We start from the raw sequence: 208183 nt of genomic DNA, 5'->3' as shown, positions 1-208183 counted from the left end.
CGAAGGCAGCCGATAGGTCTAGAAGGATGAGAGCAGAGGAGAGAGAGTTAGCTTTAGCAGTGCGGAGCGCCTCCGTGATACAGAGAAGAGCAGTCTCAGTTGAGTGACTAGTCTTGAAACCTGACTGATTTGGATCAAGAAGGTCATTCAGAGAGAGATAGCAGGAGAGCTGGCCAAGGACGGCACGTTCAAGAGTTTTGGAGAGAAAAGAAAGAAGGGATACTGGTCTGTAGTTGTTGACATCGGAGGGATCGAGTGTAGGTTTTTTCAGAAGGGGTGCAACTCTCGCTCTCTTGAAGACGGAAGGGACGTAGCCAGCGGTCAGGGATGAGTTGATGAGCGAGGTGAGGTAAGGGAGAAGGTCTCCGGAAATGGTCTGGAGAAGAGAGGAGGGGATAGGGTCAAGCGGGCAGGTTGTTGGGCGGCCGGCCGTCACAAGACGCGAGATTTCATCTGGAGAGAGAGGGGAGAAAGAGGTCAAAGCACAGGGCAGGGCAGTGTGAGCAGAACCAGCGGTGTCGTTTGACTTAGCAAAAGAGGATCGGATGTCGTCGACCTTCTTTTCAAAATGGTTGACGAAGTCGTCTGCAGAGAGGGAGGAGGGGGGGGGGGGGGGAGGAGGATTCAGGAGGGAGGAGAAGGTGGCAAAGAGCTTCCTAGGGTTAGAGGCAGATGCTTGGAATTTAGAGTGGTAGAAAGTGGCTTTAGCAGCAGAGACAGAAGAGGAAAATGTAGAGAGGAGGGAGTGAAAGGATGCCAGGTCCGCAGGGAGGCGAGTTTTCCTCCATTTCCGCTCGGCTGCCCGGAGCCCTGTTCTGTGAGCTCGCAATGAGTCGTCGAGCCACGGAGCGGGAGGGGAGGACCGAGCCGGCCTGGAGGATAGGGGACATAGAGAGTCAAAGGATGCAGAAAGGGAGGAGAGGAGGGTTGAGGAGGCAGAATCAGGAGATAGGTTGGAGAAGGTTTGGGCAGAGGGAAGAGATGATAGGATGGAAGAGGAGAGAGTAGCGGGGGAGAGAGAGCGAAGGTTGGGACGGCGCGATACCATCCGAGTAGGGGCAGTGTGGGAAGTGTTGGATGAGAGCGAGAGGGAAAAGGATACAAGGTAGTGGTCGGAGACTTGGAGGGGAGTTGCAATGAGGTTAGTGGAAGAACAGCATCTAGTAAAGATGAGGTCAAGCGTATTGCCTGCCTTGTGAGTAGGGGGGGAAGGTGAGAGGGTGAGGTCAAAAGAGGAGAGGAGTGGAAAGAAGGAGGCAGAGAGGAATGAGTCAAAGGTAGACATGGGGAGGTTAAAGTCACCCAGAACTGAGAGGTGAGCCGTCCTCAGGAAAGGAGCTTATCAAGGCATCAAGCTCATTGATGAACTCTCCAAGGGAACCTGGAGGGCGATAAATGATAAGGATGTTAAGCTTGAAAGGGCTGGTAACTGTGACAGCATGGAATTCAAAGGAGGCGATGGACAGATGGGTAAGGGGAGAAAGAGAGAATGACCACTTGGGAGAGATGAGGATCCCGGTGCCACCACCCCGCTGACCAGAAGCTCTCGAGGTGTCATTGTACGCTGATGATTCATGTTTTCTTTTAAAACCACAACTAGAATCTCTCCACGGCCTCTTAGAGGATCTAGATACATTTGCTATCCTCTCTGGATTAAAACCAAATTATGATAAATGTACCATATTACGTATTGGATCACTAAAAAATACACATTTTACATTGCCATGTAGTTTACCAATTAAATGGTCTGACGGTGATGTGGACATACTCAGTATACAAATCCCAAAAGAAAGAAATGATCTCACTCCAATAAATTTTTATAGAAAGTTAGCAAAAATAGATAAGATCTTGCTACCATGGAAAGGAAAATACCTGTCTATTTGTGGGAAAATCACCCTGATTAACTCTTTAATCATATCACAGTTTACCTATTTGCTTATGGTTTTGCCTACACCTAGTGACCTGCTTTTTAAATTATATGAACAAAAAATATTCAATTTTATTTGGAACGGCAAGCCAGATAAAATTAAAAGGGCCTATTTATATAACGAATATGAATTCGGAGGGCAGAAATTATTAAATACTAAAGCATTAGACCTCTCACTAAAGGCATCAGTCATACAAAAGTTATACTTAAATCCAAACTGGTTCTCTAGTAGATTGGTACGAATGTCTCATCCTATGTTCAAGAAGGGCCTTTTTCCCTTTATTCAGATTACACCTGCTCACTTTCGGTTGCTTGAAAAGGAAATAATCTCCAAAATATCTTTATTTTTTAAACAAGCCTTAGAAAGTTGGTTGCAATTTCAGTTTAATCCACCTGAAAGGACGGAACAAATAGTACAACAAATCTTGTGGTTAAATTCAAATATAGTAATTGATAAAAAAAACTGTATTTATCGAAGAAATGTTTAAAAAAGGTATAATTTTTGTGAATGATATCATAAATAGGACTGGTGGAGTAATGTCACACATGCAGCTAACACAGACATATGGAAATGTCTGCTCTACCCAAAATTACAACCAATTAATTGCAGCATTACCACAAAAATGGAAGAGGCAGGTGGAAGGGGATAAAAGTAAGGAACTTGTATGTCGGCCTTATATTAAAGAACATAAATGGTTAAAGAAAAGTGTGATAAATAAAAACATATACCAATTTCATTTAAGGACCAAAAAACTTACAGCTGTGCCATATAAATTGCAAAATAGTTGGGAAGAGATTTTCGATGTACCCATTCCATGGCACATGGTTTATGAATTGATACGCAAAACAACGCCGGATTCAAAACTTCGAATTTTTCAATTTAAATTATTGTACAAAATTCTTGCAACTAATAGAATGTTATATATATGGGGGATACAATCTTCCCAGCTCTGTAGATTCTGCTGTGAGGAGGCAGAGTCATTAGACCATTTATTTTGGTATTGTCCGCATGTAGCTCGTTTTTGGTCACAGGTCCAGGAATGGTTGAAGAATTGCAACATTTGCGTAGAACTAACGCTACAGATAGCAATACTGGGGGATTTGAAAAGCCATAGTCAATCAATCAATAATATAATAATTATTTTAGCAAAAATGTTTATTTTTAATTTACAATCCGTGGAAGCTATGAGAATAGGAAGATTCAAATCTTTTGTGAAGCATCACAGCACAGTTGAAAAATATATGGCAAATAAAAATCCGAAATGGATGATGTTGGAAGATAAATGGGAAAGGTTGAGTGGAGCTGAAGGATGGGACTAATAACAAGATAAACAATGTAGGGCATACGGGATCTGTGAAATGTGTATAGGTGCGGAGCTATTGTGAAATAGCACAGTTACAAGTGGAAATCAAACTGGATGGACAACAGAAATAGAGGAAGGACTAAGAACAAACAAGAGAGAACTATTATAAAGTAGACTGTGTCTGTAAAATGTGTATAAGATGTATAAATTGAAGGTAAAAACAGAAATGTTTATCAGTTTACTCCAATTGGGGGATCGGTGATAGGGTTTGCGGGGAATAATACGTTCGAACCCCATGTACTGCTACTGAACAGTGGGATCCACCAGTAGGTTTAACTCACCTAAACGAAGAGCAGAGAGAGGTTGTTAGGCAAATGCTTAGAGAAGAGTGTCACTCCTTCTCCAGATCAGACAATGACATTGGCTGCATTGAACGATTGAAAATGACTATTTCTCTAAAGGACTCTGAACCAGTCAAGCGCACATACATGTCAGTGCCCAGGCCACTGTATCAGGAGATGAAGGGTCACCTTTATGACCTCATAGCCCAGGGCTGGGTTAGGAAGTCAAACTCTTCATATTCTTCACCTGTCGTGTGCGTTCGTAAGAAGGATGGGGCCCTCCGGTTGTGTATAGATTACAGAGACCTGAACAGAAAGACACATCCTGACCGCCAGCCCATCCCTCGGGTCCAAGACATCATGGACAGTTTAGGTGGTAATTCCTGGTTCTCCCTCTTAGATCAGGGAAAAGCTTATCACCAGGGGTTCATCTCTGAAGAAAGCAGACCACTGACAGCATTTGTGACCCCGTGGGGACTCTATGAGTGGATACGGATGCCATTCGGCCTCATGAACGCTCCTGCAGCTTTTCAGCGGTGTATGGAGGAGTGTTTGGAAGGGCTCCGGGATGACATCTGCATTCCTTATCTGGACGACACGCTTGTTTTCAGTAAAACTTTCGACAGCCATGTGAATGATGTGCGAAAAGTTTTGCAGCGTCTCAGAGAGTATGGCATTAAACTCAAACCAAGTAAGTGTGATCTCTTTAAACCCCAGGTCCGTTATTTGGGCAGAGTAGTGTCTGCAGAGGGCAGCCGAGTTGACCCAGCCGATTTTGAAGCAGTAAGAGCATTGAAAGAAATCAGACCAGGGACTGTGGGCCAGCTCAGACAAATGCTTGGTTTACTCACTTACTACAGACAGTACATCAAATACTTTTCTAGGAGGGCCAGCTGCCTGTATGACCTCCTGAAAGCAGATTCAGAGAAATTACCTGACCACCCACGGAAAACAAAAACAAAGAATCTAAGTCATGTGGTGCCCTCAAACAAGCCAATCCTGTTGACTGACCAGCATCAACAGGCACTTGAACAGCTGATTGAGTGTTTGCTTCACCCACCAGTCTTAGGTTTCCCTGATTTCACTCAGGCATTTGTTGAACATTTACATTTAAGTCATTTAGCAGACGCTCTTATCCAGAGCGACTTACAAATTGGAAAGTTCATACATATTCATCCTGGTCCCCCCGTGGGAATTGAACCCACAACCCTGGCGTTGCAAGCTCCATGCTTTACCAACTGAGCCACACGGGACCACAGCCTGGCGAGCGAGCGAGTTCTGATTAAAAACCTGTACACACTGATGCGTCACACCAAGGCTTGGGAGCAGTTCTCTATCAAAAGCAAGATGGGAAGCTTAGGGTCATTGCTTATGGCTCTCGAACCTTAACAGCAGCTGAGAAGAACTATCACTACCACTCGGGCAAGCTAGAATTTCTAGCTCTAAAATGGGCAATCACTGATAAGTTCCATGATTATTTGTACTATGCTCCGTCCTTCACTGTATACAGCGATAACAACCCGCTCAGCTACATTCTGTCTACTGCAAAACTGAACGCAACCACTTCCAGGTGGGTTTCAGAATTGGCTGATTTCCACTTTACAATAAAGTACAGGCCAGGCAGAGAGAACGGTGATGCAGATGCGTTGTCAAGGATGCCACTGGATGTAGAGTCACTGATGAGAGAATGTTCTGAGGACCTTCCACCAGACACCATTGCCGCCACGATACAAGCAGTTGAGGTACAGAAAGAGGCTGTTGTACCTTTGTCACTTTCAGCTGCAGCTATGTCAGTATCAGCTGAAGGTGAGACAACCACTGCAACAACCAGCTCGATCCCAAAAGATGGGATAAGAGAAGCACAAGAATCTGATCCGGTCATCCGTCCTGTGCTCAATTTCAAACTGTCGGGTTTCAAACCGCCAGTTAAAGAGCAAAAGGAATTCAGTCCAAAGACAAAATGCCTATTCAGAGAATGGGACAAATTGACAATAGACAGTGATGGCATTCTGTACAGAATCACTACAGCCCGCAAGCAGTTAGTTCTACCAGAGCAGTACAAAGGTAAAGTGATGGAAGAGTTGCACAATAACATGGGACACCAAGGTACTGACCGCACTGTATCACTAGTACGTGACCGCTTCTTCTGGCCATATATGCAATCTGACATCGAGCACTATGTGACTAAAACTTGTAGCTGTGTCAAGCAGAAAAAGCCAGCCCATGAAACAAGAGCTCCTCTGACAAACATTGTGACAACACAGCCATTTGAACTGGTATGTATAGACTTCCTTCATCTCGACAGATGCAAAGGGGGATATGAGTACATCCTCGTGATTGTTGATCATTTTACACGTTTCACTCAAGCCTACGCCATCACATCAAAGTCATCTTCAATGACTTTGCCCTGAAGTTTGGGTTCCCGTCCCGCATCCACCATGACCAAGGGGGAGAATTTGAAAATCAGTTGTTCCATCAGTTAAAGAAACTCAGTGGCATGGCGGGGTCCAGAACAACACCCTACCACCCGATGGGGAACGGTCAAGTGTAACGCATGAACAGAACATTGTTGCAAATGTTAAAGACACTAACTGAGACACAAAAGTCAAATTGGAAGGAGTCTCTGAACAAACTGGTTTATGCCTATAACTGCACCCGTTGCGAAGTGACTGGCTATTCACCATTTTATCTTCTGTTTGGGAGATCACCCAGGCTTCCAGTTGATATGCTCTTTGGATTGTGCACAGAGGCAGGTTCCAGTAACCATCAAGACTATGTGGAGAACTGGAAACAAGGGATGGAAGAAGCATACGCCATTGCAAATGAAAATGCTCAGAAAGCTGCTGAAAGAAGTAAGAAGTACTATGACACTAAAGTTAGGAGTTCAGTGCTACAGCCTGGCGAGCGAGTTCTGATTAAAAACCTGACACCAAGAGGAGGACCAGGCAAACTCCGTAACTATTGGGATACTCCGTAACTAAGATACAATTCACACAGTAGTGAGACAAATGGGTTCAGACCTGCTGATTTATGAATTCAGACCAGAAAAGGGTAGGGGACGCTCCAGGGTCCTGCACAGAAACCTGCTCATGTCCTGTGACCACTTACCTTTTGAGACACAACCAGAAATGACCAAAGATGACAAAAGTCAGAAAAAAAGGAGACATCAGCCTGCATCACATCCTCTAGATTCTGATGAAGACAGCGGGGATGAATATGACCTTCATCGTGAGCTGCTACAGGTTCCCACATCTCCTACAGTACCTGAGGAGAGGAATGCTGAACCAGCGAGAGAGTGGGAACACAGGCCCCCACCAGTGAAACAGACAGTTGCGGTGCCAGTCCCTGATACGCTACCAGCACAGCCTCTTGTTGAAAAGCGGCTGGAGGAGACAACAACAGTTCAAGACCTGCCTGCTGAGGAGATGAACTTGCTTGCTGAAAAGTTGCCTGATGATCGTCCACCAAGTGCCTTTCCTTCATTAACTGATGCTGCTGAACCTGAGGAACCAGCATACCAGCTGCCACAAAGAGAGAGACACCCTCCAAGACGTATCACCTATGATCAGCTTGGTATCCCTTCCTGCTACAGCATCCAGCCACAGCCACAGTTGTTCCCTGTCTACTCTGCACCAGGACTGGTTCCATGGCTGCCATCACTACAGCAATGTTACTTTCAGCCACCTTACATGTATGTGCTTCAGCAAACATGAGGCTACAGAGTTGACATGTTTGACCATGGACTACTGACTGATTTCACAGACTGTCACGAGACAATTTGCAGACTATGCATTTAGATCATTAAAATTGATGGACTGTTGATCAATAGTATGAGAAAGGACTGTTTATGTTATACAGCTGGTCAACAGATATGGACTGTGAATAACTTGTTAGTTATATTTGAACTGTGACCCTTGACCTCTGCTCAAGTACTACCTTACAGAATAGGATTTTCTAGGTCCAGTGCATATAGACTGTTGAAGAAGACAATGTTGGTAATGTTGGGACAACATTTATTTTGTTGGGGAGGATCTTAAAACATCTAAGGTTAAGACGATCATGCATTCAGTATTAGTTGATAGATTGATAACATTTATATAATTGTGTTAAAATCCGTCAAGCATACAAAGGGTACGAATTGTGAGAGGAATGTGTAAAACGATATGTTGATTACTTCATGTTGTCGTGGGTAAAAGTGTTAATCTGTGATCTACTAAATGCTCTTAATCTATGAGCCTGAGATCGATTGCTCTGGTCTCCACTCAAGTTCACGGAGAATTCGCGGTCTTTTTCTCATTGCGCTAAAAGTTCTCAATGAGTAAACATTAACCTATCACTCTCGTGATTCTTTCCCCCCTTGTTCAGGTACGTTATTGATGATTAAAAAGAGTAATTTAAATGCAATAACTTGCTAACATGTCAAGAGTGTTTAAGGTGTGTCTTAGTAACATATTGAGGAAGTTAGTTAAGTTTGCAGAGAGTAATATGCGCCGTGCTCGGTTGCAGCTAGCTTCGTACTGCTAGGTACTGCTACGTAGCTGCCATTTTATGTCGATTGTGAATGAACATGTGCTTTGTTAATAAGAGATTTTGCGGCGTTATTTGTGTAATGGTTTTTCAAACACTTTATTGCCTGTTGATAAATTGAGTTATGGTTTACTGAGTTAAAGCTTTGTGCTTGACAGTTATATTGAAAATAGTATTTGTTTCAGTGATGTACAGTGTATACTGTTGTGACTTGAATAAGCCTTGTACCCTACAAAACTCTATTTCCTGTAGATCTGTTATTCTGTAAAATGTGTTACTTTTGTAAAATTTGCACTAAAAGTTCTCAATGAGTAAACATTAACCTATCACTCTCGTGATTCTTTCCCCCCTTGTTCAGGGGTGTAACATTAACACACTATGGCGTGTGTTACCCAAAAAATGGGAATTAAAAAGAGAGAGAAAAAGAGAAAGTACACGAGAGAAATATACATTTGGGTGAATTTGTCAGCTATGCTTATTTCAACCCTAGCCTTGCCCCAAACTGCCGCTTTTATGGGTCAGAATATAATGATGTAATTACGTGTGGGAGGTCTCAGATGGGAAGCTCCGCGTGGACCGTTTAGGCCGCTCAATGACGCACTTCTCCGGCGCAACTCTCTGGTTGTCCTCACGATGTCAGTGTCCTTTTGGCTTAGTTGTCTGTTTCCTCGCCCTTGCTCTGGAAGGGGTCTTCTGAGGACAGACAGCTCTGTAGCTCAGAGCTCACAGCATAGGAATGAAACCGTGTAGATACCACGAGTCGATGGAGAGTGGAGGCTAGGTGGTCCTGCTTCAATTCACCCGCTTAGACACAGCTACTCATCCGTAGCTTGGGTAGAAAAAAGATTCTTTGTCTTGAAACTTGTGTTGGGTTTTGGGTTCGTTTACTTTTTAGACCTTGGCTGCAGCTTGGGTCACTTAGTCTGATATGTTAATTCTTCACTCACAGGTTTTATACCTTTGGGTCAGAAGTGGGCGTAACCGCCTTTAGGGCAATTCTCTGGGTGTACCAAGTTAAGAGGCAAGGTCTAGATTTTACTCAAATCCAATTTTAGACAATTAACTTCACATTTCATCTTTACCAAAACATTCTCTTTGATTTGGACATTTTCCACACAACGTACAATGTTAAACATCAAACATATACTAGGAAAACTCTTAACGTTCCAATGTTTTCGTAAAAACGTCATCTATTAACCTTTAATAACAAAACAAAAATGACATACATTTTCATATTCCATCTATCGTCATGACCACCATTGTGGCTGACGGAAACCATTGTTCCAAAGTCCCTTTATTTCATGTTTGATGTTCTGAGGCTGGTTCTCCATAGTGAGAGGACAAAGGAATTTTGTCTGTGGCCTAAGATTTACCATGGGCGTGAGGGGTCATAAAACCCCCACATCTTCCTATCCCTTGAGATCCCTTCTCCTCTGGTGGGCATGAAATCTCTCTGCAGTATTGTGGTCATTGGTAACCTGAGCCGAGCAGGACAGTCATGAGAGCAGCTAATTAGCATTTCATTTTGGGGGGGATAAATACTGGCAAATATATTGATCAAAGTCACATTGTCTGAGAGAGATTTAGACAGTTATCAAAACGTCACACCAGGGTAACCCTACACGAAACACAGCCTATATTTGAAGTGTTTGTAATATCCACTATGTGAAAAATGAATGGTGTAAAAATTATTGGAACCATTTCCATGCTTGACCGCTAGGTATTATGACTCATACTATTGTATTCTACAGCCAATTTAGACTTTGTGACTGTGGTAAATAGTGGAAACTGTTAGCAGGATCACAACTTCAACTACTACTCACCGGCTCTCGCTGTTCATTGCATAAGTGCCAAACTTGCATGCCAATTTGGCAAAGGGCCAAATTCACAGAACTGTTTTGTAACGTCTAAAAGGTTGCTTACACAAACTTTGAAATCTGCCAATTGAGGAGGATTTTATGGATCCTGTATTTCTCCATAGTCTCGTGTTCCAACCTGGACTCACGTGTTGACGAAACATAGTAAACGTAAATCCGGATCACTCCAAGTAGTCTGATATGTTACGTTTTGCATGGTATGTATTAATTTGTGGATTTCCATCATCCATTTCGCATGATATGTTGCAAATTACAAGTCGTACAATATGTTACGAATTTGCAAAATGTTTGATATGTTACAAATTCCAATTTGTTGTGACTAACGTTAGCTAGGCTAGGGGTTAAGGTTAGAGTTAGGTTACAGGGTTAAGGTTAGGGTTAGGGGAAGGGTCAGCTAACAAGCTAAGTAGTTGCAACATAGCTAAAAGTAGTAAGTAGTTGCAAGTTGCAAGTTGCTAATTTGCTAAAATGCTTAAGTTGTCTGTGATGAGATGGGAACATGCAACCTTTGGGTTGCTAGATGTTTGTGTTTTTGCCTTATGTAACCTTCTGTCTTATGTAACCATACCAAACGTAATATATCATACTAATTTCAGTGTCCAGTATTTACATTTACTATGTTACGCTATGTTAGTCTAGGAGAGCAGGCTGCATGTTCACAACTTGGTCAAACACATTATTTTTCAACTATCATTTTTAGCATCCAATTTGTAAGCACATTTGAATCGGTTACAATAAGGAAGTAATATCCAAGACAAGACCACTGCCATATCTGTAACATTGTAAGTAATCATGATGAATCTGAAGAAGAGTTTCTCTGTGAGCAAGCAAATCTTTAAATAACTGAATGAAGTGTTGACAGGCTTTGGGACAGAGTAGAAAGAAGAAGTTGGATGTTATTTTTTACGGCCTTCAGTCGATTTTACATGACTTAATCAGGCCAGGAAATGAAACATAACTGAAAAGCTTTCACAAAAAACATCACTTAACATTTTCATGGGGCTGTACTACACAGATTCAACATTAAACACCAAACTCACTCAGCTGAGAAAAGTGTTGTCTTCATCTATCCAGTTGAGCCAACTAATTTTTTTGGTTTAAGTCCACCAGACCAGAAAATATAAAGCATTTCCCTTTGTCCTCAAGCAGAGGGCTGGATCAAGGTTGGGGTATGACAGCCTACCCAGGCCAAACCCTAATGACGCAGGGCCAATTGTGCGTCGCCCTATGGGAATCCCAATCACGGACGGTTGTGATACAGCCTGGAATCAAACCAGGGTCTGTAGTGATGCCTCTAGCACTGAGATGCAGTGCCTTAGACCGCTGCGCCACTCGGGAGCCCAAAATTCAGGAAGCAAACTGAAATTAAAAAGCTAAAAAGGAGAAGCTATTTATGTCAAACGTTTTTCAATTTTGGGATTTTCCATTTTCAAATCACATCGTGAATTGAGAGTCTTCAATTTGAATTGACCCCAACCCTGGTCTGTGTCACATATTGTAGGCTATATGATACATAGGCCTACATACCACCAGTAAGGAGTAACGATGAACAGTATTTTGTTTTAAAGTGTTTTATTACATAAAGGTTAATACAAATCTTAAAAAACAGTATTAGTTAAAATAGTACATTTCCACATTGATAGTAGATACGACGTACACTGAGTGTACAAAACATTAGGAACACCTGCTCTTTCCATGACAGACTGACCAGGTGAATCGAGGCCAGTGATGTCACCTGTTAAAAGTGGTGCAACTCAATATTAGGAAGGTGTTCCTAATGTTTTGTACACTGTATATACACAATGTCCAAGATGTACTTGTTGACTTTCTAAAAATACACACAAATCTTCCACAGCAGAGTATTTTATCGCAAGACCAACAGTTTACCAACATGACTTCTATCAGAATACGAAGATAGCATGGAAAATACGGGTCTAGACGCACAAAAGTCGCTTTGTGGTCTGATTGTGTTCCGATGTGTCTGACCACTTTAGGAGGTGGTCAGGGATGCATTGCGGATTTCTCCTCAGTCTAGACGCAATAAGGCTACCGAAAGCACATACAGTGGGCGATGTCATCAGCACTACTCCCACAAGTCTCCATAAAACTTGCGTTTTGGGAAAGAGGCACCTGTTCATTATAACGTTGGAGGAAATAAATTCCTAGCATGAGGAACGTGTTTGCTGGACTCAAATGCTTGCCAGCTAGCTAATATTTTGAATAACTTTTTTTTGTTAGGCTAGTGTTATGCTAACCTGTTTTCAATCCCTTTAGCGTTGCTTGCTAGCTACAGATGTTAGCTGGCTAGTCAGCTACAGTAGTTAGCTATTGCCATCAGTGGTTAATCTTGACATATTTTGCCTATTCCACCATTTGTAGAATGCATACTGGCATTTGAATATAGCGTGGGAAAAGGGAATCCGGACACACAGTTGACACGGTAGACAATTAAAATGTAGGTGTAGACGTATGACTCGTTCAGAATTCCATGATCAGAAAGCTAAAGCTGCATAAACTGTCAAGTCTAGACACGGCCATATAGACATCAGAAATGGCTTTGGAGTTTACCAGTAGACTGCAATGCATTATCTTTTCGTGACCTTATGTACAGGGGTTTATTACACTATTGTTTATAATTCGATCCTGAGGCTGGTCATTTTGGTTCTTCAAATAAGAATAGTTCATTACAAAGAGTTCATTAAACGTGTACATGACACTGCAACAACATTTCCCCATGGGGACAATAAAGTCAGTAAAGTACAGGGTGTAATGTTAATTTCCCCAGTAAAATAAAAAGGTAAATGTCAATGTCTTGGATTGGATTGATTACCTATTGTATACAGAGTGTATACATACAGATTAGGCCTAGACTTAGACTAAAAAGCATGCTCAATGGAGATTCACCATTGAAAGTGATTTTTAGCATAGGACTAGGCTTAGTCTGGGAAACTGGTCAAAAATGTTTAGGTGATCTAGGTGTATCTTATTTATGAATGGTCTACAACTAATTATTTGAATCATATAAGAAAAATATTTTGCGATGATTTTACACATTATGCTACAAATGTTCAGTTAATACAAAATAAAAAAAATATGAACTATTCTTCAATCCAAACACAATACCAATACCGCAAGCACAACTCTGACCGGCTACTATATAAAACCCACAAAACCAAAACCCTTACTAATGAAGTTTCACAAATAGAGTATAATAGAATATAAAGGGATGGTTTCCCAGACACAAATTAAGCCTACTCCTGGACTAAAAAGAATGGTAAATAATATTTGGTCCAGGACTAGGCTTAATCTGGGTCTGGGAAACCGGCCCGAAAAGTAATAGCAGAACAGTCAGTCTATAGATTATTGTTGTAGGTCTTCTCATCTTCAGTAACACGGTCCAGAGCATAGAGACCTGCCATCTCCTTCTTCATCATAGGAAGGTCATCTGCTGGCTGACAGACTGTCTGGAGGCGCTGGGGAAGCAAAGAAGTCTCAATATAAGTATAATCAATTTGCTGCAAAAGTATTCTTCAAAATCTTAGAATAGCTCAGAAACTGTATGCTAGAGTTTAAAGGCCCAAATTAAAGGTTGCAGCATTTCTGACCAGATTCATTTGATTTTATTTAGCCTTTTTCATTTAAAAACATTTGTTTGTACCTCAATTTAACTTACTTGATGCAATCATTCACACTTTTAAATGTCCTAGGGAAAACGTTCCATCATATAATGTCACTGACCTTCCAGAACGTCCCTTTGGCCTGGTACAGTTTGTAGACCATGGTGATGGGGATGAGAGAGAGGGAGGACATAGCCAGGATCCAGCCTAGCCCATAGGCCCACCACGGGTACACATAGGTGTTGTTGAACTTCAGAGGGCTGTACTTCAGCAGCGAGAATACAAAGGTTACCTTGAAGAGATTTTTTTTTACAGCAATGTTGTTTCATTATTTCTTGACACTGTATTTAAATGGACAGCACAAAATTTTGTAAGCATAACTGCTTACAGTTATCAATAAATGAAAGTGAAAGAATTATAATAATGCACTGGTCTTAAACTCACGGTGCCAATAGTTGGAGTAATGTAGAGCCAACAGTACTTCAGCAGGGAGGAGGGCCTGTAGCCAATCATATCCTCAATGTTGTCAAAGAAGCGTTCAGCACCTTGGACAGAGACAGGCATGTGACAGTGACAAAATACTCATGAACAGTCCCTTTAAGGACTTTCAATTACTTTGTATCTTTACAGTGAGAAATATAATCTAGTGAGGAAGCTAGCTTTTCATATGTACACTACCATTCAAAAGTTTCGGGTCAATTTCCTTGTTCCTTGTTTTTGAAAGAAAAGCACACTTTTTGTCTATTAAAATATCGTCAAATTGATCAGAAATACAGTGTAGACATTAATGTTGTAAATGACTATTGTAGCTGGAAACGGCAGACTTTTTATGGAATATCTACATATGCGTACAGAGGCCCATTAGCAGCAACCGTCACTCCTGTGTTCCAATAGCACGTTGTGTTAGCTAATCCAAGTTTATCATTTTAAAAGGCTAATTGATCATTCAAAAACCCTTTTGAAATTATGTTAGCACAGCTGAAAAATGTTGTTCTGATTATAGAAGCAATAAAACTGGCCTTCGTTAGACTAGTTGAGTATCTGGAGCATCAGCATTTGTGGTTTGATTACAGGCTCAAAATGGCCAGAAACAAAGAACTTTCTTCTGAAACTCATCAGTCTATTCTTGTTCTGAGAAATAAAGGCTATTCCATGCTAGAAATTGCCAAGAAACTGAAGATCTCGTACAACGCTGTGTACTACTCCCTTCACAGAACAGCGCAAACTGTCTCTAACCAGAATAGAAATAAGAGTGGGAGGCCCCGGTGCAAAACTGAGCAAGAGGACAAGTGCATTAGAGTGTCTAGTTTGAGAAACAGACACCTCACAGTCCTCAAAACACCAGTCTCAATGTCAACAGTGAAGACGTGACTCCGCGATGCTGGCCTTCTAGGCAGAGTTGCAAAGAAAAAGCCATATGTCAGACTGGCCAATAAAAATAAAAGATTAAGATGGGCAAAAGAACACAAACACTGGACAGAGGAAGATTGGAAAAAAGTGTTATGGACAGACGAATCTAAGTTTGAGGTGTTCGGAACACAAAGAAGATCATTCGTGAGATGCAGAAAAAATGTAAAGATGCTATAGGAGTGCTTGACGCCATCTGTCAAGCATGGTGTAGGCAATGTGATGGTCTGGGGGTGCTTTGGTGGTGGTGGTAAAGTGGGAGATTTGTACAGAGTAAAAGGGATCTTGAAAAAGGAAGGCTATCACTCCATTTTGCAACGCCATGCCATACCCTGTGGACGGCACTTAAATTGGAGCCAATTTCCTCCTACAACAGAACAACGACCCAAAGCACAGCTCCAAACTATGCACAAACTATTTAGGGAAGAAGCAGTCAGCTGGTATTCTGTCTATAATGGAGTGGCCAGCACAGTCACCGGATCTCAACCCTATTGAGCTGTTGTGGGAGCAGCTTGAACATATGGTACGTAAGAAGTGCCCATCAAGCCAATCCAACTTGTGGGAGGTGCTTCAGGAAGCATGGGGTGAAATCTCTTCAGATTACCTCAACAAATTGACAACTAGAATGCCAAAGATCTGAAGGCTATAATTGCTGCAAATTGAGGATTCTTTGATGAAGCAAAGTTTGAAGGACACAATTATTATTTCAATTAAAAATAATTATTTATAACCTTGTCAACACCTTCACTATATTTCCTATTAATTTTGCAACTCATTTCATGCATGTTTTCATGGAAAACAAGGACATTTCTAAGTGACGCCAAACTTTTGAACAGTAGTGTATGTTTGCCCATGATTACATAGTGTAACGTCTATTCTTACCATATATCCATCCAATACTGAGTGACTGGCATATGGAGAGGAGCAGCAGAGTGGCACCACTGCACACATAATGATCAAACAGCTGGATGATGTAGAGGCCACCCTGTGAGAAAATAAAACTTGAATATAAAGTAAAATCAATGTTTACAGATTTAGTTATTGTAATAACCAACCATAAATGACTTGGATCAAAGTAGCTGAGTAAACTACACTGCATCCATACAGTGCATTCGGAAAGTATTCAGACTCCTTGACTTTTTCCACATTTTGTTACGTTACAGCTTTATTCTAAAATTGATTTAAAAAATGTTACTTGTTGAAGCACCTTTGGCAGCAATTACAGCCTTGAGACTTCTCGGTATGACGCTATAAGCTTAGCACACTAGTACTTCTGGAGTTTCTCCCATTCTTCTCTGCAGATCCTCTCAAGCTCTGTCAGGTTGGATGGGGAGCGTTACAGCTATTTTCAGGTCCCTCCAGAGATGTTCAATCAGGTTCAAATACGGGCTCTGGCTGGACCACTCAAGGACATTCAGAGACTTGTCCCAAAGCCACTCCTGCGTGGTCTTGGCAATGTGCTTAGGGTCGTTGTCCTGTTGAAAGGTGAACTCTTGCCCCAGTCTGAGGTCCTGAGCACTCTGGAGTAGGTTTTGATCAAGGATATCTCTGTACTTTGCTCCGTTCATCTTTCCCTTGATCCTGACTAGTCTTCCAGTCCCTGCCGCTGAAAAACATCATGCTGAGAGTGCCACCACCAAGCTTCACCGTAGGGATGCTATCAGGTTTCCTCCACGCTTGGCATTCAGGCTAAAGAGTTCAATCTTGGTTTCATCAGACCAGAGAATCTTGTTTCTCATGGTCTGAGAGTCTTTGGGTGCCTTTTGGCAAACTCCAAGCAGGCTGTCATATACCTTTTACTGACAGGTGTGTGCCTTTCCAAATCATGTCCAATCAATTGAATTTACCACAGTTGGCCTCCAATCAAGTTGTAGAAACATCTCAAGGATGATCAATGAAAACAGGATGCACCTGAGCTCAATTTTGAGTCTCATAGCAAAGGGTCTGAATACTTATCTGTTTTTTATTTGTAATACATTTGCAAAAATGTATAAAAACACGATTTTGCTTTGACATTATGGGCTGTTGTGTGTAGATTGACGAGGACAACATTTTCCAGAAATCAAGGGGTCTGAATACTTTCCAAATGCACTGTATGTCCCCCCATCTTCCAAAACCAAAGTTGCGCCCCTGGACACAGCTCCGCCACACCTTCATTTCTTTGATCACCCCGAATGAGTAGCACGACTACGCAGAGAGAAAAGTGCATACAGGGAATTATGTTCCAATTACGCGTGCATGCTTAAAACCTCTAACGAGTCACAAACCCGGATCCGGGATCCCCCCCATCAAAAAAGCTGACTAGCATAGCCTAGCCTAAAGCCACAGGGATATCATATAATAAAATGTTCATGAAATCACAAGTCCAAGACACCAAATGAAAGATACACATCTTGTGAATCCAGCCATCATTTCTGATTTTTAAAGTGTTTTACAGGGAAGACACAATATGTATTTCTATTAGCTAACCACCATAGCAAAAGACACAACTTTTTTTCCCACCATTTTTTTCCTGCATAGGTAGCTATCACAAATTCGACCAAATAAAGATATAAATAGTCACTAACCAAGAAACAACTTATCATATAACTTAACATATGTATTGTATAGCATATGTTTTGTTCGAAGAATGTGCATATTTCAGGTATAAATCCTAGTTTTACATTGCAGCCACCATCACAACTCTCACCAAAGCAACTAGAATAACTACAGAGAGCAACGTGAATTACTTAAATACTCATCATAAAACATTTATGAAAAATACACAGCGTACAGCAAATGAACGACAAAGATCTTGTGAATCCAGCCAATATTTCAGATTCTTTAAGTGTTTTACAGCGAAAACACAATTTAGCATTATATTAGCTTACTACAATAGCCAACCACACAGCAGCATTGATTCATGCACGTAGCGATAGCGAATAAACCAGCAAAAGATATTACATTTTTCACTAACCTTCTCAACTTCATCAGATGACAGTTCTATAACATCATATTACACAATACATATATTGTTTGTTCGAAAATGTGCATATTTAGCGGCACAAATCGTGATTATACAATGAGAATAGTAGCCAAGCTGCCAACAAAATGTCGGGAGAAATCTTGGGAGAGGCACCTAATCTAATCAATAACTAATCATAAACTTGACTAGAAAATACAGGTTGGACAGCAAATGAAAGATACATTAGTTCTTAATGCAACCGCTGTGTTAGATTTTTAAAATTAACGTTACTACGACATACAGCGTGCGTTAAAGCGAGACCGCACCGAAATTAATGGCGGAATAGTAGTTTTACATTTTTCAACAGAACAACGAATTAACATCATAAATAGTTCTTACTTTTTGATGAGCTTCCATCGGAATCTTGTGCAAGTGGTCCTTTGTCCAGAATCATCGTTGCTCGGTTGTAGATTGACGTCTTCAACTTAGGAATTAGCAGCAAACATTAGCTATGTGGCCCAGACGTGCCCAACTCTTCATAACGCAGCACAAAGAAATATCCGAAAATCGCAATATACTGATATAAACTGATATAACTCGGTTTAAAATAACTACATTATGATGTCTTTAACACCTATATCGAATAAAATCAGAGCCGGATATATCTAAGGCCTATAACGAGAGCTTTTCAGAATGCCATCCTGAGGTCTGTCTTGCGCCATGACAAACGTTGAAAAGAGTGCACCCCACGTTCCCAGACCCTTTATATGGCCTCAGATCTGCCTAGCAACTCCATTCCAATTCTCACTGCTTACTGACATCTAGGGGAAATTGTATGCAGTGCATGTCGACTCATAGATTACATGCAAATTAATAAACTGACACTGGAACAGAGTGCCCGATTTCAGATTTCTCACTTCCTGACAGGAAGTTAGCTGCAACTTGAGTTCTGTTTTACTCACAGATATAATTCAAACGGTTTTAGAAACTAGAGAGTGTTTTCTATCCAATAGTAATAATAATATGCATATTGTACGAGCAAGAATTGAGTACGAGGCAGTTTAATTTGGGAACGAATTTTTACAAAGTGAAAACAGCGCCCCCATATTGACGAAGTTTTAACTCAGGTACACAGTAAGGTGGGGGTTCTGACCTACGTTCTTTACCATCCCACTGGCCACACACTGGTTGAGTCAACGTTATTTCCACGTAATTTCATTGAATAGACATTGAAATGACGTCTGTGCCCAGTGGGGTCGTTTTGGACCTGTAGATATGTATATATGGATAGAGTGGAGTTTACTCAGCTAGGATCAGAGCTGATACATGCGACCACTAATTAACAACTATACTGAGTGTTGGTCACATTTTTCATGAGCTGAAATAAAATATGAATAAAATACCAGAAACGTTCCATTCGCACAAAAAGTACATTTTTTATTTAACTATTCCTCTCAAATGTTGTGCACAAATTTGTTTACATCCCTGTTAGTGAGAATTTCTCCTTTTCCAAGATAATCCATTAAACAGGTACACCTTGTACTGGGGGACAATAAAAGGCAACTAAAATGTGCAGTTTTTTCACACAACACAATGCCACAGATGTCTCAAGCTGAGGGAGTGTGCAATTGGCATGCAAGAATGTTGCCAGAGAATTTAATCTTCATTTGTCTACCATAAGCCGCCTCCAACTTAGTTTTAGAGAATTTGGCAGTACATCCAACCGGCCACACAACCACGTGTAACTACGCCAGCCCAGGACCTATACATCTGGCTTCTTCACATGTGGGATCATCTGAGGAGGGGGGATGCTGATGAGTACTTATGTCTGTAATAAAGCCCTTTTGTTGGGAAAAACTCATTCTGATTGGCTGGCCTGGTTCCCCAGTGAGTGGACCTGGCTCCCAAGTTGGTGGGCCTATGCCCTCACAGGCCCACCCATGGCTGTTCCCCTGCACAGTCATGTGAAATCCATAGATAAGGGCCTAAGGAATTAATTTAAATTGACAGATTTTCTTCTATGAACTAACTTAGTAAAATCGTTGAAATTTTTGCATGTTGTGTTTATATTTTTGTTCAGTATATTTTATGGTTTAGTTTTTGAAAAAGTGCTGCTTAGATCCAACCTTTCATTGCCATTCTTTTGAAGTTACTTCACTTACCTCACTATAACACTTCACAATTCATGTTCCTGATATTAAGTGTTCAGTTTTAGAGAACCACCTCTACCTGTGGTCATACAGCAACAACAGTTTGAGAGCTGGTGTGCAGCGAAGACCTCTCACCTCTGTGATCATGATAAGTCCAACCAGGTAGCAGCAGCAGCAGATGAGCAGCAGCAGAAGCTCCCTCCGGTAGCCCTTTCTGATGAGGTTGGGGTAGAAGTCCGTTACCGAGGTCATAAGGCTCTCAAGGGCGACAAACTGGGGAAAATGAGAGAGAAGGCAAGGTACATAGGATGGAAAGGTAAATGGAGGGACACAACAGGGACAGGACACCCAGGTGTGTTGAGCTCTAACCTGGCTATCCACTCCCAACAGGATGATCATGGTGAAGAAGCAGACAGCCCAGAACTGAGGGCAGGGGAGCAAGGACACTGCCTGAGGGTACACTATGAAGACCAGGCCAGGACCTTCAGCAGCACAACAATGAAAAAGTTACAGAATATATGTACCCAAATGCAATCTGATTGAATTAATTTAACGAGACATTCAGTTATGCATGTCAAAAAGGTAGATTTCATGAGCTGAGACAGTGCTTCTACCAGACAAGGTATAGATGCAGACAAAATGAAGTTCAGATGAAAGGTGAAGTAGGCGCAGGTCTCACTAACTAAAGAAGATGGGCCAGCTCTCTCTGATGATTAAAGTGCAGACTGAGGACAAGATAGAATATCAGATACTGTTTGTCTTGAACATCATTTTTCTATCTCAGCATTCCGCTCTCTCAGCCATCCACAATGCCTAGCAATTATGTTGTCAGACAGTACTTGGGGTGATCAGTAGGATAATAGGGAGTCATACCATTGTAGATTGATGTCCTTTAGCGACTCACCTGACTCAGCAACCACAGAGATGTCCACACCCTGTTCCCCAGCCATATAACCCAGTATGGAGAAAATGGCGAAACCAGACACGAAGCTGGTCCCACTGTTCAACAAGCACAGGTAGAAGGAATCTCTGCAAGGCACAAAACAAGTTTAACGTATAAATACACCTTCCTCTTTCACATACACTGTTGGCAAGGGTCTAATAAGATTTAAATACATGTTATTAACATTCAGGGCGATTGAGGTAATGTGTCATGAAACCTCCTGGCATAGGTGAATAAGCAAACTGTTATTATATGCTCTGAAGAGATCTTGACCTGCAGTGTTTGCCAGATGAAACCCTGAAGGCAGCTTGCTGTTGAAACGTTATTAAGTGATAAAAATAAATGCGTCAGAGCCATGACAGTGTGTGGTTTTTCTTTTCTATGCGTTCTACTTCTCCAGCCTGCACCTCACCTAACCAGATGTGCTTTTTCCTGTCTCCAGACTGACTGACTGAAGAGATCTTGTGACCATAGATCCTCCTGGTACTGCTAAATAAGCAAACTATGTGAGATCTTCAATGTACCAAATTATTACCTCCAATTTTTAATCAAACCCACACACTAGTTGAACCCTCACTTGTAGCAGTTGTTGTTGTATTTGTTGTAGCTTCCAAGAGAGGTCAGGTAGCCCAGGCATATGGCGTAAGAATAGAATATCTGGGTTCCTGCATCCATCCAAACCTTATTGACGAACAAACAGACAAAGAAGAGTTAAACTGAAGTCATAAACTGAATATGGTTAAGTAGCACAAGGGAAATGTATATCAGTAAGATGCGAGACTAAACAAGGACTTAGAGGGCCGGTTTCCTGGACACCAATTAAGCATACTCCTGGACTAAGGATGTTCAATGGAAATACTACATTTGAAGTGTTTTTTTTTGTTGTTGTCCAGGACTAATCTTAATCTGTGTCTGGGAAATTTGCCCAAACTACAGATAATACCTGTGGATCAGCTAGGCGTGTAACATTGGGATACAAGTAGTAGAATATGCCATCTTTAGCTCCTGGAAGGGTCACTCCTCGGACAAATAGCACCGCTAGCATTACATAGGGGAAGGTGGCCGTGAAGTAGGCTGCCTATAAATTAGTAGTACAGGATTAGTAGAATACAGAAAACACAATATAGCCAAGCATACTGGTATCACCATACCAACTATGGGCCCATCATTGCACCAAGTAACTTTAAAGCTACATCAAATAGCTGTCCCTCTGTTTATTTTATGTTTGTTTTGTTACCTCTGAATTCAAGATTGATTGAGATTGGAATGATGCACAATTATGAAACTACTGTCTGACTAATATATGAAATCAAAATCACCTTCCCTGTAGACCTAACTCCTTTCCAGATACAGAAGTAGCAGATGGCCCAGGACAGCAGAAGACACAGAGCCAGCTCCCATCTAATGCCTCCCAATGACTCAATTCCATCTGACATTCTCAGCACTCGCCGGCTGTAAGGAGAAATAGTTGACACAGCAATACATTTGATCACCAAAATAAAATATATTGTATGTAAATGTATTGTAGTCTATTGTATGCTTATAAGAATTATTTCACAATTACAATAGTTCCTTTTAAGAAATAAGACAATAGTATCTGATTAATTTCTAATTTGAGGAGTCAAGAATCTAATCACGAACGATGGAGTGGGGTTAAAAACACAGCATTTATTATAGACTTACTGCCAAAACTCCACAACGGAAGATGACACATTCAGGAGTGGAATAGTCCAATTGGTGCTGGCATTCTTGGTGCCAAATGTCACACAAGCATCTGAAATACATTCAAGTCTAGTTGAAACAGGTTATTAAGTTGACAGCTTTAAGTGGATATGCAACCTAATAGACAGATTCTCTTAATGTAATTGACTCAAAAGCAATATGAACCCTTAAAATGTTAAACGCTATTTCTTTCATTCTGAGATTTTTTTAAAAGAGGTCCGAGGACAAGGTAAACACTTTGATGTGCATGTGTGTGTGTGTGTGTGTGTGTGGGGGGGGGGGGGGGGGGGGGTTAGAAGATACCAGACAGCTCCTCTCCCCCATTATTCTCACTGTCTTCAGTATTTGTGCAAACTGTCAGAAGATGTTCACGTGAACACACTGATTGCTCATGATCTCCCCTCACTGAACTACCATGCCTGCAAGCAGTTCGAATTTTTTGTTGTTGATAAGAGTCGTTGAATTTCAGTGATGGATGTTACTTGTTAGCAGCACTCTGTGCTTCATTATTGTGGCGGCAGGTAGCCTAGTGGTTAGAGCGTTGGGCCAGTTGCTAGATCGAATCCCCGAGCTGACAAGGTTAAAATCTGTCTTTCTGCCCCTGAACAAGGCAGTTAACCCACTGTTCCTAGGCCATCATTGTAAATAATAATTTGTTCTTAACTGACTTGCCTAGTTAAGTAAAGGTTCAATTTTAAAAAAATAACTAGGCTACAGAGGTAGTTGCTCCTATAAAGATTATCGCAACCCAGCAGCCTCGAATACACCGTTTGATAAAACTGCCACCAAGTCAGGGGATTTGACCATTTGGGGACCTGTTACATTTCTGTTTTTAATTTCAAGAAATTATTAAATAGATATAGGCCATATAAAGTTGTGTTAAAAATCCGCCAGTGGGGACCCCTCAGGCAGCTGGGGGTTTGTTTCAGTTGAAACATATGAAACATAGCAGTCCTCCTCTGCACCAAATTTCAGTCATATATCGTAAATACCTGTGTTCCAGGCATTGTTGCAGTTAGCCCATGGCAGGTCAGCAGTGAAGGAGGAGAACAGGTAGAGGAAAGCCCACACCAGAATCACTATGTAGGTCATACATCCATATATAGTGATCACCTGGGCGGCATAGCCCATTCCTGATGAAGACAAGCAAAACATAGCAACATGCTCATAAAAAACTAACACGATTTTTCAATTTACCTTCACTGCAGTTGATTCCCAATGACAGTAGCCCCAAAGGCCTGTCCGGCACATAATTGAGTCTTGTCACCTTACTGTCCAAATGCATTGTGTGCAGCCGGCAAAACGTTCATATCCTTCGTGGACCGGTTAAAACATCAGGCGGCATAGGCTTCGATTTCTGTAACTTTATTTTGTACTTCCTAACAGGTTATAGTTATACGCGTGCCGCGATCAATCAGTTAGCACATCGGATATTTCCGAGTTTCCTAGTTCCGACTTGCACTTGAACGCGGCCTACAGCCAGGGCATTTTCGTCAGTTCGTGCACACATTTTTTCTCTCCAGGCAAGCCAAAGCATCGGAACTGGTTATCTGGCTTTATACAACGGGTGGGTCTAATCCTAAAACCGCATTCCAGCCGGTGTCTATTTAATGGAAGCCTTTCAAATGTAATCCAGTTAGAATCAGGAATTCCCCAGGGTAGCTGTTTAGGCCCCTTGCTTTTTTTTCAATTTTTACTAACAACATGCTACTGACTTTGAGTAAAGCCAGAGTATCTATGTATGCGGAATGACTCAACACTATACACGTCAGCTACTACAGGGACTGAAATGACTGGAACTTTCAACAAAGAGCTGCAGTTAGTTTCAGAGTGGGTGGCAAGAAATAAATTAGCACAAAATATTTCTAAAACTAAAAGCATTGTATTTGGAACAACACTCACTAAACCCAAACCTCAACTAAATCTTGTAATAAATCATGTGGAAATTGAGCAAGTTGAGATGACTAAACTGCTTGGAGTAACCATAGATTGTAAACTGTCATGGTCAAAACATATTGATGCAGTAGTAGCTAAGATGGGGAGAAGTTTGTCTATAATAAAGCGATGCTCTAAGGCAGGTCCTACAGGCCCTAGTTTTGTCGCACCTTAACTACTGTTCAGTCGTGTGGTCAGGTGCCACAAAAAAGGACTTAGGAAAATTGCAATTGGCTCAGAACAGGGCAGCATGGCTGGCCCTTGGATGTACACAGAGCGCTAATATTAATAGTATGCATGTCAAGCTCTCCTGGCTGAAAGTGGAGGAGAGATTGACTTCATCACTACTTTTATTTATGAGAGGTATTGACATGTTGAATGCACTGAGGTGTCTGTCTAAACTACTGGCACACAGTTCGGACACCCATGCATACCCCACAAGACATGCCACAAGAGGTCTCTTCACAGTCCCCAAGTCCAGAACAGACTACGGGAGGCACACATTACTACATAGAGCCATGACGACATGGAACTCTATTTCGCACCAAGTAACTGACGCAAGCAGCAAAATTTGATTTAAAAAACAGATAAAAAAACACCTTATGGAACAGCGCACACACACACACACACACACACACACACACACACACACACACACACACACACACACACACACACACACACACACACACACACACACACACACACACACACACACACACACACACACAAACACACACACACAATAACATACATACACATAGATTCAGTACTGTAGATATGTGGTAGTGGTGGAGTAGGGGCCTGAGGGCACACAGTGTGTTGCGAAATCTGTGAATGTATTAAAATGGTATAAACTGCCTTAATTTTGTTGGTCCCCAGGAAGAGTAGCTGCTGCATTGGTAGCAGCTAATGCGGATCCATAATAAATACAAATACAAATATATGTTACTACCAGCTAAATCTATGATGTTAAAATGCATTTTTACTCTGTTCCATTTGACTACACAATCCACTGTCTCATCAGCCCACCATAAAAAGCATCTAGACATTATTGCACATTCCTTTTAGACTAACATTTCGTTTTCAAAAGCAGAAATGTGTATAAGCCTTGCTGTCTGCCAACATTTGCAGCATTGTTTCAATATTCAAATTCGATCTCCAGATGTCCCAGGCCATAGTAATGAACAGGCTTGGGGTGTAACGGATTACATGTAATCAGTTACATGTAAGGGATTACCAAAAAGAAACAGTAACTGTAATCCATTACGTTACCAGCAAAAATATTGTAATCAGATTACAGATACTTTTGAAAAACTAGTCGATTACTTGGAGGATTACTTTTAAATCCAGAAAGGATGTTTGCGCAAAAACATATGACACTTCTCTGTTTTCTCAATGACATTCAAATCAGCAGTGAAAAAAGGCACACGTTTGTTTGTTCCACCTGAGTGAGTCTGACCACTATGATGACACACCAAATGTGTTTGATGGATCACGGGAAAAGAGCAGGAATAGGCTTTTGTAGGCTACAGTCCAAGCTATGTCTTCCAATGGTGCGACTGCTGTCGGCATCCAAAGATTATCCAACTTGAGTAAACGCTTGGAAGTAAGGATGACAGCAGTGGTGAAGTCTACAGCAATACGGATATCACTTATTATTGATATCTACATAGCGCATTGATGTGAATCACACTGCTGCTCTCTCATTTAGCTATTTGAGCCTTACTGATTGTGGTTGTTGTGGATGGCTGTTCACAAATCTAAATGTGTATTTGAACCCAGAAACTGTTTAACTTCTCTAGGGTAGGGGGCAGCATTTGGAATTTTGGATGAAAAGCATGCCCAAATTAAACTGCGCGCTACTCATCCCCAGAAGATAAGATATTCATATTATTAGTAGATTTGGATAGAAAACACTCTGATGTTTGAATCATGTCTGTGAGTATAACAGAACGTATTTAGCAGGCGAAACCCCGAGGACAAACCATTCAGATTTTTTTTTTAGGTCACTCTCTTTTCAATGAGGTTTCATTGGGAAACCAGATTTCTAAGGGACCTGCTTGCAGTACCTACCGCTTCCACTGGATGTCAACAGTCTTTAGAAATTGGTTGAGGTTATTCCTTTGTGTAATGAAGAAGTACGGCCATCTTGAAGGAGGGTCACTTGAAGTGTCCTGTTTGTTAGTGGCGCGAGACCAGAAAGCTAGCTACAGTTGGTTTTAATCCTGTATTGAACACAGATCATCCCGTCTTCAATTTTATCGACTATTTACGTAAGAAAATACCTAAAGTTGTATTACAAAAGTAGTTTGAAATTTTTTGGCAAAGTTTACAGGTAACTTTTGAGATATTTTGTAGTCATGTTTGAGCAAGTTGGAACCAGTGTTTTTCTGGATCAAACGCGCCAAATAAATTGACATTTTGGATATATATCGACGGAATTAATTGAACAAAAGGACCATTTGTGATGTTTATGGGACATATTAGAGTGCCAACAACAGAAGCTCGTCAAAGGTAAGGCATGAATTATATTTTTATTTCTGCGTTTTGTGTCGCGCCTGCAGGGTTGAAATATGCTTCTCTGTCTTTGTTTACTATTGTGCTATCCTCAGATAATAGCATCGTTTGCTTTCGCCGAAAAGCCTATTTGAATTCTGACATGTTGGCTGGATTCACAACCAGTGTAGCTTTAATTTGGTATCTTTCATATGTGATTTAATGAAAGTTTGATTTTTATAGTAATTTTCATAGTAATTCATTTGAATTTGGTGCTCTCAGGCTTTTTGCCAAGTGAGACAGTAGCGTCCCGCCTAAACTCAGATTTTTGGATATAAATATGAACTTTACCGAACAAAACATACATGTATTTTTTAACATGAAGTCCTATGAGTGTCATCTGATGAAGATCATCAAAGGTTAGTGATTAATTTTATCTCTATTTCTGCTTTTTGTTACTCCTCTCTTTGGCTGGAAAAATGGCTGTCTTTTTCTGTGACTTGGCTCTAACCTAACATAATCGTTTGGTGTGCTTTTGTCGTAAAACCTTTTTGAAATCGGACACTTTGGCTGGATTTACAACAAGTGTAGCTTTAAAATGTTGTAAAATACTTGCATGGTTGAGGAATTGAAATTATGGGATTTCTGTTGTTTTGAATTTGGCGCCCTACAGTTTCACTGGCTGTTGACGAGGTGGAACGCTACCGTCCCACATACCCTAGAGAAGTTAATTCAAGAAGTTAAAACTGTCCTATCAATCATTGTTTTTGAAACCAGTGGATAGCCAGTGAAAAATGCGCTCTTGCAACAGCTGCATAGTGTGGATCCCAGCCTATGGAATAAAAGTGGGGCTAATTCATGAAGATAAAAAAATAAAATCCATTGGCCTAATGGATACATGCTCAAACTCGCACACATTTCATAGACTCAAAGGGTCAATCTATAGTTGCTACGTCCATTTTTTGACTTGTAAATTATATATATTAATGTAAAGATATAATTTAATCATATTATTGTATGAGGTAGAAAGTGATGGGTTAGAAGAAGCCTACATCACCAACCAATAAAGTAAAATTGAACATCCATATATGGCCAGCTATTTAAACTTTAACATTGATTTATCCTGCAATAGATGTCGTTCAATTGGTAACATACATGTGTCTTCTTCTAATGCCTCTTTAGGGGAAAGTAATCTAAAAGCAACTGAATGTAATCTGATTACGTTACTGAGTTGGGGGTAATCCAAAAGTTACGTTACTGATTACAATTTTGGACAGGTAACTAGTAACTGTAACGAATTACATTTAGAAAGTAACCTACCCAACCTTGGTGTCGGGATGAGACAGACAGTCAGGCAGCTTTTCTCAGCCAGTCGAAATTATGAATCAGCTGGCATAATTTTTATGGATACATACAAAGAAATGTCAATTGAAAAAAGGTAAAATTAAATTAAGTCCAGCGAGTTTGTAGTCTTTCCAGCTTCAGTTTGAAGTGATTGTGCTAGTTGTGTTGTTGGATAGCTCCTCTGAACAACAGTGTCCTGACGAGTGAGCACATTTTCTATGCCAGGCAAAATCCCGCCTCATTAGCTCATAGATGTATCCAAGTAAATGTCACCAGAAAACAGCTTAAACAAATCCAAATGCGGCTACTTTGCTGTTATTCTGGCTGCACTTGTGACTAAATTAGCCGTAGTTGACTAGCTAGCAAGCAAGGGATAAGAACGTTGCCAGGCAGTATGGCAATGGAACATTTATAACAAACAACTGGGTCGTGTCTATAGATACAGAACAAAAAGACTGAACGACTGGGTTGCGTCTCTAGCAACTGAATCGAGAGAACCAACAACAAATTCATCAAAATTATGTTTCTAATGAAAATATGTAAATCATTATTTGAATATATTGGTAACCCGTTGTATAAAAGTGATAATGCGCTTGAAGCCAGTGTTTGGAGGATATATTGGCACGGTTTGCCAGCCCTCGACATTGTCTCAAGCCCAACAACACCCGTGCCAATATATCCTCCAAACACCGGCTACCCGGGCATTATCATTTAATTATTCAATGGTGGGTCTAATCCTGAATGCTGATTGGTTAAAACCGCATTCCAGCCCACAAGATACCACTGGCTAAATCTATGATGTCAATATGCCTATTTACTCTGTTCCATCTGACTGCGCAATCCACTGTCTCATCAGCCCAGCCAGGCAATTTCTAAAATGTTTTCCTATTTAGTTGCCTTACAACCTGTAATTACAATTTATTTTTGGGGGGTTTGTATTTGATTTACACAACATGCCTACCACTTTGAAAATGAAAAATATTTATTATTGTGAAATAAACAAGAAATAAGACAAAAAAAACAGAAAACTTGTCACGACTTCCACCGAAGGTGGCTCCTCTCCCTGTTCGGGCCACTCTCAGCGGTCGTCGTCACCGGTCTACTAGCTGCCACCGATTCCTTTTTATTTTCTGTTGGTTTGGTCTTGATTGTTTTCACCTGTATCTTATTTGTTGTTAATTAGGGGCTATTTAAACTCCCAGGTCCCGCCTGCTGTTGTGCGGGCTTATCCTTTATGTCAGTGGTGTATTATTGTTTTTGCTTTTATGTGTTGGCTGTCTGTTATTTTCCCTGCTTGAGGGACTATTCGTTTTATTGGTCATTTTGCCTGGTTGTTGGCTGGACCCAGCTGAAATAAACGTATTCATTGAAAGCACTGCTCTCTGCGCATGACTCCACACCCACCACTCCTAGCGATCCGTGACAAAACTTGAGCGTGCATAACTATTCACCCCCCCAAAGTCAATACTTTGTAGAGACCCATCTCTTGGGGTATGTCTCTATAAGCTTGGCACATCTAGCCACTGGGATTTTTGCCCATTCTTCAAGGCAAAACTGCTCCAGCTCCTTCAAGTTGGATTGGTTCCGCTGGTGTACAGCAATCTTTAAGTCATACCACAGATTCTCAATTGGATTGAGGTCTGGGCTTTGACTAGGCTATTCCAAGACATCTAAATGTTTCCCCTTAAACCACTCGAGTGTTGCTTTAGCAGTATGCTTAGGGTCATTGTCCTGCTGAAAGGTGAACCTCCGTCCCAGTCTCAAATCTCTGGAAGACTGAAACAGCTTTCCCTCAAGAATTTCTCTGTATTTAGCGCCATCCAGCATTCCTTCAATTCTGAACAGTTTCCCAGTCCCTGCCAATGAAAAACATGTTTTTCAAACATGAAAAAGCTACATTTTTGCCTCATCTGACCAGAGTACCTTCTATACACTATCTCCCCAAACCCATCACTCCATCCCACTACTTTGGCCCTAAACCATCCTACACCAAGCCATCGGCTTGGGAGGCCGGAACCCCGTCTCTCAACTTCCTGTAGATCTTCTGCACTAAAATCTCTCATTCCCAAATATTTCTCTGCTGCTGTAACTACCACATCTATCTTCTGTGATTTCCGCTTCATCAGTTTAGTGCAGTTGATCACCATGGCTATAAACGCATGAAATCTAACCTAAGTCAAACTCATCCTCTCTGGCTCTCTTTCTTAAGGCCTACTCACTGAGGGCCTTCCAGTCGACACACTCAGCCTTGGGCTATCCTTGCCTTTCTTCACTGCCTCAGCATAGGAAACTTTTTGCATCCACTCTGGAAATCTCAACCTGTCTCTCTCTCACAGGGTTCGTTGGATACCCAGCTGCATGGGCACCACCACAGTTGACACACAGTACTTTCTCTATCCCAACTGTACACTATCTCTGACTATGCCCTCCTGAACATTTCTCACGTCTTGGGATCTCCCTTCTACACACTGCTGCAACATGTCCGAATCCTTTGCACCTACAGCACCGACGCGGGTTCGGAAACATAAGCCCTCACATAATAGCAAATATACCCAAACCTGACTTTATCAGGTAGAAACTCTGTATCAAAGCTCAACAAGACAGACAGGATGTTCTCAGTCTCGCCAGTGGGTCTATGTCTAACCAAATGTAGAGCATCACAAGCAATAGGAATATTCCTTTTCATTTGATCCGCATGATTCGAAGCACCCGCTTCCTCTGGGAGGCAGATACACAAAAAATCTAAACAATTCCACTTCTCAAAACAAATGTCACCATACCCAGTTTGTCCTTTACCCAGCTTAGCACAATGTATGGGTCGGCCAAAAAGCAGGAATTCACTCTTTCCAAAAATATCACTCCTACCAGTCCAAAATCATCTCTGGTAGGACTCTCAGGGTAAACATTGGAAGACCAGACCTGTCACCGCAGGTAGGCCCACTACATCCTGGACTGGCTCGACTTCAGAGTGCTCACCACTACCGACTAACTCAATTTTGAGACTATCAAGGTACTCAAGAGTATGAAGACATAAGTAAGATTACTTGGTTTGCAATCAGGAGACATAGGTATGTACAACTCAAATTAAGGTGTATACTCAGGAGATGAATCTCTGATCTTAACAGCGCCATTCTTATGCTTTCATGCCATCGCAATTCTGACCCTCAGCCCAGGAGAGCAAAAAAAAACGGTTTCTCGTTTTTCAAGCAAAGGTCTTATAAGGGAATATGCGAGCTCATTCGTTCAGAACTTGCTAACTGGTTGAACGCAGCATGTAGGTGTCTATGCCTCAATTAGCAAGACGGACATTTCTAAGTTTCCTAGTTCCGACAAGCACCTGAAAGCGCCATTGGTTTCCAAACGATATGGACATATTCAATCTCTCACTATCCCAGCCTGCTGTCCCCACTTGCTTCAAGATGTCCACCATTGTTCCTGTAACCAAGAAAGCAAAGATAACTGAACTTTGAGGCTAGTTAAGGATCACATCACCTCCACCTTACCTGACACCTTAGACCCACTTCAATTTGCATACCGCCCCAATAGAACCTCAGACAATGTAATTGCCATCGCACTGCACACAGCCCTATCCCATCTGGACAAGAAGAATACCTGTGTAAGAATGCTGTTCATTGACTATAGTTTAGCCTACAACAGCATAGTACCCTCCAAGATCATCATTAAGCTCGGGCCCTGGGTCTGAACCCCGTCCTGTGCAACTGGGTCCTGGACTTCCTGACGGGCTGCCCCCAGGTGGTGAAGGTAAGAAACAACACCTTTACTTCGCTGATCCTCAACACAGGGGTGCGTGGCCAAGCATGCCTCCAACTCAATCATCAAGTTTGCAGACGACACAACAGTTGTAAGCCTGATTACCAACAATGACGAGACAGCCTACAGGGAGGAGGTGAGGGCCCTGGCGGAGTGGTGTCAGGAGAATAACCTCTCTCTCAACTTCAACAAAATGAAGGGGCTGATCGTGGACTTCAGGAAACAGCAGAGAGAGCACACCCCTATCCACATCGACGGGACCGCAGTGGAGGTGAAAAGCTTCAAGTTCCTTGGCGTATACATCACCAACGATCTGAAATGGTCCACCCACACAGATAGTGTGGTGAAGGAGGAAAGCATCTCTTCAAGCATCTCTTGAAGCATCTCTTCAACCTCAGGAGGCTGAAGAAATGTGGCTTGGCCCCTAAGACACTCACAAACTTTTACAGATGCACAATTGAGAGAATCCTGTCAGGCTGTATCACCGCCTGGTAAGGCAACTGCACTGCCCGCAACCACAGGGCTCTCCAGAGGGTGGTGCAGTCTGCCCAATGCCTGCCCTCCAGGACACATACAGCACCCAATGTCACAAGAAGGCCAAAAAGATCATCAGGGACATCAACCACCCAAGCCACTGCCTGTTCACCCTGCTACTATCCAGAAGGCAAGGTCAGTACAGGTGCAAAAAAACTGGGACCGAGAGACTGAAAAACAGCTTCTATCTCAAGGCCATCAGACTGTTAAATAGCCATCACTAGCCGGCTACCACCCATTACTCAACCCTGCACCTTAGAGGCTGCTGCCCTTTATACATAGACATGGAATCACTGGTCACTTTAATAGTGTTTAATTACTGCTTTACTCATTTCATATGTATATACTGTATTCTATTCTACTGTATTTTAGTCAATGCCACTCCGACATTGCTCGTCCTAATATTTATATATTGCTTAACTCCATTCTTTTACTTTAGATTTGTGTGTATTATTGTGAATTATTAGATATTACTGCACTGGTGGAGCTAGGAACACAATCATTTCACTACACCCGCAATAACATCTACTAAATATGTGTATGTGACCAATAAAATTAGATTTGATGTAATACAGCGCTGTGTTAATTTAGGGGTGAGAAAACGGACTGATGCAACCTGATTGGCTGAACGCAATACACAACATCTTGGATTAGCATTTAGTCACTGGTGGTGGAAAATGGTTTTTCATAATGAAAGTAAGCATATTTTCCCAGTTTTTTTTCTCAAATTTTCGCACAATTAAATATATTTAAGGAGGAAAATGCAGCCTATGCAGCCTGAATGGAGAATGTTTTAGGTATAAATTGGTCCATGAGGGATACAAAACTATTGCCGGCTGCATACAATGCATTTGGACGGTAAAATGACACGACTCAATATCGCCATCTGCCGACCTTTGGGCTTCCATGATAGATTTAGTCAGATTAAGGTTACCACAGGGCCACATTCATTCTGAAAATACTGTATGTCTAAAATCCAAATCAATTTATGTTTCAAGTAGCCCTTCCGAAGACTATCTGATTTTTAAACACATTTTTTATTTGTGTGTGTGTGTGCTTGCTTCAGCTGTGCGATCATGACATCAATTAATGTGGGACTCGGACTCAGTTGGTAAAAGCATGGCTCTAGTAGCAACACCAGGGTCATGAAGGGTTCATTTCCTGCTGCTAAGATGTATGCTATCTCTGTGCAGTTAGACACTTTAGCTAAAAGGATCAGCTAAATGGCATATATTATTATTAATTTTAAAAAGTGAACATTTAATTCAGACACGGTCTTCAGAAAGGGACGCTGTTGTAATATTAGTTGGATATACACTACCGGTAAAAGGTTTTAGAACATTCAAGGGTTTTTCTTTATTTTTACTATTTTCTACATTGTAGAATAATAGTGAATACATCAAAACTATGAAATAGCACAAATGGAATCATGTAGTAACCAAAAAAGTGTTAAACAATTGAAAATATATTTTATATTTGAGATTCTTCAAATAGCTACCCTTTGCCTTGATGACAGCTTTGTACACTCTTGGCATTCTTTCAACCAGCTTCCTGAGGTAGTCACCAGGAATGCATTTCAATTAACAGGCGTGCCTTCTTAAAAGTGAATTTGTGGAATTTCTTTCCTTCTTAATGCGTTTGAGCCAATCAGTTGTGTTGTGACTACGTAGGGGGGTATACAGAAGATAGCCCTATTTGGTAAAAGACCTAGTCCATATTATGGCAAAAACAACTCAAATAACCAAAGAGAAACGACAGTCTATCATTACTTTTACTTTAAGACATGAATGTCAGTCAATACGGAAAATTTCAAAAACTTTTGAACGTTTCTTCAAGTACAGTCGTAAAAACCATCAAGCGCTATGATGAAACTGGCTCTCATGAGGACCGTCACAGGAATGGAAGACCCAGAGGTACCTCTGCTGCAGAGGATAAGTTCATTAGAGTTACCAGCCTCAGAAATTGCAGCCCAAATAAATGCTTCACGGAGACAAGTAACAGACACATCTCAACATCAACTGTTCAGAGGAGACTGTGTGAATCAGTTCTTCATGGTCAAATTGCTGCAAAGAAACCACTACTTAGGGACACCAATAAGAAGAATAGACTTGCTTGGGCCAAGAAACACGAGCAATGAATATTAGACCGGTGGAAATGTGTCCTTTGGTCTGGAGTCCAAATTGGAGATTTTTGGTTCCAACCGCTGTGTCTTTGTGAGACGCGGTGTGCGTGAACGGATGATCTCTGCATGTGTATTTCCCTCCATAAAGCATGGGGGAGGAGGTGTTATGGTGTGGGGATGCTTTGCTGGTGACACTGTCTGTGATTAACTTTGAATTCAAGGCACACTTAACCAGCGTGGCTACCACAGTATTCTGCAGCGATACCCTATCCCATCTGGTTTGGGCTCAGTGTGTCACGATCGACCATGGGAGAGAGAGAGGACCAAGGCGCAGCATGTAAAAAATACATCTTCTCTTTATTTAGGAGAAAACGAACGAAGCAAAACAACAAATAGACGACCGTGAAGCTATAACTGAACAAAATGCAAACATGCAACCTAGACACAGACCTAGACAATGATCCCACCAAAACATGATGCCTATGGCCGCCTAAAATATGGCTCCCAATCAGAGACAAATGAAAGACATCTGTCTCTAATTGAGAACCACTCAGGCAATCATAGACATACCTAGAACATTCACTCAACCATAGACATACCTAGAAACACTCACTCAACACAAACCCATACACTAAACCCAACACCCCCTTTTCCATATAACCACCCAAAACGAGACAAAACACAAACATTCCCCGTGTCACACCCTGACCTAACTAAAATAATAAAGAAAACAAAGAATACTAAGGCCAGGGCGTGACACAGTGGGACTATCATTTGTTTTTCAACAGGACAATGACCCAATACACCTCCAGGCTGTGTAAGGGCTATTTTACCAAGAAGGAGAGTGATAGAGTGCTGCATCAGATCACCCAAATCACCACACAATCCCCCTACCTCAACCAAATTGAGATGGTTTGGGATGAGTCGGACCGCAGAGTGAAGGAAAAGCAGTCACCAAGTGGTCAGCATATGTGGTAACTCCTTCAAGACTGTTGGAAAAGCATTCCAGGTGAAGCTGGTTGAGAGAATGCCAAGAGTGTGCAAAGCTGTCATCAAGGCAAAGGGTGGCTAGTTGAGGAATCTCACATTTATAATATTTTAATTTGCTTAACACTTTTTTGGTTACTTCATGATTCCATATGTGTTATTTCACAGTTTTGATGTCTTCACTATTATTCTACAATGTAGAAAATAGTCAAAATAAAGAAAAACCCTTGAATGAGTAGGTGTTCAAAAACTTTTGAACGGTAATAAATGGGGGCCCTATGTAACTGCACAAAAATCTTCATGAATGAAGATCACAAAGCAATTATTTGTTTCGTGTCTCAGCACGAATAAGGAACCACACCTACTCATTCTACTCTAAGTCTCACTCTACTATTCATTGCAAAGTGGTTTATCTTGTTTACTTCATTATGGTTTATACTTTACATTATGATGTACCATAATCTTTCTAACTTTACTGTGCTGTAGCAAGACCATGCAAGACATCTACATTATGAAATGCGGAAAGCACATAATAAAGGCTCATCCTACGAGAGAATTTGTCACAATGAAAACAATGTAGCCTACTTGGGCTGCAGCAAAGGCATTTGAAAACATCACTTTTAAGTGCACAGAACTGTACAGCAATACTCACCCTCAAACAGCGGGCAGATTTTCCTCCAGCAGGTGATGCCCCCCTGGCTGGTGTACTGTCCCAGAGCCGTCTCCAGGATGAACAGAGGGATGCCACAGGTCACCAAGTACAGGATGTACGGGATGAAGAACGCACCTACAGTACAGGAAGGGGTCACACATATTAGGACTCCATATACAATGATTGATGTTAATCTATGTTCAAACTTTAACCTTCAGTTGACAATATCTTGTGAAAGCTGCTTTGGTTCTGGGTGCTGAGATTAAGTTGACACTGACAGTATGCATAAGTCTTTGTATCTTGCATCATTATACATCTGATCAAACCAATTTTTTTTCATGCCACTTTAAATTTACATTTGTCTCATGGATCACACCCTCACAATATACTCAGTTTTAGAAATCAAATTCCTGTTGCCTGCGACAGATGACTTCTCAGCCGTGTTCAACCATCATCAATACTGAACGGGTCACATTACTGATATCTAAATCTAGTGTCAACTATCTCCCTACATCTGAGAGACACACTACTGTGCAAACCAAACACACTCCTGAAAGTGCAGTGTGGAAAATCCCCCCCAAAAATCATCTTTAAATTGTTACCATGCAAGGTGAATTAATGTATACTTACTTATCTCAAAGGAATGGGAATGCGAAACCAGCACAATGACCATGGGGTCAGATGGTATGAGTTTTCAGGGGGTTCAACTACAGTATTTGGATGCAGCTTTGTTTCTTTGTATCATTTAAAGGAGCTTTATGCTAAACAACAAACCAATCCTTCTCTTTTCTCTTTTTGCCTGATCTCACATCTGACCAGGCAGCAAATCAACCATGCATGTGTAAACAAGACAGAGAGACTTGGATAAAATAATAGGATAATTTCATCATATGCTCTCACAACCAAACTTTTTATGAAAAGAGAACAAATTTGGAAACTTCAATGTAATGTTATTAGGAGTGTAAAGTGTGTTATACAACATTATATGTTCTATTATCTATTGTAGAATCACATACAAGTTAAGCATGTAGTATACACTGAGTGTACAAAACATTAGGAACACCTTCCTAATATTGAGTTGCACCTCCCTTTTGCCCTCAGAACAGCATCAATTCATCGGGGTATCGACTACACAATGTGTCGAAAGCATTCCACAGAGATGCTGGCCCATGTTGACTCCAATGATTCCCACAGTTGTGTTAAGTTGGCCGGATGTCCTTTGGGTGGTGGACCATTCTTGATACACACGGGAAACTGTTGAGTGTAAAAAACCCAGCATCGTTGCAGTTCCTGACACACTCAACCCGGTGCCACCTACTACCATACCCCGTTCAAAGGCACTTAAATCGTTTGTCTTGCTCATTCACCCTCTGAATGGCACACATACACAATCCATGTCTCAATTGTCTCAAGGCTTAAAATCCTTCTTTAACCTCTCTCCTCTCCCTCATCTACACTGATTGATGGAATCATAGCTTTCACCTGAATTCACCTTGTCAGTCTGTCATGCAAAGAGCAGGTGTTCCTGTTTTGTACACTCAGTGTATATTGTAAACTGTAATAATATACACAAAATATATGCAAGATGCAAATAAGTGAACAATATTAAATAAGATCAAAAATGTTTTTGGTTAATTTCATGTTCTCTGATGTAACACTGAATGGTGTTTAGGTACAAAACGGCAAGAAATTTTGCAGGAATTAAAAAAAACAACTATTGCTTAATCGTGGGAATCTAAAATGAAGACAGAGCTGGTGACCTTAATAACAGTATTCTAGCGAGCCAGAACCAACTCGCGAGCTAGCCAACTGGCTCAATGTAAGAATAGCTGTTATGAGACATTAGATCAACAGCCACATACCTCACAGACTGTACCTATTTCATATTATTACTTATTATTTGTATTACTGACCCATAACTATGAGAAGTATTTTGGAAGTTCTAAAGAACATTTCGGAAGTTCTAAAGAACATTTTTAAAGGGACCTATCCCCCTAAACACTAAACACTTCTACATTAATACGGATGCTACCATGATTACGGATGATCCTGAATTAATCATGAATAATGATGAGTGAGAAAGTTACATATGCACAAATATCATACACAAGACATGCTAACCTCTCACCATTACAATAACAAGGGAGGTTAGCACCTTTCTGAGGGAGAGGGAGCATGATATTTGTGCGTCTGTAACTTTCTCATTCATCATTATTCACGATCCATTCAGTATTATCCGTAATCATGGTAGCATCCACATTAATATAGAAGTGTTTTGAAACATGTTCTATTCTTATTTACAATAAAAATGACTCCAAAATGATACAAATACATTATTTACCATGAATTTCTATTGGGCACAAAATAATCTGAAACAAAACCAAAACAAACAGAAAATGCATCCAATAAGTTTGTAGAGTCACAAGCTTGACATAATCATTGCGTGCTAGGAAAATACTAAACTTTTGACTACTTTAATTCACATATAATTAACATTTGGTCCCCTAAAATGGTGGGACTATGAACAAAAAGTGCTATAATTTCTAACCGGTTTACCCAATATGAATGGAAATACTCTCAAATTAAAGCTGACAGTTTGCACTTTAACCTCATTGTCATTGTATCATTTCAAATCCAAAGTTCTGGAGTACAGAGCCAAACTATTGTCCCAATACTTTTGGAGCTCTCTGTATTTAACCAAAAGACAAAAATAGGACTATGTTGACTCACCCCCACCGTTCTTGTAACAAAGATAGGGAAATCTCCATATATTTCCAAGTCCAACAATAGCGCCAGCCACAGTTAGAATAAACTCAAATTTGTTCTCCCACTGGCCTCGTTCATTGACCCTCTGTTGGGCATCCTGCATCGGTCTGGGTAGAGTCTCATGCCTGCCTGCCAAGAGAGGACCTGCCATCCTGCAGTGAGTGAGAGAGAGAGGGTCCGAAGGCGAGTACTGCTAGTCGAGTCTGTTGAATTCCTGCCTGGAGGTCAGTGGTTGGTGCAATTGTCTGCTGCTGCTGGAGCTTTTATGGATAACAGCACTGTCAAGATTCCAGCTGCTTCTGCCTGAAGGGGGATGCAAAGACATGAGGGCTGACAAGTCATTCATTAGCTAGCACGAGATCCAGATATTTGAATGAGAGCTGCACTTTTAGTGTCCAAAAGAATGCCTGCAGGACTGTGATCCTCTCAGCTGGGTTGGGAGAGACTGATGTTTCAGCAGAGCTACACAGAATAACACATTGTACAATTCCAATATAGGATAACTGACTTTCAATTCTTGTTGAAACAGGTTAATTTCCTAATTTATACGGTTTACAACTCTCAGTGACATTAAAGGAATTACAGATAATACTGATATTTTGTATTACAGTTAGTGTCTTTGATATAGATATTGATACGTCTTTGATATTCCTTCTCTGTATAGAAGGAATCATTTTAACAGATTCTGGTCTGGTGTACATTCAGAAGAGGGTGCTTATATCTTAGCCTTGGACAACCAGACTATAATAACAAGGCATTGGGCTTATCCTACTACTGTACAAAGTCCTGTGCTCTGCAGACATCACAAAGTCCCGTGTAGACATCACAAAGACATTGTGTTTTATATTTATGCACATGCAGACATAATTAGTTATTTGTATAAGGTCCCTCTATCTTCAAAAGGGACCCCCCCCCCATTTCATATGTATTTCATTTCAGGCAATTGTGCAATGTGTATGCCCTATAAAGCTTTTAATCATCACATTTGCATTCAGAATCAGTCAGTGGGGGCCCCCTGGGGAGCTGGGGCCCATTACATTAGAAACTAGCGAAACATAGAGCGAAGTCCACTTCTCTATGTCAGTCCTAGTGATGGGAAAACATGTAACTGAAAATTGAAAACACATAATTCCTGAAGTCCTGACCTTGGTTGGGCCTCAAGTCCATTATCATGCCAATGCCTTCTAGGGTTTGAGTTCATCAAGGGCCTACATCTTGAGGTTCCAGATACCAGCACCATGGGGGGGCCAGCCTGAAATACCATTGGTATTTATGTATGTAGGGGTGGGCTGTGAAACTACAGCTGACCTCAGCTCTGTGAGTAGCAGGCTGGATATTGAGACCACCTTAGGTGCAGACAGAGAAGACAGACAGGGGTTAGGGCACCAGGCTTAAATGAGCCTTAACCAGGAGCCTTTGTATTCCTTGTATTACATAGAGTACAGTGTTCTCAGAAATACATTGATACTCTTTTACAGTATGCAGATGAAAAAAACATTCGAAGGATGGGTTGAGATGGGTAGAAAATAGTATTTGAAATAAGTATTTGAATATACTGTCAAATACAATTTGGCAGACTATTCATTTTTAAAAACAAATAACCATATAAATACTCAAATAAAAGTAGTTGTTTTGGGCTATGTATTTGAAAATACTCAAATACACAGAAAAAGTATTTTAAATACTAGATACTCAAGTACACATGTATTTGAACCAAAGTCTGGTTGAACCAGGGTCTTTATTGTGTGTCTCATGTGCTGTGCCTGTTTTGTGTGCTGTCTGTCTCATGTGTCGTGTTTGTCTCATGTTCTTTGGGTATGTACAGTATTACTGATGTGTTGAAGGGTTAAGACCACAGACTTTCACCCTGGGAGCAATAAGTCCTAGCTGCACCTTTAACCTCGGCACAGGGAGCCTCAGCTAGGGCCCCATTAGTAACTAATGAGCCTGAAGAGAGTGAATGAGCACCCAGTCAATAAAAGTACTTGTCCTCCTTTTCAATTTAGTGTACATGAGTTCTTTCAAACAGGTGAACAAGTGAACTGTGGCAAAAGGATCTTGACAGGCTAGACTACGGAAAGTTTAGAATTTGTTGAATTATTCAGTGGTTGAGTAAGCTTCATTGTGATGATGATGATAATGGTGGTGATAATGCTTATGATTATTATTATGATAATGATACATGAAATCTGAATGAAAAGATGGAGATGACATGATCATGAGCAGCAGGTGAATCCATAAGTATGTTTTTTTTTAGGGTCATCTCCTCAAAACAAGGTACAATAATGATCAGAGCCCAGTTCTGAAAACCTTATGCTAACATGAACACGGCTTACATTTTTTTGTTTTCTTGAAAAGAGAGCCTTCTACATACTTTATATACAGCTTCAGCAGAAATGCCTAAGAATTCACAAATTCCAGCTAGATTATTTGTGCTTGTTTGTAAATAGAAGTACTTATTCATCAACTGTTTCCTGCCTCATGTCGGTCTTCCTAAATATCTGAATGAATCATGTAATGTGACCAGTGTGATTGAAGAGAGCTGCTTGCCTTGTTTAATTAGACCTTGAACAGCAGCAGGGTTATACCAGGGTTATACCATATACTATAGACTAAATGGTAACACTTTACTTTGATAGACCCAAATAGATGGTTTCCAACTATCCCCTTACCCTAACCCTAACCCTTATCCTAAATGCAACCCTAACCTTAACTCTTACCCTAATCTTACTCTAACCCAAACTGTAACCCAGCTAGTTGTTGTATCAAAAAGGTAGCAGTTAATCGTTTGTTGATAGCTTAAGAATCTGTAGACCATCTATAGGGGAGTATCCAAATAAAGAGAAACAGATTTCATAAATGAAGTGCTGTAGGTTTATTATTACAAAACCTTGAAGTGTTGAGGTAAATCAAGGGCACTGCAATGGGAAAGTGTTGGTTGGTTGGTGGATGGAGTCAATGAATGGTAGTAATGAATGGTAGTAGTAATTGCATCAATGTGTTGAAATACTGGCATGTATGTACAGCATGTAAAGCCTGGATGGAGTAAACATGTTTTCCTCCACCTTGAATTTCAATTTACAGAATGATTGAGTCTTTACACTTGAGGAAGGTGGGCTATGCTATGCATTTTCATACTATATGACATGGTGAACACTCACACACACACACATGCACATATATATACTCACACACACAAACATGAAAAAGAAGTTTTATAAAGTAAAAACTAGACCATAATTGATCATCTGATACATTTCAATTTGGCATCAATTTCAAATGTAAATTCGATTGAAAATAAAATAATACAAAAAAACATATATAGTTGTCAAAAGTGACCCATATAGCATTATAAATTAAGTAACACAAATCATTTTGGCCACGTCAATTTTAGGGTTGTCATCACAAGATGACTGGTTGGACCGTGGACCCCTACTGTGCAGCCAGCGGCTTATGTTGCATCAAAGTAACTGGGGTTACGTCCTTAACAGCACTCTATTTACTATTTAGTGCACTACTTTTGACCAGGGCACAGATGGCTCTGGTCAAAAGTAGTGCATGCTATAGTGAATAGGTGCCATTTGGGATGCAATCTGGGTATTAAATCCTGGCGACAGCAAGATGAGACGGCATTATGAAACTTAGACATCAGAAAAAATACATAAAGACTATTTTCCCACAGTGCCATGACTCTCATTTCATCAATGTCTTCTTATGATGGTTCTTGGAAATGCTTAGATAATGTTTACTGGACCCACAGGGTACTTGAAGCCTGCCAGACTAAAGTGATTGAAGCAACTGTGTTGCTAAGCCCCTGCTTCCTAACGCTTGGGGGGACAAGGTTGTATTGTATAATCAAATCAAATAAAGCTATACAGCACATTTAAAACATGGAATGTAACACAATGTGCCTCACAGGGAAAAATGTTTTTAAACTATTTAAATAAAAACTGAAATATTTACTACACAACAAACATGAGAGGATAAAAAACTAAAGAATAACAATACAACCTGAACAACTAAAAAGCACCCTAAGGAAAAGCAAAGATAAAAAGGTGTGTTTTAAGAGCCGTGGTAGTACATTGGCTGGATGGTATGCACATAGTTAGTTGTTTTTCACTTAATGATTGGCTGGATTAAAGTCATGTATAAATCCTTGCTTCAAATCAATGTCTGTGCTTGTGAATGACATGGTATTAAGGTCCTGTACTGTAAGAGGTGTGCACACACATGACCTTGTGGACTACAGCGGTAGCCTGAAACAATGACTAACACTTCCTCGATGTCCAAATCACTAAAGACTTAAAATGGTCCAAACACGCGGACAGTCGCGAAGAAGGTGCGACAGCGCCTCTTCCCCCTCAGGAGGTTAAAAAAGTTTGGTATTAGCCCTCAAATCCTCAAAAGGTTCTACAGCTGTACCATTGAGAGCATTTTGACTGGCTGCATCACTGCCTTATGGAAATAGCGCAGACTTCGATCGCATGGCGCTACAGAGGGTGGTGCGGACAGCCCAGTACATCAATGGGGCCGAGCTCCCTGCCATCCAGGACATCTATATCCAAAAGGCCCAGACAATCGTTAAAGACTCCAACCAACCACCCAAGCCATAGGCTATTCTCTCTGCTTCCGCACGGCAAGCGGTACTGGTGGATCAAGTCTGGCACCAACTGGCTATTGAACAGCTTCTATCCCCAAGCAATAAGACAGACAAATGACTAACAAAATAGCTACATGGACTATCTGAGTTAACCTTGCATCCTTATTTACCTTTTGATTTTTGTACTGTATGCACACTCACAGGGCCCTACACGCACACACGCACTGTCACGTTCTGACCTTAGTTCCTTTTTTTATGGCTTTATTTTAGTTGGTCAGGGCGTGAGTTGGGGTGGGCATTCTATGTTTTGTTCTGTTGTTATATTTCTATGTGTTTGGCCTAGTATGGTTCTCAATCAGAGGCAGGTGTCAGTCGTTGTCTCTGATTGGGAGCCATATTTAGGTAGCCTGTTTTCTATTGTGTTTTGTGGGTGATTGTTTCCTGTGTTCGTGTTTGCACCATACGGTACTGTTTCGGTTTTCATTTATTCTCTTGTTCTTTTGTATTTTGTATTCATTCTCGATTAAATAATATTATGGATACGTACCACGCTGCACATTGGTGCGATATTTCATACTCCTCGTCTGAAGAGGAGGAAAGCCATTACACGCACACCCACTCACATACAAGCTGCTGCTACTCTGTTTATCTTATATCCTGATGCCTAGTCACCTTACCCCTATACATATCTACCTCCATCACTCCAGTATCCGTGCACTTTGTAAATATGGTTTTAGAACTGACCCTGTATATAGTATGCTTACTTACTTATTGTGTTATTCACATTTCTCGTTTATATTTTATTTTATTTTAGTATTACATTATTATTGATTATAGCATTGTTGTATTTTGAGTTTGCAAGAAAGGCATTTCACTGTTCTTGTGCATGTGACATTAAAACTTGAAACTTTAACAGATGTGAAAAATGATCAGTATGGCAACCTGAGGGGAAAAGCGTATGTATTTTCTTTTGTATTATATTGGAAAATCTCAGGATATTGCATTCATAGATACAACTATTGTTATGCCTCTGGTGTGATAACACACTGAAACAAAGACCTTGAGCCAGTACAAAAAAGATTCCCTTGCCTAACATTTGTTCATCCAGAATTGCTCAAATTTGCATGTACCCAGAATATCGTCTGATATGGAATCATGTGTGAACATGTAAGTTGTGACACACTGTCAGGATGAGTGCAGCCATAAATAATGGAGAAAGCTGTTATTACTGCACTATAAAATTGTTAAAAGTTTAAAGGCCGATTTTCAATGATGATATCATCAACAATATTTAGAATGAAAATAACTGATTCAAAGGCTAGTGTTATAAAACTGTTTTATAAAATAATTTTGTAATGTATCATTATAACAGGGTTATATTGGTGATTCCCCTTGCCACTTTATTGTTAAGCCAATTGGTTTTTGGTTTTAGTTTTGTCTTGCCTTCACCTACTCTACATGGCATCTTATTGGCTGGTTTGCGTAGCTTGCTTACGAGGGAGGATGTTTCAGTTAGAATCGTCCCAGTGAACAAGCACCAAACCAGCGGTAAGTTGTTGGTTGCAAAGCACTGTACGTCAAAAGTGATTTTTATACTCCCAAGTGATGATTTAAATGTATCATTTATATCAATTTGTTTGTAAATGTTATTCGAACATCACACATAAGATGCAGCGTTTTTTGGTGAATATTTGTTGTGCATTTTGTTGTAGAGAATTCCAGCTAATACTAGCAACTTATTGTGTCTGGTGGGGGGGTTCGTATATTTTGTACAAAGTTGGATGAGCCGTGCATTGCATGACGTGCAATTTTGTGCTGTTCCTATCAGAATAAAACTCATTGACTGGTGCCAAAAGTTGGAGTTCGTGTCGATGATTGATTGTACACAACGCAAGCAGAGTACTGTTACATCATAACAGAGTTACAAAAGAGTATTACAAAATACCTTAATCAGATCAGTTTCACGATAATTGCAATTGACAGTTTAACGACATAATTTCGCACCTTTCCACATCATATCATGTCTGTCATTTAATATACTAACTAAATAATTGGGGCGTTATTCGGACAATTATCTTTATCTGTCAAATCCAAGGTGCTAATGTTTGGATAATTTATTTGTGTCCTGCAGGGAATTGAACTTCACTTAATGTGCTTCTGGAGTTCCATAAGATGTGGATTTCCATACATAGAGTTCCATAAGACCTTGTCTTTGAGGGATGATATGCTGCTTTTATGCCTTTGGTGAATTCCTGCAAAATTACCACCAGAAGGACTGTCCTGTTAAATACTGACTTGACACATCTGAGGAGAATACTGCCAATGTTTCCTTCAGATGCCCAGAAACAGTCTACTACCTTGGATGCTCAATTCCTGCTGCTTATCCATTTTCTCTCATCAATTTCAGCTTGGTTTCTCAAATCCTACTATCTTGGTTCCTGCTTAACTTTCTAAGTTGCTAATCAATGCTTGCTGTATGCACATTTAAAACAATTTAGAATAACCTTTAAAACATACCCCATAATTATATCGTCACCATCTACATAGTAGTCATTTCACATCTTAAAAGTATTTGAAAAGAAAAGTATTTGAAAACTCACAGTGCAAATAACATTTATAAAAGTCCTATCCCAAAAATATGGCTGCCATCCACCACTAAGGTGGGTCCTATATACAGTATAGGTAGAATAGCTGAGGTAAGACATAAATTACCTCAATACAATATCTGAGATCTGGAGAAAAAAAATACAAAATGAATACAATTTTTTTTATTTGCATATATTCCTCAAATATACAATACTTACGTATGGACTGTTTAATTGGGCACTGAAAATATATCAAAAGTACTATGTATCATGTTTTCAAATTAGCAAGATGTCATGTGTGCATCTCTAGCTCAACTATGCCACTTCCCTTGTACTCATGATTTGCAGTTGGATTAAGAATGGAATCTGGGTTCAGAGGGCACTGTTCAGGAGTTTGCTGCTTCTGGTTGAGGGCCTTGTTGGTTTCTGGGCGGCATAGCTGTTTTAGGCTCTGTGAAAGCAGGTCGTCGATAAAAACAGAAATCCAATAACATGCATTTCACAGTTCTGATCAAAGAAGAGTAATAAATCCAAACAATCTAAATTACATTTCTGTGATTTTGCAAAATGTTCGTTTTTGGTAAGCCCAAAGTCATTACTGAAGTATAAATCCCTATTTCTATGGTTCTACGTTATTAGGTTGTAATCTTTGTAAATAGTTTACCAAGCAATGTATGCCGTGGGCACAGGAAGATGGCATTTCCTCACCGCTTTCGTATTCTCATGAATATTGTATCTAAGCATTGTATCAACTACCACCATTGACAGTAGTCTTACCTGCCAGACTGTCAATTTGGACCGATAGACCTTCCAGATCATCCACAGAGGCACCAGAGCCACACAGGCGAGCCCCAGGAACCACCCCAATGCATATGCCCAGTCAGGGTACAAATAGGTTTTGTTGAACTTTAGGGGCTTGTATTGTACCAAGGAAAATATGAATGTACCCTGAAGAGAAACAAATAATAACATAGGCATGTCATTCTATCGTGAATTGTTAAGGATTTGTATTGTTTTTTAGGCATGTTGCATGAGATAATATCATTCATATTAAAACCATAATATTACAGTATTTTTTTAAGAAATGTATATATTCCTTAAAGAAGGATTTTTGACAAAGCAGTGAGCCAACCACTCACCAAACAGACTGTAGGGGTGACGTAAAGCCAACAGTACTTAATCACTGGCCAGGGACGATACCCAATCATATCTTCTATGTTGTCATAGAGACGATCCACTCCTGTAAATAAAAAGTATAACACAGAGTTTGGGTCGACTCTGTTTACACTTCAACAAATTCAAGAAATTCATTTATATGATTTTCAGTGAGTATCAGTCTGAATTGTTAAATTATTGCTCTGAGTGAAGCTTTTAAAGGTTTAATCTGAAACACAAGTATTTTATGACCAATCAAGTGTTCAGCTAGGATGATAGTGTTGAAGTCGGGAGTTTACATACACTTAGGTTATAGTCATTAAAACTCGTTTTCAACAACTCCACAAATTTCTTGTTAACAAACTATAGTTTTGGCAAGTCGGTTAGGACATCTACTTTGTGCATGACACAAGTACATTTTCCAACAATTGTTTACAGACAGATTATTTCACTGTATCACAATTCCAGTGGGTCAGAAGTTTACATACACTAAGTTGACTGTGCCTTTAAACAGCTTGGAAAATTCCAGAAAATTATGTCATGGCTTTAGAAGGTTCTGATAGGCTAATTGACATCATTTGAGTGAATTGGAGGTGTACCTGTGGATGTATTTCAAGACCTACCTTCAAACTCAGTGCCTCTTTGCTTGACATCATTGGAAAATCAAAAGAAATCAGCCAAGACCTCAGAAAGAAAATTGTAGACCTCCACAAGTCTGGTTCATCCTTGAGAGCAATTTCCAAACACCTGAAGGTACCAGGTTCATCTGTACAAACAATAGTACGCAAGTATAAACACCATGGGACACTGCAGCCATCATACTGCTCCGGAAGGAGACACGTTCTGTCTCCTAGAGATGAACGTACTTTGGTGCCAAAAGTGCAAATCAATCCCAGAACAACAGCAAAGGGCCTTGTGAAGATAGTGGAGGAAACGGGTACAAAAGTATATATATCCACAGTAAAACGAGTCCTATATCAACATAACCTGAAAGGCCGCTCAGCAAGGAAGAAGCCACTGCTCCAAAACCGCCATAAAAAAGCCAGACTACGGTTTGCAACTGCACATGGGGACAAAAATTTTACTTTTTGGAGAAATGTCCTCTGGTCTGATGAAACAAAAATAGGACTGCTTGGCCTTGACCTCGTTATGTTTGGAGGGAAAAGGGGGATGCTTGCAAGCTGAAGAACACCATCCTAACCGTGAAGCACAGGGGTGGCAGCATCATGTTGTGGGGATGCTTTGCTGCAGGAGGGGCTGGTGCACTTCACAAAATAGATAGCATCATGAGGTTGGAAAATTGTGTGGATATATTGAAGCAACATCTCAAAACATCAGTCAGGAAGTTAAAGCTTGGTCGCAAATGGGTCTTCCAAATGGACAATGACCCCAAGCATACTTCCAAAGTTGTGGCAAATTGGCTTAAGGACAACAAAGTCAAGGCATTGGAGTGGCCATCACAAAGCCCTGACCTCAATCCTATAGAAAATGTGTGTGCAGAACTGAAAAAGCGTGTGCGAGCAAGGAGGCCTACAAACCTGACACAGTTATACCAACTCTGTCTGGAGGAATGGGCCAAAATTCACCCAACTTATTGTGGGAAGCTTGTGGAAGGCTACCTGAAACGTTGGACCCAAGTTAAACAATTTAAAGGCAATGCTACCAAATACTAATTGAGTTTATGTAAACTTCTGACCCACTGGGAATGTGATGAAAGAAATAAAAGCTGAAATATATCATTCTCTCTACTATTATTCCGACATTTCACATTCTTAAAATAAAGTGGTGATCTTAACTGACTTAAGGCAGGGAATTTTTATTAGGATTAAATGTCAGGAATTGTGAAAAACTGAGTTTACATGTATTTGGCTAAGGTGTGTGTAAACTTCCGACTTCAACTGTAGGTAAGGACATATCGGGTAGATATATAATGTTCAGTCAAACTTATGGATGGCTTCTCCATAATGAAGTATCATATCAATTATATTCCCATTATAAATTAAAGGTAAAACAATTATCTAGTCAGCACCCAAGGTGTTATAACACCTTTTGACAGAATTGCAGCAGATCTGACATGACTTTTGACATCATTTCTGGATACGTTCCTACCTGCTGCATCGGGTGTGTCAGGAAAGGCCGGGGGCCATATGTATTAAGATTCTCAGACTAGGAGTGCTGATTTAGGATCCGTTTAGCCTTTTAGATCAAAATGAATATGATTACACGAACAGGGGGGACCTGATCCTAGTGCAGCACTCATACGCTGAGACACTTGATACATACATACATACGGCCAAGATATCCCCTTTCAGTCCATAGTATTCCTATACGTTTTCCAGTAAGAGGTCAGGAGACTCATCCTCAAGTGTTCCTGTCTCCTTCCCTCTCATTAGAATACTTATAGGATCTACAGTATTTACCCTAACATGCACCTCATTCCCACAGAAACACTTTGTAGCGCCAGCATACCTGCATTTATTACCATGCCATTTGGTTAGAACCTTCATAACAATTTTTGAATCTTTACTATAGTTCTCATTTACCAGCTATCCATGTGAACAAGGTCTCATAACATGTTGCTTCACTTGATATTAATGTTAATTGTATTACATTAGGTGCACACTGGGGGTGGTTTATTTTTCTGACTGCACAGTTGCCTGCCGTCTTTGTAAATTCCCCCCAGAGACATACACGGTCTGGCTGTGAACACACTGAAACACAATACTTCCCATGCCAGTAGACTGCCTTCAATGTTTCAAATGGAGTGAAAGATGAATGTCTGGAGTCAGTTTGAGGGAAATGTTAGTAAATAAATGTTATTTAAATAACACCATTACCTCTCTGACAGAAACTTGGAATGGGTATACTAAAACAATGAACAAGATCATTTCATGACCCACACTCCCACAGCCCAAGGGAGAGGGGCTATCCATGTTTCACAACCAATGACAGTTTTTTTCCATAAAGCAATACACATTTTCAAAGTTAGTCAAACGGACACAATTTGCAATAGCATGCCATAACTTGCATTGTTATGTTTATCTTAAAAGTAGTATCTTATAAAAGCGTTCAAGATGATATAATTGAACATCACTCTGCACATGAGTGAAATGGACCCTAATGAAACCTTATGTTAAACCCATGTGGATTTAAAGGTTTTCTTGTGCGTTTGCGCTCATTTAGTCTGTCAATGGTTAAGGCTTTTCTGTTTCGCAATCAAAGCCAAAGTAGCTGTGACAGCAGACATCCTTTTTCAAGAGACCAGGATGCCATCAAGCTTATATCCTCAATGGGGAAAGTCTAAGGAAGTATTATACACAGCTGACAGAGCACAAAGATGAAACCTAAGCAGAGACACTGTCTAGAATTTTACTGACTAAGGACTAAGAGGATGAAATCAAGAGGACATATAGAAGACATATATCCAGTCATTGTTTGAATAGTGTTATTGAATAGGCTTGAGAAACAAGTGTACAATTATTTCACAAAAGACTGAATTAAGCACTTGGGACTTTAAACACTGAAAACCCACAAAGAACATCAGAGGAACTGCACTTTAGAAGTCCCTATATGAGAAGTAAGAATCAACTTTATTGAATATCTGTTTTGGCTTCTGTGCCTCTTGCTTTAAAAGTACTTAGGCCACTTACTGAGTGATCGTTTAGAAAGAATAGTATATCAACTGAGCAAAATGTAAGATCATTTGGCATTTGAAGATTTCAAGTGATATACAGTATTATTCAAAGACAATGTAGACTTCACTTACACAAGTGCTATCATGGGACAAAATCATATTGCTTGGACATTTGAGCAACGTTCCTAGATGCTCAACCTTCTGGTCTGTCTACATGTGACAAAAAATGCTAAATGAAAAAATGAGGGAACTTGGAGGCCCACGTTTAGATAGACGTATCCACAACATCCTTAATCCCAAAAAATGAAAACCTGTCTTAGAAAGTCAAAATATTTCAACATAAATTAATTCCTCTCTAAGGATAAATCATAACCCAAAACAGGAACTGAATGGACGCGTAGGGCTCCTGAAGAGACACATTATTTCATTGTTATCACCAGAGAATCTTGAGGACTTACCATAAATCCAACCGATTGCTATTGACTGGCAGACAGAGAGCAGAAGGAGATTGTTGCCACTGCACACGTAATGGTCAAAAAGTTGTAGAAAATATAACCCTCCCTGCAACAGAGAACAGACATGATCGTACAGTGTGAAACTATGACTAATCGTCTAATCGGACGATACACTGGTATTGTCTGATCACAAAATGTTAATCAAAGGTACATGATATAGGGTATGTTATTCTCTAGAAAATAGTAACCAATAGTATGTATAGTACCAGGAAGATGTTAGCCTTTCTCACAGAGTGTGAGAATAAAATATTCATATGCCCCCAGGAAAGCAGCTTAACACGTTTCAACTTCTGGTAAAGGGGTGGGGAGGCCCTATCAGCGGTCTCACTAGACTGGTATACTAAGACAGTGTTGAGACATTGGCTAGGTCAGGACATAACTTTGTTCCAGTGCTTGACAACTATAGACTAGAAAAACACAGCCAGAATGAAGGGAGAAAAAGAGTGAAGACTTGTGCAGTGAGACGCTCACCTCTGTGACCAGAAGGAGTCCCAGGAAGAAGCAGACAGAGCAGAGACAAAGCAGCAGCAGCTCTCGACGGTACCCCCTTCGAAACACGGTGGGGAACATGTCTGTCACAGAGGTCATCAGGCACTCCAGACTGACAAACTGTGACCAGGGGCAGAGAGGGGCCAAGTCATCCTCTACTCCTACTCACAAAGTTGCATGAACAACATTAAGCTCCGTCACTTGACTAAAAAATCCTAACAATAAAAATAATTTCCTATCTGTAATAAATAACAATGAAATCAGACACAAAATAATAAAAAGTTATCCTACTAATGTAGCCTCATATGGATAATATTTCAAGAATGATTAATCTAACTTCGATGCGGTTGAACCTTTGTTGTCTCACCTGTGTGTCAGCACCCAGCAAGATGACCATGACGAAGAAACATATGGACCACAACTGAGGTAAAGGCATCATGGCCACGGCACGAGGATAGGCTATGAACGCCAGGCCAGGACCTGTAGCAATGTGGACACATGCACTTTCTCATTCTCATACAAAATAAATAACCATAAACTCTGGAAGTACTGTTAAGTATAGAAGTTAGTGGTAAACTATGGAAGTTAGTGGTGGCCCCGGATCTGTTTGTGTTGTCTTGCCAACTCCTATGGTTATTGTCACGAGGAATTGGCAAGACAGCACAACGTGATCTGGCACCAGGCAAGGAAGTTAGTAGTACTCTTACCAGATGCTGCAACTTCAGATATGGGCAGCCCCTGTTCATATGACATGAAGCCCAACACAGAGAAGATAGCAAACCCAGCAACAAAGCTTGATCCTCCATTCACCAAACACAGCACAAACGTGTCCCTATAAATGAGGTAAAAGGTAAGAAAAGGTAAGGTAAGATCAGCTCGGGTCAAATCTCATGGATTGCACCTAAGGTCTGAGTAAATTTACTCTGTACAGGACTTCAAAAAACTACATTTGAGATAAGCTAAACCTTCAGACAATGACAATAAAGAGGAGCAGGCTTTTAAGTCACCTCGCTGTCTCACTTGTTTGTGAACCAGGATAAAGAACTTCCTGTGAGGAGCCAGACCCCCCCTCAGCCTGAGCCATGGACACTCTGATGTATGAAAAGGCCCTTTAAGGGGTCAGTCAGAATCAATGCTAACAGTGTGTGGCTCCCAGACTCTCAGGCCAAGGACAGCATGGCCTATAGAGACTGTGAGACACTTGAGTGCCATGGCCAGCTACAGCACTACAGTTCCTGAAGTGATCCAAATTATAGTATAGAATATACTGTATATATCCAATACCCAAAAGTGTAAAATAATTTGATAATGGCTCAAAAACAATACTTGGACATTTCCAAATCCACTACATCCTAGGCTAGTTAACCTCCCAAAGGACACAAAAAAAGTTCAATAAAAATTATAATACAATAGACAGCCAGCTGGCAGGGAAGAAAATATATGTATTTACTTATAGCAGTCATTGTTATAATGATTGTAGCTGCCCAGTGCAGTCAGACTCCCTTGACAGATGCCAAAGGAGAAAAGCACCTGTGCTCCAGCATCCATCCATACCTGCAATGGCACACACAGTATACATCACTTTGAAGCCTTTTTAAAGGTAGAACATGAGCTGAAAAACATTGAGTAATAAAAACAGACAATGCATTGCATTTCCTGCCCACATGGTATCTTCCATGATTTTCCTGATCTACTGTTTAACCTGCTGCTCTCCAAACATACCTGTGGTGCTACAACAACCACATTGTCATCACCTATTTGTTACGGACTTATGATATTTGGCACACATGTTAAGGGGCATGACAGCTCATTATTTACCTGTGGGTCGACCAGTCTTGCAGGGTCCGGGTAGAGGTAGAACTTGATCCCATCAATAGCACCAGGTAACGTGAGTCCCCGAGCCAATAGAACAATCAACATCAGATAGGGAAAGGTAGCTGTGAAATACACCACCTATCAAGAGGAGAGATATTACCTGACAATAAATAACCAAACACATTCACCATGACAGACATTTTAGTCCTTTCAGAAGATGTTTGTATCAAGGGAAAATAACAGTGTGCGTATATAACAAGGGGCTTAACGTCAGCCTCAGAAAGAGCAAAATGTATGTTAATAAAACTAAAGTGAGAATATTACACAGTGTACAAAACATTAGCAACACATGCTCTTTCCATGACATAGACTGACCAGGTGAATCCAGGTGAAATTTATGATCCCTTATTGATGTCACTTGTTAAATCAGTCAGTCTAGATGAAGGGCAGGAGACAGGTTAAATAAGTATTTTTAAGCATTGAGACATGGTTTGTGTATGTGTGCCATTCAGAGGGTGAATTGGCAACCAAAAAAATGTAAGTGCCTTCGAACGGGGTATAGTAGTAGGTGCCAGGTGCACCGGCTTGAGTGTGTCAAGAACTGCAACGCTGCAGGGTTTTTCATGCTCAACAGTTTTCCGTGTGTATCAAGAATGGTCCACCACCCAAAGGACACCCAGCCAACTTGACACAACTGTGGGAAGCATTGGAGTCATGGGCCAGCATCCCTTTGGAACGCTTTCGACACCTTGTAGAGTCCATGCCTGACGAATTGAGGCTGTTCTGAGTGCAAAAGGGGGTGCAACTTTATATTAGGAAGATGTCCCTAATGTTTTGTACACTCAGTGTATAAACAATAAATTATTCTAAATGTGACACATTTCTAGTTGGAACACTTTGTAAAAAACAAAACATATTGTTCCCTTTGGGAAAATATATCAATGTCCATGGTGAATTGGCACATAAAGCAAAAATTAATGTCAGAAAGCAACAGTGCTGGAATGTTTGCAGGTATAGGGGTAGCTTGAGAAAGCGTTTGCACAACTCCAGATAAGTAGGTTGAATCATTTAAAACCACTCTTACTTAAACTTAAAGGGGCAATTTGCAACTGCTTCATCCATTTTTGGACTTCTGAATTACTTACAGTTGAAGTCGGACGTTTACATACACCTTAGCCAAATACATTTAAACTCAGTTTCACAATTCCTGACATTTAATCAGAGTAAAAATTCCTTGTCTTAGGTCAGTTAGGATCTCCACTTTATTTTAAGAATGTGAAATGTCAGAATAATAGTAGAGAGAATGATTTATTTAAGCTTTTATTGATTTCATTTTTTTCTACCCGGTGGGTAGCCTTCCACAAGCTTCCTACAATAAGTTGGGTGAATTTTGGCCCACTCCTCCTGACAGAGCTGGTGTAACTGAGTCAGGCTTGCTCGCACACGCTTTTTCAGTTCTGCCCACACATTTTCCTTGGGATTGAGGTCAGAGCTTTGTGGCCACTCCAATACCTTGACTTTGTTGTCCTTAAGTCATTTGCCACAACTTTGGAAGTATGCTTGGGGTCATTGTCCATTTGGAAGACCCATTTGCGACCAAGCTTTAACTTCCTGACTGATGTCTTGAGATGTTGCTTCAATATATCCACATAATTTTCCTACCTCATGATGCCATCTATTTTGTGAAGTGCACCAGCCCCTCCTGCAGCAAAGCACCCCCACAACATGATGCTGCCACCCCCGTGCTTCACGGTTGGGATGGTGTTCTTCAGCTTGCAAGCCTCCCCCTTTTCCCTCCAAACATAACGATGATCATCAAGGCCAAACAGTTCGATTTTTGTTTCATTAGACCAGAGGACATTTCTCCAAAAATCCCAATCTTTGTCCCCATGTGCAGTTGCAAACCGAAGTCTGGCTTTTTTATTGCGGTTTTGGAGCAGTGGCTGCTTCCTTGCTGAGCGGCTTTTCAGGTTATGTTGATATAGGACTTTTACTGTGGATATAGATAATTTTGAACCCGTTTCCTCCAACATCGTCACAAAGTTCTTTGCTGTTGTTCTGGGATTGATTTGCACTTTTCGAACCAAAGTACGTTCATCTCTAGGAGACAGACCGCGTCTCCTTCCTGAGCGGTATAATGGCTGCGTGGTCCCATGGTGTTTATACTTGCGTACTATTGTTTGTACAGATGAACCTGGTACCTTCAGGTGTTTGGAAATTGCTCTCAAGGATGAACCAGACTTGTGGAGGTCTACAATTTTCTTTCTGAGGTCTTGGCTGATTTCTTTTGATTTTCCTATGATGTCAAGCAAAGAGGCACTGAGTTTGAAGGTAGGCCTTGAAATACATCCACAGGTACACTTAGATTGCACACAGGTGGACTTTATTTAACTAATTATGTGAAGGTAATTGGCTGCACCAGATCTTATTTAGGGGCTTCATAGCAAAGGGGGTGAATACATATGCACGCACCACTTGGACGTTAAAAAATATATATATATGTTTGAAACAAGTTATTTTTTTCATTTCACTTCACCAATTTGAACTCTTTTGTGTATGTCCATTACATGAAATCCAAATTAAAATCCATTTAAATTAAAGGTTGTAATGCAACAAAACAGGAAAAACGCCAAGGGGGATTAATACTTTTGCCATGCACTGTTGGCCTACTGTACCTTCCCAGTAGACTTCACTCCTTTCCAGACACAGAAGTAGCAGAGTATCCAGGCCAGCAGCAGACACAGAGCCAGCTCCCACCGCAGTCTACCAATCTGTTCTATCCCTGGGGAGATGCTCAACACCCTGCGCCTGGAAACAGCAGGCACATTTCATTCTTAATCTCACTGGGTTCACATATGCTTAATAACAATACTACGTATCAAAAATGTAACCCTGACTAATGTATAATTTGCTCCCTTCAAAAGGTTGTCATTGTGTTGGTATAGGCCCGGCCTAGACCAATTTCTGTCTTGTTATGGATTAATAAAGTGTTCTAAGGATTAATTAAATCATTTGGATATGGAGCTAACTATCTCTCCAAAGTGGTCTGAACCAAACACTAATCCCTGAGAACAGACGTCACAAACAGGGTTGGGTTGGACACACTGCCTTCCCTTAACACTATTTTACAGACAGACATCTTGAGATGTTTTAGATATCATATTGAAAAGACAGAATAGTGAAGAAACTGCAGTTGTGCAATTCCTAAAAATGAACTAACTGTATGATAACTTCTGTACTTTTCAAGACTCATCTTCAATCAGCAGCTGCAGAAACTCCCAAAGTCAATACAGCTGTAAGGATTGAGTCCTATTGATTTGCCCTGATAAATTATTATTTTGAACATATTGACAGTATTTTAAACTGCTATGAGACTTTTGTGCTTTTAGGTTTAATTAGTTTCGAAGGATGTGTATTGACAGGATAGTTGGCAACGAGAGAGAAATAGTAACCATATAAATCTATCGGGCATACACAGACCTTTGTTGAGATATTTAATTAAAGATTACATGGTTAAATGGAAAACACATAATAATAACTTGTGAATTACTTGATCATGAGAAAAAGTGATTATGAGAACATTGGCACATGACTACACTTAATTATTATAAGAATCACAGTAGAGTGTAGAGTAGCTATAAGAATCCATGTGGAGAGAGTAGTGTAGAAATAGAATCACTTAGAATATGACAGTAAGTACTGTACATGACACTTACTCCCAGAACTCTGTCGCAGGTGCAGTTGCATTCACAGGGACTGTCCAGTTAGCTGACTGATTCCTCTTGTCAAATTCTACACAAGATTCTATGGGAGAAATACTTTTCATTAAAAATAAGACGAGTTTAATAGTTCAAGTAATATGTGTATACAGAATGTTTATTGTTCTTGCAAAGGTTGGAGATTATCATTTTGTTTTGTTAATAGACACCCTATTGTTTTAACCCAGTCAAACAAAACATAATATAGGCTGGAAATGAAAACCTAAGTTTAGATATTGAGGCAAAACAATGTCTAATGCAGAGACAGCATGAGCAGCTCAGTGGGAGCTCAAACTTAGCTTAAAAATACATCAGAAAATATTGCGCCCTTAGATAACTTGGGGAAACATTTAAGATTACAGTGGTAGTCTATATTAACACCCACGTCCTGTAATGCCATCTAGCGGACTCAGTAGTCCTCAGATGAGGAGACTGGGATGAAGTAACCAAGGTATTTATTGACAGGGGGGAAATGGAGTGCAGGTCAGGGGAAGCTCAGGCGGGTTTCTGGAAACCAGGTGCGGAGGCTGAGGCTGGAGCGAGAGGGGTTGAGACAGGGTAAGCAGGTCTGGAGGGAAATCTAAGGGAGTAGTAGAGTGGGGAATCCAGGACAGAGTAGACGTGGGACTGGAGACAGGGACCAGAGTCAGAGCGGACAGAACTATAGCAGAGAGGAACAGGCATAACAGGATCTGAATAGTAACAAACGGCTAGAAACGTAGACTGACTGAGCAGAAGATTACAATCTGGCAGCGTGGAAGTGGCAGCGCTGAGTTTTTGTAGAGGTCTTGATTATGGAACAGGTTGCAGCTGGTGGGGATCTGCTCTAACTCCAGCACACCTGTCTCCGCCCACCCAATCACACACACAGAGAGAGAGGGAGAAAGTACTGGCGGCGGCAGGTCAAGGAGACTCAGGATGAGCGGTAGAGGGCATTGCGGGAGCAGATGTGACAGTACCACCCCCTCCAACCAGGCTTATCTGGGTGTGAGGTGTAGAAATCCCGTAAGAGGAAGGGGTCCAGAATGTGAAGGCGGGGCACCCAGCACCGCCCCTCAGGCCCGTATCCCTCCCAGTCCACCAGGTATTGCCAGCCACGACGGCGCACGTCCAGAAGCCGCCGGACGGTATAGGCAGGATGGTCAGCGATGAGCAGAGGGAGTGGAGGAGCTGCTGCAGGAAGAGACAGGGAACTGGAGCAGACAGGTTTAATCAGGGATACATGGAAGGTAGGATGGATCTGAGTGGGAGTTTCAGGCACACTGCAGAGAGGTGTCAATTTCAAAGGGACCAATGAATCGGGGGGAAAGTCTCTTCGATGCCACATTCAATGGCAGGTTCTTTGATGAGAGCCATACCTTTTGACCCGGGATGTAGACTGAAGCTGAGGCCCTGCGAAGGTTGGCTTGGGACTGGGTCCTGTCGGAGGCACAAAGAATGGCAGCCAAAGCCTTCCTCCAGTTTGGGTGACGATGGCGCAGATGGTTCTGGACAGAGGGAAGCGCAATTTCAACCTCTTGGGCAGGGAACATGGGGAGTTGGTAACCGAGAGCACCCACACGAAGGGTGACATACTTGATGAGGCTTTGGTGAGGGTGATGTGAGCATATTCAACCCAGGGTAGCTGAGCGCTCCAGGAGGAAGGGTTAGCAGAAGTCACGCAGCGTAGGGCAGTCTCCATCTCTTGGTTGGCCCGTTCGGTCTGGCCATTGGTCTGGGGGGGATATCCAGAAGAAAGACTGACATTGATACCAAGAGCTGAACATAAGAATCTGCATACCTGGGAGGTAAACTGGGGTCCTCTGTCGGAAACGATGTCAGTGGGGATGACATGCAGACAAAACACATGTGATACTAACAGGTCCACAGTCTCCCTGGAGGACGGGAGCTTGGAGAGGGGAATGAAAGGAGCCATTTTGGAAAACCTGTCAATAATGGTGAGGATGACGGAGTTACCGTTTGATGGGGGAAGGCCAGTGACGAAGTCCAGAGCTATGTGTGACCAGCGACGACAGGGTATGGGAAGAGGGTGGAGCAGACCGGAAGTGGGTTTAGTGGAGGTTTTGTTCCGGGCACAAACCAAACAGGCTGAGACAAACTCCCGGACATCTCCATCCATGGTGGGCCACCAAAAGCGCTGACGCAGGAAGGCGAGGCTCCGATTCATACCAGGGTGACAGGTGAGGTGGGTAGAATGGCCCCACTGAAGAACATCAAAGCAAACACAATCTGGAACAAACATAGCATTACTAGGACCGTTACCCGGGCCAGGCTGGTTCTGCTGAGCCTGGCGGATATGGGATTTGATCTCCCAGGTGACGGCGGCAACAATGCAGGTGGATGGCACAATGGCTTCGGGCTCGGTACCCGTGTTGTCGGTGGTGAAATGTCGAGAGAGGGCATCAGGCTTGGTATTCTTCGAACAGGGGAAATAAGTGAGCGTGAAATTGAATCTACCGAAGAACAAGGCCCACTTGGCTTGCCGGGAGTTCAGACGTTTGGCGGTCTGGATGTAGGACAGGTTTTTATGGTCAGTCCACACGATGAAGGGGGTTACAGAGCCCTACAGCCAGCGACGCCATTCCTCCAGAGCCAGCTTAACTGCCAGGAGTTCCCGGTTTCCAATGTCAAAATTCCTCTCTGCAGGTGAGAGCTTATGGGAAAAGAATGCACATGTGTGGACCTTCTGATCAGAGGGGGAACTTGAGACAGAACAGTACCTACCCCGGTGTCAGAGGCGTCCACGTCCACGATGAACTGGAGTTCTGGGTCGGGCTGAGTAAGGAGCGGAGGTGAAGTGACGCTTCCAGGAAAGCTGCCTCTGGCTCAGGAGTCCAGTGGAACGGAGTGGAGGTGAAAGTGGTGAAAGGTGCTGCCAGTCGGCTGTAGTTGCGGATGAAATGTCTGTAAAAATGTGCAAACCCCAGGAAACGCTGTAGCTGCTTCAGGTTGGAGGGCGCGGGCCACTCTGTGACTGCCATGACCTTGGCGGGGTCCATACGTAACTGTCCCTGTGCAATAATATAACCCAGGAAAGACACTGTGGCAGCATGCAACTCACATTTTTCAGCTTTAACAAATAGCTTATTCTCCAACAGCCATTGAAGAACTTGGCGAACGTGTTGCTGGTGAGCCTCAGGATCCTTGGAAAAAATCAGGATGTCATCTGAATAGACAAAAACGAAGCGTCCAATCACAGCCCTAAGCACGTCATTGACTAGGTTCTGGAAAACAGCAGGGGCGTTAGTAAGACTTAAAGGCATGACCAAATACTCAAAGTGACCAAGTGTTGTGTTGAATGCAGTCTTCCACTCGTCCCCCTCTCTTATGCGGACAAGGTGGTAGGCATTCCGGAGGTCGAGTTTGGTAAACACCGTGGCAACCATGGAGGGGGGAAAATGCAGAGCTGATGAGTGGCAAGGGGTACTTGTTCTTAACAGTGATATTATTCAGCCCACGGAAGTCTATGCACGGCCTCAGTGACCCATCCTTCTTCTTCACAAAGAAAACCCCAGCACCCACCGGGGAGGAAGATGGCTTGATAAGTCCTGCAGACAGAGAATCCTGGATGTATCACCCCATAGCCTCTTGCTCGGGACGAGAGAGGTTAAACAACCGGCTACTGGGGAGAGGACCTCCAGGTTGGAGGTCAATGGCACAGTTGTACGGCCGATGAGTGCAGCGACAGGGCGTGGTGCTTGCTGAACACAGGAGCTAAATCGTGATACTCAGGAGGAACTGATGACAGGTCCGGAGGTTCTGGAATGAACTGGGGCACAGACAAGGCAGGGGGAAGGGCAGAAAGTAAACAATTAGAGTGACAAAATGAACTCCAAGTTGTTACCTTTCCGGTGGTCCAATCAATCTGTGGGTTGTGTAGCTTTAACCATGGATGGCCAAGAACCAGGGGAGAGTAAGGACAGTTGATTATGTTTAAACTGATCTTTTCCTGATGATTTCCAGAGAGACGCAGGATGACATGGACGGTTCTCTCACAGACATGGGCGAGGAGCTGTCCATTGAGAGCTTTGGCATCGAGGGGTGAATCGAGTGGGACAGTGTCCAGGCCCAACTGGGTAACGACACCTCGGTCCAGGAAGCTCTCATCTGCGACCGAATCGATGAGAGCAGACAGAGAAAAAGCCTGGCTCTGCCACACAAGGTTGCCTTCAATCAGGGGTCTGGGGGAAGATGGGCAGGCGATTTGGCTCAACAGTACTGCCAACTACTGCCGAGCCCCCTCTTTTGCTGGACACAGTGAACAAGTGGAGACAAAGTGACAAACCTTGCCACAATATAGGCAGCTCCTAGCGCCGATTCGTCGTTGCTTCTCTTCTGGAAAGAGGAGGGCCCGGCCGAGCTGCATGGGTTCAGGATCTGGACTAGCCTGGGAATGAGATGCAGTCGGAGAAGGAGGACAAGGCACAGAGGCAGATGTTATGGGACATGCAACCCTACCTACCCTCTCCCTCCGATGCTCACGGAGACGGTTGTCGATGCGGATAGCGAGAGCGATGAGTTCATCAAGTCCATCAGGCTCATCACTGGACACCAACTCGTCCTTGAGGATCTCAGTGAGCGCGTTCCGGAATGCTCCCTGAAGGGCCTCCTCATTCCAGCCGCACTGACCAGCGAGGGTGCGAAACTCACATGCCACCTCAGCAACACTATGGGGGCCTTGACAGAGGGACAGGAGTCATTTAGTGGCATCCTTACCGCAGACCGGGTGGTCGAAGACTTTCTTCATCCACTCTGTGAATCTGGAGTAGGGGAAGCAGATGGGGGGTCTCTCCCACACCGCCGTGGCCCAGGAAAGCGCTGCTCCACGGAGCCAGCCCATCAGAAATGAAATCTTGGCCCGTTCGCTAGCATAAGAGTAGGGCTGTTGCTCAAATACTAGTGAACATTGCACCAAAAAGGCTCTGCAAGCTCCGAGGTTGCCATCGCAATGCTCGGGAGTCGGAAACAAACGGCTTCTGGAGCGTTTGAGAAGGACTTGGAACTGGTTATAAGCTCTGGGCGAAGGGTTGGCCCGGTAGGTCAGACAGGCTCTGTGAAAACTCATTGATGTGCTCCAGAAGGGTCTTCAGGGCTTGGTCATGTTGCTCAAGCAGAGCACCTTGGCTGAAGAGGGTTTGGTGGAGAGTAGCAGTCTGCTGTGTTCATCTCTTTGGCCAGATCGTACTGTTACGCGGAGTGGAACAGGGGAATCCATGAAACAGACTCAGACGAGGAGACTGGGATGAAGTAACCAAGGTATTTATTGAAAGACGGGGAAGATGGAGTGCAGGTCAGGGGAAGCGCGGGCGGGTTTCTGGAAACCAGGTGCGGAGGCTGAGGCTGAGGCTGGAGCGAGAGGGGTTGAAACAGGATAAGCAGGTCCGGAGGGGAATCCAAGGGAGTAGTAGAGTGGGGAATCCAGGACGGAGTAGCAGGATTTTTATTTTATTTATTTCACCTTTATTTAACCAGGTAGGCAAGTTGAGAACAAGTTCTCATTTACAATTGCGACCTGGCCAAGATAAAGCAAAGCAGTTCGACACATACAACAACACAGAGTTACACATGGAGTAAAACAAACATACAGTCAATAATACAGTAGAAAAATAAGTCTATATACAATGTGAGCGAGTGAGGTGAGATAAGGGAGGTGAAGGCAAAAAAAGGCCATGGTGGCGAAGTAAATACAATATAGCAAGTAAAACACGAATGGTAGATTTGCAGTGGAAGAATGTGCTAAGTAGAAATAGAAATAACGGGGTGCAAAGGAGCAAAATAAATAAATAAATAAATAAATACTGTAGGGGAAGAGGTAGTTGTTTGGGCTAAATTATGTACAGGTGCAGTAATCTGTGAGCTGCTCTGACAGCTGGTGCTTAAAGCTAGTGAGGGAGATAAGTGTTTCCAGTTTCAGAGATTTTTGTAGTTCGCTCCAGCCATTGGCAGCAGATAACTGGAAGGAGAGGCGGCCAAAGGAGGAATTGGCTTTGGGGGTGACCAGAGAGATATACCTGCTGGAGCGCGTGCTACAGGTGGGTGCTGCTATGGTGATCAGCGAGCTGAGATAAGGGGGGACTTTACCTAGCGGGGTCTTGTAGATGTAGAGCCAGTGGATTTGGCGACGAGTATGAAGTGAGGGCCAGCCAACGAGAGCGTACAGGTCTCAGTGGTGGGTAGTATATGGGACTTTGGTGAAAAAAAGGATGGCACTGTGATAGACTGCATCCAATTTATTGAGTATGTATTGGACGCTATTTTGTAAATGACATCGCCGAATGTAGGATGGTCAGTTTTACGAGGGTATGTTTGCAGCATAAGTGAAGGATACTTTGTTACGAAATAGGAAGCCAATTCTAGATTTAACTTTGGATTGGAGATGTTTGATGTGAGTCTGGAAGGAGAGTTTACAGTCTAACCAGACACCTAGTGTAACGCTCATCTTCCTCCTCGTCTGAGGAGGAGCAAGGATCGGACCAATATGCAGCGTGGGTTGAATACATAATAATCTTAATAATAATAACGAAGACGAAAAAACACTTGAACAAACGACAAAATAATAAACGACGTTAACAGACCTGAACTTGAGAACACATAAAACATGAACGCACGAACAGGAACAAACAAACGAACGAACAAAACGAAACAGTACCATGTAGTGAACAAACACAGACACAGCAACAATCACCCACAAACAAACAGTGAGAACAGCCTACCTTAAACCTGTTGAGGATAGAGGGCGCTATTTACACTTTGGGGAAAAGTCGTGCCCAATTTAAACGGCCTGGTACTCTATTCTTGCTCGTACAATATGCATATTATTATTACTATTGGATAGAAAACACTCTCAAGTTTCTAAAACCGTTTGAATTATATCTGTGAGTAAAACAGAACTCATTTTGCAGCAAACTTCCTGTCAGAAAGTGAAAAATCTCAAATCGAGGCTCTGTTCTAGGGCCTGCCTATAAATGTGCTTGATATGTATTAGTATACATGCACTTCATATGCCTTCCACTAGATGTCAACAGGCAGTGAGAGAAGAAATGGAGTGTATAACTTGATCTGAGGTCGAATAAAAGCTCTTGGCATGACGTGACACCAGTTTCCTGTTTTCTGGAGCGCGCGAGAAGGGACCTGGTATTGCCTTCTGAAAAGCTGTCGTTATAGACGACTAATATCTCCGGCTTTGATTTTATTTGATAAATGTGACAATATCATCGTAAAGTATGTTTTTTCAATATAGTTTAATTAGATTATTGAAATTTTTTCGGGACGTTAGGCGTGTTGCTTTGTCTGCGTTTGTTCACGAAGGAGAGCTTCGCGCCACTTTGCTAGCTTTCCGTGCTAATTGACTGGAGAAGAGGACACTCTAAAACCAAACAACGATTGTTCCCGACAAAGGACCCCTTGTACAACATTCTGATGGAAGATCATCAAAAGTAGGACCCATTTTATGATGCTATTTCATATATCTGTCGTACATGTGTACTATTAGTTTGCGCCCAGATTTTGGGCACTCTCTCGCCATAACGTAAGCTGGATGTCGTAATGAAGTTATTTTTAGAAATCTAACACGGCGATTGCATTAAGAACTAGTGTATCTATCATTTCCTATACAACATGTATTTTTTAGTAATGTTTATATAAAGTTATTTGGTCAGAATAGGTGAGTGTCATAAAAATATCTGGACGTCTGGGAAAAAGATGCTACGTTAGCACAATGTATACCCACTGATTTCAGCTCTAAATATGCACATTTTCGAACAAAGCATAAGTGTATGTATAACCTGATGTTATAGGACTGTCATCTGATGAAGCTTATCAAGGTTAGTCAAAAATTATATATCTTTTGCTGGTTTGTTACGATCGCTAACTTTTGCTGCTGGTAAATGGCTTGTGTTTCTGGCTATTGTGGTAAGCTAATATAATGCTATATTGTGTTTTCGCTGTAAAACACTTAAGAAATCGGAAATATTGGCTGGATTCACAAGATGCTTGTCTTTCATTTGCTGTACACCATGTATTTTTCAGAAATGTTTTATGATGAGTATTTAGGTATTTCACGTTGGTGTCTGTAATTACTCTGGCTGCTTCGGTGCTATTTGTGACGGTAGCTGTGATGGTAGCTGCAATGTAAAACTGATTTATAGCTCAAATATGCAAATTTTTCGAACAAAACATAGATTTTTTGTGTAACATGTTATAAGACTGTCATCTGATGAAGTTGTTTCTTGGTTAGTTTGGTTGGTTCTTGGTTAGTTTGGTTGGTTTTGTGCATGCTACCTGCGCTGTGAAAAATGTCTGTGCTTTTTGTATTTGGTGGTGAGCTAACGTAAATATACGTGGTGTTTTCGCTGTAAAACATTTAAAAAATCGGACATGTTGACTGGATTCACAAGATGTTTATATTTCATTTGCTGTATTGGACTTGTTAATGTGTGAAAGTTAAATATTTCTCAAAAATATTTTTTGAATTTCGCGCTCTGCCTTTTCAGTGGAATGTGGGAGGAGTTCCGCTAGCGGAACCCCGGGGCTAGACAGGTTAAAAACATCCTAAAGATTGATTCTATACTTTGTTTGACATGTTTCTACAGACTGTAAAATTACTTTTTGGACTTTTCGTCCGTACTTTCCTCTGGACTTGCACGCGCGTCGTGAGTTTAATTATGCACTGAACGCGTGAACAACAAGGAGGAATTTGGACATAAATGATGGACATTATTGAACAAAACAAACATTTATTGTGGAACTGGGATTCCTGAGAGTGCATTCTGATGAAGATCATCAAAGGTAAGTGAATATTTATAATGCTATTTCTGACTTCTGTTGACTCCAACATGGCAGATATCTCTTTGGGTTGATTTGTCGTCTGAGCGCCGTACTCAGATTATTGCATGGTTTGCTTTTTCCGCAAAGTTTTTTTGAAATCTGACACAGCGGTTGCATTAAGGAGAAGTACATCTAAAATTCCATGTATAACACTTGTATTTTCATAAAAATGTATGATGACTATTTCTGTAAATTGATGTGGCTCACTGCAAAATCATCGGATGTTTTGGAACTACTGAACATAACGCGCCAATGTAAACTCAGATTTTTGGATATAAATATGAACTTTACCGAACAAAACATACATGTATTGTGTAACATGAAGTCCTATGAGTGTCATCTGATGAAGATCATCAAAGGTTAGTGATTCATTTTATCTATATTTCTGCTTTTTGTGACTCCTCTCTTTGGCTGGAAAAATGGCTGTGTTTTTCTGTGACTTGGCTCTGACCTAACATAATCGTTTGGTTTGCCTTCGTCGTACAGCCTTTTTGAAATCGGACACTGTGGCTGGATTTACAACAAGTGTATCTTTAAAATGGTGTACAATACATGTATTTTTGAGGAATTTTAATTATGGGATTTCTGTTGTTTTGAATTTGGCGCCCTGCAGTTTCACTGGCTGTTGACGAGGTGAGATGCTACCGTCCAACATACCCTAGAGAGGTTAACACAGCGTCCAAAGAAGGGCCAGAAGTATACAGAATAGTGTCGTCTGCATAGAGGTGGATCAGAGACTCACCAGCATCAAGAGCGACATCATTGATGTATACAGAGAAGAGAGTCGGCCCAAGAATTGAACCCTGTGGCACCCCCATAGAGACTGCCAGAGGCCCGGACAACAGGCCCTCCGATTTGACACACTGAACTCTATCAGAGAAGAAGTTGGTGAACCAGGCACGGAATTCATTTGAGTAACTAAGGCTATTGAGTCTGCCGATGAGGATGTGGTGATTGACAGAGTCGAAAGCCTTGGCCAGGTCAATGAATACGTCTGCACAGTATTGTTTCTTATCGATGGCGGCTAAGATATCGATTAGGACCTTGAGCGTGACTGAGGTGCACCCATGACCAGCTCTGAAACCAGATTGCATAGCGGAGAAGGTGCGGTGGGATTCAAAATGGTCGGTAATCTGTTTGTTGACTTGGCTTTTGAAGAACTTAGAAAGGCAGGGTAGGATAGATATAATTCTGTAGCAGTTTGGGTCAAGAGTGTCCCCCCCTTTGAAGAGGGGGATGACCGCAGCTGCTTTCCAATCTTTGGGAATCTCAGACGACATGAAAGAGAGGTTGAACAGGCGAGTAATAGGGGTTGCAACAATTTCGGCAGATAACTTTAGAAAGAAAAGGTCCATATTGTCTAGCCCGGCCTATTTGTAGGGGTTGAGATTTTGCAGCTCTTTCAGAACATCAGCTGACTGGATTTGGGAGAAGGAGAAATGGAGAAGGCTTGGGCAAGTTGCTGTGGGGGGTGCGGTGCTGTTGACCGGGGTAGGGGTAGCCAGGTGGAAAGCATGGCCAGCCGTAGAAAAATGCTTATTGAAATTCTCAATTATAGTGGATTTATCAGTGGTGACAGAGTTTCCTATCTTCAGTGCAGTGGGCAGCTTTGAGGAGGTGCTCTTATTCTCCATGGACTTTACAGTGTCCCCGAACTTTTTTGAGTTTGTGTTGCAGGAAGCACATTTCTGCTTGAAAAAGCTAGCCTTGGCTTTTCTAACTGCCTGTGTATATTGGTTTCTAACTTCCTGGAAAGTTGCATATCACGGGGTCTGTTCGATGCTAATGCAGAACGCCACAGGATGTTTTTGTGTTGGTTAAGGGCAGTCAGGTCTGGAGAGAACCAAGGGCTATATCTGTTCCTGGTTCTACATTTCTTGAATGGGGCATGCTTATTTAAGATGGTGAGGAAGGCTTTTTTTTTAAATAACCAGGAATCCTCTACTGACGGGATGAGGTCAATATCCTTCCAGGATACCCGGGCCAGGTCGATTAGAAAGGCCTGCTCGCTGAAGTGTTTCGGGGAGCGTTTGACAGTGATGAGTGGAGGTTGTTTGACCGCTGACCCATTATGGATGCAGGCAATGAGGCAGTGATCGCTGAGATCTTGGTTGAAAACAGCAGAGGTGTATTTAGAGGGCAAGTTGGTTAGGATGATATGAGGGTGCCCGTGTTTACGGCTTTGGGGTGGTACCTGATAGGTTCATTGATAATTTGTGTGAGATTGAGGGCATCAAGCTTAGATTGTAGGATGGCTGGGGTGTTAAGCATGTCCCAGTTTAGGTCACCTAGCAGCACGAGCTCTGAAGATAGATGGTTGGCAATCAGTTCACATATGGTGACCAGAGCACAACTGGGGGCAGAGGGTGGTCTATAGCAGGTGGCAACGGTGACAGACTTGTTTTTAGAGAGGTGGATTTTTAAAAGTAGAAGTTCAAATTGTTTGGGTACAGACCTGGACAGTAGGACAGAACTCTGCAGGCTATCTTTGCAGTAGATTGCAACACCGCCCCCTTTGGCCGTTCTATCTTGTCTGAAAATGTTGTAGTTAGGGATGGAGATTTCAGAGTTTTTGGTGGTCTTCCTAAGCCAGGATTCAGACACGGCTAGGACATCCGGGTTGGCAGAGTGTGCTAAAGCAGTGAAAAAAACAAACTTATGGAGGAGGCTTCTAATGTTAACATGCATGAAACCAAGGCTATTGCGGTTACAGAAGTCATCAAAAGAGAGCGCCTGGGGAATGGGAGTGGAGCTAGGCACTGCAGGGCCTGGAGGAACAGAGGAGGAGTAGGATAAGGGTACGGCTAAAAGCTATGAGAATTGGTCGTCTAGGACGTCCAGAACAGAGAGTAAAAGGAGTAGGTTTCTGGGGGCGATAAAATAGCTTCAAGGTATAATGTACAGACAAAGGTATGGTAGAATGTGAATACAGTGGAGGTAAACTTAGGCATTGAGTGATGATGAGATAGATATTGTCTTTAGAAACATAATTTAAACCAGATGATGTCATCGCATGTGTGGGTGGTGGAACTGAAAGTTTGGATAAGGTATTGTAATGATCTGACTAGGAACAATTGTCCAGACAGAGTATTGAGTTTACAAATTGACGGTTTATTAACCCAACTTTACACAGGCTAATGTTTGGCCGTAGCCCACGCCAAATAAAATAAAGATACCCCACAAGCCAACCATGACCTTCTCTTGTGAAGGCCAGACATAAGAGAAAGAACAATGGCTAAACCTGGTCTTAACTTCCAATGCTCCATCCCCCTGCCCAACCCACCTCCACGCCACTCCGCCAACCACCAGGATTCCCGGCATCAGAACATTCCAGGCATTCCCGTGATTGGCAGATAGCAGGTTGATTGGCATGTCGGACCCCGCGAACACTGGTAAGTACAACACAACCCACTAATAGCCTAACATAACACACTCTGTCGTGAGAAGAAACTAATATAGAAACTCTTAATTTTGATGTACTGAACGTGTGAACAGCTTACATTGTCTATTCGTCTGTCTGTATAATGCATTTCATCGTCTGTCTGTATAATGCATTTGCGGGTCGCTACAGTATAATGAGCAGGGCTAGAGGCTCTACAGTGAAATAAGCTAATAAACACTAACCAGAAGAGCAATGGACAAGGCATATTGACATTAAGGAGAGGCTTGCTTAGCCGAGTGATCATAAGGGTCCAGCGAGTAGTGAGGTTGGTTGTGGTCACGGCGATTCAGACAGCTAGTCGGGCCATGGGTAGCAAGCTGGCAGAAGATGGAGGTCTGTTTTTAGCCACCTCGTACGTTTCCGTTGGTAGATTAGTGGGGTTCCATGTGGTAGAGGGGACCAATCCAATTGGCAAAATAGTTATAGTTATAGTGGCCCAAGAAAATTGTCCGATAGACCTATTCAGATAACAGCCGATAAGACAGCTAACGATTAGCGGGCCGCAGATGGGCGTTCAGGTTACGTCACAATGGAGGGGCCAGTTGGATAACTCCCTCGGGCAGATAACGTCGGTAGTCCAGTCGTGAAGGCCCGGTGGGGCTCCGTATCGGCAGTAAAACGTGTCCGGATAGGTGATTGTAGCCCAGGAGTGGCTGATGGAACTCTTCAGCTGGCTAGCTCCGGAATAATTGATGTTTGCTCCGAGACCGACGTTAGCCAATAGTCACTCGGATAGCAGCTAGCTAGCTGCAAGATCCAGGTGTAAATGTCCAGAGCTTGCGGTAGAAATCCAGGGATATGGAGAGAAAATAGGTCCGGTACGCTCTGGTCTGAGTCGCCTTGTACAAAACTGGCGATAGCTTTACGAGCTAAATGATAGCTGATGACCGCCAACCATGGTTAGCTGAATACTAACGTTAGCCAGTGAAATGGCTAACTTCTGGCTAACTTCTGGCTAGCTTCTGTTGTGGATTTCAGATTTGAGGTGAAAAATACTTTTTTTTTTTTTTTAATTGGTGAGGCGGGTTGCAGGAGAGTGTTTTGAAGTTGAGTTTTTAGAAAAAAATATATAAAAAGATATGTGAAGAAAATATGTAAATATATATATACACGGGACACGACAAGACGAGTACAAAGGACGTCTGACTGCTATGCCATCTTGGAATGAGATTTTGAATCATGCTTATGATGAAATTATGAAATGTTCAGTATATTGTCAGTCTGTTTCAAAATAGATGGTTTGTTAAATGAGAATGTCCACTATTCCATTTGCCTACGTCAAAATGTATTTTCCTGTGTATGCATTGTAAATACAGTTGAAGATGGAAGTTTACATACACCTTAGCCAAATACATTTAAACTCAGGTTTTCATAATTCCTGACATTTAGGGAACCCAGATTTGTCTGTCGATCTGCCAGATAGTGAAGCGTGAATCCAATGACGGTGACGCTTGGCATTGTGTATGGTGATTTAGGCTGCTTGGTCATGGAAACCCATTTCATGAAGCTCCGAAAGAACAGTTCTTGTGCTGACATTGGAGGAATATGGAGGAATGATCTCTCTTAGGGTATACGAGTGGACGGCTAAGCTGAAAAATTTGACTCAATCGTACACTTTTTGATAAAAGCACCAAATGACAGCTTTTTGCCCCAGTGTAGCTCCTTTGTTAGGCTACTGATATTCCTTGCAGTTTGGTTGTTTTCAGTTTTAAAAAATGCTTTAGGCGCAACCACAGAGCAGGCTCTACTTACCCGGCTACCATAAATGTTATAAATTGGCCGTCTTTCACTTTAACGATGGGGATGAACCAAAATATAAGTTTTAGGCTCGCCACTGATTTGGTAAATAGCTGAGGGATTGGGGCTGGAGAAATGTAACTACTCTCAAATTCATAGAAAGAGCTATGGATGGAAGGACTGACCATCCAATGGAAGAGGCAAGTGGAAGGGGTAGAAAGTAAGGAACTTGTCTGTCGGCCCTGCATTAAAGACCAAAATTGGCTAAAGACAATTGTGATAAATAAAAAGTATACCAGTTTAATTTAAGGACCAAAACATTGACAGCTGTGCCATATAGATTGCAAAATAGTTGGGAAGAGATTTTCAATGTACCGATTCCCTGTCATATGTCACAAAAAACAATGCTGGATTAAAAACGTATTAAGAGTTTTTCAATTCAAATTGTTATACAAAAGTCTTGCAAAAAAGTAGAATGTTATATATATGGTGGATACAACCATCCCAGTTCTGCAGATTTTCTGTGAAGAGACAGAATCATTAGATCATTTGTTTTGGTAATGTCCATATGTAGCTTGTTTTTGGTTGCAAGTTCAGGAATGGCTGAACATTTACCTGGCGCTAACTCTGCAAATAGCACTGCTGGGTGATTTAAAAAGTAATAATCAATTGATTTATCATTTTAATAATACTCTTATCAAAAATGTGTATCTTTAATTTACAGGATATATAATCTATGAGAATAGAAAGGTTCATAACTTTTGTGAAACATCACAGCACCTATGAAAAATATATGGCAAATAGAAACTGGATAGTGTTCAGAGATAGATGGGAGGGGTTGAATGGAGCTGAAGGATGAGACTAAAAACACAAAAAAGAGAACTATTGCAAATTATACTGTGTCAGTAAAATGTATATAGTATGTATACGCTGGAAGTAGATGCCTAAGAGTTGTTGTCCATTAGTTTACTCCAATTAGGGGAGGGATTGTAGGGTTAGGGGTAAATAATAAAGAAAAATATATTTCAAACATACAGTACCAGTCAAAAGTTTGGACAGACCTACTCATTCAAGGGTTTTTCATTATTTTTACTATTTTCTACACTGTAGAATAATAGTGAAGACATCAAAACTATATAAATAACACATATGGAATCATGTTGTAACCAAAAAAGTGTTAAACAAAATCAAAATATATTTTAGATTTTAGATTCTTCAAAGTAGCCACCCGTTGCCTTGATGACAGCTTTGCACACTCCTGGCATTCTCTCAACCAGCTTCACCTGGAATGATTTTCCAACAGTCTTGAGGGAGTTCCCACATATGCTGAGCACTTGTTGGCTGCTTTTCCTTCACTCTGCGATCCAACTCATCCCAAACCATCTCAATTGGGTTGAGATCGGGGTGATTGTGGAGCCCAGGCCATCTGATGCAGCACTCCATCACTCTCCTTCTTGGTCAAATAGCCCTTAAACAGCCTGGAGGTGTGTTGGGTCATTGATAGTCCCAATAAGCGCAAACCAGATGGGAGGCTGTGGTAGTCTTGAATTCTAAATAAATTACCGACAGTGTTACCAGCAAAGGACCCCAACACCATCACACCTCCTCCTCCATGCTTCACAGTGGGAACTACACATGCAGATATCCTCCGTTCACCTACTCTGCATCTCACATAGACACGTCGGTTGGAACAAAAAATCTACAATTTGGACTCATCAGACCAAAATAAAAAAATTCCACCGGTCTAATATCCATTGCTCGTGTTTCTTGGCCCAAGTCTCTTCTCAGCCATACGCTGCATTTGCTATATGCCTATTGTTTACCTTTTTGTTGGTGACACTTTGATATCTTGATACTATGCAGCTGTTTAAAGGGCAAATCCACAGATGGACCTAGAGAAATGTAACCACACTCAGATTAATAGATAGAGCTATGGATGCAAGGACTGACCATCTATGATATCAAAAATATTGTTTTAACCATGTTATGAGGCTATATGGTGTTTGTTTACATTTACAATGTTTACAAACATTGGAGTAAAACAAGCTTATATTTTTGGTTCACATGTAGTGTGACAGTTTAACTAAACTAAAAACAAAAAGCAAAAAAAAAGGACTGACCATCCATGTGATCAAAATGACAGTTTAAGTCTATACAGTGTTGTTTACAAGGAGTAAAACAAGCTTATATATGGGGTTCTATTAGAAAGAAAATGATAATCTCATGATGGATATATAAATTATATTCTTCAAGAATCAATGGGTATTTATCATACATTTAAAAGTGTATTTTTCATATTGACAAGGTAGCGGAATTTAGTGAAATAAGGTACTTTATTCACATCAGGGGAATATTGTTAAACAAGGTAGCTATAATCACATCAGGGAAATTTAGCAAAACAAGGTAGCTTTATTCACATCAGGGGAATTTAGCAAAACAAGGTAGCTTTATTCACGTCAGGGGAATTTATCTGATTACGGTGCAACTCTACACGATTCAAGGTTGCTGTGTTCACATCCTGGTAACATAGCAGGTGTGAAACTTAAGTGCACCTCCCTATAATTCAAGGTTGCTGTGTTCACATCCTGGTAACATAGCAGGTGTGAAACTTAAGTGCACCTCCCTATAATTCAAGGTTGCTGCATTCACGTCAGGTGAACATAGCAGGGCTGAAACTTTGGTGTAACTCCATACGATATGATATGTGGCTCTGTTCACGCCAGGGGAATGGAGCAGGAGTTAATGACTTTGGTGAAACTCCACATGACATGATTATTGCATTTCCATGTTGGTTTTCGTGTGTGGTGTACTTGCATTCAGTAGCATCTATGAATCACATGATTATGCATAGTATTGACGTAAAACAGAAGAACTAAGGATACCGATGTGAGATTCTCTCTGGTGTTTACAGAACAACTGGTGCTGTGAGATTAGGACATCAGGACCTGCTTAGACAAAGCAATTGTAACAGTAGAACAAAGGATCGCAATACATAAGAAAATGAATGGCTGCAGTATTGCTGTTATAACGAGAACATGATGTGTGGAATGCTAAACATACATTTAGGAAAGTGTGTATTCCTATTTTAAATGTATGTAGTTCTATCCTTGTGCTGTACTTGTCTATTAGAGGGAAACTTCAGGATTTTGGCAATGAGGCAATACTTCCCCAGAGTATATCAAGTCTCTGCATCCAGTATGAAGTAAGTTAGAGTTAGTTTCGCGAGCCAATGCTAACTAGCGTTAGCACAATGACTGGAAGTCTATGGGTATCTGCTAGCCTTATTAACTGTTATTATCTGTGTTATTAACTGCTATTACATATGTTATTAACGCTAAAGTAAGACTAGCTGTCGTCATTGGATCCTAATGGCTAAAAATCAAATTCAAGGTTACCAACCAGCCACTGACAAAACATACGCCTGCAATTCTTACATCGTAGCGCAGTAGGAGAGAGTGGTTTAATCCCTATTGCATATTCAGAGATCGATTTATAGCCATTCATCTAAAATAATTCATAGGTTTTAAACAAAAAACACTTCTTGTTTGTCATAGATGGACAAGATAAATATGAGATGAAAGGCTAGTTCCCAACGAGTTCAGGAAGCCAAGCTAGAGCTGTCTGACATTCACAGTGGTGGGGGCAGATGTTTTGATCAAGCGAGACCTTTAGAAAATATGCACATTTTCTTTAACACTAAACATACAACTATGCATTTTACATTTATAAGTGTCACTCACCCATGAGGGAAAGTCGTGACATAAGGACGGTGAAATCTTAGTTAGTGGTTTTATAATTTTTTAAATACTATATTTAGAAAGCATAATTGTCATTTCAAGCCTTATTCATAGTTCTGTTGAATAGGAAAAAGTCATAGAAAATATTTCATGTTTTCATATTAACATCATATTTATCCTGCTCCTCAAACGTGACTACACCTCGTCAATTTATAACTATTTTTACCAGAAAGGTGATATTTTAACCTTTCTTGTAGTGTGCAGCATTACTTGTTTATGGTCCTCATGATAAATAATTACTTTCGGGGATTACGTGGATTAGATTACATGTAGTTACATTTAAGAGGTTTTAAGGTCAATCCCTGCTACAACTAGGTTCTGAAGTTTTACCTGGTTACCATCAAGGAAAAACTCTGGGCCCAAGGGGAATAAAACTTTGCCCCCACTTCTGGGACCTGTGGCGCCACCTCTGCTCAAAAATATAAATACCAAATTATTTACCCTCCAGAATATGTCTCCACACCAAGTTGAGTTGATAACCCATAGCATTCAAAGTTAAGAGTCAAAAGTTTAATATGGCAGCGGCACCCATATCAGTGGCCATCTTAGTTCATACCAGTATGTCAGATTAACTCAATCGCCAATTTCTCAGCCTCTCAGTATCAGAGAAACGCAAAACTTTGAATGAATAACAGACAAAGGTTTATGACAAGTTTTTGTGAATGAAATTGATCCGAATAACTTAAAACATGAAAAGCATACATCACATTTGACTATAAAGGTGTGAAAAGGTTAATAAAATAAAAATGTGTTACTGCTTGACAGTGTCTCTTCGCAATCATTACCAATTTGGAGTTGGCACTTTTAAGTATATAAATATGTTGCCACTTTTAAGGCTCGGACACACCAATAGCTTTTGCCAACCGATAGTACTTAGCACCTCTGAACAGAGTGCCGGATGTAATTTGCAAAGTGATTGCAAACCGATTCCTCATGTAGAATCGTACAAAAATGTTGTCAGACAGACATCCATCAGCAGGTGGTCCCTAAAACAAACCACGCCGAACAAGCAGCAGACAAACAGAAGATCGACAATCGGCGTGGTGTGTGTGGTCCTTTAGGGTTAACTGTTATTTCCTATGGAATTAACTTATTTGCTGTGTATTAATGTTATTAACTATTAATACATGTTTTATTAACTGTTACATCTAATTACTTGTGTTATCACCTGTTATCACCTGTCATTATTTGTGTAATTGACCTATTGTACATGTCAATATGTATATAATTGTAACTGCTATTGCCCATGTTACAAACTGTTATTACCTGTGTTATTGACTGTTATTACCATGTTGCTGTTATTACCTGTGTTATTGACTGTTATTACCCATGTTACTGTTATTACCTGTATTCCAGGCGTTTCTGCAGCTGGCCCATGGCAACTCGGCACTGAAGGAGGAGAACAAGTAGAAGAAGGCCCAGGCCTGGATGATGATGTATGACACTGCAGCATACGCAATGACCACCTGGGTGGCATAACCAATCCCTGGGGATAAACAAAACAAATGTAAATCTAAGTGCACTAAAATATACATGTAAATTTACACAGTTTCCTGTTTGCAGGTTTTGTGTTTTCCACCCTGATGAGGTTGGCTTTAAGGGAATTTTGTTACGGCAGTGTATATCCCCCCTCAAGCCGATACCACGACGGCCCTCAAGGAACTGGGAACAATATATCCTGAAGTTGCATTTATTGTAGCTGGGGATTTTAACAAAGCAAATTTGAGGAAAAGGCTGCCTAAATTCAATCAACATATCGACTGTAGTACTCGCGCTGCTAAATCACTAGACCACTGTTACACCAACTTCCCGGGATGCATACAAGGCCCTCTACCACCGTCCATTCGGCAAATCTGACCCCGACTCCATTTTGCTCCTCCTTTCCTATAGGCAGAAACTCAAACAGGAAGTACACGTGCTAAGGACTATTCAACGCTGGTCTGACCAACCGGAATCCACACTTCAAGATTGTTTTGATCACGAGGACTGGGATATGTTCTGGGTAGCTTCTGAGAATAATATTGACAAATATATTGAAACGGTGACTTAGTTTATCAGGAAGTGTATAGAAGACATTGTACCCACTGTGACTATTAAAACCTACCCTAACCAGAAACCGTGGATAGATGGCAGCATTCGCGCAAAACTGAAAGTGCGAACCACCACATTTAACCATGGCAAGGTGACTGGGAATATGGCAGAATAGAAACAGAGTAGTTATTCCCTCCGCAAGGCATTCAAACAGGCAAAATGTCAGTATAGAGACAAAGTGGAGTCTCAAGTCAACGGCTCAGACACAAGACGTATGTGGCAGGGTTTACAGACAATCACAGACTACAAAAGGAAAACCAGCCACGTCACGGACACTGACGTCTTGCTTCCGGACAAGCTAAACACCTTCTTTGCCCGCTTTGAGGATAACACAGAGCCACTGACGCGGCCCGCTACCAAGGACTGCGGGCTCTCCTTCTCCGTGGCCGACGTGCGGCCCAGATGGCATCCCTAGCCGCGTCCTCAAAGCATGCGCAAACCAGCTGGCTGGTGTGTTTATAGACATATTCAATCTCTCCCTATCCCAGTCTGCTGTCCCCACATGTTTCAAGATGGCCACCATTGTTCCTGTACCCAAGAAAGCAAAGGTACTAAATGACTACCGACCCGTAGCATTCACTTCTGTCATCATGAAGTGCTTTGAGAGACTAGTCAAGGATCATATCACCTCTACCTTACCTGTCACCCTAGACCAACTTCAATTTGCGTACCGCCCCAATAGGTCCACAGACGATGCAATCGCCATCACACTGCAAGCTGCTCTATCCCATCTGGACAAGAGGAATACCTATGTAAGAATGCTGTTCATTGACTATAGCTCAGCATTCAACACCATAGTACCCTCTAAGCTCATCATTAAGCTCGAGGCTCTGGGTTTGAACCCTGCCCTTTGCAATTGGGTCCTGGACTTGCTGACAGGCCACCCCCAGGTGCTGAAGGTAGGGAACAACACCTCCACTTCGCAGATCCTCAACACTGGGGCCCCACAAGGGTGCGTGCTCAGCCCCCTCCTGTACTCCCTGTTCACCCATGACTGCGTGGCCAAGCACGCCTCCAACTCAATCATCAAGTTTGCAGACGACACAACAGTAGTAGGGTTGACTACCAACAACAACGAGACTAGCAACAACAACGGAATTGGGGGCTCTGTGGTGCAAGGAAAATAAACTCTCACTATATTATTTTATAATAATACAATTGCAGAGAATCAGATTTTGTTTAACAAGTAATACAATTTATATTTTTTATTTTTTTTAAATATAGGTTTCAGAATTATTGGAGGTGGCAATAATTTTGGAGGTGACTGTATATATTGTGTGGAATATTTCCCCTTGGCGTCACCTGCTATTTACAAAACAAAATCCATCACCACAGTACAGTACATACTGTACTATGAGGGTCCCTAAAATGAAATGTTCTTGCAGCTATAAATATCCTATCATTATTTATCTCTCTCTCTCTCTCTCACACACACACACACACACACACACACACACACACACACACACACACACACACACACACACACACACACACACACACACACACACACACACACACACACACACACACACACACACACACACACACACACACACACACACACACACACACATTGGGATTCTATATGAAATTCTATTCTTGCAGTAGTAACCTTCAAAGAGAGGACAGAAGTGTCTCCAACAGGTGATGCAGCCCTGCGAGGTGTACTGTCCCATGGCTGTCTCCAGGAGGAACATGGGGATCCCACAGGAGAGCAGGAACAGAACATAGGGAATCAGGAATGCACCTATGAGGACGGTTACAAAGTGTTGTTATGCCTAACTTGATTCACATGCCAACCTCATACAATGTTAATCATATGGTCTAGACCAGCAGTTCCCAAACTGTGGGGCCTAGTTTTTTTTTTTTTTAAGGAACTCAGTCTGGCTTTCAACTTACTCCTGAAAGATGTAATAGTAGAATGCACTTGGCGCAATTTAAAAATTAAGTAGTGCATCACTAGTTTTCCTATTTATAACTTTTTAGAAATCTAGATTAACTAACCCATGTCAGCTAAGGTCTTTTAGCTAGGTTTTTTAGCCCATTGATTTTCTTGTAATGTTTGAGTCACTCAAATATCAAATGAACACACATAAGACAATCTAAAATGTGAACAATTGAAGGAAATTTGCTATAATAAACTCTGACCCCCTCTGGTGGCATTTCTTAAATGACACATAATATTGAATACTACCCTCATTAAGTACATTTCGGTTTCCAAACTATAAGTCCTACAAACACACGCTTACTACAGTTAAAAAGGTAAGAACTGTGGGATTCAGATGAAGGTGTCAGAAATAATGTGACCTCTACAGAGATCAAGAGTTTTATCGGGGGGGGGTTCCCGAAAAAAGATTTGAACGATTCGTTTTGAGGTAAAATATGTCACCAATTACAGTTCCAAAGGGAATGTGTTTTTTTGTTGTTGTTGAAAAATACAATTTCAAATCTTTTACCTAATGGTGGCGCTGTAAACATGGACAAATTCCCGTTGGAACACAGACATTTTAAAACCAATCCAATCCAATTTTATTGGTCACATACATGTGTTTAGCAGATGTTATTGCGGGTGTAGCGAAATGCTTGTGCTCTAGCTCCGACAGTGCAGTAATATCTAACAAGTAATATCTAACAATTTCACAACATATATCTAATACACACAATAAGTAAAGCAATAGAATTAAGAATATATAAATATATGGACGAGCAATGTCAGAGCGGCATAGACTAAGATACAGTAGAATAGTATAGAATAAAGTATATACATATGAAATGAGTAATGCAAGATATGTAAACATTATTAAAGTGTCATTATTAAATTGACTAGTGTTCCATTTACTAAAGTGGCCAGTGATTTCAAGTCTGTGTATATAGGCAGCAGCCTCTCTGTGCTAGTGATGGCTGTTAAAAAGTCTGATGGCCTTGAGATAGAAGCTGTTTTTCAGTCTCTCAGTCCCAGCTTTGACGCACCTGTACTGACCTCGCCTTCTGGATGATAACTCAGTGAACAGGCAGTGGCTCGGGTGGTTGTTGTCCTTAATTAACTTTTTGTCCTTCCTGTGACATCGGGTGCTGTAGGTGTCCTGGGCAGTCCTGGGCAGGTAGTTTGCGCCCGTTGATGCGTTGGGCAGACGGTATCACCCTCTGGAGAGCCCTGCGGTTGCGGGCGGTGCAGTTGCCGTATCAGGTGGTAATACAGCCTGACAGGATGCTCTCAATTGTGCATCTGTAAAAGTTTGTGAGGGTTTTAGGTTTTAGGTTGAAGAGGTGCTGTTGCGTAGAGATTGAATATGTCCATAAACACACCAGCCAGCTGGTTTGCGCATGCTCTGAGGACGCGGCTTCGGATGCCATCTGGGCCGCAGCCTTGCGAGGGTTAACACATTTAAATGTCTTACTCACGTTGGCCACGGAGAAGGAGAACACACAGTCCTTGTTAGCAGGCTGCGTCAGTGGCTCTGTGTTATCCTCAAAGCGGGCAAAGAAGGTGTTTAGCTTGTCTGGAAGCAAGACGTCGGTGTCCGCGACGTGACTGGTTTTCCTTTTGTAGTCTGTGATTGTCTGTAGACCCTGTCACATACGTCTCGTGTCTGAGCCGTTGACTTGAGACTCCAATTTGTCTCTATACTGACGTTTTGCATGTTTGATTGCCTTGCGGAGGGAATAACTACTCTGTTTCTATTCTGCCATATTCCCAGTCACCTTGCCATGGTTAAATGCGGTGGTTCGCACTTGGATCCTGGAAGTTGGAGTAACATTGGCCGAGTGATTTAGTAGCGTGAGTACTACAACCAATATGTTGATAGAATTTAGGCAGCCTTTTACTCAAATTTGCTTTGATAAAATCCCCAGCTACAATAAATGCAACTTCAGGATATATTGTTTCCAGTTTGCATAAAGTCCAGTGAAGTTCCTTGAGGGTCGTCGTGGTATCAGCTTGAGGGGGGATATACACAGCCATGACTATAACCGAAGAAAATTATCTTGGGAGATAATACGGTCGGCATTTGATTGTGAGATATTCTAGGTGAACAAAAGGACTTGAGTTCCTGTATGTTATCACAATTACACCATGAGTTGTTAATCACGAAACACCCCTGCCCTTGTTCTTCCCGGAGAGATGTTTATTCCTGTCTGCGCGATGAACTGAGAATCCATATGGCTAGACCGATTCAGACAGTATATCCCGAGAGAGCCATGTTTCCGTGAAACAGAGTACAGTATGTTACAATCCCTGATGTCTCTCTGGAAAGAAACCCTTGCCCTGAGCTCGTCAATTTTATTATCCATGAACATGTTATTTATGAACATTAGCAAGTAATATACTCGGGAGCGGTGGGTGGTGTGCGCGCCTCCTAAATCGGACTAGAAGACCGCTCAGATTACCGGAGTAGTTTTGTGTCGGCTCTGGTATCAGTTCAATTGCCCTGGGTGGTACGAACAAAGGATCCGCTTTGAGAAAGTCGTATTCCTGGTAGCAATGCTGGTAGTGCTGGTGAAATACCGCCGCTCTGATATCCAATAGGATATTTTAAACATGCAGGGCTTGTGCAATTGTGCCATACCTTCCTTTTTTGTCTACATATGAGGAGAAAGCTGAAGTCTCTACCTACCCACTGATGTAAATATATGCTGGGTCAGACGGGAATAATCTGGTGGGAAGTGAGGTGGCAACCAGAGGGTTGCTGGTATCAATTCCTTGATGCCATTGTCTGCTGTTGTGCCCTTGAGCGATGCACCCCCCACAATTTTCAGATGGGTTGTGTTAAAAGCGGAAGTAAGGTTGGACCTTGTGCGCAATAAAGTGATCTTAATACTTGTTTCCTCTTTTACTGTTCACACCCCACACCTATTTAATGCATTCAATGTAGGTATCGGTATCAAACATTTCCTATCAAGCCATACCAGAGGAGATCAAATGTTGATTCAATTTCACAAGCTATACAAATTTTACAAGCTCAGGTAACAGTTTACCACAAGGTACCCTTAATCCTTAACCTACAATTTCCTTGCCCCCATGGAAATCGAATTAACATAATACAAAAATCCCTATCAAAATCCGTCTGTTCAAGCTAGAGATATCTGTTTTTTTGCATGAGATGCGTCTCAATCCATCACATCCGCAGATATCATCTTTCCAGTGAAAAAGTGGCAGAGCTAAAGCAGTGTTTGATAGATCATGAGACATCCCGAAAATTGGTATTTTCACAAAAACGTTTAAAGATGACACTCTCGTGAACTTGATGGTTTTCTCCATTTTGCTCTCTCTCCACAAGCCACAAGATTTATCTGAAGGTCCCTGATAGCAGTTTAAAAAATGTGTGAAAATATATATGGAGATATTGTAGTTTAGTGCCTAAAATAAGGAGATAAATACATGTAAAAAAAACAATTCTAATAGTTTCCTGGTCTTTCTTATATCTCTCAGATATAAGACAGACACTTCAGAACAAACTTCCTTTAGATTTTTGGGGGGGCTATGTGTTGTTCCATGTAGTGAATCCGTTATTCAATGTGTTTCTATTGGCTAATAGCAGTAATGGCAAACTCAATGTTTCCTCCAATAATTTGTGTATATATTTTTTATACTTTAAAATTTTAAAATTCCAAATCAAATAGCTAAATGATCTTTGGTATGACCGTCTTAAAACAATTCCATATGTTAGATTAGAACCCCCTCCCCCGGCTTAGACAGGGCTTAGACTCTATAGGGTTAAAGGGTTTCCAAGACATTTAATCATTAGTTAATTAATATGGAGTTTATAAACAGTTATAACTCCCTTAAAAGGTGCCTTAATGTAAAGTGTCACCCACTTTACACCCACTACGATCATAATGAAACCTGTGGGGCAAGACAGTACAGTACCTTACATCCATATCAAGTCAAATATTATATTAAAATAACATAAATAATAAGAATAGCAAGGTTATTCTTTCCCATGGTGTTGACATGGCAATCAAGTTCACTTAGTCCATGACCCTAGTGTAAATGCAGTAGCAGTGTACAGACAAAGTGTGCAGTTGTCTTCGAGTGTGCGATAGCGTCCCTTACCTCCTCCATTTTTGTAACACAGATATGGGAACCTCCACAAGTTCCCCAGCCCCACCAAGGTGCCTGCCACTGCCAAGAGGAACTCTAGCTTGTTGGCCCACTGGCCACGGTCTAGCAGCAACTGGCTCTTCTTCTGGCCCTTCACCAGACTGATGTCCTGAGCAGGCAGGTTATGACTGTGATCCTTCGGGAAATTTCTAGTCATTGTCACCAGCACACAGCAGTCTTTGGGTTAATAAAATTATACTGAAACCTTGTTTATTTAGGTGTTTGTTAAAAATCATAAAGACAAGCACCAAATTTGATAAATGTTCTCATTGCTGAATTTCCAATGAAATAGCCTATCAGTCACTCACTCTGTACGTTCTGAACCTAGTGAACCACAACACCCCACCTCTTTAAAGTGATTTGGTGCCAATAGGCGTTCCGTCATCTGCAAGGAGTTGGGCATAGATAATGCTGTATCTTCAGGTTGCGCACAGAGATACCTTTGTCCCGTAGTATTTTCACAAGTGTCTGAGGAAGTTCTAATTTTGCATCCATTGTTCTCCCAGTGTGTAACAGCCTAAAACTACTCAGCTGATCCTTACTTGGCACCAGTAGTAAGCTTCATTAATTTGCCCATGTAGGATTACCAACAGTGGACATTTTTCTCAGTTTCAGCCACTCGCTTACAAGTTAAAATGTATCGCTATATAGCACAATTACCTGACAATACTAAACCATTTGGATACCGTAGAGTGAAATATGCAGAACAAACATAATAGAGCACTTACCCCTCCATTACCATTGTCTCCTCCCCCATCCTCGCAGTGGTCTGAGTCTGTACTGTAACGGCAGACTGATCAGTATTCCCCTCAGACAGCATGCTCCTAAACTGCTGCATACCCAGAACAAAGCAGAGATGTCATGAGTAGCCTAGACCAACAATCACAACAAACTAGTCAAACAATTCATTCTTAGTAACTACCCTTCACAACTTTCATCATAATCTTCATACATTGCCCAGAGAATAGGGTGATGGAGGAGGCTGAAAAAAGAATAGCACAAATAAACTGATAGCCAGTCAGGCCTGTTGTATGAGCTTGTTATTGTGGTAAGAGCTGCTACAGAGGAAAACAACACAGAATAACTTCCTGGGAGTACTTTTCCACTGGGACCGAGCTGCTGGGGTCATTGAGATTGGCAAAGTTGCTAACAACTAAACCAGATAAGCTGAGCTGTCTCTGGTATGTCAGAGCTGGTCATTAGGCTTTGGTCATTTGGTAATCGGAAAATGCTGATCATGGACCACTTATTATGTTGTTATTTAAACATATTTAGTCAACAATCCCTTCTCTCCCTATTATATCTTTGTAAAACAAGAAACTTCTCTGTGTTTTATTAAGATGTACAGTATACAATAAAAAAATAACACATTTTAATTGAATACATTACTGCAGTATTTGTTCGTGTCAAGGTACAATTTGTTCAAGTTGTGGTTCTAAGTTGGCAAAATTCTTTTGAAATGCCATTCATTCACAGAAAATGAAGGTGCAGGTGTAAACTTTTGACTATGTTACTGAGTTGGCCTGGTTAAGTATCCACCATAGTTGCTGGAACCGGTCTGAACAGAACAATGTGAAAAGAAAATATATGAGCCAGCATAGTACAGTTTGGGTTGGCCCAATAGTGTGAATCAGACATACATGTACTGTATGTTTACCAGCTTGTTTCATTAACATTTAACCCACTGGTTTGGAAACAAACTGGATGGACTTCTCAGATGCTACCTAACCCTGGGATTAACACTGCAGAGAACTATTAAAGCTAAACATTACATATCATACATAATGTAGATCAAAGGTGCACTCTAAAAACAAAAAAGGTTCCTGGAGAATCCTTTCGGGGTTCTTCAAATTGAAACTGTGGGGGAACCCCAATAAGTTCTTAGAATAACCCTTTTTAGGAACTCATTTTAATGGTTCCTTTTGGGGTTCATTTTTGAACTACCCCCTCCCCTAATATTTGTATTATTAATAATATGCATAAAAATAACAACAATAACATAATATTATAGTTGTCAGTGTTGATTATGATTTCAGTGGCAAATCAGCATAAAAATATCTAAATATGAGGTAAACTCCCAGCAGAGCCCCAAGTATAATGGGTATATCCTCTGGCGTGTTGATGTTAATGTGTTGATGTTCTCCGTATCATAACCAGAATGATTTTGCAGTGCATGGTAATCGAACACGTTTCCTCTTATCTTCATCAGAGGTGTAGGAAGAGTGAAGTCTGTGAATCCCAACAAAAGTATTATACAGATGATTAACAAAACATGCACACAACAGTATTCATACAGTTGAAGTCGGAAGTTTACATATAGTTAGGTTGGAGTCACTAAAACTAGTTTCTCAACCACTCCACAAATGTCTTGTTAACAAACTATAGTTTTGGCAAGTCGGTTAGGACATCTAATTTGTGCATGACACAAGTAATTTTTCCAACAATTGTTTACTGTCACGTTTGTCGTTTGGATGAAGAGAGGAGGACCAAGGCGCAGCGTGATAAGAATACATTATTCTATTTATTTAACGAAACGAAGAACACTTAAACAAACTATGCAAAACAACAAATGAATGTGAAGCTATATATTAAACAAATGCATACACAGGCAACTTACATATAGACAATAACCCACGAAATACCCAATGGAATATGGCTGCCTAAATATGGTTCCCAATCAGAGACAACGATAAACAGCTGCCTCTAATTGAGAACCAATCTAGGCAACCATAGACATACAAACACCTAGAATAGTAAACACCCCATAAACATACAAAAAACCCTAGACAAGACAAAACACATACATCCCCCATGTCACACCCTGACCTAACCAAAATAATAAAGAAATCAAAGATAACTAAGATCAAATCAAATCAAGTTTATTTTATATAGCTCTTCGTACATCAGCTAATATCTCGAAGTGCTGTACAGAAACCCAGCCTAAAACCCCAAACAGCAAGCAATGCAGGTGTAGAAGCACGGTGGCTAGGAAAAACTCCCTAGAAAGGCCAAAACCTAGGAAGAAACCTAGAGAGGAACCAGGCTATGAGGGGTGGCCAGTCCTCTTCTGGCTGTGCCGGGTGGAGATTATAACAGAACATGGCCAAGATGTTCAAAATGTTCATAAGTGACAAGCATGGTCAAATAATAATCAGGAATAAATGTCAGTTGGCTTTTCATAGCCGATCATTAAAAGTTGAAAACAGCAGGTCTGGGACAGGTAGGGGTTCCATAACCGCAGGCAGAACAGTTGAAACTGGAATAGCAGCAAGGCCAGGTGGACTGTGGACAGCAAGGAGTCATCATGCCCGGTAGTCCTGACGTATGGTCCTAGGGCTCAGGTTCTCCGAGAGAGAGAAAGAGAGAAGGAGAGAATTAGAGAGCATACTTAAATTCACACAGGACACTGGATAAGACAGGAGAAGTACTCCAGATATAACCAACTGACCCTAGCCCCCCGACACATAAACTACTGCAGCATAAATACTGGAGGCTGAGACAGGAGGGGTCAGGAGACACTGTGGCCCCATCCGATGATACCCCCGGACAGGGCCAAACAGGAAGGATATAACCCCACCCACTTTGCCAAAGCACAGCCCCCGCACCACTAGAGGGATATCTTCAACCACCAACTTACAATCCTGAGACAAGGCCGAGTATAGCCCACAAAGATCTCCACCACAGCACAAACCAAGGGGGGGGGCGCCAACCCAGACAGGAAGATCACGTCAGTAACTCAACCCACTCAAGTGACGCACCCCTCCTAGGGACGGCATGAAAGAGCACCAGTAAGCCAGTGACTCAGCCCCTGTAATAGGGTTAGAGGCAGAGAATCCCAGTGGAGAGAGGGGAACCGGCCAGTCAGAGACAGCAAGGGCGGTTCGTTGCTCCAGAGCCTTTCCGTTCACCTTCACACTCCTGAGCCAGACTACACTCAATCATATGACCTACTGAAGAGATAAGTCTTCAGTAAAGACTTAAAGGTTGAGACCGGGTCTGCGTCTCTCACATGGGTAGGCAGACCATTCCATAAAAATGGAGCTCTATAGGAGAAAGCCCTGCCTCCAGCTGTTTGCTTAGAAATTCTAGGAACAATTAGGAGGCCTGCGTCTTGTGACCGTAGCGTACGTGTAGGTATTTACGGCAGGACCAACTCGGAAAGATAGGTAGGAACAAGCCCATGTAACGTTTTATAGGTTAACAGTAAAACCTTGAGGGCGTGACATTTACAGACAGATTATTTCACTTATAATTCACTGTATCACAATTCCAGTGGGTCAGAAGTTTACATACTCTAAGTTGACTGTGCTTTTAAACAGCTTGGAAAATTCCAGAAAATTATGTCGTGGCTTTAGAAGGTTCTGATAGGCTAATTTACATCATTTGAGTCAATTGGAGGTGTACCTGTGGATGTATTTCAAGGCCTACCTTCAAACTCAGTGCCTCTTTGCTTGACATCATTGGAAAATCAAAAGAAATCAGCCAAGACCTCAGAAAAAAAATTGTAGACCTCCACAAGTCTTGTTCATCCTTGGGAGCAATTTCCAAATGCCTGAAGGTACCACATTCATCTGTACAAACAATAGTACACAAGTTTGAACACCATGGGACCACGCAGCCGTCATACTGCTCAGGAAGGAGAAGTAGTCTGTCTCCTAGAGATGAGAGTAATTTGGTGCGAAAAGTGCAAATCAATCCCAGAACAACAGCAAAGGACCTTGTGAAGATGCTGGAGGAAACAGGTACAAAAGTATATATATCCACAGTAAAACGAGTCCTATATCAACATAACCTGAAAGGCCGCTCAGCAAGGAAGAAGCCACTGCTCCAAAACCGCCATAAAAAAGCCAGACTACGGTTTGCAACTGCACATGGGGAAAGAAATTGTACTTTTTGGAGAAATGTCCTCTCGTCTTATGAAACAAAAATAGAACTGTTTGGCCATAATGACCATCATTATGTTTGGAGGGAAAAGGGGATGCTTGCAAGCCGAAGAACACCATCCCAACCGTGAAGCACGGGGGTGGCAGCATCATGTTGTGCGGGTGCTTTGCTGCAGGAGGGACTGGTGCACTTAACAAAATAGATGGCATCATGAGGTTGGAAAATGATGTGGATATATTGAAGCAACATCTCAAGACATCAGTCAGGAAGTTAAAGCTTGGTCGCAAATGGGTCTTCCAAATGGGCAATGACCCCAAGCATACTTCCAAAGTTGTGGCAAAATGGCTTAAGGACAACAAAGTCAAGCTATTAGAGTGGCCATCACAAAGCCCTGACCTCAATCCTATAGAAAATGTGTGGGCAGAATTGAAAAAGTGTGTGCGAGCAAGGAGGCCTACAAACCTGACTCAGTTACACCAGCTCTGTCAGGAGGAATGGGCCAAAATTCACCCAACTTATCGTGGGAAGCTTGTGGAAGGCTACCCGAAATGTTTGACCCAAGTTAAACAATTTAAAGGCAATGCTACCAAATACTAATTGAGTTTATGTAAACTTCTGACCCACTGGGAATGTGATGAAAGAAATAAAAGCTGAAATATATAATTCTTTCTACTATTATTCTGACATTTCATATTCTTAAAATAAAGTGGTGATCCTAATTTACCTATAACAGGGATTTCTTTACTAGGATTAAATGTCAGGAATTGTGAAAAACTGAGTTTAAATGTATTTTGCTAAGTTTTATGTAAACTTCCGACTTCAACTGTACCTTGGTTTTTGTGGTAAATGTGAGTGAAAAAAAACTGTTTTCACACCCATACCTTGTCCATAATGTAGAGGCCTATGGTATATTTATTGAAGAGGTAAGGGAGGTTGGCAAATGAGATCTGCATAACATACCAATACTAATTGACATACCTTTGTATACCTCCTCATCTTTACACCTACAGACCTACACACAAAAGTGAGCAGATCAGTCACCTGCACCCAATACAGCTAGACTTCAAAATATTCTTATAGCCTACATATTCTTAGCTCTTTGTTGATTGATATCCATTGAATTGTGGTGTCCATGTTCTGTTTTAGAATGATTTGCACAAATATGAAAAGATATGGTATCATCATAAAACAATATCCATTTATATAATACAAGGTACAAACCTTACCTTAAATTGAGGAGATCTTAACATTTCCCAATTAACTGCCTGCACCTGCTGTCCTTTCAAATGAAAATCCAAATGTTTCAGTTAGGCAGTTAGGTTCCTGCAAGAACCCCCAACCTCGATGAACCCCACCTCCTATGGGGTTCTTGGAAGAAACTTTTGGGGGAAATTTTTAGTGCCAAGAACCATAAGGTTCTTTGAAGAACTTTGAGGCTCTTAGAAGAACACTTGTGGAACCCCTAATTTTTAGAGTGTACAAGCAGGTGGCATCCAAGCCTTACACATAACAGTGGACACTATATCACCGCACTCCCTCTCTTGCTCTTGGTCCTCATCTTTGTAAGTCACATTGATTTAGCGCCTGTGTGTTTTATCAGTTTCTTTCTGAAAATATTTAGCGAACTCCGTGACAGTAGCTAAAGCAAGGGGCTATTAGCAACACACAAGTAGACTGCAAATTGGGCGGCAGGTAGCCTAATGGTTAGAGCATTGGACTAGTAACCGAAAGGTTGCAAGATTGAATCCCCAAGCCGACAAGGTAAAAATCTGTCGTTCTGCCCCTGAACAAAGCAGTTAACCCACTGTTCCTAGGTCGTCATTGGAAATAAGAATTTGTCCTTAACTGACTTTCCTAGTTAAATAAAGGTAAAATAAAAAATGCTGGGGCAGGCATGCCCTGAGCTCCTGAAGTGAGCGCCATTGGAGCGGGCAAGAAGGCTGACAATCTAGCCTTTGGGAATCTTGCTCCATGTCAAATTGGGCACACTCCGCTCATATACTCTGATCAGGGACTGGTAAGCTACTTCTACAATCTTTCCTCCTTGGGGGGCTGCTTCAAAATAGCACTGTAGAAGTGACCAAATTAGTGTCACCTCAGGAACACTGGCCTATAGGATGTCAATGCTCAATAACATTCACAATGTTAGCTTCTGTTACACAGGATGGGTTCTTCTGTTACCACTACAAACATGCATTATGGATTCTAAGATCAGTTGGAACCTTTCCTCTAGCATCTTATATTGCTTACACCAAACGGAGTAAAAACAATAAAAGCTCTTCTTTATTTGTGAGATTCCTCTTTATGACACAATGGATCATTAGCCATGAAACAAGACAGACGTATCAACACAACAAGACAACTATATAAAGCATATTTACAGCTGGATCAAAATCTCTAGTACTTACAAGACCATGCTCTCTGTACAAAAAATTATAAAAACGTGTTACACAGGCAGACGCCAAGTGCATGCTCAAAGTAAGGTAGTAAACAATATTTCACCTGCCAAAAGCAGTCTAAAAATGTATGTAATGTTGAATTTCAGGTTTTTTGTAAAACAAGATTATTATGAAGTAATATTCCATTGAAATGTACATACTCCAATCTTACTGTGGGCAATTTTAACAGGTACAGGCAGCTATTGATCATTTCCTCCAATGGAATGATTCAGTGTAAAAAAAAATCTCCTTTGGATTAAAATATTATTTTGATGACTATGTTCTTTACAGTTTAATTTTAATTTTGACATTACATTTAGTCACATACATATTTTTCGTACAAGTCACACTCTTCAATGGTTTATATACCATAACTCTCACCAAATGGCATGTATTCACCATTATGGCATTCATCAAAATAGTTTCATTTACGAAATGGCATGCCTGTTTAGTTTTGTATTGGGACAGGAACAGGAGGGGTACAGATAACATCCTGTAATATATGGGTCATCTTCTCTCAGAGTGATGGTATATGACATTTTTTATTCCCCAAATATAATGAGATGTTATGAGTTTCATCTTTCCACATTTCAACAGATGTAGCAAAAATAGCTTAGTTACAGTAGCTCCAATGAAGACAAGAGAAGACCTTCACTGCATCATACCCATATATATTATGTACATACCGAGAGACACATACTTACAAGAAATGCAAATATATACGAAGAAGAAACTCGCATAGCAAATTTTTAAATTGAGAAAACTTTTGAACACTCACTTTTCTGTTTTCAGCAAGGATAGAAACATTAAGCATAGTTGCCCTTCAGCTATACAGAGTCTCTCTTTGCTTATTACATTCATACCGCAGGTAAAACCAAGACCAGAGGGTGTCTTGGTGTGAGTTCCTGGTGAGTCTCAGCAAGTTGTGTCCCTGACCTTTGGTCAAAGTCATCGTACTCAAGGACATTTGGCACTCAGTCAATATTAGTGTACATCACAGTCCATTAGTTTGGCCCACCCCAAATTTCTATCAACCAATCAGCACAAATTCCATCACATACATATTATTATCACCATTAACATACAGGTTCAACAGGTTTCCATTGATCTGGTCTTATTGGACTAGAAGAGTGTTAGCTTAGCATGTGACTGGATGAAAATAACTCCTGTCAATATCATTGTCACCCAACAGTGGATATCACACATGCATTCAATGGTAAATAAATAAACAAACAAAAAAACATTAAGAAAATACAGTACCAAGTCACTATAACATTTCGTAGATTTTGAGCTACTTTGTTAGTACCTTGGTAACATTATGGCACTAAGTGCATTCTGGACCTAGAGCGGCATTTCGAGGGGCTGTGGAAGGAAAATTACTTAGTTTCAAATAATCCCCATCATTGTGGCAAGAAACACCACTTGATGGCGATCTGCCTGTCAGGCAGTTGTAATGAAATTACAGAAAAGAGGGAAAAAAGCTAAATTATGGTAAAACTTTATTTTAAGATACACATATTAGCCACTAAGTTGTAGTTTATATGTGTGTATATCAGAGGAGGCTGGTGGAAGGAGCTATAGAAGGAGGGGCTCATTGCAATGGCTGAAATGGAATCAATGGAACGGAGTCAGTCATGTGGTTTCCATGTTTGATACGCTCCATTAATTCCATTCCAGTCATTACAATGAGCCGTAATCTTTTAGCTCCTCCCAACAGCCTCCTCTGGTGGATATGCTGTACATAGCTCATAAAGGCCTTTATTATGTCTTATTAGCCATATATTGGGCCTTAATTAAGTGTTTTCTTATTCAAACATAAGTCATGTGTTACTGGCCAGTAGTGCTGAGCGATTAGTGCTTTTTGAGGTCGGTTTGGTTTCGGTTTGAGAAAATAATCACGTTTTTTTATTTTTTTTAAACATTAATGTGGGTTGAATGCTGTAAAAACACAGAAAACAACAATTGATGGTAGTGACTGCCTATTACTATCACTTATTAAGCTGTGATCTGTCATTGTCATTGAAAACAATTCTAAGAAGCAGTAAATCGGTTTTATGTTAACTATTTTTATTCAAATCATTCTTAAGTTTAGTTTTGCGTCTTTTACTTTCAGTTTTGTACTCCAGCTTCAAACAGCTGAAAATACAATATTTTTGGTTATGGGAAATATATTTCACAGCGATTTATACATAAACTGAAATTAGGCAAACTATTAGAATTTTAGCAACCAGGAAATGCCAGTGCGATTTCTGCATAGTGCAACTTTAAATAACATATTTTGGTAGAGTATATTCCATATTTGTTTTTAGTACGATGACTTTATTATTTCATTATTAAAACCCAAATGATGGTAGTGACTGCCCATTACTATTTACCACTTTTTAATGCACCATCCGTAATCATTAATCAAATATTTCAGTAGTGTATATTTAAGCAATAAGGCCTGAGTGGGTGTGGTATATGGCCAACATACCACGGCTAAGGGCTGTTCTTACGTGCGACGCAACGTGGAGTGCCTGGACATTAGCCGTGGTATACTGGCCATATATCACAAACCCCCAAGGTGCCTTATTGCTATTATAAACTGTTACCAACGGAATTAGAGCAGTAAAAATAAGTGTTTTGTCATAACCGTGGTATACCACGGCTGTCAACCAATCAGCATTCAGGGCTCAAACCACCCAGTTTATAATTTTTTAGGATTTATCATTTAATCCCAAATCGTTATCACATTAGCAGCCAGCCAGCCAGCCATCTATCCATCTATCTCTGTGCTCCCCAAAGATTCATCCTATTTAGGCTAGCAGCCTAACTAGCTGGCTGCTGTCTGACTAAATCACTGTTTCAGTTGTTCTTCAAAGTAGATAAGGCACACTTTTAAGACTGATGCATAACAACTATCAATCGATTAGATTGATTTTCGGTCGGGTAGATACCTAAACAACGATTCCCTCGTTCGTGACGCGTTCTATGAATTTCTGTCTTTCCTTCCTTCTCATTCTGCCGGTCCCACAGGCTTGAACCAATGTGAGCAGGCCGTTGGAGGCGCAATGGATTCTGGGCATTGTAGTTATTTACCCCCTCCCTGCAACGTCCCACAACTCATACTTGATCTCTGAAGAGAAACCCCACGTTGAGCCAGAGGTCAATACGTAATGAAGTCTCCGCACTAACAATGGGAGTCGTTGTCCAAAAGCCCGTAAGGCAGGCGACAAGCTTAAGTTCTAAATAAGGCCATATATAGAAAGGAATTGGGCTTATGTTGGACATATTTTGGCGACAGTGAAACCTCTCGCTTTGGCATCTTTCTCTGGTAAGAGCAAGAAATATTTACGAAATGGAATTAAAATAATTGAGTCTATGTCGTTAATTAAAAACTGAACATAAACCCGAAATGTCGGCTAATCGCTTAGCACTACTGGCCAATCCTTAATCTTTTCTCTCATTTTGAAGGTACATCAATGTGACAACATTGATATAACAAGATACAGTATGACTTTAGCATAGGGTACTCTTCCACATCTTAAGGTACTATTCCTGTGTACCAAATTGATAACAATGACTGACTAATGAATGGGCCTAGATCAACAGTCAAATACAGTACACAGATATCTTGGCCATACGCCTCCTGATACCTAACCTGGCCCTTTAAAAGGCTTCAACATTCAAGAGCCACCCACACACATCTATCAGAACGCTTGGCAACAGTCCCTTATGGCACAGTTAAGTCATGTGTAAATTAAGCGCACATCTGCTGTATATAAGACAATCAAGAAAACAGAAACATGCATTTTTCCACATTCTAATGTAAGCATGTATACAATAAAGTTGTATTATTATCAACAGGGGGCCTGACAGACAAAGGTCTTAGTTACAATGTCGATTCACATAAAAATAGGGATCAAATACAACAGACCTGCAGATCCATCAACAACACACCTCAAACCTCACACACATTGGACTGAATAAACCTCATCTCAATCAATACAACTCTATTAAACCATTATTGCGAAATGTAAACACCCTTTAAAATGTATCATGAAAAGATGTGTACAAATGGATATATCCCTGTCTGAAAAATGTCCACAGAGAGTAGACCTACATATCTCTTTCCATCAGATGAAATACAGTTATGTGGATTACAGTTGCTAGGCCTGTGCTGCACCTTCAGCCACTTTACTTCAGATTAGATAGCCAGATCGTAATGAAAACAAGGTTTGGTAGGATGATTATCACACCAATGAGGAGAAAGAAGAAATAGAAATGAGAAATTACAACTTCCTTGAATTAAAAACAAATTTCTTTCCATACCGGTAGCCCATATGCACTGATCTTGAATGACCTCTTCTTACGGTCTGAACTTCTGTGACAAATAGCTTACATACTGTCTCAATATGTTTATAGCAGCATAAAACCAGTGGAGTTGTGATGACTGGATAGATCCAACCAATCCTTTGTCTCACTCCAATATGGCTGTCGATGTATAACCTAGCCTATGAGGTGAAATGTGTCTTTCTTGCCCAGTTAAGAATCAGCTAGACAGATTCATGAGGAGGAGTACACAGGGTTAACAATTTAAATCCTGTGGCCATATGTATCAAGAGTCACAGAGTAGGAATGCTGCGTTTTAGATCACAATTAATACGATTACATTGACAGGGGAGACCTGATCCTAGATCAGCACTCCTACTCTTGATACATACACTCAGAGGCCAGTTTATTAGGTACACCACCCCGTTCACGGAACTGGTTCGCTCCTACAGACAGTGAGTCACGTGGCTGTGGCTTGCTATATAACGCAGGCAGACAGGCATCCAGTTACTGTTCGATTGAATGTTAGAATTGGGCAAAACGAGTGACCTAAGCAACTTTCAGCGTGATATGATGGAAACGGACGGTCATCCTGGGCTTTTCATGCACGACAGTGTCTAAAGTTTACCGAGAATGGTGCGAAAAACTAAAAACATCTATAGTCAGTGGCAGTCCTGTGGGTGAAAACAGCTCGTTGATGAGAGGTTAAAGGAGAATGGCAAGAATGGTGCAAGCTAACAGGCGGGGCCACAAACAGGCAAATAACAGGGCAGTACAACATTGGTGTTCAGAACGGCATCTCGGAACGCACAATTCATCGGCCCTTGTCACGAATGAGCCATTGCAGCAGACGACCACACCGGGTTCCACCCCTATCAGCTAAAAACAAGGAGAAAAAACAAGAAGAATCGTCCCCAGTTATAAATTAATAAATAAATGTACGCCTGATCCCACAAATCCCGGTTCCTTTTGCGTCATGCAAAATCCCTTGATACCAATTGAGCAACGTTTCCATTCCCAGACGAATTCAGGCTGTTCTGGAGGCAAAGGGGGGTCAGGCCCGGTACTAGATAGGTGTACCTAATAAACTGGCCCTTGAACTCCAACTTTTGTTTTGTTTTTGACATGTAGGCTAACTCCTTCTTGCCTCTTAGCCCTCAAGTTTTCTTCTACAAATCCTAATGGAACATTGATTTGATTCATAATGTTCATACAGGTAACTAAAGATTTGGCACTTTAATATATTAATACAGTCTTCTTCAGAATGTAATGTTATTAATTACAGGCATAACAATGGTATTACAATGGTGTCCCAGACAGTGTGCTGATGACTGGTGATACTTTGGTCTCCAAATCACCAACTGACTGGATTATGAAAAACTGGTCGTCACATTTTTTTGCAAAACAATCACAATATAGACATTTCGATGAATGAATAAATAAAATAATATCCTCAGTCAAATGTTCACTGATAGACTTTCCATAAACAGCTAACATTACACATAGTGATATATTCCCCTCAGACCCTCAGTTATCAATCTGATACTTACTAAAATAGTAAACAAGAAGACCTACTTTTTATGTGAGGTTATTTGTATTATCTTCAAGCCATTATCAAATTCTGCTCCGAAAAATTCCAGTTGCTATTGGTCTCTATAATGTTGCAAAAACAACAACATCCATACATAGTTTGGGCCTGTGTGATGACATCACCATCTCTAAGGAGTTTGTCAGAGCACAACCTTACTGTTACTCCAGAGCAGAGGGATTCTGAACTTTGGGGACATCAGTGGCCAGTGTCTGGCCCCGAAGGTAAAAAGTGCAAAGGTAAGCATAGTTTAGGAATTAGATATGGATTCCTTATTCAAGTGGAATGATATGTGGTCAGAGGTCAATTCAATCATCTGTGTGTAGGGGGGCAGTAGAGGATGCTGAATGTCTATCAACACACTATCATTATATGAAGGAAAACTATTATTTCCATTTTAAATACAATTTCAACGTGAAAGATTTATATTTAATCTTGAGGAGAGAGAAAATTGATACATAAAAAAAGAAATCTGCTGTGAGGTCTTTTTTAGACTCAAAATATAATACTCGATAGGATGTACGATTTTACAATTCCAAAGGATTATGTGCAAACTGTACTGATCTGTACTAATTCCTGATGGCAGATAGTTATAAATATATATCATCATCTGTCCTTTCTATCAGTCACAGGGCCAAAAGAAGTGCTTGTGAGGTGAAGAATGCACATTATTAGAATACAATTGAGGGAATAATAAACTATTTTTCATATCAGGAAATGTTCTGTCAATTTAACAATGTGGACTAGTAAACCTGTACTCGATAGTAGTTCATGTTCGTAAACAGGGATGTAAAATAAATAAAACAACAACACTGAATGATAATGGAATGAGGACCATAAACAATGGCAGCTAAAGGCTTTAACCATAAACCCAGCCAACCACGACCAAGGTTTCTGCTGCTAACTCAGACAGCATCTCACCACAGTCAGAAAGTGACCCATAATAATATTGCAACTTCAAACCAATCTTGCTCCATCAAGTGGAATATGTACGGATAGGTTTCAATTAGTTTTCTAATTAGGTACCTGTATATGATCCAACTGGTCAGGTCAGGACAGAACAGGACAGAAAATGACAGGTGGATGGCTGGATGAGAGTGAGGGGTCCCGTGTGCTGCTGAGTTACTTATACCAGTCTATCCAACCAAGCCTGTTTCTCTCTTCTCCCTCCCTTCATTTTTCTCTGTCTCCTCCTCCTCACTGCGTCTACAGAGGCAGGTCTGTGCTGTTGTGGCGAGTCTTTCTCGACGTCCCATCGTCCCGGGGGAGGGCTTTCTGCAAGTTGGACATGGCTGCTGTCTTCTTCAGGTCGATCACAGCGTAGAACTCACTGCGCCGTGGGGCCTGCTGGGGGCCACATTTAAGGGGTGGCAGGCGCTGGTGCTGTGGCTGTAGTGGCTGGTGCTGAGACTGGGCTCCTCCTCCACCCCCACCGAGGGCCTGGCATGGCGGCTCTGCATCGAGGTCCACCTGGATATAGTTGAGTTGCCTCGATGGGGTCATATGACCGTGTTCACAGCCCTCTCCCCGACCAAACCCTCCTCCCGGCCGCCTACGGAAATCAAAGCTGAATATTCGTCCGCCACGGTCCGACTGGGGGTGGCAGGCCTGGAGGTGAGTGGGGCAGGCATGTCGCAGCCGGCTGGGCTGGACCTGCTCTGTGTTGACATAGTTCTGCAGGGCGTCACGGTGGATTCCCCCCCTCCCCAGCCCGTCCTGGTGGTAACCGTTGGGCGTCCCAGGACCCTCTGAAAACTCGTACTCGTCAAAGTCCTCTTCCTCTTCCTCGTACTCCTCCTCATCCTGTTCCTCGTCATCTTCGTCCTGCTCCTCGTCTCTATGCAGGGCGCGGTACTCCCACACCGGCGGCAGCGACGGCAGGTTCTCGTAGTTGAGCAGAGCTGTCCGCCGGTGACCTCCGCCCATCCCTACGCCCCGCTCACAGGGGTACCCCTGAGGGGGCAGAGAGGATGGGCCGTGGGGGTGCGGTTGGAGAGGGTGTGGGTGTGATTGTGCGTGACTGTCTCCGGTGGTGCTGCTGCTGCTGCTGGAGCCCACAGACTGGGACACGCTGCTGGGGCTGAGTCTCATCCGGCGCCCCCCTCTCAGGCCGTTGATGTTCTCATAGGTGAGCTGGCTGCCCTGGCAGCCCTCCTGGTGCTCGTGGCCAGGGTGCCGGTGCATCACATGGTGATAGTGAGGGTGGTGGTAGGAGTGGGAGTTGCACAAGTGCAGAGGAGGCTCGTCCCCCTCTGCCTCTGAGCCTGTGGTGCCCTCTACAGGCAGCATGAGATGGGGATTGTGGCCCCCATGCCTCTCCCTCTCTAGCAGGTGGCGCTGTGCAGGGGTGGGTCCCAGCATGAATTTGACCTCCTGAGAGGAGGGCTGGAGGAATACCTGGGGTTCCTTGCGTTGTTCCTCCAGTGGGCAGCAGTGCATGCTGGCCTTCCCACCTCCTTGGCCCCCAACAGGCATGGCTCCTCGGGTTGACTCGTTGAAGGAGGTGGGCCGCACCTCAGGTAGAGAGTGTACACAGTGTCGACTGGAGAGTTCCCCATCCACAGTAACAGTATTCATATAGGTGTGAGCCTGCAGAGATGGGAAGAGAGAAAGAGAGCAAGAAAGAGAAAGATAAAGAGCGGGAGCAAGATTAGCAAGGACTCAGAGAGGATATTACACACATTGCGAGGTGAGGAGTAACCAGCGGTTATTGTGCAGCTCGGTTCGTCACTACAATGTGAAAACTACAATGGAGCGGTGAGGGGTCAATCTTACCTGGTCATCCAGGCCCATGAGGCTGTGGCCATGTGGGTCGTCAGTTAGAGAGGGCTGGGAGGATTCAGCTCTCATGGGATACCCCGGATATCCATTGGGAAAACTCTGGACAGGGAATGATGGAGCTGGAGACAATACAAACTGTGTTGAATGGGAGTCTGGGTAAATGAGGTTAGATGTTTTAATGTCTGCAAATCTAATGGTGTGTGTGTGTGGTGTATTGCATAGACTGCTTAGTAATGAAACCTTTGCTGCATCTAGCGACTGGAATGAGCTGCAAAAAACACTCAAACTCCACAGTTTTGGGGCCTCCGGAGTGGCCGAAGGCACTAAATCGCAGTGCTATAGGCGTCACTACAGATCCGGGTTTGATCCGGGCTGTGTCGCAGCTGGCCACAACCGGGAGACCCATGAGCGGCGCACAATTGGCCAAGCGTCTTCCGGGTTAGGGGAGGGCTTGGCCGGCTGGGATATCCTTGTCCCATCGCACTCTGGCGACTCCTTGTGGGGGCCGGGGGCATGCACGCCAACTTCGCCAGCTGTACGGTGTTTCCGCCGACACATTGGTGCGGCTGGCTTCTGGGTTAAGCGAGCAGTGTTTCAAGGAGTGCGGTTTGGCGAGGGCGTGTTTCGGAGGACGCATGGCTCTCGACCTTCGCCTCTCCCAAGTCCGTACGGGAGTTGTAGCGATGGGACAAGACTGTAACTACCAATTGGATATCACAAAACATTAAAGGGGTAAAAAGAACCCCCCAGAAAAAAAAGAAATACTGGACAGTTTTATCTCCATCTCTTCATTCGAAGACTCAATCATGGACACACTTACTGACAGGTGTGGCTGATTCGCGTGATGTAGTGCTGTCTCTACCTTCTTGCCTTTATGCTGTTGTCTAAGCCCAATAACGTTTGCACCATGTTTTGTGCTGCTACCATGTGCTGCTGCCATGTTGTGTTGCTGCCATGCTATGTTGTTGTCTTAGGTCTCTCTTCATGTAGTGTTGTGGTGTCTCTTGTGATGATGTGTGTTATGTCCTATATATCTTTTTTTAAATCCCAGCCCCGTCCCTGCAGGAGGCCTTTTGGTAGGCCGTCATCAGAAATAAGAATTAATTTTTAACTGACTTGCTTAGTTAAATAAAGGTTAAACAATTTAAAAAATTCTACCCACAATATTAGAAGCTGTTACCAAGCGAAGCTTGATTTTGGAAGATGCTAACCCACTTAGCTAACTAGCTACTAAATTAGCAAACCAAATGCACAACTGCAAAGCAAAGCATTTAGGACATTTTAGTCAGTTCACTTAATAGTTATTATAAACACTTAGTTGTGAATTCCATACTACAACTACACTGAGAATACCAAAAGGTTAGGAACACCTTGAATGGCACAAAATACACAATCCATGTCTCAGGGCTTAAGAAATATTTTTTTACCTATCTCCTCACCTTCATCTACACTAATTGAAGTCGATTTAACAAGTGACATCAATAAGGGATCATAGCTTTCACATGGATTCACCTGGTATGTGGAAAGAGCAGGTGTGCTTAATATATTGTACACTCAGTGTAGATCACCTGACGTGTGCTGCACAACAGCATGTGACTCACAAGGCTCCGGTCTCTCATAATTTTGTGCTTGTAAACAAACACCACGTGACTGGGGACTATTGTTAGCTTCATAAGAAAAAATTATGTGACGTGAAATGAAGAACACGATCTTCTTCATCTCCTAACATATTGCACAAGTTAATTGCAGGTATTTACCTAAAAAGTAGCTTCAAATATTATAATTTATTAAAAAACTTAAAATAAATAGTTTCAATGGTATTGATGCTATTGAAAAACCATCCTGTGGCTATTTCCAAATATCCCGGCATACGGTACAAGGTATACCGCCCAGGCCTACTCCCTACCCTTTCATTTCCTTTCCACTACCCTCCCTCCCTCCCTACCCTCCCACCTGCCTCCCTCCTTACCCTTCCACCTCCCTTCTTCCCTACTCTTCCACCTCCCTCTCTGCCTCCAACAGGTTGGAGCGTTGAAACTGGGTTTGATGAAAGGGTTTACAGTAAGACGTGGTAGGCCTGTAGGCCCGATTGCCGACGGCGATGAGACAACCTACAGGGAGGAGGTCAGAGACTTGACAGTGTGGTGCCATGACAAAAACCTCTCCCTCAACGTCAGGGGAAAACACATCCTCATCCACATCGACGGGGCTGTAGTGGAGCAGATCGAGAGCTTCAAGTTCCTTGGCGTCCGCATCAATAAGGACGTAACATGATTCACACACACAGACACAAAGTCGAGGAAAAGGCATGACACCTCCTCTTCCCCCTCAGGAGGCTGAAAAGATTTGTCATGGGCCCTTGGATCCTCAAAAAGCTATACAGCTGCACCGTCGAGAGCCTCTTGACTGGTATTGCAAATTCACCACCTTTGACCTCCAAGCGCTACAGAGGGCGGAGCGAACAGTATATCACTAGGGCCGACCTCCCTGGCATCCAGGATATCTATATCAGGCAGTGTTAGAGTAAGGCCCGAAAAATTGCCAAAGACTTCATCAATCTACACACAATACCCCATAATGATAAAGCAAAAACTGGGTTTAAAAATTGTCCTGAGCGCTCTGGAGCAGGTTTTCATCAAGGATCTCTCTGTACGTTGCTCCATTCATCTTTCCCTCGATCCTGACTAGTCTCCCAGTCCTTTCCTCTGAAAAACATCCTCACAGCATGATGCTGGCACCACCATGCTTCACCGTAAGGATGGTGCCAGGTTTCCTCCAGACGTGACGCTTGGCATTCAGGCCAAAGAGTTCAATCTTGGTTTCCTCAGACCAGAGAATCTTGTTTCTCATGATCTGAGAGTCCTTTACGTGCCTTTTGTCAAACTCCAAGTGGGCTGTCATGTGCCTTTTTACTGAGGAGTGGCTTCCGTCTGGCCACTCTATCATAAAGGCCTGATTGGTGGAGTGCTGCAGAGATGGTTATCCTTCTGGAAGGTTCTCTCATCTCCAGAGAGGAGCACTGGAGCTCTGTCAGAGTGACCATCGGGTTCTTGGTCACCTCTGTGACCAAGGCACTTCTCAAACCGATTTCTCAGTTTGGACAGGCGGCAAGCTCTAGGAGTGTTGGTGGTTCCAAACTTCTTCCATTTAAGAATGATGGAGGCCACTGTGTTCTTGGGGACTTACAATGCTGCAGAATTGTTTTGGTACCCTTGCCCAGATCTGTGCCTCGACATCATGTCTCAGAGCTCTACGGACAATTCATCGACCTCATGGCTTGGGTTTTGCTCTGACATACACTGTCAACTGTGGGACCTTATATAGACAGGTGTGTGCCTTTCCAAATCATGTCCAATCAATTGAATTTACCAAAGGTGGACTCCAGTCAAGTTGTAGAAACAGCTCAAGGATGATCAATGAAAACATGTCACGTTCCTGACCTGTTTTTCCTTTTTCTTGTATCTCGTGTCTGTGTTCGTGCCACACGGGACTGTTTTCGGTTTGGTCACGTTTGTTGTTTTTGTATGTGTAAGTGTTCAGTTTTACGTTCATTAAATAATGACTACTTTCCACTCTGCGTGTTGGTCCGATCCATGCTCCTCCTCGTCTGAGGAGGAGAACGACTTCGACAGCCGTTACAGAAACACCCACCAAAACAGGATCAAGCAGAGTGGGAACAGACAGCAGCAGAGACCGAGGACACAGGACTCGTGGACTTGGGAGGAGATCCTGGACGGCAAAGGACCCTGGGCTCAGCCAGGGGAATATCGCCGTCCCAAGGCGGAGTTGGAGGCAGCGAAGGCAGAGAGGCGCTGGTATGAGGAGGCAGCGCGGCGACGCGGTTGGGAGCCCGAGAGTCAGACCCAAAAATGTATTGGGGGGGGGGGGGACGACCACGCGGAGTGTGGCAAAGCCGGGTAGGTTACCTGAGCCAACTCCCCGTGCTTACCGTGGAGTGAGAGGGCGTCGTACTGGTCAGACACCGTGTTATGCGGTAAAGCGCACGGTGTCCCCGGTTCGCCAGCATAGCCCTGTGCGGGCTATTCCACCTCGCCGCACTGGCAGGGCTACGGGACCATTCAACCTGGTAGGGTTGGGGAGGCTCGGTGCTCAAGAGCGCCTGTCCTCCTTCACGGTCCGGTATACCCGGTGCCACCTCCACGTACCAGTCCTCCGGTGGCAGCCCCCCGCACCAGGCTGTCTCTCCGGGTTCTCTCTCCAGCTGCTCCCACCTGTCCAGCGCTGTCAGAGCCTTCCTCCTCTCCAGCGCAGCCAGTGTCTGAGCTGTCTGCCTGCCCAGCGCTGTCTGAACTGTCTACCTGCCCAGCGCTGTCTGAGCTGCCTGCCTGCACAGCACCGTCAGAGCTGTCCGTCTGTCCCGAGCCGTCAGAGCTGTCCGTCTGTCCCGAGCCGCCAGAGCCGTCCAGCCAGGACCAGCCAGAGCCGTCCAGCCAGGACCAGCCAGAGCTGTCCAGCCAGGACCAGCCAGAGCCAGCCAGCCAGGATCCGCCAGAGCCAGCTAGCCAGGATCCGCCCCTCAGTCCGGTGCTGCCCCTCAGTCCGGTGTTGCCCCTCAGTCCGGTGTTGCCCCTCAGTCCGGTGCTGCCCCTCATTCCGGTGTTGCCCCTCATTCCGGTGTTGCCCCTCATTCCGGTGCTGCCCCTTAATCTAATGGGGGTTATATGGAGGGTCGTCTTCCGCATTCAACAACCCGGTCGCATTCTGCTTCGCTCCACAGGTAGTATCACATTTCATTTCATTTCATTACAGTACAACGGTTTGATTTGTTTGATCTTAGCTAGCTACATAGCCGTCTTTGTATCAAAGATAATTGTGTAGTTTAGAGCGATTTTCTAGGTTAGCTAGCCAGCTATTTTCGTCCTTTTAACGTAACGTAACGTAATCAACACTGCTAGCTAGCCAGCTAGCCACCGAATAGCAGCACTGTAGAAACTATTACATTCAACGGAACAACGGAACGACTTCATTAGTGTAGTGTTAGCTAGCTACATAGTTGTCTTTGCTGTCTTTGTATCTAAGATAACTGTGGAGTCTAGAGTAATTATCGGTTAGCTAGCCAGCTATTTTCGTCCGCCGCGCTGCCGTTCTCCTACCTAGTCAATACTGCTAGTCAACACTGCTAACACTGCTAGCTAGCCAACTTCTACCGAATAGCAGCACTGTAGAAACTATTACATTACAACGGAACGATTTGATTAGTGTAGTGTTAGCTAGCTAGTGTTAGCTAGCTACATAGTTGTCTTTGCTGTCCTTGTATCTAAGACAATTGTGTAGTTTAGACTAATTATCTGGCCAGTTACCGAGGTTACCTAGCCAGCAATCGAGGTTACCTAGCCAGCTACACTTTCAAACAAAGTCAACAACGCAGCCACTGCTAGCTAGCCTACTTCAGCAGTACTGTATCATTTTAATCATTTTAGTCAATAAGATTTTTGCAACGTAAGCTTAACTTTCTGAACATTCGAGACGTGTAGTCCACTTGTCATTCCAATCTCCTTTGCATTAGCGTAGCCTCTTCTGTAGCCTGTCAACTATGTGTCTGTCTATCCCTGTTCTCTCCTCTCTGCACAGACCATACAAACGCTTCACACCGCGTGGCCGCGGCCACCCTAACCTGGTGGTCCCAGCGCGCACGACCCACGTGGAGTTCCAGGTCTCCGGTAGCCTCTGGAACTGCCGATCTGCGGCCAACAAGGCAGAGTTCATCTCAGCCTATGCTTCCCTCCAGTCCCTCGACTTCTTGGCACTGACGGAAACATGGATCACCACAGATAACACTGCTACTCCTACTGCTCTCTCTTCGTCTGCCCACGTGTTCTCGCACACCCCGAGAGCTTCTGGTCAGCGGGGTGGTGGCACCGGGATCCTCATCTCTCCCAAGTGGTCATTCTCTCTTTCTCCCTTTACCCATCTGTCTATCGCCTCCTTTGAATTCCATGCTGTCACAGTTACCAGCCCTTTCAAGCTTAACATCCTTATCATTTATCGCCCTCCAGGTTCCCTCGGAGAGTTCATCAATGAGCTTGATGCCTTGATAAGCTCCTTTCCTGAGGACGGCTCACCTCTCACAGTTCTGGGTGACTTTAACCTCCCCACGTCTACCTTTGACTCATTCCTCTCTGCCTCCTTCTTTCCACTCCTCTCCTCTTTTGACCTCACCCTCTCACCTTCCCCCCCTACTCACAAGGCAGGCAATACGCTTGACCTCATCTTTACTAGATGCTGTTCTTCCACTAACCTCATTGCAACTCCCCTCCAAGTCTCCGACCACTACCTTGTATCCTTTTCCCTCTCGCTCTCATCCAACACTTCCCACACTGCCCCTACTCGGATGGTATCACGCCGTCCCAACCTTCGCTCTCTTTCCCCCGCTACTCTCTCCTCTTCCATCCTATCATCTCTTCCCTCTGCTCAAACCTTCTCCAACCTATCTCCTGATTCTGCCTCCTCAACCCTCCTCTCCTCCCTTTCTGCATCCTTTGACTCTCTATGTCCCCTATCCTCCAGGCCGGCTCGGTCCTCCCCTCCCGCTCCGTGGCTCGACGACTCATTGCGAGCTCACAGAACAGGGCTCCGGGCAGCCGAGCGGAAATGGAGGAAAACTCGCCTCCCTGCGGACCTGGCATCCTTTCACTCCCTCCTCTCTACATTTTCCTCTTCTGTCTCTGCTGCTAAAGCCACTTTCTACCACTCTAAATTCCAAGCATCTGCCTCTAACCCTAGAAAGCTCTTTGCCACCTTCTCCTCCCTCCTGAATCATCTCCCCCCCCCCCCCCCCCTCCCTCTCTGCAGATGACTTCGTCAACCATTTTGAAAAGAAGGTCGACGACATCCGATCCTCGTTTGCTAAGTCAAACGACACCGCTGGTTCTGCTCACACTGCCCTACCCTGTGCTCTGACCTCTTTCTCCCCTCTCTCTCCAGATGAAATCTCGCGTCTTGTGACGGCCGGCCGCCCAACAACCTGCCCGCTTGACCCTATCCCCTCCTCTCTTCTCCAGACCATTTCCGGAGACCTTCTCCCTTACCTCACCTCGCTCATCAACTCATCCTTGACCGCTGGCTACGTCCCTTCCGTCTTCAAGAGAGCGAGAGTTGCACCCCTTCTGAAAAAACCTACACTCGATCCCTCCGATGTCAACAACTACAGACCAGTATCCCTTCTTTCTTTTCTCTCCAAAACTCTTGAACATGCCGTCCTTGGCCAGCTCTCCTGCTATCTCTCTCAGAATGACCTTCTTGATCCAAATCAGTCAGGTTTCAAGACTAGTCATTCAACTGAGACTGCTCTTCTCTGTATCACGGAGGCGCTCCGCACTGCTAAAGCTAACTCTCTCTCCTCTGCTCTCATCCTTCTAGACCTATCGGCTGCCTTCGATACTGTGAACCAGCAGATCCTCCTCTCCACCCTCTCCGAGTTGCGCATCTCCGGCGCGGCCCACGCTTGGATTGCGTCCTACCTGACAGGTCGCTCCTACCAGGTGGCGTGGCGAGAATCTGTCTCCTCACCACGTGCTCTCACCACTGGTGTCCCCCAGGACTCTGTTCTAGGCCCTCTCCTATTCTCGCTATACACCAAGTCACTTGGCTCTGTCATAACCTCACATGGTCTCTCCTATCATTGCTATGCAGACGACACACAGTTAATCTTCTCCTTTCCCCCTTCTGATGACCAGGTGGCGAATCGCATCTCTGCATGTCTGGCAGACATATCAGTGTGGATGACGGATCACCACCTCAAGCTGAAGCTCGGCAAGACGGAGCTGCTCTTCCTCCCGGGGAAGGACTGCCCGTTCCATGATCTCGCCATCACGGTTGACAACTCCATTGTGTCCTCCTCCCAGAGCGCTAAGAACCTTGGCGTGATCCTGGACAACACCCTGTCGTTCTCAACTAACATCAAGGCGGTGGCCCGTTCCTGTAGGTTCATGCTCTACAACATCCGCAGAGTACGATCCTGCCTCACACAGGAAGCGGCGCAGGTCCTAATCCAGGCACTTGTCATCTCCCGTCTGGATTACTGCAACTCGCTGTTGGCTGGGCTCCCTGCCTGTGCCATTAAACCCCTACAACTCATCCAGAACGCCGCAGCCCGTCTGGTGTTCAACCTTCCCAAGTTCTCTCACGTCACCACGCTCCTCCGCTCTCTCCACTGGCTTCCAGTTGAAGCTCGCATCCGCTACAAGACCATGGTGCTTGCCTACGGAGCTGTGAGGGGAACGGCACCTCAGTACCTTCAGGCTCTGATCAGGCCCTACACCCAAACAAGGGCACTGCGTTCATCCACCTCTGGCCTGCTCGCCTCCCTACCACTGAGGAAGTACAGTTCCCGCTCAGCCCAGTCAAAACTTTTCGCTGCTCTGGCACCCCAATGGTGGAACAAACTCCCTCACGACGCCAGGACAGCGGAGTCAATCACCACCTTCCGGAGACACCTGAAACCCCACCTCTTTAAGGAATACCTAGGATAGGATAAAGCAATCCTTCTGATCCCCCCCCCCTTAAAAGATTTAGATGCACTATTGTAAAGTGGCTGTTCCACTGGATGTCATGAGGTGAATGCACCAATTTGTAAGTCGCTCTGGATAAGAGCGTCTGCTAAATGACTTAAATGTAAAATTATGTAAATGTCATTGGGAGGAGGCCAAGGAAGCGGGGTTTGACTATGGTGGGGTGGGGACCACGACCAGCGCCGCCACCGTGGACAGACGCCCACCCAGACCCTCCCCTAGACTTTATGCTGGTGCGCCTGGAGTTCGCACCTTAAGGGGGGGGTTATGTCACGTTCCTGACCTGTTTTTCCTTTTTCTTTTATCTCGTGTCTGTGTTCGTGCCACACGGGACTGTTTTCGGTTTGGTCACATTTGTTGTTTTTGTATGTGTAAGTGTTCAGTTTTACGTTCATTAAATAATGACTACTTTCCACTCTGCGTGTTGATCCGATCCATGCTCCTCCTCGTCTGAGGAGGAGAACGACTTCGACAGCCGTTACAAAACAGGACGCACCTGAGCTCAATTTCGAGTCTCATACCAAAGGCTGAATACTTACGTAAATAAGGTATTTCTGTTATGTTTTTTAAATAAATTTGCACACAAAAAAATTAACCCTGTTTTCGCTTTGTCATTATGAGGTATTGTGTGTAGATTGATGTGGAAAAACATTTATTTAATCAATTTTAGAATAAGGCTGTAACATAGCAAAATGTGGAAAAAGGGAAAGGGTCTGAATAATTTCCAAATGCACTGTGTACACACACACACACACACACACACACACACACACACACACACACACACACACACACACACACACACACACACACACACACACACACGCGCGCGCGCACACGCACACGCATACTGACAGCACAAACCCACATACATACACACATGTATACCGACACAGCATTATTGATCCTTATACAACGGGTGGGTCTAATCCTGAATGCTGATTGGTTAAAACCGTATTCCAGCCGGTGTCTATTTCACAAGTTACCACCAACTAAATCTATGACGCTGAAATGCCTATTTACTCTGTTCCATCTGACTGCGCAATCCACTGTCTCATCAACCCTGCCAGAAAAGTTATAAACTAGATCTCCACTTTAAAAAGCATCTAGACTGTATCTCCCATTTCTTTTGGACTAACATTTGGTTTTCAACAGCAGATAATTGTATAAACCTTGCTGTCTGTCTCTCTGACCTTTTCAATAATGAATTACGATCTCCACCGTCCAATATAAAGTGAATGTGTCTGAATGAGACAGACAGCAAATTGAGCTGGTTGTCATAGCCACATACAAAACTTTTTTTATTTGACTGGCTAAATTGATACTTTGTTGTGAAATCAACTGAATTGATGGCTAAGGGCTTGTAAGTAAGCATTTCACCAAGGTCTACACCTGTTGTATTCAGCGCAAGCGACAAATAAAATTTGATTTTGATTTGATTTGAGCTATCTCAGCTGTGGTGGATAACCAGAAGCCATGGATTACAGGCAACATCCGCACTGAGCTAAAGGCTAGAGCTGCCAATTCAAGGAGCGGGACTCTAACCCGGAAGCTTATAAGAAATCCCGCTATGCCCTCTGGCGAACCATCCAACAGGCAAAGTGTCAATGCAGGACTAAGATCGAATCGTACTACACCGGCTCCGACGCTCGTCGAATGGGGCAGGGCTTGCAAACTATTACAGACTACAAAGGGAAGCACAGCCGAGAGCTGCCCAGTGACACGAGCCCACCAGACGAGCTAAACTACTTATATGCTCGCTTCGAGGCAAATAACACTGAAACATGCATGAGCGCACCAGCTGTTCCAGACGACTGTGTGATCACGCTCTCCACAGCCAATGTGAGTAAGACCTTTAAACAGGTTAACATTCACAAGGCCGTAGGGCCAGACGGATTACCAGGACGTGTACTGCGAGCATGCGCTGACCAACTGGTAAATGTTTTCACTGACATGTTCAACCTCTCCCTGTCCGGGTCTGTAATACCAACAGGTTTTAAGCAGACCACCATAGTCCCTGTTGCCAAGAACACTAAGGTAACCTGCCTAAATGACTACCGACCCGTAGCACTCATGTCTGTAGCCATGAAGTGCTTTGAAAGGCTGGTCATGGCTCACACCAACACCAACACCATTATCCCAGAAACCCTAGACCCACTACAATTTGCACACCGCCCTAACAGATCCACAGATGATGCAATCTCTATTGCACTCCGCACTGCCCTTTCCCACCTGGACAAAAGGAACACCTATGTAAGAATACTATTCATTGACTACAGCTCAGAGTTTAACACCATACTGCCCTCAAAGCTCATTAATAAGCTAAGGACCCTGGGACTAAACACCTCCCTCTGTAACTGGATCCTGGACTTCTTGACAGGCCATCAAAGGTGGTAATGGCCAGGTCAATGAATACGGCTGCACAGTATTGTTTCTTATCGATGGCGGTTAAGATATCGTTTAGGACCTTGAGCGTGGCTGAGGTGCACCCATGACCAGCTCTGAAACTAGATTGCATAGCGGAGAAGGTATGGTGGGATTCGAAATGGTCGGTAATCTGTTTGTTGACTTGGCTTTCGAAAACCTTAGAAAGGCAGGGTAGGATAGATATAGGTCTGTAGCAGTTTGGGTCAAGAGTGTCCCCCCCTTTGAAGAGGGGGATGATCGCAGCTGCTTTCCAATCTTTGGGAATCTCAGACGACACGAAAGAGAGGTTGAACAGGCTAGTAATAGGGGTTGCAACAATTTCGGCAGATCATTTTAGAAAGAAAGGGTCCAGATTGTCTAGCCTGGCTGATTTGTAGGGGTCCAGATTTTGCCGCTCTTTCAGAACATCAGCTGACTGGATTTGGGAGAAGGAAAAATGGGGAAGGCTTGGGCGAGTTGCTGTGGGGGGTGCAGTGCTGTTGACCGGGGTAGGGGTAGCAAGGTGGAAAGCATGGCCGCCGTAGAAAAATGCTTATTGAAATTCTCAATTATACTGGATTTATCGGTGGTGAAAGTGTTTCCTATCCTCAGTGCAGTGGGCAGCTGTGAGGAGGTGTTCTTATTCTCCATGGACTTTACAGTCTCGCAGAACTTTTTTGAGTTTGTGTTGCAGGAAGCAAATTTCTGCTTGAAAAAGCTAGCCTTGGCTTTTCTAACTGCCTGTGTATATTGGTTTCTAGCTTCCCTGAAAAGTTGCATATCACGGGCGCTGTTCGATGCTAATGCAGATTGCCATAGGATGTTTATGTGTTGGTTAAGGGCAGTCAGGTCTGGAGAGAACCAAGGGCTATATCTGTTCCTGGTTCTACATTTCTTGAATGGGGCATGCTTAAGATGGTGAGGAAGGAATTTAAAAAAATAACCAGGCATCCTCTACTGACGGGATGAGATCAATATCATTCCAGGATACCCCGGCCAGGTCGATTAGAAAGGCCTGCTCGCTGAAGTGTTTCAGGGAGCGTTTGACAGTGATGAGTGGAGGTCGTTTGACCGCTGACCCATTACGGATGCAGGCAATGAGGCAGTGATCGCTGAGATCTTGGTTGAAAACAGCAGAGGTGTATTTAGAGGGCAAGTTGGTTAGGATGATATCTATGAGGGTGCCCATGTTTACGGCTTTGGGGTGGTACCTGGTAGGTTCATTGATAATTTGTGTGAGATTGAGGGCATCAAGCTTAGATTGTAGAATGGCTGGGGTGTTAAGCATGTTCCAGTTTAGGTCGCCTAGCAGCACGAGCTCTGAAGATAGATGGGGGGGCGATCAGTTCACATATGGTGTCCAGAGCACAGCTGGGGGCAGAGCGTGGTCTATAGCAGGCGGCAACGGTGAGAGACTTGTTTTTAGAGGTGGATTTTTAAAAGTAGAAGTTCAAATTGTTTGGGTACAGACCTGAATAGTAGGACAGAACTCTGCAGGCTATCTTTGCAGTAGATTGCAACACCGCCCCCTTTGGCCGTTCTATCTTGTCTGAAAATGTTGTAGTTAGGGATGGAGATTTCAAAGTTTTTGGTGGTCTTCCTAAGCCAGGATTCAGACACGGCTAGGACATCCGGGTTGGCAGAGTGTGCTAAAGCAGTGAATAAAACAAACTTAGGGAGGAGGCTTCTAATGTTAACATGCATGAAACCAAGGCTATTACGGTTACAGGAGTCATCAAAAGAGAGCGCCTGGGGAATAGGAGTGGAGCTAGGCACTGCAGGGCCTGGATTCACCTCTACATCACCAGAGGAACAGAGGAGGAGTAGGATAAGGGTTTGGCTAAAAACTATGAGAATTGGTCATCTAAAACGTCCGGAACAGAGAGTAAAAGGAGGTTTCTGGGGGCGATAAAATAGCTTCAAGGTATAATGTACAGACAAAGGTATGGTAGGATGTGAATACAGTGGAGGTAAAGCTAGGTATTGAGTGATGATGAGAGAGATATTGTCTCTCGAAACATCATTGAAACCAGGTGTGGGTGGTAGAACTGAAAGGTTGGATAAGGTATTATAATGAGCAGGGCTAGAGGCTCTACAGTGAAATAAGCTAATAAACACTAACCAGACCAGCAATGGACAAGGCATATTGACATTAAGGAGAGGCATGCTTAGTCGAGTGATCATAAGTGTCCAGTGAGTAGTGAGGTTGGTTGGGGTAACGGCGATTCAGACAGCTAGCCGGGCCATCGGTAGCAAGCTAGCAGAGGATGGAGGTCTGTTTTTAGCCACCTCGTGCGTTTCCGTCGGTAGATTAGTGGGGTTCCGTGTGGTAGAGGGGATCAATCCAATTGGCAAAATAGATATAGTTATAGTGACCCAAGAAAAATTGTCTGATAGACCTATTCAGATAGCAGCCGATAAGACAACTAACGATTAGCGGGCCGCAGATGGGCGTTCAGGTAACGTCGCGATGGAGGGGCCAGTTGAATAACTCCCTCGGGCAGATAACGTCGGTAGTCTAGTCGTGAAGGCCCGGTGGGGCTCCGCATCGGCAGTAAAACGTGTCCGGATACTCTTCAGCTGGCTAGCTCCGGAATAATTGTTGTTTGCTCCGGGATCGATGTAAGCCAATAGTCACACGGATAGCAGCTAGCTAGCTGCGAGATCCAGGTGTAAATGTCATGAGTTTGCGGTTGAAATCCGGGGATATGGAGAGAAAATAAGTCCGGTATGCTCTGGTCTGAGTCGCGTTGTACAAAACTGGCGATAGCTTTTTGAGCTAAAGGATAGCTGATGACCACAAACCGTGGTTAGCTGAATACTAACGTTAGCCAGTAAACTGGTTAGCTTCTGGCTAGCTTCTAGTAGGCTCATGGGTAGTTTCTGGTTAGCTTCTGGCTAGCTTCTAGTTAGCTTCTGGCTAGCTTCTATTGTGGATTTCAGATTTGAGGTAAATAATACTTCTTTTTTTTAATTGGTAAGGCGGCTTGCAGGAGAGTGTTTTGAAGTTGAGTTTTTGGAAAAGAAAATATATAAAAGATATGCGAAGAAAAATGTAAATATATATATACACGGGACACGACAAGATGAGGACAAAGGACGTCTGACTGCTATGCCAACTTGGTAAGAATGGTCCAAGCATGGTCCAAGCACACAAAGACAGTCGTGAAGAGTGCACGACAAAACCTATTCCTCCTCAGGAGACTCAAAAGATTTGGCATGGGTCCTCAGATCTTCAAAAAGTTATACAGCTGCACCATCAAGAGCATCCTGACTGGTTGCATCAGTGCCTGGTATGGCAACTGCTCAGCCTATGACCGCAAGGCACTACAGAGGGTAGTGTGTGTGGCCCAGTACATCACTGGGGCCAAGCTTCCTGCCACCCAGGACCTCTATACCAGGCGGAGTCAGAGGAAGGCCCTAAAAATTGTCAAAGACTCCAGCCACCCTAGTCATAGACTGTACTCTCTGCTACCACACGGCAAGCGGTACCGGAGCGTCCAAGTCTAGGTCCAAGAGGCTTCTTAACAGCTTCTACCCCCAAGTCATAAGACTCCTGAACATCTAATCAAATGGCTACCCAGACTATTTGCATTGCCCACCCTACCCCCTCTTTTACACCGCTGCTACTCTCTGTTATTATCTATGCATAGTCACTTTAATAACTCTACCTACATGTACATATTACCTCAATTACATTGACTAACCGGTGCCCCCGCACATTGACTCTGTACCGGTACACCCTGTATACATTCTCGCTATTGTTATTTTACTGCTGCTCTTTAACTACTAGTTACTTTTATTTCTTATTCATATTTTTTAAACTGCATTGTTGGTTAGGGGGTTGTAAGTAAGCATTTGTAAGGTCTACACCTGTTGTATTCGGTGCATGTGACTAAGAAAATTTGATTTGATTTTTAACAAAGTGAATATATGGTTTCATTTATTAAAATCAGCTCAAATGAATGTCATGAATTGTCTTTCTTTTGTCTGAACATTGTTTTTTTATTTTTTTATTTCACCTTTATTTAACCAGGTAGGCTAGTTGAGAACAAGTTCTCATTTGCAACTGCGACCTGGCCAAGATAAAGCATAGCAGTGTGAACAGACAACAACACAGAGTTACACATGGAGTAAACAATAAACAAGTCAATAACATGGTAAAAAAAAGAGAATCTATATACAATGTGTGCAAAAGGCATGAGGAGGTAGGCAATAAATCGAATAATTACAATTTAGCAGATTAACACTGGAGTGATAAATCATCAGATGATCATGTGCAAGTAGAGATACTGGTGTGCAAAAGAGCAGAAAAGTAAATAAATAAAAGCAGTATGGGCGGTGAGGTAGGTAAATTGGGTGGGCTATATACCGATGGACTATGTACAGCTGCAGCGATCAGTTAGCTGCTCGGATAACAGATGTTTAAAGTTGTTGAGGGAGATAAAAGTCTCCAACTTCAGAGATTTTTGCAATTCGTTCCAGTCGCAGGCAGCAGAGAACTGGAAGGAAAGGCGTCCAAATGAGGTTTTGGCTTTAGGGATGATCAGTGAGATACACCAGCTGGAGCGCGTGCTTCGGGCGGGTGTAGCCACCGTGACCAGTGAACTGAGATAAGGCGGCACTTTACCTAGCATAGCCTTGTAGATGACCTGGAGCCAGTGGGTCTGGCGACGAACATGTAGCGAGGGCCAGCCGACTAGGGCATACAGGTCGCAGTGGTGGGTCGTATAAGGTGCTTTAGTAACAAAACGGATGGCACTGTGATAAACTGCATCCAGTTTGCTGAGTAGAGTATTGGAAGCTATTTTGTAGATGACATCGCCGAAGTCGAGGATCGGTAGGATAGTCAGTTTTACTAGGGTAAGTTTGGCGGCGTGAGTGAAGGAGGCTTTGTTGCGAAATAGAAAGCCGACTCTAGATTTGCTTTTGGATTGTTCTGACAAGAGAGCACATTTTCTCTGCCAGGCAAAACCGTGCATCATTAGCTCATTGTTATGGATTTATCCAAATAAATCCAACTAGAAAACAGCTACTTCGCTGTTATTCTGGCTGCACTTTTTGACGTGACTGTAAGTTAGCCGTAGTTGGCTAGCTAGCAAGCAAGAGATAAGAACGTTGCCAGCCAGTATTTCAATGGAACATCTAGAACGAGCGACTGGGTCACGTCCATAGACTCAGAACAAAAAGACTGAACGACTGGGTCGCGTCGATAGATACAGAACAAAAAGACTGAACGACTGGGTCGCGTCTCTAGCAACCCTAGATTTGTGATGGGACTATATCTTGTGGAAGGATGAAACAGTATGAATAAATTCATCAAAACAACAATTTTAATGAATATGTTGGTAAACCGTTGTATAAAAGTGATAATGCCCTCGAAGCCAATGTTTGGAAAGGGAAAGAGGGATACCTAGTCAGTTGAACAACTGAATGCATTCAACTTCAATGTGTCTTCCTCATTTAACCCAACCCCCTCTGAATCAGAGGATATATTGGCATGGTTCGGATGTCATAAGGTGAATGCACCAATTTGTAAGTCGCTCTGGATAAGAGCGTCTGCTAAATGACTTAAATGTAAATGTAAATGTTTGCCGGCCCTCGACAAACACCTGTGCCAATATCCTCCAAACAGCGGCTTCTCTGGCATTATGACTTACTTATGCCTACACCCTTAAAAAATGACCCACGGGCTTAGTAAATATTGCAAAATAAAATCAATGATTTTTACTTAAAATAATAGGTTTTACTTACATTTTAGAATATAATACAAATATTTCTAAGTAACAACCAACAACTACTTAATATTTTTGATATTCAAAGTATCATTATTATGTTGGACTGACAAGCTAAATCTAGTTCCGAATGTCAATTGTGCTTGGAACATTTCAACTGACTTTGTCTTGATCTTTCTCCTCTGGAATGGCCATGCGGCAGGAAAGGACCAAATTATAACTTGGAATGTAGTTTGGCTCTCTCGACACATACTTTCGACTAAATTTCAAAAATATTTGTGGAAAAGATAAGGTAGAGTTAGATAATATTCTTCAAGTATGAAAAGCATTTAGCTAGCTATATTGCCAGAGCATATTATATTTGCACATTGATAAGCTAGCTAGTTAACGGCCGTGATGTCTGTATAGTTAGCTAGTGGTGGGCATGCTACTAGCTAGTAAGTTAGCAGTCATTTTTGTGTAAGATTATATTAACCGAAATAGCTATGTAACATATTACCTACCTAGCTTTACAAAAAATGCATCGTCAGCAAACATGACAGTGGAACTGAACTAGAGTTCGACCGATTAATCGGAATGGCCGATTAATTAGGGCCGATTTCAAGTTTTCATAACAATCGGAAATCGGTATTTTTGGGCGCCGATTTGCCGATATTTTATCTAAAGAAACATTAAACTGTCCTCTGTGTGTGACAAGTGCGGATTTAGAACAAATGTATATGGTACCTTTGCATCTCATAGGAGTCGAAAACACAATCCGCATTCTCTGGGCGACTTTAGAACTGGAGTCGTACAAAAACATATTGACCATTCAAATAAAGCAGGGACCGAGAGACTGAAAAACAGCTTCTATCTCAAGGCCATCAGACTGTTAAACAGCCACCACTAACATTTAGTGGCTGCTGCCAACATACTGACTCAACTTCAGCCACTTTAATAATGTGAATTATGTAAAAATGTATGTAAAAATTTATCACTAGCCACTTTAACCTGTCTGGCATCCTGGTTCCGCTAGCGGAACGCCTCCCACATTCCACTGAAAAGGCAGAGCGCGAAATTCAAAATATATATTTTTTGAAATATTTAACTTTCACACATTAACAAGTCCAATAAAGCAAATGAAAGATACACATCTTGTGAATCCAGTCAACATGTCCGATTTTTAAAATGTTTTACAGCAAAAACAGAATATAGCATTATATTAGCTTACTACAATAGCCTACCACACTACCGCATTCATTCATCAAGGCACGTTAGCGATAGCAATAGGCACGTTAGCGATAGCGAATAAACCAGCAAAAGATATTCATTTTCACTAACCTTCATAAACCTTCATCAGATGACAGTCCTATAACATCAGGTTATACATACACTTATGTTTTGTTCGAAAATGTGCATATTTAGAGCTGAAATCAGTGGTTATACATTGTGCTAACGTAGCATCTTTTTCCCAGAATGTGCGGATATTTTTATGACACTCAACTATTCTGACCAAATAACTATTCATAAACGTTACTAGAAAATACATGTTGTATAGGAAATGATAGATACACTAGTTCTTAATGCAATCGCCGTGTTAGAATTCTAAAAATAACTTAATTACGACATCCAGCTTAGTTATAGCGAGAGAGTACCCAAAATCGGGGCGCAAATTACTATTTCACATGTTCGACAGATATATGAAATAGCATCACAAAATGGGTCCTACTTTTGACGATCTTCCATCAGAATGTTGTACAAGGGGTCCTTTGTCCAGAACAATCGTTGTTTGGTTTTAGAATGTCCTCTTCTCCAGTCAATTAGCACGGAAAGCTAGCAAAGTTGTGCGAAGCTCTCCTTCCTGAACAAAGGCACACAACGCAACACGCCTAACGTCCCGAATAAATTTCAATAATCTAATAAAACTATATTGAAAAAACATACTTTACGATGATATTGTCACATGTATCAAATAAAATCAAAGCCGGAGATATTAGTCGTCTATAACGACAGCTTTTCAGAAGGCAAAACCAGGTCCCTTCACGCGCTCTCCAGAAAACCGGAAACGGGTGACACGTCATGCCGAGAGCTTTTATTCGACCCCAGATCAAGTTATACACTCCATTTCTTCTCTGTCGACATCTAGTGGAAGACGTATGAAGTGCATGTATACTAATAAATATCAAGGACATTTATAGGCAGGGCCTAGAACAGAGCATCGATTTCAGATTTTCCACTTCCTGTCAGGAAGTTTGCTGCAAAATGAGTTCTGTTTTACTCACAAATATAATTCAAACGGTTTTAGAAACTTGAGAGTGTTTTCTATCCAATAGTAATAATAATATGCATATTGTACGAGCAAGAATTGAGTACGAGGCCGTTTAAATTGGGCACGATTTTCCCCCGAAGTGAAAAGAGCGCCCTCTGTCCTCAACAGGTTAAACAATGCCACTTAATATAATGTTTACATACCCTACATTACTCATCTCATATGTATATGTATATACTGTACTCTATATCATCTACTGCATCTTGCCATCTTTATGTAATACATGTATCACTAGCCACTTTAAACTATGCCACTTTATGTTTATATACCCTACATTACTCATCTCATATGTATATACTGTACTCTATACCATGTACTGCATCTTGCCTATGCCGTTCTGTACCATCACTCATTCATATATCTTTTTGTACATATTCTTTATCCCTTTACACTTGTGTGTATAAGGTAGTAGTTGTGGAATTGTTAGGTTAGATTACTCGTTGGTTATTATTGCATTGTCGGAACTAGAAGCACAAGCATTTCGCTACACTCACATTAACATCTGCTAACCATGTGTATGTGATAAATACATTTGATTTGATTTGATTTGAATACACAAGTCCATGAAGAGGAGGAAATTTAGAAGAACCAGAATTACAAAATGACATTGGGCAAAAAATTGGTCACCTTTTGCTCAAATTGGAAAGTATTTACAACGTGTCAAACAAGTGTATCAATGAGGTAGTAGAGGAACTGCATTTCATATCGTGCTCTGTGTCAGGTCCTGTCATAAAATACATTGTTAATTCCTGTTTAAGGAAACATGGCTGTGTTATTGACAATTACATAATCTCAGATTTGGTTCAAGATGTCTGAAACAAATCCCATGAGCACAGTTTTAGGGCCGGATGGATACCTCGCCACACTGTACAAGAGGAAGCAGTTTTTTTAAGAAGAAAAATTCTGTGGTGGAGCCGGTAGAATATATACTTCATGCAAAGAAAGGAAGAAGCTTTCAGTATGTTCCTACATTCAGGAGAAAACGTAAAAAAGTAGGCCTACGAGTTTCTCGATACAAGTCTTTTTATGATGGCACACATTTCAAAGAAAATGACTGTATATCAGGAGATTAATTAACCCCATCTTTACTTCTCTATGTTGATGACTTTGAAGTGTGCAATCCCCTTGGAACATCCCGCAAAAGGCACAAAATCACACTATTGGGTGTTGGCAAATGTCCCATTACAGTTTAGGTCTACACTCAAGTCCATTTACTTGTCTGCAAGGCTGTTGATGTTAAACATATGGATATGGGAAGGTGCTAGACACTTTTAAAAGATCTTGCACAATTGGATGAGGAAGGACTTTTTATTCCTCTGCTGGGAAAGATACTGAAGGGCACTGTTTGTGTGGCGGCAGATAATCTTGGAGCCTACTCTATTGGTGGAGTTGTAGAAAGTTTTAGTGCAACGCATGTCTGCAGGTTCTGTTTGGATGAGTTATCTGAGATCCAGGTAAAAGAAGTGAGAACTGGGGCATTCCAACCCAGAACAAAGCAGCAACATTCTGAACAAATACAGACAGTTTTAGAAAATCCCACCTTAATACATTGCTATGGTGTGAAAAAGCAGTGTGCTTTGACTGAAAAACGGAAACTGACATGCTGTCTGGCTATCCACCAGATGTGCTGCATGACTATTTTTGAAAGAACCCTGCCTCTGGAACTGGCATTGTGCTTAAAGGTTTTAATCAAGAATAAATATTTCACTCTGTTGGAACTCAACAAATTTATTATACAGATCCCCCATAAGTGGAGTGATAACACTGACTGCCCACAATCAATTCCTCTTGACTTGATGAATCCAAGGAAAATAAGTATTGGAGGAAATGCTCATGAAAACTGGTGCCTACTGCTTCTGCTTCCATTCGATATCAGAACTAAAATACCTGTAGGTGAACCATCATGGGAAATATGGACATCAAATATATTGTTGAACTTGTGGTTTCGCCAATTCACACAGAAGAATCCATTTGGTACCTTGACAGCAAGATATCCGAGCACAGGCATAGATTCTTAGAGGTTTTTCTTCAGGATAGTCTTATCCCGAAACATCATTTCATTGAACACTACCTGCAGCTGATAAAGGCATTTGGACCCCTTTTGGCTTTTTGGACTATGCGCTTTAAAGCTAAACACAGCTTTTTTAAGCGGATTGTTCAACAGACCAACAGCTTTCAAAACATTTTGCTGTCTCTTGCAGTGAAGCATCAACTAATTGCTTGCGTACCATCTGCATGGCACCAATCTTGTCAAGCCTGCCATATCTGCCACAAAGCTGTCCACTGTTGCTTTGGAAGTGTTAAAGGATGACAAAGGAAGCGGTACAATGTTCTTTTCCAGATGAGACTTTTGTTCAGATGGCAAACACACTTTCCTGCAATGGTACCGACTACTCGGTTGGAATGATCCTAACCTACGGATCCACTGGAGGTCTACCAGACTTTGTTGAAATAATGATCGTTGTTCATGGTGAACTTGCTTTTATTGCAAAGTGTCAGAATGCTTGGTATAATGAGCACCTTAGGGGGTTTGAGCTGGAATCCACACAGAAGCTTAAGGTCATTGAGCAAAAGGAATTGGCAGACATCTCCCCACTAACAGCATATGCTGTTGGCCAAAAGAGAATGGTAACCCTGAAGCACCACATTTGCCTGTAATATTAGGTAACAATCTTTTAAAATGGAATAGTTTTAAATGTGGTGTATTTACACATGGGTTTAAAAACAATGCATTGCTCATAGAGCTCATGCCGGATTTAGTATTTGGTATAGAATAGAAATGCTTGGTTTTACATGTTTATTATTATGAGATCTAGTAAGCAGCACTTGATATCGATTTAATGGGATACCCATGTTTGACATCATACTCATTTGATAACTTTTATGCATTTTTTCTTGACAGGATCACTTTCGCTACAACAGAACAGAAATGTCTGCCAGGCTAAGGGACCTATTTGAGGGCCCTGATATCCGTAAGCTAACATTGCCTTCTGGAATCCCTGCTACTGTGGCTGAGCTTGGCACAATTGTGCAAGAGACATTTCAGCTTCAAAAATAATTTGTTCTACAGTACATGGACAGCGCATTTGGAGATCAGTTATTGTCTTTGCTTGATACTGAAGACCTAAAGGATAAAGACACCATCAAAGTGGTTGACCTTGACGGCCCACCTCTTATTACTTGAAATGTACAAGAACTCAATAACAGCTCCACAGAGACATCGGATGAGAGGGGCTCCCGTGGATCACGTGACACTGTGATATTGTCCTCTCCAGAAAGTACCTCTTCCCAACGCTCCAGTCCGTGGCCATCTGACTTTGAAGTTCCTCGCTTTGTTTATGATACAGAGCTCATTCTTGAGGCAGCTAATGAAGCACACATGAAGGATGGAACAGTACTCAACAATCTGTCTGTGAAATCAGACATCCTGGAAAAACTGTCTGAAAGGATCTTCCAGTTTACAGCCTATCCGTCAAGTCTACAAATTTGGCAGGTTGCAGAAGCTTTGGTAAAAAATGACCCATGTCTTAAAGAGCCTGGGTCCTTCTCAGGCCTGTACGGATGGCAAACCAACCTGAAGTATAAGATGGGCAATTACAGATTGAAACTGAGAGGAATTGTTTGCCCAGAACTGGAAGTGAACTCTGTCAATTGAAAATCCCCAGAGGACATGCCCGTTGCCAAGAACATTAAAAAAAACAAAGAAGGCTGAGGTAAATTACCTCCCACCCCACCCTGTTGGAGAAACAGATGAGACTCTGGAGAGGGAGCGAGTGGAGCTACTGGGAGAAGTACAAATACGTGACAACCACATCATTGTGAGGCTTCTCATATCGAAGACAAGATGTCGTTCAGGCCCTTCCTGTGAAGGACTTCAAAGAAAGATGGCCAGCCCTGTTTGAGCCCACTCGGGTACAAAATACAGCTGAATGAAAATAGTCAATGTAGGTAAAAAATGTATATTGATTTAAATATTTTGTGTTGTCTTGACCTAATATTCTAATCTACAATGAAATATGCATTAAAGATTAGTCTGAACATTCTCAATCTGCACATGCTTTGGGAGGGGTTTCCCAATAGCATTCTGGCTCTCAGATCATCTTTTGTCCTTATCTGTTCAGAATTCTCTCTCTCTCTCTCACTCAGATTAAGGAAGAGTTCAGAAGAATTACAACTGTTGCTCTTGAGTCCACCTTTATGCAGAAGCTGGACGAATTTACACCAAAACTATTGGACTTGTTTAAGTCGAAAGGAGGTGCGGCCATGCAGAAAATCCTTGAAGTTCTGTACAGGGTATGCACAGTAACACCTTCACAATAGTATATATACTGTGTATTTATTTGCCGGTATTAAATGCAATTTGTATAACATCATATTACAGTGCAACACCATCCAGGAAAGAAGAGACAGTGTGATCCAGTGTGGGTGTGGGTTGAAGACCTTATCACAGAATACATGGTAAAGGATTTTATTTTTGTATCCTTATTTATCTCTAAATGAGGTATCGTCCTTTCTTTCCCTCTCTCTCCTCTCAAGTTGCACAGTTAATCTAGAAGCCTAGTCTGTTATTTCTTATTTTTTTCACTCAGGATGCTGACGACACCATGATTCGAGAGGACCTCGTTCAGCATGTGATGAAAGTGTTTACTGTGAAGGATCTGCACCAGAATATAGAGCATGGGATCTGCATCGAAGGAGCAGAGGTCCTGGCTGGTATTCCCGGTGTTACACAGTCATGTACGTTGCTTATGGGCCTCATCTATGGCTTAAATCTAAGGTACCCCAAAGAACTGAAATATACATTTGAGGTGTTCCAAAAAGTATTCTTGGAACTTGATGATCTCAGGACCTCCCCACGGGTCCAAGCTCTAAAGATGAAGTTACTTGTTTTCAGAGATGTCTAAAGATATCTATGAGAACTCTCAAAAGGCAAATGACAAACTGTAACGGCTCTCTCTCGGTGAGTGAGTAGACCAAGGCGCAGCGGGTGATGAATACATAATGTTTATTAGATAAGACGGAAAAACACGAAACGAAATACACTTGAATGATAAACAAAATAACAAAACGAACTAGACAGACCTAAACTATGAACTTACATGAAACGAGGAAACACATGAACAGGAACGACCGAACGAACGAGACGAGACAGTACCGTGTGGTGCAAAATACACAGACACAGCGACAATCACCCACAAACAAACAGTGAGAACAACCTACAACCAACAATATGACTCTCAATCAGAGGAAAACGCAAAACACCTGCCTCTAATCAAGAGCCATACCAGGCAACCCAAAACCAACATAGAAACGGAAAACATAGACTGCCCACCCAAAACTCACGCCCTGACCATCACACACATACAAAACAACAGAAAACAGGTCAGGAACGTGACACAAACTGTGGTCTAAACCCTACTCAGTAAACTGAAAAGCTAGTTGCTAGGTGGTATAGGAGCTAAAGTTTAGGAGCTAAATGCTCTTTGTCGGGTGAAGTCATAAGAGACATTGTCAATTCCTGTTTAAAAAAACAGCGTTGTTTTAAAACATACTACGTATGCACTATAGTTTTGGCAAGTCGGTTAGGGCATCTACTTTGTGCATGACAAGTCATTTTCCCCCCAAAAATTACAGACAGATTATTTCATTTATAATTCACTGTATCACAATTCCAGTGGGTCAGAAGTCTACATACACTAAGTTGACTGTGCATTTAAACAGCTTGGAAAATTCCAGAAAATTATGTCATGGCTTTAGAAGCTTCTGATTGGCTAATTGACATAATTTGAGTCACTTGGAGGTGTACCTGTGGATGTATTTCAAGGCCTACCTTCAAACTCAGTGCCTCTTTGCTTGACATCATGGGAAAATCAAAAGAAATCAGCCAAGACCTCCACAAAAATTGTAGACCTCCACAAGTCTGGTTCATCCTTGGGAGCAATTTCCAAATGCCTGAAGGTACCATGTTCATCTGTACAAACAATAGTATGCAAGTCCAAACACCATGGGACCACGCAGCCGTCATACAGCTCAGGAAGGAGAGATGTCTCCTAGAGATGAACGTACTTTGGTGCGAAAAGTGCAAATCAATCCCAGAACAACAGCAAAGGACCTTGTGAAGATGCTGGAGGAAACAGGTACAAAAGTATATATATCCACAGTAAAACTAATCCTATGTCGATATAACCTGAAAGGCCACTCAGCAAGGAAGAAGTCACTGCTCCAAAACCGCCATAAAAAAGCCAAAACTACGGTTTGCCACTGCATATGGGGACAAAGATCGTACTTTTTGGAGAAATGTCCTCTGGTCTGATGAAACAGAAATCTAACTGTTTGACCATAATGACCATCGTTATGTTTGGAGGAAAGAGGGGGAGGCTTGCAAGCCGAAGAACACCATCCAAACCGTGAAGCACAGGAGTGGCAGCATCATGTTGTGGGGGTGCTTTGCTGCAGGAGGGACTGGTTCACTTCACAAAATAGATGGCATCATGAGGATGGAAAATTATGTGGATATATTGAAGCAACATCTCAAGACATCAGTCAGGAAGATAAAGCTTGGTCACAAATGGGTCTTCCAAATGGGCAATGACCCCAAGCATACTTCCAAAGTTGAGGCAAAATGGCTTAAGGACAACAAAGTCAAGGTATTGCAGTAGCCATCACAAAGCCCTGACCTCAATCCTATAGAAAATTTGTGTGCAGAACTGAAAAAGCGTGTGCGAGCAAGGAGGCCTACAAACCTGACTCAGTTACACCAGCTCTGTCAGGAGGAATGGGCCAAAATTCACACAACTTAATGTTGGAAGCTTGTGGAAGGCTACCCAAAACGTTTGACCCAAGTTAAACAATTTAAAGGCAATGCTACCAAATACTAAATTGAGTGTATGTAAACTTCTGACCCACTGGGAATGAGATGAAAGAAATAAAAGCTGAAATAAATCATTCTCTCTACTATTATTCTGACATTTCACATTCTTAAAATAAAGTGGTGATCCTAACTGACCTAAGACAGGGAATTTTTACTAGGATTAAATGTCAGGAATTGTGAAAACCTGAGTTTAAATGTACTTGGCTAAGGTGTATGTAAACTTCCGACTTCAATAGTATATATTTTTACCTCTATTTAACTAGTCAAGTCAGTTAAGAACAAATTCTTATTTACAATCACGGCCTACTTGTAAAGCCCCCCCCCCCCCCCCCCCCCCCCCGGCCAAACCAGGGTCTATAGTGACGCCTCTAGCACTGCGATGCAGTGCCTTAGACCGTTGTGCCACTCCAATGCTGCAGAAATGTTTTGGTACCCTTCCCCAGATCTGTGCTTCGACATAATCCTGTCTTGGAGCTCTACACACAATTCCTTAGACCTCATGGCTTGGTTTTTGCTCTAACATGCACTGTCATATCAAATCAAATTGTTTTTGTCACATGTTTCGAATACAACAGGTTCCGAATACAACCTTACCGTGAAATGCTTACTTACAAAGAAAGAGTTAAGAAAATATTTACTAAATAAACTAAAGTAAAAATATTCAAATAAAAATAAATAACACAAAACTAACAGGGCTACATAAAGGGGGTACCAGTCCCGAATCAATGTGTGGGGGTACAGGTTAGTCAAGTTATTTTGTACATGCAGGCAGGGGTAAAGTTACTATGCATAGATAATAAACAGCGAGTAGCAGCAGTGTAAAAACAAAGGGAGGGGGGTGTCTCAATGTAAATATTCCGGGTGGCCATTTGATTAATTGTTCAGCAGGCTTATGGCTTGTGGGTAGAAGCTGTTAACTTCCTATGGCTGTAGGGGCAGTATTGAGTAGCTTGGATGAAAGTTGCCCAGAGGTGCCCATCACAAACTGCCTGCTCCTCAGTCCCAGTTGCTAAGATATGCATATTATTATTCGTATTGGATAGAAAACACTCTGAAGTTTCTAAAACTGTTTGAATGATGTCTGTGAGTATAACAGAACTCATATGGCAGGCAAAAACCTGAGAAAAAATCCAAACAGTAAGTGGGAATTCTGAGGTTGGTCGATTTTCAACCAAGCCCCTATTGAATACACTGTGGGATATGGATGAGTTTGCACTTCCTACGGCTTCCACTAGATGTCAACAGTCTCTAGAACCTTGTCTGATGCCTCTACTGTGACGTGGGGCCGAAGGAGACAGGAATTAGTCAGGTCTATCATGACCTGACCATGCGCGTTCACATGAGAGGGAGCTCTGTTCCATCGCACATCTGAAGTCAGTGTAATTCTCCGGTTGGAACGTTACTGAAGATTTATGTTAAAAACATTCTAAAGATTGATTCAACACATCGTTTGACATGTTTCTACTGACTGTTACGGAACTTTTTGACATTTCGTCTGCTTTTAGTGAACGCGCTTCCTGACTTTGGATTTGTTTACCAAACACGCTAACAAAAATAGCTATTTGGACATAAATTATGGACATTACCGAACAAAACAAACATTTCTTGTGGAAGTGGGAGTCCTGGGAGTGCATTCCGACGAAGATCAGCAAAGGTAAGTGAAGATTTATAATGCTTTTTATGAGATTTGTTGACTGCACAATTTGGCGGGTAACTGTATGGCTTCCTTTTGTGGCTGAACGCTGTTCTCAGATTATTGAATATTGTGCTTTTGCTGTAAAGCTTTTTTGTAATCTGACACAGCGGTTGCATTAAGAACAAGTGTATCTTTAATTCTATGTAAAACATCTATCTTTCATCAAAGTTTATGATGAATATTTATGTTATTTGACGTGGCTCTCTGCAATTTCTCAGGATATTTTGGAGGCATTTCTGAACATGGCACCAATGTAAACTGAGGTTTTTGGATATAAATATGAACTTTATCGAACAAAACATATATGTATTGTGTAACATGAAGTCCTACGAGTGTCATCTGATGAAGATCATCAAAGGTTAGTGATTAATTTTATCTCTATTTCTGCTTTTTGTGAATCCTGTCTTTGGCTGGGAAAATGACTGTGCTTTTCTGTGATTTTGCGGTGACCTAACATAATCGTTTGTGGTGCTTTCGTGGTAAAGCCTATTTGAAATCGGACACTTTGGTGCGATTAACAACAAGATTACCTTTAAAATTGTATAAAATACATGTATGTTTGAGGAATTTTAATTATGAGATTTCTGTTTGAATTTGGCGCCCTGCACTTTCACTGGCTGTTGTCATATCATCCCGTTAACGGGATTGCAGCCATAAGAAGTTTAAGGAGCCTTTTGTTCCTAGACTTGGCGCTCCGGTACTGCTTGCAGTGCGGTAGCAGAGAGAACAGTCTATGATTTGGGTGACTGGAGTCTGACAACTGTGGGACCTTTCCAAATCATGTCCAATCAATTGAATTTATCACAGGTGGACTCCAATCAAGTTGTAGAAACAGCTCAAGGATGATCAATTTTGAGTCTCATATTAAAGGGTCTGAATACTTATGTAAATAAGGTATTTCTGTTTTTAATTTTTTATAAATTTGAAAAAATATTGAAAACAGTTTTTGTTTTGTCATCATGGGGTATTGTGTGTAAATTGGTGAGTAAAAAAGTTAATTTAATACATTTTAGAATAAAGCAGTAACGTAACAAAATGTGGAAAAAGTGAAGGTGTCTGAATCCATTCCGAATGCACCGTACATATCTACCACAAATACCTTGTACCCCTGCACACTGATCTAATACTGGTACTCCTTGTATATAGTTCCATTCTTGTATATTTTATTCGTTGTGTTACTATAATTTTTCAACTCTGGATTGTTAGGAAGGGCTCGTAAGCATTTCACGTTAAAGTCTACACATGTTGTATTTGCTGCATGTGACAAATATAATTCGATTTTGGATTTAAGCAACAATAAAAGTAACGGTTAAGGCTTTGTATTTGGGACATGTGACAAATGAAATGTTATTTGATTTTCTTTCGACACCAGATCCCTGCTATCTGGAATTATTACTGTTTTTCGCCCAACTCTTTTCCAACACATATTCTCAGCTATTGCTCCACATCTGTCCTGTATTACTGTGAAATTACATTTTACATTCTGTGTTTGTGTGTGTGTTTGTATCTGTGTTTGTGCTTACTGTTGGGTGTCTGTGGTGTTCGAGGAATGTCTATCTCTCGTGCGTGTCCGCTGCCGGTCATGATCATAGGCTCCTCCACCACATTGATACTGTTGCACTGCATCAGCTCCTGGAGGAGGTTGAAAATCTCCTCCGCACGAGAACATTTAAACGCAAAGATCCCTGCATGACCACAGAGAAAACACACAAAGTTGAAGTCAGAAGTTTACATACACCTTAGCCAAGTACATTTAAACTCAGGTTTTCACAATTCCTGACATTTAATCCTAATAACAATTCCCTGTCTTAGGTCAGTTAGGATCACCACTTCATTTTAAGAATGTGAAATGTCAGAATAATAGTAGAGAGAATGATTTATTTCAGCTTTTATTTCTTTCATCACATTCCCAGTGGGTCAGAAGTTTACATACACTCAATTAGTATTTGGTAGCATTGCCTTTAAATTGTTTAACTTGGGTCAAACGTTTCAGGTAGCCTTCCACAAGCTTCCCACAATAAGTTGGGTGAATTTTGGCCCATTCCTCCAGACAGAGTTGGTATAACTGTGTCAGGTTTGTAGGCCTCCTTGCTCGCACACGCTTTTTCAGTTCTGCACAAACATTTTCTATAGGATTGAGGTCAGGGCTTTGTGATGGCCACTCTAATAGCTTGACTTTGTTGTCCTTAAGCCATTTTGCCACAACTTTGGAAGTATGCTTGGGGTCATTGTCCATTTGGAAGACCCATTTGCGACCAAGCTTTAACTTCCTGACTGATGTCTTGAGATGTTGCTTCACATATCCACATCATTTTCCATCCTCATGATGCCATCTATTATGTAAAGTACACCAGTCCCGCCTGCAGCAAAGCGCCACCACAACATGATACTGCCACCCCCGTTCTTCACGGTTTCGATGGTGTTCTTCGGCTTGCAAGCCTCCCCCTTTTTCCTCCAAACAAAATTATGGTCATTATGGCCAAACAGTTCGATTTTTGTTTCATCAGACCAGATGACATTTCTCCAAAAAAGTACGATCTTTGTCCCCATGTGCAGTTGCAAACCGTAGTCTGGCTTTTTTATGGCGGTTTTGGAGCAGTGGCTTCTTCCTTGCTGAGCGGCCTTTCAGGTTATGTCGACACAGGACTCGTTTTACTGTGGATATATATACTTTGGACCTGTTTCCTCCAGCATCTTCACAAGGTCCTTTGCTGTTGTTCTGGGATTGATTTGCACTTTTCACACCAAAGTACGTTAATTTCTACGAGCAGGACGCGTCTCCTTCCGGAGCGGTATGACGGCTACGTGGACCCGTGGTGCTTATACTTGCGTACTATTGTTTGTATAGATGAACGTGGTACCTTCAGGCATTTGGAAATTGCTCCCTAGGATGAACCAGACTTGTGGAGGTCTACAATTTTTTTCTGAGGTCTTGGCTGATTTCTTTTGATTTTCCCATGATGTCAAGCAAAGAGGCACTGAGTTTGAAGGTAGGCCTTGAAATACATCCACAGGTACACCTCCAATTGACTCAAATTATGTCAATTAGCCTATCAGAAGCTTCTAAAGCCATGACAGAATTTTCCAAGCTGTTTAAATGCACAGTCAACTTAGTGATGTAAACTTCTGACCCACTGGAATTGTCATACAGTGAATTATAAGTGAAATAATCTGTCCGTAAACAATTGTTGGAAAAATTACTTGTGTCATGCACAAATTAGATATCCTAACCGTCTTGCCAAAACTATAGTTTGTTAACAAGAAATGTGTGGAGTGGTTGAAAAACAAGTTTTAATGACTCCAACCTAAGTGTATGTAAACTTCCGACTTCGACTGTACATACAGTGGGGAGAACAAGTATTTGATACACTGCCGATTTTGCAGGTTTTCCTACTTACAAAGCATGTAGAGGTCTGTAATTTTTATCATAGGTACACTACAACTGTGAGAGACGGAATCTAAAACAAAAATCCAGAAAATCACATTGTATGATTTTTAAGTAATTAATCAGCATTTTATTGCATGACATAAGCATTTGATACATCATAAAAGCAGAACTTAATATTTGGTACAGAAACCTTTGTTTGCAATTACAGAGATCATACGTTTCCTGTAGTTCTTGACCAGGTTTGCACACACTTCAGCAGGGATTTTGGCCCACTCCTCCATACAGACCTTCTCCAGATCCTTCAGGTTTCGGGGCTGTCACTGGGCAATACGGACTTTCAGCTCCCTCCAAAGATTTTCTATTGGATTCAGGTCTGGAGACTGGCTAGGCCCCTCCAGGACCTTGAGATGCTTCTTACGGAGCCACTCCTTAGTTGCCCTGGCTGTGTGTTTCGGGTCGTTGTCATGCTGGAAGACCCAGCCACGACCCATCTTCAATGCTCTTACTGAGGGAAGGAGGTTGTTGGCCAAGATCTCGCGATACATGGCCCCATCCATCCTCCCCTCAATACGGTGCAGAAGTCCTGTCCCCTTTGCAGAAAAGCATCCCCAAAAAATGATGTTTCCACCTCCATGCTTCACGGTTGGGATGGTGTTCTTGGGGTTGTACTCATCCTTCTTCTTCCTCCAAACACGGCGAGTGGAGTTTAGACCAAAAAGCTCTATTTTTGTCTCATCAGACCACATGACCTTCTCCCATTCCTCCTCTGGATCATCCAGATGGTCATTGGCAAACTTCGGACGGGCCTGGACATGCGCTGGCTTGAGCAGGGGGACCTTGCGTGCGCTGCAGGATTTTAGTCCATGACGGCGTAGTGTGTTACTAATGGTTTTCTTTGAGACTGTGGTCCCAGCTCTCTTCAGGTCATTGACCAGGTCCTGTCATGTAGTTCTGGGCTGATCCCTCACCTTCCTTATGATCATTGATGCACCACGAGGTGAGATCTTGCATGGAGCCCCAGACCGAGGGTGATTGACCGTCATCTTGAACTTCTTCCATTTTCTAATAATTGCGCCAACAGTTGTTGCCTTCTCACCAAGTTGCTTGCCTATTGTCCTGTAGCCCATCCCAGCCTTGTGCAGGTCTACAATTTTATCCCTGATGTCCTTACACAGCTTTCTGGTCTTGGCCATTGTGGAGAGGTTGGAGTCTGTTTGATTGAGTGTGTGGACAGGTGTCTTTTATACAGGTAACGAGATCAAACAGGTGCAGTTAATACAGGTAATGAGTGGAGAACAGGAGGACTTCTTAAAGAAAAACTAACAGGTCTGTGAGAGCCGGAAGTTTTACTGGTTGGTAGGTGATCAAATACTTATGTCATGCAATAAAATGCTAAATAATTACTTAAAAATCATACAATGTGATTTTCTGGATTTTTGTTTTAGATTCCGTCTCTCACAGTTGAAGTGTACCTATGATAAAAATGACAGACCTCTAAATGCTTTGTAAGTAGGAAAATATGCAAAATCGGCAGTGTATCAAATACTTGTTCTCCCCACTGTATATATGTTATCTTAAACTAATCTAAAACTGTTGTTGTTTGAAAGCAAAGATTCCTGACCAAAAATAATTTATCCCATTCCAATTGTGGTTCATTTTCATACAAAAGTAGAACAGAAACGTTGCCCTTATTCAGCACTGTATGTACACACATCTCATAGGGCAACATTTTGTAATACCTATGTACTAATAACTAGGCCAGTTGGTTCAGACTCACCCTGTCCAGTCTGACAGCGCCGGCCACTCTCGAATGAGAAGAGGTTGGAGTCGTAGCCATAGCGCCGCAGACATAGGTAGGGCCACCGGATGGCATCCCTCTTGCGTGTGTGCAGGATGAGCTCGGTCTGGGTGAGCTCCATGGTCCCTGAACCCAACTCATTCCCCTCATCATCCACATTGGTCACCTGCCATGGGAAAATACCAATAAGTAAGGTACCCGTTTGTGGTCCCACTTTAAACAAGTTACAATTTATAAAGGATTTATATAGCATACATATAGTCTCCATAAGCACAACATAGATCAGTGGTCACCAACCGGTCGATCTTCAAGGCATTCCTAGTCGATCACCAAACATTTCTGTAGAAAAGCCAACGAGAATGCATAAAGGTTTGCTCTACTTTTTTTGGTGTTGCACTGTTGGCGGTACAGTGTCTTGCAAAAGTCACCCTTGGCATTTTTCCTATTTTGTTGCATTACAACCTGTAATTTAAATTGATTTCTATTTCATGTAATGGACATACACAAAATAGTCCAAATTGATGAAGTGAAATGGGGAAGAAAAATTTTAAAAAATTCTACAAACTAAAGAACTGAAAAGTGGTGCATGCATACAGTGGGGCAAAAAAGTATTTAGTCAGCCACCAATTGTGCAAGTTCTCCCACTTAAAAAGATGAGAGAGGCCTGTAATTTTCATCATAGGTACACTTCAACTATGACATACAAAATGAGAAAAAAAATCCAGAAAATCACATTGTAGGATTTTTTATGAATTTATTTGCAAATTATGGTGGAAAATAAGTATTTGGTCACCTACAAACAAGCAAGATTTCTGGCTCTCACAGACCTGTAACTTCTTCTTTAAGAGGCTCCTCTGTCCTCCACTCATTACCTGTATTAATGGCACCTGTTTGAACTTGTTATCACTCTCCACAACCTCAAACAGTCCCACTCCAAACTCCACTATGGCAAAGACCAAAGAGCTGTCAAAGGACACAAGACATAAAATTGTAGACCTGCACCAGGCTGGGAAGACTGAATCTGCAATAGGTAAGCAGCTTGGTTTGAAGAAATCAACTGTGGGAGCAATTATTAGGAAATGGAAGACATACAAGACCACTGATAATCTCCCTCGATCTGGGGCTCCACGCAAGATCTCACCCCGTGGGGTCAAAATGATCACAAGAACGGTGAGCAAAAATCCGAGAACCACACGGGGGGACCTAGTGAATGACCTGCAGAGAGCTGGGACCAAAGTAACAAAGCCTACCATCAGTAACACACTACGCCGCCAGGGACTCAAATCCTGCAGTGCCAGACGTGTCCCCCTGCTTAAGCCAGTACATGTCCAGTCCCATCTGAAGTTTGCTAGAGAGCATTTGGATGATCCAGAAGAAGATTGGGAGAATGTCATATGTTCAGATGAAACCAAAATATAACTTTTTGGTAAAAACTCAACTCGTCGTGTTTGGAGGACAAAGAATGCTGAGTTGCATCCAAAGAACACCATACCTACTGTGAAGCATGGGGGTGGAAACATCATGCGTTGGGGCTGTTTTTCTGCAAAGGGACCAGAACGACTGATCCGTGTAAAGGAAAGAATTAATGGGGCCATGTATCGTGAGATTTTGAGTGAAAACCTCCTTCCATCAGCAAGGGCTTTGAAGATGAAACGTGGCTGGGTCTTTCAGCATGACAATGATCCCAAACACACCGCCCGGGCAACGAAGGAGTGGCTTCGTAAGAAGCATTTCAAGGTCCTGGAGTGGCCTAGCCAGTCTCCAGATCTCAACCCCATAGAAATTCTTTGGAGGGAGTTGAAAGTCCGTGTTTCCCAGCAACAGCCCCAAAACATCACTGCTCTAGAGGAGATCTGCATGGAGGAATGGGCCAAAATACCAGCAACAGTGTGTGAAAACCTTGTGAAGACTTACAGAAAACATTTGACCTCTGTCATTGCCAACAAAGGCTATATAACAAAGTATTGAGATAAACGTTTGTTATTGACCAAATACTTATTTTTCACCATAATTTGCAAATAAATTCATAAAAAATCCTACAATGTGATTTTCTGGATTTTTTTCTCTCATTTTGTCTGTCATAGTTGAAGTGTACCTATGATGAAAATTACAGGCCTCTCGTCTTTTTAAGTGGGAGAACTTGCACAATTGGTGGCTGACTAAATACTTTTTTGCCCCACTGTATATATTCACCCCCTTTGCAATGAAGCCCCTAAATAAGATCTGGTGCAACCAATTACCTTCAGAAGTCACATAGTTAGTTGAATAAAGTCCAACGGTGTGCAATCTAAGTGTCACATGATCTGTCAAATTATCTCAGTATATATACACACCTGTTCTGAAAAGTCCCAAAGTTTGCAACACCACTAAGCAAGGGGCACCACCAAGCAAGCGGCACCATGAAGACCAAGGAGCTCTCCAAACAGGTCAGGGACAAAGTTGTGGAGAAAAAATCCAGAAAACACACTACGCCGCCAGGGACTCAAATCCTGCAGTGCTAGATCAGGGTTGGGTTATAAAAAAATATCAGAAACTTTGAATATCCCACGGAGCACCATTAACCTGTCTAGGATGAGAGTGCCGCTAGCGGCACTCCCCCCCCACCCCCACTGAAAAACCAGTGCCGCGAAATTCAAAAAAAATATATTTTTTAAATATTTAACTTTCACACATTAAAGTCCAATACAGCTAATGAAAGACACAGATCTTGTGAATCCAGTCAACATGTCCGATTTTTAAAATGTTTTACAGGGAAGACACAATATGTAAAGATGTACATCTATTATCTAAAAACACATTAGCATAATCCACCATCTTTTATTTGTCCACCAACACCAGTAGCTATCACCAATTTGGCTAAACTAAGATATTTATAGCCCCTAACCAAGAAAAAAACTCATCAGATGACAGTCTGATAACATATTTATGGTATGGGATAGGTTTTGTTAGAAAAAAGTGCATATTTCAGGTAGATGGCATAGGTTACAATTGCACCCACCGTCACAAATGGAATAGAAAAACTACTTAGAGCAACGTGTTTACCTACTTACTAATCATCAAACATTTCGTAAAAATACACAGCATACACGAATCGAAAGACACAGATCCTGTGAATACAGACAATATTTCAGATTTTCTAAGTGTCTTACAGCGAAAACACAATAAATCGTTATATTAGCATAGCACATAGCACATAGCAGCCCAGCATTGATTCTAGCCAAAGTGAGCGATAAAAGTCAACATCGCCAAAATATATTAATTTTTTCACTAACCTTCTCAGAATTCTTCAGATGACACTCCTGTAACATCATATTACACAATCCATATAGAGTTTGATCGAAAATGTTTATATTTAGCCACCAAAATCATGGTTAGACAATGTGAAATGTAGCTCAGCTGGTCAGAAAATGTCCATGCGCCACTTAGACAGTGATCTACTCTTATACATAAATACTCATAAACGTGACTAAAAAATATAGGGTGGACAGGGATTGATAGACAATTTAATTCTTAATACAATCGCGGAATTACATTTTTTAAATTATCCTTACTTTTCAATACAGTTTGTGCCAAGCGAAGCTACGTCAAAAAACATGGCGTCCTAAGCCACTAACATTTTTCGACAGAAACACGATTTATCATAATAAAAATGTCCTACTTTGAGCTGTTCTTCCATCAGTATCTTGGGCAAAGGATCCTTTCTTGGGTCCAATCGTCTTTTGGTGGAAAGCTGTCCTCTTGCCATGTGGAAATGCCAACTGCGTTCGGGATGAACTGGAAGCGTGCCCAGCAATTTACAGCGTTTCAGAAATAAATGTCCCAAAATCGCACTAAACGGATATAAATTGCTATAAAACGCTTTAAATTAACTACCTTATGATGTTTTTAACTCCCATAACGAGTAGAAACATGACCAGAGTAATATTACTCCCTCCACTAATGCTTGGAACAAGTGCGGGTCGATGTCCTCCACGCGCATTACGCAGCAAGAAAAGACTTGCTAGCTACAGGTTTTTTTAATTTATAGTGCCTGTGAACGCGCAATCGACCCCATTCAAATCGTCATCACGTAAAGGCATCCAGGGGAAGACGTAAGCAGTGTCCGTATAGTCATAGCAATAACAGTGCCCTTTTAACTGACTCCAGAACAGTGGCCAAAATATCTGAAATCTGACTCCATGTCAGGGAAATTGCTGTAGAATGGGCTCTGTTCCACTTAGAGACAAAATTTCAACTCCTATAGAAACTATAGACTGTTTTCTATCCAATAATAATAATAATATGCATATTGTACGATCAAGAACTTTGTGGGAAGCCGTTTCAAAAATTACACGATTAGCATAAATAGTCACAACAGCGCCCCCATCCTCAACAGGTTAAATCCATTATTAAAAAATGGAAAGAATATGGCACAACAATAAACCTGCCAAGACAGGGCTGCCCACCAAAACTCACGGACCAGGCAAGGATGGCATTCATCAGAGAGGCAACAAAGAGACCAAAGATAACCCTGAAAGAGCTGCAAAGCTCCACAGCGGAGATTGGAGTATCTGTCCATAGGACCACTTTAAGCCGTACACTCCACAGAGCTGGGCTTTACGGAAGAGTGGCTTGAGAAAAAGCCATTGCTTAAAGAACAAAATAAGCAAACACGTTTGGTGTTCGCCAAAAGGTAGGTGGGAGACTCCCCAACCATATGGAAGAAGCTACTCTGGTCAGATGAGACTAAAATTTAGCTTTTTGGCCATCAAGGAAAACGCTATGTCTGGCGCAAACCCAACACCTCTCATCACCCCGAGAGCACCATCCCCACAGTGAAGCATGGTGGTGGCAGCATCATGCTGTGGGGATGTTTTTCATTGGCAGGGACTGGGAAACTGGTCAGAATTGAAGGACTGATGGATGGCACTAAATACAGAGAAATTCTTTGGGAAACCTGTTTCAGTCTCTCAGAGATTTGAGACTGGGACAGAGGTTCACCTTCCAGCAGGACAATGACCCTAAGCATCCTGCTAAAGCAACATGCAAGTGGATTAAGGGGAAACATTTAAATGTCTTGGAATGGCCTAGTCAAAGCCCAGACCTCAATCCAATTGAGAATCTGTGGTATGACTTAAAGATTGCTGTACACCTATGGAACCCATCCAACTTGAAGGAGCTGGAACAATTTTGCCTTGAAGAATGGGCAACAATCCCAGTGGCTAGATGTGCCAAGCTTATAGAGAAATACCCCAAGAGACTTGCAGCTGTAATAGTGGTGAATAGTTATGCACGCTCAAGTTTTGTTTTTTTGTCTAATTTCTTGTTTGTTTCACAATAAAAAATATTTTGTATCTTCAAAGTGGTAGGCATGTTGTGTAAATCAAATGATACAAACCCCCAAAAAATCTATACATTTTAATTCCAGTTGTAAGGCAACAAAATAGGAAAAATGCCAAGGGGGTGAATACTTTCGCAAGCCACTGTAGGTGCGCTTGATTCAGAAGCCCTGCGCACCAGGAAGGCAAAGTGTTCCCCTTTTGAACCAATTAATTTGTGTGAAAAGACAGCAAAGCTTGGTAATAGCCTACGTGACATTTCATTACTTTTACAACTATGACCAGAGAGAGACTGTCAAAGAATACAGCAAAGAGCTACTGTTTTAATGAGTGAGTTCATGTCTAAGTTTTTATTCAGCACTGTCAACACTGTTTTTATTCAACACTATAACAAAACATAAAACGCAGTTCTCTATACTTCCACTTGCACTGCAATAAATGATAAGCCAAGTGTATCGATAGCCTTGTGTTTTTATTATTATTAGCAGTCATTGCTTCTATTTTAATATGAAGGAATATTTCACTTTCTCTGGTCATAGGAACAACATGAATTTGTGCCTGAGGCAGATGCGGTGCGACTCGAGTTTTGCTATCAGGTGGAAGATGGTGTCCGCTCTCTCTGGTCAGTATCACCGGAGGAATTACTTTTTTATTTTTTATTTTACTAGGCAATTCAGTTAAAAACAAATTCTTATTTACAATGACGGCCCACCAGGGAACAGTGGCCGTCATTGTAAATAAGAATTTGTTCATAACTGACTTGCCTAGTTAAATAAAATAAAAAAATGTCATTCCTCCGGAAGGGGCAGCACAACAGATTTTTACCTTTTCAGCTCGGGGATTCAATCCAGCAACCTTTCGGTTACTGGCCCAACGCTCTAGCCACTAGGCTACCTGCCGCCACAGGAAAGGAAGGAAAGAGCATGGACAGTGAAAGGCAGACCCTCTGCTGCTCTCTCCCTCCCTTCCTCCGCTGAGGCTAAAGCCGTGTTCAAAATAACTGGGAACTCGGAAATCTCTGACTTCCGACTTCAGTGCATTCAAGACAACTGGGAACTTGGGAAAAAACGAGATCCGACTGTGAAAAAAAGTTTAACTAGGCAATTCAGTTAAAAACAAATTCTTATTTACAATGACGGCCCACCAGGGAACAGTGGCCGTCATTGTAAATAAGAATTTGTTCATAACTGACTTGCCTAGTTAAATAAAATAAAAAAATGTCATTCCTCCGGAAGGGGCAGCACAACAGATTTTTACCTTTTCAGCTCGGGGATTCAATCCAGCAACCTTTCGGTTACTGGCCCAACGCTCTAGCCACTAGGCTACCTGCCGCCACAGGAAAGGAAGGAAAGAGCATGGACAGTGAAAGGCAGACCCTCTGCTGCTCTCTCCCTCCCTTCCTCCGCTGAGGCTAAAGCCGTGTTCAAAATAACTGGGAACTCGGAAATCTCTGACTTCCGACTTCAGTGCATTCAAGACAACTGGGAACTTGGGAAAAAACGAGATCCGACTGTGAAAAAAAGTCGGAAACTGGCATCTTTCTAGAGCTCCAACTTTCCGACTTGAAGATCACTGACGTCATGATTTGACCTAATTTTTCCCCCCAGAGTTCCCAGTTGTCTTGAAAGCACCATGTCCATCAGATGCAGGTACCATCAGTCCAGTCAAATAAAAAAGCGAACTTTTTGCAAATTATTTCAATTTATGGTCAGCTGTGCCTCGCAAGTGCTACACAAACTGATCTATTTTGTTATAAAGCTCAAGTTTTCAAATGTAATATGGTCTGAGAAAAACAATATTGTCAGGGCAGACATATACAGTATATAGTGAATATGCTGTGATAATGTATGCGGCCTAGTGCACAAACGTCATTCCTACAGAACTGTTTTTATTAGGTTAATGTTACATTTTTTAAGTAATATTTTTTTATTTTTTTTATCTGAGCGTTAGATCTCGGCTTGCTTTTTGACTGCGAAAGTGATCTCGACTCAGAAAAGGTTGGTGACCACTGACATAGATGCAGAGCATAAATCTGTGTCTAAATTAAGACAGATTATTGTATTTGGAAGTACATAATGCAGTCACTATATGTAAACAAAAGGTAATATAGTACAGTACATTTCACTGCACCTATCCAGTATTTGACAAGCTATATATATATATATATATATATTTTTTTTTTACAGATATTAGGCATCAATAGATAGCTGGATAGCTGACTATCCACTGTTATAACCGAGCCATAATAGCCAGGTGTATAGGACAAAAGCACAACAGCAAAGAAAAGCTCATCATAACATAAAACACCATAGACTAGGTATCTGATCAAATCAAATACACCACACACTAGGGCGGCCAATATATGAGGGTTTAGAAAGGAACCTTGAATTTAGTGAGATGGTTGTCTTGGATAGGGTCTCTGTATAGACAGCTCCAACAGCTCCCCATAGCTCAGCAGGACAGCTGAAACCTACAGTACAAAGAAAAAGATAAGATAGATGTTATCCCATGAACACACACACACACTGTAGAGGAGTGGGACCAAAGACCTATGAACGATTTCATTAGAACATTTTGATACAAGGAAAATCAAATCAAAGTTTATTTGTCACATGCGCTGTAGACCTTACAGTGAAATGCTTACTTGCAGGCTCTAACCAATAGTGCAAAAAAGGTATTAGGTGAAAAATAGGTAAGTAAAGAAATAAAAAACAAAGTGAAAAATAACAGTAGCGAGGCTATATACAGTAGCGAGGCTATAAAAGTAGCGAGGCTACATACAGACACCGGTTAGTCAAGCTGATTTGAGGTAGTATGTACAGTGGGGCAAAAAAGTATTTAGTCAGCCACCAATTGTGCAAGTTCTCCCACTTAAAAAGATGAGAGAGGCCTGTAATTTTCATCATAGGTACGTACACTTCAACTATGACAGACAAAATGAGAAAAAAAATCCAGAAAATCACATTGTAGGATTTTTAATTTATTTATTTGCAAATTATGGTGGAAAATAAGTATTTGGTCAATAACAAAAGTTTATCTCAATACTTTGTTATATACAGCCCCAAAGCATGATGTTTCCACCCCCATGCTTCACAGTAGGTATGGTGTTCTTTGGATGCAACTCAGCATTCTTTGTCCTCCAAACACGACGAGTTGAGTTTTTACCAAAAAGTTATATTTTGGTTTCATCTGACCATATGACATTCTCCCAATCTTTTTGTTGGCAATGACAGAGGTCAAACGTTTTCTGTAAGTCTTCACAAGGTTTTCACACACTGTTGCTGGTATTTTGGCCCATTCCTCCATGCAGATCTCCTCTAGAGCAGTGATGTTTTGGGGCTGTTGCTGGGAAACACGGACTTTCAACTCCCTCCAAAGATTTTCTATGGGGTTGAGATCTGGAGACTGGCTAGGCCACTCCAGGACCTTGAAATGCTTCTTACGAAGCCACTCCTTCGTTGCCCGGGCGGTGTGTTTGGGATCATTGTCATGCTGAAAGACCCAGCCACGTTTCATCTTCAAAGCCCTTGCTGATGGAAGGAGGTTTTCACTCAAAATCTCACGATACATGGCCCCATTCATTCTTTTCTTTACACGGATCAGTCGTTCTGGTCCCTTTGCAGAAAAACAGCCCCAACGCATGATGTTTCCACCCCCATGCTTCACAGTAGGTATGGTGTTCTTTGGATGCAACTCAGCATTCTTTGTCCTCCAAACACGACGAGTTGAGTTTTTACCAAAAAGTTATATTTTGGTTTCATCTGAACATATGACATTCTCCCAATCTTCTTCTGGATCATCCAAATGCTCTCTAGCAAACTTCAGACGGGCCTGGACATGTACTGGCTTAAGCACGGGGACACGTCTGGCACTGCAGGATTTGAGTCCCTGGCGGCGTAGTGTGTTACTGATGGTAGGCTTTGTTACTTTGGTCCCAGCTCTCTGCAGGTCATTCACTAGGTCCCCACGTGTGGTTCTGGGATTTTTGCTCACCGTTCTTGTGATCATTTTGACCCCACGTGGTGAGATCTTGCGTGGAGCCCCAGATCGAGGGAGATTATCAGTGGTCTTGTATGTCTTCCATTTCCTAATAATTGCTCCCACAGTTGATTTCTTCAAACCAAGCTGCTTACCTATTGCAGATTCAGTCTTCCCAGCCTGGTGCAGGTCTACAATTTTATGTCTGGTGTCCTTTGACAGCTCTTTGGTCTTTGCCATAGTGGAGTTTGGAGTGGGACTGTTTGAGGTTGTGGAGAGGTGTCTTTTATACTGATAACAAGTTCAAACAGGTGCCATTAATACAGGTAATGAGTGGAGGACAGAGGAGCCTCTTAAAGAAGAAGTTACAGGTCTGTGAGAGCCAGAAATCTTGCTTGTTTGTAGGTGACCAAATACTTATTTTCCACCATAATTTGCAAATAAATTCATAAAAAATCCTACAATGTGATTTTCTGGATTTTTTTTCTCATTTTGTATGTCATAGTTGAAGTGTACCTATGATGAAAATTACAGGCCTCTCTCATCTTTTTAAGTGGGAGAACTTGCACAATTGGTGGCTGACTAAATACTTTTTTGCCACACTGTACATGTAGATATGGTTAAAGTGACTATGCATATATGATGAACAGAGAGTAGCAGATCAGCACTCCTGTAGGAGATCCAGCACTAGCAGATCCAGCACTCTAGATCAGCACTCCTGTAGGAGATCCAGCACTAGCAGATCCAGCACTCTAGATCAGCACTCCTGTAGGAGATCCAGCACTCTAGATCAGCACTCCTACTTTATAAATACGGACCCAGGTTGACATTTTATTGTTTTTACCTACAGTGTTTTTTTGTTGAGTAAAACAACTAAATTATCAACCAAACTGAGTATGAAGTAGACTAGGCCTAACTCATCACTCGTATAACAGGGATAAATGAAAAAAAAAAAAATCCAAGATACAACCTTAGAAGTGTGGGTGATGAATCCAAGGTGTTTAGTGTAGTCTGGTGCCACCCTTGGGCCCAGACATAAATAACAGCATGTCAGCTGGCCCAGATATGAGTATTTCCACTACTATGATACATTATTTATTTGAATTGATGGTCAACATGCATTTGTGTTGCATTTGCTGCATTACCATGTGTATTAGGCCTACTATGTTATAATTTCAATAACGGACTACTGAGACAAACAGACTAACATGTTTGTGTGCAATCCCCCTAATCAAACTGCACTGTCAATAGACACACCAGCTGTCAGTATGACTTACATGCCCATAATAAGAGACAAATAGCCTATAATAATGCTTTGATCATTCATACACGGGATTTTTGTTAGGGTTAGCCTACACAAAATGAATACACAATATTACTACTGTAATCCTTTGTGGTGTTTCTAATCTCATATAGCTAAGTAGCCTATATCACCATACTGACTATGTGATCCCGATGTGATATCCTGAGTTATTAAACGGGATGAAAATGTAATTATTTTTCAAAAGAGATACTATAGCTAGCGATAGGTCCCTTATTACGGATTTCCTTTCGCCAGCTAAACACTAAGACAACGCAACACACGGGAAACTGTAAAAAATAAAATACAATGAATCGACGTCGCCATACAAACGCACAATGACAGCGAAAGCGTTTATAAATGTGCAGCGCAGCAGCCGAGCAGGTATAACTGTAGAGGAACACAGACAGCTGTTTTGTATGAAACACTGCACACCGACATTGTTTAGCCTATCTGTGAAAATGGGAGGGGACACATGGGAGAAAGCCATATCGCAGATATAACAGGTTTACTAAAGGAAACATACAGCAGCGGTTGCTACTCACATGTTTGGCAAGGATTGTTATGCGAGACGAGAATGATCAAGACTGCAAATTGTTGTCAACGGTGATTGCGAGAGGAGCTGGTCATATACGCGTCGGTTTATGATGCTAGTATTGTATATGACACTTGTTTAAATAAGAAAGGAAAATAAATTATCTGAAAATAAAGCAATAAACTGTTGTTTTTATTTTATTTACGCCCCCCCTGCTGCAGCACGGGCCTCTCTTTGACATTTCCCGACCACGGGGTTGAGAGTTCACAATCAGACAACGAGGTTTTGTGGAGCGACAAGAAGGTATAGAAAGCTGGAGGACTGAATGTGACGCTAAGGTGTGACTATGATTTGCTATAGGACGATGTGTTAGATGCAGGGCCCGTCCTGGCGGGTCTGCCGCCCGAGGTGAGACCAAAAATGTGCAGCCCCTACAAGAATAGTCACAGTAAGCAAATTCACGTTTAAAAGACGTCTAAAATACGGATTTTATCCAGACGTTGAAGTTAGTTTCAATTTAGGTTCTGAATGAAAGGTGAAAATACGTATTTTCAAGACTTTGAAATCAGGTTCATTTTCAGTTCTGAATGAGAGTTGAAATACGTAAATTATAGACATCTATGTTTGGGCCAAATCAAGGCTGGTTCAGACCGGACAAAATCTGAACAAAACATAGACATCTATGATTGGTTCAGATTTGGACCGGACTGGACCAAAAACCAACGTCCATGGACGTGGAAGTCAAGGCCAGAGTTATAGCCTAAAGCAGGGATGGGCAACTCCAGTACACAGGTCCGGAAAAGTGTCACACTTTTTCCCCATCCCAAGTCAACACAATGAATTAAGCTAATTCTAAACTGAAGATTATGATTAGTTGATTATTGGAGTCACATGTGTTAGCAGGAGCTGGGGTAAAAGTGTCACACCATCCAAGCCCCAGAGAACTGGAGTTGCCCATCCCTGGCCTACAGTGTTGCCTGACATTTTATTTTAGGAATGCCGAATCTACACTACCGGTCAAAAGTTTTAGAACACCTACACATTCAAGGGTTTTTCTTTATTTTTATACATTTCTACATTGTAGAATAATAGTGAAGACATCAAAACTATGAAATAACACATCATGTAGTAATCATGTACCATGTAGTAATCATGTAGTAATCAAAAATAAGAATTTGTTCTTAACTGACTTACCTAGTTAAATAAAGGTACATACATACATACATATATATATATATATATATATATATATATATATATATATATATATAAATGTGTTAAACAAATCTAAATATATTTTATATTTGAGATTCTAGAAATAGCCACCCTTTGCCTTGATGACAGTTTTGCACACCCTTGGCATTCTCTCCTCCAGCTTCACATGGAATGCTTTTCCAACAGTCTTGAAGGAGTTCCCACATATGCTGAGCACTTGTTGGCTACTTTTCCTTCACTCTGCGGTCCGACTCATCCCATCCTATCTCAATTTGGTTGAGGTCGGGGTTTGCGGAGGAAAGGTCATCTGATGCAGAACTCCAGACCAAGGGACACATTTCCACCGGTCTAATTTGTTTCTTGGCCCAAGCAAGTCTCTTCTTCTTAATTGTGTCCTTTAGTAGTGGTTTCTTTGCAACAATTTGACCATGAAGAACTGATTCACACAGTCTCCTCTGAACAGTTGATGTTGAGATGTGTGTGTTACTTGAACTCTGTGAAGCATTTATTTGGGCTGACATTTCTGAAGCTGGTAATTCTAATGAACTTATCCTCTGCAGCAGAGGTAACTCTGGGTCTTCCATTCCTGTGGCGGTCGTCATGAGAGCCAGTTTCATCATAGCGCTTGATGGTTTTTGGGACTGCAAATTTTCTGTACTGACTGACCTTCATGTCTTAAAGAAATGGTGCACTGGCTTTATTAGTCCTGATTCCTGTGACTAATCAATTTAAGGGTATGGGTATGATAGGCATTTTAGAAAAAAAAATACTAAAACACCTGGCCCAAGTCATAGGTCTACATTAACAAGTTTCCAGGAAAGTTTGTAGTTTATAAATTATACATACAGGCCTATAGGCTACAAGCAATTATTTCATATTGTTAATTTATAATACCATTGTAACGATCGTTGTTGGAAGGATGGTCGGACCAAGATGCAGCGTGGGGTAGGTTAATCATTTTTATTTATGATAACCGGCACAAAACAAGAAAGAGTAACAAACGAAACGTACAGCTTTGTAGGGCTAAAAAGCAACAATACAAAATCAAGATCCCACACACAACAGGTGGTAAAAGGCTGCCTAAATATGATCCCCAATCAAAGACAACGATAGACAGCTGCCTCTGATTGGGAACCATGCCAGGCCAACATAGAAATACACAAACTAGAGTACCCACCCTAGTCACACCCTGACCTAACCAAAATAGAGAATAAAAAGGCTCTCTAAGGTCAGGGCGTGACAACCATTTAAAGTTCAGCTGTTTGGTAGGTTAGTAGTATTGTAGACTAATTCTGAATGGGAAATTTCAAAAATCTTCAATTTCACATTCATGATCTTCAGCACTACCCCAACATCAACATACACTAAAAGTATGTGGACAACCTTTCAAATTAGATTCGGCATTTTCAACAACACCCTTGCTGACAAGTGTACAAAATCGAGCACACAGCCATGCAATCTCCATAGACAAACATTGGCAGTAGAATGGCCCGTACTGAAGAGCTCCGTGACTTTCAACGTGGCACCGTTATAGGATGCCACCTTTCCAACAAGTCAGTTTGTCAAATGTGTGCCCTGCTTGAGCTGCCCCCGTCAACTGTAAGTGCTGTTGTATTAAAATGGAAACGTTCATGGTTTCCATGGCCAAGCAACCACACACAAGCCTAAGAACACCATGGGCAATGTCAAGCGTTGGCTGGAGTGGTGTTAACCTTGCCGCCATTGAACTCTGAAAACGCGTTCTCTAGAATGATGAATCACGCTTCACCATCTGGCAGTTCGACGGACGAATCTGGGTTTGGTGGATGCCAAGAGAACGCTACCTGCCTGCCCAAAGGCATCGTGCCAAATGTAAAGTTTGGTGGAGGAGGAATAATGGTCTGGGGCTGTTTTTCATGGTTCGGGCTAGGCCCCTTAGTTTCAGTGAAGGGAAATCTTAATGCTACAGCATACAACGACATTCTAGGTGATTCTGTGCTTTCAACTTTGTGGCAACAGTTTGGGGAAGGCCTGTTCCTGTTTCAGCATGACAATGCCCCCGTACACAAAGCAAGATCCATACAGAAATGGTTTGTCGAGATCGGTGTGGAAGAATTTGACTGGCCTGCACAGAGCCCTGACCTCAACCCCATCAAACACCTTTGGGATGAATTAGAACGCCGACTGCAAGCCAGGCCTAATCGCCCAACATCAGTGCCCGTCATCACTCATTTTCAAAACAAATAAATTTAAACTAGGCAAGTCAGTTAAGAACAAATTCTTATTTACAATAAAGGCCCACCAAAAGGCCTCCTGTGGGGACGGGGGCTGGGATTAAAAATAATAAAATAAAAATATAGGACAAAACACACATCATGACAAGAGAGACATCACAACACTACATAAAGATAGGCCTAAGACAATAGCAAGGCAGCAACACATGACAACAACATGGTAGCAACACAACATGGTAGCATTACAAAACATGGTACAAACATTATTGGGCACAGACAACAGCACAAAGGGCAAGAAGGTAGACAACAATATATCACGCAAAGCAGTCACAACTGTCAGTAAGAGTGTCCATGATTGAGTCTTTGAATAAAGAAATTGAGATAAAACTGTCCAGTTTGTTTGTTGCAGCTCGTTCCAGTCGCTAGCTGCAGCGAACTGAAAAGACGAGCGACCCAGGGATGTGTGTCCTTTGGGGACCTTTAACAGAATGTGACTGGCAGAACAGGTGTTGTATGTGGAGAATGAGGGTTGCAGTAGATATCTCTGATGGGGGGAGTGATCCCTAAGAGGGTTTTATAAATAAGCATAAATAAGCATTCTGCTTTCCCTATAGTGTGGACTACCATCTACACAGGCATGGAGTGAGTGTCAGACAACATACTCTGCTAGGTTGAAAACAATCACCTAAGCCCCTTCTGTGTTATCACATTGTAATTACTGTAAGTCAACCAATATGGTTCAGTAAATCTACACTGATCGATACTGAACAAAAATATAAACGCAACAATTTCAACGACTTTACTGAGTTACAGTTCATATCAGGAAATCAGTAAATTGAAATAAATAAATTAGGCTCTAATCTATGGATTTCACATGATTGGGCAGGGGCACACCCACTTGGGAGCCAGGCCCACCCACTGGGGAGCCAGGTTCAACCAATCAGAATGAGTTTTTCCCCACAAAAGGGCTTTATTACAGACAGAAATACTCCTGAGTTTCATCAGCTGTCCGGGTGCCTGGTCTCAGACAATCCCTCAGGTAAAGAAGCCGGATGTGGAGGTCCTAGGCTGGCATGGTAACATGTGGTCTTCGGTTGTGAGGCTGGTTGGACGTACTGCCAAATTCTCTAAAACGATATGGTAGAGAAATTAACATTCAATTCTCTGGCAACAGCTCTGGTGGACATTCCTGCAGTCAGCATGCCAATTGCACACTCCCTCAAAACTTGAGACATCTGTGGCATTGTGTTTTGACAAAACTGAACATTTTAGAGTGGCCTTTTATTGTCCCCAGTACAAGTTGCACCTGTGTAATGACCATGCTGTTTAATCAGCTTCTTGATATGCCACACTTCTCAGGTGGATGGCTTATCTTGACAAAGGAGAAATGCTCACTAATAGGGATGTAAACAAATTTGTGCACAAAATGAGAAACAAGATTTTTGTGCGTACGGAACATTTCTGGGATATTTTATTTCAGCTCATGAAACATGGGACCAATCTTTACTTGTTGCGTTTATTTTTGTTCAGGATAGATTCTAGAAAATGTATTTTGTTTCCCAACTGAATCTGTTGGAAATCTGCTCCACGCACTTCATTCAGAAAAACATGTTCCCACTTGTTTTATTAAACGGATCATGAAATATGGAACTGACTTGCATCTTATTTTTGATGATCACCCTGATAGGTATGGATCCTACCTGGTGTGGAAGGAGTGTGGGGGGTTCACTGAGGATGCTGTGGCACCTTTGGGACTCTACGCGTTGCAGCTGGCTCTCAACTGGGCCTGGACTCCCATCTTCTTTGGTGCACACAAGTTGAAAATGGTGAGCTCTCAGATAATGCAAAGGTTGTGGGCTCATGGCTTCAAGTTTTGGGATAATGGGGAGTTGATGAATAAAAACAAAAAAAGAGCAGTACACTCAATGAGAATTTTCTATGAATATCATTTTTCCAATAGGTGATCCATAGACACAGTCCATTGTAAAAACCACCTCCATTCTGCTACAGTGAGTGTAACATGACATATGAGCCATTTTGTGTTGTCTCTACCCCAGGCCCTCATCAAGATAGTGATGCTGACTGGTGCTGTTGGAGCCACCATGGCATCCTGGTATCCGGTCAATCGCACTGCCAGCCTGCTCCTGACACACTACCTGGCATGGCTGTGCTTGGCCACCTCCCTCAACTACTGCATCTGGAGAGAGAACCCAGATGAGGATGGAAAGGAGGAGTAGGCAACACTGTATGTGCCGTACGTACTTGGTTTCTCCCAGGTTCCGAAAGATCTTTATTCCTGTTGAAATAACTATGTCAGTTGATATTGGCACCAAAATGTGGTCTTACTGGTTGCATTTATATTAAGATTTTTTGCACAAAAAAAATGGCTATACTATGTAGTTGTGCCTACAATTGTATGAGGCAACAATGCTCAACATCAGTAATATGATCTTAATTCATTACATTGCAAAATGTTATTGATAATAAAACAATTGTTCAGAAATTGCCATAATACCCCATAAACATCTACCATCATTCCTATACGGTTATCAAAAACTCTTTATATTGCATAGCCTTTGTATTGACAGCTCCAAGGTCTAAACAATTAAGCCATTCGTATGCTACTGCGTTTTGTTTTTTTACATAAAGGTTTATCCCATAAACTAATCTCCATTGAAGAAATTGGTGCTTGGTTTTTGCAAGATTTCAGAAACCATCTTCATTCTTAAATGTATTCCAATATTTCTGTCGAAGCTTACCATGGCTTTGCAGAGAACTGATTTATTCTGCCAACTCTTATTACAAGGAAAGTCCATGCCAGCAAAGCCTTAAGTACATCAGATTTGAATTACAATTGCCTGTTGTTAAAAATATATGTTTTATTTGTCCTGAAGATGGATTCTTGAATTTATGAGAAGTCCGCTACACCGCAAACACTGATTTCTATGATTGAACGTATGCTCTCTCTTTGCACTGGTTTGTTTACTTTGCTTTGTTCCAATAAACATATTTACATAAACCTATGTCTGATTTTATAATATGCACTACTTGTAACTCATATCACCTTAAACTCAACCTAGACGTTAATCTACCCAATGCTAGGGCATTTGAGCAACGTCTGCTCCATGTAAAAGGCTGTGTTTGAATAGTATTTAAAAGGCCCAGAGCAGTCAGTGACTTTCCTGTGTATATTTATACATATTCTCAGAGAGGTTGGAATAATACTGTGGATTTGTTAAAATGATAAGGCCAATAAGAAAAGAGTTCCAAACCACTCTGCCAAGAACAGTTTTCCTTTTCCCCCCTCCCCACTCAGACAGTCCTAGCAAAATTATTGCTTGAGAAATTGCTCTTTGACCATTTTAATTGAAAACCATCACAGTAAGGTACCTTACTGTAACCCAGAAATTATTTGATATTGAAATAAAAACTGCTGCATTGAACCTTTTAAAAGGAGCAAACTGAAAAGATTTGGCATGGGTCCTGAGATCCTCAAAAGGTTCTACAGCTGCAACATCGAGAGCATCCTGACTGGTTGCATCACTGCCTGGTACGGCAATTGCTCGGCCTCTGACCGCAAAGCACTAAAGAGGGTAGTGCGTATAGCCCAGTACATCACTGGGGCTCTGCTGCCTTCCATCCAGGACCTCTACACCAGGCGGTGTCAGAGGAAGGCCCTAAAAATTGTCAAAGACCCCAGCCACAGACTGTTCTCTCTACTACCACAAGGCAAGCGGTACCGGAGTGCGAAGTCTAGGACAAAAAGGTCAGGTAATCAAATGGCTACTATTTGCATTGTGTGCCCCCCCCCCCACCCCTCTTTTTACGCTGCTGCTACTCTCTTTTTATCATATATGCATAGTCACTAACTATGCATTCGTGTACATACTACCTCAATTGGGCCGACCAACCAGTGCTCCCGCACATTGGCTAACCGGGCTATCTGCATTGTGTCCCACCCACCACCCACTCTTTTAAGCTACTGCTACTCTCTGTTCATCATATATGCATAGTCACTTTAACCATATTTACAAATACATACTACCTCAATCAGTCTGACTAACCGGTGTCTGTATGTAGCCTCGCTACTTTTATAGCCCCGCTACTGTATATAGCCTGTCTTTTTACTGTTGTTTTATTTCTTTACCTACCTATTGTTCACCTAATACCTTTTTTGCACTATTGGTTAAAGCCTGTAAGTAAGCATTTCACTGTAAGGTCTACTACACCTGTTGTATTCAGTGCACGTGACAAATAAACTTTGATTTGATCAGTTAGTACATCCATTTTTGGACTTATAAATTGATAATGATTCTTGAAGAATATAACTTCTAAATGCCTCATGAGCTTGGTTCAACTGTTGTACCCCATCAGAACCTAAAATATAAGCTTGTCTTACTCAATTTTTGTAAACAAACACTATATAGCCTCAAAACAAGGTTAACTATAAGTTTGATATCATGAATGGTCAGTCCTTGCATCCATAGCTCTGTCTATGAATTTGAGTATAGTTACAGTTCTCCAGCCCCATCCCTCAGCTTTTTACCGGAACAGGGGAGTCCGCTTAATTTTTTCTACCGCTGATTGCCACTTTAAACATTTCAGTCAGACTTTCTGTGTTCAGTAATTTATTCTGTATGTTACAATGGCCCTGCTAAAATGACAAGATAAAACATTATTCTTATTTATTTGGTTATTTCTAAAGTGGCTGAAGGGGAAAGAAAACATACAGAAGTGCTACTTGTTCTCAGGAGCCTTCTCAGGGGTGACATCTTGTTTGGTGGAGAATCGCTCCGTGAGAGTTTTCCACAAGCCCTTCTTCTCCTCATCCATCTTCTGCATGTTACCTGGGGTGGAAGAGTTGAGGGGTTAGAGAGACATCAGAACCAACCATGCATGTTCAGAACAACACCCTGTGGAGTTCCTTTAGCCTGGGTGCCAGCCTCCTGCTGAAAGAGTGCAAAAGGGCCTCCTCTTGTAGAAAAAAAGCTTCTCTGAACATGTTGGTATCCTCAAAGTCCACTAGATGGTGGTATGAGTCAGATTAACACTTCAGGTGTCTAACACTGACAGAAGCAGACATGAAACATTTTAATACACTATATACACACAAAAGTATGTGGACAACCCTTCAAATTAGTGGATTCAGCTATTTGAGACACATCCGTTGCTAACAGGTGTTTAAAATTAAGCACACAGCTATACAATCTCCATAGACAAACATTGCCAGTAGAACGGCCTTACTGAAGAGCTCAGTGACATTCAACGTGGCACCATCATAGGATGCCACCTTTCAAACAAGTCAGTAGGTAAAATTTCTGCCCTGCTAGACCTGCCCTGGTCAACTGTAAGTGCGGTTATTGTGAAGTGGAAACGTCTAGGAGCAACAACGGCTCAGCCACAAATTGGTAGGCCACACAAGCTCACCAATCAGGATCGCCGAGTGCTGAAGCATGTAGTGAAGAGTGTAGTCCTTGGTTGCAACACTCACTACCGAGTTGCAAACTGCCCCTGCAAGCAACATCAGCACAAGAACTGTTAATCTGGAGCTTCATGAAATGGGTTTCCATGGCCGAACTGCAGCACACAAGCCTAAGATCACCATGCGCAAGCATGGACTGGAGTGGTATAAAGCTCACCGCCATTGGACTCTGGAGGAGTGGAAACGTGTTCTCTGGAGTGATGAATCACGCTTCACCATCTGGCAGTCCGACAGACTAATCTGGGTTTGGCGGATGCCAGGAGAGCACTACTTGCCCCAATGCATAGTGCCAACTGTAAAGTTTGGTGGAGGAGGAATAATGGTCTGGGGCTGTATTTCATGTTTCGTGCTAGGCCCCTTAGTTCCAGTGAAGGGAAATCTTAATGCTACAGCATACAATCACATTCTAGACAACTCTGTGCTTCCAACTTTGTGGCAACAGTTTGGGGAATGCCCTTTCCTGTTTCAGCATGACAATGCCCCCATGCACAAAGCAAGGTTCATAAACAAATGGTTTATCAAATCAAATTTTATTGGTCACATACACATGGTTAGCAGATGTTAATGCAAGTGTAGCGAAATGCTTGTGCTTCTAGTTCCGACAGTGCAGTAATATTTATCCAGTAATCTAACAATTCCTCAACAAGTACCTAATACACACAAATCTAAAGGGGTGAATGAGAACATGTACATATAAGTATATGGATGAGCGACGGCCGAGCGGCATAGCCAAGGTGCAGTAGATTGTATAACATACAGTATATACATGTGATATGAGTAATGTAAGATATGTAAACATTATTAAAGTGCCATTGTTTCTACTGTGTAGTGATCCATTTATTAAAGTGTCTAGTGATTGGGTCTCAATGTAGGCAGCAGCCTCTATGTTAGTGATGGCTGTTTAGCAGTCTGATAGCCTTGAGATAGAGAGACAGAAGTTGTTTTTCAGTCTCAGCTTTGATGCACCTGTACTGACCTCGCCTTCTAGATGATAGCGGCTGTGTGAACAGGCAATGGCTCGGGTGGTTATTGTCCTTGATGATCTTTTTGGCCTTCCTGTGACATCAGGTGCTGTAGGTCATGGAGGGCAGGTAGTTTGCCCCCGGTGACGTGTAATGCAGACCACACCACCCTCTGGAGAGCCTTGTGGTTGTGCAGTCTGACGGCAGTACCAGGCTGTGATACAGCCCAAAAGGATGCTCTCGATTGTGCATCTGTAAAAGTTTGTCAGGGTTTTGGGTGACAAGCCAAATTTCTTCAGCCTCCTGAAGTTGAAGAGGTGCTGTTGCTGTTCACACAGCCGCTAGGTGCTGTTGCACCTTCTTCAACACACTGTCTGTGTGGGTGGACCATTTCAGTTTGTCTGTGATGTGTATGCCCTGGAACTTAAAACTTTCCACATTCTCCACTGCTGTCCCTTCGAGATCGGTGTGGAAGAATTTGACTGGCCTGACCTCAACTCTTATCGGACACCTTTGGGATGAATTGGTACACCGACTGTGAGCCAGGCCTAATCGCCCAACATCAGCGCTCGACCTCACTAATGCTTTTCTGGCTGAATGGAAGCAATTCCCAGCAGCGATGTTCCAACATTTAGTGGAAAGCTTTCCCAGAAAAGTGGAGGCTGTTATAGCAGCAAAGGGGGACCAACTCCATATTAATGCCCATGATTTCTGAATGAGATGTTCGACAACCACGTGTCCACATACTTTTGGTCATGTAGTAGAAGATCTGGTATTATTGAAGAGAAATAGGGAAGTGTGTATGTCCTGAAATGTAATAGCATTTTGATTTGGGTTGGTTAAGTTATTGCAATAAAACTAGACCTATCATGTTATATTCATTTAGCTCAGAGATGGGCAGTGATGGGGGCCACAAAATCTGAACTCATCATGAGAGGCCGCAATGGCTTGCGGGTCTAATTATCCATACCCACATGCAGTCACAGCTGGCCCTAGCATTTGGGGGCCCGAAGTAAAATTTTGTTGGGGGTCTCCAACACCCCTCTTCACAGTGTGGGAATAATTTTTTTAAATAGTTAATTTCCTGCAGTTCTACTACTTTTGCCATAGGGTGGAGAATTTGTCTGCAGTTTTGAACATGATATCTGAGTGAACGTGACTAACAAAATCAACGCCCTGGTCTGTAATTTGACCATGACTACTACAACTTTAGATTGCTGGCTAGACTAACTTACCAATCATAAAAATGTTAGCTAATTGAGTGAGTCAGAAACCACGATTCCATCCACAGTTTTTATGCAAGTAAAGTCATACCATATAAAATCAAATAACATAGCGGGATCTTTTTGTGTTGGTAAAATTAATTATGTGAGAAATGGCAATGGAAACGGCTTCATGCGCAAATATTTATATACAGTGGCTTGCGAAAGTATTCACCCCTTGGCATTTTTCCTATTTAGTTGCCTTACAAACTGGAATTAAAATTAATTTTTGGGGGGTTGGTATCATTTGATTTACACAACATACCTACCACTTTGAAGATGCTAAATCTTTTTTATTGTGAAACAAACATAGGACAACAACAAAAAATTGAAAACTTGAGCATGCATAAATATTCACCCCCCCAAAGTCAATACTTTGTAGAGCCACCTTTTACAGCAATTACAGCTGCAAGTCTCTTGGGGTATGTCTCTATAAGCTTGGCACATCTAGCCAATGGGATTGTTGCTCATTCTTCAAGGCAAAACTGCTCCATCTCCTTCTAGTCGGATGGGTTCTGCTGGTGTACAGCAATTTTTAAGTCATACCACAGATTCTCAATTGGATTGAGGTCTGGGCTTTGACTAGGCCATTCCAAGACATTTAAATGTTTCCCCTTAAACCACTCGAGTGTTGCTTTAGCAGTATGCTTAGGGTCATTGTCCTGCTGGAAGGTGAACCTCCGTCCCAGTCTCAGATCTCTGGAAGACTAAAACAGGTTTCCCAAAGAATTTCCCTGTATTTAGCGACATCCATCATTCCTTCAATTCTGACCAGTTTCCCAGTCCCTGCCAATGAAAAGCATCCCCACAGCATGATACTGCCCACCACCATGCTTCGCTGTGGGGATGGTGTTCTCTGGCTGATGAGAGGTGTTGGGTTTGCGCCAAACATAGCGTTTTTCTTGATGTCCCAAAAGCTCAATTTTAGTCTCATCTGACCAGAGTAGCTTCTTCCATATGTTTGGGGAGTCTCCCACATGGCTTTTTGCGAACACCAAACATGTTCGCTTATTTTTCTCTTCAAGCAATGGCATTTTTCTGGCCACTCTTCCATAAAGCCTAGCTCTGTAGAGTGTACGGCTTAAAGTGGTCCTATGGACAGATACTCCAATCTCCACTGTGGAGCTTTGCAGCTCCTTCAGGGTTATCTTTGGTCTCTTTCATACCTCTCTGATTAATGCCATCCTTGCCTGGTCCGTGAGTTTTGGTGGGTGGCCCTCTCTTGGCAGGTTTGTTGTGATGCCATATTCTTTCCATTTTTTAATAATGGATTTAATGGTGCTCCATGGTATGTTCAAAGTTTCTGGTATTTTTTTATAACCCAACCCTGACCTGTACGTCACAACTTTGTCCCTGACCTGTTTGGAGAGCTCCTTGGTCTTCATGGTGCCACTTGCTTGGTGGTGCCCCTTGCTTAGTAGTGTTGCAGACTGAGGCCTTTCAGAATAGGTGTATATATATACACTGAGATGACGTGACAGATCATGTGACACTTAAATAAAGTCCACCTGTGTGAAATCTAACTAATTATGTGACTACTGAAGGTAATTGGTTGCACCAGATCTTATTTAGAGGCTTCATAGCAAAGGGGGTGCATCCATATTCATGCACCATTTTTCCATTTTTTTTAATTTTTGAAACAAGTAAATGTTTCCATTTCACTCCACCAACTTAAACTATTTTGTGAATGTCCATTACATTAAATCCAAATAAAAATCTATTTAAATTACAGGTTGTAATGCAACAAAATAGGAAAAACACCAAGGCGATTAATACTTTTGCAAGGCACTGTAATAACCATCATATAGAAGTAAACATGTTGCCCATCCCACTACGAGTCGGGAAACCTTGTAGTTTATTAGGCTACAGATTAAATAACTTATGAACTTCACTGGGTGGTGATCAGTGCACGGTGATCTTGATGCTTTTTTTCAACAAATATTGAGGGTCTGATTCTGGTGACAATTGATGCTTGATTGACGCTTGATTGATTGAAATATATATATTCTTGCTCATTCATAATAACCTCATTATGTAGACTACCCTACACGCACTGTATCTGCGAGCTGATGGCTAGAGCACATGTGCTATGACCAGAGTAGGCACACAGAGTAGGAACATTTGCTACTACCGACAGTGTGACAGAACTGTCGGTAGAGTTGAAAATATGATGGAAACACATTGAACATTACATTTTTATTCAGTACATGAAAACTTAAGAGAAAAAGTAGTTTGTGTGCATAACATCATCAGGGACTGATTTGGACGTGCAAGAGGTCGGTTTGGTGGAAAGACCACTGGCGGAAAAATGCGCATATTTTCTTTATTCAGATTTGAGAATATTCGCATGAAAATCTGTCGCCAATTGGATGGAATCCTAGCAAGTGACTGACATAAGAGAAACTGCTTGTGAATTGATCTGCGGAACTACAAAAGCGCAGGCCACCAGTTGCCCATCCCTAATGTATCTGCATGCATAAATAATGAATGTGATGTACTTGGGACTATGTGTCCATACCTGTTGTTAATAGCATTCTACATTCTTCCACTGTGACACCTGTAAAACTGGTGTCTCTTGTGCGGGGGAACTGTGAACAGATATTACAGGAGTTAGAGGCAACGATAACCCTCATTGACACAACTTCATCAATTGGCTTTCTCCAAGATCTTTCATAGCTGCTGCAACTAGCAAATGCACGTGTAATGAACAGACATCGCTCTGTGTATGGTCATTGCTGTGGACTATAGCTCTTGAAAACCTTTCAGCCATTACATTCCCCCACATTTGGCTCTGTTAAACTACAATTCCGACGTTCTGTTTAACGTTTAGAAACGTCAATAATCATCGCTTTCTAAATGGTTTTCAAAAAGTGCTGATTTGCCTCTTATCGTACATGTCAGCGAGAAAGAATATTTTAAATAAAATATATATATATTTACTCTAGCTGTTTTGCAAAGATCCATACACGTGCCTCCAGTTGATGAACTACACTTCCTATCCAGTTAGCTTACACACAGGTGTTCGGAGCACACTAGATAGCTAATTAGCACAGGTGGCAGCCTATGTCTTTACTCTGTCTATATGAAAGATACGTTCCCATAGTAAGGTGCTGCAGCACCCCCTGAAAAATCTGAATTTAAAAAATATATTTATAAAATTAAAAAGTACTGCACTGGGCCTTTACTAGTATTAGCGGACCGATATAAACATCTGTAGCACAGGCCTCCCAAAAAATTATGCATCTCCACTTTGGCAAAAAAGGCAGTTGTATATAACAGTATCTTGCAGGAATAAATAGTTGGAATTGTAAGTGTTGTTGCCCTGACACTTTCTCTGCGATTCTGGATACCATTAAAATGACAAAGAACAAACCCCTGTCCTCAAACATTTATATCAAAAGGTGTTATGGGCAAAGACACAAATCACCCCATCAAATTAAATATTTGTCTTGATCAAATAACAAGGAAAACAAACACTTTTTATGCAGTATTAATTTACCATCTTCACAAACCACAATGTAAATGTACATTACTGTATTGTACATAGGTTGGTCATCTAGGTTTGTACCTATAGACTTGCCATCACCATGAAGAAAAACAATGCACAATACAGTAATTCAGTACATTGAGATGTCAAGTGGTCTGTGATGTGGCTCAGTTGGTAGAGCATGGCGCTTGCAATGCTAGGATTGTGGGTTCGATTCCCAGTATGAATAAGTACGAAATTATATGTACTCACTACTGTAAATTGCTCTGGAAAAGAGTGTCTACTAAAATGGAAGAAATTAATAGACCATTTCAGTTCATATAGAAATAACTTGCATTTGCTAAGTATTTCAAGAAACTGGAAAACATATCAAGCAAGTACTTTTATATTCCACAAGTACTTTGAGTTTAACGGTTTTGTAAAGAATTATCAGACTGAAGTTACTCATGCTGATAAACACTCAAATACATTTAGTTAAAAATAAATTGCACTGGGCCTTTACTAGTCCTGTATTAGCAGACTGATATACACTTCTTCAGCTGAGCAAATGTTTATTTTAATTTGGGGGGGGGTGCAGTATAAGTGAATACTTACTCTTTCTCGGTATACATTAGTGTTGATTCGGGCCAAGCTTTCATATATTTGATCACACTTCTCTGGATCAGAGAGCTGTCAAGAAAGATCAGATCAGTTCATAGGGGGTCCATACAATATAATCTAGAAACTATCCAAATACAGATACTGTTATATGGGATTGTTTTTAAGATTTAGAGGCTCAATCTGTAAAATGACCTGCAATTTCAAAATAAGTGTTTTTGCAAAGGAATAATGCCTTGTTTCAAAATACGTCTAAAGCCATCATGTTGATCATAGGTTAGGCTGCATTTCCTCCTCAGTCTCATTCGTCAATTTACCAAACAGTAGCGGAGGTATGGATTTCAAATTAGTTCTGTTTTTGTAAGTGAACCACCCCTCTGTGCTGCTGGCCTCACTGCATGATTGTCGTGTCTCACCACAACTCAATTACATCTCTTGACTATAGCTCTATACTTTGATTTACATTGCTAAACATGTTTGTTTTGCATGCAACTGCAAGGTCGATATGGAAGGGTGCCCCATCATCCTAGCTAAAGATAGCTAGCCACATTGGTTGACGTTCTCGTGCGACATTGTAAATGGATTAGCTCTACCTGTGTGTTTTCACCTTCACGAAAGGCATGGGTTACTCTCTGCCGTAGAAACGTTCCTAAATCACGGCCTTTCTTTGATTCGTCCCGTGGCCATTCTTCGCAGAGTTTCAAGAACCGACGGTACCGTGCTGCAGACATGTTCTGTTATGCAACGCTAAAAACAACACGAATAGATAAAGATATGAATGAGCAACCTGAGTATGGCCTTTATCGGCGACCGTCGTTTTTTTATGCCTGTTGTTAATGCTATCTCACATCCTTGGGACGTTCTTAACCTCTACCCTAAGCATAATTTATCCTTCCCTAACCTTTGCCCTTAACCATTTGAAATGTCGACTTCAGTGGGGGGTAGGGACGTCCCAACGATCCCAGATAGCATGGACCCTGGTGTCTTTCGGTGACGGTGTTACATGTCAATTCTTCCCCAAATTGGAAAAACTATAATTTAGCATGAAGGCAAGCGCTTACATTAAACATTTAAGATGAGCGCACCTGGGAGAAAGGCTATCGGGGCACCGGTTTATGGTGTCGTGGAATGGATCAGTACCGCATGTCGATTTGCTACAGATAGAAATGATTTCAGAAGGTTTGGGCCATATGGCTAAACATTCCTATTTCCAATGCAACGTGTTTCACGTATCATGCAGTTGGAGTTTGGGTTGCCAGGAATCTCTCAGATTTTGACCTGATGTCCCCTCAACCAATCACCTAGTGCAAGAACAGGATGGATATCGTGAGAGGTACAGGGCAGGCCATTAACCTCACACCAGAATTCATGTTTGATTACTATTGGTATTACTGTGTAAATGATTTGTTTTCTATCTGTAAAATGTGTAATATTGGTTGTTGCCAGTTGAATGTAGAATTAACAGAAGAATCAATTTATCTCATATTTTATTTTCAGGTGTCTCGGACTAAAATGTCAGTCATAAGGGACAAGATCTTGGGCTTGTTTGACATTGCAGGTGACTGCCGACTGACTGATCTGCAAAAGACTTTGCATCATAAATAACATCATGTTATTTTATTTGTAGGTCAGTCAGGTCAATTTACCTATGATACATTAGGGTTTTGGTCCTCTCGAACGTGGCCATTTACTTTATATTTACTGTGTTGGCACAAAATCATTTTTGGTGATAGTCTGGAAACTGGTGTGCCTGCTTATTACATTATTAAAACTGTATGACATTGCTTTCAGTATCTCAACATTTTATGTACTTGTTAACGTAACGCAATAAATAACCATGTAAATAAGTGCTTTGACATTATTTGTATCTTAAAAGTGCTCGAGAGAACTTAAACTGAGCTAGGTATGAATTTTTAAAATCATATTGCAATTCTTCAAGAATGAATCAGTCAGAACACGCCCACTCAACCATGGTCAAGCAAAGGGTGTGCGCCATGCTCCAGCTGCTGGTATCAACCAATGATGTATATAAACCCTGGATTGCTGATGCTCTGTATTGGCCAATGAGAGCCTTAAAAGCCACCGGTTGGTCATATGGCACTCCCAGAAGGAGCAGTCCTCCAAAGGAATTAATGGAATTCTACAGTATTTCAATTAAATGTTTCATGGACAAAATTACATGAATTTTAAGTATTTTGTTGTTGTGGTATGGAGGTAAGATAATGACATATTTTACATGCTTGTACACTTACACTACCGTTCAAAAGTTTGGGGTCACTTAGAAATGTACTTGTTTTTGAAAGAAAAGCACATGTCTCGTCCATTAAAATAACATCAAATTGATCAGAAATACAGTGTAGACATTAATGTTGTAAATGACTATAGTAGCTGGAAACGGCTGATTTTTTTTATCGAATATTACAGAAGCTCATAATCAGCAACCATCCCTCCTGTGTTCCAATGGCACGTTATGTTAGCTAATCCAAGTTTATCATTTTAAAAGGCTAATTGGTCATTAGAAAACCCTTTGGCAATTATGTTAGCACAGCTGAAAACTGTTGTTCTGATTAAGCAATAGAACTGGCCTTCTTTAGACTTGTTGAGTATCTGGAGCATCAGCATTTGTGGGTTTGTTTACAAGCTCAAAATGGCCAGAAACAAAAAAACTTTCTTCTGAAACTCGTCAGTCTATTCTTGTTCTGAGAAATGAAGGCTATTTCATGCGAGAAATTGCCAAGAAACTTTAGATCTCGTACAACGCTGTGTACTTCTCCCTTCACAGAACACCGCAAACTGGCTCTAACCAGAATATAAAGATTGGGAGGCCCCGTGCACAACTGAGCAAGAGGATAGATACATTAGACATTTAACATTACATTTACATTTAAGTCATTTAGCAGACGCCCTTATCCAGAGCGACTTACAAATTGGTGCATTCACCTAATGACATCCAGTGGAACAGCCACTTTACAATAGTGCATCTACATCTTTTAAGGGGGGGGGGGGGGGCAGAAGGATTGCTTTATCCTATCCTAGGTATTCCTTGAAGAGGTGGGGTTTCAGGTGTCTCCGGAAGGTGGTGATTGACTCCGCTGTCCTGGCGTCGTGAGGGAGTTTGTTCCACCATTGGGGTGCCAGAGCAGCGAACAGTTTTGACTGGGCTGAGCGGGAACTGTACTTCCTCAGTGGTAGGGAGGCGAGCAGGCCAGAAGTGGATGAACGCAGTGCCCTTGTTTGGGTGTAGGGCCTGATCAGAGCCTGAAGGTACTGAGGTGCCGTTCCCCTCACAGCTCCGTAGGCAAGCACCATGGTCTTGTAGCGGATGCGAGCTTCAACTGGAAGCCAGTGGAGAGAGCGGAGGAGCGGGGTGACGTGAGAGAACTTGGGAAGGTTGAACACCAGACGGGCTGCGGCGTTCTGGATGAGTTGTAGGGGTTTGATGGCACAGGCAGGGAGCCCAGCCAACAGCGAGTTGCAGTAATCCAGACGGGAGATGACAAGTGCCTGGATTAGGACCTGTGCCGCTTCCTGTGTGAGGCAGGGTCGTACTCTGCGGATGTTGTAGAGCATGAACCTACAGGAACGGGCCACCGCCTTGATGTTAGTTGAGAACGACAGGGTGTTGTCCAGGATCACGCCAAGGTTCTTAGCGCTCTGGGAGGAGGACACAATGGAGTTGTCAACCGTGATGGCGAGATCATGGAACGGGCAGTCCTTCCCCGGGAGGAAGAGCAGCTCCGTCTTGCCGAGGTTCAGCTTGAGGTGGTGATCCGTCATCCACACTGATATGTCTGCCAGACATGCAGAGATGCGATTCGCCACCTGGTCATCAGAAGGGGGAAAGGAGAAGATTAGTTGTGTGTCGTCTGCATAGCAATGATAGGAGAGACCATGTGAGGTTATGACAGAGCCAAGTGACTTGGTGTATAGCGAGAATAGGAGAGGGCCTAGAACAGAGCCCTGGGGGACACCAGTGGTGAGAGCGCGTGGTGAGGAGACAGATTCTCGCCACGCCACCTGGTAGGAGCGACCTGTCAGGTAGGACGCAATCCAAGCGTGGGCCGCGCCGGAGATGCCCAGCTCGGAGAGGGTGGAGAGGAGGATCTGATGGTTCACAGTATCGAAGGCAGCCGATAGGTCTAGAAGGATGAGAGCAGAGGAAAGAGAGTTAGCTTTGGCAGTGCGGAGCGCCTCCGTGATACAGAGAAGAGCAGTCTCAGTTGAGTGACTAGTCTTGAAACCTGACTGATTTGGATCAAGAAGGTCATTCTGAGAGAGATAGCAGGAGAGCTGGCCAAGGACGGCACGTTCAAGAGTTTTGGAGAGAAAAGAAAGAAGGGATACTGGTCTGTAGTTGTTGACATCGGAGGGATCGAGTGTAGGTTTTTTCAGAAGGGGTGCAACTCTCGCTCTCTTGAAGACGGAAGGGACGTAGCCAGCGGTCAGGGATGAGTTGATGAGCGAGGTGAGGTAAGGGAGAAGGTCTCCGGAAATGGTCTGGAGAAGAGAGGAGGGGATAGGGTCAAGCGGGCAGGTTGTTGGGCGGCCGGCCGTCACAAGACGCGAGATTTCATCTGGAGAGAGGGGAGAGAAAGAGGTCAAAGCACAGGGTAGGGCAGTGTGAGCAGAACCAGCGGTGTCGTTTGACTTAGCAAACGAGGATCGGATGTCGTCGACCTTCTTTTCAAAATGGTTGACGAAGTCGTCTGCAGAGAGGGAGGAGGGGGGGGGGGAGGGGGAGGAGGATTCAGGAGGGAGGAGAAGGTGGCAAAGAGCTTCCTAGGGTTAGAGGCAGATGCTTGGAATTTAGAGTGGTAGAAAGTGGCTTTAGCAGCAGAGACAGAAGAGGAAAATGTAGAGAGGAGGGAGTGAAAGGATGCCAGGTCCGCAGGGAGGCGAGTTTTCCTCCATTTCCGCTCGGCTGCCCGGAGCCCTGTTCTGTGAGCTCGCAATGAGTCGTCGAGCCACGGAGCGGGAGGGGAGGACCGAGCCGGCCTGGAGGATAGGGGACATAGAGAGTCAAAGGATGCAGAAAGGGAGGAGAGGAGGGTTGAGGAGGCAGAATCAGGAGATAGGTTGGAGAAGGTTTGGGCAGAGGGAAGAGATGATAGGATGGAAGAGGAGAGAGTAGCGGGGGAGAGAGAGCGAAGGTTGGGACGGCGCGATACCATCCGAGTAGGGGCAGTGTGGGAAGTGTTGGACGAGAGCGAGAGGGAAAAGGATACAAGGTAGTGGTCGGAGACTTGGAGGGGAGTTGCAATGAGGTTAGTGGAAGAACAGCATCTAGTAAAGATGAGGTCAAGCGTATTGCCTGCCTTGTGAGTAGGGGGGGAAGGTGAGAGGGTGAGGTCAAAAGAGGAGAGGAGTGGAAAGAAGGAGGCAGAGAGGAATGAGTCAAAGGTAGACATGGGGAGGTTAAAGTCACCCAGAACTGTGAGAGGTGAGCCGTCCTCAGGAAAGGAGCTTATCAAGGCATCAAGCTCATTGATGAACTCTCCAAGGGAACCTGGAGGGCGATAAATGATAAGGATGTTAAGCTTGAAAGGGCTGGTAACTGTGACAGCATGGAATTCAAAGGAGGCGATAGACAGATGGGTAAGGGGAGAAAGAGAGAATGACCACTTGGGAGAGATGAGGATCCCGGTGCCACCACCCCGCTGACCAGAAGCTCTCGGGGTGTGCGAGAACACGTGGGCAGACGAAGAGAGAGCAGTAGGAGTAGCAGTGTTATCTGTGGTGAGCCATGTTTCCGTCAGTGCCAAGAAGTCGAGGGACTGGAGGGACGCATAGGCTGAGATGAGCTCTGCCTTGTTGGCCGCGGATCGGCAGTTCCAGAGGCTACCGGAGACCTGGAACTCCACGTGGGTCGTGCGGGCTGGGACCACCAGGTTAGGGTGGGCGCGGCCACGCGGTGTGAGGCGTTTGTATGGTCTGTGCAGAGAGGAGAGAACAGGGATAGACAGACACATATTTGACAGGCTACAGAAGAGGCTACGCTAAAGCAAAGGAGATTAGAATGACAAGTGGGCTACACGTCTCGAATGTTCAGAAAGTTAAGCTTACGTAGCAAAAAATCAATAAAATTACAAATCTTATTGACTAAAATGATATAGTACTGCTGGCTGGTGAAGTAGCCTGGCTAGCAGTAGCTGCGTTGTTGAAAGTGAAGCTGGCTAGGTGACCTCGACAGTTTCTCTAAATTTCTCTAAACTACACAATTATCATGGATACAAGGACAGCAAAGACAACTAGCTAACACTACGCTAATCAAGTCGTTCCGTTGTAATGTAAGTTTCTACAGTGCTGCTATTCGGTAGAAGTTGGCTAGCTAGCAGTGTTAGCTAGCAGTGTTGGCTAGGTAGGAGGACAGCAGCGCGGCAGGCGAAACTAGCTGGCTAGCTAACCGATAATTACTCAAAGTTACACAATTATCTTAGATACAAAGCTAGCAAAGAAAACTATGTAGCTAGCTAACACTACACAAAACAAGTCGTTCCGTTGTATTGTAATCGTTTCTACAATGCTCTTCGGTGGCAAGCTGGCTAGCTAGCAGTGTTGGCTACGTTGCGTTAATTTCGAACGAAAATAGCTCGCTAGCGAACCTCAATAACGACGCAATTATGTTTGATAAAAGACGGCTATGTAGCTAGCTAAGATCAAACAAATCAAACCGTTGTACTGTAATGAAAATGAAAATCAGACCGTTGTACTATAATGAAATGTAATGAAAAGTTATACTACTATTCGGTAGACGGTGGACGTTTGCTAGCTGCTGGGCAGATAGCAGTGGACAACGAGACGACGAAATACGATAATTACGCAGTTATCTTTGATACACAGACGGCTATGTAGCTAGTTAAGAAGAAATTGCTAAAGTTGGACAAATTAAACCGTTGTACTATAATGAAATGTAATGAAAAGTTATAAAAGTTATACTACCTGCAGAGCGAATGCAGAGCGAATGCAAATGCGACCGCTCGCCCCAAACCGGATGTTGTAATATTAGAGTGTCTAGTTTGAGAAACAGATGCCTCAAGTCCTCAACTGGCAGCTTCATTATAGTATCCGTAAAACACCAGTCTCAACATCAACAGTGAAGAGGTGACTCCGGGATGCTGGCCTTCTAGGCAGCGTTCCTCTGTCCAGTGTCTTCTTTTGCCCATCTTAATCTTTTATTTTTATTGGCCAGTCTGAGATATGGCTATTTCTTTGCAACTCTGCCTAGAAGGCCAGCATCCCGGAGTCTCCTCGTCACTGTTGAAGGGAGTGGTACACAGCGTTGTACGAGATCTTCAGTTTCTTGGCAATTTCTCGCATGGGATAACCTTCATTTCTCAGAACAAGAATAGACTGACTATTTCAGAAGACAGTCCTTTGTTTCTGGCCATTTTGAACCTGTAATTGAACCCACAAATGCTGATGCTCCAGATACTCAACTAGTCTAAAGAAAGCCAGTTCTATTGCTTAATCAGAACAACAGTTTTCAGCTGTGCTAACATAATTGCTAAGGGTTGTCTAATGATCAATTAGCCTTTTAAAATTATAAGCTAGAGTTAGCTAACACAACGTGCCATTGGAACACAGGATGGCGCCGGAGAAGAAGGCTGACGTTTTACGTGTCCCCAAACGATTGTGTTTTTTTGTTTGTTTATTTGCGTTGTTTTACTTATTTTGTACATAGTGTTGCCACTACCGTCTCTTCTGACCGAAAATAACTTCTGGACATCAGGACTGCGATTACTCACCACGGACTGGCAGAATCCTTTTTTTCATTTAACGAGTCTGACGAGCATGACGCAAATTATATACTGCTTTCTCGGGAACAGGCCCAGATCCCCGTGATTTGCGTGAAGAGGAGGCAGAGAAAAAGAGGCCAGAGGGCGGGCTGCCTAATGAGAATTCGTAGGGGAATAAACCTCCACTTCCTTCCATTCTGCTAGCAAACGTGCAATCTTTAGAGAATAAAATAGATAACATAGGCAGAAGATTAAACTACAAACGGGACATTCAAAACTGTAATATTTTATGCTTCACCGAGTCGTGGCTGAACGACGACACTATCAACATACAGCTGGCTGGTTATACGCTGTAAAGGCAGGATAGAACAGCGGCGTCTGGTAAGACAAGGGGCGGCGGACTATGTATTTTTGTAAATAACAGCTGGTGCACGATATCTAAGGAAGTCTAACCTGAGGCAAAGTATCTCATGATAAGCTGTAGACCACACTATCTACTTAGAGAGTTTTCATCTGTATTTTTTGTAGCTGTTTACATACCACCACAGACTGAGGTTGGCACTAAGACAGCATTGAATGAGCAGTTTTCCGCCATAAGCAAACAAGAAAACACTCACCCAGAGGCGGCGCTCCTAGTAGCCGGGGACTTTAATGCAGGGAAACTTAAATCCATTTCACCAAAATTCTATCAGCATGTTATATGTGCAACCAGACGGGAAAAAACTCGGTACCACCTTTACTCCACACACAGAGATGCATACCAAGCTCTCCCTTGACCTCCATTTGCCAAATCTGACCATAATTCTATCCTCCTGATTCCTGCTAACAAGCAAAAATTGAAGCAGGAAACACCAGTGACAAGATCAATAAAAAATCTACAGGACTGTTTTGCTAGCACAGACTGGAATATGTTCCGGGATTCCTCCGATGGCATTGAGGAGTACACCACATCAGTCATTGGCTTCATCAATAAGTGCATCGATGACGTCATCCCCACAGTGACACTATGTAAACTCAGCTGTCACTGTGGGGACTTCCCTTTATCAGGACCCTGTCTTTCAAAGATAATTCGTAAAAATCAAAATAACTTCACAGATCTTCATTGTAAAGGGTTTAAACACTGTTTCCCATGCTTGTTCAATGAACCATAAACAATTAATGAATACGCACCTGTGGAACGGCCGTTAAGACACTAACAGCTTACAGACGGTAGGCAATTAAGGTCACAGTTATGAAAATGTAGGACACTTAAGAGGCCTTTCTACTGACTCTGACAAAGACCAAAAGAAAGATGCCCAGGGTCCCTGCTCATCTGCATGAACGTGCCTTAGGCATGCTGCAAAGAGGCATGAGGACTGCAGATGTGGCCAAGGCAATAAATTTCAATGTCCGTACTGTGAGACGCCTAAGGCAGAGCTACAGGGAGACAGGACGGACAGCTGATCATCCTCACAGTGGCAGACCACGTGTAACAATACCTGCACAGGATTGGTACATCCGAACAGGTACAGGGTCGCAACAACAACTGCCCGAGTAACACCAGGAACGCACAATCCCTCCATCAGTGCTCAGACTGTCCGCAGTAGGCGGAGAGAGGCTGGACTGAGGGCTTGTAGGCCTGTTGTAAGGCAGGTCCTCACCAGACATCACCGGCAACAACATCGTCTATGGGCACAAATCCACCGTCGCTGGACCAGACAGGACTGGAAAAAAGTGCTCTTCACTTACGAGTTGCGATTTTGTCTCACCAGAGGTGGTGGGTCGGATTCTCGGTTATCGTCGAAAGAATGAGCGTTACACCGAGGCCTTTACTATGGAGCGGGATCGATTTTGGAGGTGGAGGGTTCGTCATGGTCTGGGGCGGTGTGTCACAGCATCATCGTACTGAGCTTGTTGTCATTGCAGGCAATCTCAATGCTGTGTGTTACAGGGAAGACATCCTCCTCCCTCATGTGGTACCTTTCCTGCAGACTCATCCTGACATGACCCTCCAGCATGACAATGCCACCAGCCATACTGCTCATTCTGTGCATGATTTCCTGCAAGACAGGAATGTCAGTGTTCTGCCATGGCCAGCGAAGAGCCCGGATCTCAATCCCATTGAGCACGTCTGGGACCTGTTGGATCGGAGGGTGAGGGCTAGGGCCATTCCCCCCAGAAATGTCCGGGAACTTGCAGGTGCCTTGGTGGAAGAGTGGGGTAACATCTCACAGCAAGAACTGTCAAATCTGGTGCAGTCCACGAGGAGGAGATAAAATGTCGTACTTAATGCAGCTGGTGGCCACATCTGATACTAACTGTTACTTTTGATTTTGACCCCCCCCCCCCCCCCTTTGTTCAGGGACACATTATTCAATTTCTGCTAGTCACATGTCTGTGGAACTTGTTCAGTTTGTCTCAGTTGTTGAATCTTGTTATGTTCATACAAATATTTGCACTGAAAATAAACGAAGTTGACAGTGAGAGGACTTTTCTTTTTTTGCTGAGTACCTGATACCCTAACCAGAAACCATGGATTACCGGCAACACCTGCACTGAGCTAAAGGCTAGAGCTTACGCTTTCAAGGAACGGGACTCTAACCCTGAAGCTTATATGTGCCCTCCTACGAACCATCAAACAGGCAAAGCTTCAATACAGGACTAAGATCGAATTGTACCACACTGGCTCTAACACTTGTTGGATGTGACAGGGCTTGCAAACCATTACAGAATACAAAGGGAAGCACAGCTGAGAGCTGCCCAGTGACACAAGCCTACCAGATGAGCTAAACTACTTCTATGCTCACTTCGAGGCAAATAACACTGAAACGTGCATGAGAGCACCAGCTGTTCTGGAAGACTGTGTGATCACGCTCTCCGCAATCGATATGAGTACGACCTTTAAACAGGTTTACATTCACAAGGCCGCAGAGCCATACGGATTACCAGGACGTGTACTGCGAGCATGCGCTGACCAACTGGCAAGTGAATTCACTGACATTTTCAACCTCTCCCTGTCTGAGTCTGTAATACCAACATGTTTTAATCAGACCACCATTGTGCCTGTGTCCATGAACACTAAGGTAACCTGCCTAAATAACTACCGACCCGTAGCACTACCGAGCCGTCTGTAGCCATGTAGTGCTTTGAAAGGCTGGTCATGGCTCACATCAACACCATTATCCCAGAAATCCTAGACCCACTCCAATTTGCATACCGCCCCAACAGATCCACAGATGATGCAATCTCTATTGCACTCCACGTGGCACAGTACATCACTGGGGCCAAGCTTCCTGCCATCCAGGACCTCTATACCAGGCAGTGTCAGAGGAAGGCACTAAAAGTTGTCAAAGACTCCAGCCACCCTATTCATAGTAGTGTACTCTGTGCTACCGCACGGCAAGCGGTACCGGAGCGCCAAGTCTAAGTCCAAGAGGCTTCTAAACAGCTTCTACCCCCAAGCCATAAGACTCCTGAACATCTAATCAAATGGCTACCCAGACTATTTGCATTGCCCCCCCCTCTCCCCCTCTTTTACACCGCCGGTACTCTCTGTTGTTATCATCTATGCATAGTCACTTTAATAACTCTACCTACATGTACATATTACCTCAACTAGCCCACCACATTGACTCTGTACTGGTACCCCACTTACAGTCTCGCTATTGTTATTTTACTGCTACTCTTTAATTACTTGTTACTTTTATTTCTTATTCTTATCCATATTTTTTAAACTGTGTTGTTGGTTACGGGCTCATAAGTAAGCATTTCACTGTAAGGTCTACACCTTTTGTATTCTGCGCATGTGACTAATTACATTTGATTTGATTTGATCTGATGGTTGCTGATAATGGGCCTCTGATCGCTTATGTAGATATTCCATTAAAAATCAGCCGTTTCCAGCTACAATAGTCATTTACAACATTAACAATGTCTACACTGTATTTCTGACCAATTTGATGTTATGTTAATCGACAAAAAATGTGCTTTTCTTTCAAAAACAAGGACATTTCTAAGTGACCCCAAACTTTTGAACGGTAGTGTATGTCATTATTTTACCTCCATATAGTGGCGACAGTAACATTAGTACTTACAAAAAAATATATGTTTAAGGAAAATGTCTTTATATATTTTTTTAGCTCACATATCATTAAAAAAGAATGCATTAATGTGTCCGCAATATAATACATGTGGGAAAAAAACAATTTTGACATTAATGAATCCATTTCTATAGCTTCCAAAATATTTTTTACAACAGTGGGGGAGTGCCAAGATGCAGGCACGGTGGCTTCAATACAGTCATCTAGTGTATATATAAATCATTGGTGTCAACAATGCAAGAATAGTGTGAAGACAGATAGGGGAGACTTGTTTGTGGAGATGATTGTGCTGTTAATGGGATTGGAGAGGATGGGAGTGGTGGTAAGCTTTTGCTGGGTTTCCGCCCATGAGGGTGTGGAAGGTAATGAGAAGGCTGATGTGGGCAATAGGGCTTGATATTTGGCAGAGGTCAATTTATTTTGTTATTCCAAAATTAAAATTTTAAAATTTCAAATCATATTTAGCTAAACTTCAAAATAATAAACAATTGAAACAATAAATAATCAATCCAACTTAAGTTAATAATCAAATCAAAAGAAAAACAAACAATTACCAAAAAAATAAACTAAAAAACAAATGCATTCAATCAAATAACTTTTAACAATTATCAGTCCGTCAATTTGTTAATCAGTCAGTGAGTCATGGTTGGTCAACGTTGTGTTTGTGTCTTTGCGTTGGGGGAAGGGTGGATCTGGCAGTTGCTGGATGAAGGTGGCAGTTGTGGTTGGCCGATGCTAGGTCCAGGGTTGGTCCCGGTGTTGGGGTTAGGACCGGGAAAACCTGGGCTGGTGTTGGGACCGGGTTGGAAATCATGCTGGTGCCAGAGCTGGAAAACCAGGGGTTGGTGTTGGGACAGTGGGCCTGGGAGAAATAGGAACCAGGAACCGGGAAACTGGGGACGGTTTTGGGTCGGGATCTGTAGAGGGGAGGAAAGACATACTGAGGAGCAAGCAGACACACAAGGGAGCCCTAGGTCAATGGTGGTACTTCCCTGTGGCCTGCTCGCTCTGGGTAAAGGTGTAATCTTTGGTTCCTTCTCCGAGCCTCGTCTGGTGCTGGGGCTGGTGCTGGTTACTGGGATCTGGATTCATGCTGGGGCTGGTGCTGGATCTGCAGAGGGGAGGAAGGACAACCTGTGGAGCAAGCAGACACACAAGGGAGCTCTAAACCGGGAGGTAAATTGTGGCACTCCCCTGTGGTCCGCTCGCTCCAGGGGAAGGTCTGGTGTTTAGTAACCTCCTCCGCACCTTGTCTGATGGTCTGGTACTGGGACTGGCCAATGGGATCTGGATTGGTGCTGGGACTGGTGCTGGATTTGCAGAGGGGAGGAAGGACAACCTGAGGAGCAAGCAGACACACAAGGGTGCCCTGATGGCACTCCCTGTGTTCTGCTCGCTCTGGGTGAAAGTCTGATGTTTGGTCCCCCCTTCACCCTCTTGTGTTGGTGGATGGTTCATGATTCTGGGCTGGTGCCGGTTCTGTGAGAGTGATAGTGGGAGTTAGGGATAGGGAGAAATATTGAGAGAGAAGGGGGGTAGAGAATGTGTCCATCGGCCTTGGCTGGTTCGGGGTGAGTGGTTGGTGGCATGGGGCGTGGAAGAGGAGTGATGTGGCAGTGAGGCTGGACGCTGAAGACTGGAGGACGGGTCTGGGATTTGTCTTGGTCTAGGCGGCTCGGGGATGGTTTAGATGTGGATGTCCTTCCATCTTGCCAACCCCATACTACCTTCGCCTGGTCCGGGTCTTTGTGGATATCTGTGATGGAGTGATCCCTGAGAAGGATGGTGATCCTCCTCCTCAGGGTCGTTCGTTCCACGGTTTGTTGTTGGTAGACCCAGTATGTTCCTTGTCTCCCACAGAACCTGCTTAACAGTGCCGATGAACCTCCACTGCTGGCGGAGCTGGGTGGTGGTGCATTCGCAGGGAGAACCTTTCAGGATGTTCTCTGCTGTCAGGAAAGGTAGGGTCAGCAACCTGTTGGGGGAGACAGAGGGAATAAACAGGGCCCAGACCCACCTGGTCACGGTGCACTAAACAAAGAGGTGATATATGTTTTCAGTGTCAGTGCATCCGTGGGGGCAGCGCTCTGTACGAACTATGTGCCGTCTATACATTCATTTCCTAGTGGGGAGGTACCTACACACTGAAGAAGGATGTAAAGCTGAAATGTCTGTGTACGCTATCCTTGATGCAGTAAAAATGAAAAACATTGAATAATGAAGTAAGCTTTATGCGACATACTGTATTTTGGAGTAGGAATCCATTACACCTCTTTGTTTGTCTGAATTTGCGGGTTTTACGCATCAGCCAAGCTTCTGGGAGAGCGCGATGGTTCTCTTTTGGCTAGTGGGGAGGCAACCATGAACAGCCATCCATGATGCTGTGGTGACTGACATTTAACCATACCTGCTGCGGGTCCACGTCTTAGCTGGCTCTCAGGCGCGCGATGGTGTCCTTGGAGCGGGTGTAGGTCATTATGTCCTTGTACTTCCACGATGCTAGCCCAGCCATGGGCAGACCTAACCTGAAGGCAAAATATCTCCGTGTCTTGAACACTGGTGGGGGGTTCCAGCAATTGTGCACAGTGTGGTCGATTTTGCTGAGTGTGAGGGTTCTGAGAATGGGGGTGGCAAAATACTGTTCAAAGTAGCTAGCTTTCCTGTCTTGTGGATGATGGTGACCAAGTTGGTTAGTCCCTGTGCCCTAATGATGTTAATAAGATGATGATCTTTGGCAAAGGGAGTGGGATGCGAGTAGTAAGGGGAGGCAATTTTTATTGCATGCACCAGTCAGTAAGGGAAGAGGTGGGGAGTATGGGATGTAGGTTAGAGGAAGTTGTGTGGAGTAGACTACGGTTTAGGCACACAGGCTTGAATGTCACGTTGTGGATGATAGGTCTGTGTGATGAGTGTTTAGTGGAGGAAACGGTGGAGTGTGTGGATATTTTGTGAACAGTATGATGCAGATAGGGAAAGATTGTGTCAAAGGGTTAGAGAGGCTGGTTGGTGTTTGGGTGGTGTAGTGGGGGAGGGAAATGGTGTCTAGGGCTCTATTTCAATTTCTTACAGGAACATGAATAATTCAAATAATTTAATGTCGGTAAGCCATGACTGGCCTCACACTCCAGTACAGTAGGTGGCGGGGTATGCACCTTAAAAGTTGGATGCGATCCGCCAACCCAATCCCGAAGCAGAAGAAGAAGAACGACCAGAAGTAAGTAACGTTATGCTTTAAAGGTGTCGGTAGATAGATGAATAGATTAACTTTAGGATCAATGAGCTGTAGCCTACTAATGAATTTGTCAACGTAAATTATATGTGGGAAGTAACTGGAAGGCATGAGCGTGGTTCCAGTTCAGCCATGTATTTCTAGGCTAACTATCATGCTAGCTGGCCACTGTAGTTCCTCCGGCATGCTCGTTTTAGGTGCAAAACTCGTACTAACGTACACTATTCTGATAATATTTTGGTCAGCATGGAGTTTGATTCATCAACATGTAATGTTGCCACGTGTTCAAATTTCCCTAGGAGCAGTCCATGGCTTCTTCAGACGTCTTTGTTGCTGCTGCTCGCAAATGTCTACGAGTTGGAAAGAAACGCTTCTCTGCCACTGTGAGTCTGAACCTGGCTACTCAGGTCCTGGCTGTGGACTTGGGCCTGAAGCCCGCTCTGCTATATGACAGTAATACAGCATCTGCAGAGCAGGTCCAACAGTATTTAAACTCACTGCAGGCTGCACAACTTGTGTCTAAATCTCTCCAGACAGTGGTCATCAGTGAGAATTCCTTGATTGTGAACCCATCCCTAACTATAGCAAACCTGGAGGCACTTCTCTTGAGGAGGACTGTGACTGTGGTGGATGTATGTCACTCACTGGAGCAGCCTGCCATCACTGAGCTACAGTGGGGAGCTATCAGGGACATGATTCATGCTTTACTTGCTCATATTAGACAGTTTGGGCAACATTCTGCGACGAGAAATGTCCCTCACCGAATTGAAAAGAATCATTGTGAGGCATGGAATCTGTGTACTCTATTCGGGATTCTATTGGGCTACCCCTCCACATACTGGTTTGACCAGAGCAGGAGCTTTGAGAACTGCCTAGCTATGTCTCCGCTGGTGGTGACCAAGGCTGTGGCATCCTGGCAGGGTGGTGGTTCTGGAGTTAAGGGTCACAGGTGTTGCCTGTATTCCTTCAGCACCCCAGAGATGTTGCAGGCAGAGACTCTGTCAGTGATGGCTAGCTGGACTACACAGCTTCAGGAACGATTTCAGCAGCAGACAGTCTTCTCTGGACTCAGTGTAACCAGATCAACTGTCACCTTACCTTCTGTGGCTCTATGATTATAATAGGACTTTGTGGATGGATATTGTATGGAAAATGTGACGGTATTTGTATTTTGGATATTGTCTGTAAAACAATTGATAAGCAAACATTGAAGAAGCACTTGTTCATGTTTCCAAACTGATTTACATAATCAGTTTGTAAACATAATTTATTTAAAATATAAATGCATTTGTGAGGGAAGTTTACACCAATGACTACATCAAGCTTGTGGCTACAAACTTGTTGGATGCATTTTGTTTTGGTTGTGTTTCAGATTGTTTTGCCCATTTTGGGGTTACTTATTGTAAATAAGAAACTATGTTTCAGAACACTCCTACGTGAATGTGTATGCTGCCATGATTAGGAGTAATCATGAATAAATTGTAAATGATGAGTGAGAAATTAAGAGGCACAAAGATCATGATCTTTATTCCTGATTTTGGGGGTATTTCATTTTTTATTTAACTAGGCAAGTCAGTTAAGAACACATTCTTATTTACAATGATGGCCTACTCCGGCTAAACCCTAACCGGACTACACTGGGCAAATTGTGCACCGCCCTATGGGACTCCCAATCACGGCCGGTTGTGATACAGCCTGGAATCGAACCAGGCTCTGTAGTGACACCTCTAGCACTGAGATGCAGTGCCTTGGACCGCTGTGCCACTCGGGAGCCCAAAATAGTATAATATGATCATCATTATTCATGATTATCTGTAATCATGGGGAGAATCCACATTAGTGTTCAGAAACATTATATTATTTTTTACCGTAAGTGACTCCAAAATGACTATACATTATTCGCCATTCACTTCCTATTGGGCAAAACAATCTGACACACAACCAAAACAAACTGCATATGCATCCAACAAGTTTGTAGAGTCACAAGCTTGATGTAGTCATTGTGTGCTAGGAATATGGGACCAAGTACTTATTACTTTTTCAAATGGGTGGACTAGATGCATAGAAGGCCTTCATTTCGAAACAATAAAACATATGTATGAAAATACCCTCAAATTAAAGGTGACATTGTATACTGTCGGCTCATATGAAACATTTGATCTCAAATCCAAAATGCTGGAGAAAAAAGCCAAATAGAGAGAGGAGTGTTTATACTATTTAGCTAAAATGATGTACAGGCTAAAGGCGTCCGTATGCTTTTCAGCCTAAACAGTTAGGTAGAGTCCGTGTCTAGATTGACATTTTGTGACAGTGTTTGTTTGTTTTGGACTTCGGTGAGTTTTTTTGTTTGGGCACACAATTTTTTTCTGGAAGCAAGCCAAATATCTGTGCTGAAGTCTACGCCCCTTCGTCGGTGATTGGTCAACAGTAAGGATTCTTCAAAGTCTTTGTTGTCATTCACAATGATGCAACTCGTTTTCATGCACATTTTTTCATTGAATAATACTGCACCTGACTTGTAATTAGTTAGATGTAAAATTGTGTGACTAATCTCTTTGGCAAAAACGTAAAAACTTAAGATTTCTTGACTTATAGATTAATTCTGACTATTTTGAGGAAGTGTATACTGGCTACGTCTCAAAATGTACAATGAGTACTTTTGACGCTTTTATTTCTCTTTTCAAGCAGTCTTAAGGAAGTATGTGAGCGCACTCGTTCAAGTAGCCAAGTTCGGCTAGGCGCCAGCCGAACTGAAGTATGCTGACAACTTAAGTGGAAAGTAGAATAATAACCATTAATTTCTATGGATGATTATTACTTCCATCAATATGGTGGGTGCTAACTTCAGAATAGTGCCCTGTCAGCCATAAAGCATATCCTCCGTTACTTGTGGGGTTTCCCATAGATGTCATAGAAACAAGTTTCCATCTCTCCAGCCCAACGTCCTGAGGCTGATTGCATTGCTGCCTGGATGACCAAGAGGTAGAGCCCATTGAGTTGTTCAGTTGTCAGTGTCTATGGATCAGTGACTGGAGTCCTAGTAAGGCCATCGTCTGTCTCTGGTCAGTGGGGCTGAATGACTGACAGTACCTCCCCACAACGAGCCTGGACTCTGAACTCTGCCAGGTGGTTGGCCCTGGTAGGCCTGTTGTTCAAGATGGCCAATGGGATCTTCTAGTCAGCTGCGGCCAGTAGGAATCTGTACCCAGAATACACTTAGAAAAAAACAAGGATATAACAGTGAAACTACACAGATGTCTTAGAGAACTTGAAGATGTATCTACAAGACAAAAATAGTCAAACTGCAACAAACAGTTGACTACTGAAGAGGTATGGTCTCTGGACTCTAGCAATATATAATAACACCTTATTTATGCCCACCTGCAAAGAAGATCCCGCAATTATGGCTGCATCAGACCCCACCAGTCTGTCATGTACAAACTATACAAACTACTGTATCTCGGTTCACTGTCCGTCCGCCCCCCCCCCCCCCCAAATGTCACGTTTTGCTTCAATATGCCCCCACAGTCCTTACAGGGAGGCACTCCGAAGTGGAGGACATGTTCGTCCACAATGAAGTATCCCTGTCTGGAGCTACACCACCAGCCTGTGCTACCCACCCAGGGTTCAGTGCTGCGAAACACTTCTAGAGCTCTTCTCTAGCAGACATTGCACCACAGCTCAGACATAACACCCTGAGAGGGACACAGACAGATGGACAGACACACACAGGTAAATCACTGTGTTGCTCTTAAATTTGATGAGATTTTTTTGACAAGGTTAATTGGAGGAAAACCGATAAGAAGCATACAACCGCAACAGGCATAAAGTACACATTGAAAGGAGGTAATACAATTCAGTGTCATGTAACGTACCTTATAATGACACGAGGTACAGCAGAGCTTTCATTTCAGCACCATGGAGTGAATCCTTACCACCGCTACGCCTGGCTGTCAGCGAAGCCTTGAATAGCAGAAAAACAGTTCATTCGGCCACATTTACTGCCTTTTAAAAAGATATGGCTGACTTGCTTAATTTCTACTAACAATTGAGATGTTGTCCCCTTATGCCATAGTTTGTACGAGCGGATAAGAGGCAATCCGTCATTTCGATTTAAGACAATGAGTGAGCTAGGACAGACGTAATCAATATAACTATTTGTTCTGCACTTTGGAAATGTACAGCGACAGAATTCAGAACATGGGCCATTTTTACAGTGTACTCCCTGTACACCAAGTAAGAACCATAGGATAAATAAAGGGGGCATATAAGCAGACAATGAAATCTCTTACAATATTAGATGATTACATTTCTCTAAAACAGGCTATTGGTTACATGTGCACCACCAAGTCAGGACAGTAGGCTAAGTTATGAGGGGAAAGGGACCAAATTATTAGGGTGAGGCACATGGGCTACTAACAGCTTACTACACAACATACACTTATTATTATTTTCTTAGCTACAGTATACATATCTCCTTGGCATATTGTCATTTATGCAAGCATACAAGACATTTTTAGACTCACCTTGTTGTGCTGTGCTCACTTGAACAGGCGGATGGTGTGGCGTTCCTTCTTGTGGACAAATTCTGTCATCAAAGTTTGGCATTCTCTGGATTTATGGTGGTTTCAAGACAACTGGGAAATCATGAAAAAATCAATGTTGAATCATGACATCAGTTATCTTCAGGTTGGAGCTCTAGAAAGAGGCCGAGTTCCCGACTTGAAATTACGATTTGGATGACCGTTCAAAACTTATTTTCCTAGGCGGAGCAATTTTTTTTCCAGAGTTCCCAGTTGTCTTGAAGTCTGAAATTTCCCAGTTCTGAGTTTCCAGTTGTTTTGAAGGTGGCAGAAGTCATGCTGGATTGACAGCATGGCCAATGTATTCAACCTTTTCTGGCCCATGGTGTGTTGCGAGTGAATGTTTTTCCTTTTAAGCTTGGAAGAGACCCTTAAACTTAGACTTGAACCAAACACACTCTCCACTGAATAGCAGGCTGGTGATTGCTTTGCAAAGCTTGCAGTTAGACACGGATTCCTTCCAAACCACTCATTGTTGAATTTGCGATTTCCAACTTATGTAATGTTTATGGCTGATGAGCACCGATGTGTTTTATCTATAATTTCTCTTCATATGACAAGGATTTGCCAGTAGATTGTCGACTTAATCCAAGATGACTGCTTTCTAGCTTGCTAGCTAAGATTTTGAAGGTATGATGTTGTCATTATCAGTCCAATCAAAGCTATGATAGATATAACGTGATTTGACGTAATTTTATCTGTGGCCAATGCCCTCGAGCCTTCTTGGATGGGCACCTCTAATGTAAATCTATGGCAGCACTCAAGGGGCTTGAATTTGAGCTCTCCCTGTAGATTTTGTGGTGACATAGTTTCCCCATGAGTGACAGAACACTGAGCCAATCACAGCGCATCTGGAGAACATTACCAACCCCTACACTCCGTATTTTCCGCTGGCTGCCCTAACACCACAGAAAGCACTGAGCTAGGAACACCTGCATTTTGGAGCTGCTTTACTCAAGAAGGCAAATAAGAGACCATGTTTGTATGCGGCTTTATTAACTAAATTTATATTATTATTTTTTTACATTGTTTTTAAACTGATGTGACACATATTAATACCAAAATAACATGCAAAACAGGCACACACAAAAAAAACTTTTATAGGGTTAGTGTTCCCACATGGCCATATCTCCATGTTATAGCGCTTGTTTACAGAAGACAGATGGAAGACTGAGGTGCTAATTACAGGGGTTAAAGCAACAACAACAAAAAATATCCCATGAAAAACTTAAGTAGATCTCAGATTGATTGTCTGGGGCCAAGTTAACCTCCCCTTTCATTTCAGAAAGTCATGACTATCATGCTTTTAGGGAAAGATTATAATTTTAAACTGTGAGTTTGACCAATTCCAGTCCAGACATTGGTAAAATGATTTTAACATATTGTTAATGCATATAGACTATGCATGGTCTATATTATCAGATGTGCTATTAGCAATAAGCATTATCACCTGTAACCCAACTGATGAAGATAGTGGCTATAAAATGTACTTGTGATGGGTAGGTTTTCTCATAACCTGCAGTCCCAGCAGTTATATACATGGGGCAGGCAGGTTAGGGTCATGAAATATTGTGTGGATGAAGGGCAGGTTGAATTAAAAAGAAAACAATACCTTAAAAGGTCCATAAATGTATCATTCTTGTGCAATGTATACTTATTTCCCTCATTAAAATGCAAATCAATTTATAACATTTTTGACATGCGTTTTTCTGGATTTTTTTGTTGTTATTCTGTCTCTCACTGTTCAAATAAACTTACCATTAAAATTATAGACTGATAATTTCTTTGTCAGTGAGCAAACGTACAAAATCAGCAGGGGATCAAATACTTTTTTCCCTCACTGTATATATATCTTGGTATATATATTTTTTATTGTAATTTCTATTATTATTATTATTATCATTATTGTGTTTTGTGGTTGAGGGGTGGGGGGTGGGGGGAGGTTGATGGGGATGGTGGAGGTATAATTTTGAGGGCAAAGGGACCTATTGGGGAGGGGATTCTTGATGGTGTCATAGTTTTGTTTATTATATTATTATACATTTATTTTTTTTTATTTTTTTTTCTATTATAACAGTTTTCTGTGATTATGGATATGCACTCATGTTATATATAAACTTTCTTTTTCGCACAGAGTACACTTTTTTTGTTTTTATTATTGTTATTATTATTTTATTATTACTACTGTACCTACATTCTTAAAAACTAAAAGAGAAAAAGTGTTAAAAAAAATGTAGGATGTGTTTTAAATGTCACTGGAAATAATTGCATCTGCAATCTAGATGAAAGAATAGTAAATTCTCAGCAACTTCTCAGTCGTGAAATCACTTTTGATGGCATCCAGCACTTCGGACTTGGAAGGAATGTAATATACCAAACTTTCATAGCGCAATGGCACAAACAAAATGATCATCGAAATCCAGTCTGAAATCTCAAATTAATGGTGGAGATCTTATAATAACTCTATGCCTTCTCTTATCGTGTGATATCTATCAACCGAGGTAAAGCCAGTTTCAGGTTGGATATTCGACGGATATTCGCCTGTAGTTTTGCTTACGTCCACCAACAGAAGTTAGGGACCGTCAACATTGTGACAAATCAAATTTTTCAAATTTCAAAAGCTTTTTACCGATTACTCCTAAAACTTTCAAAACTGGTTGTAGCTAACCCGATGGCATAGACACACATTGCACACACTTTTGTTTTGCCGATATACATCTCGCACTATTTTTAATTATTTATTTACATTTTTGAATTTCAATAGCTCCTTGGTCATATGACCTACTGACCTCAAACAAGGTTCAGAATGTCCACTGACTACCCTTCTATATTGCACACCCTTTAGATTGTCCATTTTCATCTCACTCGATTTTGCATGAATTTTTCAAAATGTCTAATTTCAATAGCTCTTTGGTCATGTCAATTACACACCTAAGAAGCGTGCAGCCATATGCAGCCATATACACCCATATTGCATAACCTCTAGTCATGTATCTTCTATATTGGTGTACATTAATATTAGTTGGACAATTAAGGGGTTCAGTCCAGTGTTGTGTTTACCCTTTTCTTTAATACAGTGGGGCAAAAAAGTATTTAGTCAGCCACCAATTGTGCAAGTTCTCCCACTTAAAAAGATGAGAGAGGCCTGTAATTTTCATCATAGGTACACTTCAACTATGACAGACAAAATGAGGAAAATAAATCCAGAAAATCACATTGTAGGATTTTTAATGAATTTATTTGCAAATTATGGTGGAAAATAAGTATTTGGTCACCTACAAACAAGCAAGATTTCTGGCTCTCACAGACCTGTAACTTCTTCTTTAAGAGGCTCCTCTGTCCTCCACTCGTTACCTGTACTAATGGCACCTGTTTGAACTTGTTATCAGTATAAAAGACACCTGTCCACAACCTCAAACAGTCACACTCCAAACTCCACTATGGCCAAGACCAAAAAGCTGTCAAAGGACACCAGAAACAAAATTGTAGACCTGCACCAGGCTGGGAAGACTGAATCTGCAATAAGTAAGCAGCTTGGTTTGAAGAAATCAACTGTGGGAGCAATTATTAGGAAATGGAAGACATACAAGACCACTGATAATCTCCCTCGATCTGGGGCTCCACGCAAGATCTCACCCTGTGGGGTCAAAATGACCACAAGAACGGTGAGCAAAAATTCCAGAACCACACGGGGGGACCTAGTGAATGACCTGCAGAGAGCTGGGACCAAAGTAACAAAGCCTACCATCAGTAACACACTACGCCGCCAGGGACTCAAATCCTGCAGTGCCAGACGTGTCCCCCTGCTTAAGCCAGTACATGTCCAGGCCCGTCTGAAGTTTGCTAGAGAGCATTTGGAGGATCCAGAAGAAGATTGGGAGAATGTCATATGGTCAGATGAAACCAAAATATAACTTTTTGGTAAAAACTCAACTCGTCGTGTTTGGAGGACAAAGAATGCTGAGTTGCATCCAAAGAACACCATACCTACTGTGAAGCATGGGGGTGGAAACATCATGCTTTGGGGCTGTTTTTCTGCAAAGGGACCAGGACGACTGATCCGTGTAAAGGAAAGAATGAAGGGGGCCATGTATCGTGAGATTTTGAGTGAAAACCTCCTTCCATCAGCAAGGGCATTGAAGATGAAACGTGGCTGGGTCTTTCAGCATGACAATGATCCCAAATACACCACCCGGGCAACGAAGGAGTGGCTTCGTAAGAAGCATTTCAAGGTCCTGGAGTGGCCTAGCCAGTCTCCAGATCTCAACCACATAGAAAATCTTTAGAGGGAGTTGAAAGTCTGTGTTGCCCAGCAACAGCCCCAAAACATCACTGCTCTAGAGGAGATCTACATGGAGGAATGGGCCAAAATACCAGCAACAGTGTGTGAAAACCTTGTGAAGACTTACGGAAAACGTTTGACCTCTGTCATTGCCAACAAAGGGTATATAACAAAGTATTGAGAAACTTTTGTTATTGACCAAATACTTATTTTCCACCATAATTTGCAAATAAATTCATTAAAAATCCTACAATGTGATTTTCTGGATTTTTTCCCCTCATTTTGTCTGTCATAGTTGAAGTGTACCTATGATGAAAATTACAGGCCTCTCATCTTTTTAAGTAGGACAACTTGCACAATTGGTGGCTGATTAAATACTTTTTTACCCCACTGTATATGCCTTGTTAGGGAGATTATGTAGTCAAAAAAGTGTGTTATTGCTGACAATACTGTGTTTACATGATGAAACATCTTCACTATTTACTTAAAATGACAGAATAAGGGCCATAAATATTCAAGTGTAAGTCATCAGAAACATTCAACTCCAATTCCAGTTAACTACATAATGATATTACATGTCATTAGACTTGGTTAGGTGCACATCTAATGTTCTTCTATGTTCATCCTTCATACTGTATGAATTCTTTTTCCACGATATGTTTAGAATTGTGATTGAAAAAATGCTTATTGTCATGTTATGACTAGTATTTATTACCCCACCCACAAGCATTTGTGGGGCTGCAGAGTTTTAAACTCTGAATGATGGAGAAGGAAAGAGGACTTTTTGTCTGTAGACCTCGCAACAGCAACCGCCAACACACAATTGTTTCTTCGCCACAGAGCTGTGACCTGCAATATGCAAATGAAACACATTTAGAAGAGTCATTGTCCGCTCAAACACGAACTGAAAACAAACTATCACAATCCTTTAACATTTGGGAAAAAAACATACCTGGCCTGCAGCCTCATTGTCTTGGAGTGATGTTGCCTCATCCCTGCTTTCATATTTCTTGTGGTGTGCCTTCCCTGCTTTTTACCCTTCTTCTTTGGCTCAGGTAATTGTCTGGGAGGCTGGAAATACTTTGACCTGGCCTTGTGAGGTGAGTCTTTTCTTTGTCTCTTGGCCCACTGCTCCTCTTCCTGGTCCAACGACTTGTTGCGGTAGGGGGATTTAGTGAACAGTGATTCTGGAAGGTTTTATTATGTGCTCCCTATACCTTCCTTGGAGGGTGGCATGCATTTTCAAAATGAATTCAGCTGGACGGAGGAATTTCTTCTTTTGCAAAATGGAATGCTTCAGGATCCAGAACCACTGTTCCACATAGCAGTTGGTGTCCTGTGATTTCACTGATTGCAATGTTGTGTTGGTCACATTACAATATCTTGTATGGTCACCCAGCAGTATCCCACTCCATAGGGGGGAAATGGCCATGTAAGTGTCCATTAGAACATCGATTATCCCAGGGCAGAAAAACCTATTTTCAGGCCCTGTCTGTTTCTCCTCCAGAAGACTGCGAATGTTTAAGAACTGACATGAATTCACGTGTGAAGGGAGATTGTCCACATATTGTTTTGTTTTTTGCTGACATTGCACTTTCTTCATAGCCGTCATCTCTCATCACGTCCTCCACTTTCACCTTCTCTGACTTCATAATACTCTCATCTAAATGCTTTTGTGATTCATCTACAAGATGACTTTTATGTTGTGATTTGAGAAGCACACACGTGTCTAAAGACATTGAGTGCCTTGAAGAAAGAGGTGCTGTTGAGCAACAAGGCAAAGCAAAATGTTGCATACTCTTTGAGCCCTTTGTCATTTATTTTCTTCCCAAATCCCTGGGCGACAAACTAAAGGGTGTGCAATGTGTAGGCCCACTGAGTGTACATTCTCCACCTTGTTTGAAGTCAGTAGGTCACATGACCAAGGAGCTATTGAAATTGGAAAGTTTAAAAAATTAATGTAAATACGTGTGAGATGGAAATGGACAAACTTAAAGGGTGTGCAATATAGAAGGATAGTCAGTGGACATTCTGAACCTTGTTTGAAGTCAGTAGGTCACATGACCAAGGAGCTATTGAAATGTTTAATTTGGAAAAATTCATGGAAAATCGAGTGAGATGAAAATGGACAAACTAAAGGGTGTGCAATGTGTAGGCTTACTGAGTGGACATTCTGCACCTTGTTTGAAATCAGTAGGTCACATGACCAAGGACCTATTGAAATTCGAATGTAAAAAAAGTTTGTACTTTGTTTACACTCCCTAACTAATTCAACTAGGAATACAAAATCACATTTCCACATGTTTATTAGCTTTGGAAAGCAAATTAATGTCCAAATCGTGAAAATAAGACCCGTGCAATGTTGTGCGCAAGTTTTCTAACACACGTATTTGGAGTCTGTGGCTCAAGTGGTTTGAAAGCTATTGAGGTTTGAAAGCGCGAATATCCAACTTAAAACTGTCTTTACCTCGGTTATCCACCAATGCCCTGGACCTCACTTTATCACGAACCACATCAAACGGCCTCTTGCGAACGTTGGATAAAGAGTAACAGGAAAGAAGCTTTGGATGTTTGGAATGCGCGCAGTGGATTCATCTAAAATGCAGCGATCCTAGCTTTGGACATGGGGTCAATGAAGTTTACCTTTGTTGTGTGTGAGCATTGAAGGTGGAGTGGGACCAGAGGATTTATTGAGGGTGGAGAGTGCACTGGAGGAAGGGGGGTCCACAGCGGAGCGGAGGCCACCAGAGGCGAGTGACGGGAGACACGGTAGTGAGGACGATGGAGTAGCACCTGGGGACGGGTGCTCCATGGCGACAGAGAGGCCACCGGAGGCAGTGCAGTGAGAGGCGAATTACAAGTGGATCGGGAATTCAATGAGGCCTTTGGGAAGAAGGGCTTACCTGTTGTGCACTTAAACGTCCGAAGCCTACTACCGAAGATTGATGAGATACGCCTGTTGGTTTGCAAATCAGAGGTGGGTGTCTTATGTTTTACTGAGACATGGTTGGATTAATCTGTTTGTGACTCAGAAATTGAGATAGGTAATTACTCTGTTGTCAGGAAGGATCGGGATCGGAACGGTGGGGGGATATGTGCGTTTGTAAAATTAGACATTGCTTTTAACAGAGAGAGTTGTACATGAGAAAATGTATGAATATGTTAACAAACAAGGTCTAAATTATGATTTTCTGTCGGGTTTTAGAAAAACATACTCCACTGATTCATGTCTACTTTACTTGACTGACTTCATCAGGAAAGAGATTGATGAGGGAAATCTCTGTGGAATGGTACTGCTTGACCTACAGAAGGCCTTTGATATAGTTAATCACTGTCTCCTAATCTCGAAACTGGAGGCTCTGGGGTTACGCAGTATCCCTCTAGTCTGGGTAAAGTCCTGTTTATCAGGAAGGGAGCAAGTAGTAGAGGTTAATGGTTCACTGTCTCAGGCAAAACCAATGAGTTCGCCACAACTCCTTGGGCCTCTGCTATTTGTATTGTATATTTACGATATGAAATATGCTTGTTCTTGCCGTATTTTTCTTTATGCGGATGACACTACACTTCTGGTGTCTTACAAAAGTAAAACTATGTTGAAGAGCATACTTAGCACAGAGCTTACTAACATTAGCAAATGGCTTGGAGATAATAAGCTATCTCTGCACTTAGGGAAAACTGAGGCAATCATTTTGGGATCCAGACCTAAATTGAGTAGGTCCTCTGAAATCAGAGTGGAATTAGGGGGCGAGGTGCTGACTACTAAAACCTCTGTTAGCTACCTGGGATGTATCCTTGATGGAAGCTTGGGAAATGTGAGCATGGACAATAAAGTGCTAGGGAAGGTTAATGCCAGGACTACGTTTTTGGCTAGAAAGTCCAAGCTGCTTGATTAGGACTCCATGAAAGTGCTAGCTACTGCTCTCATTCAATGCCATTTTGACTACGCTAGTACTTCCTGGTGTGGGGGCTTATCTAAACGTATGAAGGGGAAGCTCCAGATAGCCCAGAATAAGCTGATCAGGGTAGTATTGAAGGTGAGTCCACATACATGTAACAGTATAACTTTAAACCGTCCCCTCGCCCCGACCTCGGGTGCGAACCAGGGACCTTCTGCACACATCAACAACAGTCACCCACGAAGCGTCGTTACCCATCGCTCCACAAAAGCCGCGGCCCTTGCAGAGCAAGGTGCAACCCTACTTCTAGGTTTCAGAGCAAGTGACGTAACTGATTGAAATGCTACTAGCGCGTACCCGCTAACTAGCTAGCCATTTCACATCCGTTACACTCACCCCCCTTTCAACCTCCTCCTTTTCTGCAGCAACCAGTGATCCGGGTCACGGCACCAATGTAACAGTATAACTTTAAACCGTCCCCTCGCCCCGACACGGGCGCGAACCAGGGACCCTCTGCACACATCAACAACGGTCGCCCACGAAGCATCGTTACCCATCGCGCCACAAAGGCCGCGGCCCTTGCAGAGCAAGGGGCAACACTACATCTAGGTTTCAGTGCAAGTGACGTAACTGATTGAAACGCTACTAGCGCGTACCCGCTAACTAGCTAGCCATTTCACATCCGTTACATACACACATAGGCAGGGGCTTCTTTCAGGAACTAAACTGGCTGCCTGTTGAGGCTAGGGTGTCCCAGATTAGACTAGGTTTGGTTTACATGAGTATTTATGGTCCTGCGCCCACATATCTAAGTGATTACTTACCCCGTGTTAGGGATGCACACAATCACAGCAGCAGATCAGGTGTTGCTGATGTGTGCTTATACAGGTTCCGGAATAATGCTGGGAGTGGTACTTTCTTGTATACTGGAGCCAAAGAATGGAATGAGTTGCTTCTGCCCATAAAAACAACATCCTCTCTGGGCAGCTTTAAAAATAAAGTTTTTTATTTATTTATGTCTTCTGTGCCCATATGAATAACCCCTATGATGTAACTGCAAAGATGAGATGGATGTTCTTCTTCTCTGTTTTTGTTTTATTATTTCACTGCCATACTGTGTTTAACTGTGTTCGATCTTGCCTAGACATCTTGTCTCAAGAGGAGTAAGTAAGTCCCAGACTTTATTGTGTGTTATCCTCAATGATTTAATCATGCATGTATGGCTTTTTCAAGTTTTATGTGTGCTTGTTTTTTTAAATGGTCGAATTGATAAACTAAACTAAAAGGAAAAGCAGGATGGGATGGGGGATTGAGGGATGGGTAGAGAGAACAGTAGAGGGCTCTGAAAACTATTATTGCTGAAATAACCACTTCCTTTGACTAGAGTCTAATACTTCCTGTGGCACACATCAGAGGGCATGATAGGTCACCAAATATTATTCTGAAGTGTGCCAGGCCTTGCAGTCCCAAGATAGAAAGGGGGGAGAATTTCGGCAGGCAAGATTGATGCCTGCCGAAATTCTGGTTTATGGTTCATTGAACAAGCATGGGAAACAGTGTTTAAACCCTTTACAATGAAGATCTGTGAAGTTATTTGAATTTTTACGAATTATCTTTGAAAGACAGGGTCCTGAAAAAGGGACATTTCTTTTTTTGCTGAGTTCATATACAGTGCATTCATAAAGTATTCAAAGAGATTTTTGGTCACTGGCCTACACACAACACCCCATAATGTCAAAGTGGAATGATGTTAATTTGTAAAAAAATAAAAAATAAATAAATGAAAAGCTGAAATGTCTTGAGTCAATAAGTATTCAACCCCTTTGTTATGATATGCCTAAATAATTTCAGGTGTAAGAATTTGCTTAACAAGTCACATGGACTAACTCTGTGTGGAATAATAGTGTTTAACATACCTCGCAAAGAAGGGTGTCTGTTGGTAGATGAGTAAAAAAATAAAGCAGACATCCGTTTGAGCATAGTGAAGTTATTAATTACACTTTGGATGGTGTATCAATACACCCAGTCACTACAAAAGATAAGATACAGGCGTCCTTCTGAACTCAGTTGCCGGAGAGGAAAAAAACTGCTCAGGGAAAGGCCAATGTTCACTTTAAAATAATTCCCGAGTTTAATGGTTGTGATAGGGGAAAACTGAGGATGGATCAACATTGTAGTTACTCCGCAATACTAACATAATTGATAGAGTGAAAAGAAGGAAGCTTCAACAGAATAAAAATATTCCAAAACATGCATCCGGTTTGCATCAAGGCACTAAAGTAATACTACAAAAAATGTGAAAAAGCAATTCACTTTTTGTCCTGAATACAAAGTGTTATGTTTAAGTCTATGCTAGGTAAAGTTCCGCCTTATCTCAGCTCACTGGTCACAATAACATCCACCCGTAGCACGTGCTCCAGCAGGTATATCGCACTGATCACCCCCAAAGCCAACACCTCCTTTGGCCCCCTTTCCTTCCAGTTCTCTGCTGCCAATGACTGGAACGAATTGCAAAAATCGCTGAAGCTGGAGACTTATATTTCCCTCACTAACTTTAAACATCAGCTATCTGAGCAGCTAACTGATCGCTGCAGCTATACGTGGCCCATCTGTAAATAGCCCACCCAATCTACCTACCTCATCCCCATACTGTTTTTATTTACTTTTCTGCTCTTTTGCACACCAGTATTTCTACTTACACATCATCATCTGCTCATCTATCACTCCAGTGTTAATTTGCTAAATTATAATTACTTCGCTACTATGGCCTATTTATTGCCTTACCTCCTCACGCCATTTGCACACACTGTATATAGACTTTCTTTTGTTTCTATTGTGTTATTGACTGTATGCTTGTTGATTCCATGTGTAACTCTGTGTTGCACTGCTTTGCTTTATCTTGGCCAGGTCGCAGTTGTAAATGAGAACTTGTTCTCAACTAGCTTACCTGGTTAAAATAAAGGTGATATTCAATTATGGTAAAATGTTGCACAATCCAGGTGTGGAAAGCTCTTAGAGACGTACCCAGAAAGACTCACAGCTGTAATCGCTGCCAAAGGTGATTCTAACATACTGACTCAGGGGGTTGAATACTTATTTAATCAAGATACTGTATATTAGTTTATTTTTCATACCTTTTTACAAATGTTAAATTGTGTAGATCGTTGACAAAAAAACATCAATTTTAATCCCACTTTAACGCAACAAAATGTGGAAAAAGTCAAGGGGTGTGAATACTTTCTGAAGGCAGTATTTTATTAAATCATTTAAAAACACAACATATGATGTAATTCACAGTATACAGTAAAATAAAGGCCATTACAACTTAGAATGGCATGGCAAGACAGCTGTGTAAGATTTATGTTTGATTTTACTTTCTTAGTCAAACCGATTTACCAAGATTAGGATAATAAATTCAAAAGCTACAATTGAAGAATTTCCATTAATAATTCTGTTCTTATGGTTTTATACTATAAAAACAACCAGTAGAGAATGACATGTCAAAAATATGGACAGGTGTAGTCTCATCAGAAGTCCTTGTGCTCCTTTATATAGGTCTATGGTGCTCCTCCTCCTCCTCCTTACTCATGGCACTGGGACGGCCCTGGTCATGTCACCTAGTGTGGAGTGATGAGCAGTAGCTCTGGAGGCCTACTGAGAATGGCCTGTCCCAGACCCTGTCCATGTCCTGTGGCCGTGCTGCTTTGGAGGAGAACACTCTCTATCCTGTGGATTCTGGCAGCGTGGAGGATCATCACAGGCTTCTGCTTTGCCAGCTCAGATGACAGCCTGCCAATACGCTCCTCCAGCTGTAAATGACGACAACACAAAGAGCATGAAATTAATCTGGAATGACCACAAAATAACAGGAAAAATTGTTGCATGATATGGCATGGTTATTATGTGCTTGACTTGTTGTAACTTTTGAATGTTCTTGTTTTCATAGCTGAAGATTTATGGCTCAAATGAAATGATACCTCCAGAGGAATGTGTGCTAAATCAAAGGCATCCATTTAGTTAAGTGGATAGGAAACACATGAAAAAAATATTGCTTCTTGTTTTCTTCAAGGACTGGTGAACAGCCGGTAAAACGACAATTGTTTTTGTTTATAAATCGTTATTTGCGTTGCCATTGTGGCCTGGTCGTCACTGGTTACCACAGCCACAAAGTCATGAACCCAGCATACTTCTAAAATGTCTCTTTAAACCTAACCTTAACACCATTGCTAACCATATGACTAACCTTAAACCTCTTACCTGCTCCAACTCTTTGCGGATAGTGTTACTCTCCTCAGTTTCCCCCTCACTTCCACTCGTCTGCAGCCAGCTTCTCAACACTTCTTCAAGTCTTCGCCACGACCTACACACACACACACACACACACACACACACACACAAATCCACCAGAATGTATAAATGAGATCTATCAGAAATGTTCATCACAGAGCTGTGAGTCCTTACTGAAGTAGCTTGCGGTCCTGTTGGAAGTGCAGCATGTCCAGGCGGATGTTGAGCAGCTCTCTGGTCCAGGCTAAAGTGGGATCCACATTCTCCTCCTCAGTTAACATATCTTCTCCATCAGACTCTGGCTGTTGATGTAAGGTGGAGAACTCATTGGGGGACAGTAGTGAGGAGTCACTTTCCCATGAGCCACTAGGCTGCCTCACCTAAAAAACAGATATTCTATAAAGAAATCTCATTGAAAAAAAGTAAAATGACTTTACATGTGTTTTTGGAATATAGTGACTTACCTTAGTTTGAGTGTGGGTGGCCATGAATGAGGAAGGGGGCAGGAGTAAGTCCTGGCCCAGTGATTCATGATGTGGGGCCGTTGGGAAACTGAGATGGGGAGCTGGGTGTGCCCGTATGGGAGAGATGGGGATGGAGGCTGCAGCAGGGTAAAGGTTCGCTGTCACTGGGACCTTGGTTTGATGTGGAAGAGGACTGGGTCTTTGATGTAGAGGAGCTGTAGGTGGGAGCAGCTCTTTGACCGGGGAGTCGAGTAGATCTCTAGGCCGCCGTGGCTGCAGTCTAGAAGCACGCACCGCCACCCTGCACACAGTTATAGAGCTGCTGTAAGACTGAGCATAAGAATTAGAGACATAGTTTCCCAGGCACACATTAAGCCTTGTTCTGGACAAAAAAAGTGATTTGTATGGGGATTCTCCATTGAGCATTCTTTTTATTCCATTACTCTTAATTGGTATCTGGAAAACCCTCCCATAATGTTTAGGGCCTGATGTTTGCATAGTAACTGTGCCCACTTACAGGTGGTTGAGGATGCCGTCTAATGCTCTCTGCCCCACTATGCCACTCTGGGTATGTGTACGGCTGTGGGTGCGGCACTCTGGGTCAGGGCTGGGTAAACAGAAGGTCACACTCTTCTTGGGGGGCACTGCTGTCGCTCTAGGCGGTCTCGCCCTGTGTGGTCCACTCAGGGCCCGCTGTTTCCACTGCATGGCACAACGCAGCACCACCCTTTGGAGACGCCGCAAGCTCTGTAGATCACAGACAAGACGGACTTGATCCAGTTCCACACAGAGACACACAGACATTCAGGCAGGCAGGCAGACATACTATCAGATAATCAAACACAGCAAGTGCTCACACACACACCTGCTCCTGGCTGTGCAGTGCTATGTTGGTGCTGAAGCTGCCCATGTGAGCGGCGTGTGTGAGGACGTGGGCCACTCCTTCCCTCAGCAGCTGATCTCTATAGAACTGGGCAGCCTGGGCCAGCCTTTCCTGCTTTCTGTCCTGCTCTGTGACCCACAGCCTCCAGGCCTCCAGCACCTGGATCAGAACACACCAAGGGATCAGACGTCTCATTCAGTATGTCTGATGAGTCTTCACTCTTCTATATATTTCCACTATTCACCGGGGGGCGTCTCATTCATTATGTCTATAGAGCCTACTGTATGTTTTCACTTCCATTTCCTTTATTCTAGCTGTGGCCTGGATATCATCAATGAGAACTTTACACGCGCCAGCCTGGTCACAGATCTGATTGTGCAGTCTTGCGAACTCCAATGGTCATTGGCAAGACAGCACAAAAAGATCGGGACCCAGGCTATACATCCACAGGGTCAACAGTAGTCATGCAGGAGACAGAATTCCCTCACTACAGACAAACAGAGAGAGAGGGATAATATCTCCTGTGTTTTAAGTTGGGCTGAAAGCCAGCTGCCAGTGAAGTATGTGTATCCAGGTATTACCTTGGCCTGGAGACTGAGGGACCAATGCCAGAGGGCCTGTTCTGTCTGCTCAGCCTCTCTCCTTCTGTGCTGCAGCTGTGCAGGCCAGGACCAGAGGAGAACAGCACACTTAGATAACAGCCAGGAGTTCACCAAGACAATCAGAGGCTTACAGACTTACCATTGAAAGTTTATATAATAATCTGGCTTTTCTTTAAGACAGTAAACATCAGAAAATATTTTTTTCCAATTCCATCAATGTATTTAAAAGTGACTTGAACAAAAGTTCACGCAAATCTTGTCAAGGAGGCCTTTAATATTTGAAATAAGCATGTTAAAACGGGAATTCATGTTAAAACAGCAATAAGTTCACCACAATTTTCCAGTGTGCAAAGAAGAGCTGGCATGTCTTCTGTCTCAGCAGCAAGTGGCCTCTCCCTTTCATCACCTAGAGAAGGACCACATAAACAACACAATACTAACACAAACCTACCTAGGATCAGAAAGTATCAAACAGCACACTGCAGACTCACAGGACCAAATGCAGTATCCATCTACCTTGAAGCTCTGCTGATGCTGCTGGTACATAGTCCATGATCTGAATGTTCTGCAGAGAAGAGAGTGGTGGTGGAGCCTTATGGCTTTCTCCATGCCTATACTGTCCTCCACAACCTCTCGGCTTCGCTCCCTCCATCTCTTGAAAGTCGCCTCCTGCCGCACTGAGACATAAAAAATGATGGCAATAGACTTGACATGTCAATGGAGGCTTTATTCAATGTGCCGGGAGAATGATCTAACAGAAAATAGCATTGAATAATAAACAATTTGTCTCCAGCTGCTTCACTAAGAATTGGAGCCATGGTAAAGTATTTCTCTACCTTTATCCATGTGAGTCTGAGCCTTGCTCACTGCCTCTCTCTGCTGGTGACAGTTTGACACTGCACAAGATGTGGCTTTCCTCCATCCCAACAGCACCTACAGGAAAATAAATTAGGCACATTTGTGGGTGAGCAGTAGTTATAGCCACGGAATCAGTCTTGGTAACATATGAAGCAGTAGATAGGTCTTACAGCAGCTCCAATACCTTAACCTGAACGCAGTGCTGGTAGTGGTTCTCTGCTGTCTTCTCTCTGCTGCTGGCTGCTGCCAACAGGGCTACATTATCCTTCCACACACGCAGAATCCTCCTGGGAACACATAATACAAGTGTCAGTTAGAAATATTGCAAAATCAATATTACAAGTAAGAGATTGTGGATAAAGAGGTATATATAGAGACTGTGACTCTATTTAGGTTGATACCTGAGGAAGTGTTTCTGATGTTGACTGTAGCGCTCCTCTACATGCTCATAGACCTGCTGTCTTTGGAGGTGATGCTCCTACGGGTGATAGGCAAAGAGATTACAGCACGTACCACAGGATACACACAAACCAACAAAGCGGAGCCCATTCCGTGTGCACCAAGCAGGTCAGAAGATGCATGATGACCAAATTAAATGTTGCTGTGCCAGTTTACAAAGCACACCAATATAAGTGTAGACTTGTGTCATTTATTACAGTTAATGTGAGGTCTGCTGTACCTTCCAGGCCTGTAAAGTGTGTTTGAGAAGTCTGTGTTCATAGTAACTGTCCATCTGATCCAGCCTGCTGTTCTTCTCTGTTCTGTGCTGGACATACTGACACATCAGACAGACAGATAGAGACAGACACAATGTGGGATAATTACTCTGGACAAACCAAACATTACAGCATGGCTAATGGTAGATTATGTATGGCAAGATGCTGTACCTCACTCCAGCCACTCAGGGCGTGTCTCACACAACGCACATCACCATGTCGACCTGCCTGCTCCTCTCGTTTTCGCCTTATGAGATACATACGAAAAAACACAAATATACAAACCAAACACACATATACATGAAGGACTAAGGCAAAATTTCAAAGGGTCTTCAATTGTCAATCAAATCCAGTTAAGAATAATCTCCTGTTAAGAAAGCTCAATCTGTAATAGTTAGGACTGAAAACATCCTATATCATGTATACCGTATATGTCGGAGTACCTTTTAATGTGTATATCAAACAATATTTCTGTCATGTAATACTGTGTATAAAAGTACAATGCATGTAAAATATATGAATAATGTATATGTAAAAAAATAGCTGTAAAAAAAAAAGTTAAAAAAAAGGACCTTTGTCCTCCAGAGAGGGGGGTGGGGGATGGGCCCGCAAACAAAATGAAGAATAACCTCACACTTGCCTACTTCTTTCTGAACAGGTTGGTCCCAAACAGTCAGCGTTAGGTCATTAAAGTAAAATACAATCAAAGTTGTAAGATATCATCGTGATCCTCGCTGATATTTCAGTGAACTGCCGGTGGTATAGTACCTGTCCCGGATCACAGTGACATTGTCCTTCCACTGGCTGAGTGTGTTGTGGACTAGAGTACGGCGGTACAGTGTGTCAGAGGCTCTCTGCTTCTCCCTCTCCTCCTGTTGTTGCCTCGCCCTCCGCTGCCAGTGGTCCCAGGCTCTCATCAAACACGACCTCTCCTCATGCAGCGAGGCCTAAAGGGCAAGACAGGTGGGCCCTCTTCGGCTATTTGTCTGTACCATGACGGTGTGTTGTATGTATATCTTTGAGTGGTATGTTTGTGTGCGTGTATTGTGACTGTGTATTTTACCATCCTCTCAGCCAGTCTCTGCTCCTTCCTCTCCTCTGAACGTCCCCACCAGGTATAGAAGGCCCAAGTGTACTGATGCTGCCTACAGAGGGTTAGAGTGGGTCACACACTAACACAAACGTCATGCTCACAAATCTAACTGCATGTTGTTCATAATTATAAACTGGGTGGTTCGAGCCCTGAATGCTGATTGGGTGACAGCCATGGTATATCAGACCGTATACCACGGGTATGACAAAACATTTATTTTTACTGCTCTAATTACATTGGTAACCAGTTTATAATAGCAATAAGGCACCTTGGGGGTGTGGTACTCCAGGCACTCCGCTTTGCATCGTGCATTAGGACAGCCCTTACCCGTGGTTTATTGGCCATATACCCCCTCGGGCCTTATTGCTTAAATGTAGCCCAGGGGCCTTAGTCACATTGGGGGGAATTCAGACCTGAGTTACACTTAATTCTCTCTACAGGTATTCTGACCTTAGAAAGCGCTGTCCATTTTGTTGTGTTAGGCTTTGAAACAACATCCACAACAACCATGAAACAACATCCACAACAACCATGTTTTACACTGTTTCAACCTGCTGTTGAACTTCTTTCTTCAATTTGATCATCACAGTGAGGTGAGTTTTAAAAGTACTATGGGCCTACTGTTCTGATGTGTTTGATGTGATTTCCAAAGGCATTTGCAATGATGTCAGAGTGGTTAGAGGGACAATAGAGCCCTGTGTACCAGTCCATTAGGACCTGATGGAGGGACAATAGAGCCCTGAGTACCAGGCCATTAGGACCTGATGGAGGGACAATAAAGCCCTGAGTACCAGGCCATTAGGACCTGATGGAGGGACAATAGAGCCCTGAGTACCAGGCCATTAGGACCCCGTGGTAGTTAGCAAGTATGCTACCAAAGCATGTCCAGAGTACATTAAAGGAGATTACCGTGACACAGCGGTCACATGGAATTTTACAGTGGCCGTGACTCATGACTGCTTGTGTGGTGGTAATATGGTCACCGCAACAGCCCTAGGTCTAGCGAACCTGTCGGTTCCAAGTGGAAAAACATCTAGGCCTACATTCCTTTTTCAGATAGAAATAACAGCATTCTCCATGCACTATAATTTATTAATTAATAAGAGCTATTGATACTTAGGTGCCCATAGAATATGTATGCCTATTTTCACAATTCTATATGTATTGTGATTTGATACTGCGATTTTATTTGCGAGTTGATGCTCCAAACATATTGCTCTGTATGTTTGCTGCAGAGGCACAAGAGAGAGCATAAAAAATTGTTTTTATCAGTCATGGGAATAAAGGTGCTGAAAACATGTTGGCTCAATATTTAAAAAGAAAATGGAGAACAAGCTATAGGATGGAAAATACCAGAGTTTTGGAGCTGGTACAGCTGATTAGCGCTAGCTACAGCAACCACCAACAAATGTTTTTATATATATCAAGATATGTAACTGTTTAAATGTTTTCCCCCATCACTATTGATAAGAGCTAGGTAAATGAGTAATATGTTTGGGAAGGGGATTGTACATACAAATAGCAATTGTTTGAGGATTTTTCCTTCTGATTGCTGGAGACTAATGTGAAACCATTCATGGAAGCAAACTGAAAAGCATAATAACATGACAGGCATTTCCGCCCCTTTCCCACAATGAAGTATAAAATGCTGTGACTTTATGCATAATTTCAATAGTATGGCCTAAGCATTGCACAATGACAGTCACACTCTCTAATGTTTTAATTATATGCCTCAACTTTCTGTTTCCTACTATTCTATCATGTTAAATATTAGCCACTATCAGTATTGACCGTCAGTTGGCCACACATATTCAAATGCCGATTTACTGTTCCCTTCAGTTGGTACAGTTCGTATCATTCCATTTCATTACATTGTTTCATTTACCTTATTTGCTTCCTTTGTAAACACTGCCACGTCCGTGTGGTTGTTGCTGAAGAACACTAATAATATTTGATCATATTTAAAGTAAAAAAAATGTTGGCTAATTAAATCATTATGGAGCACAGCCCAAGCCATAACAGTTTGAACCTGACGCATGGTGCAATGCTTGGCCGTGTCATCACACAGTTCCATAGTCAGCGCGGGCAACAGGCCAGGGTATACTACTACTGTACACTGTTCTCCCTATTATAATTCTATGTACATTCATCTTCCAACATTACCATGAGTTGAAGAACTGAATGTGGCGTTTTTATATTTTGTGCCTGAAGGCTCTCCAAACCCTATTTTTCCATTAAGTAGCCTAGGGTCCATAAAAACTTCCTTAATCATAGATATTGTGTTCTAAAACTGAGATAAATATGCATATGCTCTAATAACTATCTTTCATCTCCATTCTGAACGCATTCTAATGTTGTGCCAATCAAATTCAAATGAAAGTTACCAGTATAAAAAGGGATTGCTTTAGAGAAATGAACAGAAAAACCAATTGAAGAAACACTCCTGATCAAATTGGTATGCCACCCAGTGTGAGTTTTCTAGGGTTGATTTAAATGTATTCAATGCGTGCAAGAGAGCAACACCAAAACGCGTAAAAACGGCATACATTTCCTAAGTCTAAATCGGCCACAAAGCATCTTATAGTAGTAGTGCTGATCTAGGATCAGACAAGTGACACCTGATCCTAGATCATCACTAGGTCAGAAACAGGATGGAACTCACTGATTATGGAGTTGTGCCAGCTCTGTCCTCTCCCTATGCTGTCTCCTCTGGCAGGTAAACTCAACCCATGAGTCAAGACACTGTGGAAAGATGTGGTCAGCAAACCAGGCCTCAGCACGACGCTCCAGCCCCTAAAACCACACACAGTCCACACAATGCCAATGAGTGGAATGTAAGAGGGTGTGTGTGTGTGTGCACATGTGTACGGGTGGGTGTACCTGCATGTGTCTGTGTTCAACAAGCTGCTCTCTCCAGTGGCGCAAGCAATTACTCTGCAGTGAAGTGCTGTCAAAAGATGGCATTAATGAGATCAGAAAAACATGCATCATAGAAATAGCATTACTAATATGAGAATGTGTATCATCAATTCATAACTGTGTGTGTGTGTGTGTGTGTGTGTGTGTGTGTGTGTGTGTGTGTGTGTGTGTGTGTGTGTGTGTGTGTGTGTGTGTGTGTGTGTGTGTGTGTGTGTGTGTGTGTATATGTGTGTGTACCTGTAGTGGGTCAGTGCCATCTGCATCTGCATCTGAAGTCCCTGATCTTCAGCTTCCTCAAGACGTTGCTGCCAGAGTCTCCAATATCTGCATGTTACCTACAGAAAACACACACAGAAATGTTGTTTGAAAAACATGAATTGGGTGTCATACTTACTCTGTACTGTTAGAACAATTGTAATGATACTAATGCTGGGTGACTTCATGGATATTAGCTACAGTATAATAACAGTTACAGTGTGATGATGATGCTGGGCAGCGATGTTCTTGTTGAGACGATAAGTTTTGCTCCGAGTGACATTGAGGGTCAGACTTCTCAATCCAGTGTGCTGTAGTAGACAGACCAAGTTGGAATGAGAGAATTAAGGAATACTCTATGGCAGTGGTTCCCAACTCCAGTTCTCAAGTACCCCCAACAGTACATATTTTTATTGTAGCCCCGGACATGCACAGCTGATTCAACTTGTCAATTAATCATCAAGCCCTCAATGAGTTGAATGAGGTGTGTTTGTTCAGGGCTACAATGAAACGGTGTACTGTTGGGAGTACTGGAGGACCAGGGTTGGGAAACACTGCTCTATGGTACAGTAACCAGTCTCTATGGATGTCCATAAACATTCATCAGATCAGTGCTCCTCCATCTTACCAGTAGATGGCGGTGTTGGTGTTGACTTGCAGCCTGGTCTCTTTCAGACTCCTGCATGCACATCCTCCTGTCTGCACAGGAGCTCAGGAAATGTTCAAATAAATTCAGAGAAGTATGATGTTGCAGTAGATGAGAAAAGTCGAGAATTGCCTTATGCTGTTCTTGCAGTAGTGTGTGACTCCACACCAGGCCCTGGTGTTTTACAATGAGTGTGTGTGTAGTAGGATACAGTGTCTCCAGCGCTCCAGTGCCCTGCGCTGTGTGCTGCGTTGTGCCAGTCTATAAGAAGCCTGCCCTCTGTCCACCTCTCTCTGTCTGCTCTGTAGTCCACTTTTCCACACAAACCAATACCTCCTGACCAACTGGAGTTGCCAGGCTCGCACCGCAACATCTGAAACACAGGAGGTAAACAATTATATAAGAATAATGACAACAGAAGTAGTGTTTTTCACTGGAAGTTCTCGAGGATTTGAGAGTTTGGTGTTTGTTTTTGAGACCATTTAAAATGATCAAAATTTGTCAATATACAGTATGTTTCTGAAAAGGTGTGAGTTTAATCCTAGACCATGAATGTCCAATGATTGTGACAGAAGACCAACAGTACATATGATAAAGAGATTAATAGAAGATGGGACCTTGTGGTTTCCTCTTAGTTTGGCGGAGGTGAACATAGCTGATCCAACCACAAAGCGCCTTTCTTTGCATCCCATGAATGTAGTGCAGTGAAGACTTGGACTCCCTCTCTCTCCAACTACAGGCGAGCATGTACACTTCTTTCCACTGAAGCCATGCCTAAGACACAACAAACATACATGCTCAAATCCTTAAGAGTCTGTTGACGCACCCATGTGGCAATCTAAGTAATTTAATTGAAAAAATCCCCATCAAAATCCGTCAGTTTAAACTAGAGATGTACGTTTTTTTACATCCACTGCATCCGCCTCTGTCGGCCTTCCGCATCTATGTTGGAAGGTGGCCGAGCTACAGCGGTGATTGTCAGACCATGAGACATCCTGAAAATCGGTCTTCTCACAAAAATAGTTTGGCCTAGAAACTATTTGGACCACTCTATGGAAAGCGGAGACTAACAATGGCGTTCTCCATTTTGCTCTACGACCTCCACGTGACTTGTCTGAAGGTAAACCATACAAATTAATGGAAGTATGGAGATTTGAGTTTGTGCCAACAAAAATAAAGGGTTAAATATGTGCCAAAAAACGAATATTGCCTTAGCTTTCTTATATGGCCTAGATATAGGACGAACACTTCAGAACCTTGTTTCTTATTATTTATTTTTTTACTGTCTTTGCCATTTTTGAATGTGTTATTCAATGCGTTTCTATGGGTTATAGTTATAAAGGCCAAATTTGATATTTTATCAAATAATTTAACATATTCTTTTAATACCTAAAGGGGTCCTAAAACTCAAAATGAAATAGCTAAATGATCCATGGTATGACCATCTTAAAACAATTCCCCCCCACCCCCGGCTTAGATGTTAGTCCAATAAAATGTAACATTTTAATTCACCAACACCTGGGGAATGGTACAGATATGTGTGGGATGTATAAGATGTGCTCTACTCACTCTGCCCTGTAGCATCAGAGCCCAGTGCTGCAGTGCTTGGTCCTCCATAACACAGGCATCATATCTCCTCTGCAGCCCAGTCTGCCACACAGTCCACATCCAACTGTATTGGGGGGAACACACATAAGCATTAACACAGGCTGCCCCCTCCCCTTTCACTTACATTTAATCAAATGGTTAATCATATATAAATCCGTCACGCAATGACTGTATGCAGGAAGTTCACTAACCTCCGAGTGACTTAGTCAGTGTATTGTTCCTGATTCAAAGTAATCCAAAAATAAATAAACAAAATAGCATTTATCAGTCATAATGCCTCACCGTAGAGCTGTGAGTTTCCGGAACTGAAGAGCAGATTCTTGCATCCTGTGTTTCATCCTCCTCATCTCGATGTATACTTCCCAGCTGTCCCAGGCCACATGCTGACACCACCTCTCAGCTGGCATACAGGAGAAACTCTAATTACTGCTGTGACTCATAACATGCCCTGCCAGCCACTACTGCTGGGGTCCATCATTTTCCAGAGGGAGACATTCACCTAGATTAATACCAAAACCACACAAGCCAGTCCATACCAAAACATGTTGCTTTTTGGAATATCCTCCTCTCCTCCTTCTGTAAAGACACAAACCTCTGCCAGCCATGGAACACCTGGTTATACAGATAATACCTACAACACAGGACAGACAGCATCATCAGTTTCCACATTGGCCAAACTATTGTTGGCTGCCATACAGCGCCTTCGGAAAGTATTCATACCCCTTGACTAGGGAGGTTGCAGTGCCACACAGGCAGTCATGACCTCAGTAAAATTCCATGTAACTATTGAGTCAAGGTAAGCTCCTTTTATGTACTCTGGACTTGCTTTGGTACTACCCAACTTGCTAACGACCATCAGGTCCTATTGGCCTGGTACTCAGGGCTCTATTGTCCCTCTAACATTGATGCAAAAATCACATCAAACACTTCTCATCAAAACAGTAGACCTATCATACTTTTAAAACTCACCTCACTATGATGATCAATTTGAAGAAAGAAATTCAACAACAGGTTGAAACAGTGTAAAACATGGTTGTTGTAGATGTTGTTTCAAAGCCTAATATAAAAAAATGGACGGCGCTTTCTAAGGTAATGATTAATTCAAAACACCCATAGGCATATTAGAGCTTTTGCATATGCATAGGCTTATGAGCCCCCCCCCCCCCCCAAAACGGAAATAAAAATTATGATTGTTCCATTATACAATACATAGCCTACCACATAAAACAAAACTGATTTAAGATGTCTTTGGTACATAATTGGTCTAGCCTTTGAGTGTGGACTGTATTATTATGCATACTGGATGGACTGGTTACCTTATGCTACGCTCCAACATTTTTATCCATGAGTCTGGGAGAAAACGTATAGCCCTAGGCGGTGCTGTTGGTTCATTGATTGTGCAGGGCGACTTACAGTTAGTCTACAATTAGTGAATTTTTGTATTTTGAATAGCCTAGTAATATTATTATATTTTCATAATTAATTGGGTGACACATTACCTTTAGCTATACAGAATATAGAATCCTCTCTCCTTCATTCCTTTCTCGAGCGTACAGACGGGCTGTCAACAGTTTAGTGAAATATGTGTTGTTGCAAAAACATGCTACTAACGATGTTTCCAAACAGATTTCACTTGGTTTCCCAAATTGGGCACTGGGTAGCTGTAGGAACAAGGTTGAAGAGGCCATGGCAAACAGAGTTTGGGCGGAGTATCACCTGTCAGGCAGCGAGAGCATGCTCCTCAAAGTGGTTGATACATGGAGTGAAATAAGTGTTGTTATATTTCTCAGCTGCTCATATTAAGCACATGCTCCCGCTATAAAACCCAAGTAGCCTACAAAACGGACAGGTGGGAATGCGCGCGGCTTCCATTTGCTATTTGAGTGCATTCAAATTACATGTATTTTTTCCCCTGCCCCTTTGATAATGGGCTATTCTAAATCAGAACAAATTTCATGACTGCCACAGCCCTACACCTTTCCACATTGTGTTGTGTTACAGCCTGAATTCAAATGGATTTAAAAAAACTCACCCATACACACACAATTCCCCATAATGACAAAGTGAAAACATGTTACATGTTTATAGAAATGTTTGCTAATTTGTTGAAAATGAAATACAGAATTGTCTCATTTACATAAGTATTCACACTCCTTTTCTATGACATGCCAAATTGAGCTCAGTGCATCCAATTTCCTTTGATCATCCTTGAGATATACGGGTGAAGGAGTCAACCTGTAGCCAATTCAATTGTTTGGACATGATTTAGAAAGAAACACACATGTCTATATAAAGGTACCACAGTTGTCAGAACAGAAACTATACCATGAAGTCCAAGGAACTGTCCATAGATCTCCGAGATAGAATTGTGATGAGGCATATCTGGGGAAGGGTATAAAACATTTTGAGTGTTGAAAGTTTACAATCGCACAGTGGTTTCCATTGTTAGGGAATTAAAAAAAGATGGAACTACCTAGACTCTGCCTAGAGCTGGCTGTAAAACCAAACTGAGCAACCGGGCAAGAAGGACCTTGGTCAGGGAGGTGACCAAGAACCCAATGACGGAACTTCAGAGTTCCTTGGCTGAGATGGGAGAACCTGCTAGAAGAACAACAGTCTCTACAGCACTTCACCAATCTGGGCTTTATGGGAGCGTGGCCAGACGGGAGCCAATCCTGAGGCAAAGGGAAGGGCTTGCACACCTGTAGTTTGCAAAAAGGCTCATGAAAAACTCAGATCATAAGGCAAAATATTCTGTGGATTGATGAGACAAAAATTTTACTATTTGGCCTGAATGCAAAGTGCTATGTCTGGAGAAAACCAGGCACAGCCCATCACCCGTCTAACATCATTCCTACCGTTAAGCATGGTGGTGGCAGCATCATGCTATGGGGATACTTTTCAGTGGCAGGGACTGTGAGACTAAAGATAGAGGGAACAATGAATTCCAAATACAGGCACATCCTTGATGAGAAACTGCTAAAGAGTACAAATGACCTTAGACTGGGGCAAAGATTTACATTTCAACAAGACAATGACCCCAAGCATGCAGCCAAAGCAATGCTGGAATGGCTTCACAACAAGAATGTTAAAGTCCTTGAGTGGCCCAGAATTGAATTGCATTGAAAATCTGTGGAAAGACATGACGATTGCTGTTCACCACCGCTCTCCATCTACCATAACAGAGCTTGAGAATATGCAAGGAAGACTGGGACACAATCCCCAAATCCAGATGTGCAAGACATACCAAAGACGACTCAAAGCTGTAATCACTGCCAAAGGTGCTTCTACAAAGTATTGACTCGTGGTGTGAATATTTATGTAAATGAGTTCAGTATATAATTTTCAATAAAATTGCAAAAAATTCTAAAAGCATATTTTTAAGGTTGTCATTATGGGGTATTGTGTGTAGATGTGTGAGAATATTTTTTTTAATCCATTTTGAATTCAGTCTAGCACAACAAAATGTGGAATAAGTCAAGGGGTATGAATACTTTCTGAACACACTGTACATCCCAGCAGGCAAAGCTGGTTGCAATGACGTCATTACAACCAGATTTTAAGGTTGTAATAACGTAATTTCAACCAACAGACTTTGTCCGTAAGTACTGATGGGCATGTATTGTCACCCCACAACTGAGCAGCAGCGGTTAGAGACAGACACTGACCTGTAATGGCACTCTGCCCTCACTGTGAGGCTCCACTCCCTCCTGGCTGTCCACCACTCATCCTTCCAGCCCCCCTGAGCCCGCTGTAGCACCACTTTGCGATGGTGAGACCTAGAGATCGGAGAAGGTAATAATCTTCCAGTTAGAGAATTCAGGCTACACACAGTAGATATATTCACAGCATCAGTGCCTGACTTGAGCAGGAGCTCACCAGAGCGGAGTACCAGCACCTTAAATGTTCTACAGCTTAAGCTCCTGTTCCTCTTATAGAATATTAGCTAAAAAGTATTTTGGCGCTCCTGCACCTAATTGTAAACAGTACATCCACCCAAAATGAGTACCAACAACTATTTCAGTCCAAGTCAAGTACTGCATAGCATCAAGAGCTTTACTAATGTTATTTTCCCACTATTTGACATTGTAATCCATTAAATTCAAGCAGTGATGTAATCTGGCTATTCCTCCACAGGATTGAGAAAGTGCACCTGGCTTTGTAAGGATGAACACGTCCAAAGGTCTTCTGCATCCATAGTTTGAGAAACTTCCGTGCAAGGTGCCTAGAAGACAGAGTTTGATCTCAGGGATGGACAACTCGAGTCATGGAAGGGCATTGTGTGTGCAGGCTTTTATTCCAGCCCAGCACTAAACATACCTTAAATATACAGTGGGGAGAACAAGTATTTGATACACTGCCTATTTTGCAGGTTTTCCTACTTATAAAGCATGTAGAGGTCTGTAATTTTTTATCATAGGTACACTTCAACTGTGAGAGACGGAATCGGGGCTGTCGCTGGGCAATAAAAATTACAGACCTCTACATGCTTTGTAAGTAGGAAAACCTGCACAATCGGCAGTGTATCAAATACTTGTTCTCCCCACTGTACTTTACAAAAATATAAACTTAAGGTGCAACAATTTCAACAATTTTAGTGAGTTACAGTTCATATAAGAAAATCAGTCAATTTAAATTAATTAATTAGGCCCCAATTTATGGATTTCACATTTACGGGCAGGGGCGCAACCATTGGTGGGCATAGGTCCACCCACTTGGGCGCCAGGCCCATCCACTGGGAAGCCAGGCCCAGTCAAGACAGAAATACTCCTCAGTTTTAGCAGCTGCCCAGGTGACTGGTCTCAGACAATCCCGCAGGTGAAGACACTGGATGTGGAGGTCCTGGGCAGGTGTAGTTACACATGGTCTGCAATTGTGAGGCCGGTTGTTCCTGCAGTCAGCATGCCAATTGCACGCTCCCTCAAAACATCTGTGGCATTGTGTTGTGACACAAAACTGCACATTTCAGAGTGGCCTTTTATTATTTCCAACACAAGGTGCACCTGTGTAATGATCATGCTATTTTAACAGCTTCCTGTCAGGTGGATGGATTATCTTGGCAAAGGAAAAATATTCACTAACAGGGATGTAAACAAACTTGTGCACAACATTTTTGAGAAATAAGCTTTTTGTGTGTATGAAAAATTTCAACAAACTTTTATTTCAGCTCATGAAACATGGGACCAACACTTTACATTTTGTGTTTATATTTTTGCTCAGTATAATCAGATGTGTTAGTGCTGGGATTAAACAAAAGTCAACACAGACTAACGTTATAGCCTTCAAGTTCTAGTCATGGTCGATTGAATAATTACATCTGTCCAATTGGTTTATTTGAGGGGCTACTTCTCACCTTATTCTCAACTCCTTGAGTCTTCCACCTCGGTTCCAGGTGTATCCGACTTTATAACAAGATATAACATTGCGTGAAGTTATTTTTGCACCAGTTATATTTGACTTTTGGGTTCCTCTACCTCTGGAAGTCATTGCCACAACAGTTGTCGAGTTAACCACCTGAGAAAGCTAGCTACTACCACTGACCGTCAATCAGAAGATTGGAAACTTCTTCAACTTCGTTAGCTGAACACACTGGCATTCTCTTCATATGAATAACGTACCATGCATAACATTTTCTTCATTCCCTAACCAGTCTCAAGTCGACAACGCAAGCAAATTGAACCGTTACAACCGCCATAGAAAACGCAAACAGTGTTTTGTTCATTGAGGTATATGAACGGTTTTGTTTGTTAAATCCAACTGTCGCGCATACATTTTCCCACTGTGAATAGGAGGAAATAACTAAGTACTTCCGGGTAACGGATCTGTGGGAATGCAAAATAGCAGTCCCGTCCTCTATACGTAGTAAATTAATAATTAGGTCGAAAATTATTGAACATTTGCAAAATTATAGTTATCATACAAAGAATAATGAAAAGTATTTCGATAAGATATTATGTTGTTTTTTAATAGTAAACTCTGTTTATTGTCTGTGTAGTCCTATCATTTATTGCACCGTGCACAATTTCTGTATGTTATTTATTTTATTTTATTGTGTGTGTAGTCCTATCATTTATTGCACCGTACACAATTTCTGTATGTTATTTATTTTTTATTAACAACAAATCAATACAGGAAGTACATGTGGGAACACAAGTACTGTATATATAAATAATATACAATGGACAATTGGTCTAGGGTGTACAATATCACATTACACAAGGACCTTAAGGGACATACATACACTCATTATTCTAACAGATTTTTTGTTAGTAGAGTATTTAATTGTCTTAAAATTCATTTCAACTTCTTTTTGTAAGGTAAGAAAATGTGTTTTTTGTTTGTAAATTTACATTTGTGAATATGAAATTTGGCCAAAATTTACTCAGGAGCACTTGTAGCTTCCAAATCCACATATTTACACCCAGAGGAGCGTCACTGCGCATGTTGCACACCTAGAAGTTAGCTTCTCACCTAATCACCTGCTAACAGTAGAAATTTGGCATCCCATTATAAGGCAAGCCAAGAGTGCAAGTCTGGTATGGAATGGTGTTTTATTTTACACTGGAAATTAACAGAGTAAGCTAAAATAGTTAATTTATTCCTTTGTAATTAAGATGTAGTCCTGAATTAGTCAGTCAGCAGAAATGAAAGTTACAATACAAACGTTCAGACTGGACTCTGGTTTTATGGACACAATCAATATTTTTTCCTGCACAGTGCTATATTGTACCATATAGTCTCCAGGGATATAGGATCCAGGGTCACCATGCAAACTTTTTGTATTTGTGTTTTTATAAGTTTTTGCAAATGTATTAAAAATAAAAAACAGATATACCTTATTTATATAAGTATTCAGACCCTTCGCTACGAGACTCGAAATTGAGCTCAGGTGCATCTTGTTTCCATTGATCGTCCTTGAGATGTTTCTACCACTTGATTAAAGTCCACCTGTGGTAAATTAAATTAATTGGACATGATTTTGAAACGCACACACCTGTCTATATAAGGTCCTACAGTTGACAGTGCATGTCAGAGCAAAAACCATGT

The 208183-nt window shown here is 42.2% G+C and overlaps 7 protein-coding genes and 2 long non-coding RNA genes across 14 annotated transcripts; 3 read left to right on the top strand and 6 right to left on the bottom strand.

Annotated features, from left to right (window-relative positions):
* Positions 1-11531: 11531 nt before the first annotated feature.
* On the bottom strand, positions 11532-39520 carry LOC129815305 (sodium- and chloride-dependent GABA transporter 2-like). Of its 2 annotated transcripts, XM_055868987.1 has the most exons (14): positions 39334-39520; positions 36604-36738; positions 23752-23892; positions 22721-22811; positions 22357-22489; positions 21981-22115; positions 21615-21718; positions 20999-21123; positions 20464-20576; positions 20230-20367; positions 15883-15985; positions 14038-14138; positions 13715-13885; positions 11532-13449 (listed from the first exon to the last, which is right to left on the bottom strand). In XM_055868987.1, the coding sequence occupies exons 1-14, from the start codon at positions 39518-39520 to the stop codon at positions 13330-13332; spliced, it is 1797 nt and encodes a 598-aa protein (XP_055724962.1). In that variant the 3' UTR covers positions 11532-13329. The 2 variants fall into 2 exon arrangements, with proteins under 2 accessions (XP_055724962.1, XP_055724963.1); XM_055868988.1 differs by lacking the exons at positions 36604-36738; positions 39334-39520 and adding an exon at positions 28514-29077.
* A 42-nt stretch (positions 39521-39562) lies between these two features.
* On the bottom strand, positions 39563-85151 carry LOC129815303 (sodium- and chloride-dependent GABA transporter 2-like). 3 transcript variants are annotated; one of them, XR_008753407.1, is made up of 15 exons: positions 84869-85151; positions 84645-84748; positions 83869-84065; positions 79429-79563; positions 77068-77208; positions 57879-57966; positions 56838-56970; positions 54166-54300; positions 53798-53901; positions 53055-53179; positions 52715-52827; positions 52330-52467; positions 51802-51904; positions 40515-40715; positions 39584-39672 (listed from the first exon to the last, which is right to left on the bottom strand). XR_008753407.1 is itself a non-coding variant. In XM_055868983.1 (15 exons), the coding sequence occupies exons 1-15, from the start codon at positions 84752-84754 to the stop codon at positions 46847-46849; spliced, it is 1953 nt and encodes a 650-aa protein (XP_055724958.1). In that variant the 3' UTR covers positions 46723-46846. The 3 variants fall into 3 exon arrangements, 2 of the variants coding, with proteins under 2 accessions (XP_055724960.1, XP_055724958.1); XM_055868983.1 differs by lacking the exons at positions 39584-39672; positions 40515-40715; positions 84869-85151 and adding exons at positions 46723-47005; positions 47332-47502; positions 47694-47794 and having other exon boundaries at positions 84645-84754; XM_055868985.1 differs by lacking the exon at positions 40515-40715 and having other exon boundaries at positions 39563-39672; positions 84869-85149.
* Positions 40713-47503, top strand: LOC129815308 (uncharacterized). Its single transcript, XR_008753408.1, has 2 exons — positions 40713-45517; positions 46101-47503. It is a non-coding gene; the product is annotated as an uncharacterized LOC129815308 (long non-coding RNA).
* A 5910-nt stretch (positions 85152-91061) lies between the features above and the next one.
* On the bottom strand, positions 91062-144192 carry LOC129815304 (fibroblast growth factor receptor substrate 2-like). The gene is made up of 6 exons (XM_055868986.1): positions 143793-144192; positions 140352-140439; positions 132631-132817; positions 128989-129150; positions 99913-100037; positions 91062-99726 (listed from the first exon to the last, which is right to left on the bottom strand). The coding sequence occupies exons 2-6, from the start codon at positions 140415-140417 to the stop codon at positions 98344-98346; spliced, it is 1923 nt and encodes a 640-aa protein (XP_055724961.1). The 5' UTR covers positions 140418-140439; positions 143793-144192; the 3' UTR covers positions 91062-98343.
* Positions 144193-148847: 4655 nt separating this feature from the next.
* Positions 148848-150059, top strand: LOC129816021 (translocator protein-like). The gene is made up of 2 exons (XM_055870213.1): positions 148848-149036; positions 149268-150059. Exons 1-2 carry the CDS (start codon positions 148848-148850, stop codon positions 149445-149447), a joined length of 369 nt encoding a protein of 122 aa, XP_055726188.1. The 3' UTR covers positions 149448-150059.
* A 1762-nt stretch (positions 150060-151821) lies between these two features.
* Positions 151822-159975, bottom strand: LOC129815302 (ubiquinol-cytochrome-c reductase complex assembly factor 2-like). The gene is made up of 4 exons (XM_055868982.1): positions 159594-159975; positions 158998-159072; positions 157435-157504; positions 151822-152057 (listed from the first exon to the last, which is right to left on the bottom strand). The coding sequence occupies exons 1-4, from the start codon at positions 159729-159731 to the stop codon at positions 151948-151950; spliced, it is 393 nt and encodes a 130-aa protein (XP_055724957.1). The 5' UTR covers positions 159732-159975; the 3' UTR covers positions 151822-151947.
* A 10885-nt stretch (positions 159976-170860) lies between these two features.
* On the bottom strand, positions 170861-173625 carry LOC129815975 (uncharacterized). The gene is made up of 3 exons (XR_008753502.1): positions 173223-173625; positions 172064-172790; positions 170861-171949 (listed from the first exon to the last, which is right to left on the bottom strand). It is a non-coding gene; the product is annotated as an uncharacterized LOC129815975 (long non-coding RNA).
* A 313-nt stretch (positions 173626-173938) lies between these two features.
* Positions 173939-180396, top strand: c18h1orf74 (chromosome 18 C1orf74 homolog). Its single transcript, XM_055868981.1, has 2 exons — positions 173939-174029; positions 174344-180396. Exon 2 carries the CDS (start codon positions 174353-174355, stop codon positions 175157-175159), a length of 807 nt encoding a protein of 268 aa, XP_055724956.1. The 5' UTR covers positions 173939-174029; positions 174344-174352; the 3' UTR covers positions 175160-180396.
* A 9643-nt stretch (positions 180397-190039) lies between these two features.
* Positions 190040-206934, bottom strand: sfi1 (SFI1 centrin binding protein). Of its 3 annotated transcripts, none has more exons than XM_055868978.1 (29): positions 206490-206934; positions 205290-205361; positions 204805-204915; positions 201673-201767; positions 201419-201536; positions 201098-201200; positions 200146-200302; positions 199740-199901; positions 199511-199581; positions 199101-199193; positions 198865-198962; positions 198589-198655; positions 198371-198501; positions 195679-195760; positions 195384-195562; positions 194787-194862; positions 194579-194674; positions 194301-194377; positions 194084-194186; positions 193878-193974; positions 193558-193718; positions 193373-193447; positions 193021-193095; positions 192422-192598; positions 192074-192303; positions 191557-191857; positions 191267-191472; positions 191063-191165; positions 190040-190614 (listed from the first exon to the last, which is right to left on the bottom strand). In XM_055868978.1, exons 1-29 carry the CDS (start codon positions 206621-206623, stop codon positions 190423-190425), a joined length of 3642 nt encoding a protein of 1213 aa, XP_055724953.1. In that variant the 5' UTR covers positions 206624-206934; the 3' UTR covers positions 190040-190422. The 3 variants fall into 3 exon arrangements, with proteins under 3 accessions (XP_055724953.1, XP_055724954.1, XP_055724955.1); XM_055868979.1 differs by having other exon boundaries at positions 191267-191394; XM_055868980.1 differs by lacking the exon at positions 199101-199193.
* Positions 206935-208183: the final 1249 nt, after the last annotated feature.

The sequence above is a fragment of the Salvelinus fontinalis genome, chromosome 18 (assembly GCF_029448725.1).
Source record: "Salvelinus fontinalis isolate EN_2023a chromosome 18, ASM2944872v1, whole genome shotgun sequence".
Taxonomy (NCBI): domain Eukaryota; kingdom Metazoa; phylum Chordata; class Actinopteri; order Salmoniformes; family Salmonidae; genus Salvelinus; species Salvelinus fontinalis.
Note: the sequence above shows the minus strand (reverse complement) of the source record. Positions and strands in the feature narration are given on the sequence as shown.

What these genes read in the sequence shown, in the direction of transcription:
- LOC129815305 (XM_055868987.1), bottom strand. Translation starts at nt 39,520, where the DNA reads ATGGCAGGTCCTCTCTTGGCAGGCAGGCATGAGACTCTACCCAGACCG. An exon ending in TTGTTACAAGAACGGTGGGG is followed by an intron (nt 36,739 to 39,333) that starts GTGAGTCAACAT and finishes CCTGTACTGTAG; the next exon opens with GTGCGTTCTTCATCCCGTAC. An exon ending in CCAAAGGGACGTTCTGGAAG is followed by an intron (nt 13,450 to 13,714) that starts GTCAGTGACATT and finishes TTGCTTCCCCAG; the next exon opens with CGCCTCCAGACAGTCTGTCA.
- LOC129815303 (XM_055868983.1), bottom strand. Translation starts at nt 84,754, where the DNA reads ATGCAGCAGTTTAGGAGCATGCTGTCTGAGGGGAATACTGATCAGTCT. An exon ending in CTTCTGTCCTCTCTTTGAAG is followed by an intron (nt 77,209 to 79,428) that starts GTTACTACTGCA and finishes GTTTATCCCCAG; the next exon opens with GGATTGGTTATGCCACCCAG. An exon ending in GACTCCTTCTGGTCACAGAG is followed by an intron (nt 51,905 to 52,329) that starts GTGAGCGTCTCA and finishes TCTCTGTTGCAG; the next exon opens with GGAGGGTTATATTTTCTACA.
- LOC129815304 (XM_055868986.1), bottom strand. Translation starts at nt 140,417, where the DNA reads ATGGGGAGCTGTTGGAGCTGTCTATACAGAGACCCTATCCAAGACAAC. An exon ending in ACCATCTCACTAAATTCAAG is followed by an intron (nt 132,818 to 140,351) that starts GTTCCTTTCTAA and finishes TTCCCATGGCAG; the next exon opens with GTGACCAATGTGGATGATGA. An exon ending in TCATGGGCCTGGATGACCAG is followed by an intron (nt 99,727 to 99,912) that starts GTAAGATTGACC and finishes CCATCTCTGCAG; the next exon opens with GCTCACACCTATATGAATAC.
- LOC129816021 (XM_055870213.1), top strand. Translation starts at nt 148,848, where the DNA reads ATGAAATATGGAACTGACTTGCATCTTATTTTTGATGATCACCCTGAT. An exon ending in GTGCACACAAGTTGAAAATG is followed by an intron (nt 149,037 to 149,267) that starts GTGAGCTCTCAG and finishes TCTCTACCCCAG; the next exon opens with GCCCTCATCAAGATAGTGAT.
- LOC129815302 (XM_055868982.1), bottom strand. Translation starts at nt 159,731, where the DNA reads ATGTCTGCAGCACGGTACCGTCGGTTCTTGAAACTCTGCGAAGAATGG. An exon ending in GTGAAGGTGAAAACACACAG is followed by an intron (nt 159,073 to 159,593) that starts GTAGAGCTAATC and finishes CTTTCTTGACAG; the next exon opens with CTCTCTGATCCAGAGAAGTG. An exon ending in TAGAATGCTATTAACAACAG is followed by an intron (nt 152,058 to 157,434) that starts GTATGGACACAT and finishes CTTCCACCCCAG; the next exon opens with GTAACATGCAGAAGATGGAT.
- c18h1orf74 (XM_055868981.1), top strand. Translation starts at nt 174,353, where the DNA reads ATGGCTTCTTCAGACGTCTTTGTTGCTGCTGCTCGCAAATGTCTACGA.
- sfi1 (XM_055868978.1), bottom strand. Translation starts at nt 206,623, where the DNA reads ATGACTTCCAGAGGTAGAGGAACCCAAAAGTCAAATATAACTGGTGCA. An exon ending in CTCAAGGAGTTGAGAATAAG is followed by an intron (nt 205,362 to 206,489) that starts GTGAGAAGTAGC and finishes TCTGTCTTCTAG; the next exon opens with GCACCTTGCACGGAAGTTTC. An exon ending in CATCAGAAACACTTCCTCAG is followed by an intron (nt 194,187 to 194,300) that starts GTATCAACCTAA and finishes ATGTGTTCCCAG; the next exon opens with GAGGATTCTGCGTGTGTGGA.